The sequence below is a fragment of the Corapipo altera genome, unplaced genomic scaffold, assembly GCF_003945725.1.
Source record: "Corapipo altera isolate COAL_440 unplaced genomic scaffold, ASM394572v1 59, whole genome shotgun sequence".
NCBI classification, from domain to species: Eukaryota; Metazoa; Chordata; class Aves; order Passeriformes; family Pipridae; genus Corapipo; species Corapipo altera.
The window spans coordinates 6125592-6329808 of record NW_020884917.1 but is presented as its reverse complement, the minus strand read 5'-3'; the positions used below and the strand labels follow the sequence as shown (position 1 = coordinate 6329808).

The 204217-nt window shown below is 38.3% G+C and overlaps 4 protein-coding genes, 2 long non-coding RNA genes and 2 gene segments (V, D, J or C); 3 read left to right on the top strand and 5 right to left on the bottom strand.

The window, feature by feature from the left end:
* Nucleotides 1-13159: 13159 nt before the first annotated feature.
* Nucleotides 13160-86112, bottom strand: GOLGA4 (golgin A4). Of its 16 annotated transcripts, XR_003529747.1 has the most exons (28): nucleotides 85518-85646; nucleotides 79359-79454; nucleotides 69092-69190; nucleotides 63145-63210; nucleotides 62123-62437; nucleotides 60111-60158; nucleotides 59647-59703; nucleotides 55954-56052; nucleotides 55294-55432; nucleotides 51194-51381; nucleotides 50129-50212; nucleotides 49169-49316; nucleotides 42980-43158; nucleotides 41849-41980; nucleotides 40678-40833; nucleotides 35689-39746; nucleotides 34900-35021; nucleotides 33742-33872; nucleotides 29753-29866; nucleotides 26064-26132; nucleotides 23965-23985; nucleotides 23717-23785; nucleotides 23005-23080; nucleotides 21125-21228; nucleotides 18479-18565; nucleotides 16111-16174; nucleotides 14568-14636; nucleotides 13794-13894 (listed from the first exon to the last, which is right to left on the bottom strand). XR_003529747.1 is itself a non-coding variant. In XM_027655906.1 (27 exons), exons 1-26 carry the CDS (start codon nucleotides 85629-85631, stop codon nucleotides 16145-16147), a joined length of 6801 nt encoding a protein of 2266 aa, XP_027511707.1. In that variant the 5' UTR covers nucleotides 85632-85646; the 3' UTR covers nucleotides 13160-13894; nucleotides 16111-16144. The 16 variants fall into 16 exon arrangements, 15 of the variants coding, with proteins under 15 accessions (XP_027511707.1, XP_027511710.1, XP_027511711.1 ...); XM_027655906.1 differs by lacking the exon at nucleotides 14568-14636 and having other exon boundaries at nucleotides 13160-13894; XM_027655910.1 differs by lacking the exons at nucleotides 14568-14636; nucleotides 85518-85646 and adding an exon at nucleotides 85920-86112 and having other exon boundaries at nucleotides 13328-13894.
* LOC113953124 lies at nucleotides 57368-83710 on the top strand. The gene is made up of 3 exons (XR_003529751.1): nucleotides 57368-57566; nucleotides 79379-79469; nucleotides 82762-83710. It is a non-coding gene; the product is annotated as an uncharacterized LOC113953124 (long non-coding RNA).
* Nucleotides 86001-105095, top strand: LOC113953123 (dapper homolog 3-like). 8 transcript variants are annotated; one of them, XR_003529749.1, is made up of 3 exons: nucleotides 86192-86586; nucleotides 104154-104312; nucleotides 104972-105095. XR_003529749.1 is itself a non-coding variant. In XM_027655932.1 (2 exons), the coding sequence occupies exon 1, from the start codon at nucleotides 86005-86007 to the stop codon at nucleotides 86461-86463; it is 459 nt and encodes a 152-aa protein (XP_027511733.1). In that variant the 5' UTR covers nucleotides 86001-86004; the 3' UTR covers nucleotides 86464-86586; nucleotides 104154-104565. The 8 variants fall into 8 exon arrangements, 5 of the variants coding, with proteins under 5 accessions (XP_027511733.1, XP_027511736.1, XP_027511734.1 ...); XR_003529750.1 differs by lacking the exon at nucleotides 104972-105095 and adding an exon at nucleotides 104395-104565 and having other exon boundaries at nucleotides 104171-104312; XR_003529748.1 differs by lacking the exon at nucleotides 104972-105095 and adding an exon at nucleotides 104395-104565.
* On the bottom strand, nucleotides 87124-105427 carry LOC113953126. Its single transcript, XR_003529752.1, has 3 exons — nucleotides 105340-105427; nucleotides 93288-93339; nucleotides 87124-87160 (listed from the first exon to the last, which is right to left on the bottom strand). It is a non-coding gene; the product is annotated as an uncharacterized LOC113953126 (long non-coding RNA).
* LRRFIP2 (LRR binding FLII interacting protein 2) lies at nucleotides 105335-164208 on the top strand. 7 transcript variants are annotated; one of them, XM_027655924.1, is made up of 22 exons: nucleotides 105335-105356; nucleotides 116653-116757; nucleotides 127177-127263; nucleotides 127933-127983; nucleotides 131873-131926; nucleotides 136666-136740; nucleotides 137473-137520; nucleotides 139035-139088; nucleotides 141820-141927; nucleotides 144181-144225; nucleotides 144878-144991; nucleotides 145423-145494; nucleotides 150557-150727; nucleotides 151019-151111; nucleotides 153178-153270; nucleotides 157733-157834; nucleotides 158086-158218; nucleotides 158806-158855; nucleotides 160298-160418; nucleotides 161424-161503; nucleotides 162419-162523; nucleotides 163286-164208. In XM_027655924.1, the coding sequence occupies exons 2-22, from the start codon at nucleotides 116668-116670 to the stop codon at nucleotides 163394-163396; spliced, it is 1857 nt and encodes a 618-aa protein (XP_027511725.1). In that variant the 5' UTR covers nucleotides 105335-105356; nucleotides 116653-116667; the 3' UTR covers nucleotides 163397-164208. The 7 variants fall into 7 exon arrangements, with proteins under 7 accessions (XP_027511725.1, XP_027511726.1, XP_027511728.1 ...); XM_027655925.1 differs by lacking the exons at nucleotides 105335-105356; nucleotides 127933-127983; nucleotides 131873-131926; ... (2 more) ...; nucleotides 139035-139088; nucleotides 141820-141927 and adding an exon at nucleotides 105994-106188 and having other exon boundaries at nucleotides 163286-164207; XM_027655927.1 differs by lacking the exons at nucleotides 105335-105356; nucleotides 127933-127983; nucleotides 131873-131926; ... (3 more) ...; nucleotides 141820-141927; nucleotides 153178-153270 and adding an exon at nucleotides 105994-106188 and having other exon boundaries at nucleotides 163286-164207.
* A 9941-nt stretch (nucleotides 164209-174149) lies between these two features.
* Nucleotides 174150-197342, bottom strand: LOC113953150 (T cell receptor gamma constant 1). Its single transcript, XM_027656024.1, has 7 exons — nucleotides 196731-197342; nucleotides 196427-196489; nucleotides 196010-196316; nucleotides 180737-180777; nucleotides 177454-177744; nucleotides 175971-176027; nucleotides 174150-175245 (listed from the first exon to the last, which is right to left on the bottom strand). The coding sequence occupies exons 2-7, from the start codon at nucleotides 196467-196469 to the stop codon at nucleotides 175082-175084; spliced, it is 903 nt and encodes a 300-aa protein (XP_027511825.1). The 5' UTR covers nucleotides 196470-196489; nucleotides 196731-197342; the 3' UTR covers nucleotides 174150-175081.
* Nucleotides 190723-192464, bottom strand: LOC113953151. The segment is given in 2 exon segments: nucleotides 190723-191980; nucleotides 192089-192464. Coding segments are annotated over 2 exon segments (465 nt in total).
* Nucleotides 197343-197663: 321 nt separating the features above from the next.
* Nucleotides 197664-198921, bottom strand: LOC113953152. The segment is given in 2 exon segments: nucleotides 197664-198751; nucleotides 198856-198921. Coding segments are annotated over 2 exon segments (423 nt in total).
* Nucleotides 198922-204217: the final 5296 nt, after the last annotated feature.

The following is a 204217-nucleotide window of genomic DNA, read 5'->3' as shown; positions in this document are numbered from 1 at the left end:
TAACATGTTCAGGTTGAGTTCCCACTGAAAAATTGACTGAGGTGACTACACTGATCTCCTCACATAATACACACATTTAATTCTTATTGGTCTGTTCTTGCATTTTTCTGTAGCTACTTCGCCAGCTGGAGTAAATAGGAAAGAAGGAAAATTATTCTCTTGCTGGTACTGTTATTTGCTATTGTTAGCTCTTCAACCTGCCTCTTACCTTTTTCATACAGCTGTACTAGCGTTTTCCAAGCAGATTGAGAGTCTTAGAAGTTTTATGTGGGTGGAAGACAGAATCACAGAATCAATTAGGTTTGAAAAGACCTCTGAGATCATTGAATCCAACCTATGACTGATCACCACCATGTTAGCTAGACCCTGGTACTAAGCGCAACATTCTGTCTTTCCTTAAATACCTCCAGGGACAGTGACTCCACCACCTCCATGTGCAGTATCTAATCACCCTTTATGTGACAAATTTCCTCCTAATGTCCAACCTAAACCTCCCCTGGTGCAGTTTAAGACTGTCTGCTTGTCCTGAAAAGAGGCTGACCCCCACCTGGCAACAACCTCCTTCAGATAGTTGTAGAGAGCAATATAGTCACCCCTGAGCTTCCTCCTCTGCAGGCTAAACAACCCCAGCTCCATCAGCTGCTCCTCATAGCCCTTGTGCTCCAGACCCTTCACCAGCTTCATTGCCCTTCTCTGGACTTGCTCCAGCACCTCAATGTCTTTCCTGAATTGAGGGGCCCAGAACTGGACACAGCACTCAACCTACACCAAGTACAATGGAAAAATCACTTCCCTGGTTCTGCTGGCCACACTATTACCGATAGACATCATGATGCCATTGGCCCTCTTGGCCATCTGGGCGCACTGCTGGCTCATGTTCAACTGGCTGTCAACCAGTACTCCAGGTCTTTTTCCACTGGGCAGCTTTCCAGCCATTCTACCCCCAGCCTGTTGCACTACACAGGGTTGTTGTGGCAAAAGTGCAGGACCCGGCACTTGGTCTTGTTGAACCTCATGCCGTTGGTCTCAATCCATCTACCCATCCTGTCCTGATCCCTCTGCAGATACTTTCTATCCTCCAGCAGATCAACACTCTGACCCAACTTGGTGTTGTCCACGAATTTGCTGATGGTAGACTCAACCCCCTCATCCAGATCGCCAACAGAGATACTAAACAGGACTAGGACCAACACTGATCCCTGGGGGACACCACTAGTGACTAGATGAGCCAATGCGAATTGTAGGAGATACAGAAGCTGATGACTTAATCAAAAATCACCTTCTCATAATAATAGCTAAAAGAATAAAGTGGAAAGCCAGAATTTTCAGAGCCTCATATTACAAAATCAATTGTCCCTTCTTAGGTGTTTAAGGGATTTCTTTTCTGAAATGGCACTGTTTCATCAGCAATCCAGATTGTTTAGTGATCCAACCATTGTTCTATCCCCTTTAAAACTATGCATTAACATTGCACTTAAAACATTTGACCTGGTTCAGTATTGGGGTTTATTTCAGCCTGATTTATGGTCAATTTGTGCCCAAATGAAAATGGATCATATAATGTAAAACATTTATCATATGCTGGATACCAGTAAGTGAAGAAATTTATCTGAGCCAAATAAAAGAAAAAAAAATCCATCAGGTAAATTTTTCTTATGTGATGGATTATCCTAACTTTTTTTTTTGTCTGTCTTTGTCTGCATTTTCATACTCATGTAACAGACATCTACTCAGCAGCCTCTATTCAACTACAGTATGTGCTTCATTAAACACATGCTTAAATATGAGAGCATGCTTGTACTTTATTGACCTAAGGGGAACTGAATGGCAGACCTGAAGCCAAGCATGTGTTTGGAGTGAACTGGGTTTCAGGCTACCTTTTGTACTTCTAACAGTAAATAGTAATCATATTTTGCACCTCTCATTTTCTGACAGCTGTCATACATTTGTTTTCATGTGGTCAGAAATACACTCTTGATGTACATATTCATATACTACATATTTAAAAATGTACCCACACATTGCAAGTCACAAACACAGACTTCTTTTGAATTGCTTTTTCTTCACTAGCGTTGGTCTTGCTAGTAGGGTTGTCACTACACATTTTTATTTCATACTGACAACAGTGAGATGGTGCTCAGTCACTCAAACCAAACCTTATTACCACAGCCCAGGGATCAATGGATTTTTCAACCCTTTTATCCTTTATCACAGCTTTTATCACCATTAACAATAGGAGACACAATTGGCAATATACTGTAATCAAATCCTCTATGTGCTATTTCTTCTGTTATATTCATGCTATAAGAAAGACCAGTGGATAAGAACGTGTAAATCCAAAAAAAAGCCACATAGCAATATATTCCAAAAGTACATGCAACACGTCTCAGGTAGTTACCCCTAAAATAGCTACACCAGCCCCCTGAGGCCTCTCTTAAGCAAAACGATGATGAAGTTTTGTTTTTTTCATCTTGCCCTAGTTAGAACAGCTGGGACCGATTCATCACTGGATGGGTGTAGCCCAAAACTGTGTATTCTATAGCCTTCCATGCCATTTCCCAGAAACTGTTATCAGTAGAGGCCTGCGAAATAGGAACATGTTCCTGTCCTCATACCCTTTTATGGAATTCCCCACTCTGAGGGAAAGACTGAGCATCCTCATACCCTTTTATGGAATTCCCCGCTCTGAGGGAAGGACTGAGCATTCCTGCCTGAACTGGAGAATATATAAACTTGGAGTTTCGGAACCTTTTCACCACTCGTGGGATCCAGAGGAGGACTGCATCTCACCACTCTCAGCCAGACTGCAGCTCACCACTCTCGACCGGACTGCAATCACCACTCTTGACCAGACTGCACCAGCACTCTCACCAACAGGTTTTTTCCCTCTCCTTTTACTTTGGACTCAGGGGGCCCTAAGAACACCACTCTGTTCATGCCCCAGGGTGCTGGGTTATACATTTGGGTTTTGTGGGTTAAAACCAATTGTTTGTCTGTATAACTGTACTTATTGTGTTATTTTATTAAATTGTTATTCTGACTTGTAATCTCTCTTTTGAGTTGGGTTCATTTCCCCTGCCGGTTTACCTTTAAACCAGCACACATCTCCACTGACAGATGCCCAACAGGACCACCGTGAGGGAAGACAGGTTATCAAGATACAAGAGCTGTGGTTAAGGAAAAGTCAAGCTCCACCAGTGGACAATTTAGAGCACCCAAAGCTAGGCTTTCAAGAATGATCAAGAGATAAAACCTCTGACTCATCTGTGACTACACAGAAACTCCAGAAATACTAACTGGCCTACACCAAAGCTAGCCTCTGCAGTACCTCCTAAATGATCACTGAAATGTAACCAAATATATGACAGCCTTAAAACATAACTCGTAGATATCCCCATACTTAAGAAGATTGATATGCTCTTAATTGAACTTGCTTCTAGCATGGTCTCAGTCTCATCTAACTTAATATTTATTGGCTATCTACTGAGCTTTCACCCATGGCTGAATTTTAAACTCAGACTAGATGGGGCTGTTGAATGAACCATGCAATTTGGAGAAAAACATAACACTGGCTTTTAACAGATATTGGTCCAGGCTATAGCTCTTCTCCATGATCTTTTTAATAACCTCATGGGTATTATAAGTAATGGAGGTGAATGCTGAAATTGTGACTTTTCATAAGACAGCTGTTTTTCCTAGAAGACTACCTCTTTACTGCTAACCCTGGGACTTCTGGGAAAAATGCTGGGCTACTTGGAGAAATACATCAAAGCGAAATGATAAATCAAATTCCCCTACCAATTATTGTCCTTTGTCTGGGACCAGGAGGAGATTAGACCTCCCAAAAACCTGCAGTTTCTATGTCCACCTCAGGCTGACAAGAATTCTTGTACCTGAGACATAGAGGCACAATGGATCCTTATGAGAGTTTTTGTAAGTAGCTGAGCCCTATACTCAGTCAGTATCCAAGTTACAAGCCAACAGCAGCTCTTCTCCCTTCTTCTAGAAGATCCCCAGGACAATGGGGCACTCTTCTAAGGAGAACCAACATGCTGCAGTGTTTCAGTGAAGAGAATAAATTACAAATGAGATTTTGAAAACATCAGCTCCCATACAAAAATCCCACTGTTTTCAACCTGCACATTTAAAGTGCTAAGCACAGCTACAACCTATCACTCCCCAAGGCAGGGAAAGCCATGCTGTAGTCTATATTTCAGCAACAGTATCACAGCAGCTTATGAAACTGCTGCTTTATAGACAGCTAATCCTTCCTACTAGCTGCACTGTGGTAAACTCAAATAACCAGCCGATGATGAGATACACAAAACAAATACAGTATTATAACCCATGTACTATCCTGTTTTCAAAAATAGAGTTTTACATCTGAGTGGAATTAACTAAGCAAAAATGATACCAGTTTACATGCCGTTAAATTTACATGTTTTAGTTTTCTATAAAATTACAGCTTAAGACAAAGATATTACATATTTGATTATATAATTAGATAGACAGATAGACAGACAGACAGATAGATGGAGGTCCTTTTCAACAGCGTGGACATAACCCACAGAAAGTCAGGGAGGACTTTCCAGAAGCTTTAATGGAGCTGGACTGTTCAGAATTTTTAAGCCAAACACAAGTGGATTTTCTCATCTGACTACATCAAAAGAAAAATCACAAGTGGGAAACACGTAGTAGATATGAGAAAGTAATGGAATACTCACCACTTGGTGGATCCACCATTTTTCCATATGATATTAAATCTCATTGATTTATACATTGAAGTACTGTCTCTACTTTCCTATTTAGCCTCTATTTCAAAATCTATAAGGCTGAGATCCTAGTGGTCTCAGAAGCTTTGGCCACTTGTTGAAAGGTCTAGTTTACAGCACAGTTTTCAAACATTTTGTTTGGCATTCTTGGCACATCTGCTTTCTATTATTCAGCCACTCAATGTTTATTATTCTACATTCTATCATACAGTCCTTGTGTGAAAAGTTCATGTGAACAATAGCCTACTTATCATCTTTAAGAGATCCAAACCTGTTCACACAGAGAAAAGGCACTTCCTACAGTTGTCTGTGTGAGCACTAAAATCTCGAGCCCTTAACCAAATAACCTAAGGTTCTCTGCAACCCAGTTATTCCTAAATTCTCAACTATGTTGAGAATTGTTGTTGTGTACTATATATATACAGAAGTTCAGAAAAATAAACTGTGGGACTCCATAGGACTTGTTATTGGCATGAGATATGTCAGAAGCAGTATAGTTCTCCAGGTTAATAATGTGAAAAAAACTGAATCTCAGCATTCAGATAGCAAGAAGGATGTTGTGTCGATGCCACTAATTAAAAAACTGCAAACAAGAAAAAAGAAAAAAAGCCAAACAAAACAAACCCCTCAAACCCCCTACCCTCTAGGACAGAAGTTTTGGCAGGTATAATTCAATCTAAATCAGCGGAATTAAGGCAAAGAATTTGCAATCCCCAGAGTGATATTCGCTACAAATAATGTAAACAGAGAAGCATAGCAGTTGCAATAACCCAGCAGGCTCTCTTTTTTAGGAACAACATTATTCACACACCTCAGTGACTGACTCTGCTATAAGAGAGATTCTGGGAGGAATCTGACAGGAATTTGATGCCCCTGTCATACCATAGACCAGCAAGAAAATAGGACAAATTTGGAGGTCGATGTGACAGTTCTGCGGTTCACTCGCTGATTTCTAATAGTTGCTTACAGTATCACTCTATTAAAACAAAGTTACACAGTCCTGAACAGACCATGTGGCACTAGCAATGTAAGAAAAATCTTAGGATGTCTTCCAAAATGGAGACAGTGACTGTCAAGCCCAAGTTGTGAGACTGGGGTTTTGGTAGAGGTTCCTCCATCAAAAATAAATAGTCCAAGCTCAGCTACAACTCTAATTTCAGAGGAAAGCAGAACCTTTGGAAAAAATTAAGAGTATGTTATGCTTCCCCCTCCTGGTGAGTGCTTGGAGACCTGCATGCTCCAGGTGAAAGCAAGCCATGCTTCTGTCCTCAGCAACATCATCAAAAAAACTGGAACCAGCCTGGTTGGGCTGGTCACAGTGCACATGAAATCAGCTGAGATGCTAATTATCCTGCCTTCTCAGACACATGATAAATCAGTCCAGGCATCCCAGTGCAAGACATTAAACAAACTATGCTCACAATTAGTTGACAGCAGCAGTGACATAGGAGATACTCTGCATTTATTTGATTCCCTAAGTATAGTATGCCATTATTGCAGCCACAAAAGTCTTTCTGAAAACCAACAGGATCCTGCTGAAGGATGTCTACAATACAGAAATTAACTTCTATTTTTAGTCAGTATTAGAGCTTATCTAAAGTAAATGTTAATTCCAGCTTCCCTATAGTCAACAACCCGCCTAGAAATACACTCTTATTCTCAACCTAAAAATAAGCTGTTAACTTCATGCATTTGCTTCTTACATTCAGTCTTCCCCCATTATATAAAGGAATCAAGACACCCATGCTGTCTAGCAGCTCATTGAAAGTCACCCCTCATCTTCTGCCAGTTAAAAAACCTATTTCAAAAGAGACCCTAATGCACAAGCCCCTGAAAGGCTCAGTGAAGACAAATTAAATAAAGTGTTTAACAAATAATTGGACATAAAAGAGGAGCTGAAGAGATTGCCTGTACATTGCAAGGTTGGCTGTTGCCCAGCAGCTCTCTGGTCTGCAGTACTCTTGCTTAGAGGAAGCTGCTGGCTCTGCCAAAACTTCTGGCTTGCCCTGCTGCCTTATTGAGATGTCCACATGCACCCAGCCAAAAGGCGCAAGGTCAAATTTAGCTTTCCAAGCAGAGAGGCTCTCTCTAATCACCTTTCTAAAAAAAAGGTTTCATATCACTACAAATAACTGAGGCACTATATCTGCCTATGCTTAAAAACCTAAACATAGCAGGTCCTATGTATGGCCATGAGCAGCACACTACAAAGCAAACATGTCTCCTTGGAAGACCTAATTCATGCTGGCCATTGCCACTGGTGCATTCTTCCCTTTCTCTATTATTGTATTGAGCAAGTCACATCTAAAAAAACCAATGTTAAATCCCCCAAGAGATGTAGGATAGATAAAACTATGGATAAAGGTACATCCAGATTCCCACAGACTGGTATGGCAGTTTTGTGTTTATTCACTGGTTGAATAAGGAGAGCACTGTAAGACCAGCTTCCATAGTATTTTTAGGTAGCATGTAGTAAAAATACTTCCATAGTATTTTTAGGTAGCATGTGAATATCCTCATCTTCAGGAAAAGCACATACAACCTGGATCTCTCCTGGTCAACCTGTATCTATAGCAACATTTCAATCAGTCCATCCTAGAAATGAGGTCCCACCACAGCAGAACCTGCATAAAATACACAGAAACTGTGCTTCATCTCAAACAGTTTAGCATCCTGAGAATCATTATGTCCTGAATGTGCTATCCCTGAAGCTAAGAGGGGAAAAAAATTCCACATTTAACTGAGCTAGACACATCCTGTACTGAATTTTTGGTTGGATCGTATTTTAACTGAGTAGCAGCACTGGAATCTTGGGGCTGAAGTGTGGTGTGCTTTAAATAACACACAGATAGCACTCACTGTGGCTGCAGGGCTTCAAGGTGGGGATGGTTTCTTTTAATGCGGAAACATGTTTCAGTTAGAATTCAGTGCAGGCAAGAAAAACATTCGTTCTCTGAATACAGCTCAGCCTAATAACAATTTTCTTCACCATAAAGGAAGACCCTAAATTTTCACCTTATCCTTCGTCCTTTTTCTTTCTCCTCTTATTTAACTACTGTTCTAGAAGGGCCATGTAATTGCGGATACACTGCATACACTCTGCTGTTCCTCCATTTCCTTTAAGCAAATTAAATGGTTACAGAAATGCTGGAGGTGCAAGCTGTCAAGATACAACCAGAGGCAATCAGGTAAAGGTGTCTCTGCCACAGGCACACAGACCTATTTTGGCAGCAGCACTCACAACACCCTTCAGACCCTGGACGTGGTAAGCCCCCCAGAGCCACGCAGGCCTTGGTCTCCATTTGGAAAAGTTACCTGCCAAATCTTTGGTTACAGCAACACGCCTAATTAGAAAACAACTACCTTGTTCATTTGCCCAGTGGCCACCAGGTGACCTGGCAGCCACAACCAAGAGAAGCAAGTCATGTCACAGCAGATTCCTGCACCACACTTAGCTCCATCAGCATCCATTGCTGTACCATGATGTGCTAGCACAGCTATAAAGTAACACAGGATTACCATGAGCTGAATTACCACTTCTATGAAATGTCACGTGGTATTTAGTGGCAACTGCAGGAAATAATGGCTGTCACTGTTCTACAACAGAAGAATTCTCTACAGATGTACTTCCTTCGAGTCCATGTGCCTTTAAAATTACTCCAATGCATACAGGAAACCAACTCAATGTTAACAGAGGAAGACTAGAATCAGTGTGAATGACAGCCTGAGAGAGAAAAGAAAATTAAAGGTAGCAACTCCTAAATCACAGATAGACACGATGGAGAAGAACATGCAACTTTCTGCTTTCTTCTGTTCTGTCATTTCTAATTTGTCATATTATGAATATACACAACCAGAGTCTGCAAATCCCACACTACCAACACTTTTGAGGACCAGCATCTAGGAACAGGTACTCCATAGCTTGGTCTTGATATTCCATGCATAGTGGAGCAGCTGCCAGTTTCTGCTCATATTGATGGCAACAATAAAGCTGTAATGACATTGCAAAAAAGCTACCTCTTCTTGAAAAAGCAAATGAAAAATAAGTTTCTCAACTTTACAAACTCCATAGAGGAAAAAAAGTATTTTCTGTAGCACACACAGATGGACAATAGGATTGTATGCAAGAGTACGAATGACAAAAATCAAACCAATCTTCTCAGTATTCATCCCAGTTTACAGTCTGAAATGCTCATTTTAGAGGAAAGAACCAGATACCATGTACTATGTAGGAGAGAAAATAAATTTTAGCACAGATCACACAGAAAGAGATACTATAAATGGCATAACTGGAAGTTGGATGGATTTGTAGATAATGTTTTATGAAAAGTTTAAAATAGTATGTTGCTAATAAGTATCAGTCGAGCCACTGAAATAACACATGAATAGAAAACCTGGTATTTTTTATCTAAACTGGACACTAGAGGATGCTTGATAACCCTGTTTAAGTCTTATCTTTATAAACAGATCTACATATTTTTTTCTGTACACATGCATAGGGGTCCATAAAATTAAAAATCTCATATATATATATTTGTAGTGGTTTGAGCCCTAAAAATCCAATTTCCAACCTTCCCCACAATTTGCCTCAATGTAAGAGAAGTTTTCAGACAGGCACAACTCAGCATGGGGAAATTATATCAAAATTTATTACTAACAGAATAAAAACTACAGAAACTAAAAAGCAAATAAATACACAGTATTAATACAATTTCCACCACCCCTGGGGCCCTGCCACATCAATCCAGAAGAAGAACCTTCAGGCTGATAGCTAATGTCTCTCTCTCACTGGGGTACAGGGAAGGGGTCTTCTGCATCCCCACCAGCTGCTCGGCCTCTGCCGAGGTCTCTTCCTGGACTTCAAGGGAACACTTGCTACACCAGGTCTGCATTATGAGCTACAGGGAGTCAGCTTTTGAGTCCTTTCCCCCTGCTTCGTGAAGGTTCCTCCCAGGGAGTAAGACTCAGGAACTTTTCCACTTCAGTCCACTCTTGCCCCCAGGTTGCAGATTTTCTGGGTTTTTGCTCAGTCTTATACCCCAAATAGCTTTCATTAAAGTCCTTGCCCAGAAAAAGCCTGCTTGGTTTGGCTTCTCTCTATCTCAGCTGCAGGCTCAGCTCCACTGCCACATGGCAACGAGGGGCCATCCCCCGCATCCCTCATCCAAACCCAACGTAGGGCACCTCCAAGCCCTTGGCCCATCCCTCTTCTGCTTCAGTCTCAACTTGAGTTGCTCCCTCCCCCTGCCATTGCAGGGAAGGTAGCAGCGAGACTGCTTGAAGTTTCTTTCTCCTCTGCCTGGAATTCTTTCTGCTATGCTTCACGATCGCCGCTGCTGACTCCCGCACTCACAGGGGGGGAAAAAGGGCAAAGAACTGCCGCAGCCCTGGCCATAGCGCCGGGGCCGCGGGGTGCCCAGGGGCACCCCTAAACTCGGGGCCCCCCAGCCACCTCATGGCTCCAATTCTCTCTGCCAACAACTTCCCTTCCAGTCTGCTGTAATATGCTAATTTCACAGGGGCAAACCGCAGCTCTCCATTGGCCCTGCATTGGAAACTTACTTGGGATTAACCATTTCCAGCCCCAGGGGAGCCTATAAGAGTCTAAGGTAAGGTTCAACATAAGAAAATCAAAATATCTTCTCTCTCAGATGCATCCTTTAACAATCCAGTCTAAATGAGCTTGGCAACCTCTAACCTTTGCTAAAAAGGCAGGCAATTATTTGATACAGTCTTTGACTTTCACCTATGTGTGTCTAAACAAGGACATTTTATAATCACAAGTAGGTTTGGTCTGGAGCATATTAGTTTATACCCACAGTGGCACTGCTAGAATCATTTGAACTCCAACAACAAAAAAAACAGTACTCAAAATGAAGCAACCATTTTCATGCTTTCACCTTAACTTGTTTCATTTATTTAAACTGTAAACTGATGCCTTATGTACACATTCTCTTTTAAAAAAATTTAGAAGCAGTTAAAACTTCAGTCTGAAAAAAACTGTTGTACTTAACACACTTTCCCATTATTCCCATGAGGAATGTGATTGCTAACAAATTACATATAAGGGAAAAAACCCTCAAACATTTTTTTCAAAATGTGAATATGGGTAGTGGTTACCTGATTTTATTTAAAAAACAAACAAACAATGACTCTCTAATCCATTCTGTATTCTTTAATTAGGTCGTTTAAGGGAAGAAAATATTATTTAGTCCATCCAATGTTGTATGAATATTATACAGACTATTACAGTTTTTTCCACTGCACTTAGGTCATGCTTGACAAAGTACAGTCCATAACTAGTATCTTTCATGGAAAGGGAAAAGAACAGAAACAGAAAATGTGAAAAATAGCTTACCTGTGAGGACAAGAGTGATCATAGTGATACTCACTGTCAAAGTAATAGATCCCTGCATTTAAGTTCCCAAAGCCTATGACAACATATACTTTACAGGGAAATCCAAAACTCAGATATATGTTTTAGATTACTGTAATGACAGCAATAGGAAAATCCCACAAATCCTCAGCCAGATATGCAAGGAATATGCTTTTTTCAAAGCCAAACATACCCATGTCAAGTCTGGTCAAGGTTGCTGCTGTGACAGGCTGGAGCATGCCGTTCTGCTACACAACAGCAGCAGCGAGATGGGCTTATACTGGAAACAGTTACAAGGAGTAATGGACTTTTAAAGCAAATTTGATACATTTGATGTTTCATAAAAGGAAGAAGTTAGATCACTGTCCCCTAAAAACCCTAGAAGCTATAAATAACAAAGCAGCATAAAAAAACGGCTTTGCCAGAGACAAGGCAGGAGGAAATGAAGATGTTAACTCTTGGTCCTTAACTGCCAAAGGCAACCTGTGTCTCTTTAGACTTTAATCAGCAATTTAAAACTCAACATATTCTTTATACTGCTAGTGGCCACAAGAGACCTTGGATCACTCAAATTGTTTCACTTCCAGTTTCATTAGGATACAAATGAATTCAGCTTGTTTTTTTTTCTTTTCTAACATGGTGGCCTTCTATGATGGAGTGACTGCAAGGACCAACCAATGTCATCTACCTAGACCTCTGTAAGGCCTTTGACATGGTCTCACATGACATCCTTTTCTCCTAATTAGAAAGACATGGGTTTGAAGGGTGGACCACTCAGTGGGTAAGGAATTGGCTGGATGGACACAGCCAGAGCATTGTGGTCAATGGTTCTGTGTCCAGGTGGAGGCCAGTGATGAGTGGTGTCCCTCAGGGGTCTGTCTTGGAAATGGTGGTCTTTTAATTTATCAGTGACACAGACAGAGATCGAGTGCACCCTCAGCAAGTTTCCAGATGACACAAAGGTGAGCACTGCATTTGGCACAACAGATGGAAGGATGCTATCCAGCGGGACCTAGGCAAACTTGAGAAGTGGGCCCATAGGAACTTACCGAAATTTAACAAGTCCAAGTGCACCTGGGTTGGGCAATCCCAGAGGCGAGTCCAAACTAGGAGAAGAAGTCATTGAGAGCAGCCCTGTGGAGAAGGACTTGGAGGTTTCCACGCTGGAAATGAGCCAACAGTGTGTGCCTGCAGCCCAGAAGGCCAGTGATATCATGGGCTGCATCAAAAGAGGACTGGTCAGCAAGTCAAGTCTACTCTGCCCTTGGGACACCCAACCTGCAGTGCTGCGTCCACGTCTGGGGTCCTCAGCACAAGAAAGACATGGACCTGTTAGAGTGGGTCCAGAGGAGGCCACAAAGATGATGTGAGGAATGGAGCACTTCTGTGAAGACAGGCTGAGAGAGTTGGGGTTGTTCAGTATGGAGAAGAGAAGGTTCTCAGAGGACCTCATTGCAGCTTTCCAGAGCAAGTTTTTCCATGGGCAGATAGTGACAGGACAAGGCAGAACAGTTTTAAGCTGAAAGAGGAGATATTTAGATAAGATGATAGGAAGAAATTCTTTACTATGAGGGTAGGGAGGCAGTGGGAAGAGGTTGCCCAGAGAAGTTGTGGATGCCCCATCCCGGAAGTGTTCAAGTTCCACGGGGCCCTAAGCAATGTGTTCTAGTAAAAGGTGTCCCAGTCCATGGTAGGAGGGTTGAAACTATATGATCTTTAAGGTCCCTTCCAACCCAAATCATTCTGTGATTCTATGATAATTTAAAACTTTACAACACAAGCTTCCCCACTTGCTACATTCTCACATCAGCTTTTCAGCTCACCATGTGTCTGTTTCACAGGTTGTGCTCCCTTGAAAATCTGAAGGTCTCCATTGACTTTTTACAGTTTAATGTACTTGAGTAGCTCTTCTTATGAGAGTGATATCAGCCTGGAAATAGCTAAGGATGTCTCAGACAGGAATAAGAACAATACTGGTGGATCCTTTCAAAAGAAAAATCATACCAAAGACGTTCCAAAATTATACAGTAAATAAACTTTATTTAATCTCAGCTCTATTTAGATTAGTGCTGTCAACAGTCACAGATCAGTTACATACGAACTATTTACAGGAATTTACAGGAACATACCTTTTCTCCACAAAAATATAAGTAAAAAAGCTAGGAGTAAACAAATGAGGTACTGCAATTTGGATTTATTGTAGGCAAAAGCATATAGAAGTGACCTTTAGCAAACAATCAAGATCAGATTAGGAGAGAATTGTCAACAGGAGTTCCTAGTTCATCAGAAAAATCACCTCAACCAATACTCATTCAAAATGTATTGCACAATTCATTCAAAAATAAAAAAAAAATAAATAGAAGAAACAAACAATTTATTTCAACTCTTAAAAAACACCCAGTAAAACCTGTATAAAGATACAGTAGTGGGCAATTCCTTCCCTGGATAGTCTTTTCTCTCCTTTAAAAAAATAACCTTTAACACAAAATAGAAGACAGTATTCAATAGAAGAGAAAGACTAATCATCAAATAACCCCTGATTAGCATTTCTGTCAAGGCAGTTTTAACTATATTCATGGTCCAAAGGTGGTGTGGAGTTTTGGTTCTTGCTGTCCATTTGTGACCTTGAATAATAGCTTTTTTTCTTGTCCCTTTTCAAGGGACAACAAAAGAGATATAAACATATTTCTCAGCAGCAGTGTCATGAGACATTCTCATCACAAATTCAAGATGGTCGTAGCCATGACTAGAAGAACGAAAAATTAGAAGAAATGAACAAATGTTAGATTGCTGAGAACAACTTAGAAGATCTTAATATTAAAATAATGACATTATTTCTTGTATGATTAGGAGATAGAAGAATTTCAGGTAAGTCAAACTGCCAAATTATTAACTGATTTTGAGCAAGCAATTCTATACCAGCATCTGCAACACAGTTGAGAAATTGATGAAAATTAAATAAGTTGTAGCAAAACAGTCAGAAGTCTCATTGGAAATAGTCTACCACGTCTGTGCATATTAATCCAATGAAACACAAGGTTGTCCTCTCTGCATAAAGGCCTATCATCAAAATTGAAATGATAATGTATAATATTGGGGCTAGCAAAAAGTCTCTTCTACCAGAAAAATATTGACCGCCTTCACAATTAAGTCAGCATCACCTTAATTTCTAAGGTAAATACATGCAAGAATAAAGGACAAAAATACTTGAGATGAAGTAAGTAACTACAATCCAATAATGAGGTCTGAACAGTTTACATATATACTAGTTAAAGTTATGAAAGTGTAACAGATAATTGCTGACATTAAGGTCAACATCAACAAGCCCTTCTGTAGTGTTTCAAATGCAGCTGAGAACACCTGAATTTTTTACACCAGCATTATAGACAGCATGACAAGAACATAAGTTTCAAACATACCTTCTGAAATAGTGTTGTAAATAGCTTTGTGCCATCATTATCAACAATTCAATTCTTTTCAACAGAGGGCTAGAAAAAACAGTTGCTGATTTTGTCAGAAGTGATCAAGGCTAGTAGTCCAAACAGTCCAAACTCTATTGCATTTTAAGTGCAATAAAGTGCATTCACCATTGTATTCAAAGGTTTAAAAAAATCACAAAGTAGAAATCATGACTGTTAGCTAAGATGAACAATTTTTTTCCTTTGAAAGAAGTATTATTTTGTGTTGAAGGCTGTATTTGCATGACTGCAAGAGAGGGAGATAACCTGTCAACCGCATTGTGGTAACTAGCCATGGAAACAGCCTAAGTTAATGCGTTTTGCTGTGGTGGTGCTGCAGGCTGACAATTGCATTCCAGGCAAGAGACAGCAACTGCTTCACACACACTGAATCAATTCCTGACAACTGTGTAAAACTCCAGTTGCAAAGGAGGAAAAGAAAAGTTGATTGGAACGGCCTACCCAGAGAGGTGGTGGATTCACCATCCCTGGAGGTTTTTAAAAAGAGATTGGACGTGGCCCTTAGTGCCATGATATAGTAATTGGAGTTGGATCAGGGGTTGGACTTGATGATCTTGGAGGTCTTTTCCAACCCAATCTATTCTATGATTCTATGATTCTATGACCATATCCTATAGAATTTATCTGCAGAGTTTATTATATATCAAACACCACTAGTGACTCAAATTATAAGCTTATCGGTGAGCGCAGAAAGCTTTTTCCTCTGTACTTCCCTACTGTATTCCTCTCTCAACCAGTATTGCTTGTGTGTTGCTTGTTTAGCTTGGCTAGTCTGATGCAACCTGCATCTTTAGGCCTAAGTCAGCTGTTCTGTTCCCGTAATGCTACAACTAGCATTGCAGGTTCATAATGAAAGTAACTAAATAAAACCTGAAGAAAGGCACAATAAACTGAGAGCTCACCTAATTGTTCTTCCTAATGTCTCTGCTTTAACTCCTCTTGATATCAAACCAAAGCTGAGATTCAGAAAGGTAATATGTTTACACGCAATCATATCCTAATCCCTCTACAGAGAATATTTCATCCATCTTTTCTAGGATAATTCAATCTCACATTTAAAAGACGTAATTCATTTCAAGCAGTGCAGCATGTCTCCCACAAATCTGACTTATTTGCCTATTCAAAAAAAGGAACTCAGAAAGTGAATAAAGGCAAAACAAAGCCAAGTGCAATAAAATACAATATTACATATTAATTAATTCAAAATCTGAATTTTTTTCAGATATTTCTGTACTCAATCAATGTTTGAAGTTATGCTTATAACTGAAAAACTTCTGTTTTGAATCAACATTTACCATTTTCAAACTTGGCTTTGTAGAGCAAAACATGATTAAGAGTAGAAGAAAATTTATCATACACATGTAGAACAAATATTTGATTTTTAACAAAGGAAAACAGGTAAGAAAAAAAGCAGAGGAATGATTAATCTCATAGTACATGTTCCATCTTTAAATAAAACAAGTATGTATTAGACTTCACTCACCCACATGCTAACTAAGCACAGACTGATGGGATATTCAAAAGATACCACTGCGAGGTGAGGCAAACTACAAAGCCAGGAAGAAAAGAGCTTATTGGACTACTTTGTTAACAGTGTTATATAGTGTTAATAGATAAGAGCTCTGTGGACATCTACAGTTTACTGATGAGATTGCTGCAGTTAGAACACAGTACCATGTAGTAGAAGCCAGATTAGTGAAAATGATACATTAATCTAGCATATGTTTTGTTACAAGTTTTCAGAAACCTGTTAAATATAAGCCCACTAAGAGGGTATATAATTAATAAAAGATACTTAGTACCACACAGTTACTCTAGTAGCACAATTAGTTAACAGTTTACACATTAAAAGTACATAAGTTCTGGCAGTAAACTAAAATACAAACAAGCTTTACGTTAAAATGCACATTTATATTGTAGTTCAGAACTTTATTGCTCGTGAGATCTTAACACTGGATATTTTCAAATACCATCATTACTCCAATATTAAGTGTGGAGAAACATTACTACCACGTAAGTAAATCCCAATAAATAAACCCCTAACAAATCAAGCATATTTCTTTACAGAATAATTCAAAAAGATCTCTCTAACTTTTTAGTTCTAAACAGAATTACGAAAGACTCACCACCCAAAATAATTTGTGCAAACAAACTTAGTTAACTTCGAAAGAGAAGGAAAAAAAAAAACCAATTCCTTCATAATATGCCCTAGTATTTGAGTATCCATTAGATGTATAATTCAATCTCTGTAGATTTGGAAAGGAGAAAATTCACAGGCTAGATCTGAGCCAAGAAGGGACTACTACATGAAATCCAAGAAGTTTTTCATCAGGACATGAAGCTCTTTTAATGATGATATCCTTAACAATCAAAGCTCTCGCAGCCTGCAAAATAACCCTCATCACATATTTTAGCAAAAGTTTAATACCAAGGATGAAAACTTGCTGGATAAATTCAAATTAAAGTTTTATTTCGTATCAGAAGTCGTGAATGTCTGTTGTAGGAAGAACAGATTTCAAGTATCAAAAAGCTGAAGTGACTGAAAAATAAGGTCCATCTCTCTGATCTCAAAATGTTTCCTAAACATTACTCTAGTTTGTCAAAACAAAATGAAATAAAAAAGCCCCAGCTTTTTATTTGAATGTCAGAGAGATAAAATAATGTTTGGGATATATGGTACGTACTGGAGCTGCAGAATTATCAATATTTATATACTTCTAAAAGTATTTTAAATATTTAAGATTGCAAGACATTCTCAAACATACTAACTGTACAGGAAAATGTTGAAGTATTTAACACTTTGCTCAGATGTGATACTGCAAGCAGATGGAAAATACAGATTTTTTAAAAATTTGTTTTAATGGATCAACAGTATTTTAATGTAACTACTTCAAATGAAATGTAAAAATGTTCAAATTTTTATTTTATTCTGTTTTTGCAAGTGCTAAATAAATACATATGCAAAGCCCGTGAGAGAAACAGAATGGTATTCTTCCTCTCACTTAAATTCCTAAATATTTCACTAAGCTGACCCACAAAGGAAGGGATCACAGTATTGACTCCAGATACAATGTACAGGAGACTATTACTGCAGTTTTTATTTATAAAAAGTAGCTCCAATTCATAAAACAGTAACAGTAATACCAAAGAAATGGTTATGCTCATATAACCTTATCCTCTTTTGGGTCTGCTTCTCAAACCCAAGTTTCCCTTTCCGGTAAATACATCAGCTGGTAAATACCAAGCAAATGTCACATAATAAATGTATTGAAACTGGGAAAAAGCCAACACCAAAGTGCTGAAGACTTTATTTTTGACCTGTCCTGACCCGGAGTGAACTGACATATTTTCATGTTTTTTTCAGTACAAAAATAAAGCAGACTTACAAAAACACCCCAACTCCAAACAAAGCCCCAGTCTTGTTAGGATACACGCTTAAAATAAAATTGTACATATTTCACTTCAAACGCATATCCCAGGTGATAGAGCTAATTAGTTTTACATTCTACAAGTAAAATGTTTTTACTGGCTCTTGGTTTTGTCAGAAATTTTATTCCAGGACTGAAAAAATGTTTCTTGATACATTTTTCATGAAAACTGGTACGCCTTCCACAGAAACTTCTGAATTTAAGAAACATGAATTTTCATATGCTTGCTTTTTTTCTCACTCTCGTTACAAATTCAAATCTAGAGCTCAAATTTGATATTCCACTGAAGAAGAGGGAAGAAGGAAGAAAAGGAGCTCACCTGAATGTGGACACAGGTAAAAGGAGACTTAAAAATAAGTTTCTACTTCCTTATTCTTGAAACCTAACCCTTGTGCATAAACTTGGCTTACTTATATAACTTACCATTGGTCGAGCATCTTCTCGTTCTAGTATCTTCTGAGTCTGATCTGCCGGGAACTTTAGCACTGTTGTTATAACCTTGGCCATTGTCTAAAAAGATGTATGTTATCTGTAAGTAATTCCACATGCACGAAAACGCTTTGTAATATTTTAAAATGAACTTCATTTAAGAATACTGTATGCTATTTGTACTAATGTCAATGGAAAACAGTAAAATCAGTAAGGTATAACTATTTGTTTCACACTGTATATGCACAACATATTCTGTGAATTATACAAAAACAACAAAGGGTCACCATTTCACATTATTACAAACTTCAGCTACTGTAATATGATGTGAGTTCTATGGTACCTATGGTCAAACAATAGAGTCCATTAATAAGACAGCATACTGAACAAAGTGCATGCTTAGAAAAAGCTGGCAATCTCCTTTCATGTATCCTGCCAAGAAAGAGGCAAATAAAGTTGGACTGGAGGGCAAGACAGTAAAGTCCCCCCACAAAGACATGTACGCATCTTGGTCAAGCAGTTCACAAAGAATGTGACAGATTACAGGTTACGCGTTATGACTGTAATTCCTGATTCTTAAAATTTGTATCAACCCTCCACATCTCTCTTATGTCTCCAGCACTATAACCTAATTGGTGCATTCATTAATGTCTTGATAGTATTCCAGGATCATTTACGAGGCTGCATAAATGGCAATCCATCCTAGATAATTTGCACAGATTCCTTTGAACTCCTTTCAATAAAGAGGAAAGATGTCCATAGACATCACCAACTCCACTACTGAATCACCCTTTGAGACACGGCATATATATTTGTACTATAAAAGGAGATCCTGCACAGCGGAAGGCCATCAAATGATCTTACAAGAGAAAACTAGATAAAAAAGTGCCTATTCTGGTCCAGGGAAATAAAAGCTGAGAGAAAGGTATATCTGTACTCAGGAGATAAATCACAATACAGATCTTTTAACTCCAGGACTGTGTTGGGGGAGAAAAAGCATGTGCTTAAGACTGTGTTAAAAAATTTTATCAATTGCACCATCATTGCTCATGGTTTTCCCATCAGTGTAGCAAGATGAAACCAGTTCTCAAGACACAGTTCTGTAAATTTAAGATTATGGGATACAATCCTGACGAGAGCAGATACTAAACTCAGTGTCTTCTAGCAACACATCTAATGACTGAAAGAAAACCAGTAGATGAAATTAGCTTGAAACTACTTTTTGAAGCAAAACTGGAGCCTGAAACACATAAGAGAGACCTAAAGACAATTTTCTTTAGCACTGATTGTAGTTTGTTGCTGTTATTGAAGAAATCAACTGCAAATTCTAGTATAACACTGTTAAAAAGAAAAAAAACTGTAACAATTTATACTCCAAAGTTTTGAGGCACGTACAGAAATGTTTTGAAGATCAGTGACAGACAGCCTCGATGAGCAAAAAAGAGGTTTCAGATTAGGTTTTCTTGAATGAAAATTTGCTATGTGCATCAGCTATATGCAATAGTTGTCCAAAGCTGCTTCAAGACTTGTTTTAAGCTGAAACATTGCTGACATATTTTTTTAGCATTTTCACTTGTCTAAGTCCCTCACAATTCATAATCATAAAATCTACTACTGTAGGTATTTTCCTTTAACTATTTCATTGTTTAAGTAGGAGAGCTATCCAACAAGCCACAGGCTTGAAGATAACTAGTGATTCTGGGGGTTTTGGATCAGGGATTTTTATTTTTAATAAAAAAGGAATTAATATCACAATGAAAAATGGGATAAAAAGAGAGAGAATGAGGAATCCCATAAGGACAAGATGTTCTGCATGGTCCAAGTTTTATTCTATACAGAGCACAATGAGAACAAAGCTAATTAACATAGAAACCTACATAAAAACTCTTTGCTTTATGGTAGTCTAAGTTGAAAGCAGGGCAACAGTGGAAGAACTCCAGAGAGGAGGAAAAAAACAAATACAAAAATTCATCCACATAGAATTTATCATCTAAGGAAAATATCTGTGTTATAACATACCTCTTTTGAACCTGGTCAATCTCTAAGCACTGGTACTGTAAGAAGCTAGTAAAATTCCAACTTAGGATTTTACAAGCTTGTGGCATACAATAAGAAGCCTACTGTACAGCTTTTCACTACTTTTAAGAGTAAATTACTATTATCTAAGATACACAGATTTGGGAGCCCTATAAAACATCTTTAAGCAAAAACTGAAGAGATATTTCATCATCTTCAGAGCTATTAACAAACTATTACTTAATCCGTTACCTGCTATGTTTGCGTCAAGATGACATCAAAAGACCACTTTTGCTAATATGGTGCTAGTACATTAAGACTGACTGACAACAGGACTTTTGCTCATAAAACTGTATCTACCCATAAAGGTTTTTGTTTTTATAGGTACATTGGTGAGAGATATGAAAGCCCCTTTCCCCTGTCACTCATCTTGGCATGCTGACAAAGTTTTAAGTTATGGATCATCCCTCTTTGGAAAACAAATGTGAAAGTCTATTGAATCCTGTGTCAGTAATAAACACTATGTAACAAATCACAAACACATGGTATTTCACATCTATACAGCAAGGGTGTTAAACTCTACTCTAACCTGAATCACCTGTCACCATATGCAAATTTCCATACCTTTGTCTCACGACCCATCATATATTCAAAGAGCACTTTCCTCAAGTATTCAAACTCCGTAGGCTCCCCAAAAATGGAAACGTCAGTGTGGTGAAGGTTTCCATCTGTGTAAACAAAAATAAGAGTATATTTATACTGAGAGCCACTCATATGAATCTAAGTTTCACCAATGGCATGAAATAGAACAAGAACAAATGCTGGATTCTGCACCTGGAATGGAGTAACAGCAGCCCTGCAAAAAGGCATTTGGGGCTGCTGGTTGGCAGGAAGCTCAGCAGGAGTCAGCAGTGTGTGCCCTGGCAGCCAACAGGTCAAACCACATCATGGGGTGCATCAAACACAGCATCACTAGCCAGTCAAGACAGGTTGGTTATCCTGCTGTATTTAGTACTGGTGCAGTCTCACCTTCAATACTGCAGGCAATTCTGGGCCCCACCATTTAAAAAGAATGATAAGGTGCATGAATGAATCCAGAGGAGGGCACCCCTGCTACTTGATAAGGTGCTGGAAGGCATGTCCTGTGAGAAGTGGCTAAGGATTCTGTGTTTGTCTGGTTTGGAGAGGAGGAAGCTGAGGGGTGACCATACTGCTCTCTACAGCTTCCTGAGGTACCCAGTACCAGGACACACGGAAATGGCTGAAACCTGCATCAATCAGGGGAAGTTTGCACTTGACATGAGGAAACAGAGGGTGGTCAAACCCTGGAACAGGCTCCACTAAGAGGTGGTTGATACCCCATGTTTGTCAGCACTGAAGAGGCATTTGGACAGTGCTCTTTAAAACCATGCTTTAACTTCTGGTCAGCCCTGAAGTGGTCAGGCAATTGGACTAGGTAATTGATGTTGGTCCCTTCCAGCTGAACTATGCTATGCTATGCTTCTTCTTACCTGCTTCTTTCCCAATCAGTACATGTCGAGGAAATCTTTGATGATATTTCTTCCCAGCCCTAGCAGAAGGTATTCAATACCCATAACCACGTCCCATCCTTGGCTCTGTCACCTTGTGGGAAGGAGACATGGACCTTTGAGGGGGGGAGGGGTGCAAGTGAGAGCTGTGCATCATCCTGAGATAATTTGACCATCTGCACAAATTTGCAAAGAATAAGTGTGATATGTGGGTTCTGAAAGTCTCCTGAGTTCATCCAGCTGAGATGGGTTTCCACAGGATGGCAAAACTCCACATCTCTGATACTAGCGAGGTTCAATTCTTGAGCCCTCAGTCTCATGCAGGACGTGTTTCTCAACTAAACAGTTGAAAATCTTTTGGAGGTAAGGAATACCTCTTCATCTCCCTGTGGATTTTTCTATCTCATGTTAAAACAACAGAGCCTGAGAGGAACAGTACACCACCACAGAGAAGGTCCATTCGCCCACACTCTGTCTCCAAAGTGGCCAATAACCAATGTCCAAAGGAGAGCACATGAGTAGTTCAAGTCTACCTCTGTCAGGGTCCTGGGAGTGCTCACAGGCCTCAGTGGCTGGGACTGGCCTCCCCTGGGACCCCCACCCCCACTGGCTCATGCCAAGGACCCAGGGGATGCATCCCTGCTCAGCATGGGGCCTTCAGTTCCTGCCTGAGCCATGCTGTACATGTGCCCATCTCTGTCCCTGTCACCTGGATGGGCCTGGGACCTGCATGGCAGAGAGTTTAAGAACTCTGATATATAGAGTTCTTTCAACTGTATGGCAAAAAAAACAAACAACAAACAAAATGCTCTGTGATTTGCTCATCTGAAATCACACACTAACAGAACAAGACAAAACAAGGATGTCACAAAATGAGCGTCTTAAGGAGACTGACATTTTAATTACATTGTCTAGACCAAAGTATATCTTTCAAACAAATGAAAAATTTATTTCTGATGAAAACTGTGTACTTACCTCTGTACGGCGTTCCAACTGGTGTGACATACATATTCTTCTCGTAATTTTTCAGTCGGTCTTCCAGTACATGAATCTAAACAGAGAACAGTCAAAATCATAAATGGTGTTCATAAGCAGCTAAAATAAGCAAACTGAAACAGTTTTTGCTAAACATCATCTCCTATGAAACAAAATACATTTGCTTTTTAAGGAAGGAAAACATTAAAAACTGTATTATTAAAACTATCAAAAAACTTCTTAAGGAAATGTGTGTACAGGTATATATACACATAAAAATATCTACAGTGTTGTTATGAATATATTATATATCCACATTTTATATATATATATATATATATATATATATATATATATAAAAGCATACATAAAAAAGCACATGACAAAAATTGTCATCAAAAAGTTTTAGTTTTGAAAAAAAAAAGTCCAGAATTTCATGCTGTGCACTGTTACCTTTATCATGGTGCAATTGCTTTGCTAACCAGTATCACAAGCATGTGGTATTTTCATTCTCAGTGGATACAGGAGTACTTCAGAAAGTACACATATCTGAGAGCAAGTATGAGTGAAAACTATTTTATTTGCCTATTATTTTCATAGTACCTTGTGTGGAGATGTGCCACATCATCACTTGAAAAGAACAAACCTTTTAATACTGAAGACACAGAGTATCAAACAAGAACACTTTTTATTCGTTCAACATCACCCTTACCTGCTCTTTCAATTCCTGCTCTTTCAGTTTTGAATCGTTGACTAACGTTGTTTTCTGTGCAAGCTGTGCCTGAAAGAACAGTCACATATGGAAATCATCAAGGAACTGCTGAAAACACATCAAAAGAACCTCTGCAAAAAATTTCTTTCTCCTTTTAACACACACAAAGTTATAAACATCATTTCAGCTTTCAAACTGCTCTGAAACAGAAATATTAGAGTGCAAAATAAGTAACATATAAGACTTACCTTTAGTTCTGTTAGTGTGACCTAGAAAAACAACAAAAATTTAGATTAAAATGCATGAAAAATACTGAGTATATCAAGCATTGAAGAAAAAAATATCAGTCATCTAGTTCTGATACAGCGTGTTAACTAAGGATGATAAAAATTGAAATTACCAAATACTCATGTACTTATAAAAATAACTAGTCTCATAGCGTTCAACTTATTTGTACTGTCAGTACACAAAGCTTATATTTAAATTATCTCATTTGACTCTGTAAGACAATTATCACAAATATAACTTCAAGAACCCAGTGTTTCAAATCTTTACAAAATACATATTGGAGATGAATAATAACTGAATGAGTATGAAGTACATTCCAGGATACCCTAACTACTATTAATACTATTTGTAATGTTGTATCTTTTACCTTAATTCTTCAAGTCACATTTGGAAAAGTGAACATTTACCTGAAAATAGTTTCAGTTAAGAGCTTCATGAGCTCTACATCTTGCAAAGATGTTTATGAAGTACAGAAAAAATTCTAAGCTGATATTTCTATCTTTCAATGTTCCAAGTCTAAGGAAAGTAATGCTTTAATAGTCATGGGTATAAATCAAGGTCGCAAATGCATTTCAACATCAAATCATTTATGTCTGATTTTTTTTTTTAAGGTAACCTAAACCTTAACAGAGAAGTAGTACAATTTTTTTTTTCTTCCCAAGCCTCTTTGGAATTGTGTTGAAAAGGAGAGCTATTTCCTATCTCTGTAGGGTGATAAAACCTGTGGGTTTTCCTAGACTACACAAACAGAAAGTAGGGGAAAATCAATCCTCAAACCTGTAAGTGCAATTCTTTCTTCTGAAGATCTCAGTCATCTCATCAGACATTTATTTTCTCATATAGAGAGACAGTTTCTGATATTTTTACATCCAAATGATAACATTTAAGGTTGTTAGTATTTGTCAATTGTTTATCACAGTCAGACAAATATTGTTCAAATATCTATCTTCATGTCAAAGTGAATATGTTACGTGTGATGTTTGGCCTAGGCTGACAACAAGCAGCACAGGAAGTTTTTTAACACAAACTCCTGTGATTTGGGAGTCTCCAACTTTAGACAACAAATGCATCAGCTGCAGCTGCTTCCAGTCAACAGAAGACTTCTGAGCATTTTTACTACTAGGGCTGAAGGGAAAAAACCTTCAACATAAAAGAGAAAAATGTTACAGAGCAACAAAATAAAAAAGAAATAAGATGAGACAAAAAATACAATGGCAAATGTAAGATGATAGAATTCATTTGAATGCACCGTAAAATCCAGACATGGATTTGTACAGTTCTGCTCTGGTATGTTGCCAAGGTCCACAGGCCCTGTCCAATTTTCTTATTTAGGTCTGTAATGCTGCATATATATTTGCATATAATGCTGATATGGTATTTGTTGCAAATATCTGCTATTGCACCAGGTAACAGTAAAACTAGTTTCCTGCAGACATACCAAGGACAGACAATGGACAAATTAAGACAGGTAAGAATTAAAAACAACAGCTCTTAATTTCTAAGGAGAACAAAAGAAAACTACCTCTTGATCCCAGAACAGACTGTCAAAGAGTAGGAACCCTATCCTGAAATACTGATAAAACAGGAACTGAAAGCCCAGTTATATCACTCTAAATATCTGAGCTTTGATTGGACCAGAAGATGTACCAAGACCTATGTGCACATTCAATAGTATAATCTATTAGAATAGTTATGTTGTTTTGAAATGAAATCATCATTGTGAATAGTATCAAATAAGATATTTACATTCAATTAAATCAGATACGCAAAAGAAAGTTTGTAAACAATTTGCTAAATTTAGTTGGAATTCTCAAAACTACTCAAGAAAGTTTGATGCCTATATTTGAGAGAAATCAGATAATGAACTGCCTTACACTCACAAAAAAAAAAAAATCACATTCTTGTTCTGCAAGCACTTTGAACCTGGGTACTTTAATTGTACCTATGTACATACACTACCACACAAGCTGATCTTCCTCCCCCCCCTCAAATGAGACATCATTTATACTTTAAAACTAAGCTGTTCACCAGCAATGAAGTTCTCTGAACTGGCTTATACCTGCCACAGATGGAACAACTCCTTTGAGTTTCTCCAAAGTCTGCCATGGAAACTCCAAGGAGTGGAGAACTGCGGACAAGATTCCAAACACAGGCAAAATTAACTGTTTATTTTGTTTAATGTAATCAATATTTGCAATGTTCAAATATTTTACAGCTCTACGCTACCTCTGCAAATCTGTCTGATGCATTTCTGGGAAGAACTGAGGAATCGAAGCATCACAGAATGTTAAGGGATTGGAATGGACCTTAAAGATCCTGTAGTCTCGACCCCTTTGCCATGGGCAGGGACACCTCCCACTAGACCAGGTTGCTCAAGGTCTTATCCAATCTGGCTTTGAACACCTCCAGGGATGGGGCAACCTGTGCAATCTGGTCCATTGTCTCACCACCCTCACAGTAAAAAATTTCTTCCTAATATCTAATCTAAATTTGCCCTATTTCACTTTGTACCCATTACTCCTTGTTCTGTCACTACAGTTCCTGATGAAGAGTCCCTCTCTGGCTTCCCTGTGGGCCCCTGTCAGATACTGGAAGGTTGCTATGAGGTCTTCGTGCAACCTTCTCTTCAGTCTGAACAGCTCCAACTTTCTCAGCCTGTCTTCACAGGGGGGAAGCTCCAGTCCTCTTGTCAACTTTGTGGCCCTCCTCTGGACTTGTTGGAACAGTTTCATGTCATTCTTATGTTGGGGGTACCAGAACTGTACTAAGTACTACAGGTGGGATCTCACATGAGCAGAGTAGAGGGGTAGAATCATCTCCTTTGACCTGCTGGCCATGTTCCTTTTGATGCAGTCCAGGATTCCATTGGCTTTCTGGGCTGTGAGGGCACACCGCTGGCTCATGTTCAGTTTTTCATCACCTCAAGTCGTTCTCTGCAGGGCTGCTCTCAATTCTCTGCCCAACCTGTAGGTGTGCCTGCGGTTGCCACAACCCAGGTGTAGGACCTTGCACTTTGCTCTGCTGAACTTCATGAGGTTTTGATCAGCCCACCTCTCAAGCCTATCAAGGTCCCTCTGGATGGCATCCCTTCCCTCCAGTGTGTCAACTGCACCACACATCTTGGTGTTGTCGGCAAATTTACTGAGGGAGCACCCGATCCCACTGTCGATGTCACTGACAAGGATGTTGAGCAGTACTGGCCCCAACAGTGACCCCTGTGGGACACCACTCGTCACTGGTTTCCATGTGGACAATGAGCCATTGACCACAACTATTTGCATGCAGCCATCCAGCCAGTTCTTATCCACTGAGTGGTCCATCCATCAAATCCATGTCTCTCCAATTTGGAGATAAGGATGTTGTGCAGGACAACGTCAAACACTTTGCATAAGTCCAGGTAGATGATGTCAGTTGTTTTGCCCCTATCCACCAACGCTGTAGCCCTGTCATAACTCACCAGATTTATCAGGTATGATTTCCCTTTTATAAAATGATGTTGGCTGTTACCAGTCACCTCTTTGTTTTCTATGTGCCTTAGCACAGTTCCAAGGAGAATCTGTTCCATGATCTTGCCTGAGACAGAGGTGAGATGGACTGGTCAGTAGTTCCCCAGGTCTTCTGCTTTCTCCTTTTTCCAGTCATCAGGGACTCTACCTGACTGCCCTGATTTTCCAAAAATTACTAACAGCTTAGCAAGTTCATCTGCCAGCTCCCTCAGGACCTGTGGATTAATCTCATCAGGTCCCGTGGAACCCATTCAGGTTCCTTAGATGGCCTTGAACGTGATCCACTCCTACAGTGGGTCTTCATTCTCCTCGTCCCTGCATCTGCCTTTCATGACTTGGATAGTGCAGCAGGAGCACTTGCCATGAAGACTGAGGCACAGAAGTCATTGACAACCTCAGCCTTCTCTATACTCAGGGTAGTCAGGTCTCTCGTCTGTGGAGGAGCAAGGATCAGAATGGGAACGGTTTCAGGAATGCAAAAAGATATACAGCGATTGAAAGGACTTTATTATACCGACTTTGCAGTTCTTATGTGTTTACAAATATATACATTGTATGATTTTCCCTACAGCTGTAACTGCCCAGGCATGTCCAGACATGCCTCATTGTGCCTGCTCCCTGCTTCCCCCTCTGATTGGCTGAGAAAGCCGCAGAGAGGAGTCTTTTCCTTCCCTGGTTCCTCCCCAGTTCCTCCCTCTTCGCCTGAGTCCCTATCCCTATTCGTTTCCCTGGCTGTCTGTCTCATGCTCCACCCCATTTTCTGGTGCATTCCATACCAGAGCTCATAAAACCCTTGTGCACCCCCATTAAAGTAGCACTGCATTGCAACCTCAAACCTCGTTAGACCCCTTTGTGCAGTGCTGTGATCCTTCTCCCCTCCCCCACAGACCGTAGCACCCGTCTCCTTCCAGAGAGGGCCCACATTATCCCCAGCCTTTCTTTCACTTGCAACATATCTATAGAAGCCCTTCCTGTTATCCTTAATATCCTTGGCCAGATGCAATTCTAATTGGGCCTCCGCTTCCCTAAACTTATCCCTAACTTCCCGTACAATTTCCTTGTATTCCTCCCAGGCCACCTGCCCTTGTTTCCACTCCTGAAAGCTTATTTTTTCACTCTGAGTTTGCTCGCAGCTCCTTATTTATCTATGGAGGCTTCACGGCATTTTTGCCCAATTTCCTCCTTGTTGGGATGCATTGCCCCTGAGCCAAATATATTAACACACGAATTATCATTCCTGGTATATAGATTTGATACAACTTTCATGTCTTACCAGTGAATATGTAATCCTGAAGATGCATGTGTAATACGATACCAAGTGACCACCCGTATTTATAGCAGATTTCCATAACTAGTGAAACAGTTAACACAGTAGTTCTAAAGATACTCTTCAGACTTTTCATAATGATGTTTTAGGATTTAGGAGTCCCTTAAGGAATCTTTCTCTAGATAATAGGATTATGTAAAATTAGGAGTAGGTGGACAAGGGTTAATTAAGAATAAAAGGCAATCTTAAACAAATGTTTCGGCTTTTCCTGGTAAGAAAACAACACATATCATGGAATAGTTAAGAAAAGTAATATAAAGGGTGTTTTAAGCAAGTCCAAGGCAGAAGGGACAAACATTAGGACAGTGAGGTAATTTGTACATTAAGTTTCTAATGTCAAATATATAAATTTACTCTCCACAGAGCTGCCTGTTGTCAAAATGAAAAATTTAAAAATAAGGTCAATATGAATTCTCATCAATGACTCAACAACTCATATACTTTTCCTCTCCTCAGTGTAATAATAACTACTAATATTTTAATCAAAGAATTCCTCAAATTAAAATGTGGTCTCAGAAAGACAAAAGCATGAAATCAGCCTTCTTTCAATGAAGGCCATTCTGTCCATAATTGATATATTCAAGGCACTATTTCAGACCCCTCTGAAATGTGATTTTTAAAAATATCACACTAAAAATGACTTAATGCCATTTCCTTTCCTTCTAAAAGGCTTTCAGTAAAATCAGCTAAAACAAATGTAGAGGGCAAAAAACCCCACCTTAATAATAACAGCAAAACTGAACCAGTAAAAAAGGTAGGTATCAAATGCTTCAGCTTCTAAAGAAGTTCACTTTGTATGTAAAAGTGAAGGCCAGATATCTAAATAAAATTCAAATAGGAATAAACTACAGAATCTCATGAAGACCAAGAATTTCACAGCTAAAATTATAAAAACAAATGATAGTGCCAGCTTACTTTTTCATTGTTCCAATGTTCCTCTTCTGCAACCCTTTGTCTGCATTCCTTTTGCAAGTCTTCTAGCTGTGCCTGTAACTCATGAACTTTTGCTGTCATCTCTTCTTCACGCAACTTCAAAATACAGGGGAAAAAAACTTACTTATACAACTACCCAACTAATTAATGAAAACCAGTGAACATAAATCAATCAACAGAAGTTGATTTATGTACAGTGAACATAAATCAATCAACAGAAGTTATGCTATAAACAGAAAGAATATGCTTGAAATCTGGTATAAAAGTTATATACACAAGAGGACTACAGAATAGAACGAGAAACAAACAGGGGTGCTCAACAATAAAGATTACATAGTTAAGATTACAGTTAGCTTTTTTAAAAATTACAAAAAAATCCTATTTCTCTTGGGCACTAAAACAGCATTTGAGTATAATCCAGTGTGTGAAGGTCATAACCTTCACGTAGTTAAGTCCTATACTGTGGAAATGACAAGGACTTAAATCCTTTCCTCAATCACTCTCACAAAGATGGTACTAAAGCAGTTTTAAGCACATTTTCAGAAACAATGACCAGTGATTTCCCCCTTCACAAGGGTCTGAAAGGCACTAATGCAGTGTGGGGGAAAGAAGCGGTGGCAAGAATGGTAGGAAGGAAATGAACTTTTCCTGTAGAGGACAAAAGTATGATGACCTAAATCCTAGCAAATTATTCTACCCATATGACACTCTGCAAAAACAAGTACTTTTAAAAATTGTGTCCCCTCTGGCCTTTCTGTGAGATCACATGTTAGGGACATCATAAAACAGCACTCCAATTCCAAGTGTATGTCTCCACTGCCAAATGAAACTAAAACTCTAGTTTCACTCCTGCTAATCAAACAGGGCAGTCAGCTGACTGCTCTGCTACTCAGTAGTACTTCAAATAAAATTAGTACAATTAATCAACTGAAAACAAGCAAAGAACAGCTGATGGAAATTTTGTTCTGTTAAAAAATCTCAGAAGTACAAATTATAACGATACAGTATATTCACTAGAAAAGCAAGTGTAGAAATAGAAAACTGATCCAGGTTAGATTTAGGGTATGTCATTACTAAAAAAATAATTATTTCCCTGCAAGGCCAATTTTTAATGTTCTTTGCACCTGACATAAGAATGAAACACCCTCCCCCTGCAGCCCCTCAGCCCAAAAAGCACCATCAAAAAGAAAAAAAGCAAATCTGCCCTTAGTGAATGAGAAGTTGTAGTATCTGAGCAATTTGTAAAAATTGCTGTAAAGCCTAAAAGTTTTAAGAATATCCATCTTCAAATCTTGCTCAAACATCATGACCTCCAAACAGTGTTAGCTTCTTTTCATTAACAAGATTCTTCTACGCCCTCAGAAGTATATCAACAATTATCGTTTCTAAGATTGAGGGGTTTTATAGTTTTTATACTTCTTTAGTTAAAAATCCTCTGTACCTGGCATATTCAGTGATGGTGATGGTTGTTGTTTTGGCTTTTGGGGATTTTTTGACGTTTTTGTCCATCAAGAATCTAAAATCTTACTTCTAGACTACTGTTTAATTAAATAAATCACAACTGCATGCACATCATTCTTAGTTATTAAAGGCAGTTAAAAGGCTGAAAAGAAATTCAACCCAAAATTATGAATGACACTTGCGTAAAAGGGACAATTTAATTTGTAATTTGAAATAATTAGAGATCAAGTGGGGTTCCAACATGCTCTTGATCTGTATTTACAGCAATAACTTATTGTTCTATACAGCACCTGGCATACTCTGAAAATAAACTACATGTCATTGGGATTTAATTACAGTTATAGACTAAGACTTCGATAAAGTTATGCTTTCCCAAATCTTAACCCCAAAACCTATCCTGTACTCATACAGAAGGCATTACGACAAATGAAAGGACATATACCTGAAGTTAGGTAATTTATTTTTAGCTCATAGATAGGCTTAAAATAAGCTAGCTGGAACACAACATTCATTTTTTCTCTAATTGTATACCCTAGCTGAAAAAAAAATACTTAGGCCCCAAATTACAGGCTATGTTGATTTACAAATCCTTTAATTCGGGAGACTTCTATGAAAACTTACGTGATAAAAGTTTTCATGAAAGATAAGAAAATACAACATAAAGCAAAAGTGGAGCACTTCACAAGTAAATCATGTGAAGTTTAACAAACGGAATGATTCCTGCTTGGCTTTAAGGATACATACTCGAATCAAGTTAGACTAATTTTTAGCATCATCAACCATGTTTAAACTGCAACAGAGAGGTACAAAGTTATATGAGCAATATTAATTTTTGCAATTGGTTTTATTTTTGCTTCATCTTCTTACCATTTGTGACAGAGACAATCCTCTCTGCATAAATGTCATGATGCGAAATTTTTCAAACCTGTCATGAGCCAAGTCAAGTATAAGTGGGGTAATAACTGGTAACTCTAGGCTAAATCTGCTGACACATATGCTCCTATTTCTACCAGAGATCTCAATGAACATGACATACCTTCAATTTAACGTAAGTATTTCTGAATTTTTGAGATGCTTGCAACACTTCTTCAGGAAAAAAAGGTGAAAAAAATAACAGAAACAAAACACTCATATACCTATAAAAGAAACATGTAGTCTGAAATTTAAAATATCAAACTACAGTTTATTGCAGTTCCAGGCAACTGCCATTGCCATTGTCAATGAGATGCAAAAAATGACAGTGCTCATGTCCTCCAATCACACACAAGTCAAATCAGCCTAAACAGTCAAGATCACACAATGACTACAGCATGAGTGTTTCTGACCTACGTATGGACTGCAAGTATCAGAAAATAGAGGAATTACATCTGCACAACTTCAAATCACATACCTATTTGAGGATATAAATTGAGAACCTGAATGGCAACACACTGCACACTGAGGTAAGAGAAATCTAAATCCTCCAGAAATGTGAAATTTAGACCTATGTTTCAAAAAAACTTGATTCTTTTATATCATGTAATTTTTCTGAACTACGAAAGAAAAGAAGAGGACTCTAAATTTAAAACCCTTCTAACTCCATTCAATCTGCTGGAAGCTGAAAAATCAAAGTGGAACACACCAACCTGCTTACATGTTGACTTTTAATATGGAATACTCAGTCATGTCCAGTTAAAAGAATTTTGGACTGGTAACTCAGCATAAACAAACAGATGTTCACTTACATTTACTGCTGCAGGCTCTATTAATGGGACATTCTCTTTTATTATATCATTTGTGCAAACAGGACTAAGATTAACAAAGCTAAAGCCTGCATGCCAATATGAAGTATAGTCTACCACTGAAAACCACTTAATCTTATGGTGTCACACATGCAGGACTGCATCAATTAACTTGGCTAAAACAGCAGCCATCTTTGGTAAAGTATCCTTAGATGGAAATTGGCTGCTAACTTCTGGCTGAAATGCTACTAGGGCTAAACTATGTCTATCCGCAAACAGCATGCAAACAAACTGTTCAACACAAGTAAAAAAAGAAATCTTTACTAACGTAAGAACTATGCAAACAGACTGCACCCAGCATAGAACAGAACTTTACTTTAAGGGCTATGTTGCCAATCTTCACACAGCATCAGAAAAAGGAGATAGAGAGTGAGACTGACCCATAAGCGCTGTATTTAAATTCTTACAAAAAAACAATACATCACTGCCACAACTCTAGTAAAGAGTCACTCACTTTCCTCATTCCAATCTGGTACACAAACTGCTCAAGGACATAAGGACCTAACTGTACAGCTTTTATTCAACGATTAAGCTAGGGTTTAATTTCTGCTATGCCCACAAAACACAGAAACAAACATTTTATTTGCAAGCTAGGTCACCGGACATACCAAGTGTAATTCAGGAAGTAAGATCTTTACTAGAAAGAACTCCAGTTTTTCTGTCTAGTTGTGCAATCAAAAAAGAGTTATTCTGAAATGTATGTAGTCATACCACTTTTCAAAAAAATACCTCAAGGATTTCTTCATATTTTTTCACAGTTCTTTTTAGATCATCATCTTTTTCAACAATTTTTTTATGCAACTGAGTTGTCTCTATGTGATGATTTTCTATCAACTCATTTTCTACCTCCTGGGCTTTACCTATAAAAGAAAAGTTGGGCAATATTAAAAAAAGCATTTTTTTTTAATTATGTCATGACTATTTAAAAAAAAGCTTAAAGGCAAGGGTAGAAAGCAACTATAAGGAAAATTTGCCAGGAAAATTCATTTTTCCACACTGCCAATAACTATTATGTCACTCGATCCTAATATGCATGAAGTTTGTCATCTGCAGTTTGGTACCTGGAGCAGTTTCTTCTACCTGGAACTTTTCCCTAAAAGTTAAGATGACAACCAATATTTATCAACTAATTCTATCTCCTGCTCTGTCTAGATAAGTGACTGAAACATCTGTAAATCTTCAGAAATTCTTCATCTGTAGAGGTACTTCTAGTAACAGTGAAGTCAAAACATACTTTTTGTTCACTTCTCTAATCTACAATTTACACTATGCTTGCAAAAGATGGACAGAGAAGCTGAAATATGCTGTACTCTAGTTATAACCACACGGTATTGCAATCAGACACCATATCCAGCTGCACCTGTTAGCGGTTACAGTGAATGAAATCTGCAAGAGGCAGCTAAAAAAATGCTATTCTGATTCTCACATGGATCTACGTTTCTCTAAAAGGCACCCTTCATTGCCATATATTCAACAATGGAGTGTTAAAGTTTGTACTACTGCAGACAATGCACTACTGCAATGAAAACTCCCCAGTGTACTTTCACCTGAAAAGTCTTACTCTCTTTTTTTTTCTTCTATACATATGACAAAAAGATAGGCTCTAATGGGTAACTCTTGCCATGACAGATGTAAACAGAGTGCTAGATCAAAGATCCATCCTGCAGGGTACGGATGAACACCTACACATGCACTTTCCTAATTGTACTAAAATTAATATTTATATGTTATTTCCCAAGCAAGGGAAGTTCTTCCCCTGGGTTCTCCAGGCATTCATAAAACATATGTGTTTATCACAGTCCCAGGTAAAATCACTTCCCCAAAACAAATGAAGATTCAGTTTTCTGACTATTTTACTGATTACAGTTATATTTGTATTTCACTTACTGATTGTCTCTTTTACTGCTGCTTCCAATTCTCTCTCTTTTTGAGCCAGCTGAGTATTGAACTCTCTCATTAACTGCTTTAAGGTAGAGTTGTGCTTTAACTCAATGTCTTCTTGTTCACATCTGTACAAAAACATCAAAAAATACAGTGAGGAAATGAAATGTTTAACGAGTGTGCAAGAACAGTTTAGCAAGGTCAGAGATGTGGGAGTTTCTCCAAAACTACTTTAAGATGGGATGGTTTTGAATTATATGAATTCTGTGAGATTCAGGGAATCTTTCTGTTCCCCCCCCCTATTTATTTTACCTGGAAAGCGTAGGTGTTTCATTTAAAAACAACCCAGAATTGAATCCTTTCAAAAGATATGAAGATCTGGAAGTAAAGAATGTGCCATAAAAAGCAGAATTTTTAGGGAATTTGTTGCTTGAGAAACTACTAAGTGCTGAGCATTACACCACATTTTGCACAGTACATATGGACAGTTCTTGATAACATCTGAACATGAAGTTCTCAGTACTAAGTTTTAAATTTCATTTCCTTTTTGAGAAAAATAGAATTATATTTAATGCTTTGGCAATGCTGAAAATTACCATCACTGAAAGAGATCAGAAGCAGTATTACTCTGGCGAAAGTCAAACTTCTTTTCTTTCTGTTTATCTATTTTAGAAAAATGACAGAAAATTACCAGCCATTATTTCCTCATTAGAAACTGAGCCTTAGAAAAGTATTCTTGAGGTTTTGTTGGTTAAAGTACAGAAATGGTAACATAAACAGGAGCAAAGAGTATACCTGATTTTCTGCTCCATTTCTTCTAAGGACTCCTTCTTTACTATATCAAGCTCTTGCTGATGTTCTTTTCGCAAAGTACGTAAGTCTTTTTGAAGATTATTAACCTCTTTGCGTAGTTTCTGTTTCTCCCTTTCAGTCTCTTCCAGTTTAGTCTGTAAGTCCTTCTGCTGGTTCTGCATATCACTTAGTAATTTCTGCAGCTCCAAAACAGATTTAGCCTTTTCTTCAGCATTTTCCTCAAAAGCTTTCAGACTATCATTTCTTTCATCCAACTGTTGCTGTAAACATTTTAGCTTTTCTTCATATCTTAAACTTGTATCTTCCATCTCAATCTTATGCACTTCATTTTTCTTCACTAGATTATTTTCTAACTCTTTTATCTTCTGTTCTAAAGACTGATTGACTGCCTCCTTTTCCTGCAATTTTTTCTGGAAATCTCCAATTATATTCTCCATATCAAGATGTTTTTGTTCTTTACCTTTCAATTCTTCCCTACTTCTTGCTAAATCACCACCACAATGAGCATGCTCATCTGCTAATAGTAAGTATTTCTTGCTTTGCTCCTGAAGTTCCTTCCTGAGGCTTTCGGTCTTACTCTGCTCTTCCTGATGGCTCTTCTCAACATATTCTAGTTTTTTAAGGAGTTCTTTCTGTTTGTTCTGAAGTTCTAGATGAGAGTCATTACTCTCTCGTTGTTCTTTCTCATACTTCTGCAATAATTCATCTTTTTCAGTTAAGCCCTTCTGTAGCACATGCATTTTCTCTTCGTATGTCTGTTGGATACTCTCAAGCATTTTATTTTTTTCTTGTTCTACAGCAGCTTTTACACTCTCTAGTTTTTCTAGCATTTCCTTCTCTAATTCTGTGGAATCTCTTGTTGACTTAATTTTTTCTTCTAAGGACTCGATTTTGGCTTCTCTCTCCTGCATTTTCTGTTTCAACTCTCTTAACTGATCCTCTCTATCTTGCCTAAATTTCTGTTCCTTTTCTTCCATCTGAGACATTAATTGCTTTCTAATAGAACCTATTTTTTGCTCTGCCTTCTTCTTCAAATCTGCCAGCTTAGTGCTGTTCTCTACATTCAGTCTTTCTTCTAATTCTTTCAGTTCTTCCTCTTTGCTTTTAAGCATCACTGACTTCATTTGATCAAATTCCCTCTCCTTTGCTTCAAAATCAGCTTTCAGTGACTCTATTTGCTTCTCAAGATTAAGCACTTTTTCTTCAGCCTTCTTAAACCTACTGTCTTTTTCAAAAGCCACCTTCTCTGACTGCTGGAGTTGCCAAGCTATCTCTTTTTTCTCTGTGTCTTTTTGTTCATTACACTTTTTAAGTTCCTCCACCAAGGAATCATTTTCTGAACTTTTCTGAGCAATGTGTTTTTCTAGTTCAGCAATTTTTGCTGCTTGTTTTTTTAATTTTGAGGTTAACTCACTTTCTTGTTTTTCCTTCCTGTTTTGCTTTTGTTCCAATTCACTTTTTAAACTATCGAGATTCTTGGTTTGTTTAGCCAGCTGCTCCTTCAGTTTATTTAGCTCTTCATCTTTTTTACTGGTTGCAGTATTGCTTAATTCAAGTTTGCTCTGCAAATCTTTAATAGTATCATCATTTTGTGTAAGCCTGGTTTGTGCTTTCATCTTCCACTCTGACAGCTGGGCCATGCAATCAAGGGCTGATGCTTTTTCTTGACTCAGCATCTCAACTCTGGATGATAACTCTTGTATCTGGTTTAACAACTGCAACTGATCCTCTTGATGTTGCTTGCTTAACAGAGACATGGCTGCTTCCTTCTCTGTTAAACTTACTGTGCTTTCAAGCCTAACATTAAGGTCATTAATTGTTTTGTTGAGAGCAGACACTTCAGATTGTTTCTCCTGGAGTTCCTCCCTCATTGATGTAACAGCATTGATATTTTCAGATAACTCTTTCCTCAGCTGTGTTATGCAAGTTTCTTTCTCTGATGCTGCCTGCTGCTGATGCCCACCCTCTTTCTGCAATTGTTCCTTTTCTGTTACAAGTCTTTCAATGTCAGCTCTCATGGACATAATTAAATTGTCCTTCTCTTGCAGCACTTGCGTTGACTTTTGTAAAGAAGTAGTAGCAGCAGAATGATGCTCTGTTATTTCTCTAAGTTGAGCTTCTAGTTCAGTTATCTTACTTGTTTTGATTAATACTGCTTCTTTAACTTTTGCAGTTTGGTGCTCACAGTCTGCAATTTTGCATGTTACTATGCTAATTTTTTCATTACATTTTTCAATTAATTCATTGCCTTTTGTTTGCAATGAAGCTTCAACATTTTTCCAATAAGCATCTAACTGGGCTGCAAGTTCTCCTGACAACCTTTTAAATTCAGTTTCTTTTAGCTGAATTGCCTCTATTTTTTTCTCATAATTTTTATCTTTATACTGAGAAGATTGCACAGTTTGGAGTTGCTCTTCAAGAGTTTTCAGTCTATCAGCCAGCTCAGTAATTTTAGCTTTGTCCTTCTCTTCAACTGCTTTCTGTTTACTGACTTGCTCCTTAAGTTTTGTCTGCTCTTCCAAGGACTGTTTAAGATCACCCTCCAATTTTCTCAACTGTGTTTTCAAGTCACTTTCTGTATCTGACAAACTGTTCACCCTAGCCACTGACTGCCTTAGCTGTTTTTGCAATTCCTTCAGGCACTCCTCCCTTTTCACTTGCTCTTCCTTCAGCTGGGTTATTTCTATTCTGGAGTCCTCCTTTTCAGCAGTGAAGATGGCAAGCTTCTGTTTCAGGTCTCCAACCTCCTGCTCTTTCTCTTGCAGTTCCATATCATGTTTTTCCTGGAGCTCTTCAACCTGCTGATTAAGTTTCTTTTCCCAACTTTGGATAATTTCTTCCAAATTCCTCTTATGATCCTCAGCAAGACTCTCTAGTTGCTCTTTCTGATTAGATTCAAGTTTTGACACAGCTTCATCGATTCCAGTTGAGGTGGCATGTGCCATTTCCAACATTTTAGCATTGAATTCACTCTCTTTCTGGCTGAACTCCAACTGCTTGTTTTCAAGTTCATTTTTTAGTTTAGCTTCCTGATCAGCAAGTTTCTTTTTGAAAGTTTCCTGCATATCTTTAGATTTTTGCTTCATTTTTTCCATTTTCTTTTCCTGACATTTCAGTTTACTTTCATACTCTCCTTGTAAAGCACTAATTTTCTCCTCTGTGGCTAACAATTTCTGCTTAAGTTCTTCCACTTGGTTGTTCTGTAATTTCTTCATATGCTCAATTTCATTTTCCTTCTCAGTTAGACTTCTCTTCATCTCATCAGCCTTTCTTTGTAGATCCTGCAGTTGACATTCATACTGTTGTGTTAGAGAGGTTACTTTTTCGTTGCTTTGCTCCTCTAGCTTTGCAAACACTTGGACAAGTTCAGCTTCAGATTTTTCTGCAGATTCCTTTAGTTTCTGTTCATGTGCTTTTAAGTCTTCCAAATGCCTGTCTTTCTCCTCCAGGGATTGCTTGAGAGTGTTGAGTTCCTCTTTGAGTACCTTCTCAACACTTTGAATAGACATTTCGTGCTCTCTTAACATTTTTTCAATCACTTCATTGTGCCGTTTCCTCTCTTCTTCCAACTTTCCTTCCAATTCTTGCTTTGCTTCACACACTTTATTATTTAATTCTGAGAGCTCTTGTTCTAAATCATGACGTATTTTTAGTGCTTCTGATAGCTCAGAAGACAGTGCTTCTAGTTCTGTTTGTTTCACATCAAGTTTTTCTAATGTTTTTTCATTCATCTCTTCTATGTGTGCATAGAAAACTGCTTCTTTTTCTTTCAAAATGGTATCTATCTCTTCTTGTTGTTTCTCTCTTATTTTTTCTATTTCAGTTATTTGCTGTTGCTTTAAAATTTCAAGTTTTTCTGTCCAAAGACTTTCTTGCTGCTGTTTCACATTCTCCAATTCTTTATTGTGTTTTTCAACCATATCATTGATTTCCTTACTGTGTTGCTTTTTTTCAGACTCTATGAGAGTACTTAATTCCTCTGACTGCTTTCTGTCACCTTGTGAATACTCTGCAAGAGAGCTCTCCAGTTCAAGAATCCTCTGTTAAAGAATATAGTTTTAAAAGAATATGAATATTCAAAAGGTAACAATTTAATTAAATTTTTAAAAATCTTACCAGGCTGAGATTATTACAAGTCACTTATTTCATTATTTTACTGAATATCAACTATTTTTATAAGCCTTTCGTTCATCTAATTTGTTCTCACCTTTGCTTCTATGAAGCAGAGTTAGATATTAATAAAAAACTTTCTATTTCACTGCAGTGAAAATGAACTGTGAAAAGAATGTAACTAATTCAAATAAAATAAGTCATGTGGTATTTATGAGAAATGTTTGGATTTTCTTCTTAAGCTAAAGTACCAACAAATAAGATGAAAGATATTGGGAATCTATGGTAGCACTAAGGAGTTTCGTACCTATCTACTGATTTATCTGAATTCCACCTCACATGGAAATGCTGCTGTAAAGTTTAAATGCTTCTATAAGCAAAACTTCCAAACTAATACTTGGGAGTGGTGGAATAATGTACAAACTTGCATTAGCAGATAATACAATCTTATCCATTACATAAAGCAGAAGATACTTGAAAAATTTATGTAGAATTTTTATTTCCTAAAGTATCCTTTTAAGTGTTTTTAAGGTAGCAGTACCCAGAAATTAAACAAGCTGAAGTTTAACTTCTGCATTACATACCTAAAAATTATGTAGATGGATACAAATTCATATCTCATGCCATGATATAAAGTGAATGTATTTCTATATTTTGCCATCTCATCTTGTAAAAAGCTAGGAGCTGCAGCATACCATAGCAATACGTTACATTTCTGTCGCTTTAATCCCACAAGAAGCATTTTGGGATTAAAATGACCCAATCACAACAAACCCACCCTCTATCTGTAAACCTGTCACAGTTAAGCACATAGTGAAAGGACTACTTGTAAATGTTTACTCTTTTGGAATCTTTACTCACAGTTCTAAAAGTCTCTACTTCTTGATGCATCTTCTGAACTTTCTTGTCACACTCAGACTGTATGGCTTTCTTCTGCAGCTCTAATTCTTCTAATGCTAGGGATTCTTGCTGTTCTTGCTCTTGAAGGGTTTTTAAGCACTCACTCTGATTTTTTTCCTGCATGAAGAAATACAACTAAACCAATAAACTATAAATACAGTCATCACACCTTCAAAAACATTATGATAGGATATTTTCAAATCAGTTAACAGGAGTACACTAATCACCTTTATTTTCTACATACACACACACACACACACACACTTTGTTTTCATGTGTGAAAACAAAACTGTAATAAATCACTTGCATTTTCTCTTCTTGGGAACCATTTGTCTTCTATTTCTCTTTGCATTAAAAACATAATGCATCCCAGCCTTTCATTTTAGTTTGTTTACCACTATTAACTGAGAATAACATCTCTACGGAATAAAGGTCTGTTCTCCTTCGATTCCACTGTTAATGCAATTTTAAGCCTCTGTTCCTTATAATTAAGAAAATAATCTGAGAAACAGGTAGAAAAATATAGTCAGGAAAGGACCTCAGTTACAGTCACCATCCATCAGGGAGCGACATAAAAACAAATCTAGTATTTGCTAGGTAAAATTACATGATGATCTGAAGTAGATTATAGTTCACAAAAAAGAGCAAAGAATTCCAGTGATTCCTCTCAATCTGACCTAGAAGAAAATTCTTTTTCTGAGGTCTGACACTATGAATAGTTAACCCTGTTCACATAACACAATGCAACCAAACATAACCATACCAACGCTTTTCAAGTAACAGTCTCATTTCTTGTACATCTTTTACTCTAGGCTGCCGTGGCTAATTACCAGTGATCCAGAGGAAGAAATTAAAAAAACAAGTCTAAATAAAATTTAAAAAAAACAAAACCATTTCCAAAAGATGCAGATGTTAGTGAGCATTGATAGTAATAAGTTATCATTATTCAGTCTGGATCACTGCAGCTGCTTTCTTTTCACGTTGCTGAAGTCTCCAAGCTATTTGACTTTTGGAGAAAACTCCTATCTTTGAGCGCAGAAGGACTCTCACTATGGAACAGTGTCAGATCAAGACTTCTAATCCCAACTCACACTTAGAGAAATGTCTTTCTACGCATTTTAGGTTTACTTACAAGAGCTGCCTTCATCTTCTCCTGGAACACCTTTTCTTGTGCCTGTAATCTCTCATTTAGCTCCTGATCTTTGGTAGCCATTTCTTTTTTATGGATTTTTTCTAGTTCAGCAACTCGTTCCTCTGAAGACTTCTGTGAATCAAAGTCAGAAAAAACTCATTTCAAATATTAAGTAACAAAACACTTTGTATTATTTCTTAATAAGAAAAGCAGTGTAACAGAGAGAAGAAACCGGAATCGTCTCTTTACTCCCTTTGAATAAGTAACAATGAGTTAATACTAAGCCCTGATAGCTCTTATTTTCAGGCTTGAAGTTATCCATCTTCCCTTCTCAAGTTTATCACAGTACTACTAAAAGGAATGTCACATTTTCTAAAGACTCTTCTACCAAGGCAAACAGTATTTTCAATTCAAACGTGATAATACATTGGACAAGGAACTTCTTTCTGTAGCTTTCCCTGTATTCTTGTTATTTCATCATCCACAAAGTCAAGTAGTGATACTCTTTGTAGACAGTTGCCTACCATATGTGCTTTATTTAAGAATAATGTAAAGCACGTCAGTCATCCTCCTAAAGGACCAGAGTATTCTCTTAGAAAAATTAATACCATTACAAATGTCAACAAAAGAACTTTAATTTAAAGGTGTTCATATTCACCCCTGCAATTCTGATCTGAATACACCAGATGAAGTAAATTTTAGCAATTCTTACCCCAGCAAACAATCAGGCAACAAGTTCTTAAACATTTACACATATTCAGCTAGGATAATGATTAAAAGATCTTAGTATTAAAACCCAAAATCCTGGTGAAGATGCATGACCTTACCACCATTAATTTCTTCTTCTTGACTCCCTTTAAAGTCTGAAATGTACTTCTATTAAATAATTTTATTAAACACTGTGAAACAAAGAGTCATACTGTTCTTTTTTACATGCCACTGATGTACTGATTTTAAATTGTTAGAGGAAAAAAAGTCTATGAGGAGTTTTCTATTTTGCTTTAAGTAAATCATTAATCATAGAAAATAATTTTTACAGATTTTATTAAACAGCAAAATTATAACAAAGCTCTGATATAACAAAGCAACGATGTATTTTACAACTATAGATTAATTTAATTAAGCTTTTACCTTCATAATCTCAACCACCTCTTGTTTCACTCTGGTTAATTCCCGTTGAAGATTTAACCTCTCTTCTTCACTTGCCTTTTCTACCGCTTTAATTTTTTCATCCATTTCTGTCTGCAGTTTTTTCCGGGCTTCCTCTGTCTTTTGGGCAATACTTAGAGCCTTTTCAAGCTCTTCAAAAGCTGCCAAGAAAAAGAAGTGTATGATAGTCAAGAAGTACCTATGTCCTTTGATAGAAGAATTACACAAGTAAGAGAAGAATAAACTTAGGAATCCATCAAGAATTCACGTGTTTATTATCTAGGAAAAAAAGAGAACAGACAAATAGCTGTGAATGTCTTCTAATACATCCCGTAGCTTCTATTTCCTCCCCTAAAATCACTATAAAATAAATAAACCATATAAGCGAATGAACTATGGTTCCTCTTCTGCCTATATTTGCTGAATAACTTTGAAAAAGAGGAAAACAGCTGCACAAAGAAAAGGCAATTCACAAGTTGTTCTTCCAGTAAAGCAGACAGAAACATAAACCAAGAATGACTACTACACAAGTCAGTTTAAGTGAATAATGAAAGAGATCTTCCTAAATAGAACACTCAAACATAATACTTTATTTACTTAAGAGGTGTTAACTATAAACCGTAAAACCTAAAGAATCTTCTCTTTAAACTGTGGGTTTCATAGAGTCCACAGAGATTGCTTCACTAATTTCATTTTTTCACTACTTATATTTAATGTACACTACTATCAGTGCAATTCAGAAACACTGGAAAAATGCTTGAGTGTTGAGAAGACAGTCTTGTGCTTCTAAACTTCAAAAATAAAACACAATTAAAAAAAATTGCTCCCAGAAAACTTGAACAGCTGTGTTTCAAAAGAACACTAAAGCTGCAGTGATGAAATTTATTTACACCTGTGTAAGACGCACGAATCCACTGAATCCATTTTAATTTACAAATCAAAAGCAATAATTCCCCATCTTCATCCCATGCTACGGAGATGTATCCTAACATATTTTATCCACTTCCTAAATGATAAGTTAGATATAAAAAGAAAATAAATCCCTGTATTATGAGCCGGTTTATTACTATTACTCAATACCAGTATCTGAGTTCCTCACTAAAACTGATGTAAGAAGTTACAGAGAACTACACAAGACTAGAGCTTGATCACTATTAGGGAAATCTCTTTTCCCGAATGGATCACGAATATGGAAACCCCCTGCTGCATATTAAAAAAATTTAGTGTCAGAACACTCCACTATATCGCTAATACTTTGCATAACAGAATTTTGGCAAAACATCTCTATAAAACTCAAAATCACAGTGCCAATATCAAGACTGTAATTTATCAGACCACAACCTCCTAAAAGCATATTTTTCTACTATACCGTGGACTACTTGGATTCTAGTTTGGGAGGAGAGAGAACAAAATAAATTTTTAAGTGTAATTAACTATGATAAGCTTTCTTCCACTTAGTTCTATCCCCAAAAGAAAATTGTAATAGATATGCACATCTCTAGTTTCTTTGATTCACCGTTACTTGGCAGGCATTCACAGGAATTTTTGCAATCCTTGCTTTTTTTAAAGTAGATTTTAATAACATTCAGGTATGAGTTTGAGAAGTGGATAATAATTTCCATTCCACATCTTTTGATAACATTTAAGACTGAAGATTTGAACCACAATCTGTACTCTTGAGACAGTGTTGCAAATATGTTTTCAAGTAACTTAATTTCATAAAACTGCATTCACACAAATTCTGATCTTTTCCAGACTTTTCTTCTGTTTTTTTAAGGAAGCCTTTTTCTGACTACTCACAGAAACAATCATCCTTTAGGGCAAAACAGAGCGGTTACTGACTGAAAATACCAAAGCACACCAGTGTATCCACTTTTTCACTCTTGGTTCTGCTTAAATACTAAAACTATTACAAAAAATTAAGAGCACTAAAATTATTTCAAACAGGAAAACAATCTAAAATATATTACAAGCATGCACTAGGCTTATAGCTCCTTATGTTACACAGTTCTTCACAATCCTCAAGGCGTTTGCCACCTGCAACCCACAGGACTCAAGTCCTCCCTCCTTGCTACCCTGGGTACAACTCAATTATGAACACAGTCTGCAAAAACTGTGTTTGGAGAATGGTACTGACTTCCCTGACACTCCTCTCCTAACAAAAGCAGGCACAGCCAGGAAAAACTGGCCAAGTCCTTCAGTATTACAGCACCATAAATGTCTTCAAAAAAAAAAAAGGCAAATCACCCTACAGACCTTTACAAAGTATAGCTTGAAACTAAAGCCTGCAAGTACAAGATTAAGTTATTTCACTTTTCCATGCACATTTTCTGATTCTTTTTCTGAGTACCATGTACTTTCCTTCCATTTGAGAAACTGTTACTTCTGCAAAAGGAAAGAGAATGCATTTTCCACAGCCCACAAATCTGCCAAAGAGAAGGTCCAGGTTCACACTAGGATTGACTACTGATATGAAATTGCTGAGCAACATGCAGAACAACAGCTGCATCACCATAATCACAAGCAGGATGCTAATACAAAAGCTAGACAGAAGCTGATGGATAAAATGCCAAGAGGATATGAATGCACAAAGAAGCAACACTTCACAAAAACACACTCAGCTCTCTAAAAGTTGAATCATATGCATCTCAGGCACTTCTGGCACTTAAGCAAAACAGAACATTTTTATTGCAAGTAGTTAATTCTAGTGTAGCCTGACACAACCAAGTTTCAAACCAGCAGAGGGCTAAACTATAATCAAGTAGACAGAATATTGTCTCCATTATTATTGTTATTTTTAATCTGTGGGAGATTTTAATTCTACCACGTATAAAAACCTGGAATAAAGTCCTTGTTTTTATTTAAATATATCTATTCTGAATGCAGAGAGTAAAGGCACTGCATAGTGTTCTTCTCCCACATGCAGAGCTTTGTTGAGGGAAGGTCTTCCAATCAAGGACTGGTTGAATGAAGTCTTACAAAGGCATATTAGCAAATTAGAAACAGTAACAAGCACACCAACAGTCTCAGGTGAGTCTTGCAAAACCCCATTCACATGACTAAGCCAGACAAACTGGAGACCTTCCAGTACAGTAAGTAAACAAAAAAAAATGAGCCTGAGCAGAGTTTAAGGAGTGCAAGGTTGCAAAACTGATTCTTATAAAACGTGTGCTGGAGAACTGACTGCTTTACCTACGCCACTCCAAAGTACCAGTCTCGGTTCCCTTCGCCTTGCCTATCCTACCCAATGAAGTATCAGCCTGTGCTCCAAAGACTTCTCGCTTAGTTGCCCAGCGCCGCAGACCTCTTATCTTCAAGTACAGCGCCATCTAGTGCTAAAAATTGTGAAGAAAGCACTAAACAGGCTGGTAAAGGGCTTAGATACCTTGTCCAAATCTTGAGAAACAAAGGTCAAATTAATTTCCTATAGCTGATTTGTGCATCTAGGCAGGATTTAAATGCACAGTCCAAGCTTTTTTTTCTCTGTAGAAAGGTTCAAAGCATATGTTAATAAAGCTTACAAAATAAATGTTGCCTACAAAGAATAGCACTTGCTTTCTAAAGACTTTGTTCACTGAACAGAATACAAGCAAGTCCATAACCTGCATCCTGAGAAATCAGAAAGGACTTACATCAGGTAATCTCAGAAGAAACAGTACCAGTAAATTTACAAATACTAAAAAGAGCTTTGTTGAAAAAAATGAGTTGCAGTTATTTCAAGTAGAAACGCCTGAGAAGCACAGAATTTACTTTTTAGAGCCCAGTTCAAGCACACAGTGTGTGATGTAAGAAAACAGAGCCCTTACCCCAGTCCTGTTCATACAAGGCTTGGGAAAGGCACCATGATTCACTTATTGGCATGTGTGGATGCACAAAAAACAAGATGCTCTGTGAGATTTTAACATAATGTACCTTTAACTAAAAAAAAAATTATCTTCAACTGGGGAGACCAAGTTACAAGTTTACAAAACATGGCAAAAAATAAGCATATATATCATTTTGCTATTTCATCACACAAAAATGCATTCACATTAATCAAACACTGGAGCAATTCACTAAGGTCACTGGAAAGGAAAAATGCCAGACACATAACACTACACAAGTTAAAAAGATGATGTGGAAAACTATACCACTCTAATACAGCACTACAAAAGTAAATTTCAAGTATAAATGTATCGTGCTAACCCTAATTTCACTAAAACATAAATGAAATTAACATTTGTACTTCATTCCCTGAAATAATTTTTTCACTAAATCATCATATAGGAAAAGAAGTCTAAAATCTAGCGGTCCAGATGCAATTCTGTGCCAAGTGCTGTAGGATGACCCTTGCTTGAGCAGGGAGGTCAGAACCGATGACCCACTGTGGTCCCTTCCAAACTTATCCACTCTGTGATTCTGTGAAAGTCATCTCAGATTTACTAGCCATAAACCAGAACTTTAAATGTTGACCTCAAATATATGAAATCACCAAATTCAGAAAACCAGTTCAACTCAAAGGTTGTGACCTAGAAGCAATTTCAGGCTGCCCCAATATGCATGGTGATTTTCTAAACCGCCTGACCAATTTAGTTCAACTGTAGTGAACTACGCTTTCGTTGTCCATCACAACATTTTTGGAATGCATTCAGCTAAGGATGTAACAAAAATCTAGTAAAGGTCACCTTACAATTCTGTCTTTGACGTAGTGTTAACTGATTTTCCAAGGGTTCCAACATTTATATACGCATGCTTAATACAGTACAAAAATAAATGCACTCAAAAGTAAATTTGATACTTATGCACTATAAAAACTACCAAAAGTACTTTAAAATTTTGTTTAAAAAAGAGCACATTTAACATGCAAATCTTACCCTAGAAAAGTGTATTTATTCATTTATTCATTTAAATGAAATTACTTCTCATTAAAATAGGTCAGGTTTACAGGTTTCCAGCACCATATCTAACCCAATTTCAGCTTCTGGCTAGGCAAACCTGAAGAAACTACTGTATTAAGTAGAGTGTGTAGATATTACTTCATAATTAAGAGGTTTCTACTGCCTCAAAAAATGCTGTATTTCAAACAACTATGACAATAACTTCATATCTACAGAATTGTTAAGTTTTCAGCTTCTTTTTTTAATCATGAAGAGGACCTTCGTAGTCTTCAAGTACTAAACAAAATACAACTTCAGCAGGACTGACTGATTCTGAAGTATGAATTTCCAGACCTAAAAAGACACACAACCTAGAAGGGTAGGAGAGGAAATGATCAAAATGTTTGTTACTTTCACAAGATGGATGTTCAAGCTGCTTTTATTACAGCAGAATGATCTACCCAAACTAATCTTTTAAACTGCAAGTTCTGATCTAAATCTATGTACATATAAAATACAACACTAGAAACTGAATTGTTTGAACTTCTCATTGCTTTTTAGAGAAAAATATATATAATATTTTATCCAAACTAACACTCGAGCTTCTGCCAAAAGAGTGAGCTCCTTTACATGCCTATGAGAGCAAACTAAAAGATTCTAAAAGAACTTGATTACAGTACAAAACAATTTCACTGCTTAAAAAACAAAGGTTTAACTCCACTTGAAGCAAAAGAACTGCAAGCACACATAAATAATGTTACCCAATTTCCATCAAAAGCAAACTACAGCATGTAACAGTTACAGAAATGCTATGTTCCAAGCCTGAAGCAAAAGGAATTATTACTGCTGTTTCACTAAAAAGAAATCAGAAATGCTTCCATTAGAATTATTGAAAGAAAATGCTTATTATAGTTGTAACACTTATTTCTACTTCCTCACAAATTCTTATACACTGTTATGTCTTCTATGTAAAATACTGTGGTGTTATACGACCGTTTATGGGTAGCTGCAAGTTCCTCTTCTGAAGTAATACCAGCAAAAAACTCTATCAATCTTTTTCGTATAAACAGAGAAGCACAGTTGCCCTTCAGCAGTTTCCCTCCAATCTCCAGTTTTATCGGTAACTGACACAAACCAACCAAAAACATCCTGCTGACCAGAATTTAGTAATGATGCTAGCAGGGGTGATATGTAGAACATTAGGAAAAAGAGCATCTCTTAATATCCATTCCAAAAAACAACTGATGAAAGAGTGTAAAAGACCACACTTTCTAATGTTTGAATGTGAAAACTAATAATCTCAAGAATTTCTTACCAGCTCTTTCAGATTTTTCTTTCTGTTCTTTTAATTCCTCGCCTTTTGTAGTTATCTGTTTGATCCGAGCACGCAGTTGGGCTACCTCCTCCTCCTTCATTTCCAATGTTTCATGCATTTGTCGCTTTGTCTCTGCAATTACCATACCCTATGGAAAAGGTCCTTGTGATAAAAAGCTAGCAAATAAATAAAACATATAGCTGAAACAATTTCAAGCCAGGACACAATCCTTGTCAGGAATAAACTGTAGTCTATTACTGCAAGACCAAAGATCATGGTATTTTTCTATGTCAGAAAATACAAAATGCTAACCAAAAAGAGATAAGAATAGGAATTATTTTTAAGAGTATCCAAAATTCATCTAGTGGTGAGAAGAACTCCAGCAACCAAGTATCATCCAAAAACTTCCTCCTTCTGATACAGACACTTTTCTTTGAAATATGCATTCTGTAAACAAACCCAAAATAAAAGCGTTGTAGAGTCTGTGCTTCTCCTTGGAGAACATGTACATACAGTGTTAGTCCCATCAATTATTACACCATCAGAAGTTACTCCAAGTACCAAGACTGTGATTAAAAAAAAAACTTTTAAGGAGCAAAAAAATTATAAACTCTTCATTTTCTGTAGAAACTACAGTTACTTTTCCTTCACTGTCATTTTCTAATTCATTTAATTGTATTTCATCTTTATTTGTGTTTGGGGGTTTTTTTGGTTTGTTTTAAAGCTGACATCAAGGAGTGTATCCAGTATAATTGCTTCATCCTAAATATTATCATCTTGAAGTATTAAGTATAACCCAACAGACAAAATACCCCGTGGTATATATACCATTAAATTCTCAGGTAGCTTAAATTATTTATTAAAACATAAACCAGACCATCAGATCACTAAGAACAGCTTCTAATACCAAGAAGCAAGATATTTTGCATTTTCTTCCTCAAAATCTACAGTTTTTTTTACCTTGTCTTGCTCTAGCTGTTCAATCAAATTCTTTGCATCACGCAGCTGCGTAATGAGTTTAGTCTTCTCAGCCATGTGAAGGTCCTAAAAAAAAGACCCCAAGCAGAAGTTGGTTGACAAACAGCTTAGGTTTGGCTCTTACCTTGCACTATGCCTTGGAGGAAGAACACAAAACACAACCCAGGGAAACTGAAGTAAGCAGCTTTAAATTACTTTTAAATCTCCCAGTGGTAGCTGCCTCATGGTTTCTATAATAATTCAGATATCTGAAGGCTTTGTTACAGCCTTCAAACATGGAGGTCTGAGCTGCTACAGTAAAACAAGAAACATGCCTAAAGCACCTGCTCTATTATCTGCATCTTGGCTTACAAGAGGATCTCAGCAATGCAACATAAATGATCATTACTGGTCTTGTTGTGGAAAAGGTCCTTAAAATACTGAAGTCTTTCAGAGCTTTTTCAAACCAGGCTAGTGCTCAGAGACAAAGACAGACAGAAATCTGATCTCCGTAACTAGAGTTGAGTACAGCTATACTTAGCACATTTTCATGTTTCAATTACTATCAGTCACCTTACTTTTATTCCATAACTCAACATTAATGGCCTTAAAAGGAAAACTGAGTAAAATATTAATTTATTAGCTTTGGGACTGCACTTATGCTCACTATATGGTGATCTCCATTGTCCTGTCTTTCTGTCTTTTCTGTTATTTTACATAACTGATGCCTCTTTCACTATGTCTTAAAGGTTTAGCTCAGTTCCACTTTTCCCACTTTATCTTCTGTCTTCTGTGCTAAGCCAGTCTTCCCCTCACCCCAATTTCCCACAACTACTTATTTCTGATGCCATTCTGATAGTTATTCATACAGTAAGGTTTCACATCCTACTTTACTGCTCTTGAATAGTAATTGCTCAGCATGTTAATTCCAGGTGGGTGCACTTTAAACTCCAAAAAAGTGCAGGGAGAGTTTGTTTAATGGTCTGCCCTATTAATAAATTTTGGAAATATTGGGAGTTCTTACTGTATTTTGATAGCTACACATAAAGTTTAGACCATTTTCCACACCTTCATTTTTTCCAGTTCCTGAAGCCTCTCTTCTAACTGTTCTTGAAGTGCCTCTTTCTCGTTGGTTAATTGGGCGCAGCACTCCTTATGTAACCGAATCATCTCCTTACAACGTTGCAGCAAGTTCTCTTGGCGCTTCACCCTCTGATTAAGAGTTTCCAGTGCTTTAACAGAATCTTCGTTATCCTCTACAAGACAACATACCAACATCACCATATGCACACTATTTCCAAAATGCAGATCTGCATTCTGTATGGACCATTCAATTAAGAGTTAGACTTGATGATCCTTGTGGGTCCCTTCCAACTCAGAATATAGTGTGATTCTGTGATTCGTCATTCACAATGAGGGCGACTCAGGGGTCTCTAAAGAAAGTTGCGTCAAGTCTGCAAGACTTTCTAGTTCCTACTGTAACTGCCAGAAACATGTTACACATACACAGAACAGTAAACACACTCTTTCACACCACATTAATTTACAAAACCCAAGTTACTTTATCGACTTCAAAACCAAATTATTAGTCAAAAAGGTTTTTTATGCAATTAAAAAGTCATCATAATTTATAAACCTGCCTGCTGCTACTAACAGAATCTGTACATGCAGTAAAAAATATGAAGCAAAGCAAATCACATCTCTCAAGTGCCAAGAACACAGATTCTTGCTTCCTCAGGGTTGGGTATGATGTTAGTTCTAAAATATCCAGGTTGGCAAAACTACATTTGGCAGGAGAAAGGTTATGCTTAGTGTCCTTCTGATCTGTCCTCGTAGAATCACAGAATGGTTTGGGTTGGAAGGGACCTTAAAGAGCATCTAGTTCCAACCCCCCTACCATGGGCAGGGACACCTTACACCAGACCAGGTTGCTCAGAATTCCATCCAGGGTGGCCTTGAACACTTCTAAGGGCAGGGAATCCACAACTTCTCTGGGTAACCTGTTCCAGTGTCCCATCATCCTCACAATAAAGAGATTTTTCCTAATACATAATCTAAACCTTCTCTTTTTCAGTTTGAATCTCTCTGTATAACATTTGGGTAGTATTTTACTGGGTATTTCTGCTCTGATGCTCTGGAGGCTGCAAGACTACTTGGCATGAAAATAGCATCAGATAAATTCAGAGGTTCTGTTCACAACCATAAGTCTTATACATTATATTCCAGAAGCAAACTCTGGCACAGGAAACATCCTGAATCCTGATTCTTACATTATTTACGAAGCACTCTTGTCATGTAAGAAAAGCAGCCTTTCGTCTTGTATGCAGCAAGCTCCAAGAGAAACTTCATGACATCCAGAACAATGGATCAATCTAGCAGAAAAAATTCAATTATGCGCAGATACGGGTGATTACAGAGGATTCTATGAGGCCTTGAAAACAGCATACGGGCCTACATACCAGGTACAAAGCCCTCTACTCAGTGCAGATGGGCAAATGCTTCTCACAGATAAAACCTCCATTCTGAATCAATGGTCTGAACACTTTCAGACTCCTTTCAGTACCAACCGTGTAGTCCAAGACTCAGCAATTCAGTCCATCACACAACTGGGGAAGAATGAACTGGATACTGCCCCCTCTTTGGGAGAAACCCTTAAGGCCATACAGCAGGTAAAAACTGGCAAGGCAGCTGGAGTTGATGGAATTCCATCTGAAGTCTGGAAGCATGGAGGCCAAGCACTCCATGCTAAATTTCACGAGTTTGTGGTGCGCTGTTGGGAACTAGGTGAACTACCATCAGACCTTCGAGATGCAGTCATCATCACGATGTATAAGAAGAAAGGAGCTAAATCAGACTGTTCAAATTACTATGGTATTACTCTGCTCTCCATTGCTGGCAAAATCCTGGCAAGAATACTTTTGAATAGAGTAATACCCGCTATAGCAGAAGGAATTCTACCTGAAAGCCAATGTGGTTTCAGAGCCAACAGGAGCACCACAGACATGGTATTTGTTCTCAGACAACTGCAAGAGAAGTGTAGGGAACAGAATAAAGGTCTCCTTGTTGATCTCACCAAGGTTTTCGATACTGTGAGCAGAAAAGGTCTATGGTAGATTTTGGAACATTTAGGATGTCCTCCCAAGTTCCTTAAAATGATCACCTCACTCCATGAGGATCAGCACAGCCAAGTCAGGTATGGTAATGCACTTTCTGAGCCCTTTCTAATTACCAATGGTGTGAAACAAGGCTGTGTTCTTGCACCAACCCTATTCACAATCTTTTTCAGCATGATGCTCCAAAGGGCCATGGCAGACCTCAATAAAGAAGATGGTATCTACATTCCATATCATACTGATGGAAGCCTATTCAACCTAAGGTGACTGAAGGCCCACACTAAGACCTTTAATCATCTTGTCCGGGAGCTGCTTTATGCTGATGACGCCGCCCTTGTTGCCCACACAGAAGCAGCTCTGCAGTGTTTAACATCCTGCTTTGCAGACGCTGCTGAGCTCTTTGGGTTGGAAGTCAGCCTGAAGAAGATAGAAGTTCTCCATCAACCTGCACCTCAGGAAGTCTTCCATCATCCCCATATCACCACTGGCCAATCAGAGCTCAAATCAGTCCAGCAGTTTAATTACCTAGGCAGCCTCATCTCCTCTGACAGTAAGATTGACAGAGAGACAGACAACAGGTTAGCAAAGGCATATAGTGCTTTCAGAAAACTCCATAAAAGAGTATGGCGTAATAAACACTTGAAGAAAAGTACAAAGATCAGTGTTTACAGAGCCATTGTGTTGTCCACTCTTTCATATGGTTCTGAATCATGGGTCATTTACCACCACCACCTGTGTCTCTTAGAACGCTTCCATCAACGCTGCCTCCGTACAATCCTAAACATCCGCTGGTCAGATTATGTGACCAATACATCTGTTCTAGAACAAGCAGCAGTCACAAGTATTGAGACCATGTTGCTGAGAACACAGCTGTGTTGGGCAGGGCACGTCTCAAGGATGAAGGACCACTACCAACCTAAGATCCTGCTCTATAGTGAACTTGCCACCGGCTGCCACAAGAGAGGAGCCCCAAAGAGGAGACACAAGGACTCCCTGAAACAACATCTCAGCCTTGGCCATATTGATCAACATAACCGGTCTACTCTGGCCTCAAATCAGGAGGTCTGGAGACACACTATCTTTAACACTGCTGATGCTTTTGAGAAAGCATGCAGGATCACTCTCAAGGAGAAAAGAAAGAATCGTGTCTTGTCGATACCACCTAAGAAGCCTTTCCGCTGAACCTTTTGCAACTGGACTTGTCTATCTCACATTGGCCTTTTTAGCCACCAGCACACCTGCAGCAAGGGTGGGTAGAGTCCTTCCCAAATCTTCGTTTACAAAGCCTAGCCATGATGATGATGATGATAATGATAAAAATCATGGTACTAAGTAAGAGCATCTCTCATCTATCCTTTCATATTATCTGTACACAGAAAAATAATAGTAGATTTTTGCTGAACACAGGTTAACAAATATCATTTCAAGATACATGTTCACCTCTGTCTGAACCTTACCCTTTTCTGAAGGCTACCAATGAATGACACTTTTATTCTGTATCAGCATTATGATGTGCCCTGCTCAGTAATTAAATATACACAATACCGGGAGTCCCATTAATTCAAATAACCTCCCAGTGTGGGGAACATTTAGGTTATTTAATCACAGGAATATCAAAATTGATCTTTGCTTTTACTTTCTACTGATAAAGCCAATGGGAAAAAACTCCACAAACTCACAAACAAAAGACAGAGATTAGCAACTAGTCTCCTCTCTAAACTCCAGGGATAGGTCCTTGCTTATGGGAGATAGAATCACTTAATCATATTAAGTGGGGGTAGTAAGAACACCTACCAACAAAGCAATAATTACAATGTTATTATCAATACTGACAAAGGAAAGACCTATCAGAATTGAATTCTTATGAAAATTTAGTATCTTAGATACTAAGATATCCTGTCCTCTACCTGCCACATTGTTTTCAAAACAATTGTCTCCTTCTAGGAAATATATCCCTACTATGACATGTTCAGCCCTAAATACTGTTACTCCATCATAAATAACAGCAAGTTTATTCCTCAAAATTCAAGTTCTTGAAAAAGTCACAATACATACCATTGCTTCCTGGTTCCACAATATTTTCTGCCCTGACTTCTTTTGCTGGACTTTGAACTTGTGGTTCTGATTCCATATTTTGATCAAGCAATTCAGTGCCTATTTGACCATTCTGTAACCTTTGTTTCAGCAACGACACCTAAACAAAATGTTCTTTTTGTTAAAAAAACCCCAAGGATTCTAAACAGATCATGTGTCAATCTTCAAAACTAGAGAGAACTAAATAAAGTTGGTACTAGCAAGTAGAAAATGGAAAATCTGTCTCAATTTACCGATTTTTAAAAATCAGAATTATGCTTAAAATTAACAAAAATACTATCATTATGAGTAGAGAAACAAAGACCAATTAAGCGAAACACATAAATACCTTCACAATATCTTTGTTATCAAGACATCAACATTAACAGATGTCTGAGCTAAAATTACCTTAGCAAAATTTAAGTGCAAATCAATCATATTTAACATGAGTGAGACTTTTGCAGAGGTATCCTCTACCACAAAGGTGCACCTAATTTCTAAATAATCATAAATTATCAAGAAGCTTTACAGCTTCACAGCAATTATAATAAAACATGGATATGCATTATAAGAAACAGACAGCTAAAATGAAAAAGTAAAAAAAGCACTTCTGAAGAACATTTGTTGGGTAAAGTATCTTACCTGAGTTTGCAGCACACTAATAAGTTGATCCTTTTCTTCTAAGGAAGCATCAAACTCCTCCTGAAGATGTTTCTTTGCTTGTTGATCCATCTGGAGCTCCTGTGAATAAACACATCTCAAATGAAAACTGAAATATGAATTCAAAAACTGATCAAAATATTATGAAATAATATTTAAAATATCTCTTCATAGTTGTGACCCCAAAATACAACCATACAGTGGACATTTCTTTTATTATACAACATTCCACACAGTATAATAAGAACATCCCATTATAATACCAGCATTAAAATAGCAAGAGTCCAGATTTGATGCAAAATTATCAAGGATTCTTTCTTTCTTCCTAGAAGTAAGTTTGTATAGGGATCATTTCAAGCCTGCTCCTGAAAAACTGTTTTCCATGTACACATTTCTCCTGGAAGTTGAAGTCTGCACTTCAGTATATTCTTCATTTAGCCACCAGATTAAGCCAACATTAACAGCAGAAATGTAAAATTCTTTATGTTCATTAAACATGCCAGCATTCTAATAGGACAAATGCCATGTGTAAGAGAAAAAAGTTGGCCTTTTTATTCCACAAATGTGTCTCCAATGACAAAACAGAGAATGCCAAATAATTTAACTATGTGGTTTTACTTGATACTTACGTGCAATTATTTGGCTGAACATCCTTAGAAACTTGTAAATGTTGCCTAAATGCATTAGGAGGATCTACGTAGTCTTAACACATACTTCCTGAGGGAGGTCTCTTCTATTTAATTCCTATACTTTTAAAGTTTAAATATTAAAATTTCTTTAAGTAATTATCATTCTAATAGTAAACAAATGCACTTAAATTAATTCACATCTAACTGCTTATTGAGAGAACCAGGACCACACATATTTCATGTATGCACTGTAAATACTTTCTGAAACTTGTATTTTAAGTTTTTTTATTTATATATTTACTTCATCCATATATATCTTCCCAGTGATTTACCCCAAGAAAAGAATCCTTCTATGACCGTTATTCTGCAAAGATCACTTGCATATAAGCAATCCCCACCCATAAACTTGAGTTCCATTATCCAGGTAAGGACAGAGGATAACAGAAAGAAAGGATGAAAAAGCAAATGAGACAAAACACAGGGCACTAGATGCTTCTATGCTGCTTTACTCCAATTCTAAATCTTGCTTTTACTCTTGCTATCTATCCCTTACCTCCAACAGTCCCCTGACACAGCTGACCCTGATACCAGCTCTGAGAACCACAGCTGTGTTAGCTGAGCCTGCCCAGTCGTGCACAGGCAGGACAGTGATGGAAGGTGTCACTGCAAAAATTCCTCTCTTCCTATATCCACTGTATCCACTTCTTAATGCTGCATTGCCTCAGGTTCTCAGCAACTACTAATCACACTTCTGCCTTGTGCTTCTGACCTTTAGAAGTGATTCCTTCCAAACGAAGCAAAGCAGGTCAGTGTGAGAAAAAGTGCCAAAGAGATTTACTGAAACCAACACAGAAATGGCCCTTTTTAGATCCCAAAGTCGCTTCTGATCCTTTTCTGAGAAGGAGAACACTGAAGACTGCTTGAAGACTGTTTCTGAGGAATTACTCCTAACAGGAGAAAACTAAGGTAAGCAAAAGACACATTGATGTCTAGGGACTATTTCACACTGTCAACTGGGCCTCAAAGGAGATAATTTATTCTTACCTAGCCCTCTTAGAAGAAACTTGTCTGATTCAACATATTTATGGGGAAATCTGACTGTATGATGAAGAAAAGCATTTTAAAATCAATTTCTGGTAATCAATTATTACATCAATGAATGAACTACTTTTTACCATTTTGGCTTCCACAGTGGAAACTAACCATTTTATTTGTAATTTTTCTTTTGTGTCTGCTTTACCTAATGCTGCAACACTTAGGCTTCCAAAAGACTAGAAAAACACATTTTGAAGTTTATCAATTAATGAAAAAGAATCTCAGCGTTAGATTTGAAGGACTCTTTAAATCTACCAGATTTGTAAGAGTGAAATTCAATTTTACACCAAATATATATATATATATATAAATGTATATATATAAATATATATAAATCAGAAATATATGTATAACTTATCTACATATATGAATCACAAAGACTACGACAGAAGTGAAAAATAAAAATGCACATGTCCAACCTTTTGTCATAAACAAAAGGTTTAACTCTGGTATACATCTGCCTTCCTGACTTTATCAAGTAGCATTACACTGAAAAACTAACCCTACAGGAGCACACGGATATGGACATAGAATGAGCTTCTTTCATTTGACCTTGTAGCAATCCAGAAAAGAAACAACACTAGCAAGCCACTTCTGTCAGTAATGCTGTGTTTTTTTCCCTCCTATGGGCTGATAGTTAAGCTTAGGACATGGTAACAGCCCAGGCAGAGGCTCCAGCTCAGACGAGCACACTATACCCAGCACTCTGGCCCACTGTTCTCAGCTGCTGAGGCAGAAGCAGCACAGATCTGAATCACAATGCCACCCTGGTGGCATACACAGTTCACAACCCGCTTACCTGAATTACTCACCGCATTGCTGAAGACTGCCTGACAATTTGCCAGTAACCTCCTCTGAAATGACCGGCTGCCTGACCGGTCACACAGGGACAGTTCCCTGTGGGTGAGCATGAGGCACGAGTACACAGTCAGATGCTCGCAGTCACCATCCCTCACCCCAAGGGAACAAGTCCCAGTCCCTGTCTGGGGGCAAGACACCCACCTGCCCGGAGTGAGTCTGCCTTCAGGCAAAGGTGAGACCTCACCACAGCCTAATGGCTCTTGCAACCTCCAGGCCAGTGCTGCTGCTCAGCATGGCACAGGCCAAGAGCAGGACTGCACTCAGAGACAAAGCCTGTGGCTTTGGGCAAACTGGTACCCAGATCTCCAGCAAGGTAACAGTGTGGACAGAGAAGTCCATGCCCATCTCCAAACCTGATGCTGTACTTGCTCTTGCAGCAATAAAATGGCTTCAGTTTCCCATTGTGTTTCACCAGGGTCTGACAACATAGCATTTGTGAACTTGCCCTTTTAAGTTGTTCCACCTGATCATTCTGCACATTTTTTTAAATAAGTCCAACGTGTTTATTATCAATACCAAATATATTAGAGCTTCTCCTTTTAATTTCACTATAACCCAAAGAGACAGTAACATAACCTACCTGATTTTATGACTAAAATCAAACTACACTAAAATCAAAAAAACAATATAAATATTATAAATGAGATAAAGATTAATTTTTTTTAAATTTTATCCCCTTTTTTTTATAGTCACTGATATTTTTATTAAAATGTGCCTACTACTTGTATTTACCTAACATTAGAATTTGTCGATAATAGAAGAGCAACAAATTGCACAGCGATACCTATGGCTGGGCCCAACAATACTGCAAGAACCACATGCATTTCTACATATTTCACGATGAAAAAAAAAGTAGAGTTCAGCTGGTATGATGCACTGCTCTGTCTTAAGAGTACAGTATCAAGCTGATGAATGGAAAACAAGGCAGAGGAGTAAACCCATATGAAAAAAAGAAAGTAAGCAGTAAAAAAAGTGCTCTGTAATAGGAAATATTTTGTAAAGTGAACAAAAAAATCAAAAGCTAGGCAGAAAAAGATCCTATGTAGGTGTGCTATAAAGTAAACATGCAATCAGTAAAGGAAATTACTACCTCTCTCAGTTCTCCAATTCTGCGAAGTGCTTTATCCTGACTTTGACTCAGAATGCTCTTAAGAAAAAGGGAGAATAAAGATCAGGTGTATTAAACGTAACTTATAAAACATATAAATATATAAATAAATTCACAGAATTGTACTTCAGCAGAAGATGCAATGATTTGTATTTCTCTTTCAAGTAATGCTTGATGTGTAAGTATTATCATAAATTGCCAACTGTGGGTTGGCAATCTATCACCTGAACTCAGCTGATGCAAAAAAAAAAAAAGACTGGAGTACAATAGCTTCACAGTTATTTTGATAAATCAGTATTAACTTGGTTTCCTTAGAAATCCCAGATAATAGAATCTTTTGTTATACGCACACATACAATGCACTGAAAATTACATCTGCATTTGCACTACACATTTTAAGATTCAAAAAAGCATTCAGGCAAGAGAAGATGAAAAGTAATTCTTACCTGTAGTTTCTTCTTTTCCCGTTGGATAACTTGATAAGCAGACACTAGCTAAAACAGAAATTGGGTAAAATGATGATAATGCATTAATTAATAGCTACTGAAATAATTTCCTTAGTTGTATCACTGTGTGCATTTTGAAACTCTTCACTTGAGAACACTCTGTTGACAGAAGTGTACTTAAATTTTCTCAGTGTTTCCTTTTTCTATCTATAAAATACCTCCAATGTTTTAAAAAAGAAGTCTACATCACAAAACAGTGATGTTACTCAGCATTCATGCAGAGTTTTCCCTTTGCTGAGAAGACATACCATGCTTCAATAAAGGGGATCAAAACCCAACAGTATCAGAAAGTTACATCCCAGACAGCTACCCCACAGGGATGTCCATTTGAAAGAGTGCATGTCCCAGGGAGCTTAAGTAAAAGTAATTTTACAAAGAGTATGCATTAAAAAATACATTTACAAATTTCGCAAAAAAGGGTCTGTGTAATGTTCTCATCCCATGTGCTTTGCATATACCCAGCATACAGATAGACTAAAAGTGGACAATATTTCTCATTGTAAGCTGACAAAGGATTTAACAAGTAACTGCACAATTTAGTTTAATTCAAAATTTAATTACAATTGCCAAACCTGAAGTATCATAATGGCACTTGGAACTAGAATATTCTGTTCTCAAATTGACGAAAAACTAAAGGAAAACACATCTAAAACAGTCAAACTAGAAATCAATAGGTCAAAATATAACTTCAAATTATTATATAAAATAAGATTTTTTCAAAATTACTTTTAATTTCAAAGTCATATTTATTTCGCATTTAAAAAGAAAACTAAAACTGCTATGGATGCTTTCCCTCACCATATTTTTGAGATGCTAACTCTGTATCCTACTTTAAGAGAGAAAAAATATTTATGTTTTAATTACTCATTATATATTGAAACTACTGTCACCCAAGCTCCAGCAAAGCAATTCTTTCCAATTGAACTAAAGAAACAGAAAAAACCACCAAGCCTTTCTGATACAGAAAATTAACACTTACTAAACAGACTACACTAATAAAAAAAACCAAACAAAAAAACCCACAAAAAAACCAAAACCCCAAACACCAAAACAAACGCACAAATTGAAGAATTTTCACTTTAGCAATACTGTTTTACACAAACTTTAAAAAAATACCTACTATGCTAGCTAGAAGAGAACAAAAAATTAATGGGAGACAACTGTTTTTTCAGGCATATGCTGAATACTGCAATTGCTGTATACATATTTTAGATTCCAGGGATTTTGACACTAGTAGACAAAAGTCTGCACAGCAATTTTTGTATTTGAGGGCAGCAAACATTAAAAGAACTGTAAAAAAACAGTGCAAACATCCAGTTTTAAATACAACACACACTTCAAAAAACAACAAACAAAAAAAGCCAACACAAACAAAAAACCCCCAATCCTAGACAGCTTTACTTTCCCAATAATTCGGGAAATGAGTAGAAAAACTATTCATATCATTGGTGTTCACTAAAACAGCAAAAGAAACGGTCCTTGAATTAATTCCTTACAGGGAATATCTGGAAATGATGGAGAATAGAACTTATTTCTTTAAAACAAAATGCTTGCCTATTGTACGTGCATAGAATATACATTATGCACTTCAAGAAAAAGTTTCAGAACAAAAGTAAATTTGCTGTCATGTGAGTACAACTCATGCTCAGCTCTGTCCTGAACTCCACCCTCTGCTACAGGCTTTCCGCTGAAACCTTAATAGGCCTACTTTCTGTGAGTAACCACTAACTAACCTCTACTGCTGACATGAGGAAATTATTTATAAACAAGAGAAGAAAAGGATTTCCATGTTTTATCACTGGAAAAACATTTGATCTCTCTGGAGGTCAATTTGGATTATAATTTAACTTCCATGTAAGGTTTAAGTTGAAACATTATCCACTACTGCAATCTTTGTAAGCCTCATCTTTTTCCCCTCTCTACCCAGCTAAACCAGTCACTACATTCCCTACCTCTGAGTATTTTACCCTATAGTTGCCCAAACTGCGCTCCATTCTGCGCAGTCGCTGCAGCAACTGCTCTTTGCTGAGGCTGTCCATATTGCCAGGAGGCTCTTCTGTTTCACTTTCAATGTCAGAAGGTGAGTCAAATGTGGGACTGAGGGCATCCAAGTCCAGTCGATTCAGCGAGTCTCTCGAAGAACTTCGTACCAGGGACTCTTTAGAAGAAGAGCGGAATAGGGTCTCTTTCACCGGGCTTCGAAACAAAGATTCCATGGAGGAAACTCGAAGCTGAAGCCTCTGGGTGAAAGACTGAGTGTCACTTAGCTGCAAAAATCCAAAGCAAGTCATTATTTCTGCACTGCTTTTAGGCAGACAGACACACTAAAGCCCAGGAAAGAGAGACCTGATCTGGGCAACAAAATGACTGTTGCCTAACACATGCATGACACCAAATACACTGTTCTAGACCAAAAGATTCTGTGCTATGGTACTATGTACTGCTGGTGCTACAGAAGTGATTCAAAAGCATTACTGTACAATGTCGCCCCTATGATCAAATGTTGGGATACATGTACCAGGAGCCACGGTTAACTCAATTTCATCAAGCTAAAGTTTTTCCCAAGACATATTAAATGATTTACACTTTTACCACTAGTGACAATACTTTTAAGCCTATCAGTTCTCCTTCAGGTAGAAATTAGCTTTCCAGTCATGCAATATGCCCTGTACTCTTGAAAGCGAGGTTAATGCTCTGTATCCCATGATGGCTGTGCAACAAGATGCATCTCAATGCAGGCAGTCTGCTAACCTACCAGTTACAAAAAAAACCAAACAAACCTCCGCACATCAGTGACACCACTTAATACCAGCTAATGGGATTACACATAAACAAAATACCCTAGTATCCTGACAGGCAAGGACTTATCATCCCTACTCCAGCATGAAGATACATACTGGGCACTTAAACCAAAGTAACATAAAGACAACACAGCAGGGAAGGAGGAAACAAACCCCCCATATCCTCCACATACCTGTGGGGAGGCTGGTTCACTTCCATTATTTTCTGTGGATCCGCGAAGTGGTTGTTTAGTTAAGTTCTACAGCAGGAAAAACAACCATTAGAAGGAACAGACACTACTGTAATTCGCTGATTCCTAGAAATACCATCTGTACTTTTACCTTGCCTGTGTTTTTAGTACTTTCTTTACAACGTTTATTAAGAGGTCTTCATGCAAACAAGCTAGTTTGTTAAATTCAGAACAGACTGCTGCAATATACAGAACTACAAAGCAGCTATGTGTGCATGGATTAGTACCAGACATCTGCAAATGGTGATATCTCCAATTAAGTTACTTGGAGCGATTATTTATATAACATTTATGTGCAAATCAAAGAAACACCAAAAAGCCAAAATGACAGCGGGAAAAATCTAATTGATGACTAGTGTTTACAGCCAACATGAGTAAGAGTTGGTTGTAACACCGTCTTTCTCTGTTAAACTGCATTGAGGGGGGTGGAAACTAGCTGGAAAAAGAGTGCTGGTAACAAGCTGTTTTAAACTCCGAACAAGCAGAGGAAGAAAATTAAACTTTCAGAAAAAACATATGGCAAAAAACTTCATGTGTACATTCCTCTGCACTGCCAAAGAAAGAAAAACAAAACACACACACATAAAAAACCCCACCCAAACCAACAAAACCAACACAGCAGAAAACAATTTGTTTATTTGTTGGGGTTTATTGTTCATTGGTTTTTTGGGGGTTTTTTGGTGGGTTTTTTTTTTTACATTCTGTTCTTAGTCTGTCTATCCTGCTTTTCCTATGTCCTATGTTCAGGTGTTTTCTAACCAACTCCAAGTGACTGGAAGCTGGATAACGTCACAGTTTTCAAGAAGGATGACCCTGGAAACTACAGGTCTATTAGTCTCACTTCAGTGACCGGTAAAATTACGGAGAAAATTTTTCTGGGAGTTATTGAAAAACACCTGAAAGACAACATAGTCATTGGTCACAGTCAGTACAGTTTCACAAGAGGAAACTCCTGCTTGTCAAATATGATTTCCCCTTATGACAAGATTATCCATGGAGCTGACCAAGGAAAGCCATTTGTTATAAACTTTTTAGATTTCAGTAAAGCTTTGGATACTGTCTCTTACAGTATCCTTCTGGACAAAATGTCCAGCACACAGCACGCGACGGTTGAGCAACTGGCTAATGGGTCAGGCACAAAGAGTTATGGGGTAACTTCACTAAGAGTAAATGGGTAACATTAGACTGGTGACCTGTCACTAGTGGGGTTCCACAGGGCTCCATCTTAGGCCCAGTTCTCTTCAACAGCTTCATAAATTACTTGGATGCAAGACTCAAAGGCACACTAAGTAAGTCTGATGATGACTCTAAATTGGGAGGAGCTCTCGACTCCCCCGAAGGTAGGGAGGCCCTGCAGAGAGACCTCAACAAATTAGAGGGCTGGGCAATCACCAACCGTATGAAGTTCAACAAAGGAAAATGCAAGGTTCTGCATCTGGGATGGGACAACACTGGGTGTTCGTACAGACTGGGGAAAGAGAGGTTGGAGAGCAGTGCACAGAAAGGGAACTGGGGATCCTGGTCAACAGAAAGTTGAATATGAGTCAGCAGTGCCCTGGCAGCCAGGAGGGTCAATCGTGTCCTGGGAGGCATCAGGCACAGCATTGACAGCCAGTCAAGGGAGGGGATTGTCCCGCTCTGCTCTGCACTGGTGTGGCCTCACCTTGAATATTGTGTGCAGTTTTAGGCACTGCAATACAAGAAAGATATTAAGCTGTTAGAAAGTGTCCAAAGGAGGGCAATGAAGATGGTGAAGGGCCTTGAGGGTACTTGGTCTGTTCAGCTTGGAGGAGACTGAGAAAATATCTCATTGCAGTCTACAACTTCCTAAGGGGGGGCAGTGGAGGAGCAGGAACTGATCTCTTCTCCATGGTGACCACTGACAGGACCCAAAAGAATGGCATGAAGCTCTGTCAGAGGAAGTTTATGCTGCATATTATAAAAGGTTCTTCACCCAGAGGGTCGTTGGGCACGAGAACAGGCTCCCCAGGGCAGTGGTCACAGTACCAAGCCTGACAGAGTTCAAGAAGTGTTTGGACAACACTCTCAGGTACATGGTGTGATTCTTGGGGCTGTCCTGTGCAGGACCAGGAGTTAGACTTTGGTGATTCTTGTGGGTCCCTTCCAACTCAGGATATTCTATGACTCTGACCTATACAAATCCAGACAGTTTTATGCTCTTTAAACCCAGTCCAACTGAATTAGCAACACATGCTAGAAACCATCTTGGACATGAATGACATGAATTGTCCAAGAGAAGCAAAGCACTGAGGCATATCAAACAAAATGGGGTAAATTCACTTAAAAGCAGTGTAACTCTTAATTTTAAATCCAGCTGTACCCTGAAAGTTAGATGCAAACTGAAAAATTTAAGGTGTACATATAACTGAAATTTGAATCATAATCCCCCTTGTATGCATCTGCCACATAATCACATTCACAGCTTCTACCCTGGACACGCAGATAAGCATACCTAAATATTAACAAGGCAGAGGAATGATACAGTGTAAAAGGGCTTTAAAAAGGTCTTAAGGAAGTACAAAAATACCACAGAAAGAAGAGAAATTCAGATAGTTAAGGAAAACAGGGTACTGAGCAGTCACCCAGATGCAGATGAAATTAAATGAGTAATAACCAGAGATACAAAAAGTCTGAATTTGGAAATTGCGCTTCACCTGGCTTGAACAAAATCTGCATTCTGCTTCAGAACACTATCCTGTGGTGGTGGATTTATCCCTAGTGGATTAACAGCTCTTACTGTGTTTTAATCTACAGCACTTCCACATTTTATTCTCAGCTCCCTTACCTGTTCTTTTTCGTTTCCTAATTGGAAAGTTAATAATAAGGTAATCCAAATAAAAAATTTTCTGTTCTACAATTTACAAAGCATCTACCACGCTAGTACAGGCCTGACAACAGAGGAAGACAAATACTTTACCAAGAATTACGAACTAACTGCATATACTCTTTCAAAAATCATATATTCTGATATACATAAAAGAGAATTAAAGAAAACTATGAAGGGTTTGTACATATAATTCATAAGAATAATTTAATATTTAACATCTATTTAAAACACAAGATTAAGTAGACTTATTAAATTTAATAAGGTTTTTATTAATATAAAACCCATGGATGCTGTTCCTTTCTTTGAAGATGCTTAAAAATCTGCCATTTAAGGATTTACAAAGATCCTCAAAAATGTAATTTCAAAACTAAACTAATGCTGCCACTTTTAAAATTCTCCTACTTTTTATGCTGGCGTCTTTGTACTCAATCTGTGTGAACAAAAGTAGAAACTACATCTGGGGTTTAGACTTTCCACTGGCATAAATAATAAAAGGGATACACTGGTAATCTTTTGTATAAAAACTGGACCGCCATAGGTATGTAGCTGCTACAAGACTACATCATTGTGCAATGGGTTGTATTCAGATGTCCACACACTGAAAGCTACTATGAATGGAAGTTGCTATATGTAAGTATTGATTCAAGAGGCTTTCAAGAGCTTAAATGCCCTAGCCTTTCATAAGTCTTATGAGAGCTTTCAGCAAAACCAGAATCGCAGAGCACGAGCAGGCATTTCAGACGCCTTAAACCCAGCTGTTACATCAGGGTTTTTGGAAACCAAGGGGAGTGTCTCCTCCACAAACTCATAGAACATACACATCCATATACTTACAATCTCTAATAAAAAGGTTTCTTTTTATTATGAAGATGTATAAATCATAACTCAGTTTTAACTGGAGCACATTAGGGTGTTTTAGTGACATTTACACCTCCTTACTTCCCTATTTATGAAATGCAAACTAATTCATCTTACTTATTTCTCAAAGGTATAAGTAGATTAGTAAGTCTGAAAAGTGAAAGCTTAAATGTTTTAATTTAAAAACATTTTACTGTTCTCCCTCCTTCTCAGGTATTCCAAAACTTAGTAAATTAAGGAGGGAGAAAGGAAAGAAAGCTTAGTAGACATTTTTTCCCCTCATTTCCCTTTCATTTTTCTTTTAAAAACCACATATTGTCCAAGAATATTTTGAACAAAATGCAACAAAACCTATGTAGCTTAGTTAGTAACGAATTTATACCAACTTCATCTACGCCAAAAAAATCCTCAGTTACAGTCACTTCTCTATGACATTCACTCTCTTAGATCACATATCAGTTGCATATACACAGTTTGATTTAGCAGAATTAATATGCATTTGTGTGTGTTGATGAAACTTTCCCTCTCCTGCATCTTTAGTTTATCTAGGTTTCCCAAACATACATAATGTAGGGTACTTTTTAATATAATTGTTTTTATAATCAGACATCCCATTCTCTATTCTCATTGTTTTCTCCCCCTCCCAGTTCCTACTGTGAGAGTATTGCTCTAGAGTTTTCAGAAAGCTCAGAGAAAAAAATCAGTTTTACAGGTAACATATTATTAATACACACTGGTACACATTAACAATAACTTGTACATTATAACTATTTGTTATGTATGCAGTCTTGTATATAAATATGTAAGCCAGTAAATATGCCACTGAAGTGAATACTAAAAGATCATATAAAGACAACATTTGAGCAATCACACAAATACGTTATTTGCAATAAAACTGTTTTAGAGATATTCTGTAATGTAGTGAAAACCAAAAAAGGTTAATTTTGCAGTGAATCTTTAAGTAACAATTGCTGGATCTCAAATATGGTCAAAATATCTAGAACTGAAAAAAAAATTTAGTAACTATTTTGAAACTACAGATTTTCAGCATGTCCTCTTTGGTCCCCATCAAAAAGTTCAATCTTGAAAACACGACTGAAATAGTAATGAATCAGTGTTTTAAGGACATGCTCTAAAAAAGCATAACCATTTGCAACAAATTAAGACTTTCCATGCATCACCATTTTAATCATTAATCATTGTTTCTGTCCAATCTTGCTTAGCCTGAGAGAGAAAAGTCCAACACAACATGGTGTGTTTTGCTCTGTCCACCTCCTTATTAGATTTCTATCCTGCTACAGCTTTCAGTGACTTGTCATTTTCAGCTCCTGCATGACCAGCAAAGAGCAATTACTCAACCAGAAAAGCATCAGGGATGAGCTGGGGCTCTAAAAAATACTGTGATTTGACTACAGACTCAGGAATGCCATGCCTCTGAAGCATGTGAAGGATGCCATTCCAGACATGTGACAATAGCAAGAATACAGCTTTGTATGTGCCTATGTTAAAAAGCGGAAGTCTGCTTTCGTCCCTATGCCTGCTTCTTTCTCTTCACTTCTCGTCTCTTCTCACTGAGCTTCTCCACTTATACACGACGAAAACAACAATTCCAGGCAAAGAAATGTATATTTAAAATAAAAATCAATTATTTTAAAAAAGGCTAGTTATCCTGACAATAATAGCTGCCAGGGTACCAACTAGATATAGATTAATTTCAAAGTCTATGTGAAATAATTATTTCCTGCTAACATTAGTAGTAAATTACAAGCAACCTTTACTGTACACAGCAAAAAGCATGTAATTTTTGCACTAAACCAATCTCAATGTTTATCCTATCCATTTATCTTGAAATATATACAGACATATACAAACATCAAATGGAAGATTCTATGCAACAAACATACAAACTTGTGCAACAATTATTTAAAAGTTGTGTAGGGTACGGTTACCTGTATAAGAGAAAACGTTAATTTTTTTTATGTTACGATAAATTCACATCATACAGCACACCAGCCAGGAGTTATCAGGTACTACCCCTGTGAAATTTAGTGCAGGGTTAGCAACAAGGTAGTTAAGATAGATGTCTCTGTGAGAACAAGCCACAAGCAACACTAGGTTTGCCTTCTAGTACATTACTCTCCTCCACCTGCTAAAGGCATTACTAAGAGGGGTGGGAGGACTCACCACACTGTCACTCTGTGGCTTAGGTTGTTTGGTGGGATCCAAAGCAAAGATAGTATACTCAGAGAGAAAAGCAGGTTCTGCTATCATTCCGGCTAACAGCTGTCATTCAATGCAAAAAGGAGGAAAATGAAAATAAATCAAGAAATAAAGAACACTGCACAACTTTACTCATTTTTCCATGCTATTAAAAACATAATAAAACAATACAGTAGTTTATGAGACAACAGATATTGATAAAGGCAGGACATAACCAGAAAATATGCATTAGATCATTTCAAAACAGCCAAAATACAATTTTTATCATTTGGTAGTAAAGAAGCACGCAATTTAAAAGACAGATCCTAGTTTAGCCAAAGATAAAGAAAATGTTTCAGGCACTTATACTGTAACTTTTTTAAACTTCTGTGTATGAGTTATCATCATATACCACTGAGCCCTATACACTCTCAGTTATGCATGAACAACCCACTATTCAAAAAATTCTATCAGTATTTCAGTTACATACACTATAAATTGCTTGCTTTTGACTATTTATCGTCAGTGCTCTTATACACTAGAATTCTAACTACATTTAAAAAAATTCCTTATATTGTTTTTAAACTACTAGAACACTATTTTGTAAAAATACCACAAGTTGAATTAACCATTTCATCAAGTCAGTATCTAAGAAGAGATTTAAATCCCTAGAGATGAAAACATGAAGAGAAGGAGACTGGAATTTGAATTCAAACTGGATATATATATATTTAATGTAATGCAATCTAATGCTGTTAGGATGTGTAACAGACTTCAAAAAAATATTCCTCTCATGATTATACTCATTTATATATAAGTTCAAGGTTCTTTCAGCCTTTCTTACAGCCTGAGATTTCAGAATTGTGCTGTCTTCTGACTGAACCAGAACATGAAATAAAGCAAAACTGTTCTGAAATAATGAGACAAAACCCTATATCAAGTTACTAAATACTATTTTTAGGAACCAAATAAAATACAGTGTAAGTTAAGAGTTTGATTTACTTTTTTTTCTGACAGTTACATTGACTCCAGTGCTCTAGTAGCTTACTTACATCAATTCAAATTGAGAGAAGAAAAATATTTTCATATGTAAGATCTGGAACACTACATGGCTCTCAATTTATGTTCACAAAACCATTTCAGAAATTGTAGTAAGTGGTTAATGTTCATTGACAGCCATATACAATAGCTTCTGATTGTTGGATTTGCTAGTAACTAGCTAGGTCTGAGAAACTCAGCTGAAACTTCTCACTTTTAAGTTGCTACAAAGACTAGCTGCTAATAAAAGAGATGGTCACATTTCTCCCGCTCCCAATCTTTTTCACCCCTCTGGCCTCAACACACTTGCCCTCTGCATTCACTGTGGTTGCAAACACTTGCTGAGTTTTGTGAGACTGGTCACCAGTCTCAGCCTATCAGAAGTGTAATGCTTAAAGAGTAAATTGTGTTAAAGTTCCTGCTATATACATTCAAGTGTGTAAAACTGATAGAAGTTTCCTTATCTGAGCTTTTAGACAAAGGAAAAATAAGAAAGCTGGTAAATGATAATGATTCCAGAAAATCTTCCTCCAGTGCTGACAATTGTAGAAGCTTGTAGAAGCCTTGACCCTGCTATGCATTTTGCACACGTTCCTCTTCTTGAAAGGATATATGCCAGAAAAAGAAAGAGGCAAATATTATGCATGCACAAGTGCACAAACATACAGCAGCAGTACTACAAGCATGAATTAGAAGCACGCAAATTCTCCACCACAAATAAAGTTATGAAATCTTTTAAGATAGAAATTACTTTGTATGTTTGGAGAGGATCAGTTAAGATAAAACACAGTTTGCAAAGCACTGATAAATGGATTACAGCAAATATTATTAACCAAAAGATTGTGAACATTTTCAACATGTAACATATATTATCTTCAGCTTAGTTAAGTCACTTTTAACAACATGACTCAAGAACTTCAGGAATCACAGGTGATTTAAATTATCTCTTCATAGTAACAGCATGCTAATGCTTGTTTCTCAAAATATTAAGTTGTGACATTTCACCATAGCATTACTTCGCTTTATCCTAATTCCATTATTTAGTACATCAAACAATTTTTATTAAAAATAATTCCTATTTGATCTCTAACAAGTTCACCCCGCTCCAAAAAAAAAGATGGACTGTCAGTTTGCTCAGCACCTAAGAGCTGTTAGGATTTTTAGTCATCCCTGGAAGTCCACAACCATGTTATTGCAGCCAAGTTCTAACAGGAGGCCTAGACTTAAATTCTTTCACAAAACATTAATTACAACCCCCAAAACTTACAGGTAAGAGAGAGAAAGCTTTAAACAATGGCAGGAGTTAATTTTAAAAATCCACTCAAAACTACCGGGTAGACTGATATAGAGTATATGCAACTCCTTTTTAGCAAGATTGGAAGATCCAGGCTATCCACTGCCTAAAATATGCCAATCCATATTATGTTATGATTTTGAGAAAAAGAAAGAAAAAAACTTATGAATATAAATTGATGCAGCACTGCTTGAGTTTTTAGACATACAACTCCAGGGTCTCTATCATAATTAACAGTTTACACAAACAGTAGAATGCAATTAGCAATTCTGCTAAGTTTTACAGATGTTGATCAGATACAAGAACATTTCTAAATAATCTCAGCTTCACCCTGCTGTCGACTGAGTAGAAGCAAGCACAAAAGGGAAGGAGTCAACCCTACAAATAAAGAAGAACAAAATACAGTACTGAGGCAGAACAGTAATCACTGTATCAAAATGAAATTCCAAAGTATTTCTTCTCCAGTAGCCAAGAGTTTCACACTTCAAATAGCTACCAAAGACAGAACATGTTCAGTCATGGTCCAAGAGTGTTAGTTCTTTAACATATTTAGAACTGGCTGTATCTACCCATTAGCGAGTTCACCCTCTGTTCTCGGATGTTGGGTGACCAACAATGAAAATATTTAAGGACTGGCTCACAGCATTTTGGTTACTTTGACAGGTATGTTCTTATCATTAAATTATAGGCAGAGTTCTCTAGTGAGTCCTGTAATTACACTACTTAATGCTTCCCAATATATACATGTGTTTTTATCTGCATTTTTAATTTTTTTAATCATCTATTCAATATGGCTTTAAGAACTAGCTGTCTAGTTAACTTGGAGGGGGGATGTTAGGGAAAGGGGTATTAAAAGTAACTAAAAATTGTTCACCTATGCCTGGAAAACAGGCAAGAAACCACCTGCTAGTCAGGCAAAATTAAACAATATTACCACAGGATTCTTGCACTTAAGGACTTGTCCTAAAACCTACTCTGAATTATCTTAGTAGCTTCAGAAACATTAAAGACATCTGGTGCTATACTGTCTTACGTATCACTAGCACCACTTTAGCACTAGGCCAGTATAGTGATAAATAAAACTAGACAAGTGGTGACTCCAAGCGGGATGAAGCATACCAGAAACAGAGCATGCAAAGATGTAATTGTTTAATTAACCTTCTCTAGTCCTCTGAATGCCATCACATCACACTTGAAGCTTGCTATGGAAATCCTAGTAAGATCTTCCAAAATTCTGTTTGAAACATACTCTGGAGGAAGCGGCTGATACACCTGGAGTCTGTGCTGCCATTCAGTGGGACCTTGATAGGCTGGGGAGTTGGGCAGAGAGAAACCTAATGAAATTCAACAAAGGCAAGTGTAGAGCACTGGACCTGGGGACAAATAACCCCAAGTACCAGTACAGGTTGGAGGCTGACTATCCAGAGAGCAGCTCTGCAGAGAAGGACCTCAGAGTCTTGGTGGATGAAAAATTGACCATGAGCTGGCGGTGTGCCTTTGCAGCCAGGAGGGCCAATGGGATCCGGGGGGACATTAGGAAGAGCACTGTCAGCAGGTCGAGGGAGGGGATCCTTCCCCTCTACTTAGCCTTAGTGAGGCCACACCTGGAGTGCTGTGTCCAGTTCTGGGCTCCTCAGTACAAGAAAGACAAGTTGCTTCTGGAGAGGTGTTAGACACCCGACCAGTTACTACTGGGTCAGAACCACCTTGTGGGGAGTGTGTGTGTGTGTGTGTGTGTGTGTGTGTGTGTATGTGTGGAGGAGGAAGGATGGGTCGAACCTCATGGAGGTGAGGTGGCATTGCAGCCCTCATGGTAGGCCCCTGGAGCCCACATGGGGAAGCCCCAGGGTAGCTGTCAGTCACCAACAGCCCAGGAAAACTATAACACACCATACCTCCTGGAGTCCCTAACCCAGTGCAGATTGGCAGGGCCAGTGAGGATACTGCCCCCCACCCTGGCCTGGAGCCCCAGAGTGGTTGGTGGCCTAGAGGGGTTGGCCATAGCAACCAGAGCAGATAAAAGCATAGGTATGTCTTTGCCTTGCGTCATGGTCCTGCCACCTGGATTTGTAAGAGCTGGCCTTCTACAAGGTTTCTGTGGTAACTCTCTCTCCCTCTTTCTCCTTCTTTTTGCTCCCTCTGCTTCTCTTTCTTTGTTCCTTTCTTGATGCTTAGGGTGGCTTGGAGCTGGAGGGATTGGATTTTGATTTAAATGTTGTGGATTAATAGTATATACTGAGTCAGCACTCTGGTGGAACATTTTGTCTAGCTTGTCTGGTGTCCTTTTGAACTTTGGCCAAGTTCCCTTATTTGCTGCCCTAAACGAATAAAGAAATCCCTTGAGAACAAATCTGTGGCTTATTCTCTTGACGCTATCTCGAGGTATTAAAGAACCCTATATTCATATTTTAAAGTAAAACTCCTAACTGAGTCCATGAGCTGGTAGCTCCCAGAGCTGGAATCTTACAAGAAGGTACAGTGGAGGGCCACAAAAATGGTTAGGGGTCTGGAGCATCTCTCTTATGAGGAGAGACTGAGAGAGATGGGCCTGTTCAATCTGGAGAAGAAAAGACGGAGAGGGGATTTAATTAATACATGCACATATCTCAAAAGACGTTGTCAAAAAGATGGTGCCAGACTCCTCAGTGGTGTCCAGTGACAGGACAAGGAGCAGTGTTCATAAACCAAACCACAAAAAGTTCCATCTCAACATGAGGAAGAACTTCTTTTCATTGAGACTGGCAGAGCACTGGAACAGGCTGCCCTGGGAGGTCATGGAGTCTCTCTCTCTGAAGACATTCAAACCCAACCTGGACACGTTCCTGTGTCACTTCCTGTAGGTGTGACACAGGCCTTGCCAGAGGGTTGGACTGGATGACCTCCAGAGGTTTCTTCCAACCCTAACAATTCCGTGATTCTGTGATACTCCAGGGCATATGATCTCCCTAAACCACGCTGATCTTAATCTCAGGCACCAAATTTATAGGCTGAAGGCTGTTAAGGACTACCTCTAGTGCAAGTAGCTCAGTGTACAGCTGCATTGCAAGCTGCAAGTTGTGCCCTGGGTAGGAGGAAATGGTGGGAACCCCCAGCAATGAGCCCTTTGCCCAAAGAAGGGCATGGGGACCTGCTGTGCTGGCTGGATAGTGGCCAGTCACCCAGAGACTCTGCAGAACCCACTGAACAGTGAGAAGACCCCAGAACAAAGATCACCATTGGAACACGCAGACAGACTTGAAAGCCCAGGGATTCCTTTGTTCAGGATCTCAGCTTGGAGGCACCCAGCCTGAATCTGTCATTATGTTGCTGCACCTTGATAAAATTACTTAAAGGAACCAGAAGTCTGGGACTCTGCTGTGGGAAACCTTGGGTCAAGCCAGTAAGAGGAACTTATCTGACAATGTGAGTGTGGGTGGAGAGTCAAGAAAGTCAATCACTGGATAGCTGGAGCTGCCTGTGGCAAACGGGCTTAAGTCCCAGCAGTGAAAGCCTGGGATGGTGCAAGTGTGACTGCCAGAGTGGCTCCTGGATGGTCATACAGGAAAGCTTCCTTAACATGCTGTGATATGGCTGATGCTCGTCACAATATTTAACTCTCATTTTGATTTTTTTTTTGGTACAAAACTTGTCTAAGAGACAAGCCAGTATCTGCTCATCTAGTTCAAGGAGGTAGCAGATTCAGCTATCAGCTAAAGGTTTAGAGTTTCAATTCTTACTGACAAGTAAATCATTCCTCAGAGTAAAATAAATAAATAAATTTGGTTATTTGTCCAAGTTGGGGAATGCTAGGAAAAAAAGTTGTGAATAATTCAGTAATTTTCCTATTTACAAAATATTTATTTATAAAAAGTTTGTGCAATTTGCAACATACTCTTTTATGCCTCATCCCTACTGTGATCAGGGAATAGGAAAAAATGAAGAGCTGAAAGTTCAAGGTTTTCCCTGCAATTAAAGAAGCCCCAGAATCCAAGAAAGCAGAACTGCATTTTCAGAAAGAGGACATACAGAAATCAAATACAAGGTCTTTTCTGGTTTGCTTTTAATTTTCATGAGTGATCTAATCATATTGGTGTAAGTATCAGGAGTTGTAAAATTAAAGTTTACATACATACAAATTTAGTCTTAAATTTGCATGTCAGAAAGGAAAAAAATAGATATATCTGAACCACTACCATCTTTGCATGGCAACATCTGTTAAGAACTACTTCAAATTAAGTATGTCAATACAGGAAAGATGCAGGATTAGCAAAAGTACTGGAAGAATATTATTTCAGCTTGCCTTGCTGTGCTTTATTAATAGCCAATGCTATAAAAATATTTCAATTAATTTAAAAACCCTTTGAAAAGTAATTTTACAGCACTGAAGTGAGACTGAAAAGTACCATGGCTACTTTAGCTGTAAGAAGAGCTATATATATTGTGCTCTGCTGGCACTTCCATAACACTCAAGAGGATGTCAGTGATATTTCGATCTGCATGACTGGTAGGTCATCCACAGCAAGGTCTCAGCTCTTTGCTGTCAGCTGACAGCAAACTAGTTTTGTTTATCTTCTGCAGGTGAGCCCGACTTTTAAGTAACTATATTGTAGAACAAAAAGAAAATTTTGAACTTCCAGCAACTATAGTGAATATAACTGACGCTTTTCACCTCAAATTCTGTTTCAGAGTGAATGCAGTAACAGGCTGAAAAACAAACACTATTCTTCCCCAGAAAAGACTGGAAGCACTAAGTAAGCATATTTTAATCATCTAGGGCTTTTCAAATGGCAACATATGAAGTCAGAAAGTATCCAATATGCAAATTTTCTGAAGAAATTCTATGCGAGTACCAATAGATGCTTTTACCTCACACTGTAAATATGAGCTACTTGCAGTAAGAGAATACAGAACTAGACAGACTTCTTTTTCCTTATACATGAAAAAATTATGAGTTTCTCTGTAACACTACCACTGAAGATCCACAGATCTAATAAAATACAATCTGAAGAAGAAAGCTGGTGTGAAAAAGAAACCTGCTTATTATTCCACAAATGGAGTATATAAGTTGTAGGTTTATTTTAAGCGGATAACATTTTGGAATTTTGAAAAATAAAAAAAAATCTTATCACTGTAGAATATAAAGCAAGAATGTTTGCATGTATGTTTTATTATAATTCTTTGATCAGACTAATGCTGTCATTTACAACTGTAATCCACTCTGAAATTATTTTTATTATAAAAATATTCTGAGTGTAAATCAAAGATTTCACATGCAATACTTGCAACCTTGATATTACAGAAGTAAAATCAAAAATCATGATTATTGAAGACATACTAAAACACAGCCTACAGGAAGGACAGAAAACATGATGAAAAACTACTTTTGCTTAGCTTTCAGTAGTAAAAGGGTTAGCAATTATTCATGTACTGCAAAAACGCTTTAGCACATGATATTCTACAAGCAAATATTTTTAGTGTATTAAACACTGTCCAATGGTTCACTGGAATGCCACTGCCATTGACACCTGTACATAGAACAACTGCCAGGTAAAATGAGAACACTGCAAAAAAATGCCCTCCAAAAGACACAACACCCATGTAATCAAGGTATATATTTTCAGAGGTAGTATACAATATCTGCGTCTTTTTTAAGCATAGTAATACTGCTGAACTGAATTTTATGAAAACGTAATGCAACAAACAAATTTCAAAGATGATTTTATTTTAATTATATTGTCAACATTTATGACAAATATTTGGAGAAATTAAATTTCATGTCTTAATAATTTAAACTTACTTTTAGTAATATTTTCCATTTGATGTAAAACCAGTCCTTACAAAAAAGTAAGAGGTTTTCATCCCTTTAGCACTTTACTACTTTCTAAATTTTTAATTAAAGAATATGTTTCACAAGTAAAATTGTCATGGCAGCACACTAAGACCAAGGATAACTCTAAATCTGAGGGCATTTTAGTACTCTTTTACCAGTCTTAATCTTATTTCTCCTTCTGCCTCTCCGATCACTCCAGTCTAACCCCTGTATTTAGAGATTAATATTCTCCCAATGTAACTTGGCATGTCCTGTGGGAAATTCTTTACTTCTCCTTTTTGTCTGTAAAAGCAGTCTGAAAATGGAGTTTGCTGGGGACAACATTCATCTAATAAAATAAGTGGCTCTCCATAGAAATTATGAACACTTTAGAAATCATTATACACACAGGTGACATGTCAGTAGCATCCAACAAAATTTGGAAATGTATTTATCTTTTAAATATGTTATCCAAATTGTGAACTATTGTTTTTTACTAAATCAAGTGATTAAACTGAAAAAGAAGATAAGCCTTCAGGATCACATACCTTATTCTGATCTGGAATAAAAGCAAACATCTTAAAAAATAAATGCAAGTTGAGGAAAAGCATTCTACCTTTCAATCAATCAATCAGTAAGTTACACTGAATCTTTCCCTTTATTTTCGCACTGAAAAAGAAAGGAAGATTTCTTCCATTTGTGGAGGCAGCACAAAATGACAGACAAAAAATAGTGAATCATTTGCACAGAGGAACATCACTGTCTCATGGCTTCAATACTTCATATTCAACTAAGCTTTTGCTGCTTAAAAAGTCTGAAAACCTTTGCCAAATCTGTTCATTAACCTCTGCACATTATACAATGGATACACAGAATAAATTTTAAAAAGGCACGGAATCTTTTGTTTAGACTGGTCATCAGTGTAACCAACTCTCGGCACCAGCTCACTGCCAGGCTACAGTGGTAGTTCTCATGTGGCAATATGCTACTTCTATACCCTTCATTAAGAACAGAAATTTCTGAAAAACAATAATTTATCCAGGATGACTGCTTGCTGACATTCTGGAGCACCAGAATCTCTCTCCAGGGAGATCTCTCTCCAGGGACAGGAGGAAGTCATTACAGACAGACATACGCATATAGATATAGCTGTGAAAACTCAATACTGCATTTCATAAATATAAATATAAAACAAAACCATGACATACTTTTCCTTTCATTTCTACTACTGCAGGAAGCAAACTGCCAAGCTGTAATCATTGGTAGCGTTCATAATGGAATCTAATACAAATTTCAGGTATAACTGATTATCTCCTGAAGAAAACATGGTGTTAAAAATTAAAGTGGATTGTCTAAATTTTCTGACTAGGAACTCAATACTTCTTCTGAAAAAGTTCACAGAATGATCCCTTATGCTACCAGCCTATTTCCATGCTCAGTAAGTCAGGGAATTTTTTTGTTTGTACTTGTTGGTTTTTTTAATCAAGACACTTCAAAAGAGCCACAGTACTCAATATGAAAAAAGATGAGTGCAGATCATCTTCTCTGTTTGTTTTATTATGCAAGCCAGGGTTACCCATTATCCTAATAGTGATTTTAATGACATTTAATGACTAATAATTTAGGCTCATTTTGATGTGCTGTTTGGTTTTTCGGGAAGGGGATGGGTTGGGTTTTTTGGGGGGAGAGAGGGAGGTGGGGCAAGTATGTTTAAGTTTGATAATTATTAGTGGTCGTGGTTAGAAACAATCACAAATAGTCTGTTTAAATCTTTTCAATCATCTACCTCAAATTACCTGTGCAGTTAACTGGATTCACCTAACTTTTCAACCAAAAGAGGCAAAAAACCAAAGTCTGTCTCTCTGAATGTAACTTCTGTCCCACTACCTCACTGAGTTCAATTCAGGGGTAAGATTTTTAACACCTAAAGACTTAAAAAAAGTTTTCTGATCTGGAGTTAAGCTTAAAGGTCTGTTTTATTAATATTAAACACTTCAGCATTTAAGCTAAAAACTAGACTATTCATAGTTATAAATGCACAGAAAACAGTGAGATTGAGGAATTAAAAAAATGTAATCAAGGACACAAAGTTAGATTTTTTTTTTTAAGTTGAAAAACAGTTCTCAACTGACCTCTTTGTCCAGTGTTACAGTGCCTTCATCATTCTGATCTGTAAATGAAGATGTCCTACTTCTGTTGCCCATTGGTGGAGGTGATTTGGAAAGGACCTACACAGAGATCAGGTATGTCAACAAGTAATACCTTAAAGTCCAGAACTAATTATTCTGTATCATAATTTACTTCAGCAATTACTAACTATAACATCTCAGTAAAGCCTAGTCTAGAACTATTTAAAGAAAAAAACTGTACATGACAAGTTCTACCTTACTACAAAGTCTCCAGAGCAGAATGTGCCACGAATCAGCCACAAGAACATGCAACAACATAGGTTATTTTGATTATTTCTGACTATGGTTCTCTTAGACCACATTTAAAACACAAGCAACATAGTACATAGTACTTAAGGATTAAAAGTTTTGAGATTTGTCAGGGATTCAAGCATTTACAAGCGTAATACCGTCCAATTACTTTTTAACAAGAAAAAATGACAAAAGAAGAAAAAACAACATTTATAAAATTGAATCTAAACAATGAAAAAGGGCAGCAGAAAATGCCACATTTTATTATGTCAATATGTACTTGTTGTTCCTATCAGCACTGAACATCTATTCACAGAAATTTTACCACTTCATGTAGAGTGCTGTTCCAACAAGTCACACCAACCTAAGCCAAATGTAGCTTGCCAGCCTCCTAATTCAAATTTCAAATATAAAATTTTCAGTATAAATGTAATGAGCATTAAAGTATCAACAAGCATATGCAAAAGAAGTAACTAGCAACATCTCTCATTAGGTATATTCTACAACATAACCAGAATGAACAAAAAAAACCCACCAAACCAAAACACCACAAATATTTTAACAACTTTTTGCAGCACCATTGCTGAGGTTGCATACATAAATTCTGCTTTGCAAAATGCTTGCCTCATGAGACAGAGTTAGATGTTCAAAAACATGATTGACAAGAGCATCAGACCACTGAAAAGATATAACCAAAATACACAGTTTTTCAGATAGTTACACATGCTTTATAGCCTAAATCTATAGGTACTTTTTTGTAAAATGTGGATATCAGTGAATTAATGCCAATATAATACAAATTTATTCCTTTCACACCAGAACTATTCATATTCGTTGTAAAACAATGACGATCTATTCATGCCAACAGCCTACTCTCTTGTTATTGCTACCCCCAACCTAATGCCAGGGTTTTAAAGAAGATTATTTCTGGCCCTCATAATACAGAAGGAAATTGATTTCCAAATGCTCATGAAAACTTTGTCACTGTTTAGAAGCAGCATCAACATATATCTTCACCCTGCCCTTAACAGTTCTACAGTTTTCACTGCTGCATTCAGACTTCTTGTCAATTTAGTCATTTCAGTGGCACTAAGCTTCGCAGAAAAAATACGCATTCATCTCATGCAAGGAACAGAAAGATTAAGTAACTGAAAATGGCTAGACCAAAAGAGATGAAACAGGATAGCACAGTTAAGTAAGAAAGGACCAACTGCCTAACCACTTCAAGGCTGACCAAAGTTAAAGCAAGGCTTTAAGGGCACTGTCCAAATGCCTCTTCAGCACTGACAGGCATGGGACATAGAACATCATCATCATGGCCAGTCTTCGCGAACAAATAAGGAAGGTCTTTACCCTTCGAGCCTGCGCAGTGGATTTTTTAGGTGAGCCACAGTGTGCGCTGAGCTGAGCCCACCTTTAATCCTAAGGTTCATCTGCCAGGGCCGAGCGAGCTTGGACAGTGGCAGTGAGGTCCTCAGGACATAGGTTTGTTTAGAGTGACCTTCTCTTAGATGGATGGCCTTACAGGGCTGACAAGCTCCATCTGCCCGGGGGAGTTTCCCTGACCGGGAATCGAACCCGGGCCACGGCGGTGAGAGTGCTGCATCCTAACCACTAGACCACCAGGGGTCTTCAGGACATCGAACACCGCTCCAGGAAACCTACTCCAGGTTTTGACCACCCTCTGAGTAAAGAAATGTATCCTCATGTCAAGTCCAAATCTCCCCTGACAGACACAGCTTCTCCACTTCCCCTCCTCAGGAAGCTGTAGGGAGCACGAAATCACCCCTCAGCCTCCTCCTGTCCAAATCAGACAAATCCAGTACCCTCAGCCTCTCCTCAGAGCCCATTCCTGCCAGCCCCTCCCCCAGCTCTGGTGCCCTTCTCAGGACACGTTCAAGCACCTTCACACCCTTTTTAAATGATGGGGCCCAGAACTGCCCACAGTACTCAAGGTGAGACTGCACCAGCACTAAGTACAGGGGGACAACCACCTCTTTGGTTGGCTGGTGATGCTGTGTTTGATGCACCCCAGGATGTGGTTTGTCCCCTTGGCTGTCAGGGCACACACTGCTGACTCCTGCTGAGCTTCCTGCCAACCAGCACTCCCAGAGGCTCCTCTGCAGGGCTGCTCTCCTGCCACTCCTCTCCCAGTTTAGACTCGTGTCTGGAATTACTCCATCCCAGGTGCATAATTTGGCATTTGGTTGGTCTTGTTCAGTTTCATGTCACTGCTGATTGCCCAATGCAATAATCAATCCAGATCCCTCTGCACAGCTAGGCCTCCTGTCCCACGGGAGTCAGTAGCACCTCCCAGTTTAGTATCATCACCAAACTTACTACCTGTGCATTCAACTGCATCCTCCAGATCACTGATAGAAAGATCGAGCAGAACTGGCTCTAGAATTGAGCCTGACAGATACTTCCCTGTTCACTACAACTCTTTGAGCCTTGCCCTTCAGCCAATTCTTCACCCAGTGCACTGTGTACTGCTCATTCCACTGTTGGACAACTTGACCAGAAAGATGCTGGGAAGAACAGTATCAAAAGCCTTTCTAAAACCCAGAGAAACTAGATCTACCACCATCCATTCATCTACCAGGCAGGTGACCATACTGCAGAAGATTATTAAATCAGTTAAATAAGACTTTCCCTTTGTGAACACATATTAATTGTGTTTGATGCTTGCACTGTTCTTTAAATGTCTTTCAACAGCATCCAGTAAGATCTTCTCCATAATTTTTCCAGGTCCTGGGGTTAGGTCTGTAGTTTCCTGGGTTTTCCTTTATGCCCTTCTTGTAACCTGGGATAATGTTGGCTAGCTCCCAGTCAGCAGGGACCTCCCCAGGTTCCCCAAATGATTGAGAGGGGTCCTACAATAACATCTGCTTGCTCCTTAGCACTCTGGAATGAATCCCATCCAATACCATGAACGTGTAAACATTCAACTGACACAACTGGTCCCTTACACTTTCAGTGTTCACAAATGGAAAGTCAATGTTCCCACAGCCATGGTCCTGACTCGGGGGCCAGGCAGCTAAAATCTGTCAGTATGAAAAAAAAAGGCAAAAAAAGCATTGACTGTCTCATTTTTTTCTTCATCCCTCTTTTTCAGATAATAATCTTCAACAAGTATCAGTCCAAGACACCTGTAATTGCAATAGCATTTTTTTCTGTCAGCAATTAGAAACAGATGTGTTCCTCAGTCTGTGAGGGGCAGACTGCAGCTATTCTCAATCTGACAGATGACATCAGTTAACCAATCATTCATTTGAAAAAAAGAGGACTACGAACACCTCTTCAGAAAAAGTGTCACACTTGAGAAATTTTACACCCAGATTTAAACAGTCTTAGGTTAGTAAATTTAGTCTTAGACACTGCAAGCCAAAGTACAAATGTCAAGTTCTACGTCACAAAGCAAGAGACATGAATAGAGCAGAGAGGGCACGGTGAGTGAAACCTCTCTACAACAGAGTATAGGAAGAAAAGAGCAAAAATTAATGCAAACACAAGTTTCACAAAACTAAGAAACTAAAAGTGTTAGGAAAATTTGGTTTGAAAATGTTTCAACAGAAAGTAATCCATTTTAAGGATCTGAATTACTAAAAGCAAAGTAACAAAACCATATCTCACACTTTCTGCAAGACTCAGGTACATTACAAACCTTCTCATTCCTTCCTCGTTTACAGAATCTGTTTTCAAATAACACATGAAGACTAACCTATTTTATTTCTAAGATTAAATTCAACTATAATTTCCCCCTAGTGTTACTTGAAAGCAACTGAAGAATAAGAAATACTGCAAGACAACTATTTTACACAAAAATAAAACAACAGATGTAATTTTATGCTTCTGCCTTTCCATTCATGTCAACCCTTGAATGATGTGATCTGCTCTGTCCACAGTACAGCAGATTAGCTGTATGGACTAGGTTAAAGCTCTTGTATCAGGTTCCAGGAAATTTGACAACATTAATTACAACAGCCAGATAAAGACTGCAATATACTACGCTGTTGGGTGCACATGTGAGATAGACAACAGGTTAGCAAAGGCATATAGTGCCTTTGGAAAGCTTCATAAAAGAATTTGGCAAAATAAACACTTGAAGAAAAGTACAAAGATCAGTGTTTACAGAGCCATTGTGCTGTCCACTCTCTTATATGAATCATGAGTCATCTACCGCCACCACCTTTGACTCCTAGAACACTTCCATCAATGCTGCCTCTGTACAATCCTAAACATCCACTGGTCAGATTATGTGACCAATACATCTGTTCTAGAACAAGCAGCAGTCACAAGTATTGAGGCCACGTTGCTGAGAATACAGCTGCACTGGGCAGGGCACGTCTCCAGGATGAAGGACCACCACCTCCCTAAGATCTTGCTCTATGGTGAACTTGCCACTGGCTGCCGCAAGAGAGGAGCCCCGAAGAGAAGATACAAGGACTCCCTGAAGCAACATCTCAGCCTTGGCCATATTGATCACCATAACTGGTCTACTCTGGCCTCCAATCGAGAGGTCTGGAGACACACCATCTATAACGCTGCTGATGCTTTTGAGAAAGCACACAGGATCACTCTTGAGGAGAAAAGACAACACAGAAAGAATCGTGCCTTGCAGAATATACCACCTAAGGAGTCTTTCTGCTGTGCCTTTTGCAACCGGACGTGTCTGTCTCGTATTGGCCTTTTTAGCCACCAGCGTGCCTGTAACAAATGTGGGTAGAGCCCTTCTCAAATCTTTGTTCCCAAAGCCCAGCCATGAGTTGAGGGTGCACATGTATCCTTAGGCCCAAATTTATTCACTAGGCCAATTTTCAGCAAGTACCAACCCTTGAACATATGCACGGAGTATCCTGAACTAAGTGGATTACAATACTGTGTGCAAGGTATCATAATTATACTGCTGTTTATTGGAAACAGTAGACTCTGGAGCTACACTGTACTGAAAGTTGACCACACATGCCAGTTCAGGACAGCACTCTAAACTGCAACTAACAAAAACATACTTAATTTCACTAACTAGAGAAGACACGGTGAAAGACTTTAAAATAAGACTGAAAAACTACATAAAACTTTATAGTAAACTCATTTTCAAAAATATTACTTCTATTTGACAAATGAGTGATTTAAGAAATACAACATAGCTGAATGTCAGCAGTTTTGAAACCATGTTTTAATACTGAGACTATGCAGTGTCAGATCTCCCAGCGGTTCAAATTATACTCAATCAAGCCAAGCCAACTGATCATCCATTTGTCAAATTAACCAAATTACCTGCCTATAGCTTAACATTTACAGGATACAGAGTTTATATATCAGTTTTATTCTTTTAGATTCCAAGATGCAAAGGATACTTAAAACCCAGCGATGACACACAGGCAGACACTATAAACATGGAGTTTGCCAATACAAATACAACTTGTTGAAGCTCTTCTACCCAAAATTTGATAAGAGAGAATTTATTCTGTTTCAATGTACATATAAAATCATCACAACATTTTTCTGGCCACTATCACTTATAGAGATACTCTGCACTCATGTCATATCTAATGTGCATTATTATAATTTTAAAATGGTAGTTTCTAGAATCCAACAGTTAATTTCATGAAAGTACATGTAAGAAAAACAGCCAATTAAATTATGATTAAAACAAATAAATAAATGCCTTCATCTCAGATTTATACTACATTCTCAGTTCTTCCACAGTGAAAACAAAAAGCAAACATAAGGTTGAGGTAAGCAAACCAGCCCTGTAAAGGATGGAAACAGAAGGAATTTACAGAACTGAAAGAATAAACACTGAGAGAGAAGGATGACTGAAGACGTCAATGTTGGATTATTATTCAGTGCACATAAAAGTGTCACTACTTTAAATAGTAAAGACGAATCCCCTTTCAGTTTGATGTTCAAACAAGAGATGGTTTTTACATTCCTCCACAAGACCGTCCTTGTAGAGTGGCCAAACCACGTTCTCAGAAGCATCTAGAGAGGCTTCTAGGGCAAGAGGCAGATCAGCAACAACCAACTTGGATGTCAAAGTTCCAGCGAAGCGCTGAGAGCAAACCGGGGCGCGACACCCGCCAGCCGACCGAGCCCGCAGCCCTAGGCCGGCTGGGCCTGCGCGGCGCGGCATGATCCGACCCTTCCGCTGTCCGTCCGGCCCACGGGACACCAAGATCTCCCCGGGTGAGGCGCGGCCCTGCCCCGGCGGGTGAGAGGCCGCCACCAGCCCCAACGCGGCCCGGTGGCCCCAGCCCCGCCCCGCCGTACCTGCGGCGGGAGGGAGCCCGTGCGTCCCCCCGCCCCGCGCGGCGGCGTCTGCTCCTCGCTGATCTTCTGCTTCAGCTTCTTGAACATGGTGGCGGGACGGAGAAGAGGACCAGGCTTCCTGGCCAGCCGGTGGGGCAGCGAGGGGCGCCCGGGGGGCGACGGGACCGAGTTCCACCTGCCCTTGCCCGCGGAGCCGCCGCCGCTCCGCGCTCGGTCCCCCCTCCGCAGGGCAGGGCAACGTCGCGGCAGCTGCGCCTGCGCGGCCAACGTGGAGCCGAGTGCCCTGGCCGGCACGGTGCGCGGCGAGGTACAAACTTCCCAGCGCAATGCCCGGCGCCACCCCTCCCCCAAACCCCCACTGGAGCCGCGCCGCGGCGAAGCAGCGCCGCCTCGCCTCTCTCCCAGCGGGTGCGGGAGGCGGTGCCGTCCAGGGAACGGAGCGGGCAGAAAGGAGTCACCGCTTCCTTCAAAAGGGAGGGAAAACGGAGCGGTAACAACCGCCCGCAGCCACCTCGCGGCGCCTCTGCGCCGCCGTACCGCGTGACCCCGTACCCCCGCCCCGCCAGAACGCTGACGGTCTTAAAGCCCTCGTGTGACCGAGTCCTTGTGAGCCGGTGCTGACAGTGTCGCGGACAAGCTTTCACAAGCCGAAGAATCGGGCAACAAGGTAACAACAAGGTGCTTGGTTCTCGGGCTTGTGAAAGCTTCCGACTAAATACTCAACAGCTGCTTTTTTGAAACTGCCTGAAAGCCTATCTGCTAATAAGAAAGTCGTGCTGTTTTCGTTCCGACCACCTTAAAACCTTTTGAATACTCTTCTGTTTGTAAATCTGAGATATACTGTTTACAACTAAAGTACCATTGAGGGTGGAAAGGCAGTGTTTGCCCCAGTTGTTTTTGCTACTGTCCCCATGAAAGTAGGGTGGAAATGTTCTTAGCTGCTTTAGGTTAAAGCCTCTGGCTTTAGAACCCTTGTTGGATGACATTTGTACATGTGTGTTCAGTCCTATCCGTACAGATGCAGAGGGCTGTCAGCAGTAGCCAGCATTCATTCTCCAGCAATGGGACTGTTTTGAAACACTGTATTGACAGTGACTCTGTATGAAGGTTAAGAAATACATGGTGCTGTTTGCAAGAAATGATAAACCACGCTGGTCTTCTGTATAGCACCCTACTCAGGAGGCTGCATGCAGTAATCACTAACGCCCAGAAATGTTTTCACTGAAATACGCTCCTGAAATCTGTAAGTAGTTTGAAAAAAAAAGTGCATAGGAAATGGATCATTTGCTGTTACACTGACTAAAAAAATAACCAAGATACATCTACAGCAAACATAAACTGCTGTTTTTCCTAATTTTTTTTGCAACATGTTCAAAAAAATAATTTTCAGCAGACTGTTTAGTTATAGATAAACTGCAAGTGGTAGTGATCCTTTCTGTGCTTTTGAGTTGGTACAAACCAGCAATATTTTGTGATACGTGGCTATGTATCTAGTAGCGCTCCAATAATACAAAGTGGTATCCCACATTAAGTAGTAGTATCCAAATTCTGAAGACATGTGTGATAATTCTGCAAAACCCTATCATAAGCCTTACAAAAGGGCTTTAAATATTTAAATATTTTAGCATATGGGCAATTTTAATTAAAATGTATTGCAATATACAAAGCATTTGCTCTAAACCCCACAGAAGTCCTGTGGTAAATGTCTGGAACTATTCTTCCATACACACATAGAGTGTCAAAATCCCATAGTTAACTGAATAGTACCTTATTTCTAGAGGGCCGATCTGATCTTAGTAGATTTCTTTGTAAAATTAAAAGTAGTTGTTGAAAGTGAAGATTTGCCCTGCATCTTCCTTAAGTACACCAGTTAACATAGACTAAACAAGAAAAATATGATATGATGGTGTTGTGAAAGATAAATGTATATCTGCAAACAGCACTGGTTATGGTCTGTTCCAAATTAAATCTACAGCAGTTAAGCTATTTCCGTGGGAAAGGGAATAGAGTGTAAATGTAAAAGACTATGTTTTCACAGCAGTCTAGACTTCTCTCTAAGTGTCAGCAATGCTGGCCCACACATTCCTGCCATCCCATTCCTTGCCTTTTGCTAGTTCCAGTGCTTGTCAGACTGTTCCCTTAGTCATTTCTCTGTGTTCAGTCAGCAGAAAACTAACCTGACAAAAAACCAAGCAATTTCTGCTGACTTACTGTGCAGAGTCCCCGGAGAACTAGAGGTGCCGCAAGGGAGACAGAGGCACTCAGGAGCAGGACAGTTTTATGTTGCCATTTATTTCAGAGTGCTCAGGAACATACAGTCTTTGGTGAGCAATTTGCTTAACTATAAACTCAACTATAATACCACTAAGCGCTATTTCAAGTTCGGCTAACAAGCAACTCTGTTAATGGGAGTATTGATACTATCTCAACCAGTAACTATTTTAGTTGCTACTGATGGCTGAAGTATTTATGCATATGGCCTTCAGCCAATCTAAGCTAATTTTTAAAATGCCATCTTTAAGTTATTGCAGCAGTCATAAAAAAGCTATGGGTATGAATTATGAATATGTCTTTCAATACTTTTTTCCACACATTCAAAATCAATTACTTTGTCAAAGATGTATGAATTTGCTAGCAGCTAGTTCTTTCAATCCAGTTATCCAACACAAATATTAAAAGACATAGAACGATGTAACATAATATGTGTAGCATTTCTGATAACTTTTTAATGTTGGTTCATATTTTTTGGAAAGGAGGTTTTTCATGTTTGATTTTTTCTTTATTTCATCATCCTGCTGTTAAAACAACGTTGAATATTCCTATTATTCTGCCTGGATAATATTTGACATTGACGGGGTTACTTTAAAAAGAAATTAACAAGAACTGGTAATAGAGTAAAAAAAACTAAGCAGAAGGGAGCACTGATCATGTATTAGAAGTTACTGTCCAGAACTTATGTACATACCACTGTTCTTTACAGACAGTTTATGGAATGTTGCATTTGGTAATATTTGCAGTTTCTACTCCTACTCATAAAATGCAAAATACTATTGTTGATGTTAAAGCGGTCAGGGAATGTACCATGCATAGATGCACAGATAAACAGTTTCAGTTTGGAAGTATTTTGATCACAAACATTACAAAAGACAGCAGTTTATCTGACAGTGCAATGAAAATTATGGTAACTCATTGTACCTGCAGCTCACAGAATGAGAAGAAATCGTTGTGCAAAATCCTTTATAGTGCTGTGATTAGAACCCTAAAAGCTTTAGTATAAATAGATAATCAGAGCATTTTTCTAGCCTGATCTGATTGCTATTTTTACTTTTTTATTTAAATGTTGTGAATTACAACCACCACCAGATGACAGTGTTGTTGGAGATTATAACTATGCCTTTGCAGAGTCACTGTCAGTATTACAAATGCAAAACTATACCAACAGTGGGATAAAAGTTTAAAAACATTTGGGTCAGGGAACTGACTAAACCCAAAGTTTCTATGTCTGCTGTATGATCCTTTTGTGTACAAAGTATAAGCTGCTCTAAGTAATTGCTGGGTATCAAATATTAAATTTCTTTACCATGTGCCTGACTTCATATCAAACAGTCTGTGCTATTTATTTGTGTATTCATATATTCATCTGTAGTGCCCAGATTTTAGTTAAGGTAAAATGGAGGAAAAAGGTTCATTAACAGGCATTTGAAAAAAGATGGTGAGTGACGTGAGGGAAAAGTCAGATTTGTGAATCTGTTCAAAATGCACAAGGCTATGAAAAGAGCAAGAGCACTGTCTGAAAAAACTGAAAGGTAACCTAAAAGCCACAACTGTTTACACTGAGAAGCCAAGAGGAATTAACTCGCTTCAGAGAGGAGAAAAGCTGACAGGCACTGCTCCTCTGTACCTTGGGAGGGAACACAGTCTCTCTGCTCTAGTGGGAAAATTGTTCAGAGATCACATTTCATGCCATATACTTCTTTCCAAAAGTACAAAGTGCAAGCTCGGCCACTGAAGAAAGACTATTAAGAACCACTGCAGTAAACTGGCTCACTAGAGCCATCTTTTTTGTGAATGGGAATATTTAAAAGTGAGTGACAGGATTTGATCCAGCAAGAGTCTGACTTTCCTAAAACAAAAATTTTAATTTTATCAATACCTTGTTAAGTGGTGTTTCTCTTCTGCTTTGTCTAGAGTGTCAAAACCTTTCTCCTAACTTCTATTTTACTTAAATGTACCTTAAAAACTCTGAATGCTAAGAAAACGGAGCCAACGGTGCTATAAAACGGCAATCATTTTTATCAACAGTGATGCTAGTCATGACTTTGATTTAAATTAGCCAGCAGCAGATGCTCACTTGAGTACTTTTATTCTTATTTCTGTAATCATAGTGTAAATAAATTTAAAAAAAAATCAAATCTATATGGGTAGGGACCTTGTATCTAAGAAGAGACAATAACTTGCTCCTGAAGACAGATTCCTCATGAGAGAGGAATGGCTTGATTTTGAGGAGACCTGGGATCTGTTCCCAGATCTCCCAGTGCCCTTGTCACCCACAGTGGCCAAGCTATTTTGCATCTCAGTGCTTCTATTGATATTTAAATGAATAGTGATCCTACACAATTTCCTGCAAACACATCTTTAGTTTTTCTCTTATCTTGCCCAGCTGGTGATAGAAAGGTCAAAGAAATAATTGCACATTTAGGTGCTTTTTAAGAATACTGAGATACACATTCATAAAACACAACTGGGACTGCTGGGATTTTTCTGAGTCTGTGATAATATTTTCCCCTTAAAAACTATCATTAAGAAACAGAAAATGATTTTACTTAATAATTTCTAGTCAGCAGGGCTAAAAATACATGCAAAGATATTGAGACAGTGAGTTGGGAAGACCTAAAAAAACCCCTAATATGTGTGATTCTTTTAGCTAAAATGCAGAACATCTAAAACCGCATCACTGGAGATGCTGTACCCAGCAGAATTCACAGCTGAGAGAAGTCACTAAGTTATAGCATAACAGATTCTTAAAGAAATGTACTTAATAACATTTGCAAGAGTCAAGGTAAGGAGCTATTTCAAGGAGAATCAGGAAGTATTTTTTCCTCAATTACAAAACTGTATAATTTGGTAGATCATTAAGGAAAATATTCACTTTCCTTCTGAGACCATCAGATTTATGAAACTGATGGATGCAGAATACAGAAAACTGCAATTTAGGAATAATTAAACTAATTCCCTGCATCACAGTTCCTAGAATATACAAAATAAAGCAAATACATATTTTTCTGCTGTGATTGCACACAGCCATTATGTATAAAAGCACAAAGACAACAGTTTTATGTAGCTAGATTTATCAATTAGTGCTTGAATTCAAGACAGATCTATAAGAACACTCAAGCAGTTTCAAATTAGGAACTTGTCAGCATTTAAGATAATATCCTAATACTGCTACATTGTTGTTTGAGTATTAGCATACTCAATTCCCTACTACTCACACTTTTCAATTAAATGTTTTGGAGGGAAATGTTTCTCATCCTTCTTAACTCCCCTTTCTAGCTCCTAGGACTTACTACAAGCTTTGCCACCCACTGAGTAGGGTGGAGTATCTGGTTGAAGAGACCAAGGGCTTTAGGCTTGAAATTTCTTTCATGCCTGACTTCTCAATAACAGGCATAAGGCACTTCTACATAAAGAAAAGTCACTTGCCTTTCAGTTGAAAGTAATGAATACTTCATCACCTCTGCTGAACTACTACAAAAGCACAGTTACTATTCAGTATTGATTTGCATACGTTATCTGACTTTCTTGAGGAGCTTTAGAAACAAATGTGTGGTAAATCTGATGGCATGACCATAAAATACAGATAATTTCACAGGTGAACAAAGTGAGTTCTGGAAGACTCAAGAGACTGCATAGCAACTTAGTGATAGATATGGGATTGAAACATGGCCCAGAGAGTGCTGGTGAACGGGGCTGCATCCAGTTGGCAGCTGGTCACCAGTGGTGTCCCCCAGGGATCAGCGTTGGGCCCTGTTCTGTTTAATATCTTTATCGATGATTTAGATGAGGGGATTGAGTCCATCATTAGCAAATTCGCAGACGACACCAAGTTGGGAGGGAGTGTTGACCGGCTGGAAGGCAGGAGGGCTCTGCATAGGGACCTGGACAGACTGGAGAGTTGGGCTGGTTCCAACAGGATGAGGTTCAACAAGGCCAAGTGCCAGGTCCCGCACTTTGGCCACAACAACCCTCTGCAGCGCTACAGGCTGGGCACAGAGTGGTTGGAGAGCAGCCAGGCAGAAAGGGACCTGGGAGTGCTGATTGACAGGAGGCTGAACATGAGCCAGCAGTGTGCCCAGGTGGCCAAGAAGGCCAATGGCATCCTGGCCTGTATCAGAAACAGTGTGGCCAGCAGGACCAGGGAAGTGATTCTTCCCCTGTACTCAGCACTGGTGAGGCCTCACCTGGAGTACTGCGTCCAGTTCTGGGCCCCTCAGTTCAGGAAGGATATTGAGGTGCTGGAGCAGGTCCAGAGAAGAGCAACGAGGCTGGTGAAGGGACTTGAACACAAGTCCTATGAGGAGAGGCTGAGGGAGCTGGGGCTGTTTAGCCTTGAGAAGAGAAGGCTCAGGGGAGACCTCATTGCTCTCTACAACTACCTGAGAGGAGGTTATAGCCAGGTGGGGGTTGGTCTCTTCTCCCAGGCAATCAGCAGTAGGACAAGAGGGCATGGCCTTAAGCTGCACCAGGGGAGGTTTAGGTTAGACATTAGAAAGAAATTCTTTATAGAGAGGGTAATCAGCCATTGGAATGGGCTGCCCAGGGAAGTGGTGGATTCTCCGTCCCTGGAGGTTTTTAAGATGAGGCTGGACATGGCACTTAGTGCCATGGTCTAGCAACTGTGGTGGTAGTGGATCAAGGGTTGGACTTGATGATCTCAGAGGTCCTTTCCAACCCATCTGATTCTATGATTCTATGATACTGTTCTCAGATTTATAATTTAAAATATTTTTAAACCTTTGGTCTAGCAGACACCTTTATGTAACTGCATACATACATAATGAAAAGAGATGCTTCCCTTGCTGCATTCTTATGCCATTTCATCATTTCTAGGAGCTCACCTGTACATAAAGATGACATGCTGACATGCCTCCTTTTTATTATCCCCCTTGTCTGCAAAGCAACACTGCAAATGCAGAATCTTGAGATGTGAGAATCTTTGATTTGAAAAAGGTATTATTTAAAAGGGAAGCAATTAGCAAACTGCTCAGAATGCTCCAACTATGTGATTTTGCATCTTCATCTCTTAACATGCCCTATTTCAAATTAAACTCAGATTCTAATAATCTGTTCTCTGTCAGACTTTCTCACCTTATTTTGTCATTTTGATTCCACACTCCTCTCTCACATGTGAAGTCTTTCCCTGCTTATATAGAAAAGGCCAGAGACATTGAGTTAAGAAATATAAGGTACAGCTCACAGAATAGTTATGTTTCATTATTAATATAAAATATACCACCTTGATTTGCTAATATAAAATATTCATTATTGATGAATGCATCTATTAAAATAGATCACATACCTTCTAAATAGCAAGGTTTTCCAACTATCTAAAATAAACTCTGATGCCTGTAATTGAAGTAGTACAATGCTATGCTTACAGAAGGAAAGAAAAAAACCTTTTAAAAAAAAGGCTTATCACCACAAAACAGTGACAAGTCTTCAAGTGAGTATTTCCTCTGGTAGTTTCCTTCAAACCACCTGGACTTTTCCATGGCTCTGAAAGGAGAAGGGGGTTTAACCTACGGGTTGCAATTATACAGTTAAATTTATAATAAATGCAATATGAACTCAAACTATTCTATCATGAAAAACTAGGCTGACCTCAACTTGTCCTGCAGCACCTGAAACTTCATTTGGAATAACACCTGTGGGAGATAAGAGAGATGCTGCATTGACAGGGACAGCCACAGTATTAAATTGCATTCAGTATATTTGGTCAGACAGAGGCCATAATCAAAAAGTTTAGCTCAAGAAAGATACCAGAAATTCCACACATTTGTACGTAGAGCAAACTAGCCTGGCATAAAAAGAACAAGAGAACTGTGTCATTTATTACTCTGTCTGGCTAAATTAAAGGATTTCAAGCAATTTTTTTTAATATTTCCATCACTGCCAGGTCCTTCTTATGAAACCAGGGACCGTATTGTGAGCTTCCCATTCTGATTTAGCAGTGCTTTGCATGCAGCCAAAGAAACTCACAGTTATAATGTTTACTAAAGAATTTACAGAATGATTTTTACTCTGTGACTCTTTTTTATTAAACACATGTAATAATATTTCTTCACAGAAGTGCTACACTGAATTATTTACCAGAGATGAAGACCAGACCTGCTCAGGCAGGGAGGCCTGCTGTGGCTTCTTGAGTCAGAATACACAGAACTCCTGGAAACACCAAGATATAATTCTATCTCCTACTGGTAGTAACTAGAATAGTGTTATTTAGTCTTTGATTTCCAAGAGTAAAGTGTCACGTATTGTTCTTCTATTATCCTATCTTATTCAGTTCATCCCTATAACCACTAAAAATAGCTAGAAATGTTATTTCTACATCGTGTAACTCTCTAGACCTCTATTCACTTCATTCTTCAATATAAACTGCCATGATCCAAAGCACCAAGATAATTTTGCAGTTGGTACACCAAAACAAGAGAAAAAAATGGTTATGGTGAGAAAAAGTGTTGCTAACAGTTAAAATTTCTTAATTATACTATAAAATGCACACAGATACTTAGAAGGAAGGCATAACTTCCTTTTGGCTCTGTTCAGCTACTGGAAGAAAGATAATTCTTCACATGCTGTCATAATGCATTAACCAGCATCACATTATTATATAATTCTTGTTCAAAATGAATCATGCAGTATTTTCTTCTCTTCCTCCATCTACTAAAAATTGCTTTAAGTTAATCTAATTAGGCACAATATGAAGACTCATACATTCGTTAATTTTATTATTTCAAAGTACTTTTCTGGATATTTCATTCTTTATAGTCTAGTGGTCCAAAATTTTGCTCGTCCATTAGGGACAAATACTAAGCAAGTAACATGCAGCTTTTCTTCTTTCTCTGTTACATCCTTTTAATTTCTTATAACTATAAACAATATCAGAAAGTTGCACTGGGTAATATACTACCCACAAGCCACAGGGGGTTTGGAGTCTTCTGGTGTAGTCCACTTTACAACATGTACTCAAGCGAGAGCTTGATTATGAAGGTATGAAGGTTATGTATAGGGAGGTAACATTATGAAATAACACTATGAATGAGGCTGCTTTAGCTTCTGTGGTGTTGGTAATCTAGAGTACACAGTGTATACTTTTAAAACATTCTCTTGCTGCCATCACCTTACAGCCTGCAAACCTGCCATGAAACTAGTGAGCAGTTTTAGAAGTGACTTCTCTTACCTAAGCAGCATGAAATACTTCAGAATCAAGTATTCAGAATTAAGGGGGTATTACTCTGGAGTTCAAAAGAGAAATTGCTGCTTCCAGACAATACCTAGTTTCCAGAACGCAAACTGGAAAAGCAGACATCACACAGGTAAACAACGGTTGCTCAACATAAGCCTCAGAGCAAAGAAAACAGAGGTGACAGATCGCAAACACAACTCGGAGCAGAGAGACAGATACATGAATAGCCTTCAAATACTCTTTGTCCAAAAGCAAGTAAAATTTCTTAATTTTAAGTTCAAAGATTTGCACTTTTTTGAATGCACTTTTGTGGGGTTTTAGCACTGATTTTCATATACATAAATCCAGTTGCATCATTCACGCAGAGATGCCCCAAGAAGATAAAAGCAGAAAATATCAAGTGAAAAGCTTTGTTATATGGTGCAAAGAAAATAATAAATGGGTAGAGAGCTCCCTCATGCTTATTTGAGAGGATTACCACTGCGGACAAGAAATTTAACTATTACGAAATAAAATCCATTAATGAAAACTGGAATTTTACTTCTAGATAATGAAACTAATTTCTGCTGTAGTGGAAGACTTTTGTTCTTTTGTTCATTTAGTCTAAAAATAAGACTGCTCAAAGGTGAAGGCTGCTCAAAGATAGAAATACTGAAGGCACAGAAAACTGAGGTTTGCCTCCAGTGTTTCCAGAGAATATGGATTTTAGGAAGGGAGGGAGAAGAATGTAAATACTGAATACACTTAAGAGGTTTAATGATGGAAATTAAATGCTTCTTTAAGAATGAAAAACTTGTCAAGTACATGAGTTAACACAAAGTAGTTATAGTTTTTAAATAAAAACCATTAATTGTTTGCTTTTTAACATAATCTTCTGGCTGTTTTATTTTAAATACTTAAATATTTTTTTGTTTGGTGACATATTTGGAAATAGGGAAAAGTATAAATACTGAAAATATGAACTATTAAGAGAATTCAAACATGGAACTCAAAATCAGACCTCACAGTGCAAATACAGAAGAGACAAAGGATCAGAAAATGGCATCACTGTAGAGATGACAGCACAGTATTGAGCAGTGAGAGCAGTAGTACTGCCTAAGGATAGCAAGTATCAGGTCTTCAGTACACCAGTATAAAAACCTTCACATATTTGTGATCCTGACCCACCAAGTGCTTTTACTACAACAATCTGCAGCAAGAACCTGCTAGCAAGAGGCTGCGAACACCAGCAGCTTTCATCAGCTGATCAAACAGCTTATACTTTTGTCTTCTCTGTGCTAAACCAGGGAGTTCTCAGTCCTGAGTTTCAGTCAGCTGCCTGGCTTAGGGTGGAGAGCAGTTGCTTCCCAGGCGGGCATCCAGGAACACCTGCACTGCACCCTCACAGCTGGGGCACCCGACAGCCCCTGGTGCCTCCCACCAGCCGCTGACTTTGCACAGACTTAGCACCGTGCCAGTCATGTGCTGCTGTCAGAGCTGCTAGGTGAACCACTGGCGTTACTTTCCAGGCTGGATGTTGGGCTCTGAACCCTTATTTGACATTATCAAAGGAATAATTTCAAATTAAAACCCTCTGGAATTGTCACAAAATTTCCAGGCAAAACCTTCACATTTCTCAGATTAACCTAGCATGGACAAAGGAAGAAGTAAAATAGTTCAATTCAGTTTTGCACTTCCATCCTATATTAAATTGCCCAAAAATAGTCAGTAAGTAAAACAATTATAACTCAGATGAGTTTCAATTCTATGTCTCCCTTACAACTTTTTTCTTGGTCTTTATAATATCTGAGATAACTTTTTACAGAACATCTAGTAACCCTTCTGGACGCTACTCATTTAAAACTGACAAATATGAACAAGTACAACCCTCAAACAGCTAATTTAAAATATTTTAGTGTTTTTCCACTTCCAGCATGAAAGTGATTTACTTTTTTTTGCCCTGAGGGCTTTTTTTTTTTTTAAGAAAAGGTGTGCATGTTTTATCAGTAACAACATGTAGACGGGAAGCCACTTTTTTTCCTGTTCTAGGTTATACTGGAGGCATTACTTCCACACTTACTGATGACAAATTATAAGGAACACAACAACTATTATGTAGTTTCAATCAACCTGATTATGTTTAGAAAGCAGTTATCATCCTACAGGTTATATTTGGTACCATCTTTTACAAGCAACCCGGCCAACATAAAGAAGTAGATAAATGCAGATGCAGAACTGGCTGTTCTAAAAATATGCATGGCTGTCTTGCTTACCAGGAATTGACTGAATTGAATTGATGTCCCTCAGGAAACAGGCAAAGCTTGAAAAGTCAGCACACATCTTACTTATACTGGTCTGGTGACTATTTAATTTTTTTCTCAAAGGTTTTGAAGCAAAGCAGACATGGAGAGTTAAAAGTGTACCATGACATCTTTGGTGAAGGAATAACCTAGCAGCACGAAATGGTTATTTAAGTAATTGCTTGTCATTAGACACTGGGACCTGTCTGAGATTCCATTTAGCCTCCACTAGTTTAATATTTAATTTATTAGTTTCTGATGTTCTAATCTATTATATGTATAAAACCAAAAGTTACAATTTCTGTTGGTGATTTGAAAGATTCTTAAATTGGTGGATTAACCCATTCTATTGTTATTAACAGATTCTAAAAGTATTTGTTTTCAGTCTTAAGTGATTAAATCAGCTGATGTAGACAATAAAGTAGCAAAGCTAAGTTGTTGCATAAAAGCTTAAGGCATGGTTCAAAGTATAGCTTTATTCTGAAAAATTCCTATAAAAACAGTATAAAAAAAATCTGTATTTGTTGTGCCTTGGTTCTGACACCAGATATGCTTTCTGTAGTCATGCAGAGAGATAGGGTAGGGTGGGTGTTTCAGGTTTTTTGGGTCTTTTACAAAGAAAATTACCAGGCATACAAAACAAACCTTGGCTCCTTTAATCACCCAGCATTGTTTTTTGCTTTCATCTCACTTCCTGTAACAATGGTTCTCCCTGCCAAACAGTGTTCTCATTACAGTTGTGTAATCCCATTTTTTAAAGGTATGCCCTTGGTGACATCTGTGCAAGCTGAGCTCAGGTTGCATAAGTAACCAAGTGTCTCTCTTAAGTGGATGCTAATAAACAAGTCTGCACAAGTAACTATAATCCAGTTTGTGTGTGCTCTCCCTCACTTCTTTAGCTGAGTTGGTCAAATAGTAAGTGTCCAAAATATTCAGGCATGAATCATCACAAAAGTTAACTGGCTTTCCTTTCAAATCCTACAGAAATGTTGAACAAGACTGTCCTTTCACTTTTCAGAATTAAATCATGCCTGGAAGTAGAATTGTCCAGTATATACTGAGAGTGACATTGCTTGCTTTTATAGTGCTTTTACATTTGCTCAGCCTAGAAACAGTTGAAGACACATTCTTTCACTTGCATCATCTAAAGCTTTGTTTACTCTGTTTCAATTGGTTTGACCTTTGCTAATACAATTCAAAAAGTCTCACAGAGTTGGATAGGTGTAATTTAGGATGTCCCTTAGCAATCATGATTATTTGCAAGATCATCTTAATAACTCCTGAAAAGTCCAAACAAAACCTCAGAAATTGCAAATAATCTTTTCTTGTTCATGAATCAGATACAGAATTCTACAACAATAAAGTTTATTTTAGATCAAAACACATTACATACAGAAACAGAAATATTTGCTTTTTACTGCTAGCTCACAAAGGTTGAGCTGCCATAATCCCCAGAAGATTCAACATGAAGTACACAGAGAGAAATTTGCTACAAAATCAAGTATCAAGTATGTTCAAGCTCTAAAATGCATTGCACATTTAAAGGAATACTATCAATTTAATTTAGTTTTAATTAATTTGTTTTAAGTATTTTCATATTATATATTCACTTTTTACTTTGGCCAGTTTGAATGTTACAACCAGACATCTGGAGTCTCCTGGTAGCTTCATTCTCTAGTTGAAGAGAAGATCTGCATATTGCCATAAGAAAGACTAAGATATGCTGTATTAAAATTCTATATAAAGTAAATTATTAAATTAAAAACAAAATTCATCAGGTTAAACTTTACAGGCAGGTAGAACACGGTTTAAACTGTATTTATTTTAAATTAATCATTATGAACATTTCTGTGAACTTTTCACATTTTTCTTCTCCCTTATTGATACCTAGTGTTTGAATTCTATTAGCAATGCATTTCTCTAAAATGTTCAGAATAGAAACTCACCTTTAAAAAAAAAAAAAAACACAAAAAAACCCCCAACACTTGTACAGCATGATGGACCTAAAATTTCAAGCTTTTGAGGTATTATCTGCTCTAACATGACCTGGTAAAGCTGGTTTTGCCCTAGATCTCAGGTGCATGTACCTTATAGAAAAATATTACTTAATTCCCAGACTTCTGATTTTCAATTCAGCAAATAGTATTATTAAACCCAATCTGCTTAATTGGAATGGGCTGTTTCTCTCAGGAGTGCTGGCATCCATAGCTGCCATTGACTGAAGAGGGAGTGACTGCTCAGGTGCTGTAAAATAACTGGACCAGAAGTGATAGTGATTAAGCCTACAAAGAAGTTACAAGGGTACCTTGTACCACAGACTGGCTTCTGTGAGCAATATACATACTGGACAATCTAGAGAGTATAGTTCAGAGCCTGAAATTTAGAATTTAACTTCCCTTATGCTTCTCCACTTTAACAGTACTTGTATAAAGGAAAAATCCACCTTCAGCTTCAAATGATGATGCAAATTAATGTCCAACATATACCAACAGAGAAGGGCACTGAAGCTGCGAGCAGCAGCATAGCCTCAATACAGATGGAAAAGAAGCACCTCTCTCTGGATTTCAGTTATTCCATTTGGTTATTTTTAAAACATATTAGAGAGTCAACTTTGTTGCTGGAGAAAATAGTGAAAGCTATTTTTGCTATATGAAGACTTTGAGAGCATTTTAATTTTTATCATATTTTGTAAAGAAGATAAAAAAATCATAGTAGATATGTCTTAGTTATTAAGAATTTCTTAACCTCTGCATTCCTAGTGGTAACACTGTAGTAAGTGAAGATAATTTGGGTTGTAGGGACATCAGACATAGAAAATTTGTGATAAATCCCCATTATATTTTAGTATGTTATAAAAATCTAAATATTAAAAAGACATATTTAAACTTTACATTCTAATGACATTTCTACATTAAAAAAATATAACAGGCATCAGAAGAGTGACAAGGAAAAAAAGTGAGTACATACTAAAAGATTCACATTTACTCACACTTAACACAGACACTGCTTGCTAGTTTTGCAAACTCAACAAAACTGTGTAAGAGTGAGGTGATTTCTTCTATGTGGCTTGTATATCATCAGTAAAATCAACTAACATTTACAAAATCCTTCTTGGGGATATATAGCACATAAAGAATAGATCATGGCTTCAGACTGAGTTTTCCCGAAGGATCTTAGCATAGGAATTTATCAATATTTCTACATTTATAGAACAGAACATAAAGACAGTTAGAATTAAATCTGTCAGGTCTGGAAGGATGATGATACTTGGATCTCTAGTTGTTATTACAATGGAATAATAAAGAAAAGTCCTATAAGAAAATTAAATATATTGCTATGTCTTACATAAACACTTTCAAAGTAAAACTTTAATTTTTAAATTAATTTTTTCCAGAATATAGTTTCACTTTTTCTTTACAAATAAGAAGGTTTCTCACAAAATCCTAGTCCACAAACCTTGTTAAGATATTTCATAATTTATCCACATCTACCTGGGATTGATTGAAATAACCCATCTTCCCCTTGATTCTTACTAACAAGCTGATATTGGGACACTGTTCAGAGCACTCCAGTGCTTAAAATTTTGCTATATTAACAAGAATACTAATCCATAGCAATTTAAAATAAGAATCTTCCTATAAACACACTCTAAACATAAACCACATTATACTAGTGCTTAGTTCTGAAAGACTTTAAAAAAAGGCAATCACAAAACCAAACCAACCAACCAACCAGAAAATTACTAAAACAGTGAAAATAAAAATCTAGAAAGTGGAGAGCATTCTGTTTTCAAGCGTTCAGTCAATTACCTAACCTGTGTTAAAAAAAGAAGTTTTCTACAAAAGATTGCATTTACCTGGATGTCTAGATTTTGGGGAAAACATTGGAATATAAATTTTTCAGTTAGCTCTTCCCAAAGCTATTCAACAGTCAGTCTAACCTTTTCCCTGCTGAGGATGCAATGGATCTGAACCAAAACAACTCATGCAATTCTGCTACTGGATAGCACCAATCCCCATCAAAATGCATATGTACAGACATAATTCCTACTATGCCCTACAGATTTTTGCAGTGCTAAAATAAATCAAGTAAAGGGAAAAACTAAATCTCACTGATTCTGCAGCTACCTAGCAATACCAGAAATTTTCTAGTCTACATTAACCCCTACAAGAACAGCTGAGAAATGTGCATATCCCCACACCAAGCAGCCAGAGATTTTGAATGCTTGTTTTATCTCCACTACATGGTAAACATTACCTATATGCAAAAACCTTATATAGAAAGCCTGATAATAGTACTCCAATGAATTCTACGAAAGATTTAAATATTTCCTGATTATGTTCAGCATACAGTCTGCATGCATTCTGCTTTATAACTATTTCAAATATTTTCTTTAAAGTCTTAAATTGTTTCCCTTCATTTAAAGTTAAGTCATGCAACCCTTTGCTTATTGCTTTGAATGTGACTGAAAAGCAACATTACTTTGAATAATGACAAGTACTTCAATAGAACTGGTACTGGGTAATTTTAGAGATCTTTTGACTGTGCCACAGAATTACTGCTTATTTTGCTCTATTTACTTTTCCTGTAACTAAAAATATATTCTACTAGTCTAGTAATTTAATTTTAAACTGCCCAGTCTCTGTTTATCTAACTTTTATACTTAACTTAGGATGTAAACTATCTGATTGTTATAGTTCCCCAGACCTTATATTTTGTAGATACATTCTGAGTTCTTATAATTTCAGAGTTAAAAAACTGGTGCAGAGAAGATCACATACAAAAGATCACCCAAGGAAGGCAATGCATCTTTTTTGCTTCTTTTCCTCTTGAAATTTTAAAACACATATAAATGCTGGAATTGAAAACATTAATATATGTGTCTGTGTATCTCATGACAGAAATGTACCTTTAGCAGAAATTAAACTCTTAAGAAAAGGTGGGGAGGACAGGACTAAGAGGGCCTGCAGAAGCTCCTATAAGCACATCCAATAACTGTTTTGGAAAGCAAAACAAAAAAAACAAGGAAAACTTACTCCCTACATTACAAAAGCAGTTTGCACTTATTTTACCGTATAGGCACACAAAGCTGATTTTCCACTTGTCACAAGTGAGTACTATAACACTCCTTTTTGTGGGGAGGGGGTAACAAGCAATTACTAACAACACTGAGAATCTCCAAAAGAGAGAGAGTTGGGGGGAAAAAAAGTATGTTCAATTGTGCCAAATGAATTGCTGAGTGATGGTATCTGAACTGAGGAGAGATAAACTACTGGAAAGTAAGAGCACAAAATGTAGAGAGAAATAAGTCAATGGATGTGGTTAGAACTTCTTAAAATGCTCCTAAACCAATCAGTCTCCATTAGTAAACCAATCTACCATTTAAACTAATAGATGGAAGTTATTCTTTCCAAAAAGGGAGGGTGGCAGGGGTGAGAGGGAGAGAGAGAATAGGGAGGCTACATAACAGAAAATATATGGAATGACATTAGGGATTAAGTTACACTATAATCTTACATGTGTGCCATCAGTTTTACATTCTTAACCAGAAGGTGCAATACTCACTAAACAAAAGATTCATGGGAAGATCAGAAATGTTAAAGAGTGGGATAAAACAACCCAAAGATATTCAGAATGGCCCAAATAGCAAACATTGCAGAGAAAACACATTTTTTCTCTCATAGAAGCTGTTACAGTGACAAAATCTCTTTACAACTGTATACAATTTATTGCAGGAAGTTGACATTGTTGAAAGTATTCCATATAACTGACTTACAGATTCATCCTAGATATACTTTCTTAAGTGACAATCACTCTAGAAAAAACTAAGATTTCACCCATGGATTGCCTCAACTGAGCAAAACAGTTTTATAGAGAGATTTTCAGAGAAAAGAGAGAGAGTAAAGCAGCAAGTTCAATTACATATGACAAGGGATCTATACTAACCTACTGTATAAGAAGACAAGAGTGAAGAGAAAAAATATTCAAAGGCACATCCAGTGATACCTCCTTTATTCATTTATTTATTTTAAGCAGAAACTGATTATTATTAGAGTAAGTTTTATAGTAGCTTCACTAATAATTTGATCAAGGAGTATTCATAAATTATTGTATACTTCGTAACTACAGTCATTTCATAGCAAAAGTTCATAGCAAAAGTTCTGGCTTCTAAACGAAGGTTTATAATGAAACTGCATATAACCTGACTGTTTAGTTACTCATTAATGTGTCTGAACTCAGAATTGCTACTGTGACATCCTGTACCACTGCCTGTTCGAACAGTGCACTGCTTTTCAGTCAAGTAAACAACTGTTCTTTCAAGTGACAAAAACGCATGTCTGCTCTAAAGGAGACATTTCGCTGTATCATTACAGAAAAAATGTGAAATCTGTGATATTAAAAGACTAATGGTATAAAAATATCAACACTTCATCATGGAAAAATGTACATATGATTGAAAAAAAAGTTGCTCTTTATTTACATTAACAGAGAATCATCCCCTGCAGACCTGAGACATCCCATATTTCAGAAGATTCTATGCAAACCCTCTACTCAAGAGTGAACAAAAGACTACTCCCACTAGCTGGGCCAAACCAAAATGACCCAAGCTGTTTTTAATGATGATTCTCCAAAAAGCCCAGACAATCAGTAAGTGAGCCCTTCTGCAAGAATAAACATCAAATAAAAATGAAGATTTTAAACTGGTAATTTTTGTTGGTGTTTTCTACAGATGGTCTATGAGAAACTTTCTACTTCATCTCCCTCCAGCGAGATCATCTTTAACTACAGAAATCAATGTGATGTTAAAAATAAGCATGGAGAGGCTATGCTGTATGATGAGCTGAGGAAAAAGATTGAGACAGTGTAGGGTTTCTCACATGGAAAATTATAAAATACTGATGAAACACAATAAAGTTGTTTTACATTTACTTTAATAGATTTAATTCATTTGCATGTCCCTTTTTTTTTACATTATGTACATCCACTTGGGCTTATTTTAGTAAGACATTTGAACTCTGTCAAGGACTCTGGTGCATGGTTTTGAGTCTTATCTTGTCATTTTAACAGTGCTTTTTCATTCCCGTGTGATTTCTAACATACAAAATGCCGTCTCCTCTAATCATCTCTACACTCTTAGAGACACCCTGCACTTAATGACAGAGGTGTTCAAAAGCAAACTACTACAGATCTGTATCTCATAGCAGAATCTCTGCAAGTTTCACGACTGTTAGTTGGGTTTTTTGTGTATAAATTGAAATATATGTAACGGTATAGTTATTTCTTTCTTTTCTGTATATTATCCTTAGGGACTGTGACGATTGCATATATTCCAGTTTTGACAGTACAGAAGTCCGGTCGTGTTTAGGCCAGTAGAGGATAAGCCGCAAATGTTTGCACTGGATTTTTACCCATGACCCCTGCCTGGCACCCACCCACGTAAGCCTTGCGAAGGCTTTACGTGTGCCGGTGTGCCGTGTGCGCCGTGTGTGCCCTGCGGGCAATGGGCACGCAGCGGCACCACCCGCGGTGACACCCACCGGTGGGTCGCGCTGCGGCTCGGCGGCAGCGGCTCCTGGAGCTCCCGCACGGCCCTTCCCTGGGCAAGGCTACTCGATAGAAAGAAACCCTGTCTGAAACCGAGAATGAAGCACAAAGCAGAAGGTCTCAGACCTACCTCTCCCCACCACAGCAGTGAGTCAGCCAGCCTGCCCGATGATAAGGGGCAGCCGAAGCGGAGAGCGGGCGCACTACAGGGCACGACCCCCCTCCCTCCCCTGCCTGCAGAGCCAAAGAGAAGCTCCCCCGGAGAGCCGCCACGACCCCCCCGCACTGAGGGGCCACCTCAAGGCGCAGCCCCGGCGCTCGCGGTCCTCACGAGCCGCGCGCACCGGGCACTGCCCGGCCCACCAGCGCCCCCGCGGCCGCCGCCGGCTCTGCGCATGCGGCCGCAACGCCCTCTCGCCCCTCCGTCCGCAGCGCCTGCGCGGTCAGCCTGCCGGCCTGTGCGCGGGGCCGGGCAGTGCCCGGGTGCCGCTGCTGGCGTGGTCGCGGTGCCTCCCTCGCTCCCCTCCCTCCCCTCCCTCCCCTCAGCGCCGGCCCCTTCCTCCTTCCGCAGGGCCCTGCGGGTGGTTTGAATTTCACCGCAGTCTCTCACCCGAGTTCTCGGTGTGGCTGTAAGCGCCAGGCTCTGAAGGGGAGGAGGCAAGAGCGCGGGGCGGGGAAGAGGGGGGGCGGCCTGGAGCGGTGCAGCTTGTCTGTGCCAACAGCTCCGGTTCCTGCAGCCCCTCACGGGGAAGGGGCGGGAGGGGGCGGTGGAAAGGGTGAAGCGAGGTAGCAGCTGGAAGGTCCGTGTCTGGCGGGCACCGTGGTCCGGTCTCTGGGCGTGGGGAGTGAGGGAAGGAAGGAGCCTGAGCCGATTCCGGGACCCACGAGCCCCTCGCACCCGTGGAAGCGGTGGAGGGCAGAGTGAAAAACTCCCCCTCCGTACTGAGGCGTCCCGGTGCTGCGGCAGGCTGGCCCGCAGGTAAGGCTTTCTGGGGCCCAGGCAAGGAGCGGGCGAGGGCTAGGGGCAGGAAGGGTGTCCCAGACACAGAAACCCGAGCGGCGAAGCGGTGTAGGAACCCAGTTCTTCGGGTTTAGAGGAGCGGCTCATCCGGAACTGCCTGGTCAGACCGGTGAGCTGAAAGGGAAGCGATGGCTTGGGGCGGTGGTGTGCGCTCCTTCCGTGTGGCCGCGATTAGACCTATTGCGGGCGGGCCGGAGGAAGCCGGGCCCGGTCCGAGCCCTTCCGGCGGGAGCGATCCTTCCTCCTGGCCCGCGGGGATATGCCTTGCGGTCCTCGGGGCTGAGTGGAAACGGCAGAATGAGGCAGAGAGGGAGAAAGAAAGATGTGCTGAAATCTCCGCTGTGTTTATTTCGGTGCCTTTCGCAGTTCCTCGGAGCACGTTACCACCACTTCGCTGTTCCCAGAGCAGTAGGGCGTGCCCCCGCTGCGGCGGGCTGCGGTAGAAGTCAGTCAGGCTTGCTAATGCTTAGGCATTTGGGATTTATTTATTTCGGAGCACGTTTCTTTATTCTTAGTATACCTTGTTGCTATAATTGTAAAGAGGCTGTTGATGATGATAAGAGAGATGGGCACGTTCGTGCCTTTGGAAGGAGCCCGAAAACAGCTCTGAACTGTGTTCTGCTCCATGTGTTTTAAGTGATTACCGGCTTGAATCCTAGCGTGACGCTTTGAAGGGCAGTGTTATGTATTTCACTGATAATAAAAACATTTTGTAGAAGAAGCGGTACTGCGTTGAATTTGTATGATCTACTCGGTCACTCGCTCATTTTAGAGAGACGTACATTTTTTGGCTTGAAATGAGGAATATCTAGGATCATTTTTATCCCTTTAAAGTGTCGATGTTAGCATATATCTATGGAGATGGGGGGGCTTCTTACAAATTTCCTGTAAGATTAAATCAGTGCTTGTTCGTTCTTTAAACATTCATTGTGTCTTGATTGTAAAGCGAGGTAATTAAATATATTGGGACCCAGAAACAGTTATCTTCTTAATGTACATCTGCTTCCTTGGTTAATATAATTGCTTAGTGATAATGTAAGAATAGATGAAAGGTGCTTTAGCAGTACGAAATTGTTTGACGTACATGACATACTTTTACTGTTGTTTCCTGTTACTTGGGTTTGGAGATGTTTACCTTGCTGTGAAGTCAGTTTTACCTGAACTGAATTCTTGGCTGCATCTGAAACTTGTGAATAGAAGACAGTTGTGTGCAATGTGTCAGGTGTAAGTTTGTTGCCCTAAACATCGCTACTTCTTGTGAACTGACACCAAAGGATTTGGGGGTTGTCGTGTTGGGTTTTTTTTCTCAGGGTCTCATTGTCTCAGAAGATGGCATAGTACTTCAACACATGTGAACTTTTAGAAAGTGCTGTTTATATTTGACTCCATGTAGTGGGGATCTGTAGAGCATATTAAGACCTAGACTTTCGCGCAGTGCACAAGCTGTCAGTGCATATATCCAAAAAACCTAGATCAGTATCATATATAATTGAATACCTCTGGTATATAACGTCAGCAGAGGATTAGAAACAAATAATGGATTTGATACTATGTTGCTGTTTGTGTTTACAAGATCCTAATGTGAAGGTGTGTGGTGGTAGTCATAAGTACAGTCCAGTAGCGTTACAGAAAATGATTAGAACTGCTTTCTGAGAAAGTAATCCAATTTTATTATCGTAATATCTGGAAACTAGGTAACATGTAAATGTAGGTAATGGGCATTCTGTGATTATTGCACGTCCTTCAAAAATTTTATGTAAATAAATAGAGTTTATGTAAATAGTGCTTGTCTGCTTGTGAAGATGATAAAGTTCACATTTTCTTGAGTTAGGCTAGCAGAGTTAGACGTGCTTCTACAGAAGAGGTGAAGGGGTGCCTATCAAAGGGCCAAGTGAGAACAAGTGTTTCTAAGCCTACCAGTCCGCCACCACGGCAGAAATGATGGCAACTGATAAGAGCTTTCTCCAACTGCTGTTTCATCTAAGGGGTACCCAGGACAATCTCTTCCTCTTGCTTCGGTAGCTTTTCTTTGTTGTACTGTAACTGTATCACTAGTAGAAAAGAGTGTAGGAGTGTATTAAATTGGTAATAGAAAAATATTTTAAATAGTTGTAGCTTGTTACAGAATGTGGGTTGTTACCATGGGGCTTTCTATTTGTTTCATTAAAAAATATGGAGCCTCAATATAGTAGCACTGTTTTGGTTTTTAATGAGCAACAATTCATTCTTTTGCAAAGTGACAGAAAGTATGCTCATTTTGAAAAAGTTAACAGTGTAAAAATGACGGTGGTTTCATTTTAGAATAAACACTTCTGGAAGAATCTTGTGGTTTATTTTTTATTATACATTTTCATAATTTTTTGTGGTGCTGATTATAGTATTGTCGTTTCCTTATGTTTTAGAATTGCATTTGAATTCTTAGTTTGTTCTTGTATCTTCAGCATGTATGGTAACACTGATTCTAGAAAAGTCCAGCTGTGTTACACTGCTTCTCTGAAGCCTGCATATGATTTACATTGTTCCTGAGAGATCCTTTGGTGAATGACCATTATGAGAGCTTTGCAGATTCTTCGTGTCACTGATAATAATATCCTCTATGTAATGTTTTATTTTGTGCAGCTGTTGGCAACTGACTGGTGGAGAACTCATACTTCATAAAATAAGTGCCACCACTTGACGCTGCATCACTGCATGATGTTGTCTAGGAATTTTGGTAATTGGCAAAGACTGAGGAAGGTCAGCAAAGATAGCTTGGTGGATCTGTAGATGTCTCATCTACAGGGCTGTAGGATACCTTGGTACATTTACTGTCTTGCATTGCTTTAAGTTTGCCAGCGCTAACCAGGCACCGTTACATTTTATGGATTCATCAGGCACTTGCAGACTCTTGCAAACTGCATAATGGCTTTTTGATTGTCTTAACTGGTCACTTCCTGTTCCTCTATAGCTTCATAACACCAACAAACTGAGAGATTTCATCTCCCTCTAAGAAATTGTAATTCTATTACTAAAAAAACCACCATGAACTTTTAAGAAATTGTATTTCTCAGATTTTAAAATGGCATATATACTGCATCGAAGGTATATTTTTTCCTGAAAAAGCTGACATGAGCTTGTCCACTCAGCGCAGAAACTTTGTGCCAAGGGTTTCTGAAGTGGGCCATGATTAGAGACAAGCAGTTTCTTTAAAATGGAAACACTCTTCATCAACTGGAATAACTTTGCCTTCAACATAATGGTAAGCAGTGTAATCTTTTGGCACATTGTAATTATATGCTTTTCTCAGTCTTTGTTTTTTCCCTTTCATATTAGACTCTTTAACTCATAGTAACAGCTTTTTTGCAATAGTTTGGTTTCAGTTAATATTATTCTGAATGAAAATTCTTAATGAGTCCTTAAAACTATTGCATTAAACCCCAGTCTATTTCTCTCTCACTCCCTACACACCCCTTTGTTGAGTCATGGTCACCCTGTGATCATACAGCCCTTTTTCTTTCTCAGGTGCTTTTGGACCCATGAGCAGGCATACTAATTGCAAAGAGAGCACCCTTGTGTAGGGTCTTTCTTCTGAGAAAGACTTGTGCCCATCTTACATAATTTTAACTCGTGTAAAGTTTTTATTCTATGTCCATTTGCTTTGTCTCCTTTAGAGCTTGCTTTGACAAAGCACTGAAAAATCAATCAAACAAGATTGTGATTTCCAGTATGATTCTTTATGTCCCTTCTTAAATATGAATGCAGCTTCTGCTGTTTTGTAGTACTAATACTTTTGGCTTTTTTGTAGCTTTGTGTTGCTAGAGCTGCAGTTTTATGAGACAGTTGTTTAAAATTACTGGGTTGGGTTTTCTGCTGTTCTTCTGAGCACATTAACTTTTAGAACTTAGCTTTAATTGCGAGTATGGTAGCTTCCATACCTTCACTTATCAGCAGTATTCATTTCTTGAAGTAAAGAGCAAGTGTTCAGTTAACTTAAGAAGTATATGTAGATCTTTAATTTCATCATCATTGCACAGTACTACTGCTTCTTAGTGCTTTCTTTTTAGTTAGGTGTTTGACAAAGCTTTTGTGTATGTATTGCACAAGTATTTTTTTCAGTATGTTTAATATTTGTGGAACTGACAAAAATCAAAATGAGTTACTACTGTTTGTGATTTATCAGTAATCTGTGATTGCTTTTTCAGGTGAGGAATGGGGTTTTTCTTCCTCATGCTTCTTACATTTATCCTCCTTATGTATTAATGTTTCTAACCTTACTTGTCCAAATAACCTTGATTCAGATTCTAGTTCTAACAGACAGTGGTTGTAGAGAAGGGTTGTTCTTTTCTATTGTTGAATATATAGAGATTGTGTCTACACAGGTGAATTTTAATTATCTTGTAGTCTTGGTTGAAAGAGAAAAGGAGAATTTTGGTCTGTTATTTATAGCCTGTTCACACTATAGTATCTGGATGCCTTGTATGTATGCAATGCCAAGTATGCTGGCAAACACCCAGGCATTTAGAACAGGTGGTGCCATTGAAGGTGGTGAGTGATAGGCCTTTAAATTATAGTGTAGCTTTTTTTTTAGTGTAAGATGGGTCACGCTTTTTTTCTAGGAAGCAAGAAAGAAACAAAGAGAACTCAAAAGGTAATAGGAAGACAAGTAGACAGCGAAGACTTTGGGAAGAGTTAAGATTTATATATGCCTGAAGTGAAGACAAACTAGAGGGAATTTGAGAGATTTCCTCACAGGTATTCTGATTTGTTTGGAGACTTCAGACACTTCAGTGTTCTGGAATGAAATATAACAGGATGTCATTTCATCCATTGTGTAATACAGGGTTACCTGCCTATAGTAAGAATTAAGCAAGTAATAGATGTGACTCGAGAATTCTGAACTGTAAATGCAGCAGATATTATAATGTTCTTTCCTTTTATATTGACTTACCTGAATGATAAAAGATAATAGCAAGCTGTTCTTTGGTTGTGGTTTGGGGTTCTCTTTAGCTATTTTTTGTGAGAATTCTAATGTTACAGAACGTATTAAATTCTTTATCACATGCAGCAAAATAATTTTTCCTGTAATTAGAAAGTTATGGAAGTGAAGCATCTCAGAAATATTTCTACGAGCATATGAAGTATTGATATCTTGTATTTTTCCAAGAAGTAACATCATTATATGTACAGTATTAGACTAATTAGTGTATTAGCAATAGGTTTAGATTTCTGTAGTAGTGAACTGTATAACAAGAAATACTCTGACATATATCAGCCTAATTAAAAGTTACATGTAATGGAAGAAATGGTGTCAAGACCCGTACAGAAATATTAAGCATCTTATTAAAGAAGGTTTATACTGAGGTTAAATTTCAAAGTTGACAGCAATAATAACTATAGAATCATATATTTTCTTTTGGAAGAAATCTCTGGAGGTCACCCATTGCCCAAAGTGTGGTCAATTAAAACTCTTTTTTCAGAGCCTTGTCTAGTTAAGTTTTTGCTGTCTTCAGGTATGGACACTTTTCACAGCCTCTATAGGCCAGTGTTTAGCTGTTCTCTGTTCTTCAACTCCAGAGTCCCCTATTTGTACATGATTACAATTGGATATATCAACACTCTAGATTTGCATGTTCCTTTACTATTCTCTAGTGTATACTGTGCTATACCCTAATACCTGTGCCAGTGAGAGCGTACCTTACAAGCTCACATTCATGCACTTAAGGTGTGTACTGACTCTCCCTGTACTGACCATCTGCTAGCTGGAGAGCAGGAACTTGGATCCTCCAGGAGGGATGCTGTACTGTCTGGCCTGAACAGATAGTATGATACAGTCAGTGGGGTGACTTCTGGCAGCATCAAAACAGTTTTTGACTGATGCTGTTACCTTTCCAAGGTTTCTCACACTGGTACAGACTTTCAATTTTATTTTGATTTTATATATATTTTCAAGAGGAATCCTTTATTTCAAATACTTCTTTCTAATTTCCTGCTTACTGTTTAGTATAACTGGTGATCCTCTTGTTCTTCAGTGTGACCAGTTTTGGGCCAATACCTTGTCAGACAATTTTGCTTATTTGATTCACACACACAAAAACTCCCATCTTCACGTTTGTTGTTATCCAGACCATTTTGCCAAGGATGGGCCTTACAAGCCACCAAGCAGGGGCCCTACAGGTTGCTTAGTCTTTCATAGGTTCCCAGTGTTCTTAGAGTAGCCTTTCTCTTTGTCCTTATCAGCCTTTGCCTGTTTTGACTTCAGCTGAGCTTTGGCTTTCCAAATTCCTTTCCTAACTCCTCCTTGTAGGCAAAGGCAAAATCTCTCTATACCTTCTGGGTAATCTGTTCCTGCTCCCTCTTGTGTTTGGGCTCAGTCAGAGTTCTGTGCTCATTCTAAGTAAGAAGCATGGCAGATGGCTGACAAGGATGACACTTCCCTTCCTCGGCAGTGACTGTCACACTTAATCCACTGCGAGACTGGGATGAAGTGTGTTTTGCTTATTTAAAGCATCAGCATGTAATTTTTATGAATTTACTACTCTATGTCTATAAATTAGTACTGACTGTTAATCTGAACATAGCTATACTAAAAATAGCTATACTCATTGGATTCCCCAAGTCTGCCAGCTAAGAGCATTTCACTGAATTAATAAACCAAAGTTAGGTGCCTGTTAGAAATGGTATGTTGTTTAAAGGATGTGAACAAATGCAGTTCAAGTCTATGATATGTGCAGTTATTCTACGGTTTTTGCTTATGTGGTAAATACTTAAGAAATATGGCCCTTAATGTACAAATTAAAATAATTTCATTTCATGCTTAGTGACTTTCTATAGATAGGTTGTAGTTCTGTTCTTACATGAACTGATCTGTTGTAATACCAATTTTATTATTTTTCTTGTGGCTAATGTGTAACCTTGTCAAAGCCTTCTGTAGTAGGGGGAGTATTATACTGTGTTGGTGTGACTTCTAGTTTGGGCCCTATCTGCTTTTAATATCGGAAGTCAGCCAATAAGAGTTTGTGAAAAAAGATGCAGATTTTTTTGAGACATTTATTCTGAATGTGGACAGCAATCTGTAGCCCTGAGCTTAAACCTTTACCCCAGAGATCTACAAACTGCTTCTGCATGTATTTATCTAAATTAACCTGAGTACAAAACATGTTTGCTTGCTTGTTTGTAAGACTAAAAATACAAACTCTTATCAAATGGATTAACAGTGGCAATAATCATGCCGGGCCTTATCCCAGAGTTTCCCCTGATTTGGAGCTCTGCTATCCTACTTCTAAGACCCTTCATAATCTCTGATAAGTGTGCTGGTACCTAATACCAGAATTAAAGCCAAAACAAACAACAATAACAAAGTCATGTTGTGGAAGAGTAACAAATAAGTTGAACCATGAGTCACGGACAGGTGTTAAAAACACTCCCTAGCAGATGAGTCCTGTATATTGATCTGAATGTCTGTATTTTATCCAAACACTTTGCACAGCTAAATGAATGAGCAGCCTAGGAAAGAATGGATGGAATCCAGGGGTGTACTTATGTTCACTCTGCCCCATCAGGAGTGTGTTCCTTACTGGACAATAGAACTGTATCTTCTGTGACCCATTAAGGTACTGTAGTTTTATTCCCCTGTTATTTATCTGCAAACACTGCAAGCTCTCCTTTAAGATCTTAATAGAAAGGAGTTCTTTTGCACTTGCAGTATTGATCACAGAATAGCGTCTGGAAATTAATAGGATTATTGTATAATTGTTTTATCTGGCCTGTGCAGATACTGGCTTTTAAGAAGGGGGACATGTAGTTTCACAGTACCACAGAATGGATAAAATTGGAAGGGAACACAGAGAGTCGTCTGGTCCAACCTCCCTGCTCAAGCAGGGCTGTCCTAAAGCACATTGCACAGTGTTGTGTCCAGACACAGTTCTTGAGTATTTCTGGAAGAGAAACTCCACAACCTCTCTGGGCAGTCTGTTCTAGTGCATGGTCACCCACAGAGTAAGGGGTTCCACCTTCCTTGTGTTCAGGTGGCACTTCCTGTGTGTCAGTTTCTGCCTATTGCCTCTTGTCCTGTTGCTCAACACTACTGAGAAGAGCCTGGATCCTTTCTCTTGACACCCTTCCTGATACTGATATATATTGTTGAGGTCCCCTCTGAGTCGTCTCTTCTCAAGGCTGAACAGGCCCAGTTCCCTCAACCTTTCATCATGAGAGATGCTCCACTCCCCTAATCATCTTTGTTGTCCTCTACTGGACCCTCTCCAGGAGCTCCATGTCTCTCTTGTCCTGAGAAACCCAGAATTGGACACAGCACTGCAGATGCGGCCTCCCCAGGGCAGAGCAGAGGATCAGGATCACCTGCCATGACTGCTGGCAATGCTTTTCCTAGTGCACCTCATGCTACCATTGGTGTTCTTGGCCACCAGGACAAACTGCTGGCTCATAGACAGCTTGTTTTCCACCAGGACCACCAGACCCTTTTCCACAGAGCTACTTTCCAGCAGGTTGGCCCCCAGGCCATACTGGTGCATGGGGTAATTCTTCCCCAGGTGCAGGACCCTGTACTTCATTGAATTTCAAAAGGTTTCATGCTGCCCATCTCTCCAGTTTGTCAATGTCCTTCTGAAGGACAGCACAGCCCTCTAGGTTATTAGCCACTCCTCCCAGCTTTGTGTCAACAAACTTACTGAGGAGGCATCTGTCCCTTCATCACTGATGAACAGTTAAACAATACTGGGCCCAGTATAGAACCCTGGGGGATGCCACTAGTGACAGGCCTCCAACTAGACACTGTGCTGATTATGACCCTCTGGAATCTGCTGTTCGGTCAGTTCTCAGTCTACCGTGCTGTCTACTCATCCAGTCCACACTGCTTGAGTTTGCCTGTGAGGATACTGTGAAAGACAGTGTCAAAAGCCTTGTTAAAATTCAAGGTAGACAATATCTGCTGCTCTCCACTCATCCATCCAGGTAGTTGTCTCATGGTAGGAGACAATCAGTTTCAAGTCTTTGCTGTCTTTTTTTCTCAGCAGCATATATTCTATTTGCCTCATCTGAGCACATGAAGAATAGTAAAATACCTGTAAAATTTGAAGCAGAATAAAAATCTTCTTGCCTGCAAGGAAAAGAGAGGACTAACAGCATAAAGGTAAAGGGGGACAAAAAAGGCGTCGAAGTTAAAATATATCAAAAAAAAAAAAGTACTGTGATGCTACTTGGTATCTTTGAGTGCCAGAAAGTACTCCAGTGTATTTTGGCTTTGTGATGGCTTCATAAAAATAATAAAAACTCTCCTTGTACAAAAACACCTGTCATATTATTATTTTTTCCTCCTTCCCCTTTGAATCAACTGTAATCAATTACTGAATCTTTGCTGGTTAGACCCAGTATGAAAGGTAGTTCTTGTACCAGTTCAGTTTCAAAAGGCTAGCCAGTAGTAGTTCCCTTCTAGACCTGTTCTATTTGCAGGTAGAAATTTTTGTTCTAAATAAGGTGTTTTCGCATGCCCTGTGTGGGATACTTGTCTTGTTGATATGAAATAGCTGGACTACCACCAAATTCTAGTCTGACATTGAGAAGGACCTGGATGTCTGGAAGTAGAATTTCTTTAGGATATTTGAAAAAAACTAATAGAGATTTTTTTTTTTGTGTGTAACATTTTTCTGTTTGTGGCTGTATGGGCTGTTTTGTTTTGTTGGTGACTTTTATATGCCTGCAATTGATAAGCGGTTTCTGGAAGAAAACTAAGAGGGTACTTTTTGTATTCTGGGTACACCATGCTAGCATGTTGCTCTCTCCATTTCCCAAACTGTGAAACTTGGTATGCAAGAGAATGAGTTTTTAGCATAAAAATGTCTTTATTTCTACTGTGGTAAAACTTCTACTTTAGAAGACAGCAGTTCTCCTTCAATATCAACTGAATGAGAACAGTTGTATTAAAATGTAAATAAGCCCCATCTAACCTGCTTGGATGCTTAAAAAAGTTGGTCAGCTGAATCTGTCTTTGCTGTTTTGGAGAGAACTCTAATGATCATGTAAATTTAATTCTTGAACCCTTTGTTGCTTATAGTTTTTTTCCACATCCATAAATTGAAAGGATACTTCTTTTTAGGAGTTATGCAAAGTGATAGACTACAGAGGTCTCCTTATTGAACTAGGGGAGTTGACAGCTGTGCCTGACCTTGAAGCTGTAGTTAAACTGATGGGTTCTTTTGAGTAGAAAAATGCTATGTGTGCACCTTGTAGGGTGCAGTGGTGTTCTATAAAGCTGCCACAAGTTACTGTGATAAAGTTTTACCAATATGTGCCAATGGCATGTAGGTTTCTTCAGTATTATGTAGCTAAAGAATTGGAAAACTTATGACATTTTGGACTGTAGATTGTTTGTTTTTAATTCCAGATCTGAATGAAAACTGAACTTTGTCCTGTTTATGTTTTCAAATACAGATCCAGATAATAAAAATGGGAACTCCTGGATCAGGACGGAAGAGAACTCCAGTGAAGGACAGGTTTTCTGCAGAAGATGAAGCTCTGAGTAACATTGCCAGAGAGGTTTGCTTATTTCAAAGTGTCTTAAATTCAGAAATAGAGATGAAAGCAATCTCATTATCCAGAAAGTTTTTTTAAGCTGTGCATTAAAAAGTGTAATTAGACAAAAGTATGACAATTAATACATCCTAAGAGTATTTTCAGTCAAAAAATCACATTTACTGAAATGTCATCACGGTGAGGTAGTAATTGTATGATTAATGTAACTTTACAGCATCATGCTTAAACTTAGAAGATATTTCTACATGCTTAAAGATAAATGAAAAATGCAGTTGCTATCTCAAGTGTAAAACTAAAAAAAATTACGCATTTATCCTTACAGTGTGTAGTGTGCCTAAGACGGTAAATACAGTGTGTTAGTGTTGAACGAGTAATAGTCATTATTAAAATATATTTGTAATAGATTCTATTTCAAATGTGACAAGTCATGTTGCTTTTGAAATAAGCCTAATATTACACTGTACCAAGAATTTCACCACCTGAAAAATAGATGGCTGCAGATAACCAGTGAAAAGTTCAATTAACAAGAAGTTGATACCAAGCGGAATTTTTTCCCTCCGGACATAGGAAAAAGGGAACTGGAATTTAGTCTTATAGAGATCTGTTTGGACTAGAGCTTTTTTGGGAGGAAATGCTGTGTCTTGGGAACAAAAGCCTTAGTACTGTTTGTATGCAAGTGGATACAGAACCTTTGAGCTACATTATCTACAAGGCTACTCACCCTAGTTGACATAAATGAGTGCAAAATGCAGATTCAAGTTTCCTTTGTAATGTAAACTGTCTATATATGTGCATGTAAGGCAAAACAGGTAGGTGATAAGTCTTTGAAAACAAGGTTTCTTTGGGCATTTTCAAATTTATCCATCATAGACTGTAGGCAAAAGATAGGCTTTGCCAATAAAAAAAATAATTTACCTCTTAACTTTTTTCAGAAAGTGATGTTTCTATCACTTCTAATGGAAGTCTTGCTCTACGAGCTAAGTTCTGGGGAACACTCTGAATCATTCATGGTCTCACTCACTCATCAAATTCTGTTTCTCAGTTTTTGGGGAAAACAGTTAATGAAAAAGAAGGACTAATTCTTTGAGTATTTGCATGGTTCCAGTACAGTAACATCAACTTGACATTTAGCCTAGAAAAAGAGGTCTCAATAACAAGATGTAATAAATAATATCTTACTTAAAATTACTGTTGGGCTTTGTTCTCTTACGTCACTAAACCCATCAATTAAAATCTGAGCATGCATGTAAATTAAACAAAAATCAAGGGGGGTTCCCCCTTAGTCCTAAAATAAATGAATCCTGAGACTCACAGCTATAAGTGTTATCTCACTAAAATAATGTGAGTTGCACGTCTGTTCCAGAAATTAAAGGTATATTGTCTTCTCTTCTGTCAAAAATGAACAGGAAAAGGAAATTGCTGAAAATCTCATAAAGCTTATTCAGTATTTTGAGGTTAATCTAAATCTGCTGAAGATAACTAAAATTTTTATGCTGATCATGTCTTTTAAAGGGTAGGTATTTCATATAATCTTTATCTGTTTATGTCTAGTAATAATTCTTAAAACCTAGTTGAATTAAATTGGTCTAAATGTTCCTTCTGATTTCTCATTAGGATTATTTTTTCTCTAGTATTTTTCTGTATTTCGAGCATCACCTTTCATGGCTTGTTAGGTAGAAGAAAATTCAATATATTTCAGAATAAAATGGTTTGTTGTCATTACGTAGACATTTTCAAAGCTGCATATAGCACCATTTCTTCTTTTTTATTGCCATATCCAAGTTTCACTTTAACAGTCTTAATTCAAAATTATTGTCCAGTTTAAAAGTAGTGTGAAAGTTCTAGGACATCATGAATATTGTGTTAACACAGCATATACTACTGTCAGGTTGCTAATCCCTGGATCAGTATAGGAGAAGCTGGCCATCACATCCCTTGTCAAACAGCAGCTGTTGTCATTGAACTGGTAGCATTAGCCACCTTATTCTGAAGAAAACATACTCTAACTGATCTCTTGTAAGAAAAAAGAGGGCCTATCTTCTGAAAATATAGAGTTCTTTATACCATCTTCTGATTCTTTCTCTAGCTGATGTAATGGATTCTGAAACTGTTAGCATTATCAGATTGACAAAGAATAAAGCCACCTGGCATAGAAGACAGTTTCTTATGTCATGTGGAAAATTCTACCCTTCCGAAGTACAGATAAGTATTGTCTAGTGTAACTTCAGGCTCCTGGCAACATTATGTTCTTATTTGTTAATCAAAAAGGATTCCTGCATAACTAGATAAATGAAAGCTGAGGTTTGTGTTCTCAAGGTTGTGTTCACAATCTACATTGGATACAGCTGATATGATCTCAAGGTCTGTTCTTCCTTTGGATTTGTTGTGGGGGCTTTCTGCTCATTAAGTTGTTTTGTGTACAGAATATCTTCAGCTGAGTTGTGCATCACTGCTTAACTTGTCTTTGTAATTTACAGACAAGCTGTGTTCATTTGAAATATTTAGCAGAAACCTGTCATCACCAGGCATCTCTTATGATTACCTGAAACTTCTTTCTCCAAGAGTAGCCTTATATGCCAGAACAGTGGTTTCAGTCACTTCTGTGTTCTTACACTGACCGTGGTTCAAGCTCAGATACAATGAATGTAGGGAGAAGAGTCTGACTCTTGTCACCTCACCATTCTCAACCTGATAAGCAACAGTTTGAAGGCACAACCAGGATTTACCATTTATAGCCTTTTTTTTTTCCCCCGTGCTTCCATCAGTAACCCTTCCATTCTTCAGGGCTAAGTAACAAGATGACGGAGGACTAGAGCTTGTGGATGACAACTGCAACACCATTCACTTGATTTCCATCTTACAGAACCTTGTCTCTGATTTTAGTGTTTTGGGGTTTTTTTTTTTCAGAAACTGTTCTCATGACTATTTTCACTGTGTAGCAGGAGCCTGGAAGTTCCTAAGAGGTGTTTTCTCATGGGAGAGAAAGATTCATTTGGATTTAAAATTCACTCTGTAGTTGCTCAGACTTGGAGTAGAGTGCAGTTGTTCTTACTTTGGTAAAGATGTCGTGTTACTGAATTGCCATGGTAGAAAAAGCTAAGAGTTCAATGTTTTTAAATGTTGAAGGCTAGATCACGAATTTAAAAAGAGAGTTAACAACATAGTCTTTTTCTTATTGAATCTCACTATACTTTTTTTCTCTGCATATAGCTTCAGCTTCTCTTAAGAAAACAAGCAAAGCCTTGAAGAATCCCACCCTCATAGATATTGCCTTTTTAGATGCTAGGTGATTTTTTTTTTTAATATTTATTTTTAATAAGGGATCTTTAGTATTAATTCAACGTTTAGTTTGCTTTTGTTTTTAATAGTGGTTAAGGATATTTTATATGACAGAAGATATTCTAGACATTTTCTAATCTATATATGAATGTGTAAAATAAATGGCAAAAGAATAAGAGACATCAGAAATAAAGAATCTTAAACCTTTAAGTCATGTTAGAACATAAGATTTTGTTGTTTATATTCTTTGCTTTGTAGGCAGCTGGAGTAGGGACATCGGAAATAAGTGGAAAAGAGATATTTCTGAGATGGCATAAGAAATACTTTGGGCACATAATTGGTGGTGTTGCCTCAGGTCCTTGAGACAGTAAGGAGATGAGGGTAAAAAGCATGGAAGTGAGAATACAGAAGAAATGAGCAGCAGAAGAGAGGGATGATAAAATGGTTTGGATTGGAAGGGACCTTACAGATCTTCTAGTTCCAGCCTCCCTGGCATGGGCGCGGACTCTTTCATGTTTGCTTTAATAAGCAATGATGAAATAAACTTCAACTTGCCGTGTGCAGCAATGTATAAGAAATACGGTGAACGTTTGTAAAACGCTCACCCCGCTGCTTGGCCCAAGCTGGCAGGGTGTCCTGGTGCCGTGCTACGGGACAGACGGCGCCCTCACCGTCGCCATCTGGTGGAAGAAGGAAAATACTCCTCAATCAGGCCTCCTGTGTTGGAAACTGCAGGACTCTGAACACTGCATAACACTTGGCAGAGAGAGAAACAAGTTATACGTATTGTAGTCCATGATGACAGAATAATTCTAATTTTTTCCGAGGTGAATAACGTTTTATTATAGCCTATATTTTATCCTTATGAAGCTTTTGTGCTGAATCTGAGCTAATTATTAAATCATCTTCTCCAGAGTATGAAAATTAAAAATAAAATACTGTTGCTTTATAGTGAATTTCTTCTTGCAGGCAAGGGAAAGGAAAAAGATGCCTGTCTATACTATGGAGACAGATGTTATGCTTCTCCTTGCTGGGCATGGAGGGAAACATCATGTCAATTCCATGTACTACCATGCTGCTTACCTGGGTAAGAACTTGGTCGTTGCTGTGAAGAGACTAAGAAAAAACACATCAGAAAGAAGAAACTCCAGACTCAATCTTTATGAAGACATTAAAATAAAGTCTGATCATCTTCCCTTTCTCCCTTCTTTCCTGCCGTAAATATCTTTGATTTAACTGAAGACCTACATGTTATCCTTGAAAGTTGAGAGAAATAGTTTTCGAAAGGTTGTGATAGAGTATGTGTTTAAAAACAAAGATGAAAAAAATTGAAGAAGCAACGATGGGTTTCTAAATTACTCTAAGTAGTTGTTAATAACTGGGGTTTAGGTGATGTCACATGAAAGGTGGAAGTTCAGATTTTTGCTCCTCAGTCCCCCAGGAAGGATGAGACCCTGGTGTCCAACAGTCTGTCAGCATCTTGTAAGGAGACCAACAGATTCACAAGATCAGAGGGTACCTTGACCTCCCTTGTTAGGGGAAACTCAACAGAGCCAGGACCCCTCAGTGGGTCCTGCCAAGGTGTTATCTGCCACTGGCAACTGCAAGGACTCACTTCAACAGTTTATGGAATAACACTTTTTATTAATACAAATTGTGATAGATTAATAAGGTTTGAAGGTTATCGGGGATAGTGTCTACTGCAAAAACATGTTTTAAAGCAATCTACTGATACATATATTAAGCAAGCACAAGCTCTGATACGAAGCAATCTAATTAATTTGCTATGGAGTAAGCACAAGCAAAAGCAATAGTCCTAAAAACAGCATTTAATGCACATAGAGCATATTTCTCACCCAAAGTGTCCCTCAGGGCAGGGGGAGAAGATGGACTCAACCCATCAACGGATTCCAGTAGTTTTGGTAGAGGTCTACTCCCGCTTTCCCTCTGACCAGCTCTGATAGACCCCAGCACCTGCAAAAACATTTTCCCCGGGGGACCTTACTAATTCCCTGAACAACCTGAAGTCTGCTCTCCTCATGTCCAGAGCTGTGGTTTTGCTCACATTTTTCTTCCTGTCAACGGAGATTTTAAACTTCGTCACTTCATGGTTGCTGTGGCCAAGACCAGTCTCCACTTTGCTCACGAGATCTGCTCTGTGGACAAGCAGTAGATCAAGGAGAGCATCTTTATGAGTCAGTTCTCTTGGGACCTGTTCTATAAAGTTGTCATTCAGGATTTTTAGGAATCTTCTGGCCTGGATTGTACCAGCTGTGTGATGCTCCCATTCAATTTCTGACAAGTTGAAGTTCCCCATAAGGACAAGGGCAGTTGACTTGGAAGTGTCCCTTAATTCCTTAAAGAATAATTAATTGGCATTATCATCCTGGCTGGGAGGTCTGTGGCAGACTCCCACAATGACATCCGCACTATTTGCCCCTTGATCCTGTGCCATTGCCAACTGTGAGTTCCATGTATTCTAACCCTTTTATTACATACAGTGCCATACCTCTCCCTCTTCTGCCCTGCCTATCGCTCCTGAAGAGCCTGTAACCATCCAACAGGGCACTCCAGTCACAGGTTGCATCCCATCAGGTTTTACTTATGCCAATGTCAAATCTCTGGGACTGGGCTAAAGCTCTGAGCTCCTCTTCTTTGTTCATCACACTGCGTGCATTGGGGTAGAAACATTTCAGGTGTGGTACATTGTAGCCAATACTTTGTGAAGCAGATTGAGGGATCCCATGAGTGCTTGTTTCCTCAAATTTTGGCACAGCATCCCATGACTCATCACTGGCAAGCCTTGTTTTGTCCCTTTCCTCCTTCCAAGCTAGTTCAAAGCTCTGTCAATGAGTCCTGCTAGTTCCTGTGCTAGAACTCTTTTTCCCCTCTGAGATAGGTGCGTCCTGTCATCTGTCAGTAGACCAGGTGTTTAATAGATCATTCCATGGTCAACAAATGCAAAATTTTTCCACTTACACTGACCTCAGAGCCATGCATTGACCTCATGGATCTGCCTATTCCTATCAGTATTATTCCTTGTTACCAGAAGAATTGAGGAAATCACTGCCTCTGCTCTTGATCCCTCTACCAATCATCCCAGGGCCCTGAAATTTCTTTTGATTGCCCTTGGACTTCTCTTTGTTATTTCGCTTCAGCCAGTTTGAACAACCAATAGTAGACAGTAATCAGAGGGCCTTATTAGACTAGGGAGTCTAATAAGACTTCCCCTTAGAAGGGAGTCTCCTATTACAACTACTCTTCCTCTTGACAGAGGAGGTCTTGATGTGGGGTACAGGTGGTGTTGTTTTAGGAGGCCCCACTACCCCACAATGACCTTTGCCCACCTCACCAGTTGTCTGGCCTTCTAGTTCCAGAGCGTCATACCTGTTGTAGAAGGTACCAACCCTTCCTGTCAAATTCTGTGAAGAAGGAGGAACCTTCCTTCTGGTATGTGCAGTGACCTGCTTCCAGCCTTCATCTTAACCAGACCCTTGACTAACAGTCCTAACAGTCACTGTATTTTCCTTAGCAGATATTTAAGACTTTATTTCAATGTTGCTGACAAAATTAAATTGTGAAGGGTTTGTTGGGAGTAATTTGTTTCATAGCTTTTATGGGCTTTCTTCAGTAAGGCAACAGAGTGAATAGCAGCACCCAGAAAGAAAACTATGTCCTTTGGAATTATGGTTGTTTCTTTTTGATTGTTAATTTAGAATTCCAATTAGTTATGAAGATTTGTATGACTGCTGTATTGGTAACATGAGGCCTGTGCTTTAACAGGTCTACTGAGAATAAAGAATTACTTGGTGTGATGGCCCCTTTCACATGGCACTATGATTTGTTTCTTGCTTTAGAGTTTGGTGAAGGAAGCCTGAGAACTGTGCTTTCAGTTAACTTGCCAAATTTTTTGTCTTTTTTGGAATTGTGTGATTTTTAGAAGAATCTAGTTGCTCAGATTAATAATTGGTGTAATATCAAACTATTTCTTGCTAAAAATTTCTCTAAAAAAGATTTTTTTTTCCTTCAATTTCAAGCATCTATTTTATGACAAATGTTTGTAGAATTCTCTTATGTTTTATCAAGGGTTTAGTAAATTAGAAGAAATGGAATTTCCCCTCTACTGTAGGAATCTGAAAGTTACATCTCTGTAGGACTAGGAGAGGGGTGAAATGTGAATTGATTTTCAGCATGAATCAGTAAGCAAATTAACTTTGTATCTTTAATAGTAAAGCTTTACCAGAGCCTAAAGGCCAGATGCAAATGTCTTCCTTTCTATAAACAGAACTAAACCCAGATATATCAGCTCTTTGAGTCCTTTCTCTTTCTGTGCTGAATCCCTGTCTGTGTGACAGAGCGATGACTACAGAGTAGGGCTGCAAATGGGAGTACTTCCTTTTCCATGGGAATTTCCATGCTTTACTTGTTTGTTGTCATCAGGTAGGAGGAAAAAGATTATACTGGGACAGTCAGGAGTGTTGAGACAGCCTTGGAATTCTTTTATCTGAGTATCCAATATATAGAAAAACTGTCTTCATGAGAATCATTTGAAATTAAGACAAACTATTTTGAGTAATAAAGCTATAATGTGTTTGCCTTCTTTCTTTTCATTATTCAATAGATACTTTTGTACCTGTAGTTTAATAATAATTTGAAGTTGAAGTCCAGGTTAAAAATCCTATTCATTTTTCTGAAGCACAGTAAAACATTTTATAGGTTTCCAGTGTTTTACATAAACCTATACTGTGATAGTGGTAAAAGCAGGGGAAAAAAACCTATCCTTAATCAAAGACAAAATCCCATTGAATTTTACATTTTTAAGAAGTTCTACAAAATTAAATGTTTTGGTTGTTAGGAGTTCTGAATTTTTGGCTGCTCTTGTTTCTCATAAATTTTTAATAACATTCGATAGGCAACTGGAATTTTTGGTGGAAAACCTTCATTGGTTTAATATTTCAAGAATCTTAACACAATTTTTTTTGTCAACTCATTACTCAAACATGAAGAAATTGAGCTTGTGCTTTCCTCAAACACTAGCTTTATGGCAAATTTTATTTCCTCATGATTAAATTTGGGGTAGCATCTAGGGTCTGAAAGACAATGTTTCTTTTTTTGTTGAGGCTGGATAGAAACTGGAGAAAATATGTAGTTGTATCTGCCAATAACCAGGTTTCACAAGCAGTGCAGAAGTAAGCTATTTGCCACTGAAAAGGGGAAGGTCATGCTAATGTTTGTCCTGCTTGTACCTTTTTCTGGATCTGGTGTTCTTAAGGTCTTTGTACAAGCCAATTCATTTCACTAACACACCAGAAAACTACTTTTTATTGCTGCTGTTAACTTACTGCTATGGTAGTTAGTTAAATTGGCTTACAGCAGGTTCTGAGCACTGAAGCTGTGTCCAAGGAAGGTGTTGGCAGTATAAGGCCTTGAATGAAAAGGTAGGGAAGTCCCTTTTCGGTGATAGTCAGTGTTGAAGGTAGTTCTTAAGGAATGGCAGTCTTAAATTTCTTTCCTGCATTTTGTCCATTAATCAATTTGATTTTGATTGCTATTCAAAGTATTCTAAGTGATGTTTGCTTTTCGAAATAATGCCAAATGGTAGCAGAGCCTTTAAATATGGCATGAGCAGTAGTGGTTTAGTATCCTTGTTTTGATTCTTTCTTCTTGGTTTTTATGTCTTTTTGTGGCCAAAGATTCTTCAATTGCATACATGCCTGTGCAAATACTATGCATAGGCAAAGTCATTTTAAAGTCCATAGGACATCAGTTTTCAAGTTGTAGTGACAGTAATATCTCTGCACTCAGTTCAGACATGCATCCCAGGGTCCTGAGGGAGCTGGCTGATGATGTTGCCAAGCCACTCTCCATTATATTTGAAAAGTCATGTTGGTCAAACAAAGTCACCGGTGACTGGAAAACATTGCTCCTATTTTTAAAGAGCATAGAAAAGAAGGCCTAGGGAACTACAGACTGGTGAGCCTGACCTCTGTGCCTGGGAAGATTGTGGAGCAGATCCTCATGGAAGCAGTGTCAACTACCTAGACTTCTGTAAGGCCTTTGACAAGATTGCTCATCACATCCTTATCTCCAAATTGGAGAGACATGGCTTTGATGGATGGACTATTCAGTAGGTAAGGAATTGGATGGATGGACCCAGGCAGAGAGTTGTGTTCAATGAGTCTGTGTCCTGATGGAAGCCATTGATGAGTGGTGTCCCTCAGGGGTCTGTCTTGGTACCAGGGCTCTTTAATGTCTTTATCAGTGACACAGACAGTGAAATCCAGTGCACTCTCAGCAAGTTTCCAGATGACATGAAGCTGAGTGGTGCATTTGGCACAACAGATGGAAGAATGCCATCCAGGGGAACCTGGGCAAACTAGAGAAGTGGGCCCATAGGAACCTCATGAAGTTCAACAAGTCCAAGTGCAAGGTCCTGCACTTGGGTCAGGGCAATCCCAGACATGAGTAAAGACTGGGAGAAGAACTCAGTGATGGCCACAGAGATGCTCAGAGGACTGGAACACCTCTCCTATGAAGATGGGCAGAGGGAGCCGTGTTTGTTCAGCGTGGAGGAGAGATGGCTTTGGGGAGACCTCCTTGTGGCCTTCCTGAAGGGGGTTTATAAAAAAGAGGGAGAGTGACTTTTTACACAGGCAGATAGTGATAGGACATAGGAGAATGTATGGTTTTAAACTACAAGAGGGTAGATTTAGATCAGATGTTAGGAAGAAATTCTTACTGTGAGGGTGGTGAGGCACTGGAACAGGTTGCCCAGAGAAGTTGTGTATGTCCCATCCCTGGAAGTGTTCAAGGTCAGGTTGGATGGGGCTCTGAGCAACCTGGTCTAGTTAGTGGCACCTGGTCTGGGGGTTGGAATTAGATGATCATTAAGGTCTCTTCCAACCCAAGCCATCCTATGATTCTTTTATCAACATGTAATTCTTTTGACTAGCAATGATATCTGTAAAGTTGGGTACATATTCTTTCTGAAATTTCATTCTGAGAACTCTGAATTCTTTACTGCTTCTGTATTGTGATGTTAGAATCTTAATGTGCAATTGTGAAGAGATTATTAATTTGATTGCTTAAACCATTATTCAAAAAACATGTTTTTAACTTTCATTATTTTCAATCTGCTTGTAGGCAGAAGCCAGACTTGCAGCCAAACGAGCAGCTCGAGCAGAAGCAAGAGATATACGTATGAGAGAGCTGGAGCGACAGCAAAAAGAGGTAGTGTAACTCGTCAGGAATTCTTACAAACCTTTACTAAAATTATTAATGTATTTTATTTCTGTATTTGCGTAAGATTTTTTCTTTTAGTGTAATTCAGGTGCATGCTTGTATTTCAGCATTAGGATTGGATTATACCAGAAGTATTCACAATAAATAATCCTGTTGTCAGGATTTTTATTTTTAAAAAAATGAGTAAAATTGGGGTAATATTTACACATACAGTTGTGTGTTGCTCCACACATGTCTCCTAAAGAAAAAGCTTGCATTTCATGAGAAAAAACCTCTAGAGAAACTAGGTTTTCAGTAGTCTGGTTATTTCATGGTTATTGTATTTAATTCAGGTTTTGACATTGCATGCAGAAGATTGAGAACTTATTCTGTTTCATTATTGCATTCAAATCAATGGATTGCTGATATTTGGTTGTTGGGAGGGGTCTGTGTTAATTACAAATGCAATTTGCAAAACAGTTTTTGCCTTAATTTTATATGGTTCTTGTTAGGCCGTAGATTCAGGTTTTGAACTGCTATAGGTATCTGGTATTATACTGAAGATTACATAGCAATTTAACTAGATTTTTCTGAATTTTCAATTTAGGAATCCAGTCTTGTGTGGTGACTAATTTATATTGTAAATGGTTTGTTTGTTTTTCTTTTTACATTCTTTAGTTTTCTCAGCATTCATGTGATAGAAAATGGGCTCATATTCAGAAATGGATGGTAGGCTAAAATCACCTGTTGTGCATGTTTTCACCATTCAGAGAACTAACGTAGGATTTGAAGGAAGTAATTAACTAATGGTTTGCTGTGTGTCATTTTGAAATGTCTTATTACTGAAAGCAATTACTTATAAACAATATATTGATCTGGATATCCAGGGCACTTTATGGCAGCAAAAGAGAAACTATGGAATGACATGTTTCTTCTTAAAATGAAATGTTTTGTGTTCCCACCATGTGCTGGCTTAAAGTCGTTAATCTATTTTAAATGAAATGAGATTAGTTTCAGTTAGGTAAGTGTCTTAACAATAAGTGTTTTATTTTCAGTTAACTTTTTGGGCTTGAGTTTTTGTCTTTTTTTTTTCCTTAGTGGTCTTGCATTTGTATTTTTCCTCTTTTGAGTAACTTGGCAAATGCTAGTGTCTTTACAGATGATTAAGTCAACTTTTAGGATTTAAAAATCAACTATAGGAGATTAAAAAAGCCCTTCTTTTCAGTTGATAATGATGAAACATTTGGCTGCTTATTCAGATTAAAACTAATAGAGAAGGCATAAAGATAGAGTTACAATCTGAGAAAGCTGCTGCTCAATTTATTCTAATTTATCATAGAATCGTTGAATATGCTGAGTTGGAAGGGACCCATAGGATCGTCAAGTCCAACTCCTGTGCAGGACACCCCAAGAATCACACCATGTGCCTGAGAGCATTGTCAAATGCTTCCTGAACTCAGACAGGCTTGGTGCTGTGACCACTCCCCTGGGGAACATTTTCCAGTGCTCAACCACGCTCTGGGTGAAAAAACTTTTGATACCTAACCTGAACTTCCCCTAACTCAACCGTTCCCTTGGGTTCTGTCAGTGGTCACCCCAGAGAAGAGATCCATGCCTGTCCCTCCTATTCCCCTCTTGAGGATGATGAAGACTGCGATGAAGTCTCCCCTCAATCTCCTCCAGGCTGAACAGACCAAGTGACCTCAGCCGCTCCTCATACAGCTTCCCCTCCAGACCCTTTGCCATCCTTGTGGCCCTCCTTTGGACACTCTCTAATAGCTTAGTGTCTTTTTTATATCGTGGCACCTAAAACTGCTCACAATATAAGGTGAGGCTGCACCAGTGCAGAGCAGAGCAGGACAATCCCCTCCCTCGACCAGCTGGCGATGCCGTGCCTGATGCCCCCCAGGACACGGTTGGCCCTCCTGGCTGCCAGGGCACTGCTGACTCGCCATCAACCAGGACCCCCAGATCCCTTTCTGCAGAGCTGCTCTCCAGCCTATTGTTCCCTAGCCTATACACACAACCATCCCAGATGCAGGATCCTGCACTTTCCCTTGTTAAATCTCTCTTAATTTGTTAAGGTCTCTCTGCAGGACCTCTGTGCCCTTGAGGAAATCAGCAGCTACTCCCAATTTAGTGTCGTCATCAAACTTACTTTGTGTACCTTCGAGTTCTGTGTCCAGGTTGTTAATGAAGATGCTGAAGAGAACTGGGCTTAGGATGGAGCAGAACCCCACTAGTGACTGTTTGCCAGTCTGATGTTACCCCATTCACTATAACTCTTTGTGCCTGACCTGTGAACCAGTTGCTCACCCGTCACGTAACACAGTTATCCAGCTGTGTGCTGAACATTTCATTGAGAAGGATACTGTGTGAGACAATATCAGAAGCGAAGACCAAAAAGATTACATTTATTGTCTTTCCTAGATAAGCTTGGTGGGTTCCCCTGTCGTGGAAGGAAATCAGATTTGACAAGTAGGATTTTCCCCTCATGAAACCGTGTTGTCTGTAACTGAGTTGTCCTCCAGGTGTTTTTCAATACCTCTCAGAATAACCTTTTCCATGATTTTACCAGGCACTGAAGTGAGACTGACATTATTGCAATGTTTCTTTAGAGTTCCTTTCACAAATTTCATGTGCCTTTTAAAAAGGTGTATGGGAGATGTGAGGGTTTTTTCTGGCTTTTGGGAAAATGTTCACTGTGTGAAGGTTTGGATCACCAAGATTTAAGCAATACATGCTGATATTACCCGTAATTTCAAATAGTTAAAACTACAATGACAGTTAATCGGCACCCCTGTTGAGAAATCCTAAAACTGTCATTAGAATTTTATTTGCAAAAGTTGTGCTAACTTTTTATTGTCTCTTTGCCAAACTGACATTTGTGTATATATTAGTTCTCATGTTACTTATAAAGAACAACATAGATTTCTGTTATTCCTTGGCGGAATGCACATTTGAAGGTTTTTTTGCTCAAGAACAAGGGTTTCTGAAATGTGGAATATGGATTGCATTTGTGAGCAATCTCATGTCAAAATTAATGCCACTCAACTGAATGTCACCTTCTTTTTGCACTCCTAAGAGGCACATCTGCTATAGGAGATTTCTGAACAGATGTGCTCTCCTTTTGTGGACTGGGAGACCTAATTTCTGTATTAGATAACGTGCATAATTCAAACTTAAATTGTTAGAAATCAAGCTTGATAGATACCAGCAGCAGCTATCTGTTTACAATATGTACTGTAATACTTTATTCTTTGACCTGAATATGCTGAACACTGAACACTGGCTTTCTATTTTCTGATTGAATGTCAGGAAGAGACTTGTTACCCAGGAACTAAGAGGAATCTTATGTAAATAGCAAACTGTCTGCTTGTCAGGTGCAGATATTACTAACAGGTGTTTGTCCATTTAGACCAGGGACACAAAGTACATTTACAGTTGGCAATGATCTGACTATATTGTGTTGAAAAGTTAGATAGCATAAATACTCCTTTTAAACTTCAAAACAGACAAAGAAGACTAAAATATCATTATGAAATGAACCTACCCTCTCCCCTGGGAAATTTTCTCGCAGAATTTTAACTAGGCCTATTGAATAGTCATAAAAAAATATTAAACAAGTTAGTGTATCCAGTGGTAATGTAGAAGATAACCACATGACCATAAGCAGTATGAAAGCCAGCTTTAGTCTTTAGATACTCATCTATGAGCTTTTAACTCTAAAAATAACTGGCTTACAATCTTTAGAATAGTGTGACATGTTAAAAACTGTAGAAAGTGAGTAACTGAAGGAAGGATTTCTGGGTTTAGGGCCCTGTTATAGCCTTTATATTAGATAGTTTTATTCTTAACATACTGTAACAGTTTGGGATGCTAATGGCATGTGAAACATTTCAATGTTTTAATTTTAAACTATTTGTGGTTTTGTCCTGCTTTTTCTCACATATTCCTTTGTGTGAGCCAAAATGAGCATTCTCTCATCTTTCAACAGAATAAAAGATACTAAGGTGCCTTAGCTAGTTATCCTCCCTCAGATTTTATAACTTGGGTTTATTATTTTCCTTGTCACTGCAGAGCAGAGCTAGTTGTAGAACTTATAACTGATCAGTTTGCTTAAGAAGCTTTGTTCCTATAACAGAGAAGAAAATATAAAATAGGTATGAGGAAACTGAGAATAATCATCTCTATTAGGGCTAAAATAACTTTATAAAATATTCACAAACTGAATGTAGTAGTTATGTAGTACATTTCTTACTAATGTAAATTTGTAAAGCTCTTTTTTATTTTTAATTTAATTTCTTAAGTTAAAAAATCTTGTGCTTTTTTCTGTGTTAATATACTAATCAGAAGAAAGACTGCCTACTGAACACTAATTATTAATTGTATTAACCTGCCTTATTTACATCTCCTAATGTAGTTTATTGGCATTCTTACCTGAAGCAGGTGAAATCAGTTCTTTGGACTTGAACGAGTTCCAGCTTGCCACAGATTATTCAAAATAACACATAGCCTTAAAAGTGCTGACAGCATGTTGCTCATATTTGCTTCCTAGTGCTGTGTCAGGTTCTTTTTTTTTTCCCTATGATATAACTCTGCATTTTTTCTTTCTCAGGAAGACTCAGAGAGGGCCAGGTATTCTCACCAGTCCAGTCAACATTCATATTTGGTTTGTGTTCAAACTATACTTTTTCTTTTTGATCATGGCCAACAAAAACCAAACAAAAAAAATTTGAGTTTGGGTTTCCTTTTCTTATGGAGAGGATGAAGCTTTAAGTCTCCCGAGTATTAGCAGTTTTAATCATTATTTTAAGTCACATATAATGTTGAAGTTCATCTGGTATTTCATTTCCTTCAATGTTAACAAAATAGTTAATTTTTATATGTTTCAATCTCTCTGTCTTTTTTGCATATTGAGTGATACTGTGTTTCTGTAATATTTGTGGAAGAAAAGGTAGTAGTACCTTAAGATACAATTTGAAGATGAGTTTGGTATGATGCAAGATTTTATTTCTTTTAGAAGGTGAGATTATTCATTAGTGGCAAAAAGTTACCTGAATGATGCAAGGTATCCCAAAGACTGCTAACAGAAATATTTATTGTATTGTATAACCTTTTCTATATCATCTTGAGGTCATTTACAGTGCTAAAGAATGGTTTTATTGAGGTTATGTAAACATTTTCCTGGTCTTAGTAGATTTGTCTAGAAATCAGCTTGTTATTGATCTAGATATATAGGCCAGGAAAGGGACAAATTACTAAAATAAAAGGATTAGTTTTGTTTATTTTGGAAGGTGAAATGAGCTGTTTCTCTGTATGATTTTAAAAAATAATGATTGTTACTTAATACGATGTCTCAGCAATTAAATGTAGTCTTTGTTTAAGTGAATTTTGTGTAATATCTCGCAAGTCCTGGTGTTAAGTGTTTCTGCAATTTGTCACGCAGGTGTTTTTACCAAATAAATAATTTAAATCAGGTAGTATTGACTACTTTTCAAACAGTAGATGGTTAACAGAAAAAACATGTAAAATATGCTATGCACTACACTTAAAAATTTGTGAGCTAGTACAAGTTTGCTCAGATCTGTGCTTGTCTTGTTTGACATACTAAATATGCTAAGATGGAGATTAAGTAATTGACCATTGTCCAAACAAGAGGGTTTGAACTGAGCAGATAACTGAGATCATTTTAGGGGGGCTTACCTAGAATTTCTTTGCCTGCCTTGGTTATTTTGTCTCATTCAGTAAAGATTAACACTTACAATTAAATTTTTATTTCATATATTGATATATTCTTATAATTTCATTCTCAAGAGTTCTTTGAATGTCAGTGCATCTCACAGGAGCAGCGCAAGTACCTCCAAAAGGACAAATCTTGTGGTGTGCAACCTGGAATGAGCATGCTTTTTATTTATAATGTGTTGTGTTCACATTATGATGTTTTCTGTGTCTACTTACCAAAGCAGTAGTTTGGTGAAAGCATGCATATAGAAAATGGTATTAATGGGACTGCTGCAACTATTGTTGTAATCGAGCACTTTGTAATAGCAAATTTGAGGGCTCAAAGAAAATGTTAAGTGAAGTTATCTTCAAGACAGAACACTTACAAGTATGAAGAGAATTTATCTCTTCAGTCTCTCTCTCCTAATATCCCCAAAAGAGAAGTAAAATAAAGTGACAAAGGTTGTGCATCAGCCTTGATAGATTGCTAAAAGTTATTACAGGGAACATTTTTCTCTCTTATATTGTGATTTTAATACTACAGTCAAGGCTGGAATACAGAATTCTACTTTTTCGGTAATGGGTATTTCTGAATGTTTTATGGTATTCCTAGTTTAGGCAACTGAACCATTTGTTAGTAGACTGTTAAACTGTTAATGGTTATAAAAGGTATAAGTGTTGGGATGATAATGATTATCTGAGTAATCGGTCTTCGTTTGCCAATAGCAAGGTTGCTTATTGGTAGGTAATAATTAAAGGCAAAACCTGTTTTTAAAAAAATAAACAGTTAAGTTGGTTAAAACTAGTACAGTGTCCTATGAGTCCTGTATAGTAATACTTCTAGCAACACAAAAAGGTACCATAGTCTCTAAATTACATCTATAACATTAAAATTTTATTTAATATATTGTTAATATTGGATATATTGTAACTATTGAGATAATATGAAAACAGTATGAAATAATGGTAACTAAATCTGACCTAAAATAACTTATAAACAGATATAAAATATAAACCCATGGAATTTTTTGTGTTAATTTGATATCTAGAAGAAATTTTCAGATAGCTGTCCAAAATTATCTCACTTTTCGTAAATTGGGATGCTGTTGAGGAAAAAATTAGTTTTTATTAAGTGTTCCAGCCTCAGAATGCACTTCAGATTGGCTAAATGGCATTCCTTCATGTATACATTTTCATATTTTTTTAGCATCATGATTTTGATTTTACTTTCATTTTCTTTTACTTTAGTATGACAGTGCTAAGGATAGATCTGCAAGATACTTGGTCCTTGTATGTTAACACTTTGCATGTCTTTGAGTCAAGACTGCTTTTGTGCTTTGTTTTTAAGGTGTAATGACACTAACTAGCAACTTTGAATCACTGATTTTAAAAAGTATGTAAACTTTTACTGTCACACTTTCAGACCTAGAACAGTTTCATGATTCTAACACTTTCTGTAGAATGCATGTATAAACTTTTTCAGGTTAAAAAGACAGCTGTCTCACAGTCAGCATTTTTTAGTATTTATTTGTTATTTCTAAACTTAATAGTGAAGTGACATGCAGATTAGACTTGGAGAACATTCTTTAAAAGAAAAAAAGTGTCTGTATGCATCTATTTGCATTCTCCATTTCCATTTAGAAACTTTACTTAATCAAATAGAAAAGCAGTCCTGAGAAAAAGCAGGTGGTTTGTATACCTTTACTTTAAAAAATTCTTTCATATTTTTATGAAGAGATAGTAGAGTGCATCATGTTCTTAGTGGTATTATGCCACATAAGATTTGTGCATCTTCTTAAGAAAAGACAGCTATCAAGTACCACTAAAAGTGATGTGTAAGGAACTTAAAAAGCTGTTATTTCTTCAAGCGCCCCGCTATCTGAATTACCTACAGATAGGCAAGCACAATATAGTGCTTAAAATAGTCTGTATTACTAAGCTTTTTTAGTTTGTGTATTGGTTTTAATTATTTTTCTGAAATGTGAGCACTAGCTTAAGCCAAGTCTGTGTTAATCAGAATAAGATTGGTTATAGTTCGATTTATCAGATCTTTTTAACACAGTGATAAAAGCATGGCCTGTTTTTCTAGTCATGTAGTTAGAATTTCTGTGGTGTTTCTGTTGTTAGGTGAAAAAGCCTTAAATCCTTATGTTTGGTTTCTTTATATTGTAAGACTGAAGATACTGTTATATAGCGGTATTAATTTTGTAATTTTTATTAGGGTCATGTTTACAGTGAATCTCATAGTTCAAAGAAGAAAGCTTATTCCCATAAAGATTTATTGGTTAGTTTTCTATATAGTATTCATTACAAATATACAAAGTATGTAGAGTTATATACTGATACAGTTATGGATAAATTAATTAGCTTACTGACATTTGCATAAATTTTTTTAGGAAAAAAGAAATCTCTAGTATTTATCAGATTCTGACCTCCAGTATGTTTGGATAAGTGCAATAGCATCAATGAAATCATCTAAATAGAAATCTCAGTCTGCTGGAGGTCTGGGGAAGGCTCTTGGAACTGTTTAAAAGTGCCACTTCTCCAGATCAAAGTGTATTCAGTCAGGATAGATACATATTTTCTATTATTATACTTTGTCCCCTGTCAGATAGTTAGAAATATTTTAAATATACATGTAAAGCAGATTGAATTTGCTGTAGACCTTGACATTAACCCAGTGACTTATTGAGAAAGGCATGTGGATTACTGGGATCTTGCAGAAACTATTCTGGAAAGTTTAGTGTATAACATGTGAATATAGTGTCAATAAATTAAATATTTTGCATGTCTTTTTTCCGAGGGTTTTTGGTGCTGATGAATTAGTGGTTGCATCAGGGGTTTGGGGAGTCAGAGCAGCAGCGGACACTTGAGTTAAGACAAGGCTGAAGTAATTTTTGTATTTACTTACCTTTATTGTATTACAGCATTTCTTCCTGCACTTTTGAGGTGCTATTTTCCTCTTCCCTCAGTTCCTAAATAAATAGTATGAATATTTCTGCTTCCTGTTGCCTGTTGAGATATGAAGTACTGCATTCTACAGGCACTACTTTTTGCCATCTCTTCATCTGTCTGGTTTTTCCTTTTTGTATGTGTATATAAATTTTTTGCCTGACATTGCATAAATACGCAATTTGAGTAGAAAGTATCAAAACCCAACAGAAATGAGCCAGACTTTCAGTATGCACACCTCAATATGTGTGTAAAGAACGGTGGTAGGTTACAAGCTAACGCTGCTCATGTAAACATTCAGCCCCTATTAAATTATTAGGGATTTCTGTCCTCTCTCCCCAAAATGCTTTGATTTATGATGGTATCTAATGGAAAAAAGATCAAGTAAATTATTGTACTAATTATTAGCAAGTTTTGTCAGTTATGTATTTCATGCTGCACTTGTCAAACTTTTGGAGTTTTCTTATTTATTAAGGAGGAAAAAGTCACAAAATTATTTATTATTTTGTTTGAGCATGGCATTAAAATATAAATAATGCTGATATAGAGAGTACATAGTAGTTTTGGGGATTTTATGCTTATATAAGTTTTGAGTCAACCATAGGTAAAACTTTACAGCATTCTGTATAAGTTCTAAGCTTGGGAACACTTAGGCAATGTTAAGATAGAACTTTTATTTACAAGCTCTGCAGATGCAACCTTTGTTTTCTCTCTTCTTTCCCTCTTCACCCTCAGAGTGGAATTGACTATGATCAAAGAAATTATAGCAGCCTTGGATATAGTAAACCAGTTCCTTCCTACCGTGTTTGGGTCTGTCTCCTTATATTAATTTCATTATTTATATAAAATATGTGTATTTGGGTTTACTTACTTATGCTATATGATGCAAACTTTTCTTTTTCCCTCTATGACGTATCAAATTATTGCATTCAATAGTAGTTACAGTTGTCTGTTATAAAAGTAATGTATGACATGTAGATTACTGTTGTGTTTTGCATATGTGACATTTTAAATTTCAAATAACTGCTGTTTCATGATTGCTGTATGATATATGCAAAACAATCAGCAGCTGTGACAGGTGCTGTTTCCAATTCCTATCTTTTAAAAACAACAAAAAAGAGTCTTAAATGTTTAGCAGCATTGTACTACTTCTTTTTTCACGGTAATATAAATGATAAAACAATGCTCTGTCATGAGATGAGTAGTATCTTCCAGTACCTGCAGCTACTGTCATGGTCAGGTTTAAATAAGTAGCTAGAAGAAATTGGCATGTCATTTGAAAACTACTTAATTTCTTATCATTCTCTTCCATAAATCTTCTAAGTATACTAGTTTTCTTTAATTAATATTTTAGTTTGATTTCAAAGATAACCAGTTTTCTTGGAGGTTTTTTCCACACTTTTCTTAAAATTCCTGTCTATTATAGATATAAAATTTAGTATTTAAAGCTTTAGAACTTTTAGGGAATATAGAGTAATAGATTAAAAAAAATTATGTACACAGAAAAAGTGTTTCTGATTTTTTCTATTCTTCACGCTATAGTCGTCTGCTCTGTACAGTTATCCAGTGGCACCAACTAGGAGTTACAGGGTTAGTACAATGTAAAATCATATTTTACTTTTCTTTATATGTTTCAATGGCCCACAGAAATATAAAATCACACTTTTCTTCATAGGTGTCTCCTTCTTTAAGCATTGGTTTGTTAAGAAGTATCAGTTTTTAAAGTATTTTAGTAGTTGCTGTGTTACTGTTCTTTTTACAGCAATGATGTTGAAGAGCACTAGGGTTATTAATAGTTAATCCAAGCATACTAAATAACAACCACATGTATAATATTAAAAAAGTATTTGAAGAAGTTAAGCATTTCAATAGGAAAAGTCATTCTCAGGAGATCATTGAAATTTGTGATAAATACACTTTGAATACCTTTAAATAGGATGCCTTATTTAAATTTAATAAACATACAAAAATGCAATAGCATGAAAAGCCAATCTGCATCTCTACAAAATAAAAAGTAGCTTGAAGTGCCATAAGAATAGCTAAGATAGCTCTACAAAAGGTTATCTTTAAAAGTGACATGCATGCCTGAAACTTTGTCTTTTGCTGCCACAGTAGTTCAAATCCAAATTATACTGCCATTTAGAGACATGCTAAACCTATGTAAAATATTGTCAAGTATTCTTATGAAATATTTTTAAGTAGTTAGTGAGGTCTTGTTCTGCATTTGGATTGCAAATAGATAATTTACTTTTTTTGACTTTGTGCATATTCTCAAGAAAACATTAGAAGATTCAGTGAGAGAACAAGACCATAGTGACTGCTATTATATATAGATTTGATTATACATGTAATTCTGTTTGCTGCTGGAGATCTCTTCATAGGTAGGAGCAAAGCAGCATGAAACTGTAAATTTTTTTCTTTTTAAATTGTGTTACGCAGAATTGTTTTTATTATCCACTGCATTAATTGATTTCAGCCTTGCACCTTTAAACACTCTCCTTCAGGAAAACCTGCACGGGTGAGCATAAAATAAAACTTATAAGTGTACAGCATAGCTTCAGTTCCCAGGGTGTGTTAAAACTTCTGAAGGCTTCAGAACAGTTAAAACCAAATTGCAATTTAAGTATTTTATTTTCCTTTGTTTTATTATGCAAATAGTTAAGATCTGACTTTTTAAAACTATTTGACTAGTTTTCAAGGGAGTTCTTAGATATGTATTTCAAAATAGACATCCCTAGTAGCAATAGTAAATGCTGCTGAAAATCTTTAAAATTTGTTTATCCTTTCAAAAAGTATAATAATTACTGGATTAGATAAGATGAATTGTGTGACAGTGCATAAGAATTACAGTGTATGAGTATGGGATGATAATTTCTGAGACTGGATATAAATGGTATTTCATTCCCTCTTTCTCAGGCCACATTGTGCAGTGATGGAACTCCTATAGTTCTTACACTCTTAAGTGTAATAGGCTTTTGGTTGTTTCTTTCATTATCTTTGTTTTCTGTAGACAAAAATCTATGGTTGTTTCTTTCATTATCTTTGTTTTCTGTAGACAAAAATCTATGAAAGTTGTGAAAATGTCCTTCATAACTTTTCTTTAGCCATCTGAATACAGTTATTCCTCAAGAGCAAGCTCAATCCGAAGTAGTCCTGTGGTGAGCATTCCTCTTGCATGATTGCTGAATGCTTTGATACTAACCAAGAGTTATGAGTCTGTACACTGGGATTGTTTTACTGACCAACGCACAGACTTGATTTTTCAATTCCACATCAAAGAAATTTAATTTGTCAGACAGAGGTGTGATTTTTAGCAAGATGTAAAGTTTTAGCAGTAGGACTGTAAGCTGTAGAAGGAAGAAGGAATTTGGTATTTTAAACATCTTTTAAATGTTTGTAATCTATATTATTGGAAGCAACTGGTAACTGAAGTATAGTACATTGTTGGGGGTGCCACCGTATGTCATAGTTGGGGCAAGCACATGAAACTTACTTCAATATATGTGGAAAAGTCTCTTGGGGAAGAGGACTAATGCAAACTTTGTTATATTAAGCAGTAAGAAGTAGCTTGCTCATTTTTATGGTGACCAGGATTCAAAATTGAGAAAAATTATTTTCTGCATCTTTATTGTATTAAAAGTGTCCTTCCAAAGTTGGGGTTTTGTGCTGCAAAGTGATTTTAAATAGTTTTACTTTGCTTCTGCCACAGAACAACTGTCTTAGTTTCATTGGTGCAGCTGCTCATTTGTCATGCTATCCAGAATAAAAAGTAGAATCTCGTCGGGACTAAATTGAAATGTTCAGTCCTTTTTTAATCCTTCACATATTAACAGTGTTACAGATACTAAAAAAATAAAACCAGATTTTTCAGAAATGAATGTTTTTAGCTGCGACAGATACCAGAGTGAATTTTTGAGGGTGAAGGAAAAAGGTATTTTTGCTGTTGCTTTATGAAATTCCAAAACCTAAGAGGTATTAACATCCATTTGTAGTCTCTGGAACTGAGAAAATACTACTAGTCTTAGTTTTTCTTAACACTGAGATTAATTTTTTTAAGTACATACTTTATAGATATGTAGGAATATATATAATCAGATCTCAGTATGCATGTGTTATACCAATAATGCCAAGGTACCATTCACTCATACAAGTGAATGCTTAATAGAGTTCACAGTATTTGTTTAATGAAATAGTCTTGCAAAGCAGATGAGGTAAAAATCTTAGGAATAATTACACATTCACTTTCTGCTATTTCTGTGGTTTGTATTTTGGTTGCACTCTGGATAATGCGTTTGAAGTCAGCTTAGTACTCTTTGGGAATCAAAAGAGCAAGCAGCAGAGAAGATGGAAACAGAAAGCACTGGTGAGAAACTCCATCTTAGAATGTATCGGTTTTGATAAACCGATTGAGAAGAATATTAGAAGTACAAAAAGTGTAGAAGGAGGAACAGCAAGGTTTGTCAGATATATGAACTTTTTAACAGGACAGATAAGTGAATTTTGAATGAAATAGCACAGTGTTGTTATGTATTGTAGCCCGAATTGTTGTTCTTTTGCTGTAATTATAATACATATATGAAGAATTCTGTTCAGCACATTTATACTTTGTGAAATGCAAGTGAAATAAGAAAGTTTAGCCAAATTTCCAACTATGAAAATTTATCTACTTTGTTACATTTTAAAAAATAAAGATATTATTTTAAGTGTAGATGTAGTTACAGCTGGAAGTTCATTGCCAGAGAAATAGAACATAACAGCAGTGGCAACAAATACAAATTCTGTAGCCCTAAACTTGCATAAGGAGCCAGGGGTTCATCAGCAAACTGTTTTATGTATACCTGTTATACATGTAATATCTATATACATTTGCATAGAAGACACCTCACTGTCTTGTAATTGGAATGAGGCTACATGTACATCAAGTACAAAGAAATAATTTTTTTCAACAGTGAGAATTGGATAAGGAGAGTATATTTTCAAACTGTTCATATAAAGATTTTTCTCTCTTATAATCACTTTTAAAACTAAATATAATGTTCACTGTAACTTTCTGTCTTTTGAAGAAGAATATTATCAATACACTTATGATAAACCTACTCTTCTCATTAAATACTGGGTTTATTGTGCGTAATGTTTCTCAGTTGAATAATTCACTTGAATTCCTGTGGCAGTTGTAATTATCATAATGTGATTAGATATATTTCACCCTTTTTAACAAGTGATGTGTAGCATTGGCATTTTTTTCCTCGCCTTTTTAGGTGCCTGTCTGAAATTCATCTTTGGGGAATAAGCTTGTCTTCTAATGTAAGATGTCTTAAAATTATGAATGAGAGGAAGCCCAGATCATATTTAACTAGCACTGTTGGGTTTGTGTTGATTTGAAAAAAAGACAGCATTTGTAGAGAAAAATAAGAATTTTTATTTATCAACTTCTGATTGTGTTATCTGTCTTTATGATCTGCAAACTTTTTTTAAAAGGTAATTTTTGTATTTGTGTTTGGCCCTAAATTAGTACTAAACCCTTTTGTATCTGATTGTATTACTCTATTTGAGAAAAATAATGCAATAATAAGTGTTCATTGTTTTTAGTTTTAGATTCGGTGAACTATTAAGAATAACAAACGTGAAGAGTGCTTAAAAACAATGCCTATGCTAAATATATCAATATGGCACAAATAAAATATATCAATGTGGCACACTTTTTATTCATTTAAAACAGCAAAAATCTTGAAGAATAATTAAAATTTTACAGATGTTAAACTGTTAGAAAAGCAAGAATAAATTGCAATAACAAAGATTTAAGTTAGGACTTCCTATTTGGTTTTTTTTGTTGTTCATTCTGTGGTGTCATCTTCAGTTGTCTTTCACCCTTCTGCTTATCTTTTGAAGTCCTCTGATTTTTCTGATCAAAGTGAAACTGCTGCAGACTATTTTAGTCGTTCCAACCGCAGGGGAAGCATTGTTTCTGATACAGATGATGGCCAAGGCCTGAATAGTGTGAGTGTGATGCTTGTTGTTACACTGTGGGGAATGCAGCAAACTTACTAACCATGGATTTTTTTTTTTTTTTCATACTCTGAAAGAGTAAATACTGTAAAAGCATTCAGATTTACTTCATTGAAAATAGGTTTATTCAGGGGTTGGGCCTGTTTTTTGTATGAAAATGTCTTGAGTGAATTTTTTAAAAGCATGCTGCTTTACTTTAAAGGAGATTTTGCTTGTTGCTAGAAGCATGCGACAAGTGTAACACTTCACATTTTCTTCTGTGTTTGATAAGCTCAAGAATTTCTTAAAATGTAAAATGTTTGGCTTTTTTCTTATGAAAATTAACAGTGCTGGGGGGAGTTGTTTACTTTTGGAATATTATTACTTGTTTGAGTGACAAAAGTACTTAAAACTGTTCCCACAGTGTTCATTCATCCAATATGAGATTTTGTCAGGACCCATTACTGAACCACTCCTTGTTGGCTATGCACTTGTACTCCATCCCAAGTCAATAGATCATGTTACAGGAAAATTATTGTGATGGTTTTCCTGTGCATGCCTTAGCCTGAACATTGTTTATACCAAACGTAGCTGCCTTCTCTTTCTTGCTGCTCTAAGTTCTAAAAGTTCTTGTTACTTGCAGTCAAAACTTTTCTGTTTAACAGTATGGGGAAAAAAGGAAATTTCTATTCTTTTGTCTTTTGAAATAATGGTCAGAGTTAGCCCATGCACTAGGCAGAGAGGTTGCGAATACTGTGCTTATTTAGTTGAGCAGATGGAATGCTGTGTGGTGATCAGCAGCATGCAAGTGCCTGCTTAGGTGAGAGCCAAAGTCTTTATACCCTTGCCAAGCAGTGAAACAAGGGGCAGCAGCCTTACACTGCAGTTTGTCAGTTCGGACTAGACACTGCAAGAAGCTCCACGATTAGATTAGTGTTGCACTCTGGGTGGGTTACAACAAGGCTGGTGAGACTTGGCTAGATTAAAGCCAAAGCTGACTTGGATTCTGCTTTGAATGGGAGGCTGACAGCTGGAGTACTCCTGCAACAACTCTTTCTATGACTTTGCATTTAGATGATATTTTAATACTGTTACAGTGCTATCTAACTTGTAATAATGCACATTATTTGTCATCTGTACATCCTCAAAGACAGATCATTTCTCTATCTTAAACTTTAGGGGGTTTTTCCATAATAAAGGTGATTTTATGAAATTAGCGCTCTGCTGAAAGAAAATGTGGAGGCTGAGACAGGTATTTATGCTACCTTCTCAGTTGCCCTTATCATCATCATTATGTGTTACTGGATTCCAGATTTAGATATTTATTTAGATTAGTCTAAACGTATACTTCAGATCAATTGGATTCTTCACATCATTTTATCATCTCAGTGGTGACAAATTTTGCGATTTACAATTTCAGTACATCATTGGAGATGGTGAATTTGTCCTCGAAAAGCAATGTTGCTTCTATAGAAACCACAATAGAAGTAAAAAAGAAAGGTCTTATAAAGTAGCATTTGTTTCTGCTGGGATTGCAGTGGACTTCAAAATATCTTGTCCCTGGCCTGGGAGAAAAACCGGTGTTCTCAGAGAAGCAAGATGTTTCAGATACCATACTAAATACTTGTTTTGAAAATATGGAAACATGTCTAATTCCACCTATTTTGATTCATAGAAATGTAGAAAATGTGGAAATCTACAATATAATTTTGCAATAGCAGAGTTTCCTGAATAAGAAGGGGGTGTCGTAGTTCTTTTGCTTAGGCTTCAATACATAAAATATTAATTGAAATTATTTTGTAGGTTCCTATTAATTAGTACACTTTAGTTATGGGCTTTTACCTGATTCAGTTTTGTCCTGATGCAATTGCAGGTTTTACCAAAGAGATAGAAAGAACAAATGTGTTTTCTGTTAACTAGGACATTCACACTGCTGTCACTTACTGCCTGAAGTATACTTGCATGAAGCTTTGTGTTTGTTCTGTCACCAAATGTTGTAGTCACTACTCAGTTGAAATTTAAACATGGTTTTTGATCGGTATCAGTAATGACTTTTTAAAAACTTTTAAAAAGAAGCTTCTGGGGTTTTTTTACAAACATTAATTTATTTTGCAGTTAATATTGTTTTTCCTGTCTTGATCTATGCTAACATCTGGAACAGTTTAGGTTTTTGGTTTTAAATATTTCTCAGTGTCTTTGAACAAAAGATGCTGATTCAGTAGTCCCTCGTAGCAAAAGGTAATCACATTCTCTATTCTCTTTCAGCTGGAAGAGAAGAGTGAAAAATCACATTCAGAAATATTTTCAAGGGTAAGAGATCTTAATTTAAAAATTATTTAAAGTCATTGTTCACCCACAAGTTTACAATTTTTAAAATAGTTCAAAAAGTATAAATGCTGTGTATTTTTTAGCAGAGATATTTTTAGACATATTTTTTTTTATCTCTCAAAATTAATGCTTTGTGTCTTTTATTTCCTGAGGAAAAAATTTTGTTGTTTAGTTTACTTACAGCCAGTAATAATTTTCTATACAATTTATTTTTGTACTAGAGATATTTATTAGGAAAGGCAAAATTTTAAGAGGCTGAGGCTATAAAAATTCATATGCTAGATTCTCACTGGAGACTTCCTTTTGAATCCTTGATGACAGAAATTATAATGTTTAGTAATATTGTAAACTTCCACAGTAACTAACAGCCACCTTATGAGTGTCTTCTGGACAGATGACTCAAAATTCTAATGTTCTGATAAACTAGTAAGTCATCAAAGAGAAATCGACATTTCACCAAGAAGAAACACAAGTATTGGAAAATAATTATGGAAAACATTGTCTATAAACTAATGTTTAGAAAAACAAGAGAGAAAACTGTTCCATGACTGTGAAGAAATTTATAAAGAGTAATGGCAATGGTACCAGCTACAATCATATGATTGCTGATAGAATGGTTTTTTTCCTTTTTAAGCCCTCATCTCGCAATTCAGTAAGTGCAACTCCTCTGAGTGGCAACTCGTCTAGAAGGGGAAGTGGAGATGCAAGCATTTTGGTGGATCCTGATGCCTCCCTCAGTGACTTACGGGTATATTGCATTTTCAGATAATTTGGAGGTAGTTTTAAATAGCAGGATTTTTTTTTTTAATACAGAACTTCTGTAATAATAAGAAAAAGTTATGAGGGTATAATTTTCAATCATGAGGGATTTCTTTATCTTGGTAATTTTATTTATTGTGTTCATAAGTCTTTATGGTGCTAACGGTTGAGCTTATATTAAGATAAAACTATGTTTATGTCAAATTTCAAACAGTTCTGTCCTATTCGAGATGTCTTGGATTCAGGGATATAAAAAAAATCTTAATTTCCATGAAGTTGTTGTGAATTAATTATAATTTCTGGGAATTATTGCAGGCTTTGTCATTTGACAGAAGTGCATGTTAAACCTTTTAATGCTTTTTTGACTATTAATTATTTCCCCATACTTCTTATGCAATGGTTCGTTCCTATGTCCTGCAGGATATCTATGATCTTAAGGACCAGATACACGATGTAGAAGGGAGATACATGCAGGGACTTAAAGAACTAAAGGTATCAGGGCTCCTCCCAGGCATGCATTCTGTATGGGTGTTTTTGGGTAGTGGAGTTATCACTGGTTTTGCTAACATAGTGGCTTTACTAACAAATTTTTAAATTTCCTTAAAGCATGTATCTAACTTTTAATGCATATATAGCATCAACTTAAAATGTACATGAGGTGGTATATGTTCATTATTTGATTAATGTTAAAAGAGTATTAAACTTTAATGCTTATTTGTATATGGGTGTTTCCTGGTAAGATTATAGAGGTTCAATTTGTATTTTTTAGAGTTTTCTTAGCAAATAAATAGTTGTTCTCAATAATGACTAGGTATTGAATGGAGAACAAAAAAATGGGAGATAGTTATGGCAAAGAACATAAGAATTAGTATTCCAAGTTTCAGGAAATACTATGTCTTATAAAGCAAAGCCAAAGTAATAATTTTGACAGATGTGCTGAAATCAATTTGGGCAGGCGTATTGCTTGCAGGAGATTAATTTTGTTTTAATCTTTTGCCATTAAGAAATATTTTTTTTTATGTTTATGGTTTTGTGTTACCATTATGCTTGTCTAAATAGTAGGTTGATTTTTTCAGCATTAGGTTAATGAATGTTAAGGAAAGTTTCCTGTCTGACCATCCACGTGCCACTCTGGCAATCACACTCCCATCACCTGAGACTTTCCCTGGTGGGACCGAAGTCCCTTCACAGCGGCTGGCTCCACTGACTCCCCTCACACACCACTGTCACTGTCAGACAGGGTTTCCTTACCAGCTCGGCCCCAGGTTTCCAATAGCAGAGTCCCAGATGTCTAGTTCCTTTAAGTAGTTTTATCATGGTGCAGCAACGCAAAACCAGCTCTAGCTGGGTGCCTCCGAGGAGGAACCCTGAACCAAGCAATCCCTGGGCAGCTGTCGCAGTCTATGCCTGTGCTGATGCCACAGGTGCCTGTGCCCTTTGTTTTGCTCGTTGCTGGGAGGTCCAGCTCTTTCCCTCGTGCAGGACACAACCTGCAGCTTGCACTGCAGCCACACACCAAGCTACCTGCACTAAGTGTAGTCCCACACATGAGATTTATCTGTATTTTGACTCATTCATACTAGTGTGTATGCTTTTCTTTTTTGAGTTTTCACACAGTTAACAGTGCAGCTAAATTGAAGTATGATTATTTTCACCTGCTCTGTGTTGAAGAAAACTGAATACAGCAAATGATGTGGCTTAAAAATCTCTTTTCAGGAGATTGTTCTGTTCTCTTTCCTGTTATCTAATTGTGAATGGTTTCACATAAAAGTAAAGAGATCTTTCCATATTTGTTTTATATACGCATATAGACTAAATTTAATGGATGCTTCTTGTACTAGAGCATATAACAGTATTTAGCAACTTCCTTGAATTTCTTTGATTAAACAGTGTATTAGATGGTGTTGTAAAGAGAAAATATGTAATTTGAGCTATTCAGTGTAGCAAAAATTATTACCTCTCTAGAGGATAAGTAACTTTGAATCTGATAGCCATATGCTCAGATGAAGTATGTTTTGTTTTAATTATATTGCCATATGTATGTTAAAAATACTTCAAAGCATAATAGATTACAAGATTATTAGACATAGCTATGATTGAATGTAATGTGAGATTGCTTCATATTTTTTCAGAGTGGATCTAGCTCTCATGCTTTTGCATGTTTGCTAGCATCTCATGACTACTGTTCTGAATCATTGCTAATGCATTGTTATTTATTGTAATCCATTACAGTTACCGAAGAGCACAGTGTGCAATTAACAGTAAGATCTTCATCTAAGCTTGGCTTTCAGAATTGAATTGCGTTTTATGCTGTTGCTAATACTAAATAATGTGTTCCTAAGTTAATTTGCATTCCATAGAGATTCTTTCAGGAACCTTTCTTTTTAATTAGGAAGGTATTGCCTTTTCCTCAACTTGTGCTTTAGCAGTTTTGTCTTGTGTATTTTAGAAGAGGTACTAGCATACCTCCATTTACACTGCTTTTAAGGGGATTGTTTTCAGTGGTTGAGTAACAGGTATTTTTAATCACGCTACCTTCTGATCTCTCTGGTTGCCCATCCGTCATGCTGCTAAAAGTGTGAACTTTACCTACAAATATGATGTCAGAATAAACTCTAATGTGGGTAGTTCTGATTTAGTTAGGTCTTCAAATCTTTTCATGTCTCAGTTTCGTTCGGTTTTGTTGGTCTTTTCTATATTTCTTTGCATCAACTAGGAAGAAGTCCTTTTTCCTTCCTCAAAATTTTTCTTTTATGCTGTTAACCGTGCACTCTCTTGATGTCTGTTGCATTGCATGATCTTGTTCTAGTCAAGCAGGCTAATTTTTATAGTCTTTTGACTTTACTGATAGAATTGTGGGTGGTATTTCTTCATAGCCTTAGGTTATGTGCAGAGCCTTATCCATTTTCATTCTGACCTGTTCCCACTGCTTCATCCTTAGAAGTTCCACTGCCTCCTTAAAGTGTTTCAGAAATTATTTAAAATCCATATTATTTTTCATCAAACTGGAAGACTTCTGAAATTATGTGGAATTCTTGAACCACGGGGAGCATGTGTAATACTTAACTTGAAAAGAAGAAACAATTCCAGAGAAGTCTTTGCAATGTTCCACTTTTTTTTAACCCGTCAGAGACTCTTAGACATAGCTTAGTTTCTCTCTCAGAAGCAGTTTTCACTTATTAGTCTCCAAATCAATTTATTCCTTTTCCATAACTGCAGATTCCACACCCTCTCCTCCTCCAAATTAATTTACTGATTACTGACATTTTAGTCCCATGTTTTAAGCCCCAACCTAATCTTCTCTTTAAGGCTGGAGTCATGGAGCATGTGGCATACAGTAAGGTGCTGAGACAATGGCCTTTGACCTTTGGAGGGTTGGTTGGCAGTATACAGATGGATGCCAGTCATTTTCAGTGTATCTTATAGGAGGCTGTAGAGAATACAGAGCAGACACTTTTCTAAGGGAAATATGCAACAGACAAAAGTTGCATTGTTAAGAGCAGAAATTCCAATTAGAGCTCAAGAAAAAGACTTTACAAGAGGAAGGCAAACCCTGGCACAGGTCGCCCAACAAGATTCTGTGGTCTAGATCCCTGAAGATGCTTAAAATGAACTGGAGATGAGCTGTGAGCAGCGTGATCTTGGTTGGCCCTGTTTAGTTAGGAGATTGGACCACATGGCATTCAGAGATCTTTGCCAACCTAAAATACTACGTGGCCCCAATCACCACATTCACAGAAACAATCAAATCAGATTCTTTTTCCTAGTTGTATTTTTTTGTTAAATTTCATGTCTCCCCATAAAATTACTATCGCATTCATTATAATCCTAGTATTTTTCTCTTTTTCCTCTAAAGTGGATTATTCTTTAAAATCTTTGGAAGGTTTGCTGTCTCTAGCATTTTTTTTTTGCCAATCTTTACATAACTGGTCACACTTACAACACCACAAAAAATGTTTTCTCTGGGTTTAATCTTAAGAATTACTTGAAATGCATTTACGTATATTATTTTCTTTTTTTCCTTTTATCCTGACTCATCTTTGCTGTTTGCTATTTATTGCTTCCCAGATGATAATGGTACCTTTCTTGTATTTTTCACAACTTAAACTGTTTTGTCTCTTCTGATCTGTGGTCTGTCTAGATATATCTTAAGTTACTGTTTCTGGGGTTTCTGAAAAACTGTATTTCTCCAGCAGAAAATTCTGGAATTCAGTGAATGAAATAGAAAGGTATAAAATACCTGTGACTATGATAAAATTATAAAAGGTAAAATACATACTTAAAGGACACCTTTCTCAAAATGGAGATTTACAACATGGAATAGGGTTTGGGAATAGGGTTTTTTTTGCGTTTCTTATAGCAGAATATTGAACCGTGACTTGGTATTTCTAAAAGAAGACATGAATATAATTCTGCAGCAAAAATGTTTGCATAACTTTACTGTATAAGAGATAGCACTCTTCAGTGTTTACTTAAGAAACTTAGGTTGTTACCGGTGGTATTCTCCCTTAATATCTTAGTTCTAGTGCTCTGTTTTCTGGAAAACCCAAGCTTCATGCCCTTCCTGTGCTAGTATTTCTACTGTCATAATACAAATAATTAAAAATGGAGATTGTGCTACTTATGCCTTCAAGGAACAGATTACATGAAATAATAGGAGATTTGTAGTAGGTCACAGATGTACTTCGTAAAGTGATTGGCTCAGTGGTTCTTTTTCAATTCTAAAATTAGGAGTCTGTGAAAATCAATTTTTATATTTTTAAAATCATGCAGTCATAGACCATGAAGGGGTTGGAATAGACCTAGAAGATCATCTAGTCTCAACCCCCATATAATGCTTATTGAAATAATTGCATGTTTAAAAGTGCCTGGAGTGATATTTGTTCTAAGTAGGTAAATGATTGACATTTGTTACAGTACTGAAAAAAAACCAAAACAGTAGGATAATTAAAAATAGGATAAAATGTTAAATGGGAGAGAATTGTGTAAGAGGGCAGACAGCAAGACATATGTGCTCCTTCAGGTAGAGAATCAAGCATGTGAATCTTTACATGCCTTTTATTTTTTTAATCTTAGTAAGAAATAGAAAGACAAAATATCTGCTTAAACAGAGAATCCTTATTACTGAAATAATGTGACTATCTTAAAACTTTGAATCTAAGGTAATAGAGCACTAATTAAATAATGAGCATTAAGTTAAAGCTACTCTTGGAAATATTTTTGTGATCTCTTGTAGTGATTTAATTGTCTGAGTTCTCTCTGTCAGTTTTTTTGCCTCATTCTGAAGTGTTTTCTCCTGCATGCCTTGAAAATATTATAAAACTGTCATTCTACTACTGTATCCCTGTGAGTTGTGAAGGTGGCAGAATAGAAAATGCCAGTGAATATTATCTTATATTTTTCATGCTTTTGTAATGATAACTTTTCATTGCTATATATGACCTAACTTGAATAATGGAAATTGAACTGTGACTTGATATATCGAAAGGGAATATTTTACCATTATAACTGTATCAAAAAGTTAGACTAATATAAACCTTTCTGCTATCTATAGGATTCGCTAGCTGAAGTAGAAGAGAAGTACAAGAAAGCTATGGTTTCCAATGCTCAACTAGACAATGAGAAAAACAACTTGGTTTACCAAGTGGATACTTTAAAGGATGTTATTGAGGAGAAAGAAGAACAGATAGCAGAGTTCTATAGGGAGAATGAAGAGAAGTCAAAGGTATTTTTTTTTCTAATTATAAATTAGAAAATCCTGGACTACTTAGTAAGAACAGTTGAAAACTTTCAAATCAGCTTTTCTTGTTAATATCGCGCTTAAGCCTTTATAGCATCTTTTCTCCCTCCTCTACATTTAATGAAATAAAATCTTCCGTGTCATATCTGGAGAACTTACCTGAAACACTGATTCAGTGATATTTTTTTAACACCTAGGTAGGTAGAATTTCTCGAATTGTTGCATATTTCTTACTTAACTCAAAAGAAGTATAAATAATTGATTTATTTAATATAGGAATTGGAAAGACAGAAACACACCTGCAATGTTCTGCAGCATAAGCTGGATGAACTAAAAGAGGGCCTTCGACAGAGAGATGAACTGATAGAGGTATGTTCATATAAGATAGTGTATGATAGAACTTATGCAAATAAATATGGTGTAAGCTTTGAACGGGAACAACCATCATATACAAAACAGGATTGACTATTATCTTACATTTTTAAGAAATAATTTATCTTGTTTTAGTGGGTAGAATTTAAGCTACTTATCTCCCTAAATTTATAAAGTTGAAGATGTCTCTGCAAGGTTTTCAAATATGTTACATCTTGTAACATGCTTAATTCTTGTGAGAGTTGTGGTTCTCTCATGAATGTTCCTAGTATCTTTCTTTGTTGAGAGGACAGAACTAGTGTTTGTATGGCCAAAATCTTTTTCCATATCTAGAAGTTCTGATGCATGGATAATACCAAATGTTATTCTTTACCTTTCCCAAAAGTTTCCATTTCAGTTATTTCAGATTTTTGTGAACATCAGCCACTGAAGTTTGCAGTATTGACTGCTTGTTTGCTTACTAGGCAAGCATAAATATAGCAACACTGGTCAGCATGTTATTGGGTCATAACCATGTTGCTGGGTGTGCGGTATGTTCTTTTCCCCTCTCACCCTGATCTCTTTCCCTTTTGCCCTTCTGGGAACAAATCCCTAAAATCCCAGACCTATTATCAGTCTTTCATTTTAAAATGGTCCACAAAAACATATATATATATATGTATAGTCATACATGTATATACATATATATATATATATATATGTATAGTCAGCAGTTTGTGGGTGTCCATTTCCCTATGATTTTAGTTAAAACATTGAAAGTTGTAGTTCAATTACTACATCATTTTCCCACTGCCCTTTGGTTTTAATAAAAATTGATGATTTTTAAGTGTATGGGCCAAAGTTTCCACTATCTGATTTTCAAAAGCTATGTAATATTTCACTGATCCTTTATTTCCTCACTATGTTCTTGTGCTCTCTGGAGTACGGTAACTCCAAAAGACTTCTGAAACATCCCAATTCTGTTTTGAAAGTAATATGCATCATGAACTGTAGCTGATATGATTTACTAGCAGAAGAAAAGGAATAAGATTAGCCTGAGTTATCATTTTGAGTCACATAAATGCTGACAAGCAAAAAAACCATAGAAAATTCAGGTTGTAGCTCTGTTACCTGCTCTAGATTATCTTTGACTTCACTGAGAACTAAAAATTAACTTTATATGATCTTGTTTGAGTTTTTGTTATGTTTTGGTGGGTTTTAAGTATACTAATCAAGAATATGCAGTAGGTTTACCTGGAATGTTTGCTTTGGTAGAATGTAGCATGTGTTGAATATTCACAAATTGCATTCAGTCTCTTCAAAGATTTGACCCATATTTACCACTTATTTGAGCAATTTCTCCATCTATCAACACTAACAGAAAATCTAGGTGAAACTGTGTAGCTTTTTGCAGAAAGACATTGACTTCCATTCCCAGATGTAAAATCAAGTTCACTCGTTAAGAGGGAAAACAATGGTCTCTAGCCCTAAAAATTCTTATGACATCACACCTAAGAATTTTAGTTACGTTTGCAGGACAAGCAGCAAAATGCAGTAATAGTCAACTAAAAAAAATTGGACCACGCTCGATATAGTATTCATATAGTATCAGAAAGCAGTATAAGCAGCTGTCTTTTGCTTCCTGGATGCTTGATTCAAACTCTCTATACTTTCAAGAAGATTTTTTATTTTGTAAAACATTAATAAAACCACTTGTTAAGATTAGTATTCACTTCTGAAGGGGACTTGAGGGTATCTAGAAATTACAACCAGGGTAATTGTATTTCTATAGAAAGGATGTTATCCCCAGATTGCAGTGGGAACAATTACTAAAGAAAAGTAGCTCTAGCTGCATTAGATTCTCCCATCAACATTGATTGAATAAAATTAATTACCATTCTCTTGCATGAATTCATAAGAAATATATTACATTAAACTGCATGCTGTTTCTGTAACTTCATACCCATAAACTCTTTGGTTGACTTTTATTACTTAATTTCCTTTATCTATTTGAATGTTTGTTTTTTTCCCATTTCCTTACTTCTCTTTCCTCTTTTGTTCTTCCCTCATCCTATTTACTGCAGGAGAATCAACGTATGCAGGAGAATATAGACTCCATAACCAAAGAGGTGTTTGATCTCCAGGAGACAATTAATTGGAAAGATAAAAAAATAGGGGTATGAATCAAATATGGGAGGAAAGGTATTTTTTTTAATTTAGAAGTAGATGGATGCCCCCTGCACCCCAAGGAATGCTGTGCACTCCAAAGAAATGAAGGCCACTCCCAATTTAAATGTATAAAATGTTTTGCAGTCTTTCTCATCTTTAGAAAATTGGCTACACTTCATCTTTACTTGCATGATGATGAATAATGGTAATTAAATCTATAAGATAAACTGTTGCACATAAAATTTTATAAGTTTTTACAAAATATTTAATGGCGTGCCTAGTGCTAAAAAATATGATCTTGAATTGACTTCTGTAGCCAACTTGCGCATCCCTGTATTGCACTTCTGATCCTTCCAGGACTGTTAGGTTTGGATGCAACACTGAATCAAGCCAGTTTTGTGATACCATACACAAAATGCCAGAGGTACCAACTATTGGAATTAAGAGTTGGAATCTAAACAATGGTTGTGGAGGAGCTTTTGAGGAGCATCTGTAGGGTTTCTGTATAGGAAGGAAGGTGGTACAGGAAGAACTGTGCTGATACTCACTATGCAGCTAATGTAGGTCAAGCAGGGTTTGTCAACTTTGCTTCTGGGCAGCACAGAAGTCACAGAACTGTCTGAGTCAGTCTGATCTTTGGTGATAACTACATGGCTCTGAACTCATGGCTGTTCTGGGCCACAAGTAGATTGCCTGGAGGTGATAGGGAGTTAATTGGAAAGCCTCTAGAAAGAAATTGTCTGCATCTTAGCAACTCCAGGCTCATTTCTCTCTAACTGAATTGTACACCAGATTTCAATATATGCAGATTTTTTTGAAAATTGTTTTATTTGCTGGAATTCAAGTCCTTTTGAAAAGTTATCTTTTAACTCACGATGCCCAGTTCACAAGTACCCTGCTATACTGTCTTATATTTATTTCATATTTCAGTCTTTCAATCCATATTGCAATATTCTTTTCCATCATTAAAAAATTTCAACATTTTTAAGTTTTTCTGGACATTCTTCTGAAAGCTTTTTTATCTTAAATTTACCATATTTTTTCCATACCTTCTTTTCACATTTGTATACCGGACTGTCTCAATTTATACAGTATTTTTGTGCTCTTTCAAATACATTGCCAGAATTAATAGAGAGCATATGTAATGTTCAAAATATAGTTACCAGCTACTTTTTTTTTTTAACTATCTCAGGGTTGAAATCTCCAAGTTATGCAAATGTAAAAACATTGCTCTTCTCTTTCCCACATCTCTAAACATTGACATACTTTTCATAGCTGTTTTTGAGGCTTTCTCCCTACTATGGAGCAGATGTGCTAATTTTTACTCTATTCCAGCTTCAGAGATCTCTGAGAAGCTTCACAATTGTCATGGTTTGAGAACCCCAAAAATCCAATTCCCTAGTCTAAACCCCCTCCCACATCTCAACCCAATGTGAGGTGGTTTTTTCCAGACATCACACCAGACTCAAAATGGGGGAAAGGGAATATATTACAATGACTGTACAAATAAATACTACAATACATTATATACAATCTTAATTATCTCTACCATGACATAAGTATTTACAATGGATCAAATCTCTTCTCCCCTACAAATAAAAGTCCAGGAGGGAAGAAGCAAGATCCTTTTCCACTTTCACAGCGGTAGTCTCTAAGGCAGCAGGCTTTCTTCCTCTCATGCATGCAGCAGCTGTGGCTGGATCTCTGCCAGTAATCATGAGGGGTACCCAAGCCCCCTTGGCCATTCGTCTTTCAAGCGAGGATCTTCTTCCATGGGCTACATTCACCCAGCCAAGGTTGTTTCACCACGGCCATACCACGAAGCTCAGGGGTCTTCGTGACGGTCTGTATCTTCAGGGGATCCAAGTTCCCTACAGAGCTCTGTGCTGTGTCTCAAGCAGCGGGGGGGCCAAGGTCACCCTCTCTACATTCCTCTCGGAGCTCTTCAGCTCCTTTCTGCAAGTGCTGTAGCACTCCAAGGCTCTTTCAAGTAAGAGTCTATCATCTTCCTCCTTTCTAGGAGGGGTCTCAAAAGGGTTTTGGGGGGTCTGGTTCAGTTCTTACCCCCAAAACTCTGTGTAGAGTTTAGTCCTGCTCTCTCTCTCTCTCTTCATTAGACATCTCTGTGTCTCTCCTACTTGGCTGTAATGCCTCTGCCACTTCTTATCTTTTCTGGCTCTCTGCCACCGCTTCTTTGGTCAGTGCAGTTCTGCCGCTGCTGCTGCTGCTGCTGCTGCTCACAGTGAAGAAACATCCCCTGGCTCATAGCTACAGATACATAGTCCAGCTTAACACTGTTCCAAGTCTCTGCAGAGACTACTACTTCTACTACCAAAACTACAACTACCTTCTCTTCCGGTCTGCTTGTGATATGTTTATATTTTGCAGAAGCACTCATTGGCTAAAACTTCAAAACTTCAAGGGTCACCACCCCCTGGGGGTTTTACCATTTTATAACTACAGGGGGAAAACTGTTTCCCCCCACCACAACTATGTAGTTTATAACTAGAATTGTAATGTAGTTTTACAATGTATGCAAAACTTTTGCTGTCTCAGAGAAAGAAAGGGAGGCAAACAGAACAAAGATAGCATGAGTTTCTTTTGCACCTGTCTTCTTATGTTGTCCTGTTTCTACAATGTTTGAAATTTGCAGTTGTATTTGATCTTAAATTAGATCAGTTTGAGGACACTGGACTATAGCTTTAGATTATTTTCCTGAAATATACAGCTATTTTACTGTTTGGTGGCTCCAAATTGTACAAGTATTGCCAATTTGAAATTAGTAATGGCAACTCTTGAGTTTGGTATAGATTTCATGGAGACTTTTGGAAAATTCAGAAAATAAGACCCCAAACAAATCTGCTTTCTGCCACATGATTTTACTCGTACTGGTATGTTAAAACATGCCCATAGAGCTTAGTTGTTCTGATTTTTGTCCCCTGCCAATAGAGGAATGGCAAAAGTAGATTTCTTACAAAATCCGTGTCATATTACATTAACCCTTGAGCATACAATTTTCCAACATTGAATAATGGTTATTAAGCTCTCCATACGGTAGAGATGTATAGTGATGTCAGTTGCACTTCCTTCCCCATCAGAATTTTCCAGTTTTCAATACCTGTGCATTAGGGGGTGAGGTTTGAAACATTTTTTGGGAAGGTCAGCATCATCACAGGACACTGTCAAGGACACAGGATCTGTGTCTGTAATGTGATTCTGGGCCTCTGTGTCCATTCTCTCAAATGGGTGAGCTTACTTTCCCCTGTGTCTATGCCACTATTTTTTGAAAATGACAAAGATGTATGTATCTTTTAAGTGGAACTCAAAATGATGTCATGATGTCACACTATTTGTGATGTAGAGATCTAGAGTGTGTTAGGAAATAATAAGACATCTTATGAATTCTTAAGCTAAGATGTGACAGCTAATGTTTTCACAGATATTGAATTATCTGTATTTTAAATGTTAAATTTACATGATAATAAACCAAGTGCATCAGCACTTTTTTAAAACTTTCTGTTGAAATCGAGTAATGCATTGAAAAATTGCTCTAGTATACAGATGATTATTAGAATTCAGCATATGCAGTTATGTATTACAGTACAAAAGTATACACCTTCATTTCTTTCTTGGTATCAGTCCATTCCTAAACATTCATGCATAACATAAGGCTTAGTGGGATAATTTTCTTGGCAAACTGTGTGTATACTTTTGCAGTTACTGTATGGTGAGGATTATTTGTAATGCAGGTAGTATTGAATTTGAATAGAACACTGCAATGTTGCCCAGTCAAGTGAAAGTGTCTGATTAAACTGCCAGGTAACACAGCTGCAGCATAGGTAGGCAAACCTACATACATCCATACTGCACTTTTAACTGCCATACTTTTTTGTGCTAAAATAGCGATACTAGAGTTTGCTGCCATTTTTTCTCTAAAACCAAGGGCTTTGGTTTTAGTAAATAGTGGTTTTAACCCTTAAGCAACTAGTAAATAGGCTGGTATTTGTACGTGGATACCTCCAAAGTCTTTTATGATGTACGGTGTCTACTTCTGGACCCTATAAAAGGTAAAGAAACTAGTTCAATAGATGTAATGTTTTAGGATCTTTTTCTCTTGAGTGTCAGAAATTTTTATTTCTGACCACAGAGTGCCTGTATCAAGAAGAATTACTTTTTTGGTATTCAATTTAGTTTATAAAAATTTACCAAAAGTAGATTTCACTAGATAAAAATCTTTTATAGAATCTATTAAGACTTGCCTGAAAAAAAAAAAAAAGACAAATGCAGCATGAAGCTAAATACGCTAAATAAGCAATTTTCAGAGATATATGTTAATATATATTTTAAAAGCCCTTTTAATTTCTTTACTTTTATGGAGCTCTTTGTATTTACTTGTAGAAAATCTCTCTACTATCTGTCATATGCTTTTTCTCTGTGCCATTCTTTTTCTTGCTATCTGCCTGAGCCCAGGCCCTAGAAAGACAGAAAGATTACTTTGACTGCATTAAGAATGAGCGAGATGAGCTCAGAGAGGAGTTGGCTGACCTGAAGGAAACAATGAAGAGAGGAGAGGTATGTTGGTAGTAGTTACTTTACAGTAACAAATCCAAGAATAGAGTGTGAAATCAAGGTCAGTGAAAAAGAGGAAGAATGGTTACTATTATTGTGGAGTCTGAAAACCTGACCTTAGGGTAGAATAAGTGGTTAATTTCATTGTAGCTGTTTCAATTAACTTTAAAAGCTCTTAAAAAACTTTTCTGTTGATTTATATTTTATCATTTTTCTTGTATGAGTAAGTTTTTTTCTTTCTTTTGTATTTTTAGAAACATGGATTAGTTATAATTCCAGATGGCACACCAAATGGTGATGTAAACCATGAATCGGTGGTTGGTGCAATAACAGTTGTATCACAAGAAGCTGCTCAAGTCCTGGAATCTGCAGGAGAAGGACCACTAGGTAAAAATATCCTGACATACTTTATGGAGTGTCAGAGATCTTTGTTTCCCTTCTGTTCACACTGTGTGTGATTTACAGCTGCAGAAAGATACCTGTGATGCTTCTGTAATACATACTTACACAACTTTCAAGATTGATTTATTTTAGTTTTTTGCTTACACTGAGTAAAAAGATAGATGTTATATTTTGAGAAAGAAAAAATAATAGGTGCTTGTATGTTTGAAGTGGATTAGTTCTCTTGGTCCAGTTTCTGGTTTATTACTCTCAGAAAGCATCTTGCCTTAAAGTGTAGTCTTTTGTATTAATATGTTTTCCATTGTTTTTCATGAAAATAATTCTTCAGAACTGTGTACTAAACCCGGAGGTCTTGCTTTTAGAATTGTTATACTAATACACAGTGTGAATGAAATATTTTTCCGCTTTTACTAACTGAAGGTTAGTGTGTTATTAGTGAGATATCAAAGTTTTATGGTCCCAGTGCTATTAGCTTTGAAGAGCATTTTATTTGAAATAGAACAAAAAGTTATGAAAAACATGTTCTTATTCTCAGGTTTTTCTGATTTTTAATCGGGTTCTTTGGTTTTTAGATATCAGGCTACGAAAACTGGCTGGAGAAAAGGAGGAATTATTGTCCCAGGTAAAATAAGCTATTCATTTCAAAAATAGACTTTTGTGTATCCTTTTGCAGACTAATAATGTATTAGTAATAAACACCTATTAAGCACCAGAAGTGCTTAATCAAATAAGTAGGCACTAAAGCAAAATAAAATACTCAACTTCTTACCTCACTGGCTACCAGGAATTAGCAGTTCCTCTCATTAGTGTCCTTATCCATATGACTTTGATCTTGGTTGTTAAAGAAACCTCATTTCAGTAACTGTGAGCTGAAATCTAACTTGCTGCTGACTCTTCTATTAGTGCATCTGCTTAAAGCTCTTTTGTCTTATGTGGAAATACTAAAGTCAGTAAAATTACATTGTCGTAAGCTCAAGTGGCACTTTCTTCAAAATTGCTAAGTCATACTATTTCATTGATCATTTTAGTTCCTCAAATAGAAAATTCATATTATCAAAGTAGTTGTACTTTAATACAGTACAGTATTGAGAAGAGAGGGCTTAAGAAAATATGTTGCCATTGAGCAATTTTTAAGAATACCGTAGTGTTGGTGCTTCTAGTTGAAGACATTGCAAATTTAAACTGGTGTTGTGAACATTTGTTTTTGCAATTAATGTACCTTAATTATAGTATAGATGCTTGGTTTGGAATGTCAGTAAATTATAGTATTAAATATAAGTACATAAATATGTATGTGTATATTTTTCACTATATAATAGTAAAAATCACTGATCATGTATTTGATTTGTATCATGAATGAGAGTTGTGCAAGTATAGCTTCCATACTGCTAAATCTGTGAGGCAATATTTTAATGAGAGTATCAAAAAGGTAGCTCTCACTTCTTTAATAAACTCGGTAAAGAGTGGACATAGCTGAGAAATCTGTGTTCCCTGACTTAGTGGAAAAATCACAAGACAGCTGCTGTAGCATGAAATGGAACTGTTTAAAACTAATGTGCACTACAGACTTGCCTAGGACCATTGTTTCCAGGTGGAGTATGAGAGAGGACCTCCAAAAAAAGCGGTGGATTATTGTCTCTGTAAACTCACCAAGATATTGTTCAAGATTTTCCTGCATGTTTAGAATGGAAAAGATACGCAGTAGAAGAAATCCATAAACGGAGTTTAATGCCATCTAGTCCTCTGAAAAGTGAGCCCTGTTAGTTACTGGATGCTCCTGCACTGTGCAGACATCCCTGCAGCACTGATCAAACTGTTGGGTTTGGGTTGTGCATTGATATGCAGAGGGTAATTCCCCAGTGATGGGGATGGAGGGCTGCAGCCACAGGCCTCAGGGACTGGCTTCCCTTCCTCTTCTGCATGACTCTGCTACTTTTGCTTACAGTACCTTCTCAGCCAGCGGCATCTCAGGACTGCTTTGCCTTTTTACCATTGAACATTTAGATACACAGCTACTGAACTTCAGGAAGTCTCCTTTTCACAAAAGAACACTTCCTTTTTCAGGTTAGAAGACTGAAGATGCAGTTAGAAGAAGAACGACAGAAGTATTCTAAAAGTGATGGCGTGAATCCAGATATCATAGGCTTAGAGAATGGTTCTGACTTGCAGCTAATTGAATTGCAAAGTAGGTATATGGTTACTGTTCAAAGTTATTTTTCCTGCAGAGAGGAAACAGACCTTTCCACTCCTTTTGTTGTGCAGTAGTAGTATTGTGAATTAATATATTGTTGAGCAGATAGGTTTTTGTTGGTATATGCATGGAATTTGCATGGAATTTCTCACTGCAGAATAGCTTAAAAATCTGCCTCTTTCAGTGTTGAATAACTACATTCTAGGAAGTTATTTTTCAGTTGATAACTTTGCCTAGAGTAGGTGCCACTACTTGAATAATTTCAATTTTTAAACAATAGAATTTCACCTGAGGTTTTTAAAATATATTCTACCTAATTTATTTGTTGAATCTTTGATACAGAAACTTAATCTGGAAGACTATTATCTTGAAGCAAAACATGAAAATTTATTTAACATGATACTCAGTGTTGCTTCATAGAAGCACTAAGCTACTTTCCATTTCAAGCAAACTGTTTCTTCAGCTGAAAACTTTACTTATTTGACAGATTGTCGTTTAATATGTTTGTGTCAATGAACATGAACAAAGTACTGGCAATGTCAGGGCTCGGATGTAACACCAAAATAATTTGTAAAGAGCCATGGAGTTTGTCTCTAAGGTTCACGCCTTGTGCTCCTTATGATTCGAATGTTATTACAGATGTCTAAGGTAAATGCTGTTGGTATTATGTCTATTGTGGTCTGACCCATTTTGCAGTGTTGGTTATTGTGTTGATTCTCTTTTTTAAGGGACGAGTTTGCTGTATGTTCTAAAAGGTGTGTATCTCATCAATACATCTGAAATTTAGTGCACACTCTTACAGAAACAGTTGTGTTCTGTAACAGGAAAATTATTTCTTTTCCATACTCTCAAAGATTTATGAAAGAACATTTACCTCTTTACAATCCTGTATTCCAGGCTACTCAATAAAATGGTCTTATTAATGAATTTTAATTAAAAGGGAATCTACTAGTTTAGAGAGTTGCTTTGACTGTCATATTCATGTCAATTTTTGTCTAGGAGATGCCAACAGACAAATTAGTGAATACAAATTTAAGCTTTCAAAAGCTGAACAAGATATAACTACTTTGGAACAAAATGTAAGTGTGTCTTTCTTCATGTTTGTTGTTGTTACACTTAATCTGCACACTTTGACAATACTTTTTTCAACAAATACTATGAAAATGTATTTCATAATTTGATTTGTTGTTTGATTTTTAGTTTGCACAGAAGGGCACTACATTTTTTTATAGTTCCTGCAATTCAATACTTGTGCAGTCTAACTGTAAGAGATGCTGATCTACAGAGTCTAATCTACAGAGATGCTGAACTATAGTATCATGTTATTGACTTAAAATTATGAAGTGTGAGAGACATATGTATGAAAAGAACCTCTTGAATTTCAGAGAGTAAATTATATACCTTACACAGTATTTACAACTTTCTTTCAAGTAATTAAGTTACATAAATTGATTTTTTTGAACTGGTAGCTTCAGTTCCTGTGTATGTTCTGCCATACTTCTGTATTTTAGGAAATTGACTCCAGATTATTACAAAAAATCACATAATTTGAATCACAGATGCATAGCTTTTCCCTTTTGCACAGATTTAGGCAACTACCCTGTCATGTGCATTTGGGGGTAGCAGGGAGCTGTAAATAGAACAATTCGATGAGTGAGTTTTAACACCTCCAGATTGCAATCACTATTTGTCTCGAGCTCCCTCCTTACTACTGAACTTTGTGCTTGGGCTCAAGACCTTTTTCATCGCGTCCTGATAATAGTTCACAGTCTCCTTTCTACTTTACACCTCCTTATATGGTTTCTGGCTTTCAACCTTCCAGCTTTTGTTTTTAATCCACATGTTTCCCAATTCTTTATTTTTCTTGTTCCAACTCTGCTTAGTTTTTTAACCTTCTGTGTCTTCTCAGCTGTGTCCTGACAGGAACAGCTGGTGGCAGGCAAGCTCCAGGTGAAACGCCTGAGTAGTCGTTCCTGTCTTGTTTATGTTTGCAGATTGGACGACTTGAGGGGCAGGTTGCAAGGTATAAAAATGCAGCAGAAAATGCAGAAAAAGTAGAAGACGAACTCAAAGCTGAAAAGAGGAAGCTTCAGCGAGAGGTAACTGACTTGATTTCCTTTTCAGCTGTATGCTCCTTTCAGTCTCAAACTGCTCTGTCTTTTGCCTCCAAGCTTTGTTTTTTTGTAATCTTTGGTTGCAGCTTTAAGTGTTTTTTGAGATGACCTTCAAGTCTCTGTGTTGCATTCAGAAGACAACTGTAGCACGTAAAAACAATACTAACTACAATTCAATGCTGTTCTTTCTTGAAAGGAAGGATCTAAGTTGTATTTTTTTCTAAATCTGATAACTTGTAATATTTTAAAGTAATCCTTCTACAAAAATTACTGGGGAGATGGATGGTCCCTATGTCAAGTGACAGCCTGTTAATTATCCAGCATGCATCTCACAGGATACTGGAAAGAAGCTGTATTTAACTGAGCTGTTGATCATTGCTTAAGATCTGCTGCATGACCAGTGTGATGCCTGCTACCTATGGGAATACATACCTGTATGCAAGTAATAATGGTAAAGAGGACTTTAACTTGTTCTAGGTAAATTAGTTTCATTTAATGGGAAGTTGCAGGCACCTAGTTCTTTTGGAATGAATACGTTTTATGTTTCAGTTGCTTCACAATTATTTTTAACAGTTTAATTCTGGTTCATCTGCCTGCAATAACAAAACCGTTGTGTCTTAACTTCTGTGGCACTCTTATAAAGTGTATAATGCTCGTATTCCTGACTAATTTCCTCTTGCAAAGCTTGAGAACAGCAGAAAGTCCAAATAAACTAAAGTGATCATAATTTTTGTTTTCATTTTATAGTTAAGAACAGCGCTGGATAAGATAGAAGAGATGGAGATGACCAATAGCCATTTAATGAAAAGGCTGGAGAAGATGAAGGCAAATAGGACTGCGCTTTTATCTCAACAGTGAAGTTGGAAATTGAAAATACAATGCACTGCGCCTTGAAAACTAGCCCCTAGGTTGTTTATAAATACAGACTTTCATTGGCACAAACTATTTAAACACTGAACTGTTCACTGATGGTTTAATTTCATAATTAAATTACATACTTTTTGTAACTTATGAGAGAAAGAAATGTAGTTTGAATTCCTATGTGAATTACAGCAATTTCTCAGTAGCATTTGATTCTAGAGTCAAAGATGGAGCACAATGCTGTATGTTTGACTTAGCGATAGAAAATATTTTTACAACTGTGGAATCAAGTTTACTCACGATCTCCCTTGGCTGCTTTAATGATGCTTGATGCTCAGAGACAGCTGCATGAATTCAAGAAGACACTGTATTACTGTACTACAAAACTAACATGTATTTGCTTAAGACATCACACAGCACAAGTGCCTTTTATCCGGTGCAATTTAGACTTCATTGTTGAAATAGCCTTTGAAAACAGATAGCATTTTATTTTAAGATACATTTGGGGTATTCACTAAACTTTATACATTTTGAAAATACATTTTTGTAAAATATTTAAATTTGTAAGAAAAAAATAGGGACTGTATATAAAAATCTGCTTTTTTTGCATGGGCACATCTAAGTTCTAGGTAATTTTGTCAAATAATAGCCCTTAATACTCTTAGTATTAAGAGCGCAGATTTAAAAGCTTATGTTGTACACCATCAAATTATATGTCATCTGCTTAAGTGTGAATTGAAATTTTATGGTGGGAGGAAGGGGGTGGGAAATGTGACTAAGGAATTTATTAAATGGACACTTTACTGACCAAAAACAGATGTTCTGTATTTTCTTTTAAATACCCAGATACCAACGGGCAGAGCAAAATCTTTGTAGAATAGTAAAATCTGGTATCCATATTCTTAAGAAATATCTTTTTTACTTTGAAGTAGTGAGTTTGAATTTATTTTTTATTTCTTAACCTAGTCTGCTACTGCTTGACAGTACTGCCATGGAAGAGAGGGACAGTACAAGGAAAGAGGTGCTTTCTGGAATGATGTGGGTTTTGTCTGTAACCTACTCCCTATGGACAGCAAATACTATTTAGAACTTCCATGGTTCAAGCTGGCACATCACACGTAGGAAATCGGTAGCACCTGCGATGGCAATTCTGAAGTGTTTGGAGTGGCACTGTCCCTATGTTAAACTTTTCTTGAGGTTAGCAGTCCAGCATTTGGTCTGAGAGGAGTCATTCTTTCAGACTTGTATCAGGTGCTTTCCTGTAGTAAATTGCTACCCTTTGGGAGTATTTCTCAAAGCAAGGCAGGTTTCAGGACCTTTGCAATCCAGAGGGTTAGTACCTCTGCTTGACCAGAGCTGCTTTTCAAAGAACGTTGTGACAGTGCAAAACTGAAGCTTTCTGGAAAATAACATTCCTTCCCTGTTGAGAGACCTCCTTGTAGCAGATCTACTTAGCCCTGCTTATTAAATAGGAGACAGTTCGGTGATCACATAGATCATTGCTGTTAACTCTCTGCTTTTTTTTGTGTACTTACTGAGTAGAAACTCTCGGGGTCTGGATTAGTCATTCTTAATGGTATATATTCTGAAGGTAAATGGATACTTTGGGGGGTTTCAGTGTGTCGGTATGTACAAAACTGCTAAAACCTTATATGTCATGTGGTAGGGGGCATATCTTGTTCACTTCCTCTAAACCACCCCATTGAAGCTGAACATTTTATGGCACAAGGAAAACTGTGCCATAACTGTGGCACAGTGTCACATAACTGTGACAGTCAGATAAGGAGTTACTTAGACAAAGTTACCAACCTACTTCAAAACTTTTTCTGGAGCGCAGGTAAAGCATCAGTACATTTTTTCTAAAAATCAAGATTTTTAGTGTTTGTTTGGGTTTTTTAAAATAAATTATTAGATTTATTAGGGTTTGGTTGAAAAAAAAAATTGTAAGTTAGTTGGGTTTAATTATTATCTTACCCAGATAATTTCAGATATGCTTGCAAGGGGACAGAGACAATTGTTAGTGCCTCTTCCATGCAGTGTTATATCAAGTTAGCGCCTACAAAAAGGCACAAGTTAGTAGAAAGTAGGTCTAAAGATAACTGTAACATGGCATAATTTGAGACTGAGTGTGGCACTTAGTGCCATGGTCTAGTAACCACGGCAGTAGTGGATCAAGGATTGGACTTGATGATCTCGGAGATTCCTTCCAACCCAGCTGATTCTGTGATTCTATGAATACCATTCTTTGTTTTACTGAGGGCATGATTTTTAACACCCAGCATGGTTTGTCCTTCCCTCAAGCTTGTGGGGTTTTATTTGGTCTGTGGAGGGCTGTTAGAGGTGAGTGGAAAAATTTTGTGAGGAGCTTGTTAGGGGACAGACAGCAGCACCAAAAAGGTAAAGAGAAATGCAGCACATGCCTGGGTGGCAGTTGAGGGTCACTGAAGTGGCTGCTGCAGTTTGAGACAGGAGCTATTCCATTTTTAGGATTGCTTAACCCTTCCCAGCTCCAATAAACACAGCGAGTAAGGACACAAGAAGATTACCCTGGAGAAAGGGGATCAAAAGCTTGGAAAAGGATGCATGATTTTGACAGCAAATAAACACCCTATGCCCCCCCAAATTTGCAGGCCTGATGATTCATAGGCTGTTTCAATGTGATGAGGTGCTGGCACCCTGGGAGAGAAACTGGAAACTGATGGCTGGAAATTGATGGTCAGTTGAAGAAGTCTTCTATCCACCCTGTTTCACCCAGGCCACAGTGGGTGTGCTCAGAACTGCAACCAAACCGCCCAATCGGTTCTCAGTTCTGGAGAGCAGGGTGGTAGGACTTCTGCCACCTCCTCCAGCTAACCATGGGAGATCAACCTCCTCATTAGCTGCAAGAGGAGGGTACTTGTGTGCCCACTGCCATCTTCCAAAACCTGTTATCCCACCCATGCTGTGAAGCCAGGGTAGCCACATTGAGAGACCCATTGCCAGAAGAGGAGCTACTACCTGATGGTGTCCTCATCAGCCTTGAAGGGGTTGTACCTGCAGACCATGGCCAGGGTAGCACTGGCAGTGGATCCACTCTGCAGACAGTCTCAGCACTTCCCAATCCAGTCTGGGCACCAGGTAGAATCGTCCTTAAAAAAACAGATAACAAGTGCATGAAAGTAAATTAAAAACAAAACCTGGAAAAAAGAAAAAATGTAAAATGTTGACTCACTATCACAGCCCTGGGGAAGGTCCAACCTCTACATGCAGGGAATAAACCTTTCCACGGGTGGGGAAAAACCCTGCCTTTCCCTCCCCCAGCCTCAGTCCTTCCTTGAAAGCCTCCAAAGCAAACTGGTTGGCACACAGATTCAGAATTCACGCCTCTGCTACCCCCATGGATGGATGTTTTTGTTGGGCTGTCTCCCCCTTCCCCAGCCTGTGCCAGGGTGAGTGGCAGAAGCTGTCAGCAAGGCCAGAAGCCAGCTCCACTTTGTCAACATCCACATCCTCCCCTGCCAAGAAGCAACTTGGCAGCTGGCTGAAAAATTAATCCTGCCCCACCACAGCAAAGCAGGGAACCTCCAGTGTCCGGGCCAGATGGGCCCTGCGATGCCTGGGACCAGGAGCATGCCCCCCACACCATGAGTGGACTCATCTTGATTTCATTTGGGTATAGAGGTTGACCTGAAAGAAGGTGCCACAACCAAAGTCAAGCAGCTTTGCCCTGCCAGTGACCAAGTTGAAGATGATGTCCCCAGCTTGATGTCATGCTGCAGGATGCCACAGTTGTGCCCAAGATTGCAGGCAGACATCAGTACCTTAGCTGCTGGAGGGGATGTCTCCCCTTTTCCTGTTTGTGGGAAATTCACTGGACTGTCACAACTTCTTAAATACGATGAAAAGCACTTAGCCACTTTTTCCTCAACCTCTCCCAGGACCATCAGAAGCATCTCAGCAGCTGTGCTTTGGTCACAGGGAAACAGCCTGGTTTTCTTGGCTTCTTAATGCCATGAGATGTGTGAAGCTCTTACTGGCCAGGCTTCTGGATCCTACTGTGCAGGGGAATAGATCTCTGCCATCTCCTGGAGCAGGGGAACTTCCTACAGCCAAGAATAGTTGAAAAGGTCTTCCAACAATGCCCTATCTGAGAGGTGCATTGATAAACACCATCTGATGAGGTGCTGGCACTCCGGAGAGAGAAAACAGAAAGCAGCAGTCAGTGGTTCGTGTGCACCTTCTCCCAAGGTCTGCAGTGCCTAGGACATGCTGGGTATGCTCAGAGCTGCACCCAGACCTCCCAGCTGATTCTCTGGTTTGGAGGAGAGCAGGATGGCAGGACGTGTGCCATTTCCTCCAGTTAACCATGGGAGATCAACGTTCTCAGCTGCAAGAGTGGGATGCTTGTGTACCACCTGCAATTTCCCAACACTGTTATTCCTCCCATTCCACAAAGCTGGGTACTCACCTCAAGACAACCACATCAGGAAAAAGAACCAGCCCAGGATGATGTCCTCATCTGTGTTGAAGGGATGGAATATGCAGACCTTGTTGTAAAGCAGGATGCCCGGGGACCGCTTGTTGGCCATGGCAGCAGTGGAAGAAGATCCACTCCAGTGGGCTGTACGCCCCTTTTTTCTTTAGGACACAGGCAGAGCTCATCAGGCAGATGCTGCCCTTGCCTGGGCATCCCTGGGGATGTGGGGACTGCACCGGTGGCACACAGTGTGACCTGCTGCCTTCTCTCAAGCACCTGACTCTTGTTTACAAACTTTGGGTGCTAAAAGAAAGCCCTTGCTGCTGGAAGAGTGCAGAGGGGGCCCTGGGAAGGCCTGACCACTAGGTGCAAGAAAAGCACCTGTGCACAAGTAGAGAAACCCCTGCTTTTATCCCCCTCTCAGCCCTACATTGGTCATGAAAAATACCATAGGCCAAGGCAGGAGAGGGGAATAGAGCCTCCCACACCTGCAAACGAAAGGCCAGCACATGGGTTTTGCAACCCCCTCTCAGCTACATTCCACAGATTGGTTGTTTTTGTTGGACTGGCTCCCCCCACACACACTAGTCCCAGCCACCTCCTGTTGCGCAAAATCCATCCCCACCCACCCTCAACAAAAAAAAGCAAGTTGGCCACCAGCTGAAGAATTATCCCCCCCCACCACCAGCAAAAGGGAGAGCCTCTGGTGCCTGGCCAGGCCCTGGGTGTGAACTCACCTGAAAAGCAGGAGTACAGCATGTTCTTTAGGTACGTGACACAACCAAAGTCCATCAGCTTCGTCTCGACAGTGGATGATGTTCTCGGCCTCGATGTTGCAGTACAGAACCCTGTGGCTGGTGCAGTGCTGCATGACCTCCGGCACCTGGTGGAACAGCCCCTGCACCATCTTCTCTGTCAGAAATCTGTGCTCCTCCAGATGTCGTAGAAGTCCTGAGAGTGCTGTGGACACTCAATCACCAGCGTGAAGCTGTGGTGGAGCTTGAATCAGTCCAGGAGCTGGACAACGATGATGTGGAAACCATAAGAGGACACCCTGAGGAGCAGCACAAATTCTAGGAGCACACAGGCACTGTTGGGCTGCGGGGGCGGCCACAATGCCATCAGTGGGGCTGATGCTGCACCAGGAGTCCGGTGCCCCCCACCCAGGGTATGCTCTGATACCCCCTTTCCTGGCCCCACTGGTGCTGGGCATTCCCTGGCCCAGGATGCTCCACAGCCCCTGGTGACCCCACAACTACTCCCCCCTCAGTGTTCCAGCTTCCACCCTGCCAGTCCTCAGCTTATCCCCACCCATCATGCTCTGGGCTCTCCCACTGACACCAGTCACTCACGAGCTTGGCCCACTCCAAGATGTGATCCCAGGATGCATTTTATGGCCATCTGCAAGTCAAGGCGACAGTGAGCTGAGCTCACTGCCCCTGCCCCTCCTGCAAAGAGAAGACCCTTTGCTGTAAGAGGGATTTTTATTCTTTCCAGAACTTTGAATTGGAAAGCATGTTCAGAGTGGAAGTGCTGTCTGGCTGGTGCTTTGCCCTTAAGCTTGACTGAAGGAGTGTGTCAGAGCTCAGCATTGGCCTTTCCCACAGCTTTCTGAAGGAAGTGGATTTTTTGCCTAAGAAGTAGAGGCCTGCAGAAGCAGGATAGTCAGCCCCAGGGCAGAAAGCAGTTGTAATCTTTCATGGCCTTTGTAAGCCCATGTCCACATTCTATGTGTTTTTCCTTGCATTGAGGAGTTTACTTCTATTTATTTTGCAAACTTATATGAAGATGAGCAGGTATGCTCTGTACCTACTAGGAACTGGAGCATATTCAAGACAGATGTTAGAAGCTTTTTCAAGGAGGAGTTAGAACTCGATAAAACAGTAAGAAACCTTGCAGTGTCTTGGTGTAAGGTCCAGGGGTGATGAGGTATCAGGACAATGAAGAGTATAACGCTGTGCACTACCAGCACACTGCAAATTAAGGTCTGTTTTTGACACAGGAAATAGAAGGGGGAAAACTTGGGTTACAGTAATATAGGTCGTGAATGAAATAACCTGCTAACCAGGCAGGCTGCTGGGACTCTGGGCACTATCAGTCTTTCCTGCATGGAGATTCTTGAAACCTTATGCAGTGGCATGATCCCTGGGAATACTGTGGACTGAAAACACACTAATGACTCAAAAGGAAAAATAAGTATTTTAGTTAAAAGTAAGCAGTGATACTGTTTTGATAGCTGGTGTAATAAGGCTGGCTGGTGGAAACAGGGTGCTTTCACCAAAAAAACAAATTGAAACTGCAGAACATAAGCTGTTAACATTTTTAAGAGCAGGTCCAGCCTTTTGCTGTGGGTATAGAAGTCTAAGTTGAAGATTCAGAAGGTTTTGAAAACTGTGTGCTCACTTTGGAAATGTTCTCCTTTTGTTCCTGCATCTGTGATTGTACTAGAAGGTAGAAATGGATGATATTTCTGATTCTCCCTCCTTCTATTCTTTCTTCTCCTCCCTGCCCACACAGATGATTTGAACAAGCTTATGTGTTGTCCCTCACAGTTTAGCCAGGTTAAGACTGTATGTGCATTCAGGTATCATATTGCAAGTGGTGGCAAGGGGCCTGTGACCAGCATTGCTTAGATCTCGGCAAGCTGCTACTTGAGCCTCAGTAACAGCTTGTGTACTTTCTTTCTGTTAGTCTGTCACAGCAGTCAAGTAAATAGTGTTGGTTTATGCACCCTTTATGGGTACATTAAAGTATATGAAATTATTAGAGACTTCATATTAATTGCAAAGGGACTAGATATGAAGTGTTTGCTGCTGAACAATCATTCTGGTAGTAGCATGTTCAAAATCAGTCTGGAAAGTTTATTTCTCCTGTTATTTTATAGTAGAAATGGTTGGTAGTTATGCTATTCCAGGAAAGGAAAAGTCTCTCTGAAGTTACTAATCAGATATCAGGTCACCTTTCTCCAAAGAAGTGACTCCTGAGGAGCTGTTTCTGGGCACAGCTCTGTGAGCACCTAAGCTTTGTTTGCAGGGTCTTTTGAGCACTTTGTCACAGCAGAGACCTGTATCTTTTTGTAGTGAGCTTTGGATGTATATGAGAGATAATTTCCTCATTTTGGGAATCGCTTCATTTATTTTCAGGATTATTTTGCCAAAAATGGCAAAGCTCCAACAGCAGTAGGAAAGAAATCTTCTTTGGAAGCTGAAGCTCCTAATTTGAAATCTAGTGCTTGTTTGGAATAGAGGGTGACCTTTCTTTTTGACCCCTCCCGTTTTCCCTATGTGTTGTCTTGAATCTCATCTGCATTCATCCAGACTTCTGCAAAAGAAATCTCTGGGAGAAGTTTGGGATTTGCTAGTGGAGCTGCTAGGAAAGTTTATTAATTAGAAAACCAAGAGAATTACTCCCATATGCTGCAGTACGTCACAACGATTTACCTTCTTGACATACATGTATTAGGTCACCTCCCAGGTGGTATAAAAATATTTGTCCAAAATGTATTCTGTAGTTCCTGAGGTTAATCTTAGGAACTAGGTAATTACTGGAAAGTGTGTTCTTGTTTACCTTATCAGGAGACTGGTAATACAATGAAGTAAATGGTGAAACTATATTTAATGATCATTTGGACTAATTAGGTAAAACTTGTCAATTACTTGTTTATTATTTGATCTATTTCCCTGTAACTATCTATAGATGCAGAGGAACAATTACTCAAACTGTTCCTCTGAGAATTTTTATTTTGTCATCGCTTTCTAAGATCTATGTTGGTACTCTAACTGTTTCAAAATCTCAAACTGAATAGTCTACTATTTGAATTTCTCTTAAAATTTGTTAGTGTTAGTACCTACTATCAATATAAATTAGTAGTTGGCAGATTATGATCATCCTTATGCATATCTTTCTCATTTACAACTACATGTGAGAGGAATCCAATGGAAGGTTTCCATATCACCTTTGTAGGTTGTTTTGGTAGTTTTTGATATTCTCAAACATGTGTAAGTAGTTGTATAGGACACAAAATTTTTCTAGTAAGATAAAGAATATGTTGCAAATCCCTTTATGTGAGAAAAAATTCTCCCTTGAATTTAGAAAGACAGCAAAATCTTATGAAACAAAAAGAAAAAATTTATTCAGTGCACTGGGTCTAGTCTCACACTGAGTTTTTGGGGAGAAAAGACCCCTTGGGCGTACAACTTATACATTTTATATTTTTACAAAAATCCCACGCTTTTTCAGATAAGTTTAATATATTCATTTTTACCTAAAAAGGTCTCTTTTCTCTGAAAAGGGGCTTTCGCTTTATTCCAGTTGGCTGCAAGCCATCCCCCATCAAAGATGATGCATCTTCCTTTGTTCTTAGCTCAAAGAGAAAAGGAACCTCTTGCACAACATGGCCCCAAAAGATTTTAATTTTTAAGAACTTTCGCATTTCCCTTATCTGGCCGAAAAAAGACCCTGATACCCACGTTCAGTCTGTGGAACTTGGATATCTTACAACTTCACGACATGCCTATATATATAAAAACTGTATTTTAATTTCTCATACTTTACAGAAACAAACTCATTTGTGCTAATCACTTTTTTGTACTTTCATGGCAAAAGTTGAACCTGTTCTGTCTTCTTTTCATTAGAAGCACCACATTGCCTGTAACCATTTTTGTAGTATGTACATTAATTCTGCGACTCTGTAGCAGTAGAGCAGCTGTAGTAGTGCTCGTACTTGTAGAAGCTTCAAATCACAGAAAATCAGTTGTAGTAAGATTTATATTTGAGAAGACGTGTCTTTCAATTTGAAAGTCCCGACAACAGAAGTTTATACTTAATAGAAAACATCTACCTCTGTTGTGCAGTCATAAGTAAGACTGAAAGTCCTGCAGACACCCCAAAGCACCCGTGTTATTGTGGTGTAAATAGTCCCTGTGTATCACAAGCATGCAGTTAGACCAACATGTGTAGCAAACAGTGAGTTTCACAGTGATATTTACACATAACTTAGGCATTTGTGGTTTTTGTAACTTTTTATTTGCATTGGAAGGAAATGGTTTAGAAGCATACTGTGGTAGAAGGCAGGACGGCTGTGGTCTAACTGTCCTCAGCAAATCACCCATTCTCATCGCAGCCCACCTCCTCAGAGCCAGTTGTGACTGGTTCAGTTTATAGGGTTTTTCCACTAAATAACAAACCTTCCTGCAAACAAGTGCCCCAGCACCCAGAAGCCTTAAAAATCTACTTGTCCTCTTATTTGGGCTAAATAAATAAGAATTAAAAACTTAGTATGAATAGTGTACATTTCTATAAATAATGTGAGCTGTTGCAAGATGTAAAACCTTGCAGACAAGCATTTAAAAAAACCCCAGAAACTATGAGGTGATAGCTATGCTCAACATGGTTTAGGGTTGCGTGTAGGCAAGGGTCTTATATGTGAAAAAAGCTAAAACAGTTTTCTCTCTGTTTTCCTATACTGCATGGATGACATCTTTCAGTTTTGTTTAGGAGACACAAAAAGTGGATTTGGGGATCATTTCAGCGAGAGAGATATTGGTCCATTTATTCAATCAAGCATTTCTCTAGCAGGGATAAAGGTAGGGGAGATCCATGTAATATCCGGGTAATATCCATGCTACTGAAATCTGTAGTAACCACATCCCAAAAATGCCTTTGTAGATGTTCTGTTTTGCTCTGACCAGAACCAAACCTTAATAAATAATAACATGGAATCCCAGCAATTTCTCAAACAGAGTTTGACTGAAGATTAGAAGTCTTTCTTTGCATTGAAGAGTAACATGACATTTAAGGCAGTAATTAGTTGTTTTGGCTTCAATCTGCAGATTGTAAAATAACTTGTAAGATGTGCCATTAACAAAATAGCTGTGGTTGTTAGAACTGAGCCTGACATACTTTTGTTCCCTTGTGATGGAGATGCCATGAGCCCTAGGAGGCAGCAGTCCTTTTGTATGTAACATTTCCCCCTGGCTTGGCTTAGCTCCGTTTTACAAAGCCTAGCTTTCTGTTTTGCAACAGAAAAAATGTAACAGACTAGCTTTTATTGTTCTCTGTAAAAGTGTTCCTGTTTAACTGAAAAGCAGAAAACTAATGTTTTAAGGATCTTTGATTTCCTGAGAAATTTATATGAACAGAGAAATGAATCAGGTTTTCTAGGCATCTTTATACAGGCTCTGGAAATTCTGGAGAACAAACAGAGACCTCACAACAACGGCTGGAGGAAAGCTTTTATTAAAGCTTTTTTTAATCATCGTTATCATCATTTATCATCATTTTTTTTAATCATCATTAAAGATGCAGTGAGTGTAAATGCTGTAAGCACTTATCTACAAATGTATGACAAAAACTGAGCAAGTGCTTTATCCTGGTATGTCTAATTCCTATTTTTCTGCATAAACTTGAAAGGAACTGATTTGTGGAACTTAGAGATTAAGAGTTCAAAGTCCAACATCTGAGAATTTCTATTCTTTTGGGAAAATACTTTCTCTATCAAAGCTTCAGATTTGAGGTTTTGCTCAATTTTAAGAGGTGTCTTTAAAGGAGGTGATGTATATGATAATTACGATTGCTTTCTCTCTTTAAAAACACAATGTGCAGATTTTCAGACTGTGTCACAGTGCTGGTGGATTTCTTCATTTTCTGTATGCACACACCTTTTAATTGCTTTTACTCTCATCTGACTTCTTCATTCAAAACTCCTATGTTCACTTTTAAAAATTATGTTTAATTGTCTTTTAAAGCACTCATCACTTCAGAATAATTAAGTCCTCATTTGTTGGATAAATGAGAGTGGCAACAAATCATTGAAAATAAAAATGAAAAATATCTGTGAATTTACTGCACGGGAATGCTCCTAATTAAGCCTTAAGTGCGATGACAAAACCCATCTGTGCTTTATATATCAAAAATACCATTGCATCCCTACTCTTCTGCATGCATAACTATTTCCAATCTGAGTACCTTCTTCATTTTGCAATATGGACTTCGGATTAAAATCCATTAGTGCTATTGCCTATCCTTGTTTGATATTAAAAAAAATTAAGAAAACCAGACTGATATAAAACCACTAGCAATAAAGCGAAATGAGCCCTATACAGTAATGCCAGAAAATTATTTTGGGATTTTTTTTTTGCCGTTACATCTACTACAGAGCAGGGGAGTCTATACAGGTAAGCAAAGTAAATCCACGATCAGTTTGTAACCTTTTCTTAAACAAGCATTTACACCTTCTTTCCTTGGTGCTTGGTTGGAGTTCGCATTCTGTAGATGAAGAAGAGTATGATAAGATAGTACATGTTGCTCTTCAGAAGAAGGATGATGTACACTAAATATGCTGTCCTGTGCATTAAGTGATCTGGAAGCGTAACGTCTGGAAGTGTAACATCTGTAATCATAACATAAGACAGAAAAGTATTGTTTAATGTCAGTATTGTACAGCCTCCTAAAAGATGGGTAGAACTGGGACTATGTAGTCAGTTTACTGCTGCAATTACATTGACACCAGTGGCAAGTACAATATCTGACAATCCTTCGAGTGGGGTTTTCACTGCTAATAAGTTCAAGCCCAACTGAGCTTCTTAGCACATGCGGCTGGGTTATTATTCCTTGCAAAGGCAAGAACAATTGTGCTTCCAGCACTTATTACCAGTAGCACCACATTTGTTTGAATCCTTTTGTGTTGGATTTTTTGAACATAGGTGCTCATAATTCTTCCTAAAACCCCATTCAAGCTAAAAAACCAATTCATTTTTCCGAAGTACTGGGTAATTGCTAGGCTGACAAAGCATCAACTGAAGCATTTAACATTTCACTACTCCGGGTGTTTAATAAAGTGGCAATTAATGCGGGCTAATAGCCCAAAGGTCATCTGTAGCATCCTAATAAAACTCCTAATAAAGCTACCTAATAATGATAGGAGATCCCCTTGTAACCCAAAACAAAAGTTAGTTCAGAGTAGCAGTGAAGTGTTTTTAAGTGGCAGACTCCAGACTTAAAAGCACTATTTACACTATTTTGAAAGATAATTTTTGTGATGTTCTGAGCATACGTAGCAATAGCTATCTCTTCACGACATGCACCACTTTCCCACATTTTAATACATTAAATTACCTCTATTAAAAATTGCGCTGCAGTCCCCTTCCTGAGGAGTGTTCTTCGTAGAATTTACTGGAAAGAGAGTTTAAATGCCCTAGTTAGGCTTTTCTTTAATTGAGAAATAGGGGGGCAGTAGAGCAACAAGGAGATGGGAAGTTAGTGCTACATAACAAAAAAGGATGCTTAAGATCAGTTTGCAGAGCAAATATTCACAAGTAGGATTCATTTGCAGAGAGAATCTGAAGAGGAGAAATGCTTGAAGAGAAGTGACAGGGTATTTGTTGCCATAAGTGGGAGATGTGTCTTTGCCCTTTCAGGAATGTGTCCATCAGGCTGTTCCTTAGCAATCTCTTTTATTTGAAACTGGAGTCAGTTTGACCAACTGATCTTGTTATTGAAGAAGCTGGAGTCTAATTGCCTTCACAATTTACTGTTATTAGAAATGCAGAATAATTTATTTTGGAAGGGACTTCAATTAGTATGTTAATGGTTGTTCAGCACTAAAGAATAATATTGAGGTGTGTATGATCTAAGGTTTCCCTGTGGAGAATTTGCTATTTTGGTGATGATTTTTCTCTAAAATACACCCTTTTAGTTCTTGAAGTAGCCAATTTGTGTTTATTCTTTTTTACGTTGTTTGTATGCATAGATATATGGGCTTAAAGACATCCATATTGCAGCTCTAAGTAGATCTTCCATCAAAATAACCTTAAAGCATATTTTTGTCAGACTATATTTTGAAGGTTGAAATGTACTGTTTATTTATGGCTATGCTCTCACTCATTGGAGTTACGTGAATTTATAGTAAGTTAAGTAGAGGTAGGTATGGAGAAAATATTTACTTAAACCAATTTAGATCACTTTTTTTATACTTATTACCATGATTTAAACAATTTGCATTGAATATAAGTTAATTTTTCTTTAAAGTTTCATTGTCTTTCAGATTTTGCTTTACATAATCAATCTTTCCATAATTAAACACAAAATCTTATTCTTATACCTGGTTATTATCTCACTATTTCTGGACTATGAGTAAGTAATATATTTAAATTTTGTTCTACATCCTCAGCAACCTCGTTTTAAACTCGTTAGTTTTTTATAGCTATGACTAATGTCAGGGGGTGTCAGAGGGACTTACACCTGTAAGCCATGAGAGGTGTTACTATTTTCACAGTTACTTCTGTAAACTGGAAAGTAACTGATGTGCTTCAGTGCAGACCTTTTGTAGCTATACTTGTTTACACCTGATGAGGTTCAATAACTGTTATTTTTCTGTTACAAAGGCATGCTCACTTGGGGAGCATAGCACCGACTGAGTTGCTTTTCTTGGGAAAATTTTGGTAGTTTTTCCAGTTGCATATTTTAGCTATTGCTGTGCCAAGGAGCACAGATGTCTTCTGAAGCAGTAGTGGAAAGCCCTATTTCTCTAATTTTATTGCAAAGAAAAAGGATGTCTCTAATGATTCGTAGAACTAAATTTTTAACATATTGCATATACCTTGTGATGGCAGTGAATTCTTGTGGCTTTCATGCTCGTATTTGCAGTAATATTTCTTGTCTTTGTTGTCTGCTGGTACAGTTAACCAGGTGGCAATTGAGTATTCATCCTCTTCTGTGGGTTGCCAAGCATCACCTTTTACTACGTTTTCTGTTATCTCCTTTTCTTCATCAGTCCATGTCACTCGAATAACTTCTGGGTAGAATTTCTCAATAAGACAAACATACATTATCTGATTTTCATGTTTTTTCTGCAGGATTTCCGAGTTTGCTGGTGGAGAGCTTCCTTTGTCTGGATTGGTTATGGAAGGAAGAAAATTAAAAAAACAGAGATTTGAAAGATCAATAGTGTACAGTAAATAAATACACAGCCACAAAATAGAAATTCTGAAGAACAACAAAATAAATGCCTTATTAACAAGTGTTAAAATGCCCATAACAAATGTGAATGCTCTTTTGAGAAACGTTGAAAAACTGAAATACTGTTGAAGATATTAATAGCTATTAATCTCTTGAAACTGAATTAGAAAATTCCAGGCAGCTACCTGACAGCCTGTATACCCACAACCTTCCAAGCAGTGCTGCCATCAGTGCACTATCTGCTCCAGTCTTGACAATTATTAAGTAACAGTAATATTTCCTGAAAGATATTTGTTCATTTATTCAGTAAAAGTAATTTAATATGGCTTTATAATATTTGTGCAAAAACAAGTACATGAAAATTTTGTCTACAGAATATTAAAGGTAGATAACTTGCCTTTCAAATCTTTGCAGTTTTATGTCCCCAGTATAAGTTCCCACTGCTAGTTAATAAACATCTGCTATATCTAATTAAATTTTAGAAGCCAGTATTACTTTTGTGATTTTTTTTTTTTGGGGGGGGGCAACAAAAATTTATTATTACCTTTCTATTTTAAGGCATTTCATGTATTTGCCAGGTGAAGATATTTATCAAGACAGGAAAAAGGAATCACAAAATGCCCTGAACACCAAAGTTTGGCAATGCCATTCCTTTAATACTAGATCAGTTTAAATTATTTAATTAACACATCTGAAACAGAAAAACCAAAACTAAACTAAAGCAGAAGAATATGCTATATCTAGATAACATTTCTACATCTTAACAGCATGTCTAAGCCATCCCAGGGTTGTTGTAGGTGATGTGCTTTGTATGCTCAGTATGAACATACATGAATATATTTTAAATTAAAAATGAGCTGTTTCCACAAGTTAACTGTAGGTAAACTCTGTTTTGTTTGCCTCTCTGGATTAAGCCTTATGTTATTAGGAAGAGTCAAAATCATCCAGATTTTGTCCACACAGAGATGACATTTTGATATTATTTAAGTGGATAGTAAATTTTAGAATCTGCTTTAGTTCAACATGAGCTTCTGCAGTGACTGCATAGGCAGTGCTCACAGGCGATCATTTTTTTTCTATGCTTAACTGCAAGTGAAGACTATTTTTTTAAGGCAGCAGAGACATTTTAGGTGTTCATCTCCCTACATCGGTTTTTGTCTTTAGATTCCTATGTAAATCTCTGCTACTGAATTTGAGCAAGTGGATGCACAGGATTTACATTGTGGTCTGAGTGGTGCAGCGGTTTACTAGGAGAAAGCATATTAATATAAAAATGTATTTTTGTCAAAAAGCTTCCACCTTTCTTTAAATGATCTGGCTATTCTAGAGCAATCTTCTACATTGTACCTCCCCTAAAACAACTCAGTGATTTTTTTAAGTATTTCAGACTTGGTGTTTAAAAACAAAGATGACATTTCTACCTTCAAAAGGATAACCCTTTTATTAAGAATTTCCTTATTTTCAGAGATTTGTCAGTGAAATGACGATGTGGACAGAGTTCTGTTGTACCAGAAGTAAAATTGCGAACAATATTATGGTTCTCTAACATTAACTTAGGAATTAATTTCATATTCTTTATGCATCAGTTCTCCCATGGGTGGAAGATTAAAGTAATTTCTAAAATTATTATTTGTTCCAGAGTTATCTATGTTCAGAAGACCATGAAGTAGCTCTTGTCCCAATGACATTGCACTCTGCAAAGCCTCAAAGCTTAGTAACTTGTCCTGATTAATTCCATCAGGCTAAAATATAATTGGCTAGTTTGACATTATTCTCCTGGATTGTCAAGTCTAAATAGAGAAGTGAGAGAGATGCTTCCAGCTGCTTAGAGACTTCTGTTAAGATAGAATAATTTCCACCTCTGGAATTGCCAATATCTTTCCATTTGCCATAAAAAGGCCCTAGATGTTTAGCTTAAATAAAACACATAAATCATACCACTGTACTGAGGAAATGTGCTGAGTACATTGCTTGAATAACTCCAGTTGTATATGTGCATGTACATACACAGGTAAATGGATGACAGTGGAGAACTGAAGGAATTAAGTTTTGCATACATATATGTTTGCATGTGAGAAAAATATCTTTGTAGGTATGTTTCTGAAAAAAAAAAGATGAAAACTTGTAGAATTGGCTGTAGGCTTTGATGTAATTTCAGGCTGATCTGTAAAGTCGTTGAAGTCAACAAGACAGTTTACACTGGTTTTTCTGGGCAAATAATCTGATTCTTTCTGAAGAATTTTACAGTAATGAACTTAAAACTTCACTGTCATTTTTGGTTTAGTTAAACATTCAAAAATGTTGCTGTTTACCTTGTCAAACAATTTTCGGAGGCAGGTTTTAAGAGGTATATAGGTTTTACTTTTTCAAATAATATATAAGCATGAACATATATTTCTTAAGCTAAAATCTGTCTTTTCTCTCTTGTAACAATGCAATGGGACTGCAAAACATTGTACAAATAAAATTCTGGTGTTAGGTTTGTAATCAATGAGTTGTTAAATATTTAAGTTCAAAATAGATGTTTTTATAGATTAGCTGTCATAAGTTTTCTTAATGAAACTCCTCTACGGTTTCCTTATAAGTATCTATAAATATGATTTATAAATAATGTCACTGTGTTCTTGAGCTGAAATTTTAATTCTTATTACTTGGATGATCCCACAAAATGGAGTAATTTTGTCCAATGCTCAAAGCTCCTCTATTCCCCTTCAAGCCAGGGGGACCTGAGGGTATTCAGCACACTCAGCTCATAAACAGCATTCTTGTCCTGCTTGACAGAGATTTCAGGTATTTTAATTGGTTATAATGTAGTGTAGTCCCTATGGTGAGCCTCCCCAGATACCTTAAAAATCTATCTGACTTCCTTCCGAAGCTTTCCCATTACAGAACTTTTAAAAATATAAGATTTTGAAAACACTTACTGGAGACGATAAGTTTTGTACCAGAACCAAATAGCAAATACCATTCCACTATGGTACATTCCATTACAGAAACTGCTGTCTGAAGGATAGAATACCATCCAGAGGGACCTGGACAAGCTCAAGAAGTGGGCCCATGGGAATCTCATGAAGTTTAATAAGACCAAGTGCAAGATGCTGGACTTGGTTTAGAGTAACCCCCAGTATCAATACAGGCTGGGAGATGAACAGAACAAGAGCAGACCTGCCGAGAAAGACCTGGGGGTGCTGGTGGATGAGGGGCTGGACATGAGCCACCAATGTGCACTTGCAGCCCAGAAAGTGAACTGTGTCCTGGGCTGCATTAAAAGCAGCATGCCCAGCAGGCTGAGGGAGGTGATTCTGTCCCTCTAACCCACTCTGGTGAGACTCCACCTGTAGTGCTGTGTCCAGCTCTGGGGTCCTCAGCACTGGAAAGACATGGACCAGTAGGAGCGAGTCCAAAGGAGGGCCCCAAGACAATTACAGGGATGGAGCACCTCTCCTATGAGGAAAGGCTGAGAGAACTTAGATTGTTCAGGCTGGAGAAGAGAAGGCCTCAGGGTGACCTAATTGCAGCCTTCCAGTGCCTGAAGGGATTCCACAAGAAAGATGGAGAGGGACTTTTACTACAGCATGCAGTGACAGGACAAGAGGGAACGGATCCAAACTATAAGAGAGTAGGTATAGATAAGATAGTAGAAAAATATTCTTTACTATGAGAATAGTGAGACACTGGAACAGGTTGCCCAGAGATGCTGTAGATGCCCCATCTCTGGAAGTGTTTAAGGCCAGGTTGGACAGAGCTCTGAGCAACCTGGTCTAGTGAAAGGTTTTCCTGCCCATGGCTCAGGGTTTGAACTAGGTGATCTTTAAGGTCCCTTCCAACCCAGGTCATTCTATGATTCTATGATTTTGGTTGGAAAAGTTTATTAAACTGTAGATACAAAAAGCATGGCAATTACTTGATTAATAAGGTAAGGATTTTCACTAAAACCAGCATGCCACAAACATTTCCATTGAACTATAGGTATGATTTAGTTAGTCTTTCTGACATAAATCATTAGAACCAATCTTTGCTTCATATACTAACATAAGTTTATGTATTTAGCTAGGCTTAAAACATTTGGTAGCAGTAGTTCCTCTGCTCTGTTTCTGTGTTGTTGTTTATTTCAAGATTATGGCATTTAAAGCACATCTAGTGTGAAAAAATATTTTTGTCTTCCACCTTCCATTAAAATAAATGTCTCTGCAGGAAAGGTAAAAAAAGGATCATTTCTACATTAAGCAATTATTAAGCAGTAATTCAGCATAATTAATGCTGAATAATTAATTAATTTATTATTAACTTAATAACTTTGCTATCAAGTAGTTATTAAGCAATGAGAAGAGCATTTGGAGGCACTAATTTATTTCTATTGCCAAAGTGCAGCATATGTGAAAAATAATTACTGACAAGTTATTTCACTTTTGATAGCCTAACTAAAAAAAAAAAATTTTTGCAATGACCGTTGCATACTGTTCTTTGTATCTGTATTAAGAAGAGGTTTTCTTTTTTAATGCTTAATTCACAGCTGCTTGATTCCCTGCTAATTCCTTCAGTACAGCTGGAGGAAAGAACAAGGGTTCTGGAAACTATTACAGGCCCTTTTCCACCAGATTCTAGGAGAACTATGATCAAAACTATATCAAAATAGCTCTTTATCAGATATGTTTGTGATCCTAAATAACTGCGTTGCAAATACCACAAGGCTCAAAGTAGGAATGGCGAGCTGGGGAGGAGAATCCTGTGCAAGGATGGTGCCAACTCTGAGACAATATAACACATCTATATGACCACTCCAAGTTCCTATATCTTATTGTATGAATTGTATGAATATAACATACAACTTACCTGACACAATGAGTTTTGTACCTGAGCCAAAGACCTTGTTGTAATAACCAATCACAGTGAATAAAGTCTTTACAATATAAGTGCAACTCCGTTGTGTTTACATGCGTAAATAGTATTCTTTAAAGAAAATAAGATTTGCTATATAATCAATTTTTACACCCTAGTGAAGTAAAAAAAGGAGCATTCACCTAAAATAAAGTAAAAAAAAAAAAAGGTGTGTAGTTTTTTGAGGGCAGGTATGTTGTTAAATGGACAGGATTCATCTCAACTAATTTGAGTTATCCCAAAGTATAGGTGGATGATGCAGATTGAGTGCCTTGGCTCCATCTCTGCTTTCTGGAAAGGGGCATCATCATCACAAGATCTATTTGATCAGATGTTGGCGAAGTAATTTGCTCCTTATATACCCCCATAAAATCAGACCTAGAAATGGTGAAAATTATGCAGAGATCTGCATAGCATGAGACCACCAGCCAATATTTTTGTTGTCCATAACATGAAGCAAGACCCTGCATTGATTGGAATCAAAACTCCCACTAACCAGATATACCAGTTGGTCAAAATTAGATAAACTGTTTTCATCTGAGATGCTTAGCTGAGCCAAATTCCAGGCAAGTATCAGAGCACCTGAAGTTCACTTGAAGCAAAACAGTTCGGATAATTATGCCAGAATATTCTGAGTTTGGCATTCTTCTTTAATAGCAGTAATAACTACTAGTTTCTGCAAAAGATAGGAAGAGAGAGTAGCCTGTCAACTATACCTACTTTAAAACCGTTTTGGACATGCCTCAGATAACACTTTCATTTGGTATAGTCAGATACAGTCCTAAAGGAAAACGTTTTGCTTTTCAAAGAATATGAGTAGCACAAAGGTTGGATACATTTCTTTCAGAATGAATTAGGAATATCACAAAGGTTGAATGTGCATAATTAGAGATAAAAACATGTTTCTCTTCTCCAAATGCTTTTTTTGCTATATTAAGATTCATCTTTGCAAAGAAAATAATACTGGGGTTAGTATACATCTATGCTGCAATAGCCGTTGTATTTCCCCCATTTCAATACAGAAATACAAAACAATTACATTGAGTTCTGCAAATGGAATGCTATTTAAGGGGGAAATCCTGCAAAGAATTCAGAAGGATTAAAACTAGAGGGAATTAAAATAGCAGAGCACTTCATGCCAGCCAATACCTAATTCTATTGAAAAGCATTTCAGAAGTAGTTAAGTTTTATATTTTGTACTTACTTGAAACAGTAAGCTCAGTTCCACTTCCAAATATTTTGACATCAGGTCCCCCACTCTGATAATGCTTAGCAATATCTCCTGCACTGCACTTTTCTTGCTTAGGCTACAGAAAAATTCTCTCTGACCCAGTGCAATAGCTGAATTTTCAACATTTACTAGAGTACCATTTTTAGAAATACTTCAAGTTTTGTAATGAGTAAAAAGTTCAGAAAAATTTTGCTCAAAGTCACAGATAGATAACATTTTAAATTTCCCTGTAACTCTCCTCAGCTGTTTGCAATTTGACTTAATTATAGTCACCTTGATAACGCCATGTATTTTCTAAGCAACATACTGTAGGCATTGTTATATACTTTATACTGAAACCAGCATTCATCCTATTGGTTGCATATCTTCACAACAATTAAGAATAATACAAATGTACAAGTAACAAAGTTACTTTCAGTAGGGCCAGGAACTAGTAATTTGTTACATTCAGGGAATTTTTCTTCCCAATCAGTTTAGACTGGATGACTTCTATCAATCAAAAACTCTTTGCATTTCTCACTTGGTGTTCTGAGAGTAAACTGTCAAGAAGATTCCCAAAACAGAAATTAATCCATTGAAATATTTAAATTTTTACCTCTCCTCATTTTTACATTCCCCCATCCTTTATAAATATTCAGCACTTGTTCTAGAGGTAATCTATATTAATGAGGTTGATATATTTATTTATCATCAACCCACTCAATTGGGGCACAATGCACAGCTAACAAAACCCCACAATTTATCAGGGAGAAATTAATTTTCCTACAGTCTTTCATTCTTAATTGTCTGAGAATCTGAATGATTCTGTGAAAATCAGTTCAATGATAATGGTACTTACTAGAGACAATAAGCTTTGTTCCCATGCCAAAGTATTTGATCCAGGTGCTCCACACCATGTTTTGACTTTGCAATAAGCTAGCATGCTCTCTTGATATACAATTGACGAAGAAAATCCCATTTTTTCCCCGTCATCCCTCGGAGTCTGCATGAAGGCCTGGCCCTTGGCTGCTATCAGGAATTTCAGACTTGTATCTGGATGTTCAGCTGATATCTAATGCCCTTCAGAGCAAATCTCTTCCCTGAAGTCTTGCAAATTTGTAAGATAACCCCTCCTCTTAATGCCTTAGAATTAGATTAAGGCTCTTCTTCGATTTTAGACACACAAATAGGTACACAGAGGTCTGCATGTAAAAACCCTACCTTCACATACCTTCAGGTGAAAATCCAGCTCTTTCCCAAAGCATTACACCCCTTTTCACTTGCAATTAAGTGACACCAAGTACTACTAGCATGGAGTTCATTTTTCATTGTCTGAATACAGTTCAGCAGAGGGAAAGGAAGGAGAGAGAGCATCAAAAGCATTGTGAAGGTGTCTGTATGCTGCAGGTTGTGTTTTCTGCCCTCAGGATGTGGTTATTGCCTGCCCATCTCTTGGAATCACTCCAGACTCTGCTACAGCAACTCACTGGTAGTTTTTCATATACTAGCTGGTGGGAGAAGGACGCTTTTGTGCAGATGTTTCTTATACAACAGTCCAAGATAACATCAGAGGAGTTACCACTTCTGCCGATCAAACAGCCTGCATACTTAGTTTGGCATTTAAAATAAACTGAGTTAGAGTATTTCTGAGATCTCTTGTGGCATACTGACCACAAAGCTATGTTGAGAAATTACTAATTCAGGTTAGAGGGAGGAACTAGAGGGTGAAGGTCTTTCAGCTGAAGTAGGTGTAAAAAAAAGCAGTGGTCTACACTGAAGTCTTCTGGACAGGAACATCCAGATCACAATACAAAGCAAGGGCAGGAATGACACAGACAGAGAATGGTGCCAACTGGTGCTTTTCCTGCCACATCCTTAGACACACAGTGAAGGAGACCACCGCCACATCACCTGCAGTTGCAGGTGCTATTGGATTTATGTTGCTGACAGTGAGTAGCTGGAAGGTCTCATTTGAAGAATCAAAGTGAAACACTTCATATTGAAGATAGCTTGTCAACTCCCCTGTATGATCTGGGCTTGCAAGTATGAGCAGGATAAAACTGACTTACAGTCATTTGGAGACCTAATATGTATTTGAAATTATGTCACTTTTTCATCCCATCGGACTAATATTCTTTAAAGAGTTACACTTCAATGAACCATGAGAGGAGACTTTCAGGGTCTCACAGCAAAAGGAGAATATTAGGGAGAGGCTTAATGGTAGAGAAAAAGCTCTATGGATTAATTTCTCAGGCATTAAGGTCAGCATGCACCTTGAGGCAGTAACTAGGATGGATGTATTGCATATGAAACACAAGTAGGAAAAGTTGGTTTTAGCTATGGAAAGCCTTGTTTGTTTGGTTTTTTTCTCCTAACTTTGCTAACTCTATTTCCAATCTTTTGGATGATTCAGATCCAACACCAGTGAAACACGTATAATGATAAGTAAGAACATGAGGAAAGGGAATGATACAGCTCCCAAAAAAGAGAACAAAAATGTCCACCTCCAGATCTCAGTCAATAAATAGAAAATCTTCCTCCTCTGACAGCTGCTGACTTGCAAATTAAAAGAACTCTCCTCTTCCTTTGCTTAAAATTTTTAAGAACCTTCAGGCTAAAGCTCTCTGTTTCAATTTTCTTCGTCAGGTCAAATTCTTTGAAGAGCCACAGTACAACATGCTAGCCTATTTTCAGGAACAACAATATGGAAAAATGCCCATTTCCATTAAATAAACCCTTACAACCAGATCACTGATATGATTGAGTGATAAGGAGAAGAATCTGGAATGGAAAGGATGGATTGGGTATTGAACCTTTACTGTTTCATTTGCCCTTGCTAAGTCAAAATCTTGAGTTTTCGACAGCTGATGCTTCCAAAGGATCAGTCAGCACCGACTACATCCTGTTATTCCACAGCCTGCATCTGCACCAGATGGTTCATCCACACCAAAGGAAGCACACCGGGATCTTTCAAGTTATTTGTTGTCGAGACACTGAGGGAGCCTCTGATGTCTGAATTTCTACTACAGTGACTGTAACAGTGGGGGCAATAGTCAGTAGCAATGTCGTCTGGAATGACATCGTCTATTGTTAGAATACAGTTTCTGGCTAGAATTGTTTTCAGTCATGTACCTGTAGGCTTGGAAGCCATCATTTACTACTTTTACACCTGAAAAGCAGAAAATCCTATCTGAAACTTTTTTTGCCTTCTTTTAATACAAACATTGTCATGGTGATGTGACCAAAATCTTCAGAGTCACCTTTAAAAGGACAATTCCAGGTGTGCACTTCCTTTAGACTTGGTGAAGACAGAGAGCTCTCCATGGGAATTTCTTGCACAAAGCCACCTAGAAAAAAAGAAGAAAAGTTCGTTCATTAACCAGAATTCAGGGATTTGGGAAGATGCCTGTTAGCACAGTCATGGGTGCTGTCAGAGACTGTAACAGCTAATGACTTACACATTCTAAGATCACCAAAAGAATTTCACAAACTGACAAGAAGCAACAAAGCCCACCCCTCCCTGAATACTACCAAAGGACCTTCAGATCAGACAAATGGGTGCCACTGTCCAACTCTCCTGGGTGCAGATGCACACCTGACGCTACAAACTGGATTTCCAGGTAAGGAAAGAGGTTAAGAGGCAAATCCTGCAAGGTGTGAGAAATCCCTCTTATCATGCCAATGTCCTCCCTTTACATGATAACTGCCACAGTCCGAGGGGGGATGGGGCCGTGACACAGCACAGATGGGTCCTGAGACAAGGTAGAGGTGCAAATGGAATACTTTATTGAGGGGTGTAGGGGTTTTATGAGTTTCAGGTGGGGAAAGGGCTAGAATATGGGGTGGAGCATGAGACAGACAACCGGGGAACAAATCAGGGTAGGGACACAGGCAAAGGGGGAGGAATGTGGGAGGAATTGGGGAAGGAAAGGGGAAATTGTAACTGTCTCCTCTCTGCAGCTTCTTCAGCCTGTCAGAGAGGGGAGTGGGGAAGCAGGGAAGCGGGCATGCCTGGACATGCCCGGGAGATACAAATCTTGGGGAAACATACAATGTGTATATTTATAAACACATAAGAACTATAAAGTCCGTATCATAAAATCCTGTCAATTGCTGTATGTTTTTCTCCACGCCTGGAACCTCTCCCATCCTGAATCTTGTTCCTTCACAGATAACTCTGCGCATCTAGCCTGGGCTGTGCATCTCAAATGTCAGACCATGATGGAGCATGGTTGATGCTGTAGCTGTAGCTGTCTTAGGAGATGTTGAAGACTCAGCAACATGTCCCATGACACTATCCACTGAAAAACTTCCCACCTCGGGGACGCCACAAGGAGTTCGGGGAGCTAGAAGTGTGTAATAACTCATAACATCTTTGAGTTTTGTTGGGGACTTCTCCCAGCCCCAACAGAGCAAGATCATCACTTCAATCAACAGACATTGAAGGTGCAACTACCAACTTTCATTGCTGGATCCAGTGGACAGTGACTATACATATCTTTTCTCCCTTATCCTTTCTTTCCCTTTCTCTCCCTTACGCATTTCCTTAAGTGTTATCTTTATGTTTTAATAATGCCATATTGCTATGTTTTAATACTGTTATGATGCTATAGATGCTTTAATATTGCTATGCTTTAATAGTGCTATATTGCTATGCTCTAATGTTGCTATATTGCTATAGATGATAATACCCAGAACAGCAACATACTTGTTTACCTATGCAACAAAATTTTTCCAAAATAAACCCTACATACATATGTTTACAAACACTGATTATTCAATGTTATTTCACTCTAATCCACCCCAAGGGATTTATTAATAAGAACCTGGGTTGTCCTCCCCTTTCTGGGGCGGGTTTCAAGAGGTGCCTTTGAGGAAAGGAAGGAAAATAAGGAATGACTTCCAAGACCAAGCAGCTATGGCTACAAGCATGTTTGCTTGCCGTGCTTTGCTGTTTTTGAGAAAGAGAAGGAAGCCAGCCCTGGAGCAGAGTCAGCAATGCCACACGGGAGGAAGAGTGGACTCGGGTGTCAGCTAGTGACCCTGTGCATCAAGCCAGAAGAAAGGGAAGGGAAAGGAAGGGAAGGGAAACTGCTGGAAATGGGACTCTTAATGGTCCACATCACTTTCACTATCATATAATGGGTATACTGATGACACATGTTCTGATGAGGATGAGATCTGCTTCAGAAAGCTTTCTGAGACCATGACAGGACCACAAGGGAAGGTTTCTTGAAAAAAATGGCAATGTTGCCTACACCACTGCAAGTGCAGTAGTGCTGGATGCTGCAAGCCACTACATACAGAAGGCAGAAAACAACAACAAAAAAGTATTCACTGAACTAAGAGAAAACTTTGGAAAGCTGCCATGAGATTCTATGAACAGAGACAGGATGTGGCATTACCAATTCCTGGCTGAGAGTTGTGCATCACACCATTGACTAGCCTTAATGATAACAACAGGATACAGTGAAATATGCCATCCATAGGGATGTGGACAGACTTGAGAAATGAGCCCAGGAGAACAGTATGAGGTTTAACAACTCCAAGTGCAAGTTGCTTATCTGGGTCAGGGCGATCCCAGACATGAGTCCAGACTGGGAGAAAAACGCTTTGAGAGCAGATCTGCAGAGAAAGACTTTGAGCTTCTGATGGACCGATGGCTGGATATAACCCAACGATGTGCACTTGCAGCCCAGAAGGCCAACCACATCCTGTGCTATGAAAACTGCATCCTGTGCTGTATTTAAAGAGGGGTGGCCAGCAAGTCAAGGGAGGTGATTCTCCCCCTCTACTCAGCCCTTGTGAGACCTCAACTGCAATGCTGTGACCAGGTCTAGAGTCCTCAGCACAAGAAAGACGTGGACCTGCTGCAGTAGGTCCAGAGGCTGGAAACATGCTCAGAGGGCTGGAGCATCTCTTCTATGAAAACAGGCTGAGGGAGCTGGCGTTGTTCAGCCCGGAGAAGGCTCAGGGGAGACCTCATTGCAGCCTTCCAGTACTGGAAGGGGGGGGGTTACAAAAAAGAGGAAGAGTGGCTTTTTGTACAGGTAGATAGTGATAGGACAAGGGGGAACTGTTTTGAACTTGAAAGGAGTTTTAGATTAGATGTTAGGAAGAAATTCATTATTGTGCAAATTGTGAGGCATTGGAATAGACAGCCAAGAGAAGCTGTGGATATCTCTTCCCTGGAAGTGTCTAAGTCCAGACTGGATATCTGCAGAAAAAAGGTCCCTCACTCTGCACTGTTTGCAGCAAATGAATCCATGGGAGACAGACTTTGTTCAGGAAGAACTCTTTTGTAACTTTATCGCTCCATTTCTATATACAGACTCTCTACCAAGCCCGGGTCCGAGCTCTCCAGCCAGGAAGATGTTTCCTTATCTCCCCACATACCACACACCCCCACAGAGAACAACCATGCTTCAAGTGGCTTTCCAGCTTGTCCTTGTGATTCTTTTCACATACACACTAATCTTAGCTCTGGCTCACTCAGGACCACAATATTTTTGCTTTAGTATTTCCTTCTTCTTTTATCATCCAGGTGGCTGGTGTTGTCCGTCCAGCTGCTCCTACAGATATCGTCCTGAGCAACCTGATCAAGTGGAAGATGCCCCTGTCTGTGGTGTGGGGGAGGTGGGAACTGGACAACCTTTAAGTTCCTTTTCTACCCAAGCCATTCTATTAGTATATGATTATGTGATTATATGAAATCACTGAGCACTTGTCTGCTTAAACTTTGCATTTAAGACTTTCAAGACATGAGGATACTGGTGTGTAGTGTTTATTCACACCTACCTTGATACTTCTGAAGTCCCATTGCTCATACTGTGTGATGCCCCAGCATTTCAAGTATCCAATTACACCTCTCATCAGGAAAAGAAAAGCTGAAGAGTAGGCACACACTTGGCTATAGTCACAAGCAAAAACTATTCCTGTTATGCTTTTCTGTGAAATGCTTGCTGTGCTCAGGGCCATATACTAACTTCATGCAAATTTGAAGTGAGTCCATCATAATTGACAGTTTCAGCAAATATCCTTCTTCAAATAAAACGATGTTTATTCTATTTGTCTTAACACAAAATGAAAGAAGGCAATGGTTATATGTAGCACATCATTAGCTGTGGCGGATAAGAGACTGTAAATCTCTAATTTAAATTGGTCTGTGTGGGATTTTGTGGTATCCGAATTGGGTAAACAGGGCTTAAAGTTTTTCCAGGGGCTAACAGTTGCTTGCATGTACAACAGGGAAGAATATAAGGGGGAACTTTTTACTCGGACGTGATAGGCAGTGCCAAGTATACAATTTCCACCCGCCGAGGTAGTACTTCCTTCAGTATGTTGTCTTACTTTTGCTGCCCTCTCTTTCCTAGGGGAGAACAGAGGCTGGACTAGAAAATCAATGTTTCTCTGTTTGCTCCCCTAAAGGCCAACAGACTTCTGCCATGATGTGCAAACAGCACCAAAGGAGCAGGGGAGTGTCAAGCATTTACGTGCTAAGTCCTAAGGCAGTGATGATTTCCTTTATCCTTAAAACAGTGGATGTGTGTTGAAGTCAGGAGTCCTAATGATGACCCAGACTTTGAAAAGAACAGTTGTGCAGGGTTAGCTGCTCTCTTTGGGAAGCAGGAAAGGGTTTGGCCTTTCAGCAGCTCACATCAGATGGAGTGAGAAGACTGGTGGAATGGCACAGTTACAACCTTGTGGTTCAGACGTTGCAGGTGTTTTTTTGCCTTGATGATCTTTGTGTTTCTATCACAGTGAGGATCCCAGTAGGCACAGTAGTAAGTAGCAGCATCAGTTGGAATTACATCTTTTATTGTAAGAACACACCGTTGCTGACCAGAAATTCTTTCAACCATGTATCTGCTTGCTTGAAAGCCAGTTTCAATGGTAGCTTTTCCTCCTGAAAGGAACAAGAGCCTCTTTGGAGCTTCACCCTCCTTCTGCAGATACCAGTGTATGACGGCACCATCAAAATTTGCTCCTAACGTTTGAATTTCACATGTCATTCGTGCACTTTTTTGGAACTTGGTGATGGATATAGGACTCTGCAAGGGAATTTCCTGTGCAAATCCATCTAGGAAAAAGGAGAAATAATGTCATTAGCTGGAATTCAGTGAAAGATGCTTGTTAGCATAGCCATGAGTGCCAGTGAGGAAAGGTAGAATAAGAAGGAAGTACTTACAAGACCAAGTGGCTGTGGCAACAAGCACTACCAGCAGCAGCATGTTTGCTTGCCACACTCTGCTCTTGTTGAGACTCAGAAGAGAGTGAAAGGGATGCCAGATGGGGAGGGACTGTGTTGTGTGGAAGGAGGAGGTAACTCTTTTGAACGATCTTCAGCAATGGGTTTTCTGTGTGTAAGAGGATGGGGTGCCTTTTCAGAAAACCCTCTCCAGGCTGCCACATGCTAAAAGTGGTTAAAAGTATGTAGTCCTGTCTGCTTTCCAAGTAAATATGAAAAACACTGGTAAATCCAAGGTTGGTGGCCCTATAAAACTCGAGGCAGAGCAACCGAGAAAAGGTTGCAAGTGAGAGCAGCTATGTATCGTGGAGTGAAGGTATCAGCCTAGAGGTGACCCTGGTGGGCAGTGTGTGCGTACCATTACCCGAGGGGTGCAGAGAAGTGCACAGTGTCTGAGTGGGTGGGAGGCGTTCCCCCATCCTGTTAGGAACCTGTGCTATGAAAACTGCATCCTGTGCTGTATCTAAAGAGGGGTGGCCAGCAAGTCAAGGGAGGCCAGCAAGTCAAGTTCCTGTTAGGAACCACCCTTTGCTGCTTCACCTTAGTCACGTAGCTGCAGAGTACAGAAGTGCCTGGAGTGCCCCTGTGCAGCTGGTGGCCTCCACCAAGGCAGCTGAGGCCATCAGCCCGCAGCAACCAGGGCAGCTGCATGTCAGGGACTTGCCTTCACTTTGGCTCAGGTTGTGGGAGGAAATGCACAGCTGCAGGATTTCAGTTTCTAAGCTCAGCTGAGATGCAAACACTCATTGGAAAAAAGACTGGAAAGCAAAAGAAGCTGCTGTCAACAGCCGTGGCAGAGAGGCTTCTTAATGAGACGGTCTGGTGCTGTGAGGGACTCCCCTGTGATTGGTGGGCCCGGGCTGCAACTCACCAGGCACAAAGGAAATGAGTTTGTTCGACCTCCCTCCTGCTGGCAGCTGGCTACATGCAGTGAGCTGGTGGTAAGCACACATTGCTAAGTGCTTTGGAAAGGTACCTGTGAATGCAGGGTTTCAGGAAGAGTCAGGCTAGGAGAGACACCTGTCTCTGTGTGGAGGCAATGGAAAGGGTCCCCTTATTCCCAATAGGAAAACCTGTTTAATTTTGTGTCTGGCCACCCTGAGGTAGGTGAGAAGGAGAAATTACTTAAAGACTGGCAGAATACAACAAAGTGACAAGGAAGAGAGAACTGATAAACAGATTTTAAAGTGAAGTGGGGAGGAGGGTCAAGGAAAAGATCATTCATCTCAGCAGCATCCCATGACAGTCTCCTGTGTGGGCAACTGCAGTTAATCAGAGAGAAAACTGCACTGTCAGTTGTATGTTGAGGACCTGAAATCAAGCCCATGTTGCAAAAAACTGCCATGCATGAAACAGTAGCAGTACATTGATATTCTTCTGATCGCAGCAGAATTATCCCAGGCACCTGATCCCAGATGAAGAGTAAAGAAATATGGCAGTGATTGCGTCAGTGATTAAATGCCCAATTTACAGACTATCTAGGTTTTGTACTGTAGCTTTCTAACACAGTAAGTCTCCCAGTAAGAATAGTTTCAGACCAAACATAATGGTGTCTATGCCAAGAGGACACATGCAGTGGCCAGAATAGTGTTCTACAAAATAACTTTCCAGGTTCAAATTATCACTAAATAGACTTGTCAGAGATGAAATGGCCAAAATCCAAGCACTTTGTAGAGTACTTCATTATCTAAAGCTATCTAAATAGCTTTGTAAATCAATGCTACTAATCCTGATCAATGCTACTAATCCTGATCAATGCTACTAATCCTGTCTATCTTTATCTTCCTGTGTTTGTAAATGGTTTCCAGAATTAGTTGTTCCATTACCTTCCCAGGGATTGAGATAGGGCTAGCCTGCCTGTAGTTACCCCGGTCTTCCTTTTTGTCTTTCTTGAAAATAGGAGTGACATTTGCTTTCTTCTGGTCTTCAAGAACCTGTATTGGTTGTTGTGAGCTTTTAAAGACAAGTGAGAGTCTTTGCAGAGGCATTGGCCAGCTTGCTCAGCACTTGTGAGTGCATCCCACCAGGCACCACAAACTTATGTGTGTTCAATTTAGGTGCTCAGTAACCTCATCCTCCTCCACCGAAGGGTATGTCTATCCGGCTGCAGACTTTACGTCTGGTCTCAGGGGCCTGGGATTCCTGGAGGCCATTCTTAAGTGTGAATACTGAGGCAAAGGAAATACTGAGTACCCCAGGCTTTCTCATGTCATTTATCACCAGTTTCCCTGCCCTACTTAGCAGCTTTCCCTCGTCCTTCTTTTGCTGCTGTTGTATCTGTATAATCCTTTCTTGTTCCCCTTTACATCATTTGCCAAATTCAATTCAAGCTGGGCTATTTCTTTCCTGAAATCCCTGCATAGTTGAACAGCAGGCCCTGGATCACCAGCCGATGCTTCTGCCTCTTGCACACTTCATTTTTATGCCTAAATTCAGTGAGTAGCTTTTTGCTCATCCATGAGGGAGTCCTACTGCCTCTACTTGATTTTATAGTTTTCAGGATGGACCCTTCTTGAGCTTGGAGGAGACTCTTGAATACCAACCAGCTCTCCTGGACACCTCTTCTCTCCAGGGCTGTATCCAAAGGGACTCTTCCAAGCAGATCTCTGAAGAACTTTAAAGTCTGCTCCCCTGAAGTCCAGGGTTGAGGTCCTGCCTTTTGCTCTGCTGTCTTCTCTCAGGAGTCTGAGCTCCAGTGGCTCATGGTCACTGCAGCCAAGGTTGGCCCTGACCTTTCCATCCTCAACAAGTTCTCCACTGTCTGTGAGTTGGAGGTCCAGCAGAGCACTTTTCCTTGTTGGCTGCTCAATCACCTGTGTCAGGAAGTTGCTCTCAACTCCGTCCAGAGACCTCTTTGGTTGTGAGAAATCCTCAGATCCAAAGGATACAAAGATAAAAGTTAATATCTGAGTTAATATCTGAGGTCACATGCAGTCCAACCTGTGTTTCAAATAGTTGAGGAGGACAGAAACATCTATAGCAAGACATTAAAGACTCAAATCACACAGAAAGTTGCGCAAAACCAGTGTTCAGTTGAGCCTGTGGAGCTGTAAACCCACCACCATGGAGGTATTTGGGCTCCATTTTTAAGGTCCAGATGCATTAGAGGAATATCTCAAAGGATATTGAACATGTGCACTCTAACCTAGTTCAGAAACTTGAAGACATAAAAGTATATCAGTGTTCTCACCAGCTGTCAGGAAAATGTCATCTTTCCTAGAAACAGTCTGTGATTGTAGAATTTGATTTGTAAAACTCAGTACACTTAACCCAAAGGCTCTGAGAGGCTCTGCTTGCCTGGGGCATAGTTCATGACTGAGGATTTCAGTTATATCTTGGACATATCAGGTGAGGAATTGTGACAATAAAAATAGGTCTTCTGGGCTATTGTAGGAATTTGTAGTGACTGAAATGCAAAGGAAGACAAAAGAAAAATATGAAGAAGGATGTGCAAGATCATCTGGTCTTCTCTCCCTCTTTCATATTCCTGTCTTTTTTTTCAAAAGAAAGCACTGAGGGAATGGAGACATTGTTCTGCTTGCTAGCATTTTAACAGAGAAGAGATTTGTAGCTCCCACACAGAGACTGGCTGTGTTGACTGTCAGGTGAGTGCTTTCAGTAAAATTAAGCCTTCATTTTAAGAGCAGTGTTTCATATATCTACCTTTAAGAGACGGGAAGACTCCAGTTTCTGGATGTTGCAGATACGTGTGAGTACTGAAGTGATACAGTGATTGTTAACATTATATATTTAATAGTTGTCATAAGATGCTGTTTCTCCTCTCCTGCTGCAGAGTTCAGAGCTTGTGGTTCAAAGCACGAAGTATCTTTTTGTATGGCTTATCTTTGATCGACTAATGTTGTGGTGTAGTGCCAATATGCACAGTAGTAAGTGCCAGAATCCCTTGGGGTTAAAGATTTTATCGTGAGACCATATAAGGGCTGAGTAGCATCCTTTCGAACTTCAAATCTATTTCTATCATTGCCGTCATCAAAAACAGATGTGTGTCCTGACAGGTACAGTATCCTCTTCGGTGGCTCTCCAGGAAGCTGCTTGTACCAGTGCACAATGTCTTCGTTCATCAGTCGGCATGACATGCTGGCAGATCTGCCCTTCATCTGATGGTGCACCTCTGGGGTTTGCACTGGCGCTGACTGCATGTCTCCACCTGGAAGTGGAAGCAGAGAAATTATGTGAGGGGATAAGCTCCTGGAGTTTGGAATCAGTTCTGTACTCACTGTACACAGGAAGAAGAGGGGAAAGGAAAAAAGAGCTTACGGGACCAAAATAAAGTTTCAAGAAGGACTGGAAGCAGCAACATGCTGCCTGTGCAGATTATACCTGGAAATAAAGTAGAGACAGAAATGTTACAGAGCCCTTCAGGTGGAGAGAGCATCAAATGACTGGGAGGAGGAAATAACTCATGCAGCACATCCAATGGTTGTTCTTCAACTCACTACCACTGAGGGTGTTAAATTTACGAACAAGCTAAACCACAGCAGTAACAGTGGAGAAAGGACATAAAATACTCAATTTGAAAAAAATTTCTTCATCTATCTACCTACTACAACTCATTTCAGACTTACGTACTGAGCACACACATAAAACCTCAAGTTGTTTAATCTGGCCCATTCCAGGGATGTTGTCCTCTCCTCAGACACCTCAAAACTTCCCAGAAGCGTGTTTCACCAGTCTTTCCTAGAACATTATGAAATCATATAATAATAGAATGTTTTGTGTTGCAAAAGAACTTACAGATCATCTAGTTCCCACCTCGACCCCATGGGCAGGGACGTCACCTAGCTGGATCAGATTGCACAGGACCCCATCCAACCTGGCCTTGAACACTTCCAAGGGATTTGGCATCCACAACCTCACCACCCTTTCATTAAAGAACTTCTTCCTAGTATCTAATCTAAAGCTCCCCTCTTTTAGTTAAAAACTATTCTTCCTTGTCCTATCACCATCTACCAGCCCGTGTAAAGAGTCACTCTCCATATTTTCATAAGCCCCCTTTAAGTACTGCAAGGCTGCAATAAAGTCGCCCTGGAGCATTTTATAGCCTGTCACTAGTGGTGTCCCCCAGGGTAAAGTACTGGGCCCAGTATTGTTTAAACTTGTTCATCACTGTCTTGGATGAAGGGACAGAGGCCTCCTCAGCAAGTTCACTGACAGCACAAAGGGGGGAGGAGTCGCTGATACGTAATGATATTTAATGATATCTGTCTATCTATCTATCTATCTGCCTATATTGCTCTTAAAAAGAACGTGCAGCTGGTAATTTCACTGTGCGTTGAGGGTTACCAATACATAAAATGCCATATAAACATCCAACTGCACTGACTAGCCATGATCCATTTCTTTTGAAGATCCCTGTGTTCCTTTAACTAACTCTCTCAGGTTATTGCATGAAATAAGGAGTTCCTCTGGCAGTAGTGATCTGACAACAGCGAGGTGGTTGGGCATGTACTGGATGTAAGTGCCTGCCTTCCTTGATAACGGGGCTGTAGCACCAAATAGGAAAAATACAGCTGGTGGCTCTATTGCAAGAGAGTCCCAGTGGCTGTGGCAAAGTCAGGGTGAAGCATGCATTTCCACCAGCCAGCTATTTGCTGCCCCCTGCTTTTTCTTGTACTTTCCCTCATTTCAGAGCGCTGAAAAAATTCCTTGCAAAGACTTTACAGCAGATGGTCCCTTGGATAGCAGCCACCACACATCATACTCTTCCCTGAGAAAAATGTCATATTTTCTGACCCGAAAGAGAGAATTTTTAGGCCTTTGTCAATAGCAGTGTTCACGAATAAATCTCGTCTCACAGCTAGTACCGAAAGTTCATATTGTTCTGTTGTCCTTGTGATAAATACATGAATTTGTGTCAGGTCCTGTAGTGCAGACATATCTCTAATGAAAGAACAAAAAAACCACTTGCATGGACATGGGGTTGTGAATACCATTGTGAATACCACATAAGCGAAATTTCACTTTGGCTCTCCTCACAGCTGTCTGGCTGAGCAGTGCTGTGTTACCATTTCCATATCCCTGCTTCAGTTTGCCATTTTCCGTTGTAAAAGGTCTTCGCTATCCTTTCTTGGAACAGCCTTTTCAGGTGTTGCCCAGTGTAACAGATCCTTGCCTATAAGACAGAGTCATTATATCATAAGATGGGAGTGACTACTGATAAGTATCACCCATATCTGCAGGGTGGTGATGTTCCTGCATGCTGTCAAACACTGCAGGATCTGATTTCAAAAGAAGAGCAGTCTTTGTGCAGGTCCCCTATGGCTTTCTGTTGATGTGCATCCCACCTAGCGCAGTAGTAGGTGGCGGAGTCTTGCAGAGTTATTTTGCTCACTGTCAGGGTGCAGATAGATTTGCTGAGATCCTTCTCAATACTAAACTTCCCCTCATCCGACTGGTTTTCGAGGAAAATCCTGGAGGACATGTAGGCAACACGTTCTGGAGCTGCATTGGCCCTCTTTCGGTACCAGTGAATGAAAATGTTACTAAAATCAGAACTGGAGACGTGGCAGTTGATTAGCACTGTTCTGCCTTCTGGCTTTGTGATGGATATGGGGGTTTGATGCAAGTCTTGTGCAGAGCCACCTGTGGCAAAAAAAGAGAAAAATTAGAGGCATGAAGCTGAGATAAGAGAGCATACCCTTTGCCACCAGTGGAAGTGCAGGCAGCAGGATGAGCAGGGCACATACAGGAAAAAACAGCTGCCAGGAAGAAAGCGCTTAGCAACCACATTGTCACTGCTCTCCTTAAGGCTTTGTTACAGGGATAGGGTCAGGGCCAGCCTCTGGAGGGGGTGAAGCAGATCTGAGTGGCAGAAAACCATCCAATGAGGCTGTGCCAGCTGCAAGTGTGTTAAATAATGATGCACACGCCATTTCCTTTGGTTAACGCTTAAACCGAAGAGGAAAAAAAATCCAAACGCCACTCTTGTAACAAGAGAACTCACTACTGAGAAAAACTTTTTTTATCTTCTTTTTTTCCACAGAATTTTCAGAATTTCTGGAATTTTCTTGGATGATGAGTAGGGTCACCTTTTTTTTTATTCCTTTGCTTGTTTTAGTGTGATCCCTGTTCTCTGAGATGTATTCCCCACATAAGGTACTAGACAGAGATCAGCTTCATTTCTTAACTCTCTTACAGACTGAGCTGATGGAGACTCTAAGTGTAGGGTAATTTTTCATCCCAGGACAACACCTCTGAAAATCTTCTTCTAACAATTTATCCCATGACTATACCTCTGAAAATCTTCTTCTAACAATTAGTCCCATTCATTTTGAACCTAGAACATCAAATGTGATCCTGTAATATTGCTTCTACATGAAATCCCTGTCAACATTTGGAGTTACCCATTACAGCAAAGAAAACTCCAGTGTTTTCAAACTTTTACTGATGACTCCAGCAATTAAAAGAACATAAATATACATCAAAAGTATGCCTGACCCCCAAATATCTTCCATTACCTGGCCCTAATGCTGCTGGTTCTCACAGTACTGAAAAGGTGGGATTTCTCTCTGCTTACCAGGGCCACTGTCTTCACACTCAGGCTTTTCCCATGGTCTTGGTACCCTTACAGATTTTAGCAGGCAGGAATGTCTGTTTAGCTACCTAGCTTAAATGGTGATGTTTTGCGGTATAAATTTATATGACATCTACATCCCCTCAGAAGTCATGAGCTCAATTTCCTGTTCTTACATTCTCAAACAGGCAAGACAGCCTTTTTCAGAATATGCTTTCTATGCATCTCATGTAGTTTACTATCTGATTTTTTAATCAAAATAGTGAACACTCCCCAGGACAAATGCAGCACATGGGCCTAAGTATTTTTATATCAGCTGGCATTAATCAGGCAAACCAGAATCTCTTTAAAAAAAAAGTCAATACGGAGATCTGGAAACCTGCTCATGAACAGTCCTCTTCCACAGCTATCTCCCATCTCTGCTGCTAACTCATCCATTGTACATCCAAATGTGTGACAGTTTACTGATACTAGTGCTCTTGGGGTTCTCTTTTTTTAAAGCAGAAATCAGTTGCAAGATATAATTTTCCCAGCACCGCAGAGTAATTCCCACACCTCCACACTTCCTATTTCTGCCCCCAAAATTGATTTGAGTTTTACACCAAAAGTCCAAGGAATCTTCTTACATGTCTCAGTAGGATTTCAAACACACTCAAGTAACTGGAGACAGTCTACACACAGATATTTGTTTTCAGTCTTGCTTTACTCCTAATCAGCTTCTTATGAGCACAAGACTTTCTGCTAAGGAAAGCAACAAACCAACCATTTAAAACAAAAACAAACCAAACCAAACCATAAAAAAATTTACTCTTTCTTCTTGCAAACTCCAAATTCTAGTAGGGGCTTCTGTCATATATGATATAAAATCATATAATGTATGGACCTTCACACACAACTCATAGTGTTGAATGACCTATTAGGCACAAGTCTGTCAACAAGCAAGTCTGACTTTGAATAACTTAATCCAGCTCATTGTTGAGAACCAGCACATGGTTTGATGAGAACATTTGAGCCTTTTTTGAGACATAAAGGCTCTAGAACAGGTGGGACTGAATTCAGTGTTGGTAGTTGGTCTAAGTTTAGCTTGGAAATTTTAAGTCAACAATTTCATAATACTTTCTGCATTGATACATCTGATAGGTGTATCACAGGAACTATGAAGAAAATGTAAAAGCATTCAAATGCACAGTAATCAATTACAGTGACTAGTAAAAATTTAGGTAGCAAGGATTGCCTTCCAACAGCCTTTTTATAGATACTTCTATCTTGATAAAATATTTACCTTCAGGGCTGGATTCTTTCTCTGCTCAAAACTTGTTGGGGCGACATGAAAATCACGTCAGCTGCCTTTCACCAAGGCAGTCAAGATGGGGAGATGTGCATTGCAAGGAAGGAACTGTAAAGAAATGCATGAGTGCATTCATCAAATTTTAAGAGACTTTACACCTATCTGGAACACCACCACCATCTCACGTAAGTAAGGAATATACTCCACACCTCAGTCACCCCACCCCATTGCTCTCTGCTGCATTGGAGACACCTGAATGTAGGCTCCCACATTCCCTAGTTCTTCGACTGTGTCTTTCTCCCTTCCTCCCTTCCTTCCTTCCTTTCTTCCTTTCTTTCTTTCTTTGTTCCTTCCTTCCTTTCTCCCTTTCTCTCTTTCTCTTTCTCTCCTTCTCTCTTTCTCTCTCTTTCTCTCTCTTTCTCTCTCTTTCTCTCTCTTTCTCTCTCTCTTTCCTTCTCTCTTTCTTTCTTTCTCTTCGTCCTTTCAATTATATGTATCTGCTACCATTCAGGTCAATACTCAAGACACGACTGACTTCAGCAGAGCCAGCCCAGCCCTTTTCTCAGACCATGAAACAGCCAAGGTGCAGGGAGAGCACCATCTGGAGTTGAACCAAATAGGAGAGCATTGTGCCTGTCTTCTGGTTTACTACAAATGCTACCGAGGTAAGGGGCTCTTCCTCTTATTTCTGCTTGGCTTTGGCTGACTCGTTCACCTTGCAAAGTGCTGAGGACTGTCACCGATGGCAAGTCAGAAAACAGTCTTCAGAAGGGACTCTACCTCCCCTCTGTCATGGGTTGAGATTGCCCCCCCTGGGAGCTGGGGGGCTCAGAGGTGCCAGGGGGGTGCCAGGGCAGTATTCCCTGGAGAGCCAATCACCACCCGTCTTGTTCGCTCCTGCTGAAAAATCATATAAACACAACCGGCGGAAGTTGTTGGCAATCGGTTTGTCTGTCTGCTGCTCTGTGTGTGTAGGTGAGAGAAGGCCCGGGGGTGGCAGGGCCCCTTCTTTCCCCTCCAGGGGAAAGGGGGGCCCTGTGGCCCTCAGTTCTGGCTAAGCCAGGGTTGGAGTCAGCATTGGAGTGAGTGTGTGTTTGTGAGGAAAGAGACTCACAACATAAGGTAAGTGGGAGAGAGAGAGGCAGGCCTTGCAGCCAAACCCTCTTCCTCCCCCCCACCCCTTTTGCAGTTAGGCTGTAGAGGGGAGCTTCTCCTTTCCCTCTCACTTTAAAGTGGAGGGGAGCCTCAGCATTGGAGCCAAAGCGGATGGGCTAAATGCAGCTTGGTGCCAGGGAGATAACCCCAGGTGAAATTGGAGACGGACCAGAGAGAGGCCCAGAGGATGTCCCACTGTGATTTAAATGCAGGACAGCCGAAAACACGGAGGAGGAATGGAGATTCCAAGACTCGTACTGTGATAAGCTGAACTATAGCAGCACAGAACCAAGGTATGAGAGAGAGAGGATGACACAGCAGAGATGGCACGGAACCAAGGAGAAAGGACTCAGAGCTATCTTCTTGGACGTCATGAGGAAGAAAGGACTTCAGCAAACAGCTGGAGGTTGGTGGGGCAAGTGTTTGGGTTCCCCGAACACTCTCATGAGAGAGAGACTGGGTACCTATCAGCCCTGAAGGGTTTTGCCTGGACAGAATTGAAGGAGAAGATTAAAAGGACTGATAGAAGTGTATAATATTATATATATAGTTGCTTTTAGCTTGTATAGTATTTATTTGTGTAAAACAAATGTATATATACTTCCCCTTTCCCCTATAGAAGCCTCTTGCCTGCAAGTTTCTCTTTGGTGTTGAGATAAATTGTGGGAAGGGATGGGGGAAGCCTGGAAATTGGATTTTGGATTTTTGTGGTGGCTCAAACCACCACACCCTCAGAAGTGAAAATCTCATTACCAATTCAAAGTTTGTGAAAAGTAGCTATTAGAAGTGCAACTATTTCATGTTCGATGCAAGTGCATCAAAACAACTGTTTATTGTTTCATGATGTAGCACTTGGCTTACATAGCTATTAGATCTTTAAAGAAATTTTGCTGGTTTCCTGTATGAATAGCAAAAGAGTCGAAAGTGGAGGCCTGTTGCAACTGGAAACATTATTGCTTTCTGAGTGGGATGAAAAAAAAGCCCCAAACCACTTATGTAAGTTTATTTTGTAAGACTACAAAAACCTGTAGGATCAACAGCAGTGCTGCATAAGTCCAGGGCTTGTGCATCACTGGTTCTGGAGACATACATGCTAGAATTTTCTTACCTTGACCACTCGTTCCATGTGAGGTGTAAGAGGCAGCATAGGCTGGAAAAAGATGGACTGCTCTAGTAAAGATCCTGGTCTACCCTTTGGCTCTTTTTGGTTTATGTAGATGAACACAGGGTACACCTGGGAATGGAGTCCTCTGCAATTCAGCATCTGAAAAACATCCACCCTCTGATGCAAAGAATGATTTTTTTCTTTAAATATTTGCTTTATAAACTAATATGCAATAAAGTACTGAATGCTTTGTTCAGAAAGTCTAAATCTACACAGCTCTTAGCAACTCCAGAGGCATTGACTTCTCTGTTTCTCATCAGTGTTAGTTGTAAACAATATTCAGATAAAGACCCCTTTTTTTGTTAACCTCACAAAGTGCTTTGCATTCTTTAGCTGTTGCAGGAAAAAAAGCTTTTTACCTGTGGTTCTCACATGTCCAGACAAAGAAGCTGACAATTCTCCAAGCAAAAAGTTCATGGTGTTGTGCGATGTTTCCTCTGCAAACACATTGTTATGGCCAGTCTTTGCAAACGAAGATCCGGGAAAGGTCTCCACCCACATGTGTTCCAAGTGCGCTGGTGATACAGGGCTTTGCAAATGCGGGTAAGGCCTTCGAGCCTGTGCAGTGGATTTTTTAGGTGAGACACAGTGTGCGCTGAGCTGAGCCCACCCTTCAATCCTAAGGTTCATCTGCCGGGGCCAAGCGAGCTTGGACAGTGGCAGTGAGGTCCTCAGGATGTAGGTTTGTTTAGAGTGACCTTCTCTTAGATGGATGGCCTTACAGGGCTGACGAGCTCCATCTGCCCGGGTGCAAACACATTACAGCTGCAGTAAATAGCAGAGGTTAAGGGGATGGTTGTGGGTGCAGCCCCACACTGTGCAGTGATGACTCCTGCTGACTTGGTTGTCCAGCTCATGCACAGTAGCATGCAAATTTCTTTGTTTGGGTAGACAAGATATTTCTTTTGGAGGAAATCTATGAATCCA

Bases quoted from the DNA above. Each gene is read 5' to 3' on its own strand.
- LOC113953123 (XM_027655932.1), top strand. From the start codon at position 86,005: ATGGTGGCGGGACGGAGAAGAGGACCAGGCTTCCTGGCCAGCCGGTGG.
- LRRFIP2 (XM_027655924.1), top strand. From the start codon at position 116,668: ATGGGAACTCCTGGATCAGGACGGAAGAGAACTCCAGTGAAGGACAGG. The intron at 144,226-144,877 runs GTAAGAGATCTT...TTCCTTTTTAAG, and splicing joins ATTCAGAAATATTTTCAAGG to CCCTCATCTCGCAATTCAGT. The intron at 157,835-158,085 runs GTATGTTGGTAG...TTGTATTTTTAG, and splicing joins AAACAATGAAGAGAGGAGAG to AAACATGGATTAGTTATAAT.
- LOC113953150 (XM_027656024.1), bottom strand. From the start codon at position 196,469: ATGTTGCTGCTTCCAGTCCTTCTTGAAACTTTATTTTGGTCCC. The intron at 196,317-196,426 runs GTAAGCTCTTTT...TTCCACTTCCAG, and splicing joins TGAAACTTTATTTTGGTCCC to GTGGAGACATGCAGTCAGCG. The intron at 175,246-175,970 runs GTAATTTAATGT...TTATGATTACAG, and splicing joins CAGCGCAATTTTTAATAGAG to ATGTTACACTTCCAGACGTT.
- GOLGA4 (XM_027655906.1), bottom strand. From the start codon at position 85,631: ATGCTTCTGAGAACGTGGTTTGGCCACTCTACAAGGACGGTCTTGTGG. The intron at 62,438-63,144 runs GTATGTGGAGGA...GGATTTTTGCAG, and splicing joins GTGAACCAGCCTCCCCACAG to CTAAGTGACACTCAGTCTTT. The intron at 23,786-23,964 runs GTAAGTCTTATA...CTGTTCTTTCAG, and splicing joins TCACACTAACAGAACTAAAG to GCACAGCTTGCACAGAAAAC.